At 39.0% G+C, this 207,233-nt stretch overlaps 11 protein-coding genes, 1 long non-coding RNA gene and 1 pseudogene across 17 annotated transcripts in view; 6 read left to right on the forward strand and 7 right to left on the reverse strand.

The window, feature by feature from the left end:
* nlgn2a (neuroligin 2a) overlaps positions 1 to 51,789 on the forward strand; it is a 374,697-nt gene extending 322,908 nt beyond the window's left edge. For both annotated transcript variants that reach the window (XM_030162864.1, XM_030162865.1), the window contains 5 exons: positions 34,563 to 34,748; positions 41,367 to 41,632; positions 42,987 to 43,140; positions 45,623 to 45,989; positions 46,541 to 51,789. In XM_030162864.1, the coding sequence (XP_030018724.1) occupies positions 34,563 to 34,748; positions 41,367 to 41,632; positions 42,987 to 43,140; positions 45,623 to 45,989; positions 46,541 to 47,381 (1,814 nt within the window). In that variant the 3' untranslated portion in view covers positions 47,382 to 51,789. The remainder of the gene's footprint in view (positions 1 to 34,562; positions 34,749 to 41,366; positions 41,633 to 42,986; positions 43,141 to 45,622; positions 45,990 to 46,540) is intronic.
* A 2,083-nt stretch (positions 51,790 to 53,872) lies between these two features.
* LOC115438967 (up-regulator of cell proliferation-like) lies at positions 53,873 to 66,488 on the reverse strand (annotated as a pseudogene).
* Positions 66,489 to 75,358: 8,870 nt separating this feature from the next.
* LOC115438968 (up-regulator of cell proliferation-like) lies at positions 75,359 to 94,511 on the reverse strand. The gene is given in 6 exon segments (XM_030162862.1): positions 75,359 to 77,537; positions 77,539 to 79,806; positions 79,808 to 80,625; positions 93,363 to 93,480; positions 93,590 to 93,652; positions 94,425 to 94,511. Coding segments are annotated over 5 exon segments (4,803 nt in total). The 5' UTR covers positions 93,596 to 93,652; positions 94,425 to 94,511; the 3' UTR covers positions 75,359 to 75,944.
* A 10,726-nt stretch (positions 94,512 to 105,237) lies between these two features.
* Positions 105,238 to 115,588, reverse strand: LOC115438969 (up-regulator of cell proliferation-like). Its single transcript, XM_030162863.1, has 5 exons — positions 115,496 to 115,588; positions 112,563 to 112,625; positions 112,335 to 112,452; positions 108,822 to 110,809; positions 105,238 to 108,754 (listed from the first exon to the last, which is right to left on the reverse strand). Exons 3-5 carry the CDS (start codon positions 112,396 to 112,398, stop codon positions 106,067 to 106,069), a joined length of 4,740 nt encoding a protein of 1,579 aa, XP_030018723.1. The 5' UTR covers positions 112,399 to 112,452; positions 112,563 to 112,625; positions 115,496 to 115,588; the 3' UTR covers positions 105,238 to 106,066.
* Positions 115,589 to 121,449: 5,861 nt separating this feature from the next.
* Positions 121,450 to 124,202, forward strand: pop7 (POP7 homolog, ribonuclease P/MRP subunit). Of its 2 annotated transcripts, none has more exons than XM_030162870.1 (2): positions 121,450 to 121,554; positions 122,278 to 124,202. In XM_030162870.1, the coding sequence occupies exon 2, from the start codon at positions 122,319 to 122,321 to the stop codon at positions 122,763 to 122,765; it is 447 nt and encodes a 148-aa protein (XP_030018730.1). In that variant the 5' UTR covers positions 121,450 to 121,554; positions 122,278 to 122,318; the 3' UTR covers positions 122,766 to 124,202. The 2 variants fall into 2 exon arrangements, with proteins under 2 accessions (XP_030018730.1, XP_030018731.1); XM_030162871.1 differs by having other exon boundaries at positions 121,481 to 121,558.
* On the reverse strand, positions 122,990 to 134,354 carry epoa (erythropoietin a). Of its 2 annotated transcripts, none has more exons than XM_030162866.1 (5): positions 134,276 to 134,354; positions 126,867 to 126,997; positions 126,648 to 126,734; positions 126,340 to 126,504; positions 122,990 to 125,687 (listed from the first exon to the last, which is right to left on the reverse strand). In XM_030162866.1, the coding sequence occupies exons 1-5, from the start codon at positions 134,352 to 134,354 to the stop codon at positions 125,535 to 125,537; spliced, it is 615 nt and encodes a 204-aa protein (XP_030018726.1). In that variant the 3' UTR covers positions 122,990 to 125,534. The 2 variants fall into 2 exon arrangements, with proteins under 2 accessions (XP_030018726.1, XP_030018727.1); XM_030162867.1 differs by lacking the exon at positions 134,276 to 134,354 and adding an exon at positions 133,831 to 134,183.
* Positions 127,516 to 140,849, forward strand: LOC115438974 (uncharacterized). Its single transcript, XR_003938176.1, has 3 exons — positions 127,516 to 127,940; positions 137,374 to 137,629; positions 140,732 to 140,849. It is a non-coding gene; the product is annotated as an uncharacterized LOC115438974 (long non-coding RNA).
* A 5,051-nt stretch (positions 140,850 to 145,900) lies between these two features.
* ufsp1 (UFM1-specific peptidase 1) lies at positions 145,901 to 146,952 on the forward strand. The gene has a single exon (XM_030161627.1). It carries the CDS (start codon positions 146,013 to 146,015, stop codon positions 146,742 to 146,744), a length of 732 nt encoding a protein of 243 aa, XP_030017487.1. The 5' UTR covers positions 145,901 to 146,012; the 3' UTR covers positions 146,745 to 146,952.
* Positions 146,953 to 147,408: 456 nt separating this feature from the next.
* Positions 147,409 to 149,206, reverse strand: LOC115439008 (endonuclease domain-containing 1 protein-like). Its single transcript, XM_030162901.1, has 2 exons — positions 148,834 to 149,206; positions 147,409 to 147,990 (listed from the first exon to the last, which is right to left on the reverse strand). Exons 1-2 carry the CDS (start codon positions 149,161 to 149,163, stop codon positions 147,409 to 147,411), a joined length of 912 nt encoding a protein of 303 aa, XP_030018761.1. The 5' UTR covers positions 149,164 to 149,206.
* A 721-nt stretch (positions 149,207 to 149,927) lies between these two features.
* Positions 149,928 to 150,974, reverse strand: LOC115439009 (endonuclease domain-containing 1 protein-like). The gene is made up of 2 exons (XM_030162902.1): positions 150,633 to 150,974; positions 149,928 to 150,521 (listed from the first exon to the last, which is right to left on the reverse strand). The coding sequence occupies exons 1-2, from the start codon at positions 150,936 to 150,938 to the stop codon at positions 149,928 to 149,930; spliced, it is 900 nt and encodes a 299-aa protein (XP_030018762.1). The 5' UTR covers positions 150,939 to 150,974.
* Positions 150,975 to 151,954: 980 nt separating this feature from the next.
* Positions 151,955 to 154,322, reverse strand: LOC115439010 (endonuclease domain-containing 1 protein-like). Its single transcript, XM_030162903.1, has 2 exons — positions 154,035 to 154,322; positions 151,955 to 152,575 (listed from the first exon to the last, which is right to left on the reverse strand). Exons 1-2 carry the CDS (start codon positions 154,320 to 154,322, stop codon positions 151,955 to 151,957), a joined length of 909 nt encoding a protein of 302 aa, XP_030018763.1.
* A 2,978-nt stretch (positions 154,323 to 157,300) lies between these two features.
* On the forward strand, positions 157,301 to 180,291 carry gigyf1a (GRB10 interacting GYF protein 1a). Of its 3 annotated transcripts, none has more exons than XM_030161762.1 (26): positions 157,301 to 157,547; positions 160,477 to 161,090; positions 161,202 to 161,265; positions 163,975 to 164,104; positions 164,262 to 164,357; positions 164,548 to 164,665; positions 165,310 to 165,418; positions 165,847 to 166,046; positions 167,382 to 167,611; positions 167,744 to 167,864; positions 167,975 to 168,157; positions 168,634 to 168,788; positions 169,248 to 169,416; positions 169,557 to 169,858; positions 170,484 to 170,584; positions 170,719 to 170,819; positions 170,931 to 171,004; positions 171,407 to 171,544; positions 171,719 to 171,931; positions 172,021 to 172,238; positions 172,455 to 172,612; positions 172,786 to 172,949; positions 173,118 to 173,162; positions 173,578 to 173,722; positions 174,567 to 177,809; positions 177,944 to 180,291. In XM_030161762.1, exons 3-25 carry the CDS (start codon positions 161,231 to 161,233, stop codon positions 174,632 to 174,634), a joined length of 3,273 nt encoding a protein of 1,090 aa, XP_030017622.1. In that variant the 5' UTR covers positions 157,301 to 157,547; positions 160,477 to 161,090; positions 161,202 to 161,230; the 3' UTR covers positions 174,635 to 177,809; positions 177,944 to 180,291. The 3 variants fall into 3 exon arrangements, with proteins under 3 accessions (XP_030017622.1, XP_030017623.1, XP_030017624.1); XM_030161763.1 differs by having other exon boundaries at positions 169,557 to 169,780; XM_030161764.1 differs by having other exon boundaries at positions 157,302 to 157,547; positions 169,557 to 169,723.
* Positions 180,292 to 180,413: 122 nt separating this feature from the next.
* On the forward strand, positions 180,414 to 196,786 carry wrap53 (WD repeat containing, antisense to TP53). The gene is made up of 11 exons (XM_030162312.1): positions 180,414 to 180,613; positions 181,051 to 181,501; positions 182,333 to 182,510; positions 183,360 to 183,455; positions 183,880 to 183,988; positions 187,895 to 187,983; positions 191,494 to 191,717; positions 192,786 to 192,997; positions 194,211 to 194,314; positions 194,449 to 194,592; positions 195,296 to 196,786. The coding sequence occupies exons 2-11, from the start codon at positions 181,228 to 181,230 to the stop codon at positions 195,519 to 195,521; spliced, it is 1,656 nt and encodes a 551-aa protein (XP_030018172.1). The 5' UTR covers positions 180,414 to 180,613; positions 181,051 to 181,227; the 3' UTR covers positions 195,522 to 196,786.
* Positions 196,787 to 207,233: the final 10,447 nt, after the last annotated feature.

Genomic DNA, 207,233 nt, shown 5'->3' on the forward strand with positions numbered 1-207,233 from the left:
AAACAGACCCTGTTATATCACATGGTTAGATTCATGGAAAAGCCAACATACTAAAATAAAAACTCAAGCTGAAAAGAATAATGTTGTAGCACATGAAAATAGTAAAGGGGTTTTATATACTGTATATATACAGGGTGTCCCATAAGTCTCCATACATAGGAGACATAATACATTCCATACATATATGGTTCTAACATATATTTCTTTATATTTCTTCTTTATAGTTCTTCAGCAGTGGAGGACACACATTGAAATGTGTTCCCGACAAAATGGCAGTCATATAGAGCATATTATATAAATAAAAATGGTTTATGTCAAGAAACGTTTATTTTTCCTATGTATGGAGACTTATGGGACACCCTGTAGTACCAATATTCCAGACTCTCAACATGGGGAAATTTCATACCAAAACACATAACACACTTAGGTCCAAAACCACCAACAAATCAACCCTATGTATCCACAGACTATATCACACATATACATATACACACATCTGTATTACGATATTGTCAAGTTTTCTTCAAATTAAATCTGTAACAGTAACACTGTTTCTTACAATGTTCACATGCTGCATCAGCTGACAGTTTATATTATAGCTCTGTTATCTTAGCTCTGTTTTTAGACAGAAAACAGCCACAGTTAAAACCACAAATCACCTCTGTTTTCTGTACAGTTTGTGTTGTAAATAGGAATCATCCAAGCAAGGTCAGAACTGTCACCGTTTCGTCTGACCCATGGATCAACAAACAGCAACTTGACAAAAATAATAACATCAAAAAAACAACTTTATACTTCCATAAGCCTCATAATCAAACTCACCCATGTAGAAGAAACGCTGTAATTTCACCGTCCAGCTCCATTCTATTCATTAAGAGCTGTGTTCAATGGTGAAAACAGCAACAGTGCTTCTAGCTTTTATCACTTTGTCACATTCTTTGACTCTAAAAGTTGTTTATTTGCAGTTTTCATCCCATCTGGTTATAGTTTTCCTCAACATTCAAGACCAAACTCTTAGCTGGGAGACTCATTACACCCTCTGGTGGTCGCATAAATCTGCCAATCCATCATTGTAAATAGATTCAGTTCACAATGCATTGGCATAACTTCAAAAACTCTAAATACTCTCATGATAATCCTAGGGTCATTTTTTCACATTTGAAAGCGGAATTACTACATGTAGCTTATCTAAATTCACAGGCTTCACGATTCAATGAAAATGAATCTTTATCAATTATAAATATGGTCTTTGAATGCATCTCAATGTATCGCCCCCTCTTTCTAAGTAACAGCATGTGCCTTTTTTTGTGTTGCTAATTAATAAAAGGTGTTATATTATTGCAAACTCCCTTTTATTTAGAAGATCCACAATAGTCTATAAATATAAACAATGGTGGCAGTATCTGTGTGACACACCTCGGTACATAAATATCACAAAAACACAACACAAATCCCTCTGTGAGTAGAGGTGTGATATATTCACCGGCCACACAATTCCATTTGAGTATGATATCTGCATCACAATGTTTTCCGAACCAAGAAATTTCCACACCTTTCTATTCTGTTTGTAAATCCCTGTTTGCCTGAGCTGCAGAAATCACACATGCATATAAATACATTTGGCGCTACCCAGTGTGTGATCTTACTGTGTATTCTCTGGTGTTCTGCTGCCGTTTTCAATAACAATTAGCAAGTCTAATGGCACATCGACTGCCTTCACCCTCCTTTCGTTAGCTCAGCACACTGTCCCCTTTTTTTTTTAGCATGCTCTGTTCAGCATCACAGGACATCCCTTTTGATAAAATCCATACATTGAGGTCATCACTCTTCACCCCTGTGTCAGGTCACAACACAGGAAGCGTTTCATCCTAAACCTGTTGCGGATTAAGCGCGCTCATCTGGCAGCGAGCGAGATTAACGGGTGTTGTCACAGGCCATCGCCGACAGATGGCTAGGCTATCATTAGCATCTTAATCATTGTGGTTATCTGCCGCTGATAGCCATCGCAGCACAGGCCAATTTCAACAGACTCACACTGAATAGCCTGATTTGATCTTTCTACCGGCTGGGTGACACTGAGCTTAAACGTTCCAGCGTCAGACGCCATTTAAAAATGTATCGCTTATAAGACCCATGAGTATTATTTAAGCACCTTGCTTCTTATTTCTATTTAGAAAATGTGAAACTGCGTATACTTTATTGCAGGGGTGGTTATCTAAATAAGGTTCATGCAAGCAAATGGTGTAATCCTATGAAACATGCCAGTCAAGTCATGTTATCACCAGTGACATACAGTGCCATCCACACAACACCTAATCCCGCTTCCGTGTTAATGGAAATGTTGATGTACACTGTATCTGTGCGTACTCCCAGAAGTAAACAACAGTATTTGAACGGCTTAATACTCTCATCTGTTTCCTCTATTTCGCCTAGTCTATCCTGCATGCCAGGCCCCACACGAACATATATACACAAACACAAACAGACCACCTCCAATTCCGGTCGAAGAGGGGTATTATTTAATGGAATCATGCGTTTTGCTCTTATCGCCCTTTCCACAGACGCCCTGTTTGCCCTGCCAGGAAAATAATGAGAGCACAAAGCCTTTTGTTAGGAGGAGTACCCAGCATTTCCACCTCCACCTCCCCAAAAAAAAAAAAAAAAAAAAAAAAAAAACCCTACACTGTATTTACACCTCCCCAATGTTATCTCAGTGTTGTCTCACTTTCATCGTCCGCCCATGCCTGCCCACCCTGCTTTTGGCTGCAGGGTTTTTTTTTTTCTTGTTTTTCAGCACGGTCAAGATGTGCTCAAGATTTGCTTATCATGAAGTGGGAGGCGGCGGCGGTGGTGGTGGCGGGGGCGATCAAGGCTGTAAAGGAGGGGGTGCAGAGCAGGGGTATGAGGCTGCTGTCTGTCATTATCAGCTGCTGTTAACATGGTGACTTCAGCAAGATGTTGAGATTGTAGATTGTATAGATTGTCTTCAGTGCATTAACTGCAGACCAGCACATCCTGACATCAAGCTCATTTTACACGATTTAAGGTGGAGTGCACCGTTCTAATCCAATACACTCTTTGTCAAATTCAGTGATATTCACCTCACGGTCTGTTAGGTTTGGCTTCTGTGTGTACGTTGCAAAAAAACACCTTTTTTCTTTAAACACATCTTTTGCTCTGTCAGTGGTCCAGACTCAAGATATTTCCAGCCAATCAGCAACAGGGGGTGCTCAGTTTTGATAAAACACTACTCTAAATGATGAAATATTGCCGTAATTATTATAGAATGATAATAATAAACAACCAAAATGGACGTTTTCATTTGTGCATGGCATATTTTTCATGATTTTGAATTAGAATAGTTGACTTTGATCTCTTTATCTGCTTTTATCTCCATAAAAACAACAATAATATCAGGTTTTAATCATGTTTATCTTCCAAATACAACCAAACTCGTCCTGGAAGAACTTATTCATGCTATTATTTCTAGCACAGTGACTGTAATGATGTGACCAAATTTAGCTAGATTTATTACATACTACAGTTTTTAGGCGGCCGTTTATTTCAGATGGGGTTGTTACATTTTGAAGTGCAAATGTTTTACTTTTTATTACAGGGAAAGACAATTGTGATGTGAGGTTGGGGACAGAGCTTCTGAAAAAGCACAATAAGAAGTGATGTGTTTATTTAGCTGTTGAGTTGAGAAATGTGTTACGCCACCTTTAAGGACAGAAATAACGATATATACCTTCATTTAAAAAGGTACCGCGTCAGCCTCTTTTTCATTAAGACCACCTTCGCATCACCTCTAACATGAACACTGTCATTAAACCATGATTAATTTCCTCTAAGTGACTATTACAAACCTTAATCTTCCTTTCTGCACCCTTTTCAGCAACACCCCATGCTAATACCATTCCAGCAACACATAAATGCAGACACACACACATATATAAACCATAAATTATAGAACTCAGAGATAGCATTCTCTCATTACTATATGAGAAATGTAAGCTTTGGTGGGGGTGGGGGGGGTGTATGCATGAGCATGTGGTTGTGGGTGTTAATTCATCTGCTGAAACATTAGCCCGAGACCATCTGATAAAGACAAGTTTGTGTGTTTTTGCGTTTCTTTTGTGAATATGTGTGTATGTGTACATGTAGCAGCCCTCCTCATGAATATGGTAAACGTGTAAGCCCTGCCAATGGCCAGGATAAAGGGGGCCTGTGTGAATAAACTTCCCATAATTACAAGCGGCGATTAAATCACCACGACCAATCTGCTACCATTCAAAACCAAGGCGCACACACACACTCGAACACATATATATACTGTATGTACCCGACGAAACATTTCTACCATATTTGTGTTATTAATTATGGTAAGCGTGATTGACGAGTGTGCATTCTGACCCCTTCCAGTCTCCCCTTCGTTTTGTCGTGGAGCCTCCCCTTATCTTTCCCCCCTTCTTTTCTCTGCCTCTGTTTCCATCTCACTTTATCTCCCCTCCACTTCTCTCGCTCTGTCTCGCCCCCGGTCTCATTGCCAACCAATCAATCCCATATTCTATCTTTAATGCGGTCTATCATAATTTTCTCATTATAATCAGAGAGTGATTGGATTCTGGGGGTAAATGAGGGATTCTGAGAGGTAATTAGCAGAGTAATAACTCCAAGTTCTGACACGCTGAAATAAGAGACGGATGGAGGGACTTTGAATCTCTCATCTGCGTGAGTGAAAGGAAGGAGGAGGTGGAGGAGGAGGAGGAGGGAAATCAGCCTCTTCTAAAAGCTCTCTGCACAGATACATCAGTAGCAAGCCCAATATTATTCTGTGGTAGTGGGCGGATGGGATAAGTGTGTTAACGTTAGTGGGTATTCTTGGAGAACAACGTGCATAGTTTGTAATAATTCTTCCTCAGTAGAAAATATCAGACTTTTCTGTATTTCAAAGTGAGAAAAAAAAGCATATATTGAACTACTGCCTAAGTATAGAACAGTAAATAGATTATACTGTATATGCAGACCCCATAATACAACAACCGAACCAACTGCTCGACCTGGCACAGTGATTACTTACATATTCATCTTATCACAATGATCATCTCCCTGCCTGTATATGAAATCAGCTGAATGAAGAATACAGGACACATTCATTTATTTCTATACTCCACTAATAGGCTTCATATACTTCCACTATTCATGTCAATTATTCTTTGGGCAGTTGTTGTTTACAAAGCCTTAAAAAGCTCCCACACACTTGTTGAACTTTTGTTTCGATTTGTAAAAACCTGGTGAGGGCTGCTAGGGGCGCCGCTACCAATTAATGGTCCCATGAAAGCGTAATTGTTGTGGACCCTACAGAAATTTACATTGATTATCATCTCAATCTGTCGGAGCGGGGGGTGGGGGGTGCACTTCATAAACAACGTCACTTATGATACCGTGAAAACGAAACTTAACATGCATTCACCACGTTCGCCTCCTAACTTCTACACCTCTCTTCTACTGCACAAAATTTTCACAACTTCTCCATCCACTGGGTCCACTCCACTGCTCTTTGCCCCCCCCCCCCCCCCACACACACACACAAACACTGGGCCCCTTGAATTTTTCATGTTTACCCCCCCCCTTATCGGCGCCCCAGAGGGCTGCACACCAAAATGTTATAATAAAATTGCAACAAAGAAGTGAGATGGTGTGCAGATTGTGGGAGCTTTTGTAAACTCTCACCAACACAAGAGTCTTTTAGTTAGGATGAGGAGATTTTGTTAATGTTCACACAGCCTACAAAATAAACAGAAGTGTAGTTCTTAGTCATGTGTGCCAGTGTTTGTGAACTTGTGTGGGTGGCGGTGTAGTGGTTAGCACTGTCGCGGTTCCGGCTTCGATCCCAGTGGTTATCTCCCAGATGTGTACCTTCAGAAGTTGATTGGTCCACTCCTGTTGAAGTGAGAGTCAATGGTTGTTTGTCTTTATGTCGGCCCAGCGATGAACCAACAACCTGACCGCAACCCTCCTGAGAACTGAGCAGATGAGAAAATTAATGAATAAAATATTGTTAGGGTTATACTGTATAGTACTAGTGGTGTTATAAGATAGGATAGGATAAGATAAGATAAGATAAGATAGGACAGGATAAGATGAGATAAGATAAGATAAGATAAGATAAGATAAGATAAGATAAGATAAGATAAGATAAGATAAGATAAGACTTTACTGATCCCACTGTGGGGTGGTAATAGCAACAAAAATACAGAAAATAAAGTGCAGAAAAGACAGGCAAAAACACTGAGGAGTGAAACATGAAATATAAAGAGAAATCTGCTATTTAATCACATAAATGCTTGTTAATCATGATTATTTGCATGACCATAAGTTAACTAAAATGTCATTACCATGAGAACCCTAAACGACTGTTATTAGCACGGAAAAGAAGAAATACACAAACATGGATGAAATGATGGATGGTGATACATGGCTACTTACAGTTGCAGAAAAAACTATTAGACCACCCTTGTTTTCTTCAATTTTGTGGTCATTTTAAACCCTAGTACAAATAAAGGTACATTTGTTTGGACAAGTATAATGATAACAACAAAAATATCTCATAAGAGTTTAATTTCAGAGGCGATATATAGCCGTTTTCCATGTTTTCTGGATAATAACCAAAATCACTTCAGTTCTTCCATCAATAACTATGGCATTGTACTGACAAAAACAGTGCTTTTAGACATTCCATGTTTTCTTTTCTGTCTGTTTCAGTCACATGATACACACAGGAGTTAATACTTGATTGCATAACCATTGTTTTTGATGACTTCTGATGGTCTAATAATTTTTTTCTGCAACTGTATACCCTACAGATGGAGCTGCCAGTGCACGACATAGTTCACGGCAACACAAATGTTGACCAGCATACTTGGATTCATCACTGCCCCAGCACATTAATTCCTATCACATAGTGCATTAATATTATAGGTTGGGTTTAAAAGGCTACAGAATGACCCATGCGCAGCCTCCAGATTTTATGGTACCTGTTACAGTTGCGTGTGTGCGTCTTCGCCTCAAGTGCATGTGTCCCGGCCAGCAGAGCGCGTGATTAGCCAGCCTTGCCGGCCATCCATCTTGGTAGGTGGAGAGGACGGGAGGGGTTAGGTTGACAGCAGACCTAGCTGGCCTGGCCCCCGGGATACAACTATGTCTCCGTACACACAAACACAGCAGCCCGGAGCCTGCAGGTTAATGGCTTTGACTCCTGTCCACTCCATCTCTCTCTATCTCCTGCTCTCTCTCTCTCTCCCTGTCATTTCTTAGTCCGAGTCAAATGTTTGCTCTCTCGGTCTTAATCTCTCTCTGTCTTCTTTGCATCCACTCGCTCTCCCTCTATACCTTTCCCCTCTCTTTCTCCACTCGTTTCCTCCATCAGCTTTCTATCTCATTACCTCACTTCAGTTTTCTTTCTCTCTCTCTCTTTTACCTGGAGAGTGTGTTGCATATGTATGAGAGACGTGACAAACTGCTGCCCTCAGCGCAAACACAGCCAAGCATCCAGAGTGCAAAGTGTGTGTGATGGAAGAGAAAAGGGAAGAAGGAAACGGTATGGAAAGGAAATGAGGAGTGAGGGGTGGGAAAGAAAGAAAGAAACAAGGAAAGAAGGAATTAGGGAATGCATCTACAAAGTCAAAAATCTATTTATCTTTTCTTTATATGTGGGTATAATCATGAAAAACTTCTCAACTGTCTTAGAAATGTTTATTATTGTCTATTTCTTGCACATACAGTGGCTGGTTTTCATAGTTTAAATATTTTCAGTATTCATGTTGTTTCATGGCTTTCACATTGTGATATTTTTTCATAATAAACCCACGTCCTACCTTATTGCTTCAGATTTCTTGCAAAACTGTCACAGATAATAACCAAGCTTCACTTTTTTCTACAAAGCAGACATGTTGTGGAAATATCATGGGTTTTGAGAAAAAACAGGAAAGGAGGGAACAAATTGGATGAATGACAAAAAGATGAGTGGGTGAACAATTCTGAGTGGAAAATATGCAGAAAATATGTCATTTGATCACAGCATTACCACGTCTGGTAAATCCTGTAAACACAACCAACATTCTGAACATGCATTGTACACATCATTGTCCTGAGATTTGTTCAACAGCTGGAATAATATCAGCATAATCCATCCATACATCTATTCACCTAAACAGAACATCTGAACAGAAATATTCCATTTAAACAACACCTGTCAAATTCAGAATAAAACTGGAATATTCTCCTGCAAGTAAACACACTCACTAACAACTCAAAATGCTTTGTAGTCCCTGAGTAACTCTGAGAAACCGATAAGCATTTTTGTTAAACAGAAATATACAAAGAGAGGCCCCAATTAAACACAGGAAGTAACTCAACAATTAGACGCGATGTCAAAGGGAATGAGCAAAATAAAGACAAAACAAGAAGGTGAAAAGAAATGCGGACAGGGCATCATGTCATTCATCATCTCCCGCAATGTGGACAGTTGCCAAGCAACAGTGTACCTGACAACAGCCCGGGGTGAGTTTATATGGGTTTCCTTTGCGGTGAGGCATCGTGGGTAGCCAATGTCAAACAGCCTTCGATATTAGGGCACGGACTGAAAACAAGTCCACCTGTGTGTGTCTCAAATCCATCCTCTCAAGGGCTCCCCCTGGTACACATCTGAATATGACCCAGGATGTAGCCAGGTCAAAGAATGCATGTGATAACAGGGTGTTTGTTGCTTTTTTTTTTCTTCAGATATATGTGTGTATGTGTTTGTATTTCTCCTCAGTAACTCATGCTGTGTCCGTGAATAAGTGAGTGTCTGTGCTTCCCACTGAGTGTGAGCCCTCCTACCTGTGTTTTGCTGCCTTTGTTCCCCTCTCAGTCCCCAAGCAAAGTCCTTGATACAGACCCACCACTGTGTACACCTGTAGCTTATGGTAATGCTACCATTGATACACACACACAGAGAACACCCACAGTGGGAGTGGCGGGAAGAGACCTCCAGTAGCTGCATTTGAGAGGAACATGAGAAGACTTCCAAGTGTTCTAAACTATCCTCAAATACCTTTAAGTCAAATAAAGTTGGTAATAGTTGTTAAGTGCTATTCAATTCAAGACTAAATAATAACATAATACAATAAGATCAGTTATGTTTCAATTTATTTTTCCAATTAATTTCAGTTTCTAATTTAACAAGCACTCCTCTATAACTCAAACTAATCACACAAACAAAAAGAAGCGAGTAGAAAGGAATAAAAAAAAAAAAAAATCACATAATCCACCTTTGTCTTAATGACATACAACACAATTACAGGACTATACAAATGACTATTCCTCTCTTTTTGTTTTCTAACACATATCATTATTTCATAACCAAAGCTCCACAGTGCCATAATTCAGTCAAACATGCTATCTTGTAATATTATCCTAGTAAAGCCTGAACCATTAAATCATTACCAGAAAATTCCAGTTCTTGGAAACTGGAGCCTTTGTTGATCCTTCTGAGCACAAAAAATACCAAAAAAAATGTTTTTCAAATATCAATTTCCATGTATGAGTTTCAGTTTTGTATCATATTTGATACATCAGGTCTAAACGCTCAAATATTATTATTTTTGAACAAACAAAAACATAGTATAACACAAACATGTCTAACAAATTAGTAATTCCTTTTCAAAAGTGGCAAAGTTCTGCCTCCTTCTTCATTAATGACAGTCTTGTAGCATCACTGGAAAGGCCTCTGGTGAATGAATTCCTCCCCGCTGGTGGATTATCCGTGTATTGCATGTATCTAATTGTATATATCAGGTTTTTCAATAAAAAAAAAAAATCACACTTTTCATTAAGAAGGCTTCAAAATTCATGTATCAAATTTGATATGTATGGTGATAAAGGGTTAAAAAATAAAAATAAAAAGCATTGTAATGACCCTTTTTATGGACCTGCCCCAAAACTTAAGTGGTTTATTCTTGGCTTATTCCCCAACCTTTCTCCAAATTTCATGGAAATCAGTGCAGTAGTTTATGTGCTCCTGCTAAAAGACAGACTTTTCCTTATGCAATATTTCAACTCAGTTCCCTAATAAAAAAAAAATACATTGCTCACATTTCCTGTTAGACTACTTAAGTTTCTAATCATTCATCAGATCATCATTATTATTTGGAGAGTTTTGTAAAAAAACAAAAAAAAAAAAAAGTAGAAAAGACTGTGTTTGTTATTATAGCGTGAATGAAGCCCAACAGGAAAACAAATGAGGCAACAGCGAGCTTGTCATTGGCAGAAATAATGCTCTGCTCCCCAGCGCTCGCCTGTCATTTAACAATATGTCAACATTTTCTGAACTGTAATTTTTTAAAAACGCTATGACGCGGCCCTGAAATGCATCATTTCTCGCCCCGAGTTTCATTCATTCGCCGCCGTCCGAGTTATCGCCCGAGACAGATGAATGAATAAAGCGACAGACAAATGAACGGACAAACTGGGATCAACAGTGACAAAAAAAACAAGGAAAACAAACCAAAACTGAACATTCTGAGCAGCTTTACTGTTCGTCTGCTGATATACGCAGCACTCGACATGTTCCTCACCTTTGTCATGTCAGCGGTAACTTATGCAATCAGTCACCCGCAATAACACTGATTTTCGCTGCAATATCTCATTATATTCAATAACGTGCAATATCTGTTTACTGTTTACAGTCTCACATTATTTATTTTCACCTGCTTATCTTCTCATTACAATCGCACTATTTCTCATGTTATTTGCACTATTTAAATTCTATTTTTTACAAATATTCAGATATTTTTATTGCGAAGCCTTATCATAGTACAGATTTGAGATCCCCTGATTGGTACGTTATGCTTTATTTTTGATATCAACATAACAAACACACATTCAGAAATAAAAGAAAGAAAACAGCACTGATGAAGTGAGAAAAGAGGAAAGAAAGAAAAGAAAGAAAAAAAATATGCAATTTTTTACAAATATTCTAATTTACTTAACTCTACTACGCTTTTTTACTGGTATTTGTTGTTTGTCTTTTAATTCTTCGCACTGAACCTGAGAGCTCTGCCTCAATTTCGTTGTACTTGGTACAATAACAATAAAAATATTCTGATTCTGATTATGGCAAAAAAAAAAAAATTCCAGGAGCTACTTTGTTATGCTAGGCTGCCTGCTTCACCAAAGAGAAATAATGCACTCACAATAACGCAGTAATACTGCTGTGACCTCGTTGCTGAGTAAGACGACAGAAAAAAGGCTTGATTGGTGTATACGTGTAAATATTTTGGTGGGTAGGAAGGAACAGTGTGCGTATATGTGTGTTTTTTTGTGTTTATGCTAATTTCCATTTCAGTACGTCTTGTCCTCTTATCAGCAAACCTCTATTGTGCTGCATTAATGTTTGTGCATATGTGAGACGACATGTGCATGTAAGAGAAATAAAAATTTAAAAAAGAGAAAGAGAGAGACTAAGAAAAAGACAAGCAACGTGTATACTTTTGTGAGGATGTTTGCCTGGTATCAATTTAGCAGAGCATTGGAAGCTCCCAGACAGGCCGGTCTGTTAGCGTAGCCGCTCTGTCACTACTTATTAATCAACCCTGGCAGACAGACACTGGTGGCACTGCCCCTCTGCCTGCCAAATAGGGAGCTGGCCCCACTCTGATAACTTTCAACACACTACACCCACTGCTCTGAGGCTGCCAAATTAGGAGCAACTCTGAGTAAGATAAGTCTAATAGTCCCATGCTGTGGGAGGGTGATAGACTGCAGATTGCCTATAAGACTGATGGTTTTGGTTGGAGCTGTTGGGTGCAGGTTAAGAAGGAAAAAGCAGAGAGTGAAGAAGAAAACACCAGGCTTCACAATGCTGCACATACCGTTTAAACCCTTTCATGCATTGTGGTCACTACAGTGGACAGTTATTCTACAGCTGTGCTCTTGTACAGGGTGGGGAAGCAAAATTTACAATATTTTGAGGCAGGGATTGAAAGACAGTGTACGACCAATTAGTTTATTGAAAATCATGAGAATTTATTTGCCACAAGAAAATTGACATAATAGAAAATGTTTTTATTCTATGTGTCCTCCTTCTTTCTAAATAACTGCCTTCACACGCTTCCTGAAACTTGCGCAAGTGTTCCTCAAATACTCGGGTGACAACTTCTCCCATTCTTCTTTAATAGTATCTTTAAGAAAGTCGACATTGCTGTGTGATGTTCTATTGGTAGCATGTTCTAAAACGCCCCAAATAGCAGAATCCAGAGGGTTTAGATCTGGGCTAGAAGGCGGCCATAAACACGATTCCCAAAAATTGCTAAAGTTGGATTTGTTGCTGTTGTCAACAAGTGTTTTGGTGTTCTTGTGTAAGATTTTAACTTCAAATCATATTTTACTGCATTTCTAACGGTCTTGTTGTCTGCCTCAAGTTCAATTGCCATTCTTCTCATGGATTTGGTTGGATCCTTTAGGATTTTGGATTTGAGAGCTTTAATAAAAGCTTTGGTACGTTTTTTGTTGCTTCCTCCACTTCCAGACTTTCTCGTAATAGTTTTGCTCATAGTCATTCTCTTCTTTCCATTATAAACAGTCTTTATGGACACTCCAACTATTTTTCAAATCTCCTTTGGTGTGACGAGTGCATTCAGCAAATCACACACTCTTTGACGTTTGCTTTCCTGATTACTCATCTGGGCAAAAGTTTCTGAAAAGGTATGGATAATAGTGTTAGGTATGATTATGACATCAATATATGTTTGGTTTCAAAACAATTGACGTAGTGCCTGCTGAGAAAAAACAACTAAATGTTCATTGTAAATTTTGCTTCCCCACCCTGTATATTCATGGATTTTGTTGTTTTTGTTCCTTATAAGCCAACATGCATCGTCCCATACACTGCATTTCATACCATTACTGTAACTTTGGTGTTCTTGATAAACCTGATCTGCACTAACATGTTTGAGTGGAAATTAATTGCTTGTTATTGTTATTAGACTGCAATTATTTAAACAAAAGTTGATTTTTTGCATATTATCTCCATGAAGTGAGTAATGACTAGTATGGTATGGTATAGTAGAGTATGTTAAAATGTGAGAAAAGATCAGATTAGCAGCTTTAAAAATGTTTTCATTTCGTAGATTTCACACAGTATTTCAGTAAATACATATTTCTTTGCTTCAAAAATTAAACGCATGGTGTTCAGCTGCAACTCCATGAAAAATAGATTCATTAAAAAAATTTCAGTCGCATTGTTTTTTTTAATGCCTAAAGAGGAATAAAAACACTTGTTTAAGGCTCTCTTAATTGATGCATGAAAGGTTTAAAGGGGTCATATTTTGCTAAACCCACTTTTATTAGTCTTTGGTACATTTATTTGTGTATTTGGGGACTCTAATGTCGCATTTCCTCTACATGGAACTGGCTCAACTCGACTCAACTTGGGTACTAGGTACTATTCCTGGAGAACATTTCCATTACAGGATACTACGGACTTTAGAGTACCTGGACGTCATAGTGATGCAACGTGTTACTTTGCAGAGAGTTGCTGATAAACTCGCTCGTTGCGTGTTGTATCGTTAAACTAATGCTGAATTTTTACGTCTGAATCTCCTGGACCAACAATGGTGTAGTTTTGTGGGTTGTCATCATGTGGATTAACTTACTGCTATATTTACTGTTAACTTCCACATCTGTTTTTTGTAAAATGCTAGGTCACAGAGACAACTCTTTGACCAATCAGTGTTCTGCAGTGTTTACACGTCACGTTTTAGTGTCTGTTCGCCAGTCTTGGAACCTCAGCTGAGGTGATACCAAAAAACTAGTACCAGGCACCAGATTCCAGGTCCTTTTTCATAATGGAAATGCAAGAAGGCCGAGTCGAGCCGAGCCGATACTACAGAGTGGAAACGCAGCATATTAGTTCCAAAAGTTTGAATTTGAACCCTCCAGGTGCTGTAAAGCTATCTTTATATTCATTTTGGCAAAAATCAAGTGGATTTCTACAACCTGTTTTAATTCCTGCTTAATTTGTTTCGTCTATAACTAGTTGCGTCACAACATTTACACATATAAGTTCGAGACTTTTGACGAACATTTCTTAGAGTATGTCATAATTGTTTATCAGCAGCAGCAGTTGTAGTAAAAACTGGAAATATGTCCAGACTTTGAGCTGATTACCTAAAATGTTCAGTTGTCGGTTGTATTAACGAACACATGAAATGGTTGGAAAGAACAGAAGAAAGCAAGGTATGGAGGCACACCTAAAAAGTCTTCAGGGGGATGTGACACCCCAATAGTACAACACTTTGTTGGTCTCCTGTAAAATACACATATATGTCAACATCTGTGTGTTTCATTATCAACATGTGTAAATATGCACTCCAGGAAAATGTGCACAAATGTCAATGAAAATGGTGGATGTAATCGTGTCAGCAGATGTATGTGTATCTGTCAGAATACCATTAAGTAGTTGTCCATGTGCAACAACAGTTTGTACATATGTTTGTATTTGTAGACCCGTGGGTGGATGTATATCCTCAATTACATATAATAGAAACTCATTAATGAATACAAAGTGATGTCACAGAGGAACCATTTCGCACACCTGGACATGATCTGATGCAACATGACAATATATCTGACTGATCTGACATGGACTGAAACAGGACAATACTCAAGCTAACTCAACCCTTTTATCATGATGGTATAATATTGTGACTCGTTGACCCATTTTGTTACCGTTGTACTTTAAGTTTTGATACCGCCATGTCTGTGCTTGTTGACGTCAGTTGCTTCTTATGTCTGTGCATTTTCATTTTATTGTCTTTTTCGATAAAATATGTAAAATCTGTCAAAAAATTTTAAAAAAAAATTTTTTTAAAGTCTTCAAGGGACAGGTGCATAGGAGCTTGAGGTGCAAGTGAAGAAGAAAAAAGCTATCCACTGTCCAATCAACATGCAAAAAACTTTAATATAAGATAACGAAGTGAAACGTTATCTTATATTAAAGTTTTTTGCAAGTTGATTGGACAGTGTGCGGGATATCTTTTTTCTTCTTCACTGGATGGGACAGAAAGCACAGCCAACAACCTAAAGGGGGTGGGGTGTGAAAAGGCTCATTTGGATTTAAAGGGCCAGCACTCAGAACGACCTTTCTGGTGTCGTTACTCAGAAATAGGATTGAAGATGGACCTGTGGAGTTGAATTACTGAAGAATTCAGACCCAAGCAGAGCATTTACAGTTTATGTAGACCACAGAGAAATGTTTTAAAATGCATAATTTCATTTAAAAAAAACCTAAATATCACTCCTTTAAAACAATCCTTACACCAAGGACTTACCCTTGGTTCAGAAATAGGCTAAGCATTAATGCGCGTTCAAAATGAGATGTCGCCCGCAGGAAAGGATGATTATTTACAAACCTCATTTATGTGGTTGTCCAGCAGATTCAATGTCACTGCCGGTCTGTGTTGGCAGAAGTTCTGCTAAGCACCAAAAAGCAAAATGGATCGATGAAACTGTGACTCTGGACGGGTCAGAAGATTTAATCATTCTGCTCCGTACTGAAGTGTAAATAACCGTCACAACCTCCAGTCTACCAGAGTGGAATCTGTTACTGCATTATTGTTAATTTTGTTCTTTTACGGTCGGGTACATTTTAAAGGCTTGATCGCTTGGTTTCTGATGATTTAAAGTCATCCGAATAATGGGCATTTCTGGTGTACGGAACCATAAAATGTGTTGTTGCGACGTTTTCCCCATTGAAGGCTTTCCGGGTTGCGTTTATTTATGTTTGTGTATGAATTATTCATCAAGGTTTTGGACAGCTTTCATATCAGTCTGTCTGTAAATTCATTGCACACACATAAACACTTTGACTTCTCTCTCTGGCTCACTCCATTTCACCTTCACTGTGCACTTAATACCCACTACATTCAGTCTACATCTTATCTCTGACATTTCTTCACTCTGTTAGCTCTCGATATCTCTCCTCATTCCTCTCAACTAGTCTTTAACACACATGTTCGCCTCCTTCACAAGATCAAGATTACATGCCGTAGCGCAATGTTCGCCCCTGCCCTGCACTTTAGTTAATACCCAGTTACTGCGTTAAGAGTTCAAAGGCCAAGTAGGGGGACAAGAATACTCCACGGTGTACTTAGAACACAGCACAGACACATTCAGAAATCCATTTCAGCCGTAAACAGGCACAATTGATTTGATTTAATAACAAAAATATTTATTGACACTAAGAATCTCTACTAAGCACAAGTGACAAGGTTTCGCAGAGTTACAAACAAATCAATTCAGTTTTCAAATTAATCTTTCACAATTCACTCTCAGCTGTGTAGTAATATATTATCGCTGTTGGGCGGAAGTCCATTTTTGGTCTTAAGAAAAATAAGTACGTAGCTATGTTAGAGAAAATGAGCTGTGAAACCTGTTTGTTTTTTGTTTTTTGTTTTTTTTTTTTCTTGATGCACATAGTAGGTGAGGGTTTGATGGGCTTCTTGGTGTTTGTTCCATCATCCCTTTGAACCTCTTACAAACACCAACAGCTCAATTAAGCTAAAGTATAACATGCAACTGTTTAGAGAAGAAGCATACTTCACTTTTTTTTTTTTTTTTTCATCACCATTGACGTCAGCCAACAAACCACAGAATGCAATTATAATTTGGCTGATAAACCCTTTGCAGTGTATGGAAATGATCAGAAGCTATTTTTTTGTCTTCTGTTGGTCAGTCTTCATGTTGGCCTGACCATTTTAGATTTACTTAACCAATGAAAAGTATAGAAAATAGTTTGTGTCTACATCTCTTAACTCCATTCATTTATTTGGAAGATACGTTGTTTTTCCAGTTTCTTAGAAAATACCATAATTTCCGGTCTATAAGCCGCTACTTTTTTCACACGCTGTGAACCCACAGCTCAAACAATGATGTGGCTAATTTATGTTTCACGGGCTAACAATCGATCTGGCTGTCACAGAAGGACATAGAGCTGCTACACGTAAGCTTGGCATCAATGAAGCGATGGTGAGACGTTGGAGACGGCAGCGTGAAGCGTTGGTGCGGCTTATAGTCAGGTGCGACCAATAGTCCAGAAAGTGCGGTAACCATTTTGGACATAAGAGGTTTCCACCTGACAATGACGATATGTAAAAGACATGCAAAATACATGCAAAAGAACAGCGAATTGCGCAAACAGGGAAACAATTAATATGATTAAAATGATAAAATATCAAAGTAATTCAACAAATATTTGTCATCTGTGATTCATCAGTATAAATATAAAGGAGGGTTGGGCAATCTCAAATTTTTACTATGAACTCTTTATTTTTCAGAAGGATCATGCAAATACTGTCATTGAAACAATAAATGATATCTAGTATTAATTTTAAAAAATCACATTCACCAGTGAAAGTACTGTATTTTACAGATACAGATACGTTGCCCTAACCTATGGGTTTGTAGCATTAACTCTTTCAGTGCCATGGGCCGATTAAATCGGCTTTACGAATACAACCTTTAAAGTGCCACGGGCCGATCAGATCAGCTTTGGAGAACACGCCACATTTGTGTACAAACAAACCATCCACCCCCATTTCTTTCTCACATTTCGATGACGTTCTTTCTGTGTCCCCCTTTTGAGACCAATCAGACGGGAATTTGAGGTCACGCGACCGAATAATATTTTTATATCTTTTTAATGTTTCTTATTCTCCAGTGTTTCATCAGAGGGAGCCCTCCATGCCGGGGGGCGGCTGTGGACTCCCTGTGGACTCACTGGGGTCCGCTCCTTTCTGGTGGGTGGGGGTCCCAGTTGGCCCTCTCCCACTAGTTGGGATGCGGGGCTGTGTTGCTGGTGCCTGGTCGCCGGGGTCGGCGGCTGCATCCTGGTGCGGATGGCTCCCTGAGACAGCGCCTCCTAAATTGATGTTTTACTTTTACTTGTACATTTTTGTTCTGGTCTACCCGTGCTCAGTCAGTCTTCTTAAGTATGTGTGAGCTTGTGGGTTTGCATGTATATGTGTGTGTGTGTGTGTGTGTGTGTGTGTGTGTGTGTGTGTGCGCGCGGGTGAGTGGGTGGGTGTGGGTGGGGGGCGGTACTGATTTTTAAACTGATATGTAAAGCACTTTGTGCTACAGTTTTTAATGTATGAAAAGTGCTATATAAATAAAGATTATTATTATCATTATTATTATTATTATTATTATGAATTATGCAAATTACGATCAATAATGAATTGGCTGCGTCCGGTGCGTTTTGAATCTAATTAGCAATCGGTCGGATGTTACCGAGCGGTTTCCTGCAGGATTCTTCAAATATTATAAAAACCACGCGAAATACTGAAAAACGGCCAAAATCTGTGGCACTTCTAAGGCTTATTAGCCCCTTAACTGTCTGGCACCAAAAGAGTTAATGTCACTACTATAGATCAAGATGCTAATTAGTTCATTTAAGTCCATTCATAGCAATACTTAAGCATCTATCTATGCTTCAATGTTCAGTTTCAGTTCATATTAACATGCAGAGGTTGTGTGATGTGTTGTTTTTGCTACTGCTGAAGAATTAATTGCAAAAAAATGACAATAAGTCTATGAGATTCAGGTCCGGTTTGTGTAATCTGGTGTTCAGTGAGTCTGATTTAGACAGTTTTAGGGTTTTGTGAAAACACTTTAGATTCACCATTAAACTCCAATGTGGCAACAGTGGAGGTAACTGACTTTGATGCTGCAGCTGTGTGTACAGGAAAATGTCAGTCATGTTTATTCATACTAGTTATTGTCAGTATTGTAATAAAATCAGTCCAAAATAATGCCAAAATGTAGCGTTTCTTGTCCGATAACAGCAACCAAACACCATCACACATAGTCTAAGCCTTCAGAGGAAACTAGAGGAAACAGGTTATAAAATTGTGATTCAGATTGATTCCCAAGATCCTGATCTTTGGGCTAAATCACCTAATATGAATCAGGCCATGTATCCACAGCCAAGAGGTGTCTGCATAATATTAATGTATCTAATGAGACCGGATCCTTAAGTTTAAGGTCATTTTTAGCATATTCCAAGACAAGTTAGCGGCAAAAGGTTAAATCTTATTCTTTTCCACATTTTAATGGATGTAGATTTCTTGAAAAGATTGAAATATAGTCATGCTCATAACTCTGAATATTCCAGTGTCCACACAGAGCATCTTTGCAAATAAAAGAGCATGTAAATGTTAGTGTGTCTGCAGCGTGTAGGTAGTGTTGTTCACACCAAACACTGCAGACAGTTTATGACATGACGTACTGATGTCAAGCGGACTCTCAGCTCTGAGCCCAGCCAAGCTCCAGCTCACACACTTATCATGTACCGGCAGCCTCAGCGCCGAGTCTGGCTTAGGGATCAGAGACGAACGATGGACAGTGAGATTGAGAAAGAGAAGAGCAGATGAAATGTCGGCCACAAACCTGTTACCAGAGTTCTGCTGTCGGTGGCTCAGGGACAGTATCTAAAAATTCCACCACACTGAACACACCGAGATGCCTTTACTCACACCGAAAGCTGAATGGATTTTCTGTATAAAGACAGATCTAGTGACAGCTCCACAAAAGTGAAGCTAACACATCTGGATCTCCCCCTGGTGGCCTGAGATCACATTATATGGTACATGTCCTCAAGTACACGGTTCCCAAAGGTGGTCTCTGCCTTTTTTGGTAGATTTCAGAAAGCTCGTTTTCTCAGTTCCTCATCTTTCTGATCAGTTTTTAGTTGCTAAATTACTTTTTTTTTTTTTAAAGTGATATTCAGATGGTGGGATACTTTGCAGCTTGCCTTAGCATGTTTTAGTATTCATTTTTATTTTTATTTTGTTTTATGGTTCTTATTCATTTTTTTTATTTGACTTTGTTTTGGCTTTATTTTATTGCATTACTGCTTTTATAATCAATTGCTTGCATTAGTTTTTAGGTCTCTTCCTCCTTTTATTGCTTTTCTTACTGTTTGGTGTTACCACTTTATGATGCAGCGTCATCTCTTTTCTACCTTTTAGCCCATTTTTGTTTTGGGTACTGATCGTACTGAGTTTTTTTGTTTGTTTAACTATTTCAACAACAGTTCTATATTTGCCTGGATTATTTATCCTTTCTGAATTTTTTACTGAAGTTTTGTCTTTGTTTTTGTATTCTCTTTGACCTGTTTCTGTATAATCTGCTGTTTTTAAAAACACTATGAATGAAGAATAGAATAGAATAGAATAGAATAGAATAGAATAGAATAGAATAGAATAGACTTTATTTGCTATTTACACAGAAACATCACAGTATACATTGGAATTCTTGTGCGTTTCCCTGAGTCACGGAATCCAAAGAAAAAAAAAAGACATGAACAAAAACAGAAACAAAACATAAACACAGCTAAAACATAAACACAGCTAAAACAGATAAAAGCAGTTATTGCACAAATACACACTTTTAAAATACAGTACTGTATCAGAAAAAAAAGTACTGGAAGGTAAAAATAATTATTGCACATTTGAATTACACATTTGATTATTGTTATTATTAGTTGTAGTGTTGCTGTATATTACAATGGATAACACATTAGCTTGTCATGCTAACTAAGCAGCATCAGAGTTTTTATTATTTCATGGAACATAATTCATCCTTAGACTGTCTTGTGAAAATATTGCATTATACTAGAGGGGTGTTTTAAGGACTTGATTTTTCTGTGCCAGAAGAAGTTTTCCTGTGGTTTGAAGCAGCAAACATGAGAAATGTCACAGTCTGAGCGTGAGACGTAAGACAAGCGAGTGTTGTGAGTAGATCACACTGTGGAAAGTGTGTGGCCTCACTCTGACTTAAAGCAATTGTATTCAGAGTTTTACCTCCACACATTGAGAACAATAAGGGATATGACAAAGGCACAGGCACAAATCATAAGGTTGACAAACAGCGTTATCTGGCTTTGCACATGGGAGCTCTGTTTTCCATTTGTATGTGATGGCCTGACGAGAGGAAAACATCCCCTCTGACAACAGCTTCCACTTATTTGTTTGTGTCTTATTGCATTCTGAAATAGCGGAGGATAGTCCTGGAGAGTTTGGCTATAGCTCTCTGTATGTCACCTCATCAGTGTAATTCAGTGGTTCCCAACCTTTTTTTGGCCCCATTTTAACATCACAAATTTCTGGCGACCCCAGACATTCAAAACTGAGACACTTTTTTTGGCTAAAATTTATGTGTTTGATCATGTAATAGTTTGCTATACTATGTTACAAATAAAAGTTAATTTTAGCCAACATTTAGGCTATATTATGTATATTATTATGGACGGTGGCAGAAAAGCCAGGTGTAGATTATTGCACAAAGTGAGAATTTTATTTTTCTTGGTCAGAATATGTACAGTCAGTCCAGCTTGTATTTACAAGGCTGACAATTAATACTGAACAAACAATAACTCAAACTATGAATTATGAAAGAACTGCAGCATCTGAAACTGACCACAATGAACATTTGAAAGATAAACAGTACCACAGTGCTTCAGTTTCAGCTTCACAGTTTGTCATGTCTTTTGTTTATTGGGATCGTCTCTCTCAACTCACCATAGATTTCTTAGTAGTAGCTTGCTTATTTATTTAACCCTTTCATGCACGAATTATGAGAACCTTAATCAAGATTTTTTTCCTGAGTGTTTTTATTCCTCTTTAGGTATGAAAAGGAACAATGCATTTGAAAATTTTCTTATGAAAAATAAGTAAATAAACCAAAAATATATAAAATAACAAAAAATAAAGTTAAAAAAAGACATACTACTACTACTACTAATAATAATAAAAATGATCTTATGAACCTATTTTACATGAAGTTGCAAAAATGTCCACTCAGCTGGATACCTTGCATTTAATTTTTGAAATGAAGAAACATGTATTTACAGATAAATTGTGTGAAAACTGGGGGGGGGGGGTTGTAGTTCTGGGGGTGAGAGTATGCTCAGGGGAGATCTACACAATGTTACTAAGTCATGTCAGAAAAGATATGTAGTGTCTTAAAACTTTAATAAAGATATGTGCAAAAACAAACCAACAAACCAAAAAAAAAAACAAATCCATGAATGTATAAGAGAACAGCTGTAGAATAGCTGTCCACTGTAGTGACCAGTATACATGAAAGGGTTAAAAATAATAATAATAATAATAATAATAATAATAATAATAATAATAATAATAATAATAATAATAATAATGGATTGGATTTATATAGCGCCTTTCTAGACACCTAAAGCGCTTTACATTATTGACCCATTATTCATTCACTCTCACATTCACACTCTGGTATTTATTTATTTATTTATTTAATCAATTACTAGAAATTTCAGGTGACCTTACGTGGAGTTCCGACCCCAAGGATGAAAATCACTGCTGTAATGGGACTTTCCACATTCTTTTAGGGAAAGACGTCGCATAAAAAGAGACATACACCTCCACCAGCAACATGAATAAAATGTCTCCTTAATATTACACTTCAATTTAACAGTCAAGGTTTAATTTTCCTCCATTTATATTTTGATATTTTTTCATTTCTAATTCATAAGATGCTTTGTGTCATTATGTGAATACAACCTGGACCACTCCCATTATTTATAGATAAGGTTGACAAGCTTGGAGATTCATAGTTCAAGTAAAATTTTAATAAATGCTCATTCATCATCAATAAGTAATATTCTTTTCGATCAATAATTCAGTTCTGAGTGAGGAACTCTCCTGATTACTGTAACTGAGTGTGAGCACTATGCTAATGTTCAAATGATCACAGCAGGTACATTTCTGATATAAGGGCATTTTGTGTGGTGTGTGATCCCACTTGTGTTTGCGTGTGTGTTTTATTGATCAGCTGTGACTTAGTATGCGTTCAAATCCCATCCTTCAAAAGCACATACACATTTGGTTTGTGTATGTGTAACACCTTCTCTACTGTTATATATCCAAATGTGTCATCCAGTATACATGTGCAGGGTCATGTGTGGAGCGTGAGGGATTGTAATGTTTATGTGTGAAGACAAAATCAGACACATACAAACTGAGTAAGAATGAATGATTTGAGAAGTTGTTGTCGTCTCACATGCGGTGGATTATGATGGTTTTCTTTAAGGATGCAACAATACCGATGCCATATAAAGATCATCATATTATCTTATATATAAGGCTCTATATATAAGGCCCAGACGGAGCAGCAGTACCACCAGGAACCATGGAAGTAGTGGATATTTTCAAAGTGTGAGTTCGTATTTATGACAACTACCCTCATCAGTATCAATATCAACATTAGTATTACCTCCTCTGTTGTCGCCATGTTTGTTATTACTGACTTTCTTCTTCTTCTTCTCAAAAAACTTTCCTCCTCTTCATGGTATTTGGCAAGTATGGTTAATTAAGAGCAGCACCCTCTGGTGGATTGATTGAGAAACGCTCATTCCAACACATTAAATGTCAGTAGCAGCACTTTTTTTACAGTCAGACTAATGACAACGACAATAAAGCACATTTTCAAAAGTAACTAAGAACTGGAATGGCATTATTAAGTACTGGTATCAGTACTCGGTATTGGCAAGTAATCAAATGTAAGTACTTGTACTTGTACTCAGTCTGGAAAAAGTAGTATAGGTGCATCCCTAGTTTTCTTTATGCCCCGGAGACAAATTCCAGAGTTACTCCTGTCTCATACACACTCACATATTATGGAAACTTTTGATTTGATGCAGCCTTATCTGACAATAACCTTCCAATATTCAAAGCATTCGGCACAACTGCCATTGTCGCCACAATGAAGTGGATGTTATCATAACATTTGCATATTTTAATTATACTGCCAGGGAAAGGGAGAACACTAGACATTTCGATGAACGTCTGTTATGTTGTTTTACTTTTGATGGACAGGATTATCATGTAAATAGATGCGTGCACTGTATTGCGTGTGTGTGTTGGAGAATCATGTCAGTATTCGGGTAGTGTTTTGATTTCAATTGGCAGCGAAGAAAGAAGCCAATTCTCTCTCATCGTGAAGTCCAACCTGTGAGTCGTGACAAAAGTTAGCAGCTGGATAATGGATAAAAATAACATCATGTCTTTTTGAATGGTGCAGAGATGGAACAACCTTGACATGTTTTGGTGCGAAATTTGCATTTTAACTCATATTTTGTAAAGTTGCAAAATAAAAATGAAAGGTTTTGAGTGAATGATGACAAATGGTCAGAAACAATAATTCCAAAAATGTATCAACAGTGCCAGCTGAACAAAACCCAAGCTCAGCTAAACTGTACTATGCTGGTTATATTGAGCGCAGTGTGTGGAGGAGTTACAGTATCTAGGCCAGCGCAGCATGGGTTCTGTTTGAAGTATTGCAGCATTTTGCCAGCTCGTAGTGGAATAGCAGAGGCCTACTTTTAGCTCGGAGGTGCACAGACACAACAGCCATTCATCCCAGCAGCAGCCGTGGAAGGCAAAACATGAAGGGAAGATGCATGCATTCACCAACATATGTGCATAGATATACAAACAGAGCACCCGCATGCAGACGAGAACACTCAGAGTCTCTGAGTCACACATAAACCCGCATTCATACATCCCTGCAGACCCACAATGAATGTTTATTTATTTTGCTGTTTGTTTGTTTTGCTCACTAAATCCTAACCACCGCACAGCAGCTGTTGCTGTTGCTGAAGCAAGCATGGACGGCAGTTTGGGGATTCATTAGCACTTACTCTCCTCTCTCTGTTTTTTTTTTCCCGTGCAATCACTTCTTTTCTCCTTCATTACTGTTCAGGATCATTGTATGAACTAGTTATTACAGGTACTGGTTTCTCTATTTTGGCGCAGTCTGATATGTTTTTTTGATGACTTCAGCACATTTACTTAAATAAATGACTCAGCCTGATCTCGTAAAGGGTATTTGGCTCCGAAAAGAGCTCACAGAACATAACCTTAATGATGTCCTATGGGTCAATTCAGTGTTGGCTTTATCATAGTAAACTGTGAACAGAAAACCTATGTTACAGACCCAGTTTGCAAGATGAAACAGCTGGAGAACAGATAAGCCATCAGATTTTTTTAGAGGCGTAATAGCAAATAACTAAAAAAGCACTCGGAGAGCGCAGACCTCCACCAAGACGGATCAAAATTTAATCATTTCCTCCTTGTGCCAGTATCAACATTTCCTGAAAATTCCATCAAAATCCTTCCATAACTTTTTGAGTTATCTTGCTAACAGACAGACAAACAAACCAAAAATCCCCCCGATCACCACCAAAATTTAATCATATGTTCTTTGTGCCAGTATCAACATTTCCTGAAAATTTCATCCAAATCCATCAATAACTTTATGTGTTATCTTGCAAATAGACAAACAAACCCCTAAGAAAACATAACCTCCGCCGTTCCTTGGCAGAGGTAAATATAAAGCCTTCTGTCGCTGTATTTTTCCTGTTTATTTTAGGGAGTATTGTGCCTGTATTTCATAGTTCAAAGTAGAAACAAAACAGGAAAAGCTAAAACAAGGAGACAAACCAAGAACATTGTGGCTCATAATGTGTGCCCTTAACCAGAGGCAGCTTTATACAGGATTTTATTATAACTTACTACCTGATAAAGTTTCACATCTTGGAACAGTATAAAATTACTTTAAGTCCCGTGATAAGATGGGGACATTTAGGGAAGATTCAGTTTGAAAATAGCTTCAGAAAAGTATTTTAGTGCAGAACTGCCACAAAGTATCAGCTGATAGCAGTGTGTAAACTCAGTCAAAGTGTTCCATGGGTCAACAAGTCTCTTTTATAACACAGCGAAGTTCTCAGCTACAGCTATAACGGCTCTATTGTCTCTTAGAAGAAGCACAGGAGGAGTCTTTTCACTTGGTGGCCATGACTGAAAACAATTACTTTAACATTGCACAAATCCCTCCCACACACTCGTACACATTATGCTCATGTCCGCCGTGGCCCATGGCACCCCTATTTCACCCGCCATTACCCTCTGACTGGATAGAAACCCCCGGGGGCGGCGAAACCCAAGGGAGTCAAATGACGGATAAACAGGAGTGGAAAATAGGAAGGAAACCGAGGTGAGATGCGGAGGAGAAAAACGAAGACAGGAAAGTGAAGCCTTTTCAATTCCGCGCACACAAACACATGAAAGGGTCTCGTGATGGGGGCGTGTGATCAGAAGGGGGAGCTATTGTTCCCCCAGGCTGTAAAAGTGTTCACAGGGTATCAAAACCTGATCGATAGACACACAGCGCCACTCTGTAAAGACTCTAGTTAAAGAAGGAGCGTGAAATAGATGCCAGTCCTTCTTATTGTCCCTGCAGACACACACACCTGACAATCTATCATCTCACTTCCTCTCACTGTGTTTGTCCCTTTGTGACTCATTTCATCTCCGTCTGATGCTCTCATCCCCCTCCCGCTCTGTGATCCTCCTTCTGTGTGTAAGTGTGTGTCTGCGTTCCAGTGTGTCCCTCTGACACACTTGGACTGGCCGGTGACAAAAGCAATCACACTCCTCAGTAGTATCCAACACACAAACATGCATGCAAAGGCTCAGAGAAGCACTTGTGTGCACACCGTCAAACTCTGCTGGGAGCTGGCCTGGTTTCTGTTTCACCACACACACACACATTCTCTCCCTGACTCTGTGTTGTTGCACCACACAAGCATATAGTATGATGACACACAGCTTAAGATGCTCATTCTAGCACACACACATACACACACAGACACAATTGGCAGCCAGCTTCATTAAAGGGTCAGTAAGAGAGTGCACTGCACCCACTAACCTCTATCCATCCACCTACACACTCACACAGCCATACACTACTTCAGACATTGCAACCTCAGATGCAGTGTAAAAACCCTGACATTAGGTAGATAAAAGAATGAAGGAAAGAATAGTGAATGAAGGAGAAAAAAACACTGTGAAAAGGAGAGGTAGTGGAAACATACTGATGTACACATACACTGCAAAATAAAAAAAAGGAATTTAAAAGAAGTAAAAACGACCTTGGCAAGTATGTCACAAGAGGAGTGTTTGTATTTTCAGAAAATATATATTACCCTCTTAATTTAGCTACATTTAACAAAGTGGTTTAACCCACGAAGATCCAAACATTCATCACCGAAAAACATCTACTGATCTAAACTGTTTAATACCTGTTGATCCACTAATCCTAGCAATACATGTAAATAATTGGTGTAAAATACAGTTTGTCGTCTTTTCATGGTCATCAGATATGACCCATTTGGACGTTCAGATGCACCGTAGTGAACATGGAAACACCAACATTGATTCATCATTAAACCCATGGAGTTGGATCAATTACAGTGGATGGAAATGCTGGGTTTATGTTCAGTTAATGATAGATTTTACTGAAAAAGTCCCTTTTTCTGCAGTTTTCTGCTTTTTTGGTGTATTAACCTTCAACTTTAATCTGAGCTTTCATGAATATCTTCATGATCAGTGAATTAATTACAGGAAAATACCTGATTTATACTGATAAAATACAAAATACAGAGGATAATATTATAATAAGTGGTGATAAATCACTGACGAAAGGTTAGATATAGAGAAAATTTCATTTGGGAACAGATATGAAAGTAGCACTGGGTCTTTATGGGTTAAAAGTGACATTTATTGCATAACCTCCCTTTATTCTAGGTTGCTTATTAAAAAAAAAAAAAGATTAAAAGAAATCAGTTTTCTTTTGTTTTATTATTAGATTTTACAAGGGCTAGACCAGATCAAATGTATCCCATGAGCTGGATTAGACCCTTTTTTGTGCCAGTTTTGGCCCACAGATGCATGTTTGACACTCCTGGACTAGAGTAATTCTGTTTAAGAAATATAGCCAAACAGAAATGTGCTGTTTTTGGCGTGTATTCGAAGGATTTTCAACAATTAACATTAGAAATCAATGTTATGAGTCACTTCAGTATTATGTGATCTTTATTTAAGCTCAGAGGAGGATGTGTTGCGAGACATCATGTGGGAAGACAGTATCATTACCACACATTTTTATCTGTTAAACACAACATCAAAGGTGGAAGAAACTGATGAAAAAAATATGTGTGATGTGGGGAGAAAAAAAAAAAAAAGCGAAACATATTGATTTAAAAAGCACAAATAGCAGAAGAGAAAGCAGATTAGGAAGAGGTGCTGACTCCGGAGGGCACTAAGCAAGTCATGGGTTTATTCAGCTGATTGTACGTGGCTCAAAATGTCATTTTTTCTTTGCTCAGGAAAGGGTTTACACCTCACACACACACACACACACACACACACACACACACACACACAGTAAAAAGGGTCCTGCCCGCTATGAAGGTATAAAATGTGAATAATTTCACAGATAATTTGGTTGTCACAGCTGGGCAATAGTAATAACAACTTAAGAGAAAGAATGAGCACAAAGACAAAGGGGGAGAGGAGTGGAACGAATCACCCAAGGCCAATTGCTGTGTCTAAGCCAGAGTGGTGTTTGTGAAAAAAAAAGCCTCTTTTTAAGCTGGCTGGAGAAAAAAAAAAGGGGAATGTTTCTCATTTCTCCTTTTGTCCCACTTCCAAATCTTTCGCTTTCCTCCTCGTGACCCTGTGGAAAGTGTTTAGCACGGTGGTGGTGGTATGGCAGCACGGTCGAGTAATCTGGTATTTAGACAGTATTTGGGAACCTGTCTAGCGAGCAGGTGGCTTTCATCACCTTTGAAAGAAGCTGGGACAAGCTTAGGTGTGTGCGTACATGTCGGACACAAAACGCGTGTGTGTCCTATACATAATTCAGATGCTTCAAGCCGCCCACATCTGCTCATTCCTCTGGACGATGCAGACACTCCTCTGAGAGAGACAGTAATTACTATGCCGCTAAGAACACACACGCACACACCTCCAGCACCCGTGTCAACCTATAACAATGATTTCAGATGGGATACACTGTGTTAGAAGCTTCGTTTGTCATCCAGTGGCCACACACAAGTCATAATCACATCATTTATAGCTGCATTCACACTCAAATATGCATAAATCCATCCCACATAAGTAACACTGACAGAACACTGAAACTGCAGAGGTTCTATAAGCATCATGTCCTGGCTCTATGTTGACACATGAAAGGCTTATTGCAGCTTCGTTGTGACAGCGGGGTAAACACGCACGCACATCGAGTGTCGTGTTTGCTTAAAACACGCTGAAAAGAGGGTGTTCGGTGGCTTTGTGTGGGCACTCTTTGAACGCGGATGCATGTGTGCGCTGTTTATTTGCACAGAGAAGGGAGAAGATGACAATGGTGTATATGTTTGTATTAATCCTCTGTCTGTGTGTGCAGCTCATGTGTACATATGTGTTGTATGTGTGTGTGGAAGAGAGAGGGCGATGGCAGAGAAAAGGAGGCAGTCTTCTCTGTAGTGTCAGTCTTTGATCAGTGTCCCTAAATGTGTGTGTGTGTGTGTGTGTGTGTGTAGGTGTGTGTGTGTGTGCGTGTGTGTACGTGTGTGTGTGTGCATGTGTGTACGTGTGTGTGTGTGCGTGTGTGTGCGCGTGTGTGTGTGTGTGTGTGTGTGTGTGTGTGTGTGTGTGTGTGCTCGAGCCAACCCCTGGTGTCTTGGAGGCAGATGAAACACTGTGTCTCTATCCGGGACTCACAGAACACCCACTATCCTCCTCTCCTTTACTCTCCCTCTCTCTCTCTTGCCCTCTCTCTCCACCATCATTCCTTACCACAGCCATTTTAAAGGCTATTCATGCAGGGCCGCGCTTTCATCTTGCATTGCAGCATTTTTAACCAGCTCCTCTTTGTGCATGTGTATGTTGTTTTGTTTTTTTTTTTCTTTTCTTTTTTTTGCCTTTTATCAGATTATAGACGAAGAAGAGGATGGGTGAAGTGGCCTGCTGTTGTATACCGGCTCAGTCAGATGGACGCAGCGTGAAGGCGCAGAAAGACTTTGGCTACAACATAATAACATTAGGATCTCATCTGCTGGTTTTATTTTGACATCCCATATGCAAAGTTAATTTTCAGTGGCTGATGCTTAATAAATTTGCACAATAATAAGGATATTTTCCCCTCTTAAGTTGTGGACTTTGTCTTAACACTGGTCACATATTTTGTGCAGCGTTGACATAGAATTATTTGGTGTGTGTTGCATTAATTAGCTTAATTAATGACCTCATTAGCATAATTAGTTATGTTTCATATATCATGGTGATTACATTTAGGCATTAGGCAGCTTATTTGCCTCTTGTTTGTGTTTGGCCTAATTAATGTGCCCAACATGCAGCTTATTTGTGTGCATTTCTGTTGTCGAAAGCACAGTTCATCATGTGAGAACTGATATGTGCTTTGATCTGGTTCATGGAGACAGTGAACACTGATTGACTGTGGTTGTGTGTTAGGATGAATGAACAAACACAGCAGAGAAAATGTGATGTATTGTCGTTACCTATAGTACACTGATGTCTTGTGAAATGATTGTGGCTCTATGATTTATTCTTGATAGATAAAGTGTAACTGGGACTCAGTATGTAATCATTACACCTGGTCAAAGGGGATTAGTGATATGTATAAAGAGAAAGAATGTTGTTTTTATTTGGTATTTTTATTTCATTGTTTTTAAGTGTACAGCTACTTTTATGTCTCTTTTAATTTATTCTTTTATTTTAGTCTATTATTTTGTGTTGTATTCTTTTGTATGACAGGGTTTTAATTGTACAGCTGTTTTATGTTTTTAATCTATCCTTGTATTTTTCTTTCATTTTTTGGTTTTTCCCCTGTAAGTCGCTTTGGAAAAAAGTGCATAAATGCATAAATGTAAATGTAAGAATGTGTCTGAAAACAGAAGTACTCCAACAGAGCAGATTTAAGCCATTTAATTCAGCACCACTCATGCGTAATGTGTGTTCATAAAAATTATCCAAAGGAAGAATCCTCAAACATACAGCCCGTGGCCCAAAACTGGTCCGCCAAAGGGCCCAATCCGGCCTGTGGGATGAATTTGTGAAAAGCAGAATTTACACTGAAGATATTAACAATCAAGGATGTCAAAGTTATTGTAGATCAGGGGCCCAATGCCATCTCAAGTGGGTCACAGCAGTAAAATATTAGCATAATCAGGGTGAGGGGGGTCAACCACCCCTCTGGTTTTTACATCCCTACTTCTGCTCAATGAATTTCATCTGGGGGGGGGGGGGCATCCAACCAATTGAAATAACAGGCAGGTTGTGTCTGACTTTTCTTACACCTATATCCTACATTACTGGCATTAATGTTCACCTGAACCGAACTGTCGGCAGACTCGGAATTCGCAAACATCTTCATGTACTGGGGCGCCATAAAGGGGGGGTAAATGTGAGAAATTCATGGGGCCCAGCATTTGTGTGTCCAGCGGATGCAGGTTAGAAGTTAGAAGAAGTTAGAAGGTTAGAAGAGGAATAGAACCCACCAGTTGGGCATTCAAAGTATGTAAAGTTTAATTTTTGTTTCACACCAGTGTTAGTTACATTAGTTATGGACTGCACCCCCACGTATATAACTGCTGCCCCCCTGTGTGCTCCGAAAAAGAAAAAAAAAACAAAAACACACACCCTCCTCTGGTTTTTTGACAAATTGCACCCTGATCATAATAACCAAGAAATAATGACGAACCTGAATAACAATGTATAATCTGAAATGTCTAAAGGAAAATAAATGCACTTACCTGTTACTCAGTGTTTTGTGTATTTGTAGATCCACTGGGATCTGTAAGTTGTAATGCACATGTGTAAATGATAAACTGAGGCATAATGCTGTTAAAATTGCGCTTATTTTTCTCTAGAAATGTTGGGTTGTTTATGTTATTCTCATTTTTTTAAAGGATCATTTGTACATAAACATTTTCATAATGTAAGTTTACTTTTTTCCATCTAAAACATAGAGAAAAGTTTGAAGTTGACATTATTTATAGGTTATTATGTTTATTATGTTATTCTACTGGTTCGACCCCCTTCAGATCATATTGAGCTATATGTGGCACCTGAACTAAAATGAGTTAAAAGTTATGTTGGGCAACAAAACTGTCATCATGAATGTAAATATACATATTTGTATATTGTGATAATAGTATTCATCACACTGTTTTATTGCTTTACTTAATTTTAACCAGGCTTTTTTCACTGCTGAACAAACATTTTAGGATTACAGTTGTTTGGAATGGTCCACCCACTCTAGATTTATGAAAGAAGACTTTGAAATCACAAAACTTTGATGTCATTTTGTCTTGTTGAATTAGAAAAGAGGCTGCACTCATTTCTGAAAATCAACAAAATAAGCAAGGTTTAGAGCAGGTGTATGTTTGCGATGTCTCGTCTTGATGCATTTTTTATGAATACTACCGGCTGTCGTGTTTCTTCAACTTTCACTGAGGAACAAAACTCCACCTTTAAATAATTTGACATTTATTGTGGCACTTTTACTATCAAATGACAAACATGTTTCTTGACTACATCGTTTGTTCTTCACTGTGCTGAGAATAATACATTTTTTTGAGGAGGAAAGCTTTGGCTTGAGCTCGAGGTGTTAACACCAATATGGCCAAAAAATTACATATAATTTCAGTCAACTGTTTTTATGAACTCAAGGCAAAATATGATTCAAAAACACTCTGTTTCTATAAAACTGTATATCATATATGACTGGAGAAATACATTCATAATGAGTATGTTACCAGAAGTAAACATGTTTCATTTAGAGCAGGGGTGTCAAACTCATTGTAGTTCAGGGGCCACATTAAGCCAAATTTGATCTGAAGTGGGCCGGACCAGTGAAATAATAACATAATAATATATAAAAAATGTCAATTCCAAACTTTCCTCATGTTTTAGAGCAAAAAAAGGAAAATTAAGCGATGGAAATGTTTACATCTACCTACTATCCTTTAAAACAATGTGAATAACATGAAAAAACGGAAATTTCTTAAGAAAATTAAGTGCAATTTTAACAATGTTATGTCTTAGTTTATCATTTACACGTGTAAATTACAACTTAGAGATCACAGTGGATCTGAAAATACACAAAACATTTAATAACTGGCAGAATATTGGTAAACTTGCACTTCAGACATTTCAAAATGTTCATATTTGTTCAGGTTATTTGTGTTTTTTTGTGCAATGATAGTTTGTTTTAGTGTAAATACAGTAAAATACATGAAAATGTTTACATTTACAAAGACAAAAAATTGGAGTTATGAGTATTTATAGGTTGTTATGATAGTATTTTACTGATACGACCCACTTGAGATTAAATTGGTCTGTATGTGGAACCGGAACTAAAATGATCAATATCTTCAGTGTAATTTTTGCATTTCACAAATTCATCCCAGAGGCCAGACTAGACCCTTTGGCAGGCCAGATTTGGCCCCCAGGCCGCATGTTTGACACCTCTGATTCTGAGCGAAAAAAATCTCTAGAGGAATAATCTCAATTTTGCTATTTAGGCATTTTTCCTGATTTAATGAAAGCAAAACCTTGATAGTGCCCAGCTATACTTAAAACCATAACTACAAATACGGTATACTGAAAACAGGAACATCTGCAGTCTGTTTTTATAATAGTTTAAGGAGTAGAGGGAAGCTTTTTGGACTTAATGTTAAATCTATTTGCAAATAGATGGGATGTTGAAGACACAAATGAGATTCTTTTAGTTGAGAACATACTGTGTTTGTGTGCTTCCTTAATCTAGTATTTAAAGATGTATACAAGTGTTTAACCTACACTGTAGCTTAATAGATGACCTTTCCTGTGTACCTGCCTTTAATAAAGCTCTAATTAGGAGTCCCATTAGGATCTGAGAGGCTGCCAGTTAATAGGCACTTAAATAGAAGAAAAAAAAAAAAAAGATTTAGATCTATGTGAGAACAATCGAAGATGCTCAGGAGTAATCAGGAGAGGCAAATGTCAGCTACCAGCAGACAGGAGCTATTATTACAGTTTCAAGTAGTTGACAAACACCACACATAGTTGATGCTTTTAATTGTTCCTTCCAACCGTCCAAGTTCTTCTCGTGTTTTGACATCACTTGCGAAAGACAAGGTAAAATCCTGAATTCCAGGCACGGTGTTTCATCACTTGTAATCCAGTTATGGGTGTGATTCAGATTAGGGTCACCTATATTTCCAGGAGTGTGGGTGGCTGTACTGTAAGTGGCTTTGTGTCCCTGCTAGACGGCATTAGAAAAAGTAAACGTCATTATAAGAGGAGTTGAAAAAGCAATTTCTTCTCTCACTCCCTTTGCTTTTTCCGTGAGCCATCTGTCACTCGTTCTAGATGAGTGATGGTGTCGCACACATGCAAAATATTCCCACTGAAACACACACACCGCTGCAAAGATGTCCATCGTACAGGTCAAACCAAGCCATGGAGGTGGAACATGCTAAAGCAGATTGATACTAATGTAATCCAATCTCTCCCCTCTTTCTTTCATCCTTTCTTCTTTCTTCTCCTACATCCGTCTTTGCTTCTATCAATGCCCAGGTTTCCTCAGTACTGGTGACCAGTCAGCCAAGGGAAACTATGGCCTGTTGGACCAGATTCAGGCCCTGCGCTGGCTCAATGAGAACATAGGCCACTTCGGCGGAGACCCAGAGAGGATCACCATTTTCGGGTCTGGAGCCGGTGCCTCATGCGTAAACCTCCTCATCCTCTCCCACCACTCAGAAGGTAAACAAAAAGACTGGCATGAATGTTTGTATGTGTTGAGGTTTTTGATTATTTTCTTGATATTTCCTTATTTTCTGCTTCTGTATGATCCATCAGTAGTCGCTTTTCCATTGACCCTCAAATTGCGCAAATGTAACTTGCACATAAAAATTTACCTAATGGAAAAACGTGAATTTCGCCAAAAGTCTCATTTTTCGATTAAAAGTTTTTACACTGGCAAGAGGTGGTTTTTCAGGCGTAGCACAAATGGTATATCACGCAAAACTGCAATGGAAAGACCTTTTTGCGCAACTAGAGTCAGGTGAATTAAAAAACCGGATGTTGACGTACGTTACAACAAGCGAAGAAGAAACATGCTGTGGTATGTGTGGTCACACCCGGAAACTGAATCATTTTTTTAATTTAGTATGAGATAGAAGGGTATTATATAATAATAATGAATATATCTGTAAATCAACACCATATTTACATTGTCGCCATGTTTATGGAATGACTTCTCGTGTCATCTCGTGATAAATAAACAAATCATCACATTTGTGATTTAATGGAAAAACCAACCTTACGCACTTCTGTTTTTTCGACATTTCGTAAATATCGGTAAAGTTTTGTGCAGATGTCCAATGGAAAAGCAACTAATTTGGAATAAATTTTGTCTTTTACCCTCAAAGACCTAAACAGCCACCGTTGACCAACACTATCTACCAATCTAAAATTTTTAATAACTTTCGAACCACTAATCTTATCAATACATTAAAAATAAACTCAGGTAAGATACAGTTTCTCAGCTTTTCAGATTTGACTCATTTGGAAACGCAGAGGCTCCGTAGTGAACACGGAAACAACGACATCTTCTGCAGCACTGTTTCATTTGTAAAACCCATGGAGTTTGTGCTTGTAGATGCATTTTTACATTCAGATGATATATATATTGTTGAGAAAGTAACATTGAATTGAACCTTTGAATTTTTAATTTTTTTAACTCTTTATTTATGAAAGGTTTTTTTACAGATACAAAAACAAAAAGCCAAACAAATAGGTCTTGAGGTCATGGGGTTACAAAGATCGCATTCTTTGGACAAACAACACAATTTTTAACCTTAGTGGTTTACAAGTTTGTCTCACAGGTTATGTAAATGGGCCATTTTTACCAACGTTCTTCACCCAATTCTTTCTGCAGTCGTATTGTGTTGGTCATCTGTTCTGGTAAATGTAGATTTTTTACAATATTGGTAAAGACAGTCATCGCTGGACATTCTCTCTTAAGCCAGTTTTTTGTAATGGTCCTTTTACTTGCTGCCAGAAAGAACCGTTGAATTTATGGGGAGTTTTTATGCACATTTGCATCATCAGTGGATTAAAAATAGAAAAGTTCCTACTTTTCACTGTAAATGCAAAGAATGAAATCACATAGAATATGTTAGATGTAGAGAAAAATTCATTTGGAAGTCAAGTTAAGGGTTAATTTTTCCTATTTTATGATGATCCACATTTTCCAGTGCAAATGCAAGGTCCTGTTTTACCCATGTGGATAGACTGAAAGTCAGCCAGAAGCACTGAGCCATTCATCACCTTCTTTGAAAAGTGCTTGACATCTTTAACCTCGATGGAAAACCCACCTTTGAGCTGAAGAATTTAAGCAGTCATGTGGCTAATGAGCGAAATCAGATTTGATCCAGGTTATGTCATTCATGTCCACAGAGGATAAATGAAATGGTCGCTCCAGCATTACCCTACATTACCTGACTTGTGAGCAGCACTTCCGGCTCTGTTAACGGTCCACCGCTCCTCAGCAGAGATACTTTACCTCTGTCGAAAACCTACACCCATCTGACCTCATGCTCCCCATTACCAACAACACAGCCTGAGGGCTAAGTGTTAACATTGCACCACCAAAAGAAGAGAGGCCTACGGACCAATCGACTTTGATCTGAATTGAGATCAGTGTAGCTGACGACCCGCAGCCAACTGGTCACGCTCTCGTTGGCTTTGATCACGGTGTTCTTGAAGCTGTCCTCCTCCAATCGTAACTTCTCTGTTCTCGACATTGCTTCAGGACTCTCCCTCAATATTTCTCTCCTCTCTTCATTCTGCCTCTCACACACACACACACACACACACAGTCAAACACACCCAAACTGCACAGGACAGAAAAAAGGAAGAAATGGTGTGGAAGAAGAAAGAGAGAGATTAGAGGGAACTCGTTCACACAAGCGCACATCTGTTTCAATCACTGCTGTGTGTGTTCATACATGGTCGTGAAGCATCAAGCAGACGACTGATACATCTCTGATTTTTTTACCCATTCTGTCTGTGTCGATGTGCTCGGAGAATGAATGTGTGGCATCAAAGCTATTTAATGTGCATCTGTGTCCCCCTGTCCTTTTAACACGTCTGTAATTACCACTGATGTCTTTTTAACACTTCATATTAAGTATCTTTCTGTGATTTAAAACCTCTGAAGATCCCAGTATTAAAATATTACAGTTGTCAATTTTTTTTTTTTTTTTTTAGGTCAAAAAAAGATGTTGTCAAAGATTCTTTATTGTGAGAACATGACATGTACTTTCAGTGGAACATTTCCCAAATCTGAAATGGATCAGCAACTGTGCCTATAAACCATACAATGTGCTGACCTTCAAATTCTCGTTCTTCGTCGTCTTCCTCTCTCTGGATCGAGCAGACAAGTCCCTAAATTTGCATATTGCCGCCCTCTACTGGCTCGCAATTCATCCTTCCTGTGTCTATGTGACCAATGAGTTATAACAAACCCTTATATCAGGGCTGTCAAACTCATTTTAGTTCAGGGGCCACATTCAGCTAAATTTGATCTGCAGTGGGCCGGACCAGTAAAATAATAACATAATAATATATAAATAATGTCAACTCCAAACTTTTCTCTATGTTTTAGAGCAAAAAAAAGTAAATTTACATTATGAAAAGGTTTACATCTACAAACTAACTTTTAATAGATGTGAATAATATGAACAAGCTGAAAAAATAAGTGTAATTTTAACAATATTCTGCCTCAGTTTATCATTTACACATGTACAGTATGACTTACAGATCGCTGGATCTACAAACATACAAAACATTTAATAATAAGCAGAATATTGTTAAAATTGTACTTACTTCTCTTAAGACATTTCAGGTTGTTTATATTTGTTCAGGTTATTCACATTTTTTTGCGAAATTATACTTTGTTTTAGTGTAAATACATGAAAATATTTACATTTACAAAGAGAAAAATTTGGAGTTGTCATTATTTATATGTTATTATGATAGTATTTTACTGGTCCTGTCCACTGGAGATTGAATTGGTCTGAATGTGGAACCTGAACTAAAAGGATTGTTAATATCTTTAGTGTAATTTTTGCATTTCACAAATTCATCCCACGGGCCAGACTGGACCCTTTGGCGGGCCTGTTTTGGCCCCCGGGCCGCATGTTTGACATCTGTGCCTTATATTGACACAGATTAAATTGATATTGTGATTATATATGTGTTTAATCATCTGGACATCAATATTTCACTGAAATAACTGTGATCAAAATAGTACAGTCATGCAGGAGATATACAGTATCAAAAAAAGAACCTTTTTGAACACAGGCTCACTAACAGCATCATTAGCCTCCAGCCACCGCCCTTCCATCCCAGAAAAAAATTTGTCATGACAAACCTGTTTATGGAGGATGTGGTGGGTTATATAGCTCTGTAGATAAAGTAAAGCCCCCCTCAACTCATCATTTTCCACCTGCCACCCCCCGAAAACACATTTGCAATGGTGGTGGTGGTGGTGGGGCATTTTGACATGGGGGGAATCTGCTGCATCTCCTTTCTACTAATAGCCAGAGAGTCCATGATTTTTCGACAAAAACGGATGCAGACTAGCTTTATTAAGTAGGTCCTAATAAATACAAGTTTATTATTCCTCATATTTCTTCGGAGGCTGTTGTTTATCCAGAAAAACTTCAGTCCTAAAACGGTAAGTTGGATATATGTATTTTATTTTGGAGAAAGACTAGGCATTTCCTCCGTTTTACACTAAGCTAAGCTAATCATGTCTTGACTCAATGTCCATGCAGACATATGAGATCATCAATCTTTTTTATCTAACTCTGGGAAAAGAGGTGAATAAGCATATTTCCCACAATGGAATAAACTATATGAGCCGGTTTATTCCACTGGTGGCCAGACATTATGTACCATATCTCTGTCTTCTTTCTTTCCAAAAACCACTAATGCTGATTTGTTTATTTCAAAATTGCAACCAAATATGATTACAGTTATTGCAGCGGAATCCATTTGTTTTCTGGGAGCAGAGGAGGGACACTAACCTATGGGAAAGCTTGTATTAACCCCTTGTTTCCTGTTGCTCACAGCCCCATTGTCATGCCTCCACTTTGTCATCACCCCGCCATCATCATCGTCCTCGTCTTCATCAGCATCTAACAGTGTAACATCAACCCTCTAGATGCTGCCTGTCTGTCATGCTCCCCCCTCCTCTCCCCCACCGGGGATGCCAGGTAAGGAGTCTGTCATCCCCATCCCTGAGGGACAGCAATCTTGTCAACAGCACAGCGTCACAAATCAAGCCCGACAGCAGAAATGTAACGGGATGGATGGCAGGATAGATGTGGCAGACCGGATGGATGGAGGGAGGGGTTTGCAAGTGATACTGATATGATGAAGTGCAGAGAGGGGGATGGGTGGGAAGACAGGATCGGTAAGTGTGTGTGTGTGTGTGTGTGGGTGGGGTGGGGGGGGTGGGGGGGTGCTGAGGTATTAAGTTTACTGAAAAAGAGAAAAGGAGTATGCTCTGACATGGCAAATCACAACAGGGAAGTAGCCAAGTAATGGAAGGTGTGGGGAAGATGAGAGAAGATGAGTCGCACTTGGGGAACGACAAAAAAACTGGTTTTGAAGACGAATAAAGTATCACCCACCTCCCACCTCTTTGTGCCTATCTCTCTCAGAGCAGATATCTATGTCTAGTTGTTTCTGAGCTACTTCTTTTTTTTTTATTTTTACTATAATTGATTTCCCAGGGAAAGGGGGCTCTGCAGCTCTGCTTAATAATTAACTGACCAATCTTCAGCCCAGGAGAGGGAAGAGAAGAAAAAAGGAACACCAGAGGAAACGAGTGAGGCTGGCGGCCCCATAACGAGCCACTTGAGTGGTTCAAACAGCAGAGGACAGGCAGAACTAAGGAGACAGAGAGAGAGAGACAAAGAGGAAGAGGGATGGAGAACGTCAGCAAGAGAGAGCCTGAGAGAAAAGGCAGTCAGCACAAAAAAAAGGGAAATGGCTCTTTTGACATCTCAGATGAGCTTATTCCCAGTCCTGCTCCTTTTATATTGAGATATGCCCTGCTATACCAGCATACCATGCTAATCTAAGTTACTTTGTGTCTGTACTTTTCACCCTTTATCTTCTGGGTTTGCTCCAGAGAAAATGGCGGGATGAAAAAAAGAGGTAAATGTTGAAAAAAGGAAAAGTAAGAAATGGAAACTGCTCATTCCATCTAAAAAGGCTATCTCTGCAAAAATGCTGGAAATATTTGTAGGAGCTATTTGTCTATTCAGTTTTTTGTTTAAAGTTAATTTAGTTTTTGTTTACTCATTTAGTATTTTTTGCTAATTGTTCATTTTTTGTTTGTTTAATATTTAGAAGATGTTTTTTGATTTTCATGGTTATCGTTTTCCTTCATTAGTATTTAGCACCTTTTTGTTTTGTGTTTTCACATTGGTTTAGACCAGGGGTGGGCGATCCTGGTCCTCAAGGGCCGGTCTCCTGCATGTTTTAGATGTTTCCCTCTTCCAACACACCTGGTTCACGTGATAAGCCTCTCATCAAGCTCTGCAGAAGCCTGATAATGACCTTCAGGTGGGCTTGAAAAGGGAAACATCTAAAACATGCAGGATACTGGCCCTCGAGGACAGGATTGCCCACCCCTGGTTTAGACTGTGGGCACCTGGGTATAAATAGGCAGCACCAAGTTAGATCAGTATGCACCTGGGTGGGCCTATGGTTTTTTACCAGACAACCGGACAGTCATTCACAGACCGACAGACGATCAGTCAGACAAGAGGAGTAGGAGAGACAGCGCAAAAGGCCTTGGTTGTTGTTGTTTGCCTGCAAGAATCCTTAAAATAAACCACTTGAACTACATCTATGCGATGGAAATTTTGTTTTTGACTGCGTAAACCGCAAACCCATGGTGCATCCAGTGGGTATTTGAGTTATGTTAAAGTCTTAAGTTCAGTCACTTTTAAGTTGATTTAATTTTGATGACAAATACCAAAAAGCAAATAGAATTGTATTTATTTATTTAGTGTTTTTAGTTCACAATAGGAGGGCTAGTGCTATTTGTTGTTAAGTATTTTTTATTGTTGCTATGATTGTTATTGTTATTTGGTTGTTATTTATTTTTCAATATTGGGCGGAGAGAGAGCCAGGGCACACTGTGTTTCATTGCCAAGGTACTTGTACCTGAGCACACATGACAAATAAAACTTGAAACTTGAAATAGCCGCTACAATATCGCAGGACTACAGTACAGGACATTTACTGAGATCACTAACTCTACCTTCATATAAACACTGGAATCTGTCTTTTCAGGTTTGTTCCAAAGGGCCATAGCGCAGAGTGGAACGGCCATCTCTAGCTGGTCCGTCAACTACCAGCCTCTTAAATACACCAAGATCCTGGCCAAAAAGGTGGGCTGCACCTACACCGAAACAGCTGATCTGGTTGACTGCCTAAGGCGCAAAAACTTCAGGGAGCTTGTGGACCAGGATATACAACCAGCCCGCTACCATATTGCTTTTGGCCCTGTGGTGGATGGAGACGTGGTCCCCGACGATCCTGAGATCCTCATGCAGCAGGTAAGGGTCTGCACCAAAAACTGAAGAACTAGCTGCAGAAGGTGATGTTATTCACCAGTGTCTGTTAACACACTAAAACAGGGATGTCAAACTCATTTTGGTTCAGAGGCCATATTTAGCCCAATTTGATCTCAAGTGGCCCAGACCAGTAAAATAATGACTTAATAACCTATAAATAATGACAAATCCAAGTTTTTCTTTTAGTTTTAGAACAAAAAACAACAACAACAAAACAATTAAATTATGAAAATATATACAATTTACAAAAAATATGTGAATAACCTGAAAAAACAGAAATTTCATTTGAAAAATTAGTGCAATTTGAACAATATTATGCCTCAACTTATTATTTATACATGCACATTACACACAATGTTCCATAAACATTTGGTAACAGGTAGAATATTGTTAAAATTTTAGAGCTTGGAACTAAAATTTGAACAATTTCAACAATATTACATCTCTTGTTATTAACACAACTACAGATCACAGTGGATCCATTAATGCACATAACATTTAGTAACAGGCAGAATATTGTTAAAATTGCATATTTCGGGTTGTTCTTCTTTGTTTTTATTTATGTATTTATTTGCATTTTATTGTGAAAGAATAGTTTTGTAAATATAAATATTTTCACAGTGTAATGCTATTTTTTTCACTGAAATTTTTTCTACTTTTGCCACTTTTTTTCCAGTTTTTCACAAAGAAAATTTGTCATCATTATTTCTGGGTTATTGTGTTGTTATTTTTACTGTAGATCACATTGGACTGTATGTGGAACCTGAACCAAAATGATTTGGAAAACTTGGACTGTTCTGGTTCATTTTTGCACTTTCATCCTGTGGGCCGGAATGGAACCTTTGACAGGCCAGATTTGGCTCCCGGACCGCATGTTTGACACCTGTGCACTAAAAGGACAGCTTCAAATCCTTTTTGTTGATGTGTTTTAAAGCTCAGTAGCTCAGAACTAAATCAATATGTACATGCAGAACGTTCATTACAGCGTGAATGTTATAGCGTGAGTTTTTATCTTCCCACTTTCAACTGAATACATTTAGAAGTCTGAAGAGTTACAGTAATAAATCACAAACAATGCTAAAACAGAACAGAAATGACAACCGTAAAAAATAATAACATTGTATAATTTTGTGCAGTTTTAACTATGAGCACATCAGCCATATAATGTTTTATAACGTTCCTTGCTTGGTAATAATATGAGCTTCTGTAATCACACAGTTCTGAGGTCGGCTGTGTTTAAAGAGGTGTTCGATTTTTCACTTGCACAGAGAGTGAAAACCATGACCTTGACTACTGTGTCAGCTCTCAACATGTTTTTCCTTCCCTGCGCCACCAGGGGGAGTTCCTCAACTATGACATCCTAATAGGAGTGAACCAAGGAGAGGGGCTGAAGTTTGTGGATGACAGCGAAGACAACGACGGCATCTCAGCCGCAGCGTTCGACTACACCATCTCTAACTTTGTCGATAACCTGTACGGATACCCTGAGGGTGAGGAAGCAGGTCAACATCAGCGTCTTTAAAGGCTTTGAATCATCTTCATCCCACATACGGCATTCTTACTCCTTATACCTGTCAAATCATGCACACATGTAAGACTTAAAGAAACAAAACAATATACATGGGTATTAAGGTATGGTTTATTGTCAGTGTTCGGCACAATAGGGTGAAAATCACAAAAGATGCTAAGAACAAAAGCAGAGTTTTTATGATTTTATGCTCCTTGCAAAGCATACATCAACAACCTGCATACCCCCGAAGTGCTCGATAGAAACACAACTGTTTAAAACATTATGCAGGCAAAGACAAAATGTGAGCGCATTGAAGTGTATCAACCAAGACAGGCATACTAAGGAGGCTGCCTATCACTGAGATTATCTTTCACCATGGTGGGTCTGTGCTTTGGCCTTTGAGGCACTGTGGGCACTAATGCTGTCTCTCATCAGCCCCCAGGCAGCCAGCTCCCAATCACAGTGCTGTTGTTCCAAACAGATCAGCCTGCAAACCCCTAACAGCGGGCCACAGTCAAAATACAGACACATTTGGATAATGCAGTCACGCTCACTCTCAAGTGCCTGTCAGTCATTCTAGTCTCTGAGAGGCACATTGTCTCTTTTGCCCTTTTTGTCGTTCAGTCTGTCTTTCCGGTTTCGTCTCACAATCTATTTGTCAATCTCATACATACTGGGTGTCCCAAAAAAAATGTGCACACACTTTAAATAATTGTAAAGTAGGCGTTTATTGAAATTCGTTTAATTTTCAAAATGTAATAGAATTTACAAACATCATTTTATTGTTTTGTCACCACCTGTTCTCAAACTCACGTCCATTCTGGTCCAGACACCAAGGTTATAATAGTTTTGGATTTTTCATTATAGTTTAATTTTATTTAGTTTTGCCTTTTTTTCTCTAATTCAGTTAGTTTTAATTAGTTTTTAGAGCAGGTTTGCAAGTTTTTATTGTAATTTTTTTTGGAAATGCTTAGTTTTAGTTTAGTTTTACTTTTTTTTTAATATCTTTTATCTTCTTTGCCGTCGTATTCAAATAAATCCCAGACAGGACTCTGCTGCTTTCTCCCAACTTTAGTCTCTATATTTCCAGGTAGAGTGGGGACCAGAAGACAACTGTAAACCACAGGTGACGAGAAGTGACGAACTGTTAAATATCATATGGGGCCACTAACTAAAATTGCTAGAGTGAAATAAATCGATTTCGTGTCAATCCGTCATTGACAAAGATGAAAACGAAGGGAATTTTATCCATTATTTTTATATGTTTTAGTTAGTTTTGTAAGCACACAATACAGTTTCAGTTAGTTATCATTTTTTTCTTTTACTTATAGTCTTTATTTATTTCAGTTAACAAAAATGTTTTTTCAATTCCGGTTTTCATCATTTCATTAGTTTTCGTTAACGATAATAACCTTGCCAGACACTGCTGACAACGCCAAGCAATGGAATCGCACACACCACAAAACAATTTCCTTGGTATTTGGGTGCATTCGCATTCAATGGCTGCTCTCAATTCAGCGACTGTTGCAGGTCTCATAGTGTAGACTTTGTCTTTTAGATGTCCCCATAAAAAAAGTCTAGTGGTGTGAGGTCTGGTGAACGCGGAAGGTATTCGCGTCGTAACTCGCAGAGGTGGTTCTTTTTGAAACTCCCTCTTAAATTGTCTTTGCACTTCAACTGTGTTTTCATACCTCCAGTAGCATTTTAGAATGAATTTCTTTTCTTCAAAATTTAGTCTAGCTGCCATCATTAATTCCAATGGGTTTAATCTGCAAAGAAAAAACAAACACTTGAGTTATAAGCAGGGCGACACGGTGGTGCAGTGGTTAGCACTCGTGCCTCACAGCAAGAAGGTCCTGGGTTCGATTCCAACACCAGTCGACGGGGGGTGGGACCTTTCTGTGTGGAGTTTGCATGTTCTCCCCGTGTCTGCGTGGGTTCTCTCCGGGTACTCCGGCTTCCTCCCACCATCCAAAGACATGCACTAATAGGTTAATTGGTTAATCTAAATTGCCCATAGGTGTGAATGTGAGAGTGATTGTTTGTCTCTATATGTTCAGCCCTGCGATGAACTGGCGACTTGTCCAGGGTGTACCCCGCCTTCGCTCCTATGTAGCTGGGATAGGCTCCAAGCGACCCCCGTGACCCTAGTGAGGATAAAGTGGGTTCAGAAAATGAATGAATGAATGAATGAGTTATAAGCTGCTAAAGTGTGTATACATTTTTTGGGACACCCTGTATACATCTAAACACAACTACCTCTTTCTTCGTCGTCGTCTGCTCATCATTCTGTCTCATTTAAGTGAGTTGGACTTGTTTTCCACCCTCAGTTTCACATCACTTGGCCACTCGCACTTTCGTATCTTTAAAAATGAACTATCCCTGTCTTTACTTTCCTGCTGACTTGTCAATTTTTCTCCTTCTCTTCCCTTTTCTTATCCTTTCCACATTTTATTCTCCAGGTAAAGACATCCTAAGGGAGACCATTAAGTTCATGTACACAGACTGGGCAGACAGGGACAATGGTGACATGAGGAGGAAAACCCTGTTAGCTCTGTTCACAGATCACCAGTGGGTGGCACCTGCTGTCGCCACTGCCAAACTGCATGCTGAGTTCCAGTCGCCAGTTTACTTTTACACCTTCTATCATCACTGCCAGACTGAGACGCGTCCTGAATGGGCTGATGCTGCCCATGGAGATGAGATACCATATGTGTTTGGTGTGCCCATGATTGGTGCCACAGACTTGTTTCCCTGCAACTTTTCTAAGAACGATGTGATGCTGAGCGCTGTGGTCATGACTTACTGGACCAACTTTGCAAAGACGGGGTAGGTTTTTAAAATATCATTCTAGCGTTATCTATTTTACTTATTATTATTATCATTATATCTTTATTTGGAATGCACATGTAGATAACATCATCATATCAACTTAGTAAAAATAGATACAAATGACCATCCAGTTTTTTTGCTTTGGAGCCAATAAAAGTCCATCAGCAGCTGTCAGGGCATATGAGACTAAGGAGACCATAGTCATGGATCATGGATCAGACTTTGTTCAGCCTTTGTAGTGCTCACTCACCTCTGATAGCTACAATTTTACAGGACTTTTGATATATTAGTATCAGTAGAAACATTTTAGTGTTATTTTTAGTGTTATTTATTTGTTCTGCCTGCGAATAATCAAGTTAATGTGGTACATCTTGAGTAATAGATTGGAAATGAAGGTTTTGCTGTATTTTGAACCTGACAGGTAGTTTATTTAAATAGCAGTTATTTCTTTCTAAATAAAACATGTTTATACATTTTGTCAACTGAAGGAAGAGATCTATGTGGAACCTATTTAACCTAACTATCAAACTGTAATTTCCCTCCACTAGGGACCCTAACCTTCCAGTTCCTCAAGATACCAAGTTCATTCACACCAAGCCCAACCGTTTTGAAGAGGTCATCTGGACAAAGTTTAACTCTAAAGACAAGCAGTATCTCCACATCGGTTTGAAACCTCGTGTTCGAGATAACTACAGGGCCAACAAGGTGGCCTTCTGGCTGGAACTGGTCCCCCACCTCCACAGTCTGCATGAGGAGCTTTTTCCCACCACCACTCGTTCACCTCCAGGTCCTGGTCCTGGTTCCGGCCCCCACAGACCGTGGCCCAGGACGCCAGGTCCACGTACCACTCGTCACCCTTACCCTACCTTCCCATCTGACCCAGAACCTGAGGGATCTGATCGTCCACCCCAGGACCTCTTTCCTGGAGACACCAGGGACTACTCCACAGAGCTTAGTGTGACAGTGGCTGTGGGAGCATCACTCCTCTTCCTCAACATCCTCGCCTTTGCAGCCCTTTACTACAAGCGTGACAAGCGTCACGAAATGCGACGCCACCGGCTGTCTCCTCAGCGGGGTGGTCCTGCCAATGACCTTGCACACAGCCAGGAGGAGGAGATTATGTCTCTGCAGATGAAGCACTCGGAGCATGATGCTCACCATGACATGGAGCCCCTCAGACCCCACGACATTCTGCGGCCTGCCTGTCCACCTGACTACACGCTAGCACTGCGCCGTGCTCCAGACGACGTGCCGTTGATGACACCTAACACCATCACCATGATCCCCAGTACCATCACCAGCATGCAGCCTCTCCATGCCTTCAACACCTTTCCCTCCACTGGCCACAACAACACCCTGCCCCACCCCCACTCCACCACCAGGGTATAGTAGGGACTGGCCCAAATACAGCACCACCTAAGGACCAGGAAACCTGGTTGTACTACAGATCTAGACTGGGAGAGTTCTGGATCCAGGCGTCTGTTCTGTTCTCTTTCCCTCTTGTTTCTCGAAAAACAGTTCACCTCCTTCATAATACGCTGTCAAACTTAACAGCTCCCTCCACTGGTGGCGTGTGGAGAAGCAACTGAACTGTGAGGCAGCAGAAGACCATTTAGGGGGGCGATTTAGATCTTTAAAAGATAATATTTTCAAAGGTCTACAGTTTTCAGACTGAAGCCCTCTGACATCTATTGAAGGGACGAATGCTTTTTGCCCCTCACTGTTTTCCTTTTTTACTTTGATGTCATCTCTTTTCTCTCCTTGGTGTCTTACGTGCATCATCCTCTTTCCTACATCTGTGTCTTATTCTAGCTCTGTTCTTCTCATTCAACATGTGACCCCTTCCCGTTCTCCAGTGCTCCTTTGCTCTAAGGGATTGTCCTGAGTTGATACAGGGGGCATAGAGTACATTCAGTAAGCATATAGCTATGAAAACATGGATATCTGATTCTGTCATTCTACCAGCATTCTTGGTGCCAAGTGTGTACTAATTTGCTTTCTCATCGGGGGAGAAAAAAAACTAAAGAAAATTCTGAATTATTCCTATTATTCCAACTAACAGATGCTGTGTGTTCTCATGACAAAGTGCCAAACTGGGCCTCGATTGTGTTTCTTTCTTTCATCTCCTATTTCTTTATTTTTCAAGCATTTGTTGAACTGTTGTTTTTTGTGGAAAGAATTTTTGCTGAAAATATAGATATAGAGAAATGATATTATATATAGTTATATATAAATGTGTACAAAGAAGAAAGTATATAAATGGGTTTTCTCAGTGGGGATCTATGCATGAATTATTTTTAAAGATGATGCTGGGGGAAAGGACACTGTATCTGTCAATGCACGTTTCCCAAATCTAATCAAATCATAACAGCCCACTTTGCATATTTTTGTCTTCGTTTTACCTCACAGAACCAAAACATCACAGACAATGCCGAAGGAGCCCAACAAATTCTGTTCACCTCCCAAAACCCATTAAAAACATTTCCACCAACTGCAAAAGATTTTATGGTCAAAGCAACAACTGTGAACATAATTCCAGACTCCTACTTTTCTTCATGATAGTATTTAAAAGTTATTACTCCAACCGGGTGACGCAGCACACCCAAAGAGAGCCAATCATCCTAGAAACCGCGACAAAGAAAGGATAATTTTTTTTAGAGTTCCTGAGCTACCAAATTTATCATTGCAGCTTGCCTGCACAGAATTATTTTTGTATTACAGTGAGGCTGAGACACAAAGAAAGATAGGAAGCCTCTGCTCTTTCACACTCACCCTCCTTCTCCTGTCTGCACCCCTGTTTCCTACACATCCATATTCTGTTTGATGTGTGCCTCCAAGAGAAAGACTGTGTGTGTTTGTGTGTGTGTGTCTATGTGATATCAAACCTGCATTTATATGGGCATGGGTTGGCCCTAATTAGACAGCAAAGAGATAGAGAGGCAGATAGGCGGGGTTACCCTCATGGTTAAAACTCTGACTCTGAAATGAGCTGGATCCTGCTGCGTACACAAACACCCACTCTTCATTAACATCGCATACACCCTCCTGTCTCTCTGTTACTACACTTGCTTTGAATTTGAGACTGACGCCCATATTACAATGACCACCCATCACACCCTCCACTGCCACCAAATCACCTGAGTTCACTGTGTCAGCGCCAGTCTACACCATTTCTGACCTCAGTTCAGCTCTGCTATTATCCTCACATTTAAGGGTTAGTTCACTAAGTGGGTGACTTGTTGTGAGCTCATGTAGTTGTAAATGAACCTCTAAGCACACTGAGGGTGACCAGCAGGCCTTTATGGCCATGCTGCACAGAGCTGATAGATGAAAAAAGGGGACTCACATCTCCTAAACAGGGTATTAACACAGCTGACATGAGCTGATTGTTTCTGCTCGTTCTTTTGCGTAAGAGTGTGCAGGCCTACAGCTCAACAACACCCCCCTCTCGCCAATTCTTTGATAAGATCTCAGATGTGGATCCTGGTTAAAGCAGTATGTACTTTTGTGCTGTTTGAACCCACAGGAACACCTGCTCGCCTACATCCAGTACGGAGGAAGTTAGTCACCGGTGCTGTCTTTGCTTGTGCTTTAGCTTTAGCCTGTTAGTTTGTTTTCTTTTTTTTTAATTATTATTATTATTACTTCCTGAAAGGATGGTGGGGAAGGGCTAGAAGGGGGGGGGGATTAACCTGGCTGGAGATTTTGTACTCCCACTGAAAGGGAAATGTGCACAATGTAAAATAAAAATCAGCTGTCATGAGTGTGCCGCAAGTGGATAAATGACCTGGGACAGATGATGGACAGCAGAACACGCTGTGGAATCAGGAAGAGATCGAGCAAAGACTCACAGCCTTAAATGTAGAAATCAGATCAAATGATGTGAAAACTGGTCACTAACAAACAAGGACATTTAAAGGCATGGCCATCTTTCTATCCACAATGTCTGCCAGGAGTATACCTTGCCAATCTGTCCTATGGAAGATCTGATGTTTGATCAGATCCATATGAACCCTTTTGTACTCACACTTGTGGATAAGGAGGCAGTGAGGGGCTACAGCTACAATGACACCACTGGAGGTGAAAACAGCAACAAGGTATTTAGTTTGCTCTGTTCTTTTTCCTTGTCCATTTTATAAGCTAACACTGGAGGGCGCCATTGTGACAGAGTTACTGCAGTGTGCCCACTCTGTGAAATCTGGATGTGTGAAGAAAAATACCAAACTGGGTGGCAGGAAAGAGACAGACACACACCATCTGGAAGAGGACGAAAACTGTACATTTTTAAGTGTAAGAATCAAACAGACAAAATATTTGTAAATATTAAGTTTCTTGTTTGTTTTTGTTTTTTCTTTTTTGAGTGAATGAATGAAATGCTTATTTTGTGACAAAAAAGACAACAGGTGCAGTTTGCAAAAACATGACCTCCAGCTTGATGTTTCAGTTACATTGTTGAGTTCAAAATGTTCATGAAGTTAAGAAATTACTTTTTTCTTTACTTCGATCTGTTCTCACGTTGCCCATTTAAGATGGGCTTACTGTAGCATCACGATTCCTAACCAGGAAACAGTCACTGTAGCAGAATGTGATTGACATCGAAGCTCCCACATGACAAAGGGCACCTGATGCTGTAGTTTGCATTTGGTGCCTTCTAATGGATAGAACATCTACATCCTGAAGAGTAAAAGTGAAGTCAGTGGTTTCATTGCTTTTTATTTTTGAGGATGCATTAAGGAGAATGTGACATTTAGTTTTGTTTTACTTTGTTGCAGCTTTTGGAAACTTACTTTTAGAATATGTCTTGGGATTTCAGTATACTCGATGAATCTTGAAATGCACGATCTGTGTGACTTCAAAGTGTTTCTGGAAACATCAGAGCCTATATGAGCAGCGTAAGATGCTCGCTTTTCATTTCACTAATTAACTAGTGAAGATGATGATGATAAAGTACAGATTAACAGTCAGGAGACACTAAAAGCAAGTGCAGGCAAAGAAATGTTAGCTCACTTCACATGTAGCAGTGTTTACATGTAGCCACTTAGTCATATGTGGGACAGACATGAGGGCTTTTTGATACCATAAGATGCCTCATATCTTTATACAATACTGAGATCACACAGGTGGTCTGACCTTTCCTTCCTCACACTGTGTTGCATTGTACTTATGGAGGTTGTGTTGCCCTTAAAAGTAATGTGATGTAGCAGAGAAGATGCTCAGCTAGAAGATGGGGGAGTTAAGTGCATCTAAAAAGTCAAGTAAGCTTTCAGATTTTAGGCTGGGGATATGATGGAACTAACATAAAATACAACTTTGCCTTGTCTGTTTTAACCCAGTGAAGCCTCGTGGTTCATGAATCTGGGGCTAGATTTTGGATGATCCACATTTCAGTGCATCTGAAAAACAGCCTTTTAAGGAAAACAAGATGACTTTGCTTCATGCACATTTAGAAATGTTCTGTCTGTTTAATGGTGCGTTGAAGCACATAGAAAATGCCCTGCATTGGCAAACATACACTCAGACACCCATTCACATACACACGACAAACTTTAAGCTCGGTGTCGTTGCAAAGTTGCACCTGTTGTCTTGTTTTTACATTCTTTGTTGAATTCAGAAACCCAAGACTTGAGATGAAGAAAAATGTTAAACAAATAAAGTTTTAAAAAAGATGATTATTAAAAAAAAGTCAAGTAAAACTATATAAATAAATGAGGTGATGATATTTCTGTTTACTTTAGAAGTTATTATACACTGTATGCTGTGATTCTGATCTGGGAAACATTAAAGACATTCATAGCCAGTCTACTGTTTGTCCATTTATTGAATCAAAAACATTAGGTCAGTAAGACTTACTGATGCACCAGGTACAAAGTTACTAGATGTGCAGACATACTGAATCCACCCAAATATCTCAATATAAAGGCCACAAAATACCTTAAAACAATCATATTTCTTTTGCATCCACGTTGAAAGGCATAACGATGATACCACTGACAGTATTTTGATAGTTGTTCATATTTTTATTTCTACTGTTGATCGTTATCATACTGATTATTAAACACATTGACTTGCTGAAGATGGATGTACATTACTATACATGGTAAATGTGAAAAAAAGGATTTAAATTTTTTTCTTCCATTTTATTCTCAATTATAAACTTTAAAAGCTTAGCATAATACATTTTAATCAACTACCTTTTACTTTAGGGTCATTCCATGGCAATTCAACCAATGGTCCCCAAATGACCCCCTCAGAAAATTCTGAAAAAATTCATATTTGTTCACCTACCAGATAAACAAACACATCCAAAATTTTAATTTGATATCTGTAATAGTTTAGGAGATACAGCCCTTTGAAAATTAATGTTTTTTTTTTTTTGTTGGTTTGTTTTTTGATTTTGCAAATTTGTTTTTTGGCCAACTTTGAGGAGCTATATCTCCTTAGGTATTCAAGCCACACTGTTGAAACTTACTGTCTGGGGTGAAATTCCCCATAAAAAGACCATATTTTGCATCAGAATAATTGTAGGTGCCTTCATGTTTGGTCCATGAGGCCTTGAAATCAGGCCAAAAGGCTAATTCTTCAAAATGTCCTCTTTCCTCAGGCTTGCGCTGTGCCATAATGGATGAATGTAGAGACCTAATTTTTTTTTGCATGGATTCTTATGGCCAAGATGCAACAATATACTGCAAAAAGACTACATTTCAATGAAAAGTGTTGCTGTGAGGCAATGAATAAAATGGGTCGATTTCAATTTTTCACAAAAATACTCTTTATTTGAGCACCCAAATTACCATGTGGCAAGTTAATGAAAATTTTGAAATTTTTACCATGTTTTCATATATGTTTCAAGATGTTGTGCACAAAATTTTAGCTTTGGGATAGAACTGGATCTATTTTTAATATTTTTTTTTACTGCATGACTATATTTTCTTCAAATTGTATACAAACATAGGTGTAACTGGCATTTTTAACAGTATAATGGCATTGATTATTGCACAAGTTATGATAATACTTGAGATATTTGAACTAGGGTGTGGAACTGCATGATGGTTCAGATAGAATAATTATAGATTTCCCAGAACTGGCTCAGGTTGATGCCTGGAGTAGAGACTTGTTGGAAATTAGATGGAGCTGGTCAGATGACCCAATTGCACCAGGGTCAATGACATAAATGTAGGTAAGATTTCCCAGAATTTTTATGATGCTGGCCAGCCTAATTTTGGGAATTCTATTCATAATCCTGAACAAACTTATTCATCATGGAGGTAAAATGTGTTGTTGGATTGATCTTAAAGGATGAATGTCACAGAAAGACATTATCAAGACAAACAGGCTGTCTGAAAATTGGTGATTCTGGGAAATCTAAAAAACTACTACAGACATGACATAAAAAATTTGGATGCGTTTTGTTTATCTGGTAGGTGAACAAGTATGAATTTTTTCAGAATTTTCGGAGGGAGTCATGCGGGGCACTTACTGAAATCTGGTTGATTTGGGATGGAATGACCCTTTACCTTTTGCCTTAACTTGCAAAATTGTCAAATTTTCTCTTCCTGTGTTAACTAATGTACGACAGGCAACATGGTAAAAATTAAACATTTGTGTATTTGTTAGCTGATTAACCTAGCATTCCCCAAGATAAACACTTCTTCTCTCCATGTCAAAGATTTGTCAGCCTGACTTTGGGCAACTGTCTTTTTTTCTATGCTCAAATGAGATATGATCTTTAAAAAAAGAAACACTGAAAAGCAATATCACTGTAACAGTGGTGTATCTTTTTATTCAAGTTTCTACCAAATGTAGTGCAAATGCTCTATTTTTTGTTGGTCAAATATCTGTCCTGAAGATATCTGTACTGTATCAGACCCAGACACAAATAACAGTGCAAAGCTTCAGTTTTCTTCTTTTATTCTGTTGCTGATGTTTTCTTTTTTTCCATGTTCTCAAACTGAACACACATTAACATAGAAACTCAAGACTTGTGATAGAATTTTAAAGACATTCATAGGCATTTACCTGTAGTCTCTCTTCATTTAATCAAGAAACATGCTTTACATATAATGTTACTTCAAAGGAACAAAAAGTGATGAATTTGCCTTAACGACATGAAATCATAAATTAATCCTCAAACCAAAAGCAGATTACATGTTTGGAACTTGTGATCCCCACATTTACAATTTATAAGTCACTTCATTAACATGAATATGAAGTTAAAGTTAAATATGTATTAACTGTACTAAATATATGCCTGTCATTCTGATGTACCTCTATCTCACAAAGCAGGTTGTGATCAATCACATTACCAAGATATTTGTATGGATCCACTAGTTCGATGTGTCTGACTGTTTATCATACCAGTAGTAGAAGTATTAGCATAGTATGATGTTTCATCTTTCAGGAAATAAAAAAAAAAAAAAAAAAAGCTAAATAAAAATAGCCATGATAATCAGGCAGTGAAATAGCAAAGTGTACCCCTCAAAGCACCAAAATCTCTCACTTGATGCTAAATGACACTTTAAGGCTTTGTTCTGCCTGCTTTTTTGTTATTTTTGTCCACTCTGTCGGGATATCAGCAGGATTTGCATTAAATGCATCAGCAAAGTCATTGTTGAACTTTGCCATGATGTGTTTCCAGTAGTCTGATGCCTGGAGGCTAATATCTGGAACAATCTTCCAGTCAGGGTAAATTTTGGTGTAATTCTTGGAAGGATGCCATTGGCCATTTGTGGCAGCACAACTAAAACGCAAGTCACTGATCACAGTAGATGAGCATATGTTAGTGACAAGTTTTTTTGTGTCATTCCACGTGCAATCACCCAGAGCCTGTGGTCGATGTAGTGATGTCCAGTGTTCAGTGTGAGCGCTTCCCCCTGCCTCACATGGGGCAGCGCAAAATGGACATTGTTTGCCACATCCGATCACTTTAGTGAAAAGCTCATCCTGGGGCTTCACATGAAGACGGTTTAGTTTCATTTGGATAGTTGTTCCTGTAAACTTTTGTCTAAGATCTTCTGCCATTTCTTCCACACATTTTGTGAGCCAGTGAGCGAAGTCTTCCTGGTTAGCATTGTTTAAGATCATGAAAGCACTAAGTGCATCCTGGGAAATTACCAGTTTATTTCCAAGTTCCTTGCAGATATTGTCAACAAATATTTTGAGGGAGCCTTGCTTCCTTGTTTTGGCCTTCTTGACAGCATCATTTATGCTGTTGATACATGACTGTACATGTCGATTCTCAAACTCAAAGATCGAGGTGCAGCTTGAGAAGTGTTCCTCTATTCGGTTCAGTACCCATATGGCCACATAGACTTCATACATGCAGATGTAACTGAAATAGTTTTTAAAGTTACCCTTTGAGAGCAAGTCCAGTAAAACAGAGTACTGGAAAAACATCCTTGTGCTGAACTGCTGGGTTGTCAGCATTTCACCAATGATATCAGGACCCAAGGAGCGGTTGACAAAGTCTTCAACTGCAGGTCTCAAGCATTGGTTTGTGAATTCTTCTGCCTTTTTTTGGCACTGGTCTCGTTCATTGAACACATCTTTGAAATCAGCACAAAACTTGGTCTTGTTTTGACTCAGACATTTGTAAGGATCATTTACATGTAGGAAATCTTCATGCATTTTCTGAAACTGTCTGGCTGCATTTCCACAGATGTGCTGCTTCAGAGAAACTTCAAAGTCTATGTCTGTTATAAGATCCTGATTGATGTGCAGCATATTATCAATCATGTGTAGGATCTCTTGGATGTAAGTATCATGGTAATTGTTTTTTATTTCCATTTTGCCAGTCACCAACTGTTGGCAAGCATCTATGATATCATCAGCCATTTTTTTTACAGCCATTACATGACTTTGGGTGTTGAAAACTCGACTCGTTTTGTGTTTTAATTTCTCAATCCATCCTTCAGCTGTATATTTAAAAGGAACCCATCCACATTCTTCCAACTTTTTTTGACTTAACAACTCACATGCATGACCCTTGTGCTTCAGATTTTCTCTCAGATAGTAAGACACACTGGTGAAGACATTTGAAGGCTTTTGTTCAGAAAAGCCAAGTTCCTTTACTGTTTTATTCCACATTTCGTCAAATTTTTGGTCTAGATCTTGGTCTGTCATCTTAACCTTTTTCTTCCGGCACTCTTCAATCAAGTCACGAACTTTGTTTTCAATTTCTTTGGTATGGTTCTTTTTGATTCTATCAACCTCTTGCATACCTTGTTTAATGTCTGCTGCCGCTGTGAGCTGATTAATGACTGAACTCTCTATTTCTCTCCGGAGGCTTTTTGCACTGTTTGCAAAGTCCTCTTTGTATCCTTCAACCAGATGGACATGACCCTCTTTCTGTTTGAAGTACTTTGTCAGGTTATCAAGAAGGGTTTTCTCCTGTTTAGACAACTCAATGGAAGCCTCAGTTTTCAAATGATTGAGAAGTTCTCCAATGTTTTGGATTTGGACAGCAACTGTGCCAAAATTGGAAATTGTTGTTTCTGCATTTGTAACCCATGCATACATGTCTTTTTTAAAATTCCATTCCCACTCATTAAACTCTGTGCACAGTTTCATGTACGCATCAGCCACCAGGCTGTTTCTGAAGCTGAAGATGAAGTTTTCATGCTTCACTGCATTCCACAGGCTTTCTACCCATTCCTTAAACTCTGAGATATTATTGGCAGATGATTCACATTTTCCCAAAATATGGATTATGTTTTTCTTGAGCTTATATACCTCCTCACTGTACCCAGCACTGACAGGTGCCATTGGTGGGTTTCCATTCCACAGTCCAGGAATGTACCAGTTTCCAGTGTCTGGACAATATTCCATCACATCAGTGAAGCTCTTGTTCTCCTCTTTCCTCTCCATTTTAGCTGCTGCCTGAGTCATCTCGTTTAACTGCTGCAAGAGAAGCATCCTGTCTCGCATGTTCTTCTCACGTGCTGAAACATCTGACACATTCTGGTGAACAAACTGGCATTTAGGCTTTTTGCCTACTTCTTTCATCCTGAGGAAAGCATGCACAACTATTTGTAGGATGTCTTTCATTTCTGTAGAATTCTCCATAGCAATGTTGATGATGGTGATATCACTCAACCCAACAACAAGTGTCGCAAGCTCATTGTCATGCTCATAGCTATCATCCAGTTGTGCAAGCTCTGGAGACTTTAAGCCCTCAGTGTCAATGATCACCAAGAAGTTGCAGTTAAGGATTTTTTTGATATCTTCACTGATTCTGATGAGCAACATAAATGCACCTCTGGTGCATCGACCACTGCTCACAGCAAACTGGACTCCAAACATTGTGTTGAGAAGAGTGGACTTTCCTGTGCCCTGCACTCCCAGAACTGTGACTACTAAGATCTTGTTCTTGGGGTGCACCAGCTGATGGAGCTGAGAGAGAACATCTCTCACCCATCTGAGAGGTATGTTTGAAGAATCTCCATCTACAAGCTCTAAAGGAAACCCATCAAGCAACAATTCTGCACAGAGTTTGGGCAGCTGCTGAAGTTGAATTCGTGATGGGTGTTTTTCTGGAAGAGACACTGAGGCTTCATAGAGCTGACCCATTTCACGGAAGAAATGTTCAGTCCCTAGTGAGCTGCTAGAAAGTTGCCTGTCAATGTCTTTAATCTCCTTTTTGGTCTCAGAATTTTTGCATTTCTCCTTGTACTGTTCCCTTAGGGCAGACAGTTTTTTGCGAGACAGGTTATCCAGGTTTATTTGCAGCCATTTCAGAAAGTAACACCTCTCTTTCTCTTTCTCACTTGATATTGCAGTTATAAAACATAACATAGCATCTGACATGTCATAAGAGATCTGTTTTTCTCTAAGTTGACTCTTCTGTGTTTTAAGACTAGCTTTGTAGTCCTCAATGTTTTCTGACCCAACTTTTCAGAGCCTGTATTCTTCCTTCTCTAAATGTGTCAACTCCTTCCATACTTGACCTTGCAAGGGAAGCTTTTCTTCTTTGTATTTAAGTGTGTCTTCAATTTTTTCAGTGATCACATCTGCAGTTTTTTTGGCAAACTGACACTCTGGACAGTCTTCGTCAACCAATATTCCCAATTCATGTGCAACATCTGCCATCTTCTCAATTGGCATCTTTACACTTGTGTTCTCAATTACATTGTTGACAGTTTCACGCAAATCCTTGACAAATTCTGCATCATTTTTCTGTTTAGTTTTGATGATGATATTTTTTTTTGTTAAGCCCATCTCGGATGCTACCTTTTTTAAAGCATCTAAACTGTACTTGGTTTGATGGTTGCAAACCAAGAAGATCTTTCCACTGTGCTGTGTATGGGTCAGTAGCCTGCAATCTGAATCCAATTTGTCAAAAAACACAAAGACCGCAGCAGATGTCTGACACAGAAAGGAATATTCTGTTTCAAATGAAGCGATGTCCCCACGAAGGTTTGCTACTGCCACTGGCTCATTGAACACATCAATGTTTTTGTTTCCACAAGGAAGGTACCAAGTAATTTCAGCCATTCCATTGGAAATTCTCCTTGAACTGTTTCCACACTCCATTTCACGGTGAACAAATGTGCCATGGTACTGCTGAGAATTGCACAGAACCTTATTTAGCATCTCTGATTTGGACAAGGAGCATTTACCCAATCTCACAAACGATATCATTGGGATTTTAGACAGAACAATTTGTTCTTCAATAAAGCCCATAGATTCAGAAAGTGACTGAGGTCTGTACTTTTTGACAATGTCTCTCATTGCCCAAAGCATGAGTGTGGACTGTTTTGTGTCACAGTTTGGAAGCAGAAGTGGCACAGAAAACTGACACATTGACATTTTGAGTCCCATTTCCTGCTGGACAAAACCATCTGAACACAGAAAGAGAGCAGTGACAATGTCAAGTGGGTTCAGCGTGTCATCAATGGTTAGCCCATCATGAAAATTATCAAGAAAATTTAACCCTGTATCCTTTGATCCAGCATCGCAGTTTGACTCATACTGATGTACGTTTTATATTCCTTGCTGTCACATTAACCATCATCAGTTTCTTCAGAAAATACCAGGCAAGATCTGAGTTACACTTGGGTGGTTCATCGGTGATGGCCTTCTCGTCAATCTGAAGGACTGTGTCGAGGGATAGCTTCTCTTTGTAGTGCTGCTCCAATCCCAGGTCCTTCAAAAGGCTCTCCAGTTCTGCCACTGTGGATATGAAGATTAGATGTTTTAATATTCTAAATCATGGATTCAAGGTTGAGGAGGAGCATAAACTATAAATTAGCAATAACATTAAAAATTTTGCTCAAGTTATGCATTCACACCCAAACCAATGTGCTTTTATAACTCTGTACACTATACTTTGCACACTAACACTTGAAATTGGTTGTCTGTGTTGGAGTCTGCATTGTGCTGGTAACCAGTCTGCTGACAATAGCTAGCTACATGTGAGCTAACAGTAGTTTGTGTTGCACACTGTTGCAGCTGCACAGGAAAAGAAATGGGACACTCAGGAGCACAAGAGTGAACATTGTGATTTTTGCAAAAAAAATCCAACCTGAAGCCTCTACACAAAGATGGCAGCTGTTACGGATGTGGGCAAAGGAGGACCATCAGTTGTATAAAGTTGTGTTAGACAACATTTGGCTAAAAGTGCAAAACAGACATAAACTTCACAGAGCACTCAAACATGCACAATCATTTTAAGTGCACTTTTAAGTAAATTTTTGCAGGAAATATATTAGGGCCTATATACCAAAACCAAACATTAACAGGTGTATACTTGAAAAATTAGATACTTTGGTCTTTAATGTAGCCATATGTCCCCAATCACTAGACCCAGTTAACTCTAGCCCCTTTTAGACAGCACTTCTGTTCCAGGAATATTTCACCTGTATTCCAGAACATCAGTGTAAATAAAATGGTGGGATCATTTGGTCCCACCATTAACACAGCTTTGTAACGCCTCTGGAGGTAACAGAGCTGTGATAAAGGCAGAATCATGATTCCGGAACACTATGTAAAAGGAACACCTCTTATTCCGCAACCAAGGTGGAACATTTTGATGACAGCAACCCCCAGTGCAGGAGCAACAGTGGGCACATATGGAGGCACTGGCATGATTCTGTGGCTACATGCCATTTTCACCCGGGGCATGAGGCCAGCCACACCGGCCACAGAATACATGCCAGTGCCTCCATATGTACCCACTGTCTCTCCGCGCCAGGGGGATTTAAAAATGAGCGCTGTGTCACCACCCCTTTGATTCCGGAACGCAGGCTCCACTGTGTATAAGTCCAGCCTGTCTCACCTCTCTTTGGCTTGGCTGTGGAAATCAGTCAATGCTGGAAAAAGGGGGGATCACCATCTCGCCTTTTTTCCAGGATCTCTGTGTAAAAGTGGCTTATATCTTGTATTGTATCTAACTCAAGACCTAAAAGGGAACTCTATCATCTCAGCTCTCAAATGTACAAAAATATGTCAAGAATTGCCATAGGTGCAGAGGTAGGGGCAGAATCTCTGAATAGTCCCTCGATAATCCAGACAAAGGTAATGTATCATTCACAGTGTAAAATGTGAGACGCCATAGCAATCTATCTTATCATCTGTGTTCGTTAGAGGACGGCAACCAAATATTATTTACTCAGGTGTCTCTTTGAATGCCCAGCATAAAGCTCTCTTAACAAATCTCTTAACAGTCTAAAGTTGGTCGGAGCTACACTGGGAAATAAGAAGTTTTAAAGTAAACCGCTGCAAGAAAATAATAATAATAATGATAACAATGACTGAACTCTTTCACACCTTTGCAATCTGTATAGCTTTCATGAGTAATACTTTAAGGCTCACCTTTCCCATTTTCACCAACCATTTTCATTTCATTGTCCATACTGAGGTCAGACTTTAGGTTTGACGTCATATCCTCTCTTGCTTCATAGTAAAGATCAGTGTCTGAATCGTTCTCGCCGGTGTCCTTGAGGAATGGGAAAAATATGCATAGTAAGCGTCAAAAAGTGGTGATCATATTCGGCGATGTGACAGTATTGTCCTAATATTATTTTTCATGTTCTGTATGTTTCTTACCTCCATTGTAAGTAGACTGTCTGTGATCCGATGATTGGTCCGGGTTATTGAAACAGCTTCATACTTCAAAAGAAAAATAGATAAAGCTTTATCCTCCATGCAGGCTACTGTAAAATTCATGTTAACTAAAAAAAAAAACATGTGTTCTGACTTCATAATGGCCCAAAAGTAAAAAGGAATATATTGAATACAATATCCAGGATACAGGCAGTAAGACAACAACAGCTGTCAGTTTATGGAGTAAGTATGTCTGTCCTGTTGGCCCTGCTTTCTTTTCTTTAAAGTTCAGATTTTCTGAAATTCATATCAAAAGCAGTTTCTCATTGCCATTGGAACAAACAGCTCAGCAACAATCTTTTGGAAATTTATAATTCAAATTTTTTTTTTTACTAAGGGCACAGATTACAGTTACTATACCCATTCTTCTAGACATTTCTTTCCTTTTTTTTTTTTTTTTGCTCTTTGTTTTGTCTCTTTCCTCTTTTTTTATTGACAGTGCCCAAACAAGAAAAAAAAATCCCAACTCAACAAAAATCAAACAGACAAAAGAAACATCCCCCTCCATTATGGAGAGACATTTGTTTCAACATAACACATTGGAGAAGTGGGTTTAACGTTGAAGCTGGAGCCGGCGCTGGAGCCAGGTCAGACCCACCACCCACCAACCCATTTTGATTGATGAATAAAGAAACAAATTTCTCTCCATACTCCATCCCCCTCCCACCCAGCTCTCTCCATCCCAGCATCCTCTAAGCAACCCTCCTCACCTGTTATTGAGACACACCTCAAATGATGTCCAAGTCCTTTCTGACTTATATAATTTAGTCTATCCTTCAAAATAAAGCGAATCCTTTCCAAAAGTAAAATTTCTGACATTTCCTGATTCCACGATTTCAGTGATGGACCCTCTTCATCTTCCTCTACTCCATCCCCATACATGACTATAGTATTCTTCATGTTGCCTAACTGTTAAATACATTAACTAGAAGCACTCGGAGAGCGCAGACCTCCGCCAAGGCTGATCAGTGGCCCCCCCCATGGGCCCCCCCACCCCCGATCACCACCAAAATTTAATCATTTCTTCCTTATCCCATTTCCAACAAACCCGGAAAGTTTCATCCAAATCTGTCCATAACTTTTTGAGTTATGTTGCACACTAACGGACAGACAAACAAACAAACAAACAAACAAACAAACAAACAAACAAACAAACAAACCCTGGCAAAAACATAACCTCCTTGGCGGAGGTAATTACTTTAGTCCTACAGATTAGGTTTTGTTACAGTCAGTGAAAATTACTGATCTAAAAGCTCATGTCAAATCATCACATCACATTACACATTCTGATTCATCTGGAGATTTCATATATTCCAATTTTTATTTAAATTTTTTAAACTATTCAAGCAGGTAAAACTGGCTCCTGTCTGCTAAAGGAATCATCTACAGTTACACAATTTGGCATCGACAACCACCATTCAGACCTACTGACATTAGTCATGTCTGTGTTTCTCCAAATGAGGCTGCACCACATTGAAAAAGTGACTTCAGGAATCACTTTATGGAACAACCTCAATGACGAATTGAAGGCAATTACATCAAATAACATATTTAAAAGGACAATCAAAACCAAAATGTTAAGAAAATATGGTGAAAGTATTAGTTAAAATGTGTTATAGTTTGATCAATTTGATGTATAACACTGTTATGAAATGGACAGAGATTAATTTTGGTTTGAAATTCAGTAATGAAATGGACATAGTTTATTTTTGATATGTATTGCATTTTTGTGTTTTGTGCAGGCTTAGTCAAAATTAATTTTGATATGTATAAGATTAATTAAACATACTTATGGGAGCTGAGTAAAAAGAGAGGGTAAGGGGGTGGGAGTATATAAGTTGAACTTCATCCCGCTCCTTCTGTAATGATTTCTTTTTTATATCGACTTCTCTTGTATTGGTTTTAAATGTTTATATATTTGAAATAAACAATCAATCAAACTTGTGCAAAACAGTTCTCTTTCAGGGATTTTATCTTCCATAGGCCTGATTAATGAAAGGCAGCTCTTGTAAATATTCTTGTAAACTTGTAAATATATTTCTAGGGGGATTTTTTATGTTCTTGTACTTAATGATAATAATAATAATAATAATAATAATAATAATAATAATAATAATAATAATAATAATAATAATAATAATAATAATGGTGATATTAATAATATTGCAGTGATAATAGCAATATTAATACCACTGACTGACAATAATAATAGTCAAACTAGAAGCACTCAGAGAGCGCAGACCTCCGCCAAGGCTGGTCAGTGGCCCCCCCCGTGGGCCCCCCCACCCCCGATCACCACCAAAATTTAATCATTTCTTCCTTATCCCATTTCCAACAAACCCGGAAAATTTCATCCAAATCTGTCCATAACTTTTTGAGTTATGTTGCACACTAACGGACAGACAAACAAACAAACAAACAAACAGACAAACAAACCCTGGCAAAAACATAACCTCCTTGGCGGAGGTAATTATAATAGCAATATTATCTATGATAGTGATAGCATTTTGATGATGATGATAATAATAATAATGAAATATAATTCCCTGAAAGCAGTTCTTTAAAATAAAGACCTGAACACACCTTTTTGCTTTCTGAGTTCCTTTTGTTCTATTTATATCTGCATCTGTCTGTCTATTTATCCTCTATGTCTGACGTTTGTAACCAACAACCCGAATAAATATATGTTGACAACTGAGGGATTTATGATCACTTTAATAGTGCAAACACCTGTTTCCTCTATAGACTTAGGGCCTGATTTACTAAGATCGCAAATGACAGGTGTATATGTGCTTGCTCATGCTAAAAAAAATGTGCATGTTATTGATTTGCGTGTCACGGGTGATCAACTAAGATTGCTTGTGCAAATGACAACAGACGCAAAGTCTTGGAGAGCGCCCTCATTAAAAAAGGAATTTGCGTGCGCTACTGGTTATTGTCATGGAGACAGTGGGGTGTAAAAACTGCTCAGGGATATCCACTCATAAATATCAAGTTGCTCTTTTTCCACACAGAAGAGTGAATAGGTATTTCTCTGTTGTTTATCAGTGGTGAAGTGTGTTATTAGTGAAATAAATACCTTCTCTCTGTATGTTGCTCTGTATGATGAATGAAAACTTTTAAGTCCGTGGGCATCAACCATCTGCATCAATGTTTACATAGCTGGAGCCCAGTCACAACACTGTGGACATCACTGTGTGTGTGTGTGTGTGTGTGTGTGTGTGTGTGTGTGTGTGTGTGTGTGTGTGTGTGTGTGTGTGTGTGTGTGTTGTGCAGCACTAGAACCCGTCCCATTCGGTCTCGATCGAGAGAGAGAGAGAGAGAGAGAGATATGTCTCTCAGGAGTCGGTCCTGGCCTAATGGTGATGTGCTACTGGTGGAACCAGCTATGGCAGGCCCATGAAGTCAGTGTGTGTGTGTGTGTGTGTGTGTGTGGGGGGGGGGGGGCATATGTCTCAAATTGTTGTTATTTTTTTTCTTCCGTCATTCCAAAAATGTTGATGTGATCAGATCAGATTAGTTCTCTGTGTTGCCTTTGGTTGGGCCTATGCCCCGCCGGGCCTATGCCCCGCCTCCTCGCCACAACAACTGCAGCCAGTTTTACAGGTTTGAGAAATCACACGCCCTAAATTAATATTTGCATCTGCTCCTGCCAATAATTTTGTGCGTTCTGGCAGAAACAGCCAATATTGCATTTACATCAAGGCAAACACAAAAAATGGGTGTCCCGAGCTATTTTGCCCATTTGAGAGGCGCAACCCTCAGTGCATCATGTTAGTAGATAAGCTCCAACGTGTTTTTGTGTGCGCAGTCAACTTTGCGCATGTTTTTACACGCGCAAACCTTTAGTAAATGAGGCCCTTAATGTGCAGCAGCAGCGAGAAGCACTGTTCCAAGATGGCCGCCCTGTAGGCACGTCACTCCGATGAGCAGGAGCGGTCGATGCGGTGTCTTCGTATATGTGTCTATGATGGTACGATGTGTTGTGGGGACATTTTTTTCTTACATAAAATATGTGTGTTTTTCCTTCCCCCTTATATCCATGCCCATCACACCTCCTGTACAAATTAACCCAAGCTGAACATGGTAACAGTGGCTCGTCGTCACCCTCTCTCTGTCTCTGTTTCTCTCTCTAAGGCTATTAACAGGGGGTTTTTAGCTTACCAGCTAACAAGCCGTAAGCTATTGTCGTCATGCGGCCTCCGTCGTCGTCGTCATCATCTGTCGTCCATTACAAAAATTTCAATCGTCTTCTTCTCCGAAACTAGAATTCCGATTGACTTCAAACTTGGTATACAGCTTCTTTATGATGATGTCAACAAAAGTTAGTGAAATTATTTGGATCCAGATCTGATTCTGGATTTGGTGCCTCTTTGAAAAATTTCCCCATTATAAGTGATAGGAAGTGGATCGATGCAATAACTCAGTAAATATAAATGATATCCAGTGTAAATTTCTACAGTCCAGCCCTGATGGGGAGATGACCAAAACATAATGTCCACATGCTGATCAGGATCTTCTTCTGGATCTGGGAACTCAAGGAAAATTTAACATGGGCTCTTATGGGGAAAACATTTCGATCGTCTTCTTCTCCCAAACTACAGTTCTGATTGACTTCACACTTGGTATACAGCTTCTGTATGATGATGTCAACACAAGGTATTGAAATTATTTCGATCCGGATCTGAATCTGGATTTGGTACGACTTTGACAAATTTTCCCATCATAACAGATAGGAGGTGGATTGATCCAATAAATCAGTAAGTATCAATGATTTGATTTGAATTTTTTACACATCTGATTAGAATATGACCAAAACATGGGGTATTTCTGTAACATAATAAATACACAGAACTGGGTGATAATAAATGACATATGGATACATTTCCCAAAGCTTTTAATTTGGCCGGTAAGCTACAGGGCCATTGGTCCTATTTTTTTGTTTGTTTTCATGTACAGTAAATACAGTCCACAGACAGTGTAGGACTGAAGACCTCTCTGTCTGTCTGTCTGTCTGTCTGTCTCTAGTATACCACACCCTAAACTGTTACACAAGGCTGTATGCATAGTTTCATCTCTTTATAATGGCTGAGCTGAAAAATAAACCTCACTTAAACCTTAAGCACAATAATAGCAAGATGCATTTGTTAGCTTTTCTGACAAAAAAAGTCACCTATACTAACCTGACCTGTTGGTTTGGCACAGGTATGCTACATATTCATACTACACTTTGATTAAAATAAGATTTGGTGTTCTACCAATACTGCACTTAGATGAGAGGATAAAATAACAGCAGCCTACCTTTGTAGAGAAGGCAAAACTTTAGTGTCTCATCCAAGAGTTTTTAAACAGTGCTGCATTCAAGCACAGGGTTAGTCCGCAGTGTGACACCTCTCTGTAGACTGGAGTCACTCAACAGCCTTTTACAGTGGAGCTATACTTTCAATTTCCATAAATGGCTTGTTTTAAAATTGTGTGGTTTCCCAGAAGACGAAGGTATTGAAAACAAAAACTAACCAAAAAAAAACAAAAAACACTTGGTTCAAAGTCAAAGAGCTGCCACCATCACAGGTTTGGACATGTTGTTTTGTCTTTCACTTTTCAGAGTGAGCTGAGGTGGGTTTGAGAAACTGTTGATCTGAAAATGGCATAATGTTGTTTATGCCACATTTTTCACATTCTGCCATGAAATTACTGGATCAAATTATAAAACTAAACTTCATGGAACCAAGAGTAAAACAGTTAATTTCTTATTTTTTGTGTGGGGGAAAAGGAGATGAACTTAGAGGATAAAAAAGAACAGATTATGCTGTGGAAAATGCAAAGAGAACACATTTTTTGATCAAAGTCTTTTTAAGATTTTGAAAAATATAAATACATTTCCAACACAAACCCCCACCCGGAAACATGAAAAATTTCAGAGGAAAAAAAAAATACAGCCACAAAGTCAGAGAAACATACATACCCTTACACAAATATATATTACATATACACATATACTTGTATGCTACCCTCTAAAAAAATTAATCTCATCCATGTTTATAGTTTCAAAGTGAGCTAAGAAAGGTTGCCAGGCATCAGAGAACTTCTGCACTGACCCTTTAATTGGATAGCAAATTTTTTCCACTTGGACATACAGTGGATATAAAAAGTCTACACACTGTTGTTAAAGGTCTACACATCTTATTCTCTCATCTAAGTGCAGTATTGGTAGAACACCAAATCTTATTTTAATCAAAGTCTAAACACCCTTGTTAAAGGGTGTGAAGACTTTGATTAAAAACTTTGATTAAAATGATTAGACCAAGATAAATAATTTCAAAACTTTTTCTACTATTAATGTAACCTATAACCTCCTCAAATCATTTGAAAAACAAACTGAAATCTGTTAGGGAGGGGAAGTAAAAATAAACAACTGAAATAATGTGGTTGAACAAGTCTGCACCAAACTTCATGGAACCAAGAGTAAAACAGTTAATTTCTTATTTTTTTGTGTGGGGGAAAAGGAGATGAACTTAAAGGATAAAAAAGAACAGACTGTGGCTGTGGAAAATGCAAAGAGAACACATTTTTTGATCAGAGTCTTTTTATTAAGATTTTGAAAAATATAAATACATTTCCAATACAAACCCCCACCCGGAAACATAAAAAATTTCAGAGGAAAAAAAAATACAGCCACAAAGATAGAAAAACATGCATACCCTTACACAAATACATATTACATATACACATATACTTGTAGACTACACTCTACAAATTAATCTCATCCATGTTTATAGTTTCAAAGTGAGCTAAGAAAGGTTGCCAGGCATCAGAGAACTTCTGCACTGACCCTTTAACCGGATAGCAAATCTTTTCCAGTTGGACATACAGTGGATATAAAAAGTCTACACACCGTTGTTAAAGGTCTACACATCTTATTCTCTCATCTAAGTGCAGTATTGGTAGAACACCAAATCTTATTTTAATCAAACTCTACATATGCTTGTTAAAGGGTGTGTAGACTTTGATTAAGACTTTGATTAAAATGATTAGACCAAGATAAATAATTTCAAAACTTTTTCCACTATTAATGTAACCTATAATCTCCTCAAATCATTTGAAAAACAAACTGAAATCTGTTAGGGAGGGGAAGTAAAAATAAACAACTGAAATAATATGGTTGAAAAAGTCTGCACACCCTCTTATAACCGGGGATGTGGCTGTGTTCAGGATTAAGCAATCACATTTAAACTCATGTTATATGGTAGTCAGCACATACCTGTCATCATTTTAAGTGCCTCTGATTAACTATCTGAATGTCTTGGTACTTTTCAGGCTGTGATGTTTATATTTAAGCAGAGTTAATTGAGATTCAAGTGTATATTGTGTTGTAAAATCTGACCATAATGCACACTCTGTGCTATTAACAAAGCAGTCCTGCTGAGCAGGAATATGACATATTCAATCGTTTTCTCGCCCGGGTGGTGCCTCCTTCAGACTCGGGTCCTCTACCAGAGGCCTGGGAGCCTGAGGGTTCTGTGCAAAATCTTAGCTGTTCCCAGGACTGTGCTCTTTTGGACAGAGATCTCTGATGTTGTTCCTGGTATCTGCTGGAGCCATCCTCTCAGCTTGGGGGTCACTGGCCCTAGTGCCCCGATCACTACTGGGACCACTGTTGCCTTCACACCCCACATTTTCTCTATCTCCTCTTTCAGCCCTTGGTATTTCTCGAGCTTCTCGTGTTCTTTCTTTCTGATGTTGCTATCACTTGTGATTGTGGCTGTGGAAAATGTAAAGAGAACACATTTTTTGATCAAGGTCGTTTTATTAAGATTTTGAAAAATATAAATACATTTACATTTACAATACAAACCCCCACCCAAAAACATAAAAAATTTCAGAGGGAAAAAAAAAAAACCTGTACCCAAACACCCCCTCTTCATTAACATCGCTTACACCCTCCTGTCTCTCTGTTACACATGCTTTGAATTTGAGACTGACGCCCATATTACAACGACCACCCATCACACCTTCCACTGCCACCAAATCACCTGAGTTCACTGTGTCTGCACCAGTCTACACCATTTCTGACCTCAGTTCAGCTCTGCTATTATCCTCACATTTAAGGGTCAGTTCACTAAGTGGGTGGGTTGTTGTGAGCTCATGTAGTTGTAAATAAACCTCTAAGCCAGGGATTAAAGTTCTCCGTCACCACGACGGATTTCCGTCAAATGGAAAAATTGAGGGGGGAAAAAAGTCATACTGAAGTAACTTCCCCACGTGTTTTGTGGAGTCCAGTCGGCACCGCGATCCTGTCCTGAATCTGCAGGTGTTTAACACACGCACAGGGGGCTGATAGGTTTAACAGTGATGATAATAAGATGACTTCTTTATTTTTATGTCGGGAGGAGAGATTGATGACTATTTCTCTTTGGAAGGAAACGCTGCTCATTGTGTGCCTCAGAAACAAATGGACAAGTTCATCTTTACCGAAGTTCAGCCTCCAGACTAACTTTAGTTTAGTGCTAACAAGTAGGTTTCATTATGAAAGAACCACAGTGAAAAGGGAAGAAGACAGAACTGATGTACATGTACCTTCATGTTTGGGTTCATAGCTTATCTCCTCTTGCCGGTATATGACTAGTGTGTGTGTGTGTGTGTGTGTGTGTGTGTGTGTGTGTGTGTGTGTGTGTGTGTGCCCTTCCCGTGCGTGCGGCTGTGCGCGCCGCGGCCTTACGCGGTTACGCGGCCGACTGCAGAAGTGCTTTATTTGGACCCGTTTAGCATCTTATTTCTGTCTGTGTGGTACAGTACGAAGATAAAACTGAATGAATGAGTAACACCCTTGGTATCTGCAAAGCCACTGTATTTTAAATACTCTCAGAGAGGATCTGTGACGGAATATAATTTCTGTTTCAGTTGATGTAATTTCTTCCAATCAAAAGAGAACATGATATTGGCGGGGGGGGGGGAAGCAGGTTTGACCACATACAGATTATTTTGGCTAGCATATACGACATCATGGACACGTTTGTAGAGGAAGGTGCTGAAGTGGTAACTATTGAGAGATGCGTGGAAAATAGTGGAAAAGAGATGGAGGTGGGCATGGCTTGATGAGAAGGGAGACGATGGAACTCCAATTAGATCATGGTGCAAAAAAATGAAGCAGCCTGATGCGTGCATGTGCGGAGTTTGCCACAAGAAAATTCTGTATGGTTCCAATGGTAAAAAAAAAAAAAAAAAGTCCTGATCCGCCATCAATCTGAGAAGCTGAAGATTAGTTGGTTAGGGTTACATTTACACAGACATTTTCCCCATAATTCATGAGCTGTTGGAGTTATGTTTTAGGAGTTCCTAAATTGTTAAATAAAAAGTTTTTCATTCATTTTTTTGCAGTAAGGTTTTCTTCTAGTTAATATTTTCACTTGCTTCATAGGTTTTCATACCCTTTCAAATTAACCAGAGAGCACCAAAATTGACCTGAAGCTTCAAAAATTTTCTGGGTGAGGACCCCCAGACCCCCCCACCAATACCACTCATGACATCATTTTTTCTATCCATGTTACTAATCTTCTACACCTGTACACTCTCCCATTCAGTGTGTTTTACAGTATTGCCAAATTTGACTATATAAACTTGTACGCTATAGTAGTATTGTATTGCATCATTTTTAATAGTGGCCAATGATTTTGACCAGAAGAAAATTTTCAGTCAGATGAAAAATTTTTGCTTTAATCCCTGCTCTAAGCACACTGAGGGTGACCAGCAGGCCTTTATGGCCATGCTGCACAGAGCTGATAGATGAAAAAAGGGGACTCACATCTCCTAAACAGGGTATTAACACAGCTGACATGAGCTGATTGTGTTTCTGCTCATTCTTTTGCGTAAGAGTGTGCAGGCCTTACAGCTCAACAACACCCCCCTCTCGCCAATTCTTTGATAAGATCTCAAATGTGGATCCTGGTTAAACCAGTATGTACTTTTGTGCTGTTTGAACCCACAGGAACACCTGCTCGCCTACATCCAGTACGGAGGAAGTTAGTCACCGGTGCTGTCTTTGCTTGTGCTTTAGCTTTAGCCTCAAAGTTTGTTTTTTTGTTTTGTTTTGTTTTTTAATTATTATTATTATTACTTCCTGAAAGGATGGTGGGGAAGGGCTAGAAGGGGTGGGGGGGATTAACCTGGCTGGAGATTTTGTACTCCCACTGAAAGGGAAATGTGCACAATGTAAAATAAAAATCAGCTGTCACGAGTGTGCCGCAAGTGGATAAATGACCTCGGACAGATGATGGACAGCAGAACATGCTGTGGAACCGGAGGAGATCAAGCAAAGGCTCACAGCTTTAAATGAAGAAATCAGATCAAATGATGTGAAAACTGGTCACTAACAAACAAGGACATTTAAAGGCATGGCCATCTTTCTATCCACAATGTCTGCCAGGAGTATACCTTGCCAATCTGTCCTATGGAAGATCTGATGTTTAATCAGATCCATATGAACCCTTTTGTACTCACACTTGTGGATAAGGAGGCAGTGAGGGGCTACAGCTACAATGACACCACTGGAGGTGAAAACAGCAACAAGGTATTTAGTTTGCTCTGTTCTTTTTCCTTGTCCATTTTATAAGCTAACACTGGAGGGCGCCATTGTGACAGAGTTACTGCAGTGTGCCCACTCTGTGAAATCTGGATGTGTGAAGAAAAATACCAAACTGGGTGGCAGGAAAGAGACAGACACACACCATCTGGAAGAGGACGAAAACTGTACATTTTTACGTGTAAGAATCAAACAGACAAAATGTTTGTAAATATTAAGTTTCTTGTTTGTTTTTCTTTTTTGAGTGAATGAATGAAATGCTTATTTTGTGACAAAAAAGACAACAGGTGCAGTTTGCAAAAACATGACCTCCAGCTTGATGTTTCAGTTACATTGTTGAGTTCAAAATGTTCATGAAGTTAGGAAATTACTCTTTTCTTTACTTCGATCTGTTCTCATGTTGCCCATTATGAGATGGGCTTACTGTAGCATCACGATTCCTAACCAGGAAACAGTCACTGTAGCAGAATGTGATTGACATCGAAGCTCCCACATGACAAAGGGCACTTGATGCTGTAGTTTGCATTTGGTGCCTTCTAATGGATAGAACATCTACATCCTGAAGAGTAAAAGTGAAGTCAGTGGTTTCATTGCTTTTTATTTTTGAAGATGCATTAAGGAGAATGTGACGTTTTTGTTTTATTTTGTTGCAGCTTTTGGAAACTTACTTTTAGAATATGTCTTGGGATTTCAGTATACTCGATGAATCTTGAAATGCATGATCTGTGTGACTTCAAAGTGTTTCTGGAAACATCAGAGCCTATATGAGCAGCATAAGATGCTCACTTTTCATTTCACTAATTAACTAGTGAAGATGATGATGATGATAAAGTACAGATTACCAGTCAGGAGACACTAAAAGCAAGTGCAGGCAAAGAAATGTTAGCTCACTTCACATGTAGCAGTGTTTACATGTAGCCACTTAGTCATATGTGGGACAGACATGAGGGCTTTTGATACCATAAGATGCCTCATATCTTTATACAATACTGAGATCACACAGGTGGTCTGACCTTTCCTCCTCACACTGTGTTGCATTGTACTTATGGAGGTTGTGTTGCCCTTAAAAGTAATGTGATGTAGCAGAGAAGATGCTCAGCTAGAAGATGGGGGAGTTAAGTGCATCTGAAAAGTCAAGTAAGCTTTCAGATTTTAGGCTGGGGATATGATGGAACTAACATAAAATACAACTTTGCCTTGTCTGTTTTAACCCAGTGAAGCCTCATGGTTCATGAATCTGGGGGCTAGATTTTGGATGATCCACATTTCAGTGCATCTGAAAAACAGCCTTTTAAGGAAAACAAGATGACTTTGCTTCATGCACATTTAGAAATGTTCCATCTGTTTAATGGTGTGCTGAAGCACATAGAAAATGCCCTGCATCAGCAAACATACACTCACACACCCATTCACATACACACGACATAAACTTTAAGCTCGGTGTTGTTGCAAAGTTGCACCTGTTGTCTTGTTTTTACATTCTTTGTTGAATTCAGAAACCCAAGACTTGAGATGAAGAAAAATGTTGAACAAATAAAGTTTTAAAAAAGATGATTATTAAAAAAAAGTCAAGTAAAACTATATAAATAGATGAGGTGATGATATTTCTGTTTACTTTAGAAGTTATTATACACTGTATGCTGTGATTCTGATCTGGGAAACATTAAAGACATTCATAGCCAGTCTACTGTTTGTCCATTTATTGAGTCAAAAACATTAGGTCAGTAAGACTTTCTAATGCACCAGGTACAAAGTTACTAAATGTGCAGAAATACGGAATCCACCCAAATATCTCAATATAAAGGAAACAAAATACCTTAAAGCAGGGATGTCAAACATGCGGTCCGGGGCCAAATTCGGCCCGCCAAAGGGTCTAATCCGGCCCGTGGGATGAATTTATGAGCTGCAAAAATCACGCTTAAGATATTCACAAAAGTTTTCGTTCCGATTCCACGTACAAATCACTCAAATGTATCACAATAACCTACAAATACTTACAACTTATCTTTGTGAATGTAAACATTTTCATGTAATTTTCCTTTATTTACGCAAAAACAAACTATTGTTTCACAAAAAAATGTAAATATCTTGAACAAATATGAATTCCAAACTTCCACATTTCAACAATAATATAACAGTTACCAAATGTTGTGTAACATTGTGTGTAATGCACATGTACAAGTGATATATACATATAAAAAAAAAAATCCCACTTATTTTTCTTAAGAAATTTCAGTGTTTTGTCTTTTCTTGCTGGTTATCCACATCTTTTTTGGTTGGATAGTTTGTAAATGTAAACATTTTCCTAATTTAATGGGGTGTTTTGCACTAAAACAAAGAGAATAACTTGGAGTTGTCATTATTTATAGGTTATTATGTTATTATTTTAATGGCTTGGCCCACTTGAGATTAAAGTGGGCTAAATGTGGCCCCTGAGAGAAAATGAGTTTGACACTCCTGCCTTAAAGCAATCATATTTCTTTTGCATCCATGTTGAAAGGCACACCGATAATATGACTGACAGAATTTTGATAGTTGTTTGTATTTTTATTTCTATTTTGATCATTATCATACTGATTATGAAACACATTGACTTGCTGAAGATGGATGCACATTACTATACATGGTAAATGTGAAAAAAATGACTGAAAATTTTGTCTTCCATTTTATTCTGTTATGAACTTTAAAAGCTCAGCATAATACATTTTAATCAACTACCTTTTACTTTACCTTGTGCCTCTACTTGTAAAATTAACACATTTTTTCTTCCTGTGTTAACTAATGTATCACATTTCAACATTATGACAGGCAACATGGTAAGAATTATACATGTGTGTATTTGTAGCTGATTAGCCTAGCATTCCCTAAGATAAACACTTCTCTCCATGTCATAGATTTGTCAGCCTGATTTTGGACAACTGATATGATCTTAAAAAAAAAAAAGAAAAAAGAAACACTGAAGAGCAATATCACAGGCCCCTGAAAGAAAATGAGTTTGACACTCCTGCCTTAAAGCAATCATATTTCTTTTGCATCCATGTTGAAAGCCACACCGATAATATCACTGACAGTATTTTGATATTTCTTTGTATTTTTATTTCTACTTTGATCATTATCATACTGATTATGAAACACATTGACTTGCTGAAGATGGATGCACATTACTATACATGGTAAATGTGAAAAAAAATTATTTTAAATTTTGTCTTACATTTTATTCTCAATTATGAACTTTAAAAGCTCAGTGTAACACATTTTAATCAACTACCTTTTACTTTACCTTGTGTCTCTACTTGTAAAATTAACACATTTTTTCTTCCTGTGTTCACTAATGTACCACATTTCAACATTATGACAGGCAACATGGTAAGAATTATACATGTGTGTATTTGTTAGCTGATTAACCTAGCATTCCCTAAGATGAACACTTCTTCTCTCCATGTCATAGATTTGTCAGTCTGACTTTGGGCAACTGTCTTTTTTTCTATGCCCAAATGAGATATGATCTTTAAAAAAAAAAAAAAGAAAGAAAGAAACACTGGAAAGCAATATCACATTAACAGCGTTGTATCTGTTTATTCAAGTTTCTATCTAATGTAGTGCAAATGCTCTTTTTTTTGTTGGCCAAATATCTGTCCTGAAGATATCTGTACTGTATCAGACCCAGACACAAATAACAGTGCAAAGCTTCAGTTCTCTTCTTTTATTCTGTTGCTGATGTTTTCTTTTTTTCCCATGTTCTCAAACTGAACACACATTAACATAGAAACTCCAGACTTGTGATAGAATTTTAAAGACATTCATAGGCATTTACCTGTAGTCTCTCTTCATTTAATCAAGAAACATGCTTTACATATAATGTTACTTCAAAGAAACAAAAAGTGATGAATTTGCTTTAAAGACATGAAATCAGAAATGAATCCTCAAACCAAAAGCAGATAATATGTATGGAACTTGTGATCCTCACATTTACAATTTATAAGTCACTTCCTCAAAATGAATATGAAGTTAACGCTAAATATTCATGAACTGTACTAAATATCTGCTCATCTTTCTGATGTACCTGTATCTCACAAAGCACAGTTTGATATTTGTATGGATCCACTAGTTCCATGTGTCTGACTGTTCATCATACAAGTGAAAGTATTAGCATTGTATGATGCTTCATCTTTTGAGAAAAAGAAAAAAAAAAAACTAAATAAAAATAGCCATGATAATCAGGCAGGGAAATAGCAAAGGAGTGTACCTCTGTAACCTCAAAGCACCAAAATCTCTCACTTGATGCCAAATGACACTTTAAGGCTTTGTTCTGCCTGCTTTTTTGTTATTTTTGTCCACTCTGTCGGGATATCAGCAGGATTTGCATTAAATGCATCAGCAAAGTCATTGTTGAACTTTGCCATGATGTGTTTCCAGTAGTCTGATGCCTGGAGGCTAATATCTGGAGCAATCTTCCAGTCAGGGTAAATTTCGGTGTAACGCTTGAAAGGATGCCTTTGGCCATTTGTGGCAGCACAGCTAAAACGCAAGTCACTGATCACAGCAGATGAGCATATGTTAGTGACAAGTTTTTTTGTGTCATTCCACGTGCAATCACCCAGAGCCTGTGGTCGATGTAGTGATGTCCAGTGTTCAGTGTGAGCGCTTCCCCCTGCCTCACATGGGGCACTGCAAAATGGACATTGTTTGCCACATCCGATCATTTTGGTGAAAAGCTCAAGTTGGGGCGACACATGAAGACGGTTTAGTTTCATTTGGATAGTTGTTCCTGTAAACTTTTGTCTAAGAGCTTCTGCCATTTCTTTCACACATTCCGTGAGCCAGCGAGCAAAGTCTTCCTCATTAGCATTGTTTAGGATCATGAAAGCACTAAGTGCATCCTGGGAAATTGCCAGTTTATTTCCAAGTTCCATGCAGATATTGTCAACAAATATTTTGAGGGAGCCTTGCTTCCTTGTTTTGGCCTTCTTGACAGCATCATTTATGCTGCTGATACATGACTGAATATGTCGATTCTCAAACTCAAAGATCGAGGAGCAGCTTGAGAAGTGTTCCTCTATTCGGTTCAGTACCCACATGGCCACATAAAGTTCATACACGCAGATGTAACTGAAATAGTTTTTAAAGTTACCCTTTGAGAGCAAGTCCAGTAAAACAGAGTACTGGAAAAACATCCTTGAGCTGAACTGCTGGGTTGTCAGCATTTCACTAATGATATCAGGACCCAAGGAGCGGTTGACAAAGTCTTCAACTGCAGGTCTCAAGCATCGGTTTGTGAATTCTTCTGCCTTTTTTTGGCACTGGTCTCGTTCATTGAACACATCTTTGAAATCAGCACAAAACTTGGTCTTGTTTTGACTCAGACATATGTAAGGATCATTTACATGTAGGAAATCTTCATGCATTTTCTGAAACTGTCTGGCTGCTTTTCCACAGATGTGCTGCTTCAGAGAAACTTCAAAGTCTATGTCTGTTATAAGATCCTGATTGTTGTGCAGCCTATTATCAATCGTGTGTAGGATCTCTTGGATGTAAGTATCATGGTAATTGTTTTTTCTTTCCATTTTGCCAGTCACCAACTGTTGGCAAGCAGCTATGATATCATCAGCCATTTTTTGTGCAGCCATTACATGACTTTGGGTGTTGAGAACTTTACTCACATTGTGTTTGAGTTTCTCAATCCATCCTTCACCTGTATATTGAAAAGGAACCTTTCCACATTCTTCCAACTTTTTTTGACTTAACAACTCACATACATGACTGCCCTTGCGCTTCAGATTTTCTCTCAGATAGTGAGACACACTGGTGAAGACGTTTGAAGCTTTTTGTTCAGAAAAGCCAAGTTCCTTTACTGTTTTATTCCACATTTTCGTCAAATTCTCTGTCTAGCTCTTGGTCTGTCATCTTGACCTTTTTCTTCTGGCACTCTTCAATCAACTCACAAACTCTGTTTTCAATTTCTTTGGTATGATTCTTTTTGATTCTATCGAGCTCTTGCATACCTTGTTTAATGTCTGCTGCCGCTGTGAGCTGATTAATGACTGAACTCTCTATTTCTTTCCGGAGGCTTTTTGCACTGTTTGCAAAGACCTCTTTGTATCGTTCAACCAGATGGACATGACCCTCTTTCTGTTTGAAGTACTTTGTCAGGTTATCAAGAAGGGTTTTCTCCTGTTTAGACAACTCAATGGAAGCCTCAGTTTTCAAATGATTGAGAAGTTCTCCAATGTTTTGGATTGGGACAGCAACTGTGCCAAAATTGGAAATTGTTGTTTCTGCATTTGTAACCCATCCATACATGTCTTTTTTAAAATTCCATTCCCACTTAATAAACTCTGTGCACAGTTTCATGTACGCATCAGCCACTAGGCTGTTTCTGAAGCTGAAGATGAAGTTTTCATGCTTCACTGAATTCCACAAGCTTTCTGTCCATTCCTTAAACTCTGAGATATCATTGGCAGAGGATTCACGTTTTCCCAAAATATGAATTATGTTTTTCTTGAGCTTATATACCTCCTCACTGTACCCAGCACTGACAGGTGCCATTGGTGGGTTTCCATTCCACAGTCCAGGAATGTACCAGTTTCCAGTGTCTGGACAATATTCCATCACATCAGTGAAGCTCTTGTTCTCCTCTTTCCTCTCCATTTTAGCTGCTGCCTGAGTCATCTCGTTTAACTGCTGCAAGAGCAGCTTCCGGTCTCGCATGTTTTTCTCATGTGCTGAAACATCTGACACATTCTGGTGAACAAACTGGCATTTAGGCTTTTTGCCTACTTCTTTCATCCTGAGGAAAGCATGCACAACTATTTGTAGGATGTCTTTCATTTCTGTAGAATTCTCCATAGCAATGTTGATGATGGTGATATCACTCAACCCAACAACAAGTGTCGCAAGCTCATTGTCATGCTCATAGCTATCATCCAGTTGTGCAAGCTCTGGAGACTTTAAGCCCTCAGTGTCAATGATCACCAAAAAGTCACAGTTAAGGATTTTTTTGATATCTTCACTGATTCTGATGAGCAACATAAATGCGCCTCTGGTGCATCGACCACTGCTCACAGCAAACTGGACTCCAAACATTGTGTTGAGAAGAGTGGACTTTCCTGTGCTCTGCACTCCCAGAACTGTGACTACTAAGATCTTGTTCTTGGGGTGCACCAGCTGATGGAGCTGAGAGAGAACATCACTCACCCATCTGAGAGGTATGTTTGAAGAATCTCCATCTACAAGCTCTAAAGGAAACCCATCAAGCAACAATTCTGCACAGAGTTTGGGCAGATGCTGTAGTTGAATTCGTGATGGGTGTTTTTCTGGAAGAGACACTGAGGCTTCATAGAGCTGACCCATTTCACGGAAAAAGTGTTCAGTCCCTAGAGAGCTGCTAGAAAGTTGCCTATCGATGTCTTTAATCTCCTTTTTGGTCTCAGAATTTTCACATTTCCTTTTGTACTGTTCCCTTAGGTCAGATAGTTTTTCACGAGACAGGTTATCCAGGTTTATTCGCAGCCATTTCAGGAAATAACGCCTTTCTTTCTCTTTCTCACTTGATATTGCGCTTGCGAAACATGACATAGCGTCTGATATGTCATAAGAGTTCTGTTTTTTTCTGAGTTGTCTCTTCTTTTTTTTAAGACTAGCTTTGTAGTCTTCTAGGTTTTCAGACCCAACTTTTCGAAGCCTGTATTCTTCCTTCTCTAGATGTGTCAACTCCTTCCATATTTGGCCTTGCAGAGGAAGATTTTCTTCTTTGTACTTAAATGTGTCTTGAATTTTTTCAGTGATCGCATCTGCATTTTTTTTAGCAAACTGACACTCTGGACAGTCTTCATCAACCAATATTCCCAATTCATGTGCAACATCTGCCATCTGCTCAACTGGCATCTTTATACTTGTGTTCTCAATTACATTGTTGACAGTTTCACGCAAACCCTTGATAAACTCTGCATCATTTTTCTGTTTAGTTTTGATAATGACATTTTTGTTTGTTAAGCCCATCTTGGTTGCTATCTTTTTTAAAGCATCTAAACTGAAACGCTTGCTTTGATGGTTGCCCACTAAGAAGATCTTTTCACTGTGCTGTGTATTGGTCAGTAGCCTGCAATCTGAATCCAAACTGTCAAAGAACACAAAGACCTGCAGCAGATGTCTGACACAAAAAGGAATATTCGGTTTCTAATGAAGCAATGTCCCCACGAAGGTTTGCTACTGCCACTGGCTCATTGAACACATCAATGTTTTTGTTTCCACAAGGAAGGTACCAAGTAATTTCAGCCATTCCATTGGAAATTCTCCTTGAACTGTCTCCACACTCCATTTCACGGTGAACAAATGTGTCATGGTACTGCTGAGAATTGCTCAGAACCTTGTTTAGCATCTCTGATTTGGACAAGGAGCATTCACCCAATCTCACAAACGATATCATTGGGATTTTAGACAGAACAATTTGTTCTTCAATAAAGCCCATAGATTCAGAAAGTGACTGAGGTCTGTACTTTTTGACAATGTCTCTCATTGCCCAAAGCATGAGTGTGGACTGTTTTGTGTCACAGTTTGGAAGCAGGAGAGGCACAGAAAACTGACACATTGACATTTTGAGTGCCATCTCCTGCTGTACAAAACCATCTGAACACAGAAAGAGAGCAGTGACAATGTCAAGTGGGTTCAGTGTGTCATCAATGGTTAGCCCATCAAGCAAATGATGAAGATTTAACCCTGTATCTTCAGATGTAGCATCACAGTTTAACTCACATACTGACGTACATTTTACATTCCTAGCTGTCACATTAGCCATCATCAGTTTCTTCAGAAAATACCATGCAAGATCCAATTTACACTTGGGTGGTTCATCAGTAATGGCCTTCTCATCAATCTGAAGGACTGTGCTGAGGGATAGCTTCTCTTTGTAGTGCTGCTCCAACCCCAGGTCCCTCAAAAGGCTCTCCAGTTCTGTCACTGTGGATATGAAGATTACATGTTTTAATATTCTAAAACATGGATTCAAGGTAGAGGAGGAGCATAAATTATAAATTAGCAATAACATTAAAAAATTAGCACAAGTTATGCATTCACACCCAAGCCAATGTGCTTTGATAACTCTGTACACTATACTTTGCACACAAACACTTGAAATTGGTTGTCTGTGATGGAGTCTGCATTGTGCTGGTAACCAGTCTGCTGACAATAGCTAGCTGCATGTGAGCTAACAGTAGTTTGTGTTGCACACTGTTGCAGCTGCACAGGAAAAGAAATGGGACATTCAGGAACTCAAGAGTGAACATTATGGTTTTTGCAAAAAATCCAACCTGAAACCTCTACACAGAGATGGCAGCTGTTATGGATGTGGGCAAAGGAGGACCATCAGTAGCATAAAGTTGTGTTAGACAACATTTGGCTAAAAGTGCAAAACAGACATAAACTTCACAAAGCACACAAACATGCACAATCATTTTAAGAGCACTTTTAAGCAAATTTTTGCAGGAAATATATTAGGGCCTGTATACCAAAACCAAACATTAACAGGTGTATACTTGAAAAATTAGATACTTTGGTCTTTAATGTAGCCATATATCCCCAATCATTAAACCCAGTTAACTCTAGCCCTTTTACACAGCACTTCCGTTGCAGAAATATTTCACCTGTATTCCAGGACAACGTCAGTGTAAATAAAATGGTGGGGTCATTTGGTCCCACCTTTATCACGGCTTTGTAACACCTCTGGAGGTAGTAACAGAGCTGTGATAAAGGTGGAATCATGATACTGGAACGCTATGTAAAAGGAACACCACTTGTTCCGCAACCAAGGTGTGATGTTTTGATGACGGTGAACCCCAGCGCAGGAGCGACAGCGGGCACATATGGAGGTGCTGGCATGATTCTGCAGCTGCGTGCTATTTTCACCCGGGGCACGAAGCCAGCTGCACTGGGCATGAGGCCAGCCACACCGGGCCACAGAATCCATACCAGTGCCTTTGTATGTACCCACTGTCTCTCCTGAGCCAGGGGGATTAAAAAATGAGCGCTGTGTCACCACCCCTTTGATTCCAGAATGCAGGCTCCGCTGTGTAAAAGTCCAGCCTGTCTCACCTCTGCTACTCCTTTGGCTTGACTGTGGAAATCAGTCAATGGTGGAAAAAGGTGGGATCACCATCTCCCCTTTTTTCCGGGACCTCTGTGTAAAAGTGGCTTATATCTTGTATTGTATCTAACTCAAGACCTAAAAGGGAAATCTATCATCTCAGCTCTCAAATGTACAAAAATATGTGAAGAATTTATCACACTGGAAGAAGAATCCAAGGCACTCTCTTTCAACATTAAAAGGCCTTTATTATGATGGCATGGTCATATCTAGACCTAAAAAACTTCAACGTGTTTCGGCTTCAGGCCTTCATCAGGAAGTCAAACAGGAGCCTGAAAAACTGTCGGTTCCTATAGTAGGGTCTAACCAATAGGAACCTTCCAGCTGGGCATGAAGGTAAATGCCTGCAGAGGGTGTCCACATGTAAAAGGCCAGCAGATGGTGTTACTGCAGGTCAAATAGAAATATTTACAAGTATACATGAATAAAAAACAGTGCAAAATTTACATATTAAGATGAAACCAGTGTAAAGTCTTTAAAACAAGAAAGAGATAATACATTATAAGAAAACAGAAAAGTCCAACTCTTCATTCAGTCCAGGGGGTACTGTGGCTTGGAGTTTAAAAATCCAGAAAGCTTCCCGTTGGTTTAATGTCTTTTGCCTGTCCCCCTTTCTTAAGGAGGATTGAATATGGTCGATGCCAATAGCTTGTAGTGTAGATGGTTTGCTGTTGTGGAGGTCCAGGTAATGTTTTGCCATTGGGTAGTTTGTGTTTCCAGTTCTTATTGCATATTTGTGTTCTGACAGTCTGTCCTGTAAACGTCTTTTTGTCCGGCCGATGTAGAACACTTTGCAGGTCGGACATTCCAGTCTGTAAATGATGAATGTTGTTTTACAGTTAATAAAATGATTGATTGTGTATTGTTTATGTGATGTAGAGTCCATGAAAGTTTTGGTCTGTATGACATTTGTACAGTGATTGCAGTGGCCGCATTTGTAGCTCACTTTAGGTTTCTGACCCAGTCATGATGGTGGAGTGCTAGGTTGGAGATGGCTGTGGACCATTTTGTCCTACAGTGTAGGACATCTCCTAAAGGTGATGAGTGGAGGCTGTGGAAAAATTCGTCTGAGTTTTTCGATGCTCTGAATGATGTCCCAGTTTTTATTAATTATTCTTTTGACTTGGTCCCCTTCTGTACTATATGTAGTGACAAATACTGTTCTGTTTTGTGTTTGTTTAGGGGGATTCCTATCTAGTAAGGTGTGTCTGTCAAGACGTTTAGCTCTTGTGTAAGCTTCTTGTAATGTGGCATTCTTGTAGCCCCCTGCCTGAAACCGTGCAAACATCTCCCCTGATTTACTCACAAAATCTGCATCTTGGTCGCAGATTCTCCACACCCTCTGAAATTGGCCATAAGGGATGTTTTCTTTAAGCCATTTGGGATGAAAGCTATTAGCATGTAGAACAGTGTTTCTGTCAGTGGGTTTTCTGAAAATGGATGTGTGTAACATCCCTAAATTGTCTTTATAAATAGTGAGGTCCAGAAAGTTAATGCTATTGTGGCAGGAGGATTTGCTCCTCCCTTCCCCCCGTGTGCCAAATCGGCATTGATTGAAGGGAGGCGCTACCTGCTGTGTATATATACGCAGGTGAAACTACTTTCTCTCCTTTCGCTCTTCCTCATCAGCAGCAGCGTTGGCTGTGTGGCGTTTCTTTTTAAAATCCAGTGCAACGCTGGTGGCTGGTCGGCGAGGCTGAAAAGGTAAGCCGCTTTCAATCCACCGTTGGTCGGTTGCGCGAAAGCATTCTAGTACCTCCTCATTTATTATGTTACCATTCGTTGTAGTGCGACTGACTTCCTGAACAGCGTGTGGAAGCGTGTTTCCTTGTTGGCGTCTCATCGGGTGTGTGTATACCGGTAGGTCGCCGTTGTCCGTCTGTCGGAGCAGTTTTGTCCTTGTTGCCTGGCTCCCGGAGCTAATTATGTTCTTGTTTATGCTGCAGTGTGGTGAAGCCGGGTTTAAGAAAAAGAGTTCCACTCTGCACGTAACGTGACTGTGGAGCCAGCGGACATTCCCAGAGTCCACCACCGCCATTTCCTTCACCCTCCGAAGCACTGCTGTTCTGGCTGTTTTGACCGATTTTATGATTTTATTTTAATCCCACATCCGTGGCCCCTGTGCGGAGCGACACGGATGCGCCATCCCCCTCTTCGGTGGTTCCTTTTCATTTGGTTAATTTGTATTCCGTTGTGTTAAGTGTTTGTTTGTTTGTGTTATATTGAATTGGTTTTGTTGAATCTTTTGTTACAATATCTTCATTTGTTTTGTGTTAGTGTATTATTGGGTTGTGTTTTATTATAATTGTATGCATTCCATTTGTGTTTCATTGAATCTTGGTTTATTGAGTTTGTCTATTCTTAGTTTGTTATTGTGCTGTTTAATTTTGTGTATTATAGTCTGATTAATTGTTTTTTTCTTTACTTTAGTTGAGGGGTTGGGGGCAGCACGTGGCCTTTTTTTTAATTGTTCTCTTTTCTTTTGAACAGGTGCCGTGGGCCTAGGGTGGCAGCGTGATCCCTGGTGGTGGAATTTTCTTCACAAAGCTTCCAGTTTTGTTGGTGTGCAGTTCACGGGTGTTGGTTTGTGGTTCCCTTCTTTTATATTTTGTTGGATCCCTGCCATAGTGGTAAGCCCCGGCCCTGTTCACCCGTATGGGCCACGTGCTAGCTTTTTAATTACTTGTTTTTTTAATAGCAGTCTTTTTAATAATAATTCATTCAATAAATTGTTTTAAATCGAAACCGTCTACGCCCCTGTGGTATTGTTGTCAATTCGAACCTGTGAGCCTCCTACTAATTTCCTGGGGTGTAATTCCCCAGGTGGCGTTGTCACCAGACTTCATCCTCCAACTCTCTCTCTTGCCACACTATCTTTACTGTAGTCCAATGACAACTTAATGTTTGGGTTAATGTTATTAAGGAAGCCATGGAAAGCTTTAAGTTCTGCCTCTGACCCTGACCAAAACAAGCATACATCATCAATGTAATGTCCCCACCAGACGATGTGCTTTAAAAAGCTGTTCTTTTCCTGATTAAACACAAAATCTTCCCATTTACCTAGGTAGAGTCCTGCATAAGATGAGGAATTGCAAGCACCCATTGCACATCCTTTTGTCTGTCTGAAAACCTTATCCATAAAAATGAATATATTATTGTTCAAAGTCCATTCTGTAAGAGTTAAAAGAAAATCATTAGGTGGCATTTCAGACTCAGGATGGTTTTTTAGGTTATGTTTAAGTGCTTCTAGCCCTTGTGTATGTTCAATGGTTGTATACAGTGATTCAACATCCAAGGTAGCTAGCAGGGACTCTGTGCCAATATTGTCCAGGTCTTTGATTTTTTTGTTAGAACATCAGTAGTATCTTGAACATAAGCAGGAAGTGAAGGTAAAAACGGTTTGATAAAATAATCAATATATTTAGACGCTGGCTCAGTAAGGCTATCATTGCCTGAAATAACAGGTCTATCTGGGGGATTGGTCATATCATTGTGAATTTTGGGAAGCATGTAAAAGGAGGCCATTCTAAGGTTTTCATTGTAGAGGAATCTCAATTCCGCTTCAGTTATCCAGTCTTTTTCCTTGGCCTGTCTGAGCATTTCTTTAAGTTCATCTTTCAAGGCCTCAGTGGGATTATATGTCAATAATTGATAGAATTCATTGTTATATAATTGTCTTAGGACTTCTTTGACATATACACTGTGACGGCCCCGCACCTTCTGGGCACTAGGGGCACTGTCAGTTTTCTTTTACAGACGGTGATTTCATGATGGGTAACACCTGTGGCAGCCAAGGCCTGCCTATTTAAGCAGCTCGCCCGGGATGATCATTGGCTCTCTGGCTCTCTGGTTCTCGGGCTCTCTGGCTGTCTCTCTGGTTGTCTCACTCTGGTTTGGCCTGGTCTACACGCTCTCGGTCTGCTCCGGTCTGGTCCTGCTCTGCCCTGCTCCTCCTGGCTGGCGTTTCTCGGCATTTTTTGTGTTTTTGTTATTGTTAATTTACTTAATAAATCTTTGTTACTTTTTCACCACCTCCGTCTCCATTCTGGTCACCACCTCAGAGCCGGGTTGTGACAAGTGGGGGCTCGTCCGTTTGGTTTCCTTGATCATGTGACAAGTGGAGGTTGTCCGGTCCTCGGTCCAAGTGACAATCGGAGGTTTGTTTGATTCATTCATTTTTTCATTAGCGGTAGTCTCTGCCGTGTGGGCGGGGCCTACATGATTTTGTGAATGACTGGTTGTAGTAGTGTCCACGTGACGTGGCGGTCGGGTGTGTTTTTTCATTGTGCATGTGTGCGCAATCTGTCTGCTTTTGGAGACTTGAGGTGAGTCTGTTTGTGTGTAGAGAGAGCCGGATGTGTGTTTTGTTAATGTTTAGCTGAGTTTAAACTCTGAGCTCTGTTCATGTCCTTTCACACTGGTGTGTCGCTGCTGTCTGGTCCCTGTAGGCTCAGAGCGTCTTCCCCTTTGGAATTCGCTGGGGGGGCTCTTTCTTAGGTGGTGTTGACCGTGGGTAGAGCAGTTGTCTCGGGAGCACATCCGATGCTTTAGTTGAAGTCGCCGTTTATCCGGTTGCTTCACTATGCATGCGGGATTCAGTGCATAAGTACCCACCACCAGTAGACACCTGAAGACTAGGGAGGAACTTAGAGAAGTTTCTGCTAGGCAGATAGAGGGACTGGCTGCGGTGGCTGTGGGGTGTGTTCTGGCTTTTGGCTCAGGAGTTTCAGGTGAGTTTTAGTGGTTTTTTTCTGATAGGTTGACTTAAAATGGCCTCGGTAGAGGATTTCCTGTCTGCTCCTTCAGAGGAGTGGTTAGACAGCTGTTCCAGAGAGCAACTGGTTAAAGTAGCTGAGCATTTTGATCTAGATGTCGGTGATAAACGGCAGAAAATCGTTATGAGACAGATTATTAAAGGCAATCTGTTAGAGAGCGGGGTTCTCCGGTCTAAGCCTCAGGTTGGCTTGACCGTAGATTCTGGTGCTGCGTCTGTCTCAGATGTAGGAGATGCAGGCTTAACGTTTGAGCAGCGGGAAAGGTTGCTTTTACTGCAGCTAGAGCTTAAACGGCTAGATCTGGATGAACGAAGACTGAGTTTAAGTCAGGGTAGTGGATCCGGTCCTACTCAGTCCTCTGAGGTTCCGCGTTTCGATGTGGTTACCAATTTACGTCTGGTCCCTCAGTTTTGTGAACGGGACCCAGACACATTTTTTTCTTTGTTTGAGCGCGTGGCTGACAGCTGGAACTGGTCTGACGCAGAGCGCACGCTGCTGCTCCAGTGCGTCCTGACAGGGAAGGCGCAGGAAGCGTATTCTGCTCTGAGTCTGGCCGAGAGTAAAGTTTACGGATCTGTCAAAAAGGCTGTGTTAAAAGCGTATGAGCTGGTGCCTGAGGCATACAGTCAGTGTTTCCGCACCTGGCAGAAACACAGTGGGCAGACTCATATGGAGTTTGCTAGAGACTTAATTACACACTTTAATCGGTGGTGTTTGTCATTGGGTGTTGAGTCTTATGAAGCACTGTGTGACTTGATAGTTTTGGAGCAATTCAAAAACACTGTTCCTCCTCACATAGCTGTTCATATTGACAAGCGCAAAGTGAAAACTGTGACCGAAGCGGCTGCGCTCGCGGATGAGTACGTGCTGACGCACAGAGGCCGTCAGTTCAATGGTGGTGTAGACCCTGAGGACAGCAGGTTCCGTTTGTCTGGTAGACAACGGGAGGCTGGGTCTAGGTCCTGGAAGCAGGACGCATCACCACGTTTTCCAACTAACTCTAAGGTTTGTAATTATTGCAGAGGCAGGGGCCATTGGAAAGCAGAATGTCCACGCAGATCTGGTAAAAATGCGCAGGTTAAGCCCGTGGTTCTGGCTGCTCCTGTGACACACTCTGTTTTTGTGGACACCTGTGGGGTCAAAATCAATCCTGTTCAGACTAATTCCTGTGTGCCCTGTAGTGACGTTAAATCTGTGAATGATTGTGGTTTGGCGCAATCTGATTTTTCTGCGTTCATTTCAGATGGTCATGTGTCTTTGGTGGGCGCTGATGTTTCCACTCCAGTGAAAATCCTACGTGACACAGGTGCATTCCATTCTTTTATTCTGGGTTCTGTGTTACCGTTTTCTGACAGCACAGCCACTGGAGATTTCGTTCTGGTCCGAGGAATGGGTTTGACGGTCGTCCCTGCTCCCATTCATAAACTCCATCTTAGTTGTGGGCTGGTGACAGGTGAGGTGGTTATGGGGGTGCGTCCTGCCCTGCCTGTTCCCGGAGTACATGTTATCCTGGGTAATGACCTGGCTGGTAGCAGGGTATGGGTTGATGCTCCGCTTTCCCCGGTTGTGACGTTTTCTCCATCTGTCCCCAAAATGCCTGACCAGTCTGTCCAGGACGAATCTGAGGTGTACCCAGCATGTGTGGTTACCCGCGCTCAGAGTAAAAATCAGTCTGAGGCGGAGCATTGTGAGGATGTCCATGACACATGTACTTTATCTGTGCCTGACTCACTTCTGTCTGTTTCCCTTAGTGAGCTGATCGCAGAACAGCGTGCTGATCCGACTCTCTGTGAGCTTGTGTATAAGGTGCTATCAGCTACTGAAGGTAACAGTGCGGCTCAGTGTTACTTACTGTTGGATGGCCTGTTGGTGCGTAAATGGACGCCTCACTGTGACAGTTTCTTTGGTGAACCGGTGTTTCAAGTTGTTGTTCCCTCAAAATTCAGGGAGGAGGTGCTTAGGACTTCTCATGATCAGTCAGGACATTTAGGGGTTCACAAGACTTATAACTACATTCTTCAGTATTTTTTTTGGCCCCGTATGAAGAAAGATGTCTCAAACTACATCAAATCATGTCACACGTGTCAAATTACAGGTAAACCAAATCAAACCATTAAACCAGCTCCTTTGGCTCCGATTCCAGTTGCGGCTCAACCTTTTGAGCACCTGATTATTGTGTTGGCCCATTACCACGTTCCAAATCAGGTAACTGTTATTTACTCACCGTGATGTGTCAGACAACGAGGTATCCAGCTGCTTATCCGCTTCGCACGATAACTGCGAAGGCTGTGGTTAAAGCCTTAACACAGTTTATTTCAGTGTTTGGAATACCTCAAATAATTCAGAGTGACCAGGGTACAAATTTCTCCTCAAATTTATTTTCACAGGTTCTTAAACAGCTAGGCGTGAAACATAATAATGCTTCTGCATATCATGCACAGAGCCAAGGTGCATTAGAATGATTCCATCAAACCCTTAAATCTCTGTTGCGCAGTTATTGCGTACAGTTGGATCAGGACTGGGATGAGGGGTTGCCGTGGTTATTGTTGGCTGCCAGAGGGGTGGTGCAGGAGAGCACTGGCTTCAGTCCGAATGACCTGGTGTTTGGTCACGCAGTTCGCAGTCCATTGACTCTCCTCCGTGACTCTGTGGTTCCGTCTGAACCTCCTCAGTCTCTCGTTGATTATGTGCAGGGGTTTCGACGTCGTTTAGTTTTGGCTGTGGAGATGGCTAGGGGAAATCTAGCCTGTGCACAAAGTAAAATGAAAAGATTATATGACAGGAAAGCTGAAATTCAGGTATTTTCTCCTGGTGATCAGGTTCTGGCTTTATTACCGCTGGTGAACTCACCGTTCCAGGCAAAATTTCAGGGTCCATTTTCAGTTTTGCAACGGACTTCAGATGTCAATTATTTGCTGTCCACTCCGGGACGTAGGAAGAAAAAACAGTTGTGTCATGTTAACCTGCTGAAGCCGTACCACCCCCGTGAGTTCCAGTCTTTTGAGGGCGGGGGGAGTGCGCAACAGCAGGACGCAACACCTGCGCTTGCTGTTGCTGCCGCTGATGTGTGTTCAGTAAATGCCACACCTGTGGTAGAGAATGATGAAGTTCGTTCACCAGAGGAAAGTATGTTGTGTGGCAGACTGAAAAATTCTGAACCGCGGAATAATAATCTTTCACTGGGTCACCAGGTGAAGGCAATTTCCCACTATCCTGTGCCGACCACCAAAAAGGAACTCATGCGTTTCCTTGGGTTAGTCGGTTATTACCGTTGTTTTTGTAAAAAATTTTCCACCATAGTTGCTCCCTTGACAGACCTGTTAAAGGCGAGGGCAAAATTCGTCAGGTCTAACTCCTGTCAGCAGGCTTTTGACAGCATAAAGACTGTTCTGTGTTCTCCTCCGGTCCTCGCGGCTCCCCGTTTGGATCAGCCCTTTCAGCTGCATGTAGATGCGAGTGACGTCGGAGCAGGTGCTGTGCTGCTTCAGACAGGAAGTGATGGCATTGACCATCCTGTTAGTTTCTTTTCAAAGAAGTTCAATGGGTACCAGATAAATTATTCAGTCATAGAGAAAGAAACTCTGGCTCTGGTGTGGGCTCTCCAGCATTTTGAAGTCTATCTGGACTGTAGTGTCCCACTGATCATTTACATTGATCATAACCCAATCACATTCTTGAACTCTTTGATCTGTCCGAACCGTAGACTGATGCGGTGGTTCCTGTTTTTACAGGCATATAGTTTAGACATTCGCCACATTAAAGGCTCTGAAAATGTTGTGGCAGATGCTCTGTCTCGAGCCTGATTTTTTGATTTCATTCCCCATCTCTCTTAACCCGCTTGCTTCCACCTGTCCCTCTCACTCTTAAAGTGCTTCTCCAGGCGCCGGAGTTGCTGGGTGGCTGGATGAGGATGGTAGGCTGGTACTGGTTTTAAGAGACTTGGGTAAGCATACAAATCAAAATTGTTACTAAGTGAATGTTTTGTTTAACCTGTTTTCTCGCAGTCGGTCCTCTTGGAGAGAGGCCCTTTCTTTTTGGGGGGGGTGTGACGGCCCCGCACCTTCCGGGCACTAGGGGCACTGTCAGTTTTCTTTTACAGACGGTGATTTCATGATGGGTAACACCTGTGGCAGCCAAGGCCTGCTATTTAAGCAGCTCGCCCGGGATGATCATTGGCTCTCTGGCTCTCTGGTTGTCTCTCTGGCTGTCTCTCTGGCTGTCTCTCTGGCTGTCTCTCTGGTCTGGTCTCGGTGCTGCTGGCTGTCTGGTCTGGTCCTGCTCTGCCCTGCTCCTCCTGGCTGGCGTTTCTCAGCATTTTTTGTGTTTTTGTTATTGTTAATTTACTTAATAAATCTTTGTTACTTTTTCACCACCTCCGTCTCCATTCTGGTCACCACCTCAGAGCCGGGTTGTGACAACACTATATTACCAAAAGTATTTGCTCACCTGTCTTGACTCGCATATGAATTTAAGTGCCATCCCATTCCTAGTCTATGGGGTTCAGTATACCGTCGGTCCACCCTTTGCAGCTATAACACCTTCAGCTCTTCTGGGAAGGCTGTCCACAAGGTTTAGGAGTGTGTTCATGGGAATTTTTGACCATTCTTCCAGAAGTGCATCTGTGAGGTCACACACTGATGTTGGACAGAAGGCCTGGCTCTCAGTCTCCGCTCTAATTCATCCCAAAGGTGTTCTGTGGGGTTGAGGTCAGGACTCTGTGCAGGCCAGTCCAGTTCATCCACACCAGACTCTGTCATCTATGTCTTTATGGACCTTGCTTTGTGCACTGGTGCACAGTCATGTTGGAAGAGGAAGGGGCCAGCTCCAAACTGTTCTCACAAAGCTGGGAGCATGGAATGGTCCAAAATGTCTTGGTATGCTGAAGCATTCCCAGTTTCTTTCACTGGAACTAAGGGGCCAAGCCCAGCTCCTGAAAAACAACCCCACACCATAATCCCCCCTCCACCAAACTTTACACTTGGCACAATGTGGTCCAACAAGTATCGTTCTACTGGCAACCACCAAACCCAGACCCGTCCATCAGATTGCCAGATGGAGAAGTGCGATTGCTCACTCCAGAGAATGTGCCTCCACTGCTCTAGAGTCCAGTGGCGGCGTGCTTTACACCACTGCATCCGGCACTTTGCATTGCACTTGGTGATGTATGGCTTGGATGCAGCTGCTCGGCCATGGAAACCCATTCCATGAAGCTCTCTGCGCACTGTTCTGGAGCTAATCTGAAGGCCACATGAAGTTTGGAGGTCTGTAGCCATTGACTCTGCAGAAAGTTGGTGACCTCTTCGCACTATGCACCTCAGCGTCCGCTGACCGCGCTCCGTCAGTTTACGTGGCCTACCACTTCGTGGCTGAGTTGCTGTCGTTCCCAAACGCTTCCACTTTCTTATAATACAGCTGACAGTTGACTGTGGAATATTTAGGAGCCAGGAAATTTCACGACTGGATTTGTTGCACAGGTGGCATCCTATCACAGTTCCACGCTGGAATTCACTGAGCTCCTGAGAGCGACCCATTCTTTCACAAATTTTTGTAAAAGCAGTCTGCATGCCTAGGTGCTTGATTTTATACACCTGTGGCCATGGAAGTGATTGGAACACCTGATTCTGATTATTTGGATGGGTGAGCCAATACTTTTGGCAATATAGTGTAAGTCCCTTCCCCAGACCACGACAGCGCCCCCTTTGTCTGCTTTCTTAATGACTAACTCTTCATCCTTACGTAAGGCTTCTAAAGCGCTCCTCTCTTTATATGAGAGGTTGTGAAGTTTATATGGCTTTTTTTGTTTGAATAAATTCTCAATGTCAAAGTTAACTTTCTTTGCAAACATGTTTAATGTAGCACTTTGAACCAAAGGACAAAAGGTAGATTTTGGTTTAAACTGTGATCTAAGATTGAAAGAGGGTGTCTGACCTGGGTCCGTGTAGTTTGTGGATGCTGTAGGATTAAGCTGGTACCAAGCCTTGAGATGTAGATTCCTGTAGAACCGAAACAAATCAAGTTTTGTGTCAAATTCTTTCGCCGAGTAGGTAGGGGAGAAAGTGAGTCCTTTAGAGAGGACATGGACGCTTTCTTCTGATAGGGTTTTGTTAGATACATTAATTACGGGCCATATCTGGTTCTGCTCCGTGTGTGTCTTGGTTCTTGGTTTCTTTCTCCCCCTTCTTGTCCTCCTCTTCCTCTGCCTCGGCTCGGTCCAAACGGTCCTCTTTTCTCTCTGTTGGAGGTTTCCTGAAGCTCTAAAAAATCCTGTGACGGCAGGGATGTGGTTTGTCTAGTGTTGTTCAATGTGGAGTTGTCCTCTTCCTCGCTGCTTGTAAAGTTGAATGAAACAGTTCTGGGTCTCATTTTTGCTGCAGGGGCTCTGTCTGTATTCTTAGGTGTTTGATTAATCCAATTGTAGTCAAGAATTGCCATAGCTGCAGAGGTAGAGGTAGAATCTCTGAATAGTCCCTCGATAATCCGGACAAGGGAAATGTATCGTTCACAGTGTAAAATGTGAGATGCCATAGCAATTTATCTCATCATCTGTGTTCGTTCCAGGATGGCAACTAAATATTATTTACTCAGGTGTATCTTTGAATGCCCAACATAAAGCTCTCTTAACAGATCTCTTAACAGTCTAAAGTTGGTTGGAGCTACACTGGGAAATAAGAAATTTTAAAATAAACCACTGCAAGAAAATAATGATAATAATGATTAAACTCTTTCACACCTTTGCAGCCTCTATTGCTTTCATGAGTAATACTTTGTTTAAGGCTCACCTTTCCCACTTTTACCAGCCAGTTCATTGTCCATACTGAGGTCAAACTTTCGGTTTGACGTCATCTCCTCTCTTACCGCACGGTAAAGATCAGCAAGTGAATCGTTTTCACTGGTGTTCTTGAGGAATGGGAAAATATGCATAGTAAGCGTCAAAAAGTGGTGATCGTGATAGGCGATGTGACAGTATTGTCCTGATATTATTTTTTATGTTCTGTACGTTTCTTACCTCCATTCTAAGTAGACTGTCTGTGATCCGATGATTGGTCCGGATTATTGAAACAGCTTCATACTTAAAAAGAAAAATAGATAAGGCTTTATCCTCCATGCAGGCTTATGTAAAATTCATGTTAACTAAAAAAAACATGTATTCTGACTTCATTATGGCCCAAAAGTAAAAAGGAATATATTGAATACAATATTTAGGATACAGGCAGAAAGACAACACCAGCTGTCAGTTTATGGAGTAAGTATGTCTGTCCTGTTGGCCCTGCTTTCTTTTCTTTAAAGTTCAGGTTTTCTGAAATCCATATCAAAAGCAGTTTCTCATTGCCATTGGAACAAACAGCTGAGCAACAATCTTTTGGAAATTTATAATTCAAATATTTTTTTTACTAAGAGCACGAATTACATTTACTATACACATTCTTCTAGGCATTTCTTTCCTTTTTTTTTTTTTTTGCTCTTTGTTTTGTCTCTTTCCTCTTTTTTTATTGACAGTGCCCAAACAAGGAAAAAAATCACAAATCAACAAAAATCAAACAGACAAACAAAACATCCCCCTGTCTGTTTGTCTGTCTCCCTAAACTGTTACACAAGGCTGTATGCATAGTTTCATCTCTTTATAATGGCTGAGCTGAAAAATAAACCTCACTTAAACCTTAAGCACAATAATAGCAAGATGCATTTGTTAGTTTTTCTGACAAAAAAAGTCACCTATACTAACCTATACTGTTGGTTTGGCACGGATATGCTACATATTCATACTACACTTTGATTAAAATAAGATTTAGTGTTCTACCAATACTGCACTTAGATGAGAGGATAAAATAACGGCAGCCTACCTTTGTAGAGAAGGCAAAACTTCAGCGTCACATCCAAGAGTTTTTAAACAGTGCAGCATTCAGGCACAGTGTTAGTCCACAGTGTGACCTCTCTGCAGACTAGAGTCACTCAACAGCCTTTTATAGTGGAGCTATACTTTCACTCTCCATAGATGGCTTGTTATAAAATCATGTGGTTTCACAGAAGACGAAGGGATTAAAAACAAAAACAAAAAAAAACATTTGGCTCAAAGTCAAAGAGCTGCCACCATCACAGGTTTGGACGTTGTTGGTTTGTCTTTCACTTTTCAGAGTGGTCTGAGATGGGTTTGAGAAACTGTTGGTCTGAAAATGGCATAATGTTGTTAATGTAACATTTTTCACATTCTGCCATGAAATTACTGGATCGAATTATAAAACTAAACTTCATGGAACCAAGAGTAAAACAGTTAATTTCTTATTTTTTGTGGGGGAAAAAGGAGATGAACTTAGAGGATAAAAAAGAACACATTTTTTGATCAAGGTCTTTTTATTAAGATTTTGAAAAATATAAATACGTTTACAATACAAACCCCCACCCGGAAACATAAAAAATTTCAGACGAAAAAAGAAATACCCGTACCCAGACACCCCCTCTTCATTAGCATCGCATACACCCTCCTGTCTCTCTGTTATTACACATGCTTTGAATTTAAGACTGACACCCATATTACAATGACCACCCATCACACCCTCCATTGCCACCAAATCACCTGAGTTCACTGTGTCAGCGCCAGTCTACACCATTTCTGACCTCAGTTCAGTTCTGCTATTATCCTCACATTTAAGGGTTAGTTCACTAAGTGGGTGACTTTTTGTGAGCTCATGTAGTTGTAAATGAACCTCTAAGCACACTGAGGGTGACCAGCAGGCCTTTATGGCCGTGCTGCACAGAGCTGATAGATGAAAAAAGGGGACTCACATCTCCTAAACAGGGTGTTAACACAGCTGACATGAGCTGATAGTGTTTCTGCTCATTCTTTTGCGTAAGAGTGTGAAGGCCTTACAGCTCAGCAACATCCCCGTCTTGCCAATTCTTTGATAAGATCTCAAATGTGGATCCTGGTGAAAGCAGTATGTACTTTTGTGCTGTTTGAACCCACAGGAACACCTGCTAGCCTACATCCAGTACGGAGGAAGTTAGTCACCGGTGCTGTCTTTGCTTGTGCTTTAGCTTTAGCCTGTTAGTTTGTTTTCTTTTTTTCTTTTTTTTATTATTATTATTATTATTATTATTATTATTATTATTACTTCCTGAAAGGATGGTGGGGAAGGGCTAGAAGGTGGGGAGATTAACCTGGCTGGAGATTTTGTACTCCCACTGAAAGGGAAATGTGCACAATGTAAAATAAAAATCAGCTGTCATGAGTGTGCCGCAAGTGGATAAATGACCTGGGACAGATGATGATGAAATTCTTTGATGATGATGAAATTCTTTATTCAGTCATCACATAATAACCAGTGTCAACAACAGCACTTCAAACATTACAAACATTACCAACAGGTTATGACTGAAAAGGCCCAGGCAGAAGCAAAATGCTTATATTAATGCCTGTCCCACATAACAAATTCAGCTACCCGGCATCCAATATAGGAAAAAGAAAAAAACAATGTATCCAAGCAAACAAATAAGCAAAACATAAAAAGGTGAAAATAAACCAGAGAAATAGAAAACTTAACCACCAAATTAATGGTAATTTAACGTAGACTCAAAAACAAATAATTTACCTATTACTTGTTAGATCTTAACAATTGTATCCTTCAAAAATTGCCTTACGTACCATTTTTTTAAACATCAACAATGGGCTACACATTCTTAAATCCATGCTGGCCTCATTCCATAGTTTAACTCCAACAACAGATATACATCTTCTTTTTGTCTCTTTTTTAGCTTTTTGTACAACAAATTTACAAACATCGTACAAATCATATTTAGACTCATGTGTTGAGAAGACCCTTTGTACACAGACAGGGAGTAACTTTAATTTGGCTTTATACATTATTTGCATTATTTTATAGTCAACCAAATCATTAAGTTTCATAATATGCGATTTCATAAACAATTCATTAGTATGTTCATAGTAACCGGCCTTATTGATAATACGTATTGCTCGTTTTTGTAGGAGGACTAGAGTATTTACAGCTGTTTTATATGTCAAGCCCCACACTCCCACACAATATGACATATAAGAAAGTATAAGTGAACAATAAATTATATGTAGTGCCTTGTGGTTGAGTATATTTCTGGACTTATACAAGATTGCCATTGATTTTGCAATCTTTCCTTTTATATATCTAATATGTGGTTTCCATGTTAATTTGTGATCAATAACAACCCTAAAAATTTTGTATCAAACACTCTTTCAATTTCAGCATGGCATATTTTTAATGTAATATCCCCATCAATTTCTTTTCGATTCTCAAAAACCATAAATTTAGTTTTTTTAATGTTAAGTGACACTCTATTGACATCAAACCAAGTTTTAAGAATTTCTAAATCCCTTTCAACCGTGGACAAAAGTTCCTTTAGATTTTTCCCAGAACGGTACATATTTGTATCATCCGCAAAAATAATAAATTTTAATGATTCAGTGACGTTACAAATATCATTAATATAGAGCAGAAAAAGTTTTGGACCAATCACCAATCCTTGGGGTATGCCACAGGTGACCTTCTTGTATTGTGACATAGTGTTGTTAATTTGAACATATTGCTGTCTATTTTCCAAGTAACTTTTCAGCCAGGAATAAGCCACACCTCTTATCCCATACTTCCCCAGTTTTCTCAATAATATGCTGTGATCTATTGTATCAAATGCCTTCTGTAAATCAACAGATATACCAACTGAATATTCCTCATTTTCATTTGCCTTTGCTATTTCTTCTACCATCTCCATTACTGCATAGTCAGTAGTTCTATTCTCCCTGAAGCCATATTGATGTTCACTCAATATTTTATATTTTTCAGTAAAAAGATCCAGTTGTTTAGCAAATAATTTCTCTAATATTTTTGAGAACTGGGGAAGAAGGGACGCTGGTCTGTAGTTATCAATGCAATGCTTATCTCCATGTTTGAATATTGGTATAACCTTTGCTGTTTTCATGTTATTTGGAAAAACACCTTTTTGGAAGGACAGATTACATATATAGGTCAGAGGGTTTACAATTTGGCCAATGACTTCTTTAACAATTCCCATGTCAGTTGAATGCATATCTGTTGATGGTTTGTTTTTGAATTTTCTTACTATCTCAATTACATCAGTTTCATCAATTCCCTGAAGGAACATAGTATTGCTGTTACTTTTAATGAGATTATCAATTACATTTTGTTTATCCTCAGGCACAGTAATTTTACTGGCCAAATTACAACCAACCCCTACAAAGTAATTGTTGAACTCTTCAGCAATGCTTTTTAAAGTGTCTACTGTATCACCTGAGCCATTTAAGAAATAACTGGGGTATTCTGATTTGTTGTGTGTATTTCGAATGATATGATTAATTACTTTCCAAGTCATTTTAATGTTGTTTTTACTGTCCTCTTGCATTTTGTTGTAATATTCCATCTTCTGATTTCTTATAATGGAAGTCAGTGTATTCTTATACAGCTTATACTTTTTCTCATTTTCACTGATTCTTAGATGTAAAAATTTCTTATATAGAGAGTTTTTCTTTTTACTCGCCTTTTATAGGCTCTTAGTCATCCAAGGTTTTCCTTTGTATTTTCCCTTCACCCAACACTTTCTAATAGGACAATGTTTGTTGTATAACTCTGTAAATATAGACAAAAATGCATCATAGGCCTGAGTAGGATCCTCAACATACACCTCATTCCAGTTGCAGTATGTTAAATCCATCTTTAAAGCCTCAATTCTTTCTCGAGTCCTTATTCTTACCAATTCATAAGTAGACTCACTCACACCAACAGAAGATTTAACCTTTAAACTATGCAGTATAACAAATATGGGAAAATGGTCACTAATATCACTTAAGAATATACCACTTGTTGCTGGGCCATGCACATTAGTGTAAATATTATGAATGAGTGTGGCACTTTCTTTGGTTATCCGAGAAGGTTTGTTAATAAGTGGCCTAGAATCAAAACTAAACATTATATTACAAAAATCATTTGTTGGTGAATGTTCATTCCATTTCAAAAGGGCCGATATTAAAGTCTCCACAAACAAAAAATGATTTTTTATCACAAAATCTTCCAAAGATATCAACTAAAGTATTCATAAACTGATCCATACAAGAACCAGGCATTCTATATATGCAACTCAAGAAAATACTCTTAAATCTGGGAGTCTGTATTTCAATTGTCAAACTTTCCATTACTTCATCAACAATTGCGGTATCAATTACCTTACACTGAAAATCCTTTTGTACAAAAAAAGCAACTCCACCACAGGTTTTATTTATCCGGTTAGCATAGAAAATATCATACCCTTCTAACACAAAATCAGCACCCTTTTCCTTTGTTATCCAAGTCTCACTTATTGCAATTACTTGAAATTTATGTTTAAGGGATTCCAAATACTCTTTAATTTCTTTTTTTTTTTTGTTGTTGTTTTTGTTTTTATTGGACAAGAAACAAGATATCTCTGCATCAACATTCATACATATGATATCCATTAGAGTCCTTTTGTTTTTCTTATTTTATACATTCAACAGTGTCAAAAAAAAAAAAGACAATCACCGTTTTCAATACCTCTGGGTTCTTTAAACATTACACTTTTATGCAAAAGTAAAACATTGGCAAAGAGTAAATACAGGGAGATTGTAAACAAGGAATTCTTAGAGGAGTGATACAAATTCTGGGCGGCTAGAGGATACAAATTTAATCCATTTGTCCCAAATATGGTAAAATTTATCCCTCTGGATTCTGATAGAGAAAGTCAATTTTTCCATTTTGAAAATTTGCAAGACGATCTCGTACCAGTCTTCTAATGTTGGTGGAGTTGGCTTTAGCCACTTTCTTGTAATCAATTTCTGGCTGGCTGCTAAAAGCGCCTGTAATAATTTTGTATCCTCCCACCGTTCCAGTACTGAGACATCACTGAGATATAAATTTACAAAGTTATAAGGAACATGAATCTTGAAGACTGATATTAAAGTCCCATGAATATCCCTCCAATACTTGTGCATCTTGGGGCAGTTCCAGAACACATGATAATGATTGGCCTCTTCTGATCCACATTGTCTCCAACACTCAGAAGTGCCATCTCTGTATTTACCCTGTTGGGGTGTCTTAAAAAATCTAACCACATTTTTCCAACAATGCTCTCTCCATTCTAACAAATTTGTAGAAGACCACTGAAACTGACAGATTTCTTCCCATGTCTCATCTGAAATTCTTAATCCCGCTTCCTTTTCCCATTTATTTTTTATATTGAGAGTATTATCATTTCTTGCCATCATTAGCACATTATATAGCTGAGAGATGGCCCTCTTTAGTGTGGAGCTATGAGCTTGTTTTAAGATTTTATACCAGTTAGACTCAGTTGGTGTTAAGTTTGTGATTTTACATTCTTTATTAAAATAATCACGCTTTTGGAGGAACCTGAAAAAGTCAGTCTGTCCTAACCCAAATTTGGTTTGTAGGACCTGAAAACTTTGTAATGTTTCCTTATGTGTAAAAGATAAGTATGTTGTAAGTCCCTACTTTTCCCCGGAGTGGAATCTTTTATCACTTCTATTAGGTAGGAAATCCATGTCATATGCACACCATCTGAAGGCTTTTAACATGTTATCAATTCCACATATTTTTGTTACTTTTTGCCATATTTTCAGAGTATGTTGTAGCCATGGATTTAGTCCTTTTAGCTGATCTACGAGCCTCAAATACTCTTTAATTTCTAAGAAATTTGCATACAGACTCCTGCTATTAAAATGTATTATTGAAAAACTCTCCAAATTAACATTATCAAAACGAATTCTCTGAGTAATATTCTGAATTTAAGTTATAATCATCATAGAGATTTCCCTCAGGATCCACACAGATGATGGACAGCAGAACACGCTGTGGAACCAGAAGAGATCGAGCAAAGACTCACAGCCTTAAATGAAGAAATCAGATCAAACTAGAAGCACTCGGAGAGCGCAGACCTCCGCCAAGGCTGATCAGTGCCCCCCCCCCCCCCCCCCCCCCCCCCCCCCCGTGGGCCCCCCCACCCCCGATCACCACCAAAATTTAATCATTTCTTCCTTATCCCATTTCCAACAAACCCTGAAAATTTCATCCAAATCTGTCCATAACTTTTTGAGTTATGTTGCACACTAACGGACAGACAAACAAACAAACAAACAAACAAACAAACAAACCCTGGCAAAAACATAACCTCCTTGGCAAAGGTAATGATGTGAAAACTGGTCACAAACAAACAAGGACATTTAAAGGCATGGCCATCTTTCTATCCACAATGTCTGCCAGGAGTATACCTTGCCAATCTGTCCAATGGAAGATCTGATGTTTAATCAGATCCATATGAACCCTTTTGTACTCACACTTGTGGATAAGGAGGCAGTGAGGGGCTACAGCTACAATGACACCACTGGAGGTGAAAACAGCAACAAGGTATTTAGTTTGCTCTGTTCTTTTTCCTTGTCCATTTTATAAGCTAACACTGGAGGGCGCCATTGTGACAGAGTTACTGCAGTGTGCCCACTCTGTGAAATCTGGATGTGTGAAGAAAAATACCAAACTGGGTGGCAGGAAAGAGACAGACACACACCATCTGGAAGAGGACGAAAACTGTACATTTTTAAGTGTAAGAATCAAACAGACAAAATGTTTGTAAATATTAAGTTTCTTGTTTGTTTTTCTTTTTTCTTTTTTGAGTGAATGAATGAAATGCTTATTTTGTGACAAAAAAGACAACAGGTGCAGTTTGCAAAAACATGACCTCCAGCTTGATGTTTCAGTTACATTGTTGAGTTCAAAATGTTCATGAAGTTAAGAAATTACTTTTTTCTTTACTTCGATCTGTTCTCACGTTGCCCATTTAAGATGGGCTTACTGTAGCATCACGATTCCTAACCAGGAAACAGTCACTGTAGCAGAATGTGATTGACATCGAAGCTCCCACATGACAAAGGGCACCTGATGCTGTAGTTTGCATTTGGTGCCTTCTAATGGATAGAACATCTACATCCTGAAGAGTAAAAGTGAAGTCAGTGGTTTCATTGCTTTTTATTTTTGAAGATGCATTAAGGAGAATGTGACATTTTGTTTTATTTTGTTGCAGCTTTTGGAAACTTACTTTTAGAATATGTCTTGGGATTTCACTATACTCGATGAATCCTTAAATGCATGATCTGTGTGACTTCAAAGTGTTTCTGGAAACATCAGAGCCTATATGAGCAGCATAAGATGCTTTCTTTTCATTTCACTAATTAACTAGTGAAGATGATGATGATGATAAAGTACAGATTACCAGTCAGGAGACACTAAAAGCAAGTGCAGGCAAAGAAATGTTAGCTCACTTCACATGTAGCAGTGTTTACATGTAGCCACTTAGTCATATGTGGGACAGACATGAGGGCTTTTTGATACCATAAGATGCCTCATATCTTTATAAAATACTGAGATCACACAGGTGGTCTGACCTTTCCCTCCTCACACTGTGTTGCATTGTACTTATGGAGGTTGTGTTGCCCTTAAAAGTAATGTGATGTAGCAGAGAAGATGCTCAGCTAGAAGATGGGGGAGTTAAGTGCATCTGAAAAGTCAAGTAAGCTTTCAGATTTTAGGCTGGGGATATGATGGAACTAACATAAAATACAACTTTGCCTTGTCTGTTTTAACCCAGTGAAGCCTCGTGGTTCATGAATCTGGGGCTAGATTTTGGATGATCCACATTTCAGTGCATCTGAAAAACAGCCTTTTAAGGAAAACAAGATGACTTTGCTTCATGCACATTTAGAAATGTTCTGTCTGTTTAATGGTGCGTTGAAGCACATAGAAAATGCCCTGCATTGGCAAACATACACTCAGACACCCATTCACATACACACGACATAAACTTTAAGCTCGGTGTTGTTGCAAAGTTGCACCTGTTGTCTTGTTTTTACATTCTTTGTTGAATTCAGAAACCCAAGACTTGAGATGAAGAAAAATGTTAAACAAATAAAGTTTTAAAAAAGATGATTATTAAAAAAAAAAAAAAAAGCCAAGTAAAACTAGATAAATAAATGAGGTGATGATATTTCTGTTTACTTTAGAAGTTATTATACACTGTATGCTGTGATTCTGATCTGGGAAACATTAAAGACATTCATAGCCAGTCTACTGTTTGTCCATTTATTGAATCAAAAACATTAGGTCAGTAAGACTATCTGATGCACCAGGTACAAAGTTACTAATAGTGCAGAAATACTGAATCCACCCAAATATCTCAATATAAAGGAAACAAAATATTTTAAAGCAGGAGTGTCAAACATGCGGCCCAGTGGCCAAATTCAGCCCGCCAAAGGGTCTAATCCGGCCCGTGGGATGAATTTATGAACTGCAAAAATCACACTTAAGATATTCACAAAACTTGTAGTTCTGATTCCACGTACAAATCAGTCAAATGTATCATAATAACCTACAAATACTTACAACTTATCTTTGTGAATGTAAACATTTTCATGTAATTTTCCTTTATTTACACAAAAACAAACTATCATTTCACAAAAAAATGTAAATATCTTGTAACAAATACGAATTCCAAACTTCCACATTTCAACAATAATATAACAGTTACCAAATGTTGTGTAACATTGTGTGTAATGCATATATATATATATATATATATATATATATATATATATATATATACACACACATACATATACATATATATGTATATATATATATATATATATATACATATATATATATATGTATGTGTGTGTGTGTGTGTGTGTGTGTGTATATATATATATATATATATATATATATACACACACACACACACATACATATACATATATATACATATATATGTATATATATATATATATATATATACATATATATATATGTATGTGTGTGTGTGTGTGTATATATATATATATATATATATATATATATATATATATATATATATATATATATATATATATATATATATACAGTACAGGCCAAAAGTTTGGACACACCTTCTCATTCTTTGCATTTTCTTTATTTTCATGACTATTTACATTGTAGATTCTCACTGAAGGCATCAAAACTATGAATGAACACATGTGGAATTATGTAATTAACAAAAAAGTGTGAAATAACTGAAAACATATCTTATATTCTAGTTTCTTCAAAGTAGCCACCCTTAGCTCTGATGACTGCTTTGCACACTCTTGGCATTCTCTTGATGAGCTTCCAGAGGTAGTCACCTGAAATGGTTTCCTAACAGTCTTGAAGAAGTTCCCAGAGATGCTTAGCACTTGTTGGCCCTTTTGCCTTCACTCTGCGGTCCAGCTCACCCCAAACCATCTCGATTGGGTTCAGGTCCGGTGACTGTGGAGACCAGGTCATCTGGCGCAGCACTCCATCACTCTCCTTCTTGGTCAAATATCCCTCACACAGCCTGGAGGTGTGTTTTGGGTCATTGTCCTGTTGAAACATAAATGATGGTCCAACTAAACGCAAACCGGATGGAATGGCATGTCACTTCAGGATGCTGTGGTAGCCATGCTGATTCAGGTTGCCTTCAATCTTGAATAAATCCCCAACAGCGTCACCAGCAAAGCACCCCCACACCATCACACCTCCCCCTCCATGCTTCACGGTGGGAACCAGGCATGTAGCATCCATCCGTTCACCTTTTCTGCGTCGCACAAAGACACAGCGGTTGGATCCAAAGATCTCAAATTTGGACTCATCAGACCAAAGCACAGATTTCCACTGGTCTAATGTCCATTCCTTGGGTTTTCTTGGCCCAAATAAATCTCTTCTGTTTGTTGCCTCTCCTGAGCAGTGGTTTCCTAGCAGCTATTTGACCATGAAGGCCTGATTCACGCAGTCTCCTCCTAACAGTTGTTGTAGAGATGTGTCTGCTGCTAGAGCTCTGTGTGGTATTCATCTGGTCTCTAATCTGAGCTGCTGTTAATTTGCGATTTCTGAGGCTGGTGACTCAGATGAACTTATCTTCAGCATCAGAGGTGACTCTTGGTCTTCCTTTCCTGGGGCGGTCCTCATGTGAGCCAGTTTCGTTGGAGCGCTTGATGGTTTTTGCGACTGCACTTGGGGACACATTCAAAGTTTTTGAAATTTTCTAGACTGACTGACCTTCATTTCTTAAAGTAATGATGGCCACTCGTTTGTCTTTACTTAGCTGATTGGTTCTCGCCATAATATGCATTCTAACAGTTGTCCAATAGGGCTGTCAGCTGTGCATCAACCTGACTTCTGCACAACACAACTGATGGTCCCAACCCCATCAATAAGGCAAGAAATTCCACTAAGTAACCCTGACAAGGCACAGCTATGAAGTGGAAACCATTTCAGGTGACTACCTCTTGATGCTCATCAAGAGAATGCCAAGGGTGTGCAAGGCAGTCATCAGAGCTAAGGGTGGCTACTTTGAAGAAACTAGAATATAAGAGATGTTTTCAGTTATTTCACACTTTTTTGTTAAGTACATAATTCCACATGTGTTCATTCATAGTTTTGATGCCTTCAGTGAGAATCTACAATGTAAATAGTCATGAAAATAAAGAAAATGCGAAGAATGAGAAGGTGTGTGTATTTGTTCACTGATTAGCCTAGCATTCCCTAAGATAAACACTTCTTCTCTCCATCTCATAGATTTGTCAGCCTGATTTTGGACAACTGTCTTTTTTTCTATGCCCAAATGAGATATGATCTTAAAAAAAAAAAAAAAGAAAAAAACACTGAAAAGCAATATCACAGTAACAGCGTTGTATCTGTTTATTCAAGTTTCTACCAAATGTAGTGCAAATGCTCTATTTTTTGTTGGTCAAATATCTGTCCTGAAGATATCTGTACTGTATCAGACCCAGACACAAATAACAGTACAAAGCTTCAGTTCTCTTCTTTTATTCTGTTGCTGATGTTTTCTTTTTTTCCATGTTCTCAAAAAGAACACACATTAACATAGAAACTCAAGACTTGTGATAGAATTTTACAGACATTCATAGGCATTTACCTGTAGTCTCTCATCATTTAATCAAGAAACATGCTTTACATATAATGTTACTTCAAAGAAACAAAAAGTGATGAATTTGCTTTAAAGACATGAAATAAATGAATCCTCAAACCAAAAGCAGATTACATGTTTGGAACTTGTGATCCTCACATTTACAATTTATAAATCACTTCCTCAACATGAATATGAAGTTAAAGCTCAATATTCATGAACTGTCCTAAATATCTGCTCGTCTTTCTGATGTACCTCTATCTGACATAGCAGTTTGCAGTCGATCACATTAGCAAGATATTTGTAAGGATCGACTAGTTCGATGTGTCTGACTGTTTATCATACCAGTAGTAGAAGTATTAGCATAATATGATTCTTCATCTTTCGAAAAAAAAAAAAAAAAAAAACTAAATAAAAATAGCCATGACAATCAGGCAGTGAAATAGCAAAGGAGTGTACCTCTGTGACCTCAAAGCACCAAAATCTCTCACTTGATGCTAAATGACACTTTAAGGCTTTGTTCTGCCTGCTTTTGGGTTATTTTTGTCCACTCTCTGGGGATATCAGCAGGATTTGCATTAAATGCATCAGCAAAGTTATTGTTGAACTTTGCCATGATGTGTTTCCAGTAGTCTGATGCCTGGAGGCTAATATCTGGAGCAATCTTCCAGTCAGGGTAAATTTCGGTGTAACGCTTGTGAGGATGCCATTTGCCATTTGTGGCAACACAAAAAAAAGATGAGTTACTGATCACAAGAGATGAGCATATGTTAGTGACAAGTTTTTTTGTGTCATACCACCTGTAAGCACCCAGAGCCTCTGGTCGATGTAGTGATGTCCAGTGTTCAGTGTGATGGCTTCCCCCTGCCTCACATGGGGCACTGCAAAATGGACATTGTTTGCCACATCCAATCACTTTGGTGAAAAGCTCATTCTGGGGCTTCACATGAAGACGGTTTAGTTTCATTTGGATCGTTGTTCTTGTAAACTTTTGTCTAAGATCTTCTGCCATTTCTTTCACACATTCCGAGAGCCGGTGAGCGAAGTCTTCCTGGTTAGCATTGTTTAAGATCATGAAAGCACTAAGTGCATCCTGGGAAATTGCTAGTTTATTTCCAAGTTCCTTGCAGATATTGTCAACAAATATTTTGAGGATGCATCCCTTCCTTGTTTTGGCCTTCTTGACAGCATCATTTATGCTGTTGATACATGACTGAACATGTCGATTCTCAAACTCAAAGGTTGAGGAGTAGCTTGAGAAGTGTTCCTCTATTCGGTCCAGAATCCATGTCTTCACATAGGCTTCATATTTGCAGATGTATCTCAAATAACTTTCAAAGTTACCCTTTGAGAGCAAGTCCAGTAAAATGGAGTACTGGAAAAACATCCTTGTGCTGAACTGCTGGGTTGTCAGCATTTCACCAATGATATCAGGACCCAAGGAGCGGTTGACAAAGTCTTCAACTGCAGGTCTCAAGCATTGGTTTGTGAATTCTTCTGCCTTTTTTTGGCACTGGTCTCGTTCATTGAACACATCTTTGAAATCAGCACAAAACTTGGTCTTGTTTTGACTCAGACATTTGTAAGGATCATTTACACGTAGGAAATCTTCATGCATTTTCTGAAACTGTCTGGCTGCTTTTCCACAGATGTGCTGCTTCAGAGAAACTTCAAAGTCTATGTCTGTTTTAAGATCCTGATTGATGCGCAGCATATTATCAATCGTGTGTAGGATCTCTTGGATGTAAGTATCATGGTAATTGTTTTTTCTTTCCATTTTGCCAGTCACCAACTGTTGGCAAGCAGCTATGATATCATCAGCCATTTTCTGTACAGCCTTTTCATGACTTTGGGTGTTGAGAACTTTACTCACATTGTGTTTGAGTTTCTCAATCCATCCTTCAGCTGTATATTTAAAAGGAACCTTTCCACATTCTTCCAACTGTTTTTGACTTAACTCACGTGCATGACCTCCCTTGTGCTTCAGATTTTCTCTCAGATGGTAAGATACACTGGTGAAGATATTTGAAAGCTTTTGTTCAGAAAAGCGCAGTTCCTTCACTGTTTTATTCCACATTTCTTCAAATTCTCTGTCTAGCTCTTGGTCTGTCATTGTGACCTTTTTCTTCCGGCACTCTTCAATCAACTCACAAACTCTGTTTTCAATTTCTTTGGTATGCTTCTTTTTGATTCTATCAACCTCTTGCATACCTTGTTTAATGTCTGCTGCCGCTGTGAGCTGATTAGTGACTGAACTCTCTATTTCTCTCCGGAGGCTTTTTGCACTGTTTGCAAAGTCCTCTTTGTATCCTTCAACCAGATAGACATGACCCTCTTTCTGTTTGAAGTACTTTGTCAGGTTATCAAGAAGGGTTTTCTCCCATTTAGACAACTCAATGGAAGCCTCAGTTTTCAAATGATTGAGAAGTTCTCCAATGTTTTGGATTGGGACAGCAACTGTGCCAAAATTGGAAATTGTTGTCTCTGCATTTGTAACCCATGCATACATGTCTTTTTTAAAATTCCATTCCCACTTATTAAACTCTGTGCACAGTTTCATGTACGCATCAGCCACCAGGCTGTTTCTGAAGCTGAAGATGAAGTTTTCATGCTTCACTGCATTCCACAAGCTTTCTGTCCATTCCTTAAACTCTGAGATATCATTGGCAGAGGATTCACATTTTCCCAAAATATGAATTATTTTTTTCTTGAGCTTATATACCTCCTCACTGTACCCAGCATTGACAGGTGCCATTGGTGGGTTTCCATTCCACAGTCCAGGAATGTACCAGTTTCCAGTGTTTGGACAATATTCCATCACATCAGTGAAGCCCTTGTTCTCCTCTTTCCTCTCCATTTTAGCTGCTGCCTGAGTCATCTCGTTTAACTGCTGCAAGAGCAGCTTCCGGTCTCGCATGTTCTTCTCATGTGCTGAAACATCTGACACATTCTGGTGAACAAACTGGCATTTAGGCTTTTTGCCTACTTCTTTCATCCTGAGGAAAGCATGCACAACTATTTGTAGGATGTCTTTCATTTCTGTAGAATTCTCCATAGCAATGTTGATGATGGTGATATCACTCAATCCAACAACAAGTGTCGCAAGCTCATTGTCATGCTCATAGCTATCATCCAGTTGTGCAAGCTCTGGAGACTTTAAGCCCTCAGTGTCAATGTTATGTTCTGACGACTCCCGGTGTCCTTTGTAAATATGTTTCACCCTTCGGGTTGTAACAGTCAATGATCACCAAAAAGTCGCAGTTAAGGATTTTTTTGACATCTTCACTGATTCTGATGAGCAACATAAATGCACCTCTGGTGCATCGACCACTGCTCACAGCAAACTGGACTCCAAACATTGTGTTGAGAAGAGTGGACTTTCCTGTGCTCTGCACTCCCAGAACTGTGACTACTAAGATCTTGTTCTTGGGGTGCACCAGCTGATGGAGCTGAGAGAGAACATCACTCACCCATCTGAGAGGTATGTTTGAAGAATCTCCATCTACAAGCTCTAAAGGAAACCCATCAAGCAACAATTCTGCACAGAGTTTGGGCAGTTGCTGTAGTTGAATTTGTGATGGGTGTTTTTCTGGAAGAGACACTGAAGCTTCATAGAGCTGACCCATTTCACGGAAAAAGTGTTCAGTCCCTAGAGAGCTGCTAGAAAGTTGCCTATCGATGTCTTTAATCTCCTTTTTGGTCTCAGAATTTTCACATTTCTTTTTGTACTGTTCCCTTAGGTCAGATAGTTTTTCACGAGACAGGTTATCCAGGTTTATTCGCAGCCATTTCAGGAAATAACGCCTCTCTTTCTCTTTCTCACTTGATATTGCGCTTACGAAACATGACATAGCATCTGATATGTCATAAGAGTTCTGTTTTTTTCTGAGTTGTCTCTTCTTTTTTTTAAGACTAGCTTTGTAGTCTTCTAGGTTTTCAGACCCAACTTCTCGAAGCCTGTATTCTTCCTTCTCTAGATGTGTCAACTCCTTCCATATTTGGCCTTGCAGAGGAAGCTTTTCTTCTTTGTACTTAAATGTGTCTTGAATTTTTTCAGTGATCGCATCTGCATTTTTTTTGCCCAACTGACACTCTGGACAGTCTTCATCAACCAATATTCCCAATTCATGTGCCACATCGGCCGTCTGCTCAATTGCCATCTTTACACTTGTGTTCTCAATTACATTGTTGACAGTTTCACGCAAGCCCTTGATAAACTCTGCATCATTTTTCTGTTTAGTTTTGATAATGACATTTTTGTTTGTTAAGCCCATCTTGGTTGCTATCTTTTTTAAAGCATCTAAACTGAAGTCCTTGCTTTGATGGCTGCCCACTAAGAAGATCTTTTCACTGTGCTGTGTATTGGTCAGTAGCCTGCAATCCAAATCCAAATTGTCAAAGAAGACGAAGACCGCAGCAGATGTCTGACACAAAAAGGAATATTCTGTTTCAAATGAAACAATGTCCCCACGAAGGTTTGCTACTGCCACTGGCTCATTGAACACATCAATGTTTTTGTTTCCACAAGGAAGGTACCAAGTAATTTCAGCCATTCCATTGGAAATTCTCCTTGAACTGTCTCCACACTCCATTTCACGGTGAACAAATGTGTCATGGTACTGCTGAGAATTGCTCAGAACCTTATTTAGCATCTCTGATTTGGACAAGGAGCATTCACCCAATCTCACAAACGATATCATTGGGATTTTAGACAGAACAATTTGTTCTTCAATAAAGCCCTTAGATTCAGAAAGTGACTGAGGTCTGTACTTTTTGACAATGTCTCTCATTGCCCAAAGCATGAGTGTGGACTGTTTTGTGTCACAGTTTGGAAGCAGAAGAGGCACAGAAAACTGACACATTGACATTTTGAGTGCCATTTCCTGCTGTACAAAACCATCTGAACACAGAAAGAGAGCAGTGACAATGTCAAGTGGGTTCAGTGTGTCATCAATGGTTAGCCCATCAAGCAAATGATCAAGATTTAACCCTATATCCTCTGATGCAGCATCACAGTTTGAGTCACCTACTGATGTACATTTTACATTCCTAGCTGTCACATTAACCATCATCAGTTTCTTCAGAAAATACCAGGCAAGATCTGATTTACACTTGGGTGGTTCATCAGTGATGGCCTTCTCGTCAATCTGAAGGACTTTGCTGAGGGATAGCTTCTCTTTGTAGTGCTGCTCCAAACCCAGGTCCCTCAAAAGGCTCTCCAGTTTTGCCACTGTGGATATAAAGATTACATGTTTTAATATTCTAAAACATGGATTCAAGGTTGAGGAGGAGCATAAATTATAAATGAGCAATAACATTAAAAAATTTGCACAACCTATGCATCCACACCCAAACCAATGTGCTTTGATAACTCTGTACACTATACTTTGCACACTAACACTTGAAATTTGTTGTCAGTGTTGGAGTCTGCATTGTGCTGGTAACCAGCCTGCTGACAATCGCTAGCTGCATGTGACCTAACAGTAGCTAGTGTTGCACACTGTTGCAGCTGCACAGGAAAAGCAGTGGGGCACTCAGGAACTCAACAGTGAAAATTATGATTTATGCAGAAAATCCAACCTGAAGCCTCTACACAGAGATGGCAGCTGTTATGGATGTGGGCAAAGGAGGACCATCAGTAGCATAAAGTTGTGTTAGACAACATTTGGCTCAAAATGCAAAGCCAACAAACTTCACAAAGCACACAAGCATGCACAATCATCCTAAGTGCACCTTTAAAGCAGCATATGACTATTACTAATTTTTCTTCAAATTTGTAAAACCTGACTTATAGCTTCCTTATCACTAATCCATAAATTTTTCCATGCTGACGCACTTGAATCACTTCCTTCACGGTGAATAACTTTAAAGTGTACTCCATCACAAGCCGTCTGTTTACATACCAAACCGAAACCAAACAGTCACTCAGGCCTTTTGAGAATTCAACACAACCACAGCAGCAAAAAGCAATGAAGCCGCTTCCATGTTTGTTGCTGCTGCAGCCATACTGCGGCTGCATAGAATTCCGAAAAGGCCCGAGTGACTGTTTGGTTTCGGTTTGGTATGTAAACAAACAGACGGCTTGTGATGGAGTACACTTCAAAGTTGTTCACCATGAAGGAAGTGATTCAGGTGCATTAGCAAGAAAAGACTTATGGATTAGTGATAGGGAGGCTATAACTTGGGTTTCACTAATTTGAAGAAAAATTTGTGATTTAAGTCAAATGCTGCTTTAAGTAAATTTTGGCAGGAAATATATTAGGGCCTGTATTCCAAAACAGAATATTAACAGGTGTATACTTGAAAAATTAGATACTTTGGTCTTTAATGTAGCCATATGTCCCCAATAACTAAATCCAGTTAACTATATCTTGTATTGTATCAAACTCATGACCTAAAAGGGAAATCTATAATCTCAGGGTTCAAATGTACAGAATATGTCAAGAATTGCTATAGCTACAGAGGTAGAGGTAGTATCTCTGAATAGTCCCACTAGAATCCAGACAAAGGCAATGTCTCGTTCACAGTGTAAAATGTCAGATGCCATAGCAATCTGTCTCATTACCTTTGTACATTAGAGAATGTCAACCAAACAGATCTCTTAACAGTCAAAAGATGGTTGGAGCTGGACTGAGAAATAGGAAATTTTAAAGTAAACCACTGCAAGAAAATAATAATACTAATGACAACAATGATTGAACTCTTCACACATTTGCAGCCTGTATTGTTTTCATGAGTAATACTTTAAGTCTCACCTTTCCCACTTTCACCAGCCGGTTTATTGTCCATACTGAAGTCAGACTTTAGGTTTGACGTCATCTCCTCTCTTACCGCATGGTGAAGATCAGCAAGTGAATCGTTTTCACCGGTGTCCTTGAGGAATGGGAAAAATATGCATAGTAAGTGTCATAAAGTGGTGATCACGTTAGGCGATGTGACAGTATTGTCCTAATGTTATTTTTTATGTTCTGTATGTTTCTTACCTCCACTGTAAGTAGACTATCTGTTATCGGATGATTGGTCCAGATTATTGAAACAGCTTCATACTTAAAAAGAAAAATAGATAAGGCTTTATCCTCCATGTAGGCTATTGTAAAATTCATGTTAACTAAAAAAAAAACAAAACATGTATTCTGACTTCATTATGGCTCAAAAGGAAAAAGGAATATAATTTATACAATATTCAGGACACAGGGAGTAAGAAAACAACAGCTGTCAGTTTATGGAGTAAGTATGTCTGTGCTGCCGGCCCTAGGTTTTGGGTTTTTTTTTCTCTCTAAATTTTAGATTTTCTGAAATTCATTATAAAAAAAAAAAAAATTCCTCATTACCATGGGAAAAGACAGCTGAACAACAATCTTTTGGAAATTTATTTGGCATACAGAATATGTATGTCATCAGCATGTAGCCTTCTTTACTCACTACATTTTACTGATGTTGCAAAAGTTGTGTAATATTACTATGTAGAATCAAATACATTCATTATCATGGTATCATGCAATGTCACAACACCTGTCTCTCTCATTTTTTGGGATACATAACATTGTTGAAATTAGACCTGACCAACTGAAGCAAGCCCCTGAGTCTTAGAGTAACATAGTTCCTACCTGCTATTGTTTGTGGTGGGTCAGATATGAGTGCAGCAATATTTGAGCAATACACAGGCTATGGTACTAGCCTATGTGTTGCTGGGACCAGTTGTACAATACTGTTTTTACTATCCACAACCCTAGGAAACTTAATAACCTTATAACTTCAGCCAAGAAATCAGGGTTATATTAAATACACATTCATATTTAATGTATGTGTATTTGTACTTGTACTCATTTGACCCATGTGTATCCAACCAAAATTACAATGTAAGTGCTTGTATGATAGACACTAATCCTGAAATCATGTTTATTCTCTTTTTCTTGCTAAAACCCAGACACCCAAACAATAAGAATAATCCTAAACATTCAGCCATTGAAAGCAATAAATGATGGAAGTAGAAATGGTACAACTGTATGCCCATCTGTCTGAACTAGGACTGCAACTAACGAAAAGTTTAATAACCGAATAATCTGTAGGTTATTTTAATAACTAGTCAATTCATTGGACAAACACAAAAGACTCTATTCTCAAATATCTGTATGTGGCCCAAAGCAATATAGGCTGAAGACAAGTCACTAATGATTACATCCCCGCAATGGATTTGGATATAGTTAGCAAGCACTAGCCCGCTACCTACACTTGTTATGGTTAGACACTAGCAAGCTATAGTTGTCAAAAGGGATCGACCGATTATCTGCGCCGATATTTGGCATTTTGACACACATCTGCATTTTTTTTATTTTGGCTCTGATGCACCTGTGCCTCTCTCAGTCTGAGGAAGTGAAACTTAACACTCATTTACCTTTTCCCTTCTTCCTCAATCTTTGCAAACATACTGATGCAGGACAAGTTTAGATGAGTGATTTGAATCAAATGCGAAGGTGTGTGTGTGTGTGTGTGTGGGGGGGCGCAGTTCAGCAGGAGCAAGGGGGAGTTTGTCGGCCCTGAAAAAAACATATTGGTTGATCTCTAGTCTTCAACCAGCTCTGATGCGATTGCAGCACTAGTCTGAACTAATAATTTCCTCATCAGAATAGCCAGATATCTTTTTTGGTCTTTCCTCAAACATTTATATCAAATGATATTTTTAATTTGCCAAGTAAATTTAAGAATGACCACACGAAGGGTAGTAAATGAATGAATCACTTTATGCTTATCTTGCACAGGTTTAATATTTTATTACGCTCATATTGATTTAGGATTTATATTGACAACTAGGAAACAACAGAAAAAGTCTATCTCTCTCTTTCTCTCTGTCTGTCTGGCTGAGCAGTAAAGGCATCAAAGGTAGTATAAAACTGAACTCCGTCAGAGGCAATTCAAGGTTTTTACCTTTCTGGTTAATTTCAATTCATCTTCAGCAAACTCTTGCCCAAACTCCATCCATCCTTACCCAACCAACAACACCACCAAAGGCCACTGTGAGGTATTTATACCAATGCTCCCACAAGTAGCGGGAGATGTACCAACTGGAACAGGGGGGGCAATTTAAACACACAGGCCATAAAACTGTGGAAATACCAGATCAAAACCCCATATTTATCCTATACATAACTTTACACACACACATATATATATATATATATATATATATATATATATATATATATGTGTATATATATATATGTGTGTATATATATATATATATATATATATATATATATATATATATATATATATATATATATATATATATATATATATATACACACACACAATATCACTACACAACAATAAAATCCCATACCCTAATGCATACATGTATGTATAATGTATATAAACCAACACCCAACACCCCCGCTGAAACTCAGTTGTGTACGCACCACGGCTGGACAGGAATCCCCCATCATCATCATACCGACCCACAAGTTTATACTTTTTTAAATGACTTGATTTTTTTTTTTTTTTCTTTTCCTTAACTAAAATGTGTGTGTGTTTTCCTTCCCTCTTATGTCCACATCGGTCACACCCGCTGTCTCCTGACCCCATTGTCTCAAAAACAAACTGCAATAATTAACCCGAGCAGGACATGGTAATGGCGGCTCTTCGTTGCCCTCTCTGTCTCCCTGTTTCTCTAATATTAACTCTGTCTCTCTCTCTCTCTCTCTCTCTCTCTCTGATAAAGTTTGTAAACCACACCCTGATCCATTACACAATTGAAAAATAAACCTCACTTAAACCTTAAGCAGCAATAGCGAGATGCATTTCTTAGTTTTTCTGACAAAAAAAATGACCATAGGCTGATCATTAAAATTCACCTATATTGGTGTATTGTTCTGCCAATACTGCACACAGATGAGAGGATGAAATAACAGCAGCCTACCTTTGTAAAGAAGGCACAACTTCAGTCTTACATTCAAGACTTTTTAAACAGTGCAGCAGTCAGGAGCAGGGTTAGTCCCCTCTGTGTACTACTCCCTCTCGTTTTATAGTGGGGCTATACTTTCACTTTCATCTTTCATAAAACCATGTGGTTTCCCAAAAGATGTTGCTCAAAGTAGTGATGGGACTTTTGGCTCTTTGAAGGGAGCCGTTCAATCAGGAGCCGTTCACTGAAAAGAGCCGTTCAAAAGACTGGCTCTTTTATGTTTTTTGCATTATTTTGAAACTAAGCTACATGTGATGATTGACATTACATTTAAAAGGTGTTTAATTGGCGCGGTAGTAAATATTATCTTCCCATAAAAAAGAATAGTTTGTTAAAACGTGTGGGCTAAATACATGACATGAGAGGTGACATTAGGAAAATGCTGGAATTTGACAAAAAAAACATCACGATACATTATGTGGACTGGTCCGTATAGCCTAAAAATGAAGAAGAAAATAAAACATTTTCTTATGAAATAACATTTTATTCTCATCAAAACAAGAACAATAAATGTGTGTAAACATACGGAAAAAATTGCACAAAACACAACAGTGATTAATCACTGCAATTACAGTACTTAAATACCTAAAAAACTGTAGTGCAAGTAAAATACTTCAAGTAACATTGCAAAATACCTGATATCTCTAATGTAAATATCAAAATGATACCACATCAGGAGTTCTCTCATTTCTACACTGTATATAAAGATAAGGGATTGTAGAAAAATAAATAATATAAATAATCTTTTACATCTTTTGAACATTATAAAAAGCTGTATGTATGACATACATACCGGTTTCGACCAGTATTCCAGCTCCGCCTCCTCAAGTACGCTCACCTCACGCTTCAAACTTGTTTTTTGCTAACTTCTTGCCACGAGACATGCACAGTGCAGGAGCACTCTTTTTTTTCTGCTCGAACATTCTCCTTCTGCCCAATGCCTCCCCAGTGACGCTAAAATTGACAGGCAATCGGACACTCCCTCCATAAAAAAATAAAAATGAACGGCTCTTTACAAAGACTCGGTTCCCATTGTTCATTTCAAAGAGCCGTTCAAAAGATTCGATTCGCTCGTGAACGTCACATCACTAGCTCAAAGTCAAAGAGCTGCCACCATCACAGGTTTGGACATTGTTGCTTTGTCTTTCATTTTTCAGAGTGGGTTGATGTGGGTTTGAGAAACTGTTGATTTGAAAATGCCATAATGTTGTTTATGCCACATTTTTCACATTCTGCCATGAAATTACTGGATCAAATTATAAAACTAAACTTCATGGAACCAAGAATAAAACAGTTAATTTCTTATTTTTTGTGGGGGAAAAGGAGATGAACTTAGAGGTTAAAAAAAAAGAACACATTATGGCTGTGGAAAATGCAAAGAGAACACATTTGGTTTTTTTTTTATCAAGGTCTTTTTATTAAGATTTTGAAAAATATAAATACATTTACATTTACAATACAAACTCCCATCCCGAAACATTAAAAATTCCGGAGGAAAAACAAAAAAAAAGATACATCCACAAAGTTAGAGAGAAACATACAAACACTTACACAAACACATATTACATATTGTGACGGCCCCTGCTTAGGTGGCTGAGTCTGGGTATGTGCTTGGCTGGGACGTCATTCTGTGTTGTCTTCCGAGGTGATCAGCTGATGCATCACAGTGATTGAGAGCACCTGGGCCCGGTGTTCCTGATGACCATAAAGTGCCAGATCCGGCATGGCGTGTGCTGCTCTCCCTTTCTCTCTCTCCCCTCTACCGGCACCTTTTGTTTGCTTTACCTTTTGTTTCCTTCAGCCACACACCCATACACTTATACAATCCACACATCCACATGCACGCTACTGATATTACTGACTTACACACCTCATATTTATTTGTATATTTTGATTATCTTGCTTTATACTTTAATAAATATTTTGGATTACTTTAGCACTGTGTATTTCTCCCATCTTTTTGTCATGGCCTAGAGCTGGGTTATGACAATATACACACTTGTGTACTACACTCTACAAATTAATCTCATCCATGTTTATAGTTTCAAAGCGAGCTAAGAAAGGTTGCCAGGCATCAGAGAACTTCAGCACTGACCCTTTAACCGTATAGCAAATCTTTTCCAGTTGGACATACAGTGGATATAAAAAGTCTACACACTCTTGTTAAAATGCCATGTTTTTGTGATTAAAAAGATTAGACCAAGATAAATAATTTCAAAACTTTTTCCACTATTAATGTAACCTATAACCTCCTCAAATCAATTGAAAAACAAATTGAAATCTTTTAGGGAGGGGAAGTAAAAATAAACAACAGAGATAACGTGGTTGCACAAATGTGCACACCCTCTTATAACTGGGCATGTGGCTGTGTTCAGAATTAAGCAATCACATTTAAACTCATGTTAAATGGTAGTCAGTACACACCTGCCATCATTTTAAGTGCCTCTGATTAACTATCTGAATGTACTTTTCAGGCTGTGATGTTTATATTTAAGCTTCAGGGTTAATTGAGATTAAAGTGTAAAATGCTATTTTAATTTCAAATAATTTTAATTTCAATTTATTGCTCCTGTACAAAGGTAAATAAGTTTTCATCTTTATTATATTTTTAATCTTACAAAATCTTTATCTGATTTAAATTTGAACTAAACATATTGTTAAAGTGAAGTGTTTTCTTTTAACTTACCAACCTATTCCTGAACTTATACCCAATAAAAAGGCATTGTAAGTGCTAGCTGCTGTTTAATTTGTTCAAATTCCTCCTCCATAGAAAAAGTGGGCTGAATTGGGTATGAAACTCCCGGGCTGAAAAAGGGGCCCACCCTGCCCCTGCCTCTTTCACCCAGAGACCATACACAGGTGGCTTTTGTTACTTCCATTTTAGCAATATCATCCTTCTAGCTATGAAAGTACAGAAAGCTATCATGATGGCTTGTGGTGTAGTCAGGCTGATGTCTCTTGGGGTCACTCTAAATAGGACCATAAAGGGACATGGCTTATAAGAAGTGTTACAGGATGTAGTCAAATTATCAAAAAATAGCTTCCCAAAACCTGTTCAGTTTTGGACATGTCCAGAACATATGCACCAGGGTAGCACGTCCTTGTCGACATCTGTCACATGTTGGGTCAAAGTCCATCTTAACTTTACACGTTCTTATTTTCGTCAAATGAAGACAATGTACAATTTTGAATTGAGTTACAACATGTCTAAGAGATATAAAAGACAAATATATTCTGTTGATTATTTTTGACCAAACACATTTAACATTTTCTGTTCTCAATTTCATTTAATTTCTAAATACACAATCAATCAGTCAATCAATCAATCACTACACCAACTCCTGATATTCAAGAGTTGAACTAGAATTACAACTAGTATTAGAACCAAAGCTATAATTAGAATTAGTCTTGGACTTAGAACTAGATCTAAAACTAGACCTAGAACTGGTCACACTAAGAACATCATCCTGGTGCCCAGTAGTTTACATTTATAAAGGGCTATTATGTAAAAATGTAAATAATCAATCAATTTAATCCATGATATTTTATTAACCAATAACATTTTAATATTGATAATAACACAGACAAATGAATAATATATGACTTATCATTCATCTTTTATATAATATGCTTTGTAATGTGCTTCTATCTTCAATGGAAACTAAGACCTTTCCAGCATATAACTCTATCCCATGACATATCATTAGAAGCCCAGGATGTCCTATTTACAATACAGCAGGAAATGCCAGAGTCGCTCCATACAAACAAAATTTCCACTACAGAGGACAGAAATCCATGGGCTTGGTTTACTGTGGTGTACTTTATTAATAGTGGCCTTTTATTCACACAAACACATTTATTAAAATCACATAATCATACTATGTGCTTGATAAAGTACAGCTACTCATTTTGAACAGGTCAAAGTGATAAATCTCTTTTATTAAACATATAAGTCTATTGTAGCTGTATTACACATTTATTTTAGTTATGGATGTCTGATTGGTTTTCTACCAGCATGTTTCTGCCCATCTTCGAAAACACAGAGATGAAGTGAGACACATGCATGCTTTCTGTTTCCTGTGGCAGGAAACAGGAAAAGACCAGACTGTTTGCTTGTGACTTTCACAACCAGACAGTGAGCTTACTTAAGTCTACTTATCAAATATGTTTAGGAGGCATTAGATTTATTAACCCACTATATTTTTCATCATTAAAAGTCATTTTTATGTGTTGAAGGGAGATTCCACTTTACTGTGGTAGTTATATTAATACAGTTGCATTGTTTGGCCAGGAGAGAGTGTTGTAGGTAGAACCTATAACCTGCATATCATACCATCATCTTATGGTTTCACTCATCACATGCAAGATTTAATATTTTGATCTGCAAATGTCAAAACTGTACCAGTAATTTAAAGTGGATTAAATGGAACTTCACTGTAATAATGCTTTTGAGTTTAGGGAATAAAGAGCTGGGATTATCACTGAAATCCCCTAAATACATTAAGTTTTCAAAGGTTTAAAATTAATAGTGGAATGATACATAACATGTTCACTAAGGTTAATCTTTGTTGGTTTTAAATCTTACGGATGTTCTACAATCCAGAGAAAAGCCCTGAAAACCTGGTGCTTTCCTCATTCTCAAGGTAAAATCTAAGGCAGTGGTTCCCAACCTTTTTTGGTCTGTGACCCCATTATAACATCACAAATTTCTGGTGACCCCAGACATTCAAAACTGGGAAATTTGTTTGCTAAAATTAATTTGTTTTTGATCATGTAATAGTTTGCTGTACTATGTTGCAAATAAACATTAATTTTAGACTACATTTAGTCTGTATAACATATATTATTATGGATGGAGGCAGAAAAGCCAGGTGTAGATTACTGCACAAAGTGAGAATTTGATTTTCCTTGGTCAGGATATGTACAGTCAGTCCAGCTTGGATTTACAAGGCTGACAATTAATACTGAACAAACAAGAACTCAAACTATGAATTATGAAAGAACTGCAGCACAATGAACATTTGAAAGATAAATAGTACCACAGTGCTTCAGTTTCAGCTTCACAGTTTGACATTTATATATTGTGATTGTCTCTCTGAACTCACCATATATATATATATATATATATATATATATATATATATATATATATATATATATATATATATATATATATATATATATATATATATGTATATATATATATATATATATAATTAGTAATTTTATTAGTTTATTTATTTTTTTCAATCACTAGAAATTTCAGGCGACCCCATTTGAATTCCAGGTGATCCTACATGGGGTCCCGACCCCAAGGTTGAAAAACACTGACGTAAGGGAACGCAACAGCAGTAGATGGCGCCAAAGACATGGTGGCTGAATAACATTAGATATTTTCTGTCTGAAAGACCTCTTTATTTTTTTTTATATAAACCAGCACTGGATGCAACAAGAATATTCTTGTCATTCTCTAGTTTTGGAAAATCCTTTAATTAGTGATCATTGCATAGTATAAACCCCCAAAAGTGTATTGAAAATTTTTTATGAGATGATGAAACAGAAGTGGTGTATGAAATTAGACACTGTAACTTCGTCTTTTCTCTTTTTATTGATTATACCAGTTTTATATCATGTGAAACACCTTAAGTAGTCTGTACACTTTATGAAATAGGTACCAGCAGTTGACTAACAAATCACAAAAATCACAAATATCCGTAAACTTGATCCCGATTTGACACAAATATCTTCAAAATGTGCCTTTTCATCCAAATAATTGCTGAAAGGATTTATTTTATTTTATTTTATTTTATTTTATTTTATTTTATTTTATTTTATTTTATTTTATTTTGTTTTGTTTTGTTTTGTTTTGTATGTGTATGTGCATGTATTTATTGTACGTTACAACTTCCGGGTCGTGGCACATACATTTCCGGTGCAAATCGAGTACGGCAGTAGGATGAAGAATGAAACCAACACGTTAAAATAGATACAATTTTACTTTTATCCCTTTGAAGGTAAGTGTTCCCCTTCTATTGATGGACTACCCAGAGTATTAATAATTGCTATAAATTAATTGGTCAACATGCTAACTGACTGATGCTTATGCTGCTGTAGCTAATGTTAGACTGTTGGCTCCAGTCAGCATGTTACAGTCGAGCATTTAGCTAAATGTCTATATTATTATTATTATTATGTCTATATATATATATATATGTTGTTTCTTTGTAATGAAAAATGTTTTGCATTTATTTTATCACGTGTAACTGTAAATTGCGTGCCATTTAACAGTACTTTTAAATGTTATTCGAGCAAACGGAAGGCTATGAAATGAACGCTGTGGACTGTATGTGTAGAAGAGCTGAACATGTCTTGCATTGAAATTTGGTCCTACTACAGTAAGAGAGGCATAGCTGGAAATAATGATAGTAACATTAATTTGTTGTCCTGCTTTTACGCATGCTGCCTCACTGACACTGAACAAACTGTAACTGTAGATATTTTACCCATTATCATATCTGCATTTTATCTAGGTGTATCAGGTCCAGGTTCACACTTTGTACAAATTCAATGGAACTGAACCAGTATTTTGGTAGTTTGGATGTACTGTTATTTGGAGTGGCTGGTTTGATTAGCCAAAATGTTGTAGAAGCAACATTAATAATGTCATTACCTACACCTGTAATTCCTCCGTCATTACTGTAAAATCTGAACTCCTGTCTGTTAACTTATGTCTCCAGCCTCATCATCTGACCCCAGCTTCTTCCTAACAGACGCTGACATGACAGAGCCACGCAACCCAGGGGTGTCCTCCATGTCCCAGACACCGTCAGATGTCACTCCCCCAGCTGTAGAGATGGATCCTGTGGAGTACACCCTGAGGAAGAGGCTTCCCCGTAAACTGCCAAAAAGACGTAATGATGTCTACGTCAACATGAAAACTGATTTCCGTGCTCAGCTGGCCCGCTGTCAGAAGCTGCTGGAAGGTGGGGGACACAGGGAAATCTGTGTCCACGGGTTGGGCCTGGCCATCAATAGGGCTATTAACATTGCCCTGCAGTTACAGGCCAGTAGCCAGGGAGCACTGCAGCTGGCAGCTAACACCTCCACAGTCGAGCTTGTGGATGACCTGGAGCCTGAGGATCCCGATGAGGCTGGGGAGCCCATGACACGTACTCGTAACAACTCTGCGATTCATATAAAAGTTTTCTACCCGGACCCTCAGTGACCCTATCAGAGGTCTGCTCAGTTTGGGCTACACACTCTCCACCCATCCTTAAATCCATAATTTTTCATTCCCTTCCAAACAGATGACTTTTCTTGAGGGGCTGTGTTTGTGCAGACCTGACTTTCTGAGGACTACAGTGTGGACCAGACTGTTGTGTTGATTGATGTCTATGGGTGCGTTCCCATCCAAATGTATGCAAGTTTTAGCAGAAGTTTAAAAAAAAAAAAAACCTGAATAGTTAAAGGCTAATTTACGCACTTTTCCATACACTCTTATCAGGCGAATATTTACAGTTGGTTAATTATCCTCATTGTCATCTTCATGATTTAATGCAGTGCCAGTAAAGTGTAGTATTTCATATACTACACTTTGATAATAACATACTGCCTTAGCTGTTTTTTGAGGAGCTCTTACTACGAGATATTTGAAATTCTTAAGTTGGCTGACTGCTTCAGACCCCCAAACCACCTGTTTGGATCAAATAGCATTTGTCAGAGCCTTTGTTTACTACTTCTTTCCCCAGCTTTACAGTCCTTATGTGACTCCTGCAATCTCCTTATTAGTCTATACATGCAGACACAATATTATACATAGTTTCTATAGCTCTGATTTGCCTCTATTGCAACAATGTTTCCACCTTTCCCATCAATGAAAACTTTTTTTTTTTGTATTCCTTTTCATGTTCAAATTTTTTGACATTTTCACTTTTTCATGCACCAATTGAAAATGCAAACAGCTAGATGGAAACGCACTATGTCAGTGTTGAAATATTCAGATTTTCACTGCCTTACATCATGTGTTAGTGAAATTGTTGTTCTCCCAGGCTGTGTTTTTCTGTTTTAGTTTGCATGTCAATAAGCATCAGTGTTGTTTGCCTTTTTGTCAAAGTTAATACTAGATAGACAAGGCTGTGCCAAATATGTGTCTTTAATTTTTAGACTAAAGAGCTTGTGAAAGTATTTACAGTTGCATGTCCATATGTTTTTGAAGATACAAATAACTATAAATTTATAATTGAAGCATGTTTGTTACTGTAATTGTCCACTAGATGTCAGTAGTTAGACATACATAGACATGTCAGGATGGCGCCGCTCCTTAACCTGTCTTTCACTGAACCATGTGACAACAATATATTCTCCAATATTGTTAGGGGAATTGGTTCAGCTTAAGGTCAGACAGAATCTAGTTTACAAAGATTGAGGCATTTGCGTGTATAAGTTATGTTTAATTTGTATTTAATGAAGGAAAGCATTCTGTAGGACGTTCTGTTTGATTTGTTAAAAACAAGCTTGTTGGAGTGTATAGAGCCTGATGAGGATGTGACTTCTAAATGGAACTCAGGCTGTTAGAGTTTGCAGTAGCAGCTTGTATTCAGCTTGCCTGATAACTCCATTGACCTGAATAAGACAAAAATAACAAATGAAACAGACAAACTTCCTCTTGTTGTGTTTCAGTCTATCCTTATTTTTTTATCCAAGAATAATATGTTGTTTTTAAATAGAAATTCTACAGTGGACAAAACATCATGATGCAAAAAACAGGAAAAAAAACATGTACAAACATCCTTAAAAACACTTGCATGAGATATAAAAAAAAAAAATACGGAAAAAAACAAGGAAGACCAGTTAACTAGTTATAATGCAAATAACTGAGCTTTTTCTTGAACGCATCAAGTTCCCAGGACTGACTGATTGCCTTCTGGCGGTGTCACGATGAACAATAGAGGGAGGGGGGAGACGGCGTTAACGTCAGATGCTGGAAAACTATTTGCAAATATGGCCTCACAGGATATTCACTGTAAAGGCCATCAGCATTTTTCCAGTCAGTCTGATTATCAGTCTGGTTGAGTGTTAGTTTGGCGGTGACATGACAAAACAACTTCACATTTCCCATGTAACCCTCCATTACCCTCCTCACTCATACCCCTTCGTAAACTGAAACTGAACCACTGCATCAACTTCATAGTCATACGTACATTCAATCTTTTTTAAAAGGAAAACAGCAGCATGCCATTACAAATGATGACAATAAATAACAGCTCTTTGTTGCCTTGTTCTCGTGTATGTCACATGAGAGGAAGGCAAGGATAATCCTAAAGATACAAGACTATAAAAAAATACCAGACTGGAGCTAGAAATTTGTATAAATATTAATTAACATTTTTAAAAATATATTCACACATTCAGTAAGAAAAACTAAGAGTAATGTGTCTAAGAGGCATGGCTGAAACACTAAAGGCACATTGAGAAAGGCCTTATTTTTTGAGTATGACAAAAGGATGCCCTGTTGCAACCACACAGTCCTCTAGTTTCCAGGTGCAATCAGTATTTTCTGGGTGTTTCACTCTACAATTTATTCTAGAAAGGTGAGTGTAGGGGTCAAATTCCCTGGAAACAGTCGCATGAACACACCACACACACAGTCACAACTGAAATCATAGCTCACAGTCACAAAGTACATCCACAAAAGTGCAAGAGAGTGCCAGTAGAACAGCTTTTGGAGCAGTGTTTCCCAAAGGCTTTGTTTTGGTCCGTGTGTCCTTCATCGTATTCATATTTGCATTCAAAGGTGCAAACGTCTCCTGTCCGTTCAAAGCCCACATGGGACCGTACTCTTGTCTCAGCTTCCTCTATATATGCGGTGATGGCTGCATTTTCCTCACTTTACACACCGCTTTTACCAGCCAACAAGCAGGTAGACGGTGTTAAGTCCCCCCTCTTGCCACAGGAAACACAGATCAGCTTCGCCTGGAGAAGGGAGATGAGCTGATCAGCTGACATCTTGCTGACAAGCCTGTGCATCCATAAGAAGGAGGCGCACTTTGCCCCTCAGGAAGTTGACATGGACTTGAAGCAGTTCTGTTGCAGTGGACACCCTCCATGTTCCTTCAACATCCGCAGCACTAGCTGGAGGGGTATATTCCTGAAAAAGAAAAGAAACAACATATTCATATCTTAAAGAAGAATCCATCTTATTAGCTATGTCTGAAGAAGTAAGTTATCTGCAGAAATCTGTTTGACCTCAGTCTGTTTTTCTTAATCTGATCTGAGAAATTAATAGTAGTATTTGGATCCTGTCTCCGTATTATTTCGGATGAACTTGATTTCCAATAACTAATCAAGACTGAGTACACATGTTTACAATTTATTAATAAAAACTCAGAACACAAGCTGCTCATTAAGCAATTTTCTTTCCTTTAAGTCTCTTGTTAGACCTGAATCAAAGCGACATGGTAACTTAGCCTTAGACAGAGCGCTAAAATGCCCACAGACTGGTTACAGAAAGGCTTATTTTGTACCTCCAAAGAGTGTCCCATGACATCCCAGTTAGAGAAAGCACTGTTGAATTCCAAGAACCTTTCTCATGTCCGATAAATAAGTTCAAACTCATATCTGACAGATGGCCTGAATCTTACTAGTTGTGACTGTAAGTAATATATACAATAATCGGACAATCCCATGAACATTTTTGATTGATAATTGCATAAAATAGCCAAACATTGTACGTGAATCTCCCAGTATATCCCTGCATACAGACCTGTGTTTTCAATGTCCATCATTCTGCTGAAACTCACCTGGATGTTGAGGCTGCGCAGCACACCACTGATGCTGAGCAGGTTTCTGATGGAGGTGTCTATGTGACTATGCAGTGCTGTGTTGGTAACTGAGGTTCGTAGCAGATTCAAGGCCTGTTGTAAAAGCCATAAACCAGACTGCACCTCGTCAGCTTGCTGTGATGACTTGCAAAAAATGAAGAAAGCAAAAATATGAGCCACATCATAGAATCATGTAAAATGATACAAATTCTAAGTTTGTATTTGTGATTAAAATGTTTCACAAGATGCTAGCACATACATTGTATACATAATCTGCAACTACTTACATTTTGCTTTTCCCACACATCAAAGTCGACTCTGGTTTGGGGAACAGTGGCAGACTCTGAAAGACTACATCCTTCTCTACATGCTTTCTAAAGGATTTGAGAGATTCATATCAGTATATTTAAGATATTTTTGTATAGGTTCACAAATGTTATGCACAACTCTAGCACAAATCCTTCTTTCATACCGACATGCAGTGAATCACAGACTATGCCTCTCACCATAGCGACTTCTGCGTCTCGTGCCTCCTTAATGAAATGGTCCAGGACCCTCAGGTCACAGATAGGCCTCAGTGGGGACGGTAGGACTGGCAGGGTCCACTCCAACACTATCAGCAGCAGGGCAAGCAGTCCTGCCATCACAGATAGAAATAAAAAACTCAAGTCTCCTGCCAACATCAAAACAGGATGAAAACAAGTTGAGTAATGTACTAACAACTCGGCCTTATGTTTTGTCTCCCTTTTCCTGGGAATGTTTTGTCTATGAAACGAAAGTTTGCACCAGTATTAAATGTTTTTTTGTTGTTGTTGTTTTTTTTTTTTTTGGGGGGGGGGGGGGGGGTTGGTATGCATATTATTGTTGCATGTGTAAGAGACCCCTAAAGAGTGGCAGTTAAGAGTAAAACTGAGTCTTTGTCTTTTTATCATATGAATAAAGAATAATGTCTTTTTTTTCTAAGTGTTTGTTTTATCCTCTTCAATTGAATAATACATGTAATTTTTAGTCATGTACATTACTTTATATTTACAAATGATCTAACATTACAGTTGGGATTCCACAGTAGAGGATATGTTTTGAAATGAACTCAGTTTCCCAGGATCCTTCACACTCATGTGTAACACCTGGCCCACAAATCAAACCCCACCTATGATTGGTCACCATGTGGTCTAGGACCAGAGTTAATCAGGTCATATAAAAATCCACTACAGGGGACCATTCTTTCTCTGTTGGACATCTCTCTTTACATTTTTCTACCATCTGCAGAAGAAACACCTTGAGGCTTCCCATTGTTGCAGCCGAGCCTGACAGCATATGCCCTTGTGACCCTTCCGAGGCCCCCACTTTTGTCGTTGGCAGTGACATGAGTGCCTGCCTGAGACTAACCAACAGCAAAGTTTCCTAAATCTCGTGCCAGTGGCTACAACACAGAGTTTACCATCTGAACCTACAAGCAACAGGAGCCACAGAATGGGATTAACATCAACCAGCTAACTTTACAAAGAGGACAAAGACCAGCCACGGACCTCAGCAGCACAAATGACATTGAAACCCTCCAGCTCACTGGACTCAAAGCAGTAAGCCACAAACTGCAACTCTTTATCCATACACCTGTTTTTGTTAACTGGTGTAGATAGCATAGCACGGCTAAGAACAAACTCTGTTAGAAGTTACCAATGTTTTTGTGTTGACCTGATTTGTTTGGTTTAAGTTAGTGTTGGCACCTTCACCACACAAACTGGCCTTCAACCTAAACACAGACAAAGGAAATTCAAAGTTCATCTTTTGTAGTTTTCAAAGTACAACTGGGCTTGGATTTTGAATTGGACTGATTTTGTCCAGTTCTTAAAAACCAGTCCCCTTGAACTTTGAAAACTACTAAGGATGAACAATGACTTGGACAAATGAAAACTTACTCAGAAACTCGGAGAGAAACTCATTCTGATTCTCCATTCTTTCCACCTCATCACCACCTGCTTTGTTCTTTTTACATTATTTGGTGTAGTTTCAGATGAAATATTCTTTAAAATACATCCAATGGTCTGTTTTTGTTGTACAAAAGTAAATATTGCCAGCGTCTATGCTGCAGAACTCTGAATCCTTCAACAGTTATTAACTATTGATAGAGACTTTGGTTGTGATTATTAAATTATTATTACATTTAAATTAAATAAAGTTAAATTTATTGTTATTAAATTATTATTCACTTTATTGTTAGCATGCATTTGAAGGTTCATCCCCTCGCTTCCATTGAAAGTGCTCAGGGACCAACTTCAGATATCCATCAGCACAATGGTCAAGGGCACTGATAAAATGAATTAACCTAAAAGGAATTACCTATATGTACCAGGAAAACCATCAAAAGAAGAAAACAGCCTCTGAGAAAGGCTCTAGTGTGAATGAGAATCTAACCCTGAACTGTGGGGCAGAAGTGCTAATACTTTCTATACCTAATGAGACTGAATCAGTGAATTGTCTCTCTTTCAAGGTGGATTTAATGTAAATTAAATCCTATTATTTAATATAATTATCAACTATTTCTGATTGCCAAATATTGATGAATATAGCACTTACATCCAAACCGTTATCTAATGCAGCAGACTGCTCAGTAGGGAAATATGGAAGCAAATGCAGAGGAGAGGAAATATTTTACGATGCATTTTCCACTTCATCAGAATTACACAGTCAAAATTGTTCAGAGATGATCCACAATAGATCGGAACCATGATCTGATCCAACCTTTATGAAGGCCATCTCCAGCAGTCTAATCTGTTACAGGTGATGAGGGAATGACTCCTACATTTCTCAAATGGAGACAAAGGATTCATGAGTATATACTTTGACACATGGCAGACATGCCCTAACTGTGCAAATCCACACCATTATCACTCTATAATTGCAATCCTCTGAAATAAAGATTGCTGTTATAAAAATTTGATTCAATCAAACATCCATGTATCTATTAAAATGGGAAAAGCTTGTCTTACAAACAACGAAAAGAACATATTAGTTTTATGATAAATTAGTGGCCTGTTTTTATTCATTCATTCATGTCAGAACCTCACAACCATGGCAGAAACTATGTTTTTGGCGTCTCAATTCCAGAAACACTGGGATGCTGAGTAAGATGTAAATAAAAACCAAATGCAAAGAGTTACAGATAAACCCATATTTTATCCACAATAGAATAGAGAAAATATATGAAATGTTTAAACAAGGAAAATGCATCATTTTAAGAAAAAAATAAGCAATATAGGATCCATGTCTGTAACACTTCTCCAATAAGCTGGGATAAGAGTAAAACAAGTCCAGAGAGATAAGTGGTGCTAAAAAGAATCAGCTGTAAGAACATTTTTTTAAAGGTAAAATAATGAAGATCTTGAATGCCTTACAATATACAGCATATGATATAGTCAAGATTCTGAGAATCTGGAGCAATCTATGTGCGAGGGATAAGGTGGAAAATCAATACTGGATGTCTGTGGTCTTTGTGCCCCCAGGCATTAAAACCAGGCATAATTCTCTAATGGATATCACTGCATGGACTGGAATACTTCCAGAAATCATTATCTGTAAATACAGTTTGCTGTGCACAACTGTATGTTTAAGCTCTATCCTGCATAAAAGAAACCAAATGTAAAATTGATTCAGAAACAATGCCATCTTCTCTTGGCCACAGCTTATTTAACACAGACTGAGGTGAAGTGGAAACTGAAATTTGAAATTCCTTTAGGAGAACACAGATGCCATGTCCTCCAAACCAAAGAGGAGAGGGAACGTCCAACATGTTATGAGCACCCAGGTCCAAAGCCTGCATGTCTGATGGTATGGGGCTGCATTGGTGTCTATGGAATGGGAAAGTTTCACATCTGAAAAAGCACCATTAGTGCTGAATCGTGATAGAGGTGCATATATTATGCTCCCATCCCAAAAACATTTTTTCCAGGGAAAACCTTGCACTTTTCATCAAGACAATCCTAAACTGACAAAGAACTCCCAAGACTGTTGAGCAGCTAGATACCTGTATCAGACAAGAATGGGACAACATTCCTCTCCCAAAAGTCCAGCAACCGGTCTCCTCAGTTCCAGACATTTGCAGACTGTTGTTAAAAGAAGACTGGATGGTACACATACTATATAAACATGGCCTGACCCAACTATTTGGAGACAAGTATTGTATTTTCAGAGATTAAATATTTGATATGTTTTCTTGGTCTATTGTGAATCAAATATGAGAATTGCAAATCTCCTCTTGGAAATTTTAAACAATGTCCCAACTTTTTTGAAAATGGACTTGTACATATACTGTCTTTCCAGTACCATCTTCTCGTGCTGATTGTAAAACTCGATTTTTTTTTTCAAGTAACTGACATTCCTACAGATATATAGTTCCCTCTCTTTTTGTCCTATGACCTACTCTAACCCACATTTAAACAGCATTTTAAGAGTTAATTATCTTTTAATGAAGATTTCTGATCCTCTAATATTAATATTCTATTCAATTTCAGAACCATCCATTGCACATCTCTATAAAGTCTATCTGTTCATTGGTCGGTCTCTATGACAGTTAACAGTATATAAAGAGTGGTTTGACAAACAAGCTTAATATTCGACACAAATATCAGGCTCTAAAACCTCAGTCTGGTTTAAATCTAAGGAATGCCCTTTCCCAGTATGTCTTCAGAGAATTTCTGCAAATTTGAAATAAACTCTTGGACTCAAGAACGTACTGTGACTCTGACAGTGCATGTAGGTTCCTGGTAATAGAGAAGAGGACAGATTATAAGATAAGGACAATAGCCATGTTTAATTAGAAATTAAGGTTACTGTTAAGTTCATAGAAGATCATTTAAGTGACAAAACACGACTAGTGAATAAAATAAAAAGTTTAGTTGCTAAATCCTGCTGGAGATATGTTTTACATATCACTCTGTGTATGATCAGTCTGTCATGAATATTACAGTAAGTAGAAATGTCTCTTTCAGGTTTCTATGACTCAGCATGACAATGTGAATCAGGGTGATTTAGCAAAATCACATAATTTTTGTTTCATTCCTGCACTGACGCACAAGAAAATCATGTGATATCCTGGACTATCAAGAGAGATTTAAAAATAGAAACTTTAAAAACAGATATGAGAGTACAAAATTAACTGTATGCTCATTCAGCATTCAACAGTGAACATGATTCAGAAATCTATTCTTAAGTATGGTATTAATTCTAACCACTTCTCAGTGATCATGACAGTAGTCCTCTAACTTCGATTGAAAGAACAGCACACTCTGAACTCTAAGGATAGACTTGGCAGAGAGACTGTTTCTAGTGTTGTGGGTCATGTGGGCATCAAGCCTCATTCTTCTGTGCCAAATGCTGAATACACTCTTTCACAGCAGCCTGTATGTATGACGCAGAAGGATCACAGAAAATACAGACGATCTTTCGAGATGCACAGGTCAGGTACAGGCTAGATTAAGTTCACAGACTTGAGGAAAATTGTCATAAATTGCGTTGAACTAGAAATGTTGAACGAACACTGCATTTTGCTAACAAGGAAGGATAAGAAATCACGTCAAGAATTATTAGTAGTCCTGTGGGCGTTCACCCCAATAATCAGCTTAAACTCCATGCCCCCTTTCCACTGTGCAAGCGTCCGGAAGGAGACAGTCAATGACAAGTATGATAGGTCGGTGTCTATAATGACCTCAGATTTGTCACAGGCTACAGGCACCCTGTGTACATAATGTGAATCATGCACTGTGTACATACATACTCGTTCCCACAAACATTCAATATGACCTCTGCACGTGTATTTATTTTACACTTTACTGGCTGACTGAAAAGAATTCCTCATGCTATGATGTGCATAGAGTATCTGCACCCATGGCAGGAAATAAATCCCCCCGTTAGACATTTTAGACAGAGTACAAATCTTCTTACACTGGGCCTGTTTTCATCTTGTAAGCTGCTAAGTGGTTGCTCCCCTTTTGTCCACCTCAAATTTTCATCTGTATGATCTTTTCCAGATCTCCTGTGATGCAACACTGGAGGGCCTTCTACCTACAAATTATTAGAGTAGGAACTGTTACCATCAACCCAGTGGCCCATTTTTCATATGATCTGGCGTTAGTCATTTTCAAAATGCGGTCACCTTGTGAATTAAGTGTGTGTGACTCAGCTTGAGGATTACTGCTGACCTTTTAACCTCTGCCATTGCCTACGTGAGAATGCATCAATTTAAACTGTGTTTACACACATACACACACTGTCACAGTGGCGGAATTTGCAGTCTAGGACTGTGGCCAAGTAAAAGTTAAGAGGTCTGTCTGCCAACATCAGCTGCTAAAACCTTGCAACTATTTTAAACTGGAAGCTGTAGTTGACAAGTGGCACTGATTTGGATGATGGCAAACTTCCGACCAGGTATGTGACAGATGCTCAACAAACATGGCCGGATGCTCACATGAGAGAATACTTGCAGATCTATTTTAATCAACTTATGACAAAGAGGAGTAAAGAAAAACTGAGCGATTAACTTACTACACCATGTGGTGTTAATACTGAAATACACAGGGTCAAGGAAAAGGTATGCTCCAGGGATAGAAGAGGAGCTTTTGAATACTTTCTGACCTTTTCTCTATTTCAATATCTACTCCATGACAAAGAGCAGAGGTGTAAATGTCTAGCTATCGGATGACACAGGTGTGACATAACTTCCTGCTCGACTTCACTGGAATCTCTTATAGCTATTCACTTAGGATAACCCCTTGCTCTTTTCTGCTGACATAAGAATGTGACGACCGTGCCAAAAACTGCAGATTCAGCTTTCACACAGAGTGGCCTTCAATTTACAGTCTGCTGTGTCATGCTGAAAAAGCATGACTAAAGACATATTTCCCTAAGACAGAAACTGTCTGACACCTGCAATAAATTTATATTATCTGTAGATTCTCTTTGATCATTTTATAATAATAAAAACAAACACAAATATAGGAGAAGTGGAGATGCATCACACATGTCTTTTAGCAGTTGAACAGTGTCTAACAGTGTGCCTAATGTTGTTAGGTTTATTTAGTGCACTGATTCACAATATTATTCTTGGAAGTGGGATTACACAACATGCTTCCATGAACTGTAATGATTAAATTCAATCACCTCTTATGCAGGTAAGGGACTCAAAACCATGTTTGTTATTTATTTGGCACAATTGAAAGAAGTGCAGTACCTAGTAAAGAAACCGGTATAACCATACCTGTATCGGAACCATAGAAATTCCTTGAATGATATTACTGTTGGCAATAACTTACAAAGATGCATGCCTGTTAGTGAACAGCTGCAAGATGCATCCATAGATGGACGAGGTCACTGTTCAAACAGTTCATCAACTTGTAGGACTGATGCTGTACATGTAATGCGCATTTGGTAACGATATAAAATGTTACAACTGAGAAATATTACAAGCGCTCTTACCTCTACTGGTTTTCTGCAACATTCGCAAATAGGTGCCGCCTCTTTTAAAAACATTGTGGGAAAAAAAACGAGTATAAGCTTCACGGATCGAGTTAAAGGGGCCAATCAAATCCAACAAGTTCAGCGTATAGCCGCTGCTCCCAGCGCTTGTCCGACCAGATTGCAAATCCGCTTCAAAAAGATCTGTGCCTTTGGCGGGAGCCGTCGCCTATCAGAGTTTGCATCACTGCTGTGCTTTGACAAAAAAAACCTTGAATTTACCTCCCTTGGGGATATGGCGATAACGTGATAGCCCGCACGGACGAGGACGCGCCTTTTACGCACCACAGTGAGCCATTAAACATCAACCCATGCATGCAGCTCCCCTTTGCGTAAAGCATGAAAATAGACTATCTACTAAAGGCAGAGTACAGAGAAAAATCATGAAGGCATGTGCGTAACTCACTGGGAAACTCCATGGCGGTATCCACAAAGCCCCTCACAGAGTCCACGCCGTTTGGCACATAGGTCCGTCTATTGCCCATTAATTGGAAACGAAGCTCTTTTGTGGATCTCCTGCACTTATCCGGTAGGTGTTTCTAAAAACTGATCCTGTTTGATTTTTTATTGATGACTTTGAAAATAAAGTTGCATTGTTTCTATGATGACAATCATAGAAGTACCTCCTCCCTTAAGGCAAAAATGTTTTCTTTCATTGTTATCCAAATAATAGGCTATCCCTGTTTATAAAACATTTGGACTAAAAAGTAAATAATGTCTCAAAAAGGTCAGACTGAGACGTCCCATCCATTGTTTTGAGTGGCTTTCATAAACCTTCATTAGCCTCTAACAGTATACTCCTGGAAAAAACTTGGCGGATTCGCAATATTAATATAAAACTTCACATGATTTTTAGAAGCTAAGGCTGTGAACAGACACCTGCCACTGTGAAGCAGTCAGTGAACATTAGGTTTAATGATGTGACAGACGAGTCAAAGCTTCCAAACTGATACATGTGTCTATATATATATATATATATATATATATATATATATATATATATATATATATATATGAATGTTTTTATCCGTAAATCTTGCTTTAATTAGTCACAGTGTCTGTGCACATCACTAGGTTTAACTCATTAGTTGCAGTCTTGTGCGCATCCTAAGATGTCACCTTGCCGGTCCAGTCGGTAGGCAATAGTTTTAAATGATATGCAGCAGAACACGCAACTAACACATTTAAACACCTTCTTCCACCGTTTCCGTAGTGACACATCCTCTGTTTACAACCTGTAATCAGCAAAAACTTCCTCGAGTATGTCGTGGACCACATATTAATGCGTGTGAAGGTCCTGGACACAGTGATTTCAGAGCAAGATAGATGACTATGCAGTAACTGCATTTGGGAATTAAATAAAAGCACAAAGTAGACAAATGAAGAGATAAAGAAGAAAAAAACTGAAATGTCCGACAGATGCAAGTAGATTGATTGATTGATTGATTGATTGATTGATTGATAAATAATAAATAAATAAATGGGATATCTTTTAGAATCAGACAGTTGTTGTGGGCCCAAGAGCCACTATACATTTCAGCCTTTTTTCAGTACATGTAAAGATGAATATGCTTCAGTAGCACTTGCTGGTCACTCTTTTGATGTATTTTTCTGTATTATACTGTATGAGAAATTGCAGTACAATACAAAGAAGATAACAGAGCAAGATGCAAACATAGATAAAAACTAATGATGACGATGATGATGCTGATATCTACAGTAAAGGAGGGCCTCTGGTAACCAGGGCACACCTGTCCAGAATATGGGGTGACAAAAATTTAAAAGAAAAAAAAAAGGGCCCAAAACAAAACACTAATGCTGTATCACGAATGCATTAAGATGTTCAGAACACACTGCGCTCTGAATGTACAAACCTATGGTAGTGATGGTGATATGACTCAATATTAAGTGTTTAATCAGGATTATACAACACCCTTCAAAGAAATGGGCCTGCACCTTATACCCAAAAATGTAAAATTTGAATTTAATCAGATATTATCAAAATCAAAGACACTTTAAAAATAAAATGGAAAATAATTCAGATACTGCAAATCCATGCTTATTTTTTGTGAAAACCTGCATTCAATGAACAAGAAATCTCAATGAACAAGAAATCTTGATGAACTTTACATGATAAAAACTGCATTGGGTCCAAACCCAGGTATCTGGAGTATGAATGACTTGTCTATGTCATTATCAAAACACAATGCCAAAGATGGAGTTGTGTTGCCATGGTAGCTTTGTTAAAATAGTACCCTCTTGATATATAATTAAACATGTGGGACGAGAAAAACATAGAAGTTATTGTGACATTTCTCACTCAACCACCAATATTGTACCTTTTGGAGCTGATGGATGTGTTTAGATGTTATTAGTATGTGCTCTGACAAAATCTAAACATTCATCAGGGAAAAGTCATCACTTCAGTGCTGCACTTGTTAAAAGATTACGTCTTTTATTCTCTCAAAGGCCTGTTTATGCCTGGTGTCCTCACCCCAACCCCTGGCAGCCCTGCGGAGCCAGAGTTACTGCAATACATTGAAATTTCCTGGAAGTCCCCTCTGTGTCACAGAAGAGGTTACAGGAGACTTTTCCAACTGACAGGAAGTGAAACTATGTTTGCATATGCATTATCAGGAGTCCACATGCAATGTCAAGTGACACACATAGCTTTACAAATACTTGGAAATGCTGATAAAAGTTACTGAGCTACATGACCACTTGCCTGTTATTTCACTGGCCTATGTTAAAGTACACATAGAGTCCAGTGTGCATATATGATATATAGAGTATGATACCAATCCAAGGTTCCGTTCCCTTTAAAAATTATTCAAAAACAAATCAAATGTGACATCCAAATGGAAATTTTTGCTCTTTTTTAAATGGTATACAAAATAAATGTTGATACATGTTTTGATATGTCTGAATATTTTGAGTGCTTTACATTTTGTAATGACAAATGAGAGTGATTCACTTGGCTGCCTTTTGAATACATCATTAAAGTATCTATAGACTGTCTGATGTGCGCAAAAATACTTTATAGTTACCGAACAATGTTGACAGTGTTTGCTCAAAGGGCTGTTTACTTACGTCTGAGCCAACATGAGAGAGAGAGGAGAAGGAGACAAGGTACGTGCTGCAAGCCATGCTTCATGACAAGGCCAGGGGATTGAGGTGGGGGGTGAGGGATGTGTGCAGAGTGCGGGGGCAGGGGAGTCCAGTCACACTGACTCCTAGGTTGGAATGGAACAGAGTTATTGAATTCAAGATGATTTAAAAGAGGAAGGGTGATGCAGAGTTGGGGATGAACCTGAATGGGCTTTCCCTCTACCTCACCTCACCTCCACTCCCCTGAGTAAATAAACAAAAACAGTCAAGCCTCAGGCAAACAACTTACAAGTGTAAAGCTCCATCATACTATATATAGTGAAAGTGCACAGCTGTTAAAATGAAGTATGTGTTTGTTTGTGTGTGTCTGTGTGTGTGTTTTGCTTTCTCATTCAGGTTTTGGGCTCGCAGCCAGCTAGGTCTACTCCTCTGGCGCGACACAAGACAGGAAGCTGACATAAAAGAATAGGGGGACCGACAGTAAGGGATGCAGGAGCCAAGGCAGGAGCCACTAGCAAGTTCGGAAGTTATTGTCTCAGCTTTCAGGCATCCACAGTGACAAGAACCATATCACTCTCTTGAACTTTGTGTGATCCGTAGGTGATGACCATAAGCATGAAAAGCATACCAGGACAGGAATTTGGCCGATGAGGTAAGTAAGACAGTACATTTTGTAGTTGTACTCAAGGCAGCAGGTGTAACTGTGAACACCTCATGGACCTCAATGTCCCTGGCTGTCAACAGATTCAAACTCTTTTATCCGTAATGACTAATTACTCTGTTAGGACAAGAAAAATCTGCTTTGGCATATTGGTTTAAACAGTTCATGCTAAATGGAGCCCAGGTGGCTCACCTGGCAGAACATGTCCAATAAATATCAATCAGCCATAACATTATGACCACTGAACAACAAAATGGCATTAGTTTGGATTATCTCATTATAATGGGATGTGTCAGTGGGTTGGATATATTAAACAGCAAGTGAATATATAGACCTAGAAGTTGATGCGTTAGAGACAGAAACTGGGCAAGAGAAGGGATCTGAACAAGTACGACAAGGGAGATATAGCATCTCCAGATCTTCTTGTTCATTCCCAGTGTCAAGCAGTTAATACCTATCTAAAGAACAACCGGACCTCAACCAGTTGAGCATCTATGGGAGTAGAACATTATTACCACCTGTTAATATTGTGTAGTTCCTCTTTTTCCACAAAACCAGCTCTGACCTGAGGCCTAGACTCCACCACACCTCTGAAGGTGTACTGTAGTATCTGGACCAAGATGTTAACAGCAGATCCCTGAAGTCCTGGAGGTAGAAGTGGACCTCCATGGATGAGATTTATTTGTCCAACACCTTCCACAGATCCCCAGTGGTCCTGAGATTGGGATATCCTTCCTTAATCCATTTTTGGTTGGTACTAACCACTGCAGACCAGGAACACCCAACAAGACCTGCAGTTGTGGAGGTGCTTTGACCCAGTCATCACCGTTCCAATATGGACCTGGTCAAAGTCACTCAGTTCATTACATTGCTGACTGTGCTTCCAACACATGAGCTTCGAGGACTAAATGTTCTCTTGCTGCCCAATATAAATAACCCAGTGAAAGGTTCCATTGTAATGAAATAATCAGTATTATTACCACTTTTCCTGTCAGTGGTCAGAATGTTAGGGCTGACTGGTGTAGACCAGGGGTCACCAAATCAGGCCCTCAAGAGCTACTATCCTGCATGTTTTAGATGTTTCCCTCTTCCAGCACACCTGACGGTCATTATCAGATTTCTGCAGAGCTTGATGATAGGCCTATCATTTGAACCACCTGTGGCAAGGGCAAGGCAGATTTATTTGTATAGCACAATTCATACACAGGGCAATTCACAGTGCTTTACAAAAATGGAAAAGCGACAGGTTAAAAACACACAATTACAATTAAAACATGATCAATAAAACATAAATAATAATCAATTAAAACAAAGTAAAAGAGAAGAGTGCAGATAGAACCCTTTCAGTTGTTCTATGCACATTTGAACTGAGCTGTTTTCAGCCTGAACTTAAACATTGTCACAGTAGAGGTCTGTCTCACGTCATCAGGAAGACTGTTCCACAGTATTAGCTGCATAGAACTGAAACACAGCTTCACCCTGTTTAGTCCTGACTCTGGGTACCAGCAAAAGACCAGTCCCTGAGGTTCTCAGGGTCTGAGATGGTTCATATGGGACCAACATGTCACAGATGTACTTTGGTGCTAGACCATGGAGAGACTTATAAAGGAGCAGAGCTGTTTTAAAGTCTATTCTCTGAGCGACAGGAAGCCAGTGCAGAGATCTGAGCACAGGACTGTGTGTTGGAAGAGGGATACTTCTAAAACATGTAGGATAGTAGCTCTCAAGGACCAGGGTTGGTGACCCCTGGTGTAGACCAAGGTCTTATGGCAGGGGTGTCGAAATCAGATATTTCCCTCTCCCAGCACACCTGGAAGCCATTTCATCATTATCAGGCTTCTGCAGAGCATGATGATGAGCTGATCATTAATTAAACCAGGTGGGAAATATCTAAAACATGCAGGATAGCGGCCCTTGAGGACCAGATTTCGACACCCCTGCCTTATGGGCTTTCGGCACAGCCCCACTACTTCCTGAACTTAAAGCAGCTCCTTTATTTCCTGTCTTTTATTATTGGACACACTGATTAATCCAGGTGTACCTACTACTTCTTGTTGTGACGACTGTTGTCAGACACACCGGGATTCATCAGTGTGTCCAATAATAAAAGACAGGAAATAAAGGAGCTGCTTTAAGTTCAGGAAGTAGTAGGGCTGTGCATAAAGCCCATTGTAGTATTTTTGCTGTCTGTCAGCATTCAACTTTCTGTCTCTCACTATTTACTCTATTACATAAAGGGAAAAATAAACCTTAACAAAAGAAGCCTTCACAGACATACTATCTAACCTTCTACCACCATCAACCATATTCACATCCTTTATTGTTTTTCCATTACTTTTTCTATTCTAAGAACAAAATATCATGTCCATGTTCTTAGCATCTTGTTTCTTTTGACTGGTATTATTCTTGTCAAACTGTTTTTTCTTTTTTTTTCTTTTTTCTGGCCCATTGCCTGAGCTTCACACCTTCTGTCATCGAGTCTCTCAATGACACATTATTACATTATTATATTAGTCATTAAACCACTTCACACTTCACACTTCTCCCTCCTCTTTTGGCCATCCTCTCTTGTACTTTGACTCTCCTACTCTGGCTGTAAGCCCTGTACCGCTAAAGGCTGCACGTTCTACAAACCAATTCAAACCTTTCACCTCCATTTCTCATCTATTGTGTTGAAATTAAAGCATATAGAGAGCAACTTTCCTTTTGCACGGTTAGTATTACACATTCACTGTATGTTTGACAATGTAACACTTGGCATTATAGGTTTGAGAGTGGAACAAGTCTCGAAAAAAATGAAATGATCTGATTAGTGCATGTAAGTACTTGAAGTTTATAACCCATAAGCACAGTTGAAAACACTAGAAAGCTGTTACTTGTCACTTGTTAGATTTTGATGAAACCCATTTGTTAATTAAGAGAAATGACAGGAATACAACAACCTCACATACTTTTAATGTTATTACTCAATATACATTTCATAGAATTGGAATTTTGGTCTCGACATTTGATTATATATATTGTGATTTTATTTAACCAGTTACTACCTGTTATATTGCCCTCTTTCCATATGTTTTTTTGATGTCTGAATAGGGTTACAGTATCAGTCCCAGGACATGAAGAGCTAATAAATTCCAGCAGACTGTGGTGGCAGAACAGGGACACTGTGGACTAATAATGCAACACCTGCAACTGGCCAATCCAAACCAGCCACTGAGGTGAGTGACCCCAGTTAAAGTTAGTAGAAGCCAGCATGCATAGAACATCATCTTATGGGTCATGATAATGCCAGTGCTTACTGCAGTGGTTCCCAACCTTTTCACTCATGACCCCATTTTAACATCACAAATTTCTGGCAACCCCAGACTTTCAAAACTGAGACTTTTTTTTTTTTTTTGCTAAAATTAATTTGTTTTTGATCATGTAATAGTTTGCTATACTATGTTGCAAATAAACATTAATTTTAGATGACATTTAGTCAGTATAATGTATATTATTGTGGACGTAGGCAGAAAAGCCAGGTGTAGATTACTGCACAAAGTGAGAATTTGATTTTCCTTGGTCAGGATAAATACAGTCAGTCCAGGTTGTATTTACAAGGCTGACAATTAATACTGAACAAACAATAACTCAAACTATGGATTATGAAAGAGCTGCAGCATCTGAAACCGGCTACAATGAACATTTGAAAGATAAACAGTACCACAGTGCTTCAGTTTCAGCTTCACAGTTTGTCATGCCTTTTATGTATTGGGATTGTCTCTGTCAACTCACCATATATTTTTTATTAGTAAGTTTTTTTTTTGTTTTTATCAATTACTAGAAATTTCAGGCGACCCCATTTGAATTCCAGGTGACCCCATGTGGGGTCCCGACCTCAAGGTTGAAAAACACTGGCTTACTGTATCAGTCAGTATATCTAAGCTCTAATTCAACACATAACTGATTCTAAGGGGACTAGAGCACGACAAAGGACTAATTTAAGACACAGATGGCAAAAAGAAATCTATACAAAAGGCCTAAAATAAATATTCCTGTTCCCTGATACATGTACAGATAAAAGTCTAAGGTTATTAACACAGGAGCTGCAAAGTTCCACAATGTCTCATTAAAATCAGTGCTGTATTCTTTGCATGGTCCTGTAGACAGACAGACACAGTAGGATAAACAAACTTAACTGATCGCATAATCTACTGGCAGAAGTAATAAGTAGTGTGCATTTGTACCAGCAATTTCCAGTCATAAATTGCACAGGGAAATTGCACTGCCTTATCCATTGTATAGATATGTAAGGAAAAAAAGTTAGTGAAAATGTGTAAGAGTGAATTCTTAACTGTAACATGGCAAAAATGTGAAACAAAATGATTAAACCCACAAATCCTAACAGGACAGAGGGCTCTCTAGTTTATCAGATTTTGCCTCCACTCAAAACAAACCCAGTTCTACAGGGTAAAAAAAATGTCAGTATGTTATCATAAACGTGGATCACGATGTATTGTACCCCTGATGCCATACAGTTAAGGACCAATGACTCTTGGACGTTTCCCATTTGGCCTTTCATGTTTCCTCTCACGAGACCAAATGAGACAGGAGACAGGAGACGTAAAGCACATACAGTGCATAGCTGCATATCTGTCCCATTCTTACACCAATTGCCTGTTTATTCTAGTGTGGTTGTGGCCTCAGAGATATTTTCGGCTCTATTGTAGGTCTCTTAACTCTTTGTGGAAATTTCCCTCATGCGTTTGTTGAAAACACTGAAAACTAACCATTCTTCAGTCTTGATAATCCACCTGATTGAAAAGTGTTCTGTTTGGAGAAATCATGTTCCAAGAAACACAAGCAGTTTAAGGCAACTAAGATTTAGTCTAAAACATTTAAATATATGATAATCAATGTATTCTTCGAAAGTAAAAAGTAAGAAATGAACCCAAAGCTGAAACGACTTCCGCAAAGCTCATGGATGACTGATTTGTTTTAGTTTAGAAATATCTTTAGTCTAAACAGGAACATCAGTGTTTACTGCATGCAGCATAGAGACACTGTACTACAGAGACCCTGGAAGTAAAGATGGTTTGCAGCACAATATGTAGGTTGAATCTGCTAAAGTTTAAACAAACAAACATGACGGTATCATTTAACTAACACACTGTTTAAAATGCTAAAAAGCTACTTTTGCCAGATAAAAATCTGCCCCCTACTCACATGTTTATTCAAGCCCATATCTTCGTTTACATTATGGTAATAATTTTCTTCTGCCAACATTTTCTCTCTGTAGTTGGCAGGGGGTTATGTGGGAGCATTAGCATACAGTAAAATATTGTCTCTAAGGGTCTCCAAAGTATAAATTAACCAGATATAAATCCCACATGAGATTTGAGATTTTTTTTTTTTTTTTAAGTTCACTCAAATGTAAATATTTGGAGTCACATGCCTCTCTACATACATTACTTATCTTGACTGATATGTTGAAGTCTGACAAAATAACATTTATATTTTTAGGTGTTTAGTCTCGAGAGCCCCTGTACCCACCTATGATAAAGCTGCTCTGTGGTAACTGACTGACTGATAAAATGCTTAAATAATGTGAGCGTTACAAGGTGTAAAGTGGCCCAGCTGTTGTGTCTCCATCATAGGTCCTTTCTGTCAAAAATACATATACATCTGGTTTAGCCATCATATAAGTGCTGAGCTTAGGTATGTATTAAAACTATACAAGTAATTTCCAAAATGTGAGCAATATCTTTTTGTCTGAGTCATTTGCAATTTCTGTTGCTGCCGTCTTGGCCAGGACAAATCTTTTTTCCTGGTTAATAATGATAATAATGAATAATAATTTGTCCATTGATATCTCCCAGAGCCATATCATTCACACTGAGCATAGTCTTCCTGTGGGAAACGCCTGTAATGTCACCTGCAACAACATAAGACATACACTATAACCTGGAATCCAATGGCAAGACCAAGTTATAAAGTAGGGTAAACTTACAACGCTAAGGCTACCTTAGCTGAAAATGAAATTATTGAGTGACTTTTGTTTCAGAGTGGCAACTTATGATCATGTGGGAGATGAAAATATCACTGTATATTTAATCTACAGCTCATTATAACAACCCTTCCCATTCGTTATTGGTATATTTTCAAGTGTTACACATAGCAATGGTACAAATATCAGTGTATTCAGTCAGTAAATTTACTTTAATTTTGTAATTCAAATGCTTGGTTGAAGTCTCTAAGTTGACGCTGAGGGCCTGAGACTAAGTTTGTTATCTTGCTTCCTAGTTGGGAATAATGATGATGGCTCTGCAGAAGATCAATACATACATATAGGCCTACTAGTCCCAAAAGAAGTGTATAATGATATAAGACGTGACTTCATTAATAAATATAATTTTGAAAAATAGATACAATTATGATTGTACTAAAAACATGTAACACCCAGGAAATGTGTGTATATACACAGTGAGATGAGTGTGCTGCATGGCCTCTACACTGGCCTCCAGAAGCACTGCTTCCCTCTGCTGGTACACTTGAGTATTACATGTTGATATATCTGCAAGTTGGAAAAAAGACATGCTTTCCATTTTTTCACTTGTGCATCCACTACACACTCTAGGCATGCATTACTTTGGTTTCAATCACACTGCCAGCCTTAAAACTCAAATATGATTTACTGGTCAGACTTGATGTATTTGTTTTGTTTTGTGTTGTACCCAGTAACTGGAACCAGTGTGAAGTGGTCACGGTCCTGAACTGAGATACATGGACAATACGTGGTGGCTGCATCATTCCTTCATGAAAAGATATGTTGCACAGTGTGAAAATACTCAACTGCAAATAAAAGTTGTATTTTTAAGCTAAAGTACACCAATATTTTCTATGTGCATTGTGAAGGAGAAAGATATTCACATTTCTAAACATATTTCAAGTATGGTAAACCATTGCTGCTGTAATAATAGATTTGAAATACTATAACATGTTTATTTTATGCATCAGTATTGAAGGCTGACTTTGTTTAAGAATTTTTGGTAAAGAAATGGCCACATCTATCTGTCCTGCAGTGACAAATACAGTACATCATTTTAATCCACTCATATTACCCAGATTTTATATTCACCAAGGAAATTACTAAAAGGATTGCCAATTTCTTAAAAAAAATAAAATACAAATAGATATACAGATTTATACTGTTCTCTCAACACACTGCCACATTTAAACAAATTTCCACTGACCAAAGCTGATATACACATTATTAACTCTTTTCTCTTTTTCCTCTCTTCCATTTTTGCTCTCTCTCTCATGAGAACTAGACTTGGTGTTGCTTTGTGACTTAATATTTGTTTAAATGTATATCTTTGTCATCATTTAATAAAGAAACAATTCCACCTACCTGATACTTTGAAAATGTGTGTGTGAGAGAGAGAGAGAGAGAGAGAGAGAGAGAGAGAGAGAGAGAGAGAGAGAAACATAAAATCAAAATATGTATAATAAAAACCTGATACTTTGAATATGTAATAGACAGATAGAGAGAGAGAGAGAGAGAGAGAGAGATATTGAAACATAAAATCAAAATATGTATAATAAAAACCTGATATTTTGAAAATGTAATAGATAGATAGAGAGAGAGAGATATTGAAACATAAAATCAAAATATGTATAATAAAAACCTGATACTTTGAAAATGTGATAGATAGATAGATAGATAGATAGATAGATAGATAGATAGATAGATAGATAGATAGATAGATAGATAGATAGATAGATAGATAGATAGATAGATAGATAAACATAAAATCAAAATATGTACAATAAAAACCTGATACTTTGAAAATTAGACAGACGGACAGACAGACATTGAAACATAAAATCAAAATATATATAATAAAAAAAAAGTTGGTACATTTTCTGCTGGTTTGGTACTAAATACAAACACAATTACTACATTAGAAATAGACTATTAATAATGTTTGTTGTTGTTGTTTTTTGGTTTTTTTTAAATAGAAAAGGGATACATTTATTTATTTATTCCTTCTCCATTTTATATTAGATATAATTTCGCCTATTTATATAGCATCTCATGTAAGCTATACAATTATCGATAATTTTTTAGAATTATTTGTTTCATATTTGAAATTAATCTAATTTAATCTGCTGCTAAAATTCGGTAGTTAATCGGTTAACTTGTTAGTTGGAACGATGCTAAAGGCGGAACTATAATTTGTAGCTAGTGTATGGGGGGACAGTTATTGTCGGTGCACAGTGCAATCTCGTCTAGTGATTCACGTTATAAACAACTAGCTGCTAGTGTAATTCTGAGCTCTATGGCAGTGCTTATTCGGTGAAACGGTATCACACCATAATATACGTTGTCAAAATGGACAAAAAGGACTTGATTGACTGGGGAGGAAATGCAGCTGAAGAGGGGAATCGTGTGAGAAAAGCCGGAAACTTATCTAAAAATGTCCACACTGGTCTTCCTTCGCCACTTGCAGATCACGCGAGATGTTCTCTAATTAAAGGCGACTTCATCTACTTCCATTATGGCTGTGATGGACAAGATGACAGAGGCTGGGGATGTGGATACCGCACCATCCAGACCATGGCTTCCTGGCTTTTACTGAACTTTTCTCCACCCAAGGGCCAACACACACCTCCACCGAGCCTCCCAGAAATACAACATGCTCTGGTCACTATGGGGGACAAGCCAGGTTCATTTTCAGGATCTAGGGAGTGGATAGGAACATTTGAGGCCTCACTGGTCCTTGACTACTTCTATGATGTGCCCTGTAAGGTGGTCCATGTCAGAGGAGGAGGGTCAGAGCTGGAGCAGGTTGCAGTTGCAGAGCTCCATCAGCACTTTGAGAAGCATGGATCTCCAGTCATGATGGGAGGAGACAGGGACAACTCCTCCAAGGGGATTGTAGGGGTGTGCACTGGGGAGAAGGGGAGCTACCTGCTGATTGTTGACCCTCACTACTGTGGACGTCAGCTGGAGAAAGCAGAGTTGCAAAGCCGTGGGTGGGTGGCGTGGAAAAGAGTTTCATCCCTTGATCAGTCATCGTTTTATAATCTGTGTTTGCCTCAAACTCAAAAAATATCTAATTAAGTGACCTCAAAGCTCATATTTGTGGATGAATATGAGAATGTGGGATTTCCTTTTCCATTGATTCTACATGTAGAGCTCAGTAGAGTCTTGGTGAATTCTGAATCTCTCTGCTTTCTTTGACAAAATGTTGTGCTTTGCATTCATTTATTTAAACCAGTTCCTTATCCCAATATGAAAAATTTAAATAAAGCTCTATGACAACAACATTTACTTCTACTACTTAGCTACTTCAATTGAACAACATGATAAAATGAAGGTTAAATAAAATAAATGGTAAAAACTGATCAGTTCAGGTGTTTGGAGATCCATAAATATTGTATATTAGGGATTAAGCACTGGAGGAAAGTAGCAGTGAGTCTTCAAACTGTGTTCAAACTGTTTTTGTTTTTTGTTTTGTTTTTTGCAATAATACTCTGAAATACTTCTTATATGATTTACTATTAAAGTGACTAAAAGGTTTATTAGGAAAAACACAATAACACATTCAAGCCCCGTTGGACTTAGTGAGATAGTGCCATTAATTCATCATTTTATTGCTTGTAGTACATGATTATTTTGTCGTACATGATTATTTTGACACATTTACTTTCATGTATTTGAGTTACAGGAACGTCAAAGCTTTCTCTGTAACTTCAATTATAACAGATTTCAATCAAACTTCCTCTCAGTTATCTGGCACACAGTCATTGTAAAAAATCTGGAAGTTTTTATCCACATCCATTCTGCTTTTGAGGAATTTCTCCAGGTTTTTGAGAGGAACTTCTACCATCTGGTTGCTGACACGATCGTTCATCCCATAAGCTCCAAACACAGGGAACTTGTAGCGCACAAAGTACGGTGCATTTTGGTCGAAGTCAGTGCAGCAGTAGGCTGACCACATGTACTCAGGAACAGCCACCCTGTCAAGATTGTTGCGGCGGATTGTGTGTCCAGAAGTGGTGACTCCAGTGACCACAAAAGCTTTGCCACGGCAGTAGTTGTTGAGCCGTTTACGGATGAGGTACTGGTGTTCTGTCCAAGGTCCCATATTAAACTCCCTGATCTGAGGAACCACATTAGTCAGAGTGTAGGTGGATGCTTTGTCCAGAGGGTCAGCCTGGTGCTCATCAGGATTGAGTTGGCCTCGTTCATACTGAACCACATCGGCGTAGTCCTCCAGGACGGCCTGGGTGTCCTCAAAGTTCATATGCATGTTTGATGACTGGGGGAAGGGCTCCATGTTACTGCTACCTTTTTCTGAGGCCAACTGTCAAAAGAACAGAAGATTCAGGAAATACACTAAACTATATTTGCAAGTGATATTTTGCATAATTACATACTAGACCCCAAGAACATTTTTTAGCCAGGAGAACAAAATGATGTTTCACATAAATAAATTCCAACTCCCTCTCAATGAACACTTTAATACAAGGATGTTGCAAAATCCCTGTATTTTAGCTGTGGTTTGGTAAGAAAAATAATAGAAGTGGTTGTCTTAATAATTTCTTACAGTTCCACATAAACCAAACCACATTAGAAAGCTTTAGTCCCTGACAAAGATCTAGTGACTGCTATTGAGTATTTATTTATTTAGAACATGCAAAGAAACAAAATAAAACCAAAAAAAAAAAAAAAAACATTTAAATGAACAGAATCTATCTTCAAGTACGAGCAAGTCTGAATTTGCAAGGTCAAAAAGGAGTCAGAAGAAGTATAAACTTATTTAATCCTACCCCTCAAGTACTTATACATCTTTATCAATAGCTTAATTCATGAATCAAACAATACATTTTTTGTAATTTAGAATTCAACCCACAACTAATACATAATACAGTAACTGAATTTAGTTAATGATGATAAGCATATTTTTTTAGTACACTGAAACCTTGTTACTGTGAATGTTCATGGAAAACAATTTCATTTTCACAAAAAGAAGAAAAACTTCATGATATAATTAAATTATATCTCTCAAACATCTTACTATTAATTAAAAAGGTCAAAGGTAACATTTTTCAAAACATTTTATTATTGGAATATAATTTCAATGCTTATAAAGTTCCTAAATTAAAACAGTGAAATAGCCTCAGCTTTAGCTTTTAAAGAAACTTACCTGAGGTTCAAACATCCACGGAAAATCCACCTTCTTGTCCCCATCTGACTTCTTGAATATGTAAGCAGAATAGATGGGGATATGTCTCTGCGGGTCGTATAGGGTGACAAAGCGGGGTTTATCCTCATACCTCTGACAGATCTTCTTAAACGAGTTACTGAGGTAGCCTCGAGGTGGAGTCCCCATGTACAGAGAGTCCTTGCAGCGTTCCACATGGTTAAAGTCTCCCACCACACCTGCCCAGGTCTCCTGAGGCAACATGTTCCAGATCAGGACCATCATGACAGCAGTCAGTGACATTGCACAGTTTCTGGATCTGGGAATCATCATAAATGCTCTGGTTTTTTTCTCTGTACCTGTAGATCTGTCTATACTCCTGCTCTTATGTCTCGTTTTCACCTTTCAACTACAGCCACAGTCCCAGCTCTATCAGACTCAGCATTATTTCCATTTTTACTCATTTGTAATTCAGGCAAACTGGTGTCCCATTGTCAAGTCTTTTCCATATATTCAAAGTGTCTGAAGTGGTGTAGCAGTAATTCAGACGCAGTGAATCTTATCTTATGTTATGGATATTTTATAGCCAGGAGAACAAAATGAAGCTGGCTCACATTTATCCTTTCATTTAAGGCATTGTGGGCTTCTCGATTAACGTCAACTTTTTTCTTCTAGAGGAATGCAAAACAACCCTCTGTTTCAGTCAGAATAATAGACACTACTGTTAATCCATCTGCAGTATAATGACAGTAATGATTATCTATTAACCAGAATCAGCCTTTAAAGACCAAATCTTGTAATAATATTATGAAATGAGAAACATTTGGGAGGACATTTTTATGAAAAAAAAAGTTTTATGGAATAGGTTCAAATAATGTGTCGCTGTGGTAAAAACATGAAGAAACTAAAAGAAAAAATGAATGAAAAACATGAAAGAGCTGTCAGATACAATGGATCTTTATTGATGACAAGGGTACAATTGTTAAAGCATTACAGTAACACATTCTGTCTTTCATATCACAACTAATAGTGCGATCTATTCAAAAGAAATAATGAAAAGACAATTTAATGGTTGTTTATTTTAGTTATATATTCAGCTATTCATGTTTACTGGATGCTGGTGGAATGCAGTCATCCACAAAGATCTGGAAGTTCTTTTTTACAAAAGTGGTTTTCTTAAGAAACTCCTTCAGCGTCTGGACAGGGATTTCCACCACCTCATTATTTTGCTCCTCGTTGAGGACATAGTGAGCAAAAGATGGGAACCTGAAGCGTTCATTAAAAGGTGCGTTGTGGTCATAGTCAACGCAGCAATAAGCTGACCACAAGTAGGTGGGCACTGCAACCCGGTTGATGTTATGCTGGCGGATCATCTTTCCTGAAGTGGTGATACCAGTGACTATGTAAGCAGTTCCTCTGCAGTAGTTGTTCAGCCGTTTGCGGATCATGTGCTCCTGTTTGTTCCAGACTCTGTTGTTAACGTCGGGCACCATAGGAACAACATTTGTTAGGGTGTAGGTGGAGGCTTTGTCATCAGGTTCATCCTGATGCTCATCAGGGTTGAGGGTGCCACGCTCATATAGGATAGCATTTGTGTAATCATCCAGAACTGCTTGTGTGTCCTCAAAATTCATGTGCATGTAGCCATGTGGGAAAGGCTGCATTTCATCTGTGTCAGAAGACAAGGACAGCTGTGTAGACAGAGAGGCAAACAAAAGAGACAGTGAGAGCTCACATGTGGATGAGTATTTACAGAACACTTTTCAACACTGAAAAACATCTAACATTGCACTTTTTTTTACCTGGGGTTCATACATCCATGGTACATCCACGCATTTCTCACCCTCTGAGCGTTTGAAGGTGTACGCCGAGTAGACAGGTATGTGGTCCACGGTGTTGTAAAGTGTCACGTAGCGTGGCTTCTTATTGTAACGCTGACAAATGAACCGGAGAGACTGATGATCCAGCCCTGTCGGCGGCACTCCCAGGTATAAGAAGTCCCTGCACTCCACAGACAGCTCTTTTTCCACTTTCCCTCTAACTGCTGATGCTATTACACTGACAAGTACAAAAGTCACTGTGTTTGCCCAAAGTGCCATGGTAGGCATGGCTTTGATCACACCAAGGTTGAATCCTTGTGTATGCCAGAGGATTACCTCTCAAACTTTTTTAAGGTGCTACAAATAATTGAATGTGCCTGAACCTGCACATGTAGCTCCAACAGCTCTATTCTGTAATCAGGACTCAGTATGCAAAGCAACATCTCACCAGATCCAGCTACAGCCAGAGGAGCTACAACTAAAAAAAAAAAAAAAAAAAGTCCAATACTATAACTCCAAAAGCAAAGACTTGAATATCACATCTTTTCTTTTAAATTTCATCAATTCTTTGTCAGTCGTAGCAAAGTTTCACTATACAAATGTGCAAACAAGTAGGTCTGTTACCCAAAAACACCTGACTACATACGACAGTTACATAATTCATGTTAACATGTTTTATGTCTATATAATGTAGCATGAATTAAAATGCTTGAACACTAATATAGAATACTATTTTTATGTGTGATCAATGATCAGTGTTGAAGTATATCAAACTGAAGGGAATTCAAAAGACAACACACAAATACTCACAAGGTTTGTCGTAAAAATTAACCTGCTGCTCATTCCCAAGTCAGAAAAAAAGTAGCTCACACATGACTCCATTGCAAGCTGGAGGAAACAAAAAAAAAACCCATCCTAAATTGTGTGATATAATTATATGGTGATGTGGAGAAATCAATACAAAAGTTGATTATGATTAACTCAGAGCAGAAAAGAGTGCACTCAGATCTACATACATGTATGTGTTGTTTATTTATTCATTCATATACAACATTAGCAAACATAAATGCAACCACTTATCTCAAATTATCATTATCAAATGACATTAAATAAGATTAACAATCACATGATCTATGGAAGCAAAGTTGTTAACATGTTTTTATCACTGCGTTTGTTCAGCTTTGTACCATATATACAGCTAGATTATTAAAACTATAAACTGTACAGGGCGCAAACGGTAACACTGTATTAACCCTATGTGGTTTCAACATACACTTCAGCACAATTCCCCTTTAAAATGTTCCTCATATTGAAACACTGGTCAGTTCTCTCCTCTTCTTCAAGTTAGACTCTGACACACAGCCCTTGTAGAAAATGGTCAGGTCATTGTCTGTGTCTGTCTGACTCTTTAGGAAAGTCTCAAGTGTCTTCAGTGGGACTTCGACAACACTGTGGCCTGTCTTTTCATTCAGTGCATAGCCACCGTATGTGGGGAACATGAACCTCACCTCATACGGGGAGTTATGATCAAACCGAGGGCAGCAGTATGCCAGCCATAAGTGTTTTGGGATTGCCAGGCGGTCCTTGTTACCTCGCCTGATGGTGACCCTTGAAACAGTTACCCCTGTCACCATAAAAGCTTTCCCATGGCAGAAGTTGTTGAGGCGACGGCGAATAATGTCCAGATATGGTTTCCAGGAAGTATCCATGAGGTCTGTGATCACTGGGACCACGTTGGTTAAGGTATAGGTGGAGGATTTGTCATCTGGCTCAGCTTGGTGCAGGTCTGGATTGAGTGGGCAGCGTCTGTATTCTATAGCATCTGTGTAGTCCTCCAGCACTGCCTGGCTGTCTTCAATGAGAGGGGGAGTGTCTTCAGTAAGAGGAAGCGCTCTCATGTTACCACTTTCATCATCTGAAACCAACTGGAGGGGGAAAAGTGTAAGGTTGGTATTGTCTGTTTTATCTGTGATTGCTTGAGTTTTGTTTTTGTTTCTTTTTTTTTTTTTTAATATCAAAAAAAAAAAAAAAAAAACAAGAAAAAAAAAACCTTCAAAAAGGACTGGATGAAGTACAACTTACATATTCCCGCCCCCTTACCCCATCTTTTTCTACTGATCACAAAGTCCCATGTCAGTTCCTCAAAGTAACTTAACAAATATTACATGTCAAAATAAATTCTAAACAATCCTGCACAAAACGCAAAAAACATTATATATATCAAAAATAAACTCAGTCCATTTCATAGTCGTATTACGCATATAGATAGACTTTACTCCAAACATAAGTAGGCAAAAGAAATCTTAAGAAAGAAATCTCCAATATATGGAAATAAATCAACCAAAAAAGAATACAAATATCACACAAATGTACAGCATTTTCACTGTGACTCTTCAACAACACTCAATGTTCAAAAAGGAATAGGATACTTTTGATTGCAACTGTCTCTTAAGCCTGCCATGCACTAGCATTATAATAGTGGTGCATTTGGAAACGCATTTTCAAATATATTTAGGCTCATATTTGCTTTGAGGACTAGGGATTACCACTTTACTACTAGGTAATATCTCCAACTGCAATATAGTTCTGTGCATAGAAACTAAAGGCAAACTTAACCTATAAAGACCCAAACATCCACTGGTGACCAAAACCATCTACTGATCTCAACTGTTTAATACCTGTTGATCCACTAATCTTACCAATCCATGTAAATTATTGTTGTAAAATACAGTTTGTCATCTTTTCATGGTCATCAGATATGACCCATTTGGATGTTTAGAGGCTCTGTAGTGAACGTGGAAACACCGTCATCTTCTGCAACAATGATTCACCAGTAAAACCCATGGAGTTGGATCACTGAAAGTGGATGGAAATGCTTGGTTTATGTTAAGTTAATGATATATTTGACTGAAAAAGTCACTTTTTCTTGAGTTTTCTCTGTTGTGATATAATAACTTTTGAATTAACTCTGAGTTTTCATGAACCTCTAAATTGAGTATAGGAAATTAAATATCGGAAAATATATGATTTACAGTGAAAAATGCTAAATATAGAGAATAATATCATGATAATTGGTGATAAATCACTTAAGAAAGGTTAAATAGAGAGAGAATTTCATATGGGAACTGCCACAAACATTGCACTGGGTCTTTATGGGTTAAAAATGTCCATAATAAACCTATGAGTTAGATTCTGGTTTTACTTTTCAAAACAAGCAGACAAGACAGATAATCTACTTTTTATCTTATCTTTATTCAACTGAAAAAACTGATGTGTTACAACTCAGAAGGCAGCTTTAATGGTATATCTCACATGAAAATGACTGATAAGGCCTCTTAGCCTTATCAGCAATAAACAACTGGCATGGCAGCACTGCCTTTCTACCTGAGGCTCATACATCCAGGGTGTGTCCATCCTTCTCGTCCCATCAGATTTCTTAAAGATGTAGGCTGAGTAGAGGGGGAGGCGGCAGCTGCTGTCATACAATGTGGTGTAGCGCAGTTTGTCTGCATACCTCTGGCAGATCCTCCTCAGGCTGGCTCCTCTGATCCCTACAGGCGGCGTCTGCATATAGAAAAAGTGGCTGCAATCTCTAAAGCTGTTTGACACACTGGCACTCACCAGGCGGGATGCCAACAGCAGGGAGAAGGGAAGGAGGCAAGGTCCAAACATTTTTCATCATCAGAGGATGTTTAATAGGTCCTGTCACATTATGGACAATTTCCATGTGGTAATTAGGGATTTTCTATTTCATATGTCTTTCTTTAATGGTGTCGCCTTCATAATAAAGTCTAATGACTGTTGGACTGAGGCTCAGCATGCAAACTAACACTGGCTCAGACTGAATCCATTGGCTGGAGTGCCACTTATCTGCTCTGGCACTGTCTGTGCAGCCATGTAGTTTCTTTCAGGCATTGTTAATGCTGTCTAGTACCTCAAACCTACAGTAAAACAGCTGCAATGTTGAGTTTTGCAGATTAATTAGTAATTTATGCAAACTCACAGGACCAGAAATGTTATTAGTAATGAAGACTGTTTAACTGTAATTATCTGCATTACAGATATTACTGTAAATCTTGCAGACAAAATGTGATACGTAATATATTTTGACCTATAATGTGTGTGTCTGCATGTCTTCTATCTCAGTTACAGCCTGAAGAAAAATCACCCCTTCATCCAATTTTTGTTCAGTGTATTGTGAAGTTACAACGAAGTCAAGCCTTGATCACATGAAGTACCTGGGCACCCTCAGTACACTTTACACTCTCAAAGTTCAACTGGGCATCAGGGTGAAGAGCACCACTTCTCTATGGATGGCTACACTAAGATGGAGGTGAGAGACCACCTCAGTGCTGTAGCAGCTGCAGGAATACAGGTCAAGAGTGCTGAAGTCAATACAAAGAATGCCCTAGAAAGACATGAAAACATGAGTAGTTATTTGTCCAAAGTTCAAGCAGAAGTTTGCCCAAGTGCTTAGGTCAAACTGTCTATTTTCTGCATCTCGAAGAAAAGCAGACTCAGATAAGCAGCTATAGCCTGCTCCCTCTCTAAGATATCAGCAAGAAAATGGAATGAGGACGGTCATTGAAGACTGATTTTACAACACAGTCAGATTTAACCCTGCTCTAACATGTGCTTTCAGGGTTCTACTCCCAGCTCCCTGTCTTGCCTTCCTGCTGATGGATCAAAGGACCCTCTAGTCCAATGTCATATACTACAATAACCCTGTGCCTTTCACTTTAGAAAGTCCCATAAATCCCAGCAAAATGTTTTTTTCTCCTGCAAGGCAGATATTGTCCTGTCTGAAAGGTGATACTCGTCCAAAATATCACTCATTTGTGGAAAAAAAAAAAAAAAAAAAAAAAGAAAAAAGCTCATCTCCTTGGCCTTTATTTCTCTTGCAACAGTCTAAATGTCAACCAGTTTACCTGAGGTGGGGCCACGCTGTAGATGACCCCTTTTCCAAAAAAGGAAGACAGTTAAATGGAGAGAACACAATGTTCAAGATCATCTGTGATTTTTCAGTGTCAGGGAAGTAAAACTGACCAGCAGAGTGATTTTATTAACAATGTAGGTAGAATACAAATGTGAAAAACTGAAAAATGCATTCAAATCATTGAACCATTAAAAAGGTCAATAGGATGACTCAGTGTTCATCCAAATGGCCATCATGAGTTGCAAAATTTGATGGGAAGTAACCGTAGCAAAAAATGAGAACAAATGCCTTGTTGACCTTTTGAACTTTTTATAGCAAAGTGATTTTAATAAAAATGTCACAACCTTGAGCATCTGCAGTAATCAAATTCTCATCAATTGAGCAATATTATCTTTCACACTCCCTTAAAACAGTGCACTTTGATTGCTTAAACGTAAGTAGTAGCAGAGTAGTAGATAGTTTTCATTCACTGATCTGAGATCTGAGAATGTGACAAATTAAAAGTAAGAAGAGTCAGAAGAATTTCAGAAGTTTCGAAATGTGGGAGTCATAAAACACAGAACACAGTGTGTTGTTTTTGTTCTCTTTTGTATACACTCCCTGTGTTCCCCATACTGTTCCTTCTATTTCACAATTAGCTATTGCATGAGAGATAAATAAAAAATGTGGTTGAATTTACACTAATATTATATTATAGGATTAGAGATGATGATTATTTTAAAATGTATCATCAACTGTTTGATTTGTTCGTCATCCTCATCTTTATCCCTTTTATCTTCTTTATGTCTTGGTTTGTAAAACAGGGATGCTATTATTTAATGAGACATTTATCTGAAATTTCATGATTCTTCATATACTGTATGAGTCTAGTTAATTTTATTGATGCTTTACAGCAACACATGAAGCATAAATGTATTCTCTGTAGTTATTCTCTGTAGTTATTTGCATCAGCAAATAACCCAATAATATTCATTGCAAACACTGACCACAGTAAGTGATTGCCACTCCATACTCTTATCAGCGAGAATACTAAGTGTTGATTTATTAGTGACGTTAAACCATTTAATTCAATATGATTAGAATGTAGTCTTGTTGTCTTATGTCACATTTAATTCATGGGCCCTTTAAGCTTTTCATTAGTTCCAATTTATTTCTCCTCTTTTTATGAGCATTGGCCATAAATGACATTTTTCCCCAATACAAATGTTAGTACATTGCATGTTAAGAGAATATAGATAGGCCTACTCCTACTGCGTCCATGTTGAACAGCACCCTCTGCTGTCTAAACAGTAGTACTGCTGCCCTCGACAAAAGCATTGCACATGCTCAGTTTAAATTCTATGCCCTCAACATGCTCTGGTAGTCCTTAAGATCACTTCAAGGATACTGTTTTAAAATCTGTTAAAATCTAAACATCGCCAGACAACTTTGATTTTAAGTTATTTGTTGTTCTCTGATCACATGTTGCGACCACACGAGTTTGTAGTGTGCTGGCTCCTGTCGACATGCACGTTTAATACAACCTTAATGTTAAAAGTGACCTCAGCCTTTGTGCTGTTTGATTATAACAACCCCGCTTAACCACTCGCTATGTAAAATATGGTGTAAAGTGCGGTACACAGTAGTGTCCAGGCTGGTAAATAGGGGTGTGTTTGCCCTGCTACAACATTGGTTAGCCGCTTGTCAATGTCCAGTCACGTGGTGTCACACGGACGGCCATGTTTCCGAAACACAAACAACAAGAAGAGCAGCGACTAGGAGCCAGCAGACACATACTGATACGCAGCAGCGACCGTTGGTGGAGAGGGAAAATTAATAAATAAAATACAGAGCACGACTTTCTGAAAGTACGATTCTGTCGAATGAGTACGTTTACAGTGTTTAAAGAGACCAATGCATGCGATATATTGGCTGTAGACACACCGTGCAGACAACCAGTCTTGTAGCTATAAACAGTGAAGGTAAGCCATGGTTCCTCTTTGCAGCTTGTCTTTTAGCTAATAAGCTAACATGCTAGCCGCGGATCCTGCAGCTCTAATGGCTTGGATTCTGCCGCTCTTGGAAACATTTTCGTCAAACTGTAATCACAATTTGTTGCCTACCGCTGCTGTTTTAATATTTTTGTTCATGTTTATGTCGCATTAGACCTAGTTTACTACCGACAGCGTAGTGGAGGTGATCGTCCGCACATTGGCGGAGCAGGCCGGGGTGTCCGATCCCAATTTCTCCGCCCCCTCCGCCATCATATCTGGTGTCATTTGAACCTACAAGCCAAGGCCTTTACGATCAACGTATACCTTGTGCTAGGTTAGGAGGAGTGCTAGCTAAGTCATCCCTGTTATGCAACAGAAATACGATATTGTAGGGCAAATGTTCTAACGATCGTTTTAGCTGTAACTCTTTTGTATTTTCCTCTTAGCCAGTTTGATGTAATTTGCTTGAAAACCAGTGTGGATGCTATGCTAAAGAGGCTGGCCCATTAACGGCAGCTAAAGTCAACAATTAGTGCCTACACGTAAACCATCATTTCGACTAGACAACGTAAAATACTTTATTGAGATGTTTATTAACGTGCTTTAATGGTAGCTTTAGCGTAGCTTTACAATGAGTTCTTCACAGCTTGTGAACGGCATCCCGCCACGTTTTGAAATATACTCATAACATTTGCAGATATTCCAAATGTAATTTTCTGCCTACAACGCAATTCCTCTATGGACTTAACTGAGTTAATTAGTTGTTACTATGCATTAAAGATGTTTTTTGTTTTAACATTTTGTGCCTGAAGTGGAATAATGTTTAAACGGAGTCACTCAAATACGTCAAGGGTTAACTTATTTTTCTTGGGAAAATTATTACTATAATAAGATTATTTCTCTTTAATTACTTCATTTAGTAGCAGTTTAATCTTAAGTGTATTTTCTACAGAGTTTCTCCGTTGTGACTTTAAAAGATGAGGTGTTGCAGTCATTGAATTATAAATTAATTTTAGGTGATATTCACATTGAAATGATAATTCGTATATGTGTAATTTGAGTGGCTAGCATTGTCCATCCACAATATCCTTATTTTTCCAAAATTAGAAAAAGTGTTTGTCTTCTGAGTTACTATGGAGTTTCACCCTCCCTCAGCACTGACTTGTACATACACAAACACACACAGCCTCAGTCATTTCCAGCAGATGAACCCAAAGCAAAAATGGAGCATACTATTTAAAAAAAACAAAAAAACAGTTTTTCAGTTTCAGCTCTCTTAAACGTAGCATTTCAGTAATGTAATATCCTTTGAGGCAGTCGGGGGGCTGTGTGTTGCATTGTGAAACTGCAGAACAGCCATTTTACAATTTTATTCTAAATCTGTGATCAGTGAGATGTAAGAAATCAGAGATGTCTCTTAACACAGAATACATAATTAGAGCTTCAGACAGGGATAAAAGCTTCAAAGAACAGATAAAGGCCTGACTACTGACTAAATACAGGTAGGAAAGGTCTCGTTCAGCCTTGTCTCTTCTTTACATCAGACTCTGCAAAGCAAAACCACATTATAACTAGAAATTTTAAGTGAAACATAAAAGCACACCATAGTAGGAAATTATTTTCTTTATTATCATTTTGTCTAGAAAAGGTATAAACATGGTAAAGAAGACTTGTAAGTAACGTCTTCAGAAAGTTTTTTTCACCAAGGTTATATTGTAGTAATTGTGGACTTGTTTATTCTAGAAATATTTGGGAATTGGGATTGCGTACTGAACGCCAACATAAGTCTTAATTTTAAATGGGGTATATATTTAGGTAAATATATCACTCCCATTGTTATCCTTAGCACTCAATTGAGATTTGTTGCTCAAAATCTGTTTTATATTTTCTACAGCTGTATATTTTGGCTCTTAACATTACTGTTAACAATATCCAATTCCAGTATGAACTTAGTAACATGCACAAAAGCAGAGGGGGTTAGAAATAATGTGAACATTTCCTTCAGTAAATACTCAAGGAATAGCACACTGTTAAAACTACTCCACCATAAGTAAAAGTACTAATACACACTTCACACTTAAATTACTCCACAATGCATAAGAGTACTAATAAATGCTGTGAAAACACTACACTACAAGTTGAAGTAATAATGCACACTTGCTAGAGAAGAAGGTGAAGTGTTTAGAAAATGACCTGGGAAAACTTGATTGATTATCAAAGTAGTTGGTTTAATAAGTTATTGCAGCTACACAACATAACAGACACTTACTCTTACAAATGTCAGCAAAACAGCTCCAGTTGTCCTTCTAAGCTGTTTGGATAACTTGAATAATGTTCATGTGTCATGGTGATAACACAAAAGAAGTTGCCTTGAATGTTCAAATGTGAAAGTCAGCATTTATTTTTATATCATAGAGGTTCTAGTTTAATGTGTGAACAATAACTGGTGAAATTGAGTTGCTTGGATATTTATTTAGTTGCCATGACATTTGCTGGGAACATCACCAACCAGCTGCATGCTTTGAGAAGGATCACTGAAATAGACTCTCTAGATCTCTGGATGGAAAATCTCCTGTGAGCAACAGAAACATTCGGCCACGATTGAGTGCTGAGACTGGAAATAGTTTGGGTTTCATTTGTGTAGTGAAGAAATACCACAGGGTTTTCTCTCAGCGCTCTGTGATAAAACCAATGGATCAAAATTAGCCAGTACCTTTCAGTTGTTTCATAAATAGTACATTGAGCTTAAATAGTGAAAAAACAAGTTGCTTTCTTCTTTTTGCCAAGATGTAATAATGCTTCTTTCCAACAGTGATTGAAATGTGTGTGTGCGCACCCCCACCATTTGCCATTTCCATCTTTCATTTAATTGTTCAGGTTCTCTGATGCCATCTCTCGCTCTGTTCTTTTTCCCCAGTGGCGCAAAGGGAGGAGGACAGGAAATAAAGGAGTTACCTAGAGGGGTCTCCGTCAATCCACATTTCAGTTGGAGCGAGAGGAAAAGGCACGGAGGGATAGAGAGTGAAAGGAGAAGAGGAGTGCTAGTCGCGTCTGCTCTTGGCAGCTGTTCCAGCAGCCGGTTTCATTGTTTTGGCTGTTATTTCGTTCCTGCGTTACCTTTTTGACGAATCAGTTCGTATTTTTAACTTTAATGTGAGATATAACTGCTGTACAAAAAAAGAAAACATTATTACTAGTAAGAGTGTTTTATTTTGTTCCGTTGTTGATTTCCAAGGTTCTTTTTGTTTCTTTTTTTTTTATGTTTAACAACCTTTTTCGGCTGTGAGTAGCAGGAGCTTCCATTCTCCAACCTAGTCAAACCCCCTTTCCTTACGTAGTTAGAAGATAGATAACCTGGTATTCCTCAAACACCTGAAACTGGCAGCTATTCTCTTTAAATCTGTGTGTTTGGGGAGCTCTGTGACCACAGCTTAAGCACCACTCAGCCTTCTAGTCACCCAAGCCTAACTAAAGCCAGCCAGCTCAAGCCTGGTCCAGCCCAGTCCAGCCTGCTCCGATCATCTGGACAGGGTAAGAGCGTTTTAGAATCACATCTTTTTGTCTCATCTGGATATCATATATTCCTCTACATATTGATTAAGATTAAAATGATCAAATAATTTCAGTACCTTTTCTTTTCAGATACTCAGTTCTGTGTGGACGTGAGGAATATGACTGCTGAGACTCTTAACTTCGGCCCAGAATGGTATTTTACCTATTTTTTTTTTTACAGTTTAGTTAAGTGGCAAGGTACTAGTAAACAAAATGTGTGTAATAAAAGTGATCATATTTGACTATTTCAAGGTGACAAGTTTGTTGATCTGTAGCTCTTAAGAATAATGCTTTCTGGTGTTTGTGCCTTTTTGCAGTTTTGTGGTACATGTCTATGTTAAGTGTGTTTAGGAATCTCAAGTGATCATATGATAAAAGGCAAAGGGCAAAATCTGCCTTTTCTGCTTCACTGCAAAAATCTAAATCTTACCAAGTGTATTTTTCTCATTTCTAGTCAAAATATCACATCACATTTAAAATAAGACATAATCACCTAAAGCGTAGCTAACTTTTCAGTGAGATATAAGAACTCATTTTTAGACAATAGATCTGGAAAATCTTATTTCAAGAAAACTTATCAAGATAATTTTCATTTGTTTCATTGGTGGATTACTTTAAATTCAAAATTTTTTTGTTTCAGTCAAACCAAAAAATCTGCAAATGGAACAAGTGAAAATTATCTTGATAAGTTTTCTTGAAATAAGATTTTCAAGATCTGTTGTCCAAAATAAGTTCTTATATCTCACTGAAAAGATACTCTTTAGGTGATTATGTCTTATTTTAAGTGTGATGAGATATTTTGACCAGAAATGAGAGAAATACATTTGGCAAGATTTAGATTTTTGCAGTGTTCAGTCCGAAGCCAAAATTGGCTTGTTACAGATGTCCGTAAACAGACATTTATAAACAGCCATTCATTCCAACTGTAGTACCCAAGGATGATGGATAAGGTTATTTTAGTGCATTTCACCTACATAAACCTTTTTAAAAACAACAGTTTATGGTTAAATGACCAAATATATTACACAGTAAGAAGGTAAAGAATGAAAGGTTTACCTAAGAGAGACACCAGTGATAATCTTTTGTGTGTGTTGACTGCAACTGAATTTCATATCCCAACTGAAACATGAACACATGTTTTGTAAGATTTCTGTTCCAAACAAAGGGTGAAAAAGAAGTACGATTCTTCTATTAGTGTTTACGGAGCTTCTGGATGCGATACATGAACGTGTCGGTGTTAACCACATGCACACAGGGACTATGCGCTGGGCCTTGGCAGGCTTCCCGAAAGCTGGCCTGCCAGAACGGAGTGGGGCTTTTGGGGGGGCTGAAGCTAAGGCCAAACTGAGGGGCTGCCTAAGAGATGTTTTAAAACAGAGTTTCTGAACTGTAAATTATACAAAGCAATCATAGTAGAGCTTCATGGAAACGTGCAGAATAGTTTTCCAGTATAGTATTGTTACAGTGGTTTCCTGCCCATCTCTTGTGCCGCTGTTCTCCTCCATCTCAGTGGATGTTTGTGTAGCGATTAATGGGAGGCGTAGTCTCTCGTTTTGGTAGCACTCCATCTCTAACGGGCTGTGACTGCTGTGTGCATTCTTGGTGTAGTGCCAGGGTCGCAGAATATTTCTCTCTTTACACATCTGCAGCTGCTTCTCTCGGAGCAGCCCTTCAAGCCCACTTTTATGCCTTTACCCTTTTTAATATAACTTGAAAGCATCCAGTTCCTCTGCTCCTCACACACAGCGGTCTGGCCAGCATATTGACAAGTATTTTAATACCTGTTATTTTACAGAATTGTTTAAGATATTTGAGGTTTTGTTTGTCATTAAGATGCAAGTATATTAGTCATCATGGTAGAGTTCATTGTGAAAACAGTCTGCTAGATTTGTTACTTTCAACAACCTTTGCTCAATAAGGTTCTTGTAAAAGGATCATAAATACAGATAGGAGTGTGGACATATCTGACATGGATAAGAAGTGCACTTCATACATGCTGTTTTTTTGGCCCTAAATCAAAATTTTGGTTTTGGTAAATATGAGTGAACTGTATTTTAGCATGCAAAACTATTTCCTAGTGCCCCGTCCATTAATATGTTTTAACCCTGGCTTTTATTAAGCCTATTAGTCGCTCTACTCTACTTATGCTAGCTCTACTTATTTTTACCCTCTTTGCAACGCCACATGCTACCTACTGGTCTTTCATGATGTTTTGTCTCGCTGCTCAGCATTACTTCTACCTCTCACACCCCACACCCACCTACACATCTCTTGGATTTCCATATGGTTTTGATGTGGGGCTGTGAGTCAGTGACACAGTTTGTAGAGGCATGTGAATGGAGCTATTGTTAAACAGCAGGCCTTGGAAGCTGGCCTGCTAGTAATAGCTTTTTAAAATGAAATCTTGAGATTGGAAAGCTAATACATCATCTGCGTTGAGCCAAGTGCATTCAAGGGGACCTGCGTAGGAGGATGGTTGATTTGTTACAGAACATTTACTAAATTCTTTTTTCCCTGGTGTATGATGGATGCTATTAGAATATTTTGCTGTCCTGCTGAAATTAAAGGAACTCCCTCACGGTTACACAATAGCCCTCATTTTGTAATTTGGTCTGAGCAAGGAATTTATACCAAGCTATTTATATTTTTTCTGCATTGCATATCAGTTCAAGTGAGTAAACGGGAAGAGTTACTGCAGGTATACGGCTTTAAAAGACTCTGTTGGTATTTTTAGAATACTGCCTTCTTGTTGCACGACTGTCACTGAAAGTTGATCATACCTGTCTGAGATTCATGCAAGAAATATTCTTCTCAAAAATGCACTTTACTAATGTCAGCCATACCTGTACATTTCTTCACTCAGGCTCCGTGCACTGTCCAGTGGGGGGAGTGTGACGTCCCCCCCTCCTTCCCCCGCCATGCCAAAGTACAAGCTGGCCGAGTACCGCTACGGCCGAGAGGAGATGTTAGCACTTTATATCAAAGACAACAAAGTTAGTGAACACAAATGATATCCTAATTATTACAATTACAGAATTTCACCAACAGCGTTCATATCTGTTGGATTTTTACAGTGTTGACATGTGTCTTTGTATAAAAATACTTCACTTAAGCAGCCTTGTTTGTCCCACATTTAATTGTTGTTTTTAGGTCCCAGAGGACATGCAGGATAAGGAGTTTGCTGCTATTCTGCAAGATGAGCCCATGCAGCCACTGGCACTGGTGCCGCTCACTGAGGAGGAGCAGGTCAGCTGGAAATGGACTCTAAAACACCCCCCGCCCCTGCAAATGTTGAACTATTTGAGCTCATTATGTTATATCACACCATGAAATAGCCTTCTTTCAAACGTGAGCTGTCCTGTTGGTTAACAAATGTTGCTGTGAGCTTACATTCCTCACATTCCTTCCTTTTTCTCTTTCCATTTTCTCTCTGCAGAGGAACTTCTCCATGTCTGTGAACAGTGTAGCGGTGCTGAGGCTCATGGGAAAAGGGGTGGGTGGGGCTGCCCCGGCTGGAGTGGTCCGAGGACGAGGGGCCACGCGAGGCAGTCGAGGTGAATTTTTAAAAAAAATGAAAAACAAGTTTTCTTCAGGCTAAGTGCACTCATGATAAATCCACAAACATTTGCTCTAAAACTAACTTGAGTCCAAAAGAAACAGACATGCTGCCCAAAGCCCTTGGCTAAAACTACAATGGATGCTGTCCAGGGAAAGTAAAACAGTTTATTCAAGCCAACCACTCAAGTGTTTATTTCCCCTTTTTCTTCTACCATCTTGATGCAGCACACTTCCTCTTGGCCTGTCTAAATAGTGTTCCTTTTGTCCAGCTACACCTGTCGAAAAACCACTGTGCTTATGAACTCACCTTGTGCAGACACAACTCTCTGCACATATGAATAGCCAATGTAAACACTAAACACCCCGTTCAGGAAATCCAAGGAAACAACTGAAGGGAATGATGCCGTGTGGGTTTCTCAATTTGTGTGTGTGTTGTGAGTTGTGTATGGAAGAGAATTGAGTCCAATTGTACAATAGTAGCTGTTTTCTTTGTCAATAAGAATGTGGGACAAAAGTTTTAAAAGACATATTGAACTGAAAAGAGGATATCTGACTGTAGAGACTTAATATGTGTACTTATGGTCTTCCCAAATAGTTTTTTTCAGTCAGATGAATATCGTATGTGTCTATGTACCCTCAGGTCGTGGCCGTGGAGAAGGTGGATTCTACCAAAGAAGTATTGAAGATGCAGAGGTGGGTTTTGGCCGCAGCGTTCGAGAGATACACCGCAGCCAGAGCTGGGATGACCGGTAAGAAACCCAGCAACATTTTCTAACTCCAGTAAGACACATGCTAAATGATGGTACTTGATTAACTGTGTACTTACATATATATCTGTGTCATTGTTTATATTCTGCTGTGAAGAGTTCTTGTTCTCTATAATAAAGTAAATGTTTCATAGGCTTAGTTTTTGTTGTGACTATTGGGACTTTATCTCACTTACGGAGCTATCACCTTTAATCAGTTAGGACCAAACTGCTCCAACTTTATGTTAGAACAGATATGCTTCTTAGGGCTGATGTACTTAATGTTATGCCTTAAAAGGTATCAGTATAAAAAAATGCTGCCTTTTGCCTGAGATTTTTCTAGTATAAGAACTTAGTCATGGTTGGGAATAGTTTTCTCTGTTTATCAGTTTAATGATAAAATTTCCTTCCCATTTCCCTCCTTTCCTCAGGGGAGAGCGTCGATTTGAGAAGCCGCTGCGGCGTGAGGTGGGGCGTCCTGGCTTTGAGGAGCCTGGAGCTCCCGGGGGTCCAGGGAGGAAGGAGTACACAAGGGCTGACAGTGATAACTGGCGCACCCTCCGGGAGGAGCAGGAGGAGGATGAGGGGGAGCCGGGCAGTAACTGGAGGCTTGCTGGACCCCGCAGGGATGGTATGAGAAAATACATATTTATAGTAGTGCTGCCTCAAACCCAATTGGGTCTGAAAATTAAACCTATACAGATGTCCTCATGGTTTATTTTTATTGTAAAACATACTTTGATAAGAGGTCCGAAAGAAGACCTAGCTTCAGTAGATCATTAGACACCCCCCCCCCCCAAGAGCCTAGGGGTATATAGATATACAAGGAAATCTATCTAAGATTTTTGTCCATCCCATTTCTCTGCCACTATTCACCCAAATCTTTTCAAATTTCACATACATGTTGTTTACATGAGCCTTTCTCCCCTTTTTTTTGCCTTTGTTACAAATTTTTCAAAAGATTGATAATTAAGACTTAAAATTGATCCTGTGCAGCAGAGTATCTGTGAGCAGGGGGGCAGAGAGTTATGTGACCAGGCGGGGGTATTGGTAAGCTCCGCTTACTCTTTCATTTGTTGAATAATACATTTTGTTTTCTTAGTGTATTTATAGTTAAAATAAATGATGAATGCACATACAACAACAGTGTAACATTGAAAATAGAGACTGCAACATGTCCTTTTTACTTTAGGTTATCTGCTGTCAGTTATTTACTTTGATTGTAAAACCAAATAAGACTTGATAACGTAAAAGAAAACTGGTATCATTTTGGGTTTTTTTAGGTAATTTCAGATGGTCTATGGTAAATACACTAAGGATTTCAATATATTCAGTATTGTATTTGGTTTACTCTTGAAATATATTAAATAACCCTACATGGAAAGAAATAACAATAGTTTCAAAGATCAAAATGGCCTTGATGGTGATCTGTACTAATGTTTATTCTCTTGTTCATGCTCTGTGCTCTTAAACCTCAGTAAAACATTGTGCATACCAGCTCTAACTTAGTTGTAGTGACATCTAGTGGCACTAAGACATAGCACTGGGTTTTAGACTTAAACAGAGCTGCACTTAAAAAGATCACACATATTTATGAGAAAGTACATAACCTTTTTCGCCCATCTTCTCAACTCATTTTTTAAGCTCTAAACTAGTAATTACACTGTAATAGCCCCAGGGTGTACGATGGAGCCGGTCCTAAGACTGGACCACATGACTGTCTGGGTAACTGCAGTTACTGTGATACGAACAAAACCCTTTCAACAAATGATGTTATGGTTGCCTGGATCTCTGCCCAATACTCCAACCCGGTTTGTGTTACATCTTTCTGTAAGCATTGTCTTTCTCGTAAAAAACCTCATTGTCTTTTGATTAAAGCACTTTATAGTGAAGTAATAGGTTTCATTTAAATGTTTGTAACTCCTGTGGTTATTGCTACTGACAGTGTCCATTTGTCTTTTGTCAGATGGTGGTCCTCGCTCAGCAGGCTGGCGGGATCACAGTGGCCCTGGTGAAAGCCGCCGAAGGAAGTTTGACTTTGACTTCCGGGATTCTGAAGGTCATGGGGGTGGTCGTCGGCGTGCAGGCAGTGAGGGACTAGAAGATGACAGGGATGGGCTGCCTGAGTGGTGTACAGATGAGGAGGATGGGGAGATGGGCACTTTCGACTCCTCTGGAGCTTTCATGCCTATGAAGGTGTGTATTGACTTTTAATTTGTTAGTACTAACTGAAAAACACAGTCAGGCTTTTATCATCTGCCTCTTTACATGTTCAGTAGCATGTATCACACTTGTTCATCTTCTGCTTCTGTTTTTTTTTGCTTACAGAAGGGTGGCAAGGAGACAATCCTGGAGGAGGAGCTGGAATTTAAGGGGATAGAGGAAGAGGAAGAGGAGGAAAGCTTTGCTGATGCAGAGAGGAACAGTGCAGAAGGAGACAAAGATCAGGGTGAGTATCCAAAGCAAATCTGATTTTAAGTTATTTTAAGATGTTTGTTGCAGATTTAGGAGTGTCGGCATTGCTGATTTTTATCTACCTATTTACTGCTCGCCTCACAGAGAGTAAAGAAGCTGGTTCTGTGGTGATAGATGGTGAAGCAAAGCCAGCATCACCCTCCTCCACTCCTCCAGCTTGTCCCCCTCCATCTTTAGAACCTCAGCCCAACAACTCGGGCCCTGTGGTGGAAAACTCTCAGCTGAGCCATAGCCACGTTGTAAGGGCCAGCAACACACCCAATGAAGGTACAGCCACATCAACAAGTGTCACTGATAATGTTTGTGTTGTTCATGACACACATTCTCATAGTTACTTATAAAGTAAGTGCATAACAAAATGTATCTTTAAGCAGTACAGTATTGAGCTGAAAGTGCTGTTTGACATTTTCCCTGAACCTACTGTTTGTGAATACAGATTTCCAAACATTTGTGTACACAATCTGTATTCTTAAATTACAAATTCTGATTTAAAGCTGGATCTGGCAGCTACTTTAGGTCTTGTGACCTTTTACATTCAGCCACATAGATATTTTAGTTTGATATACAATATGTTTCACCCCCAGTCATTTAATATCTTGTTTACTGAGCCTGCTCTTCTTGCTGTGTCAGATAAAGACTCAGTAGGGCGCTCTGTCCCTCACACCCAACATCACTAACTCTATTAATAAAAGTGCTAAAAATAGGGCCCATTGTTTTACTAATGTTTGTTGTTGTGGTGTCAGATGTGGCTCCAGTAGCGGGCTCCAAGACCCAGCTAAGCCCCAACGCCACCGCCTCCTCCAGTCTGCCTCCCCCACCTCCTTCCTCTGCTGCTCCTCTTGTCCCTCCTTCTGGTGGAGACGCCGAGGACGATGAGGGCATGAAGCACCTACAGCAGGTAAGAACATCAGGAGGCCCATTTCACCTCTAAATCTTTGAAGTAGTTTATTGTAAAGTCAACCAAAACTATTGGTGTAAACTTTTTTTTAAATACCTTTAGTGTTCTGGACTATATTTGGAACTGCATTCACTTTCCAGTGTTTGTGAGATTTTTTCTGGCCATTATGTTATAATCGTTATGTTACAGAAGTGCCTCTAGCACCACCAACTGGCCAACAAAACCTTGGTATTGCTCTCTAAATGAATTAATCTGACATTGTGTTCACTACAATTTGATCCATTCAAGACGATAAGCTTTAATGAGTTTCTCCTGACTACAGGCAAGACTCTAAATGTATAATTTGAATTTAAAGAGGTTTTGTGACTTGTTTTTAATATGTAGAATTCATCTGTTGTTATTGGGCTCAGTGTTGCTGTGGACTTTCCATATAAACTGATGTAATATGTGTTTCTGCAGGAGGCTGAGAAGATGGTGGCATCGCTGCAGGACACCTCTTTGGAGGAGGAGTGTTTCACCCAGGCTCTGCAACAGCATCAGGAGAGCAGGAACACAGCGGCTGCTCTGCCGCTGTCACATGAGGCCGCTATGAAGTGGTTCTACAAGGACCCACAGGGAGAGATCCAGGGTACATTCTACACACAACATATTGATCTCATTATTTTAAATTCTCTAGTTTTAGAATTTGGGTAATATAATTTTTCAGGATCAGTAGGGGTTTTTTTTAATGTGTTAGCTCATGTATCATCCTTTTCCACCCACAACCAGGTCCCTTCACCACTTTGGAGATGTGCGAGTGGTTCCAGGCTGGCTACTTCACCATGACCCTGCTGGTGAAGCGGGGCTGTGACGAGGGCTTCCAACCCCTGGGGGACGTTATCAAGATGTGGGGCCGCGTGCCCTTCGCCCCTGGGCCCTCTCCGCCGCCCCTGCTGGTGAGACAGCCACCACCACCGCAGCGCCCGCAGCCCAACCGGGGGCCCGCCGGGACTGTGAGTGAGAGCTCAGCCAATGCAGATGATGGGGAGGGGAGGATGCAAAGGAGAAAGATTGTTGATAGACACATCAGGGTAATAGAACAGTGATCATGATTAAGATTAATTAAAGTGTTTCCTACATAAAGGATCTTAAATGTCTGTGTTGAATAGTATTGCTTGCAAGTTTAATTACCCCCTGTAAAATTAGTTAAATGAAATAATGTGTACACCTACTCTAGTGGGTGCTGTTTGATGCTATGACAAAAAAAAGCTGCTGTAGTTTTGACTGTATTCCACTATAATCTGTTTGAGAGAAAGTGGGCTAGAGCTATAAACCACAGTCATAAAAAGCCCATTATGCAGTGGCCTCCTGTAAAAGTAATGGTAAATAAGCTTCAAATGGAGCAGAGAAGGGAAGGTTAATCTGGGCCAGTGCAATTTGATTAGATATTTATGTGTGTAATAGCCCTGTGGTTTTGATATCTTATCAAGGTCAGATGGATTCCTGTTTTCACAGGTCACAGGAACAGTTTGTAGAATAGTTTGAAAATGATAGAAATAGACTGCATCAATTTGTGTTACATTGTGATGTGAAAATTTCATGGAAAAAAACAAGTCTAGATAGTTTTGCTTTAGACTCAAGTCACTGTATATGCATTTTGATGTTTCTGGTTTATGATGTTAACACTAGTTTTTATCTCTTTCCCTTCCTATTCAGGGAAACCTGGACCAGGAGCGCCTGAAAAAACAACAGGAGCTGGCAGCAGCAGCTCTTTATCAGCAGCTCCAACAGCAGCAGCTATTCCAGCTCATTAACAGGTGGGTCTGTGAGAAGATGTGGGGTTTCAGTCACCTTACCTGTCAAAACAAGTGTAGAAACTTGACTGTTTTAAAGTTTGTCATTTACATTATGGACAATTTTTGACATTTACTTTAAAATCTTTGTCATGCAGGTGCAGTGAGCAGGGTATGATGCCTTCGATGAACAGGTCGATGTCAGTGCCAGATACAGGGTCCATGTGGGACATGCATACCTCAGCTTCACAGCCATCAGGTACTGTCTATCATGACACTGGATGTACATGTGAAGACACATGCGGTGAAGAGGCATAAGCTGATTGGACTTAGTGAGACCAAACTAACCCTGTTTAATCTCTCTCTGTAGGCGGTGAAGCCAGTCTTTGGGACATAACAATGAATCCTTCTACTCAGGGTCCAACTCTTGAACAGCTTCAAAAGGTGAATTGATTGATAACTGTTGAGTGTCTCCATTCTCCTGATTTACTGTGCACTGTACATCTGTGCACCCCATGTAAATGTGCAGTTTGTACTGGTGATGTGATACTGTTAGCTGAACACTTGACTAAAATGAATTCAATAGGGTTCCCACAGGATCTTAAAAAGTCTTAAGTCTTGACTTTATAGGTTATAAGTCATCTTAAAAAGGTCTTAAATTTAACTTGTAGAAACCTGTCAGAACCCTGATTAAAGTGCTTCCATTTGCCTTGAAGTACCAATAACTAGTAACCAATAACACAATAACTATCCATTTACATCAGTTGTCAGAAATGTGGAAGCAAAGTTTTCAAGTATTATTTTAAGCCTTTTTATTCCATCTAAATCTGGATGTTTCTCTTACAGCTCCAGCAGGAGAGACGAGACGCTGAACTCAGGGCGAAGCGTGAGGAGGAAGAGCAGCGTAAGCGAAGAGAGGAGAAGAGAAGACAACAGGAGGAGCAGAAGAGGAGGGAGGAGGAAGAGCTCTTCAGACGCAAGCAGGTAAAGTGGGGGAAGTTTTTTTTTTTTTTTTTCTGTTTAGCTATCCTGTCTTTTTCCATAGGTTAAATATTAAAGCTTTTTTCCAATACGGTATCTATGTTAGGTGATGATGTAGTCACCCAGCAATAAATGATGATATTACTCTGGTTTAATTTCTGTCTTGTCCTTTTGTAGTGTCGTCAGCAACAGGAACTGATCATGAAGTTGCTGCAGCAGGCTCCCCAGCAACAGGGGCCTGGAGCTGGTGGCTCAGGCTGGAGTGGGGCTCCCTCCTCAGGCCTCGCCAAGTCAGGAAAATCCCCGGCTCTGGCTCTACTGGAAATGCAACAGGAAGCAGAAAGGCTTCTGAAGCAGCAGCAACAGAGAGCTCAGCAGCAGAGAGACCGCGTGAGTTCAAACAACAAAAAATATGTCCACCAGCAAATGAAAAATTTAATATTTGTTATAATTAGTCCAATTTCTCTCCCTGATTTCAGCATACTGGTATGTCCATGGGGAGCTCCTCCATGGGAAGCCAGTGGGAGAGTGTTGGCATGTGGGGCGGGGCCGGGGGTATGGAGGGTAAGGCTGGCAGTGGAGGCTCTGCGGGCAGCATGGGCATGTGGGACGAGGCTGTGAAGAACCAGTCCAGCCTGCGTGGTAACAGCAACAATAACATGGGCCTGAAGAACAGCCGCAGCAGCCCCTCTCTCAGGTACACACAAGCAGAATCCATGTAGTAGAATGCATTTATTGGCTGTATATCCATTTTTAGTGCTGTGGTATCACTCATGGAGGCAATGTAAAGTTGGCAGATGTTGGTGTTGTTGATACTTTACACATGTCCAAACAAACAGCAGTGTTATGTTGATTGATTGTGTGTATGTCTCAGTTGCTTACCATACGGAATGCATCTTACTTGCTGTTGCAGCGATCAGTACATGATGCGTCGGAAGCGGACAGAGGAAGAGGAGAAGCTGCTGAAGCTGCTGCAGGGTATGAAGCCTCAGGACGGCTTCACCACCTGGTGTGAACAGATGCTGCATGCTCTCAACACCTCTGCCAACAACTCCTCCTCCTCTCTGGATGGTAGGCTGCTCAGTCTTTATGTATTTAGCAATGTCAAGGGTGGACTGAATTCACCCTTAGTGTATGCAGATGAGTACTGTATATTTACTGCAGCTTGTTTTTAGTATTTACTTGTATATATTGAAGTAAGCAGTCAGTTTTACTAATTATTTTACCCGCATGTCTTCATTAAGTTGCCACAATTGTGGCGTACCTGAAGGAGGTGGAGTCACCCTATGCAGTGCTGGACTTCATCCGGTCCTACCTAGGGGACACAGTGGAAGCCAAAGAGTTTGCCAAACAGTTCCTGGAGCGTCGTGCCAAACAGAAAGCCAACCAACAGAGACAGCAGCAGCAGGTAGGTGAAGAATCACTTTAATTATTAAAACATGAACTAATGGATTTAAACAAATGATGAAACTACAGAGCATAATTCTTTTTGTTATATGTACATATCATTAATGTGTTTCATTTGTCTCTGAGCTAAAAGGTGTAAGTTTCCTTGTCTCTTCTCTGTGTTTCCCAGTTATCAAAGGAAGTGGCTGGATTAAACATGAACTTCCCTCTGCAGGTAAATCTAAATATGCCAGTTTGTTATATAATCAGACACCAATGAGGTTAAAGTCTGTGATGGGAATTGGGACTTGTTTTAGCTAAAAATCAAAGGAATGTAGTCCTTTATGAGGCTGCTCCTCCCTTAGTAATTAAACCATGTTTTCACAAAAACCACCGTTGGATTGCACTGTTTAACAACTCTGTTCTCCAAGTCACTTCTAACAGTGGAGGAGTGTATTTTTAAGTACTGTTTCTTTTAAACGGAAGCAAGAACCCTGAGCTAGTTAACAGCGTTTGCAGTCTGTCAACACCACTTATGTTTATCAGCCTTGTGGTTAATTTGTATTTAAAACATTTGTCAGATAGTTATTCACCTCTGTGTTTCCACTCTGCGTCATCCTCATCACCTTTTCTCCTTTTTCTTTCTTCAGGACTCAATGCGAGGTATGAACCCAAGCACCCTGCAGTCCATGTTTCAAGCCAACCACATGGGCAAGGCTGGTCTCTATGACAACCAGGGGGGAAAGATGAAGAAGAAACAGCCCATGATGCTGCACTCTGACCCCAGCATCTTAGGTACATGACTTCACCGGAATTTAATAATGCTTCTTTTTGATTTCATGCATCTTGTAATGGTCAGAATCTATAAACAAAGATTGTAATGGGACTACAGTTAGTCATTATCATGAAACAACTACACACTCGTTCAGCAGTCTGACATCTGAGGTATAGCCACACATTTCCTCATTAAAGTTACATTGCATACACAAGAAAGCCCAGTGGAAAATGCAGTTGACTGGAATCAAATAAAGATATAAAAAGGGTGAAGTTAATGTTCAGATTTGTGAGGAAAGCACAGAAAATCTTATATCCACTATCATAGGTGGAGAGTAGGCTGGTTCGTATCTGAGGTTTATTTGTGTGTACACATGGGTTGTTAAGGAATAGGATTTGGCTCACACCAGAATAAAATGTAAAAAGGCGAACATGTAATTGGATGTCAGTTTGGCTTTTGTAATCTATTATGTAAATGAAACTGCATTCTAGTATTGTAGATATACAACACTCTCCGAGTATTAAAACTGATAAATAAAATCAGCCTCAACCTGATAAGCTTTTTTTAAACAAAGAAATTGATTTTAAAGGGATTGATGGAACCGATCTATGAGATTGTTCATGCCTCCTTTGTTGTTATTGTTTCGCAAAGATTGGCATTGCATTACAAACACTGAAAAATTTGCAGAACAGAAAAACTCTTGCCAAACTGAGAGGATTGAATCATTTCTGGATTGCATCTTTATTCCTGACCTACACCATCTAAGCCAGCTCTGTCAGCTCCCCTGTGCGCCTTCCTCCTCTGATCTGACTCTGCTCTCCATCTCCTCTCTCTGCCCACCTTCCCCTCCCCTCCTCCCTGCAGGGTACTCATTCCACAACACAGGCGAGTGTATGAGCCTGAATGAGATGGAGATGGTGGAGGATTACTGATGTGACGCAGCGCAGCAGCAATAGCTACCTGAGGCCTTCTGTCTTTTAATCAGACAAACCTGATGACGAATGTGCACTGCTGGGGGAACCAGGGGTGGGGGGTAGTGGAAAAGGGAGCGAGACAGAGGGGAGGTGCAGGGTGGAGGCGCCTGGATCTGTGCCTCCTACCCTTTCCTTCCCTCTAATAGAAAAAGGGCTCCCTGCTGCACCAGTTGATCACTTGAGCAGGGGAGAGGGAGTGAGAAAGGGTGAGGTTAAAAGGAAGATGGGTATCCTCTGGCACTCAAAAGATTAAGCACCTTATACTGAACTAATGCACTTTATTGAGATGGGATTTGAATTTTTTTTTTCACGTGTGTATGTGTGTGTGTTTGGGAATTAGTGCGCATATGGTATGTGTACATACACAATATCAGTGTGCATTGGAACTGGAAGGGGGTGGAGACACAGTGGGGTGAATGGTCGGGATGTTAGGTTTTCAAAGTCAGGGGGACCTTTAGTTGAAACCTTATCAGAGAGCAAATCCTTTTCTCAAAAGACAAACACTGTTGATATTTCTCTTGTTTAGCATTTTTTTTACGTTTATATAAAAAGTAAAGCTATTGAAAAATGGATTATAAAAAAACTTGAAGATTTGCACTTGCCTAAAAAAGAAATGACAAAAACAACAAAAAAAATCAAACAAATGGGGTTAGTTAGAGAAGTAAATATTTTTGTGAATGTGTATGAATGACTGTGAGAGTGACTGAGTGTGATGATTGGTTTGTGTCGTAATATACCAGTCTGCACAATATTTTTTTTCTTTTCTTTTTTTGCTTACCAAGATGTATGAAACTTAAGAGGCCATTTTTGTCTTTTTTGTTCAAATGGTAATTTTGTATTCTCATGAGTAGTGTATGTGTGTGTGTCCCCTTATCCAAATGGGGACTGTTTGTGTGTTTTGAAAGTGGCAGAGTAAATGAGAGAGAGAGAGGGCAATTGCACAACACATCCTTTCTCTCACCAGCTCTTCATCCCCTCATAGACTACATAGAAATGCATACATTTGTAAATGTTAGCTTTGCTCATCACAAGACCACCACTAGGTTATTTTCCCTTAGCTTCTCCCTTAGGGGAGCTGTCTGTAGACCTGTAAGGTTTAACAGATGGGGTGAATCATGAGGGATATTACTGTGTGTGCATTGAATGAGACTGTGTATGTATGTGTGTATGCGTGTGTTTTCAGTGTGCATGTACATTTACTGTTCATAGAAATGAGTTAAGACTACAGGTACTCATTTTGTATACATGTGCTTTTTTTGTATGTGTATGAATGCACATTTGTGCCTAAGACCTTGGATAGGGTGCGTGGCCATTGAGACATTAACTCTTTTTTGAGAGCAAGTGTGACGTGTGTCAGTGCTCAGCACAGTGTATGTCAAGTATGTAAGTTTATATCGTAAATATTTCTAGTTGAGTCTTGGGGTGATCCATCAGAAGGTTAGTCCAGTCGGTTTTCCTGGGGTGTGATCACATTGCCTTTTGTCAGCTCTCGAACTTGTGAATGAAAGGTGTCGAGTTTCTGACTTTGAAAAAAAAAAAAAACAGCATCTTAATGTGCAAGTGCACAGAATGGTGCATGAAATGTTAGCATATTGTGTTACTTATTCGTTGTTGCAATTTGATAATGACGAGTTTTCTTTTTTAATGAAAAATATATATGAATATATACATTATATACAAAGTTTAAAAGTATTTGGACTAAGATAATGAGCACTTGGGGCTGCTATTTTTGTTGTGTGTTTTAAATTTTTTTTTCCTTAATTTTTCATTTTTGTTTCATTATCGCCATGTGAAGTGTGTATTATTTCTTAAGAAAATATTGAATGTATTCCAAAAAAATAACAAGAAACCCGTGCTGATACAGACTTTTTTTTTTCCTCAGAAGATTTCAAAAATGGAAACAAAACACAAAAAAACTTCAAAGATGTTAGCAAGGTCTTTTTTTTTTGGTTTTTGTTTCTCTCTCTTTTTTTTGTTTTGTTTTTCTTTTTTTAATTTACACAGTGGAGAAGAAAAAAAACTCGGGATGGATACAGTTGAACACACTGCCTCTACAATCCTGGTCGTACAAATAGTGACTTAACAGAAAAGACTCTTTCTATTCCATACTGGAGCTTTGGTTGTTTACAAACCACATGGATATCTGTGGGTGCAGTTTTTTTCCTCGTTATTTTTGTTTTTTGTTCCCACATTAGATGGGTGGGGTTTGCAAGTGCGCTTCTGCCATATGGTCATTTAGTGGTGTTTTTTTATTTTTTATTTTTCCTCCTCTCCTTTTGAGGAAGAGTGGCAGGCATCACAACAACATGGACAAGATCTGGACCTTTTTCTGTGGTCATGGATCCTGAGACTTGATCAACCATTGAGCAGAAGCATGGAGAAAATCAAGGCTTGGCTCTGTTATGTGGAGAACAGAGTGCAGGGCTACATAACCCTAGAGGGAACTCCGAGGGCGGTATGAGTACACCTGCTTTGTGCACTTGTCTTCACCTCATCCCTCATAAGCACTCACACCCTGCCCTCACCAACTCACCTATGCACTTTTGTTCATTCAAGCTGTGAGGTACCATTTTGGGGATGGGAGCACAATTACAACAGGAGGATTGCTACGACTTTGACAAAGTCACTGAAAAGATATTCCCAAACTGAAATAAGAGACTCGAGAAGCCCGCCTTCTCCCACCTCCTGTATATAACCATATTTTTGTATTACCTTTCAGAGTAGAAAAAAAATTTGCAAATCGATGAAGGAAAATTCATGAGACATTGAACATATGGAGTGAATGTTCTTCAAGAAAAAACAATCTTTTTTAATATAGCTTGAGATAGACTCGGGGTGAGTTTCCCTCAGTTTGCCAGTAACCCTGAAATACATGGGAATGGAAGGGAAAACCACATGGACTATGGTGTTGGACATGCTACAGTGGCTCCAGGACTGACTGATAGTTACTTATCAAAAATGGATGTTGCAGTGGCTACGAAGAACCTCGCCAAGAGTGTCTGATCAACATGCACCGAAAAAAAGATAGACAAGGGTTTAAAGAGCCATTGGAATGGTTCGTCCGCTTCGTTTCCCAACCTGCTGCCTGTCTTGAGAGCTGTAGAGTGACTGCATGAGGAAATCGTTGGCATTGGTAAGAGACGCATACTTGTGTTCCAATTTGAGTGTCCCCAGTGCTTGTGAATAACTGCTTTTTACTTGTTTTCTCTGAAGTTTCTGTGTGCTGATGATGGTCTTGTTTGTGCTTTCTGTATTCTGTTTCTACAGGAGTCCGGCTGTGCTTTATTTGCTGCCCTCTGCAAGGAGGATCTAATCTTCAGCCAGCCCATGACCCAATTAACCCTAATGCCTGTCCTTTGAACTTAAACCCTAGGAAACTTTTCTGTCTTGACCTGGGACTGGGCAAGCAATGGCATTATCAGTTGGACACTTAACAGATGAAGTTACAGGTTTATCGACCGTGGATCCCATCTATGTTGGAAGTGTTTGGGATTTGATTCGATGCTCTCCAGTGAGGATGAGGATGAGGTAGAGGAGAAACTCCTCTGCAATTATAGAGGCACGATCTGCTCAGAGCTCATCATCCACGTCGGCCCGAAACTCTTTCCGAGATCTTCTAACCAGCGGGACAGAAGACGTGCCCTCCTGCCCAGATGTCAAGAGAGACAGAGCTGGGTTGTGTTTTGTTGGACGTGGCTTGAATACATCTAAGCCACCATTAACCCCTGTAGCTGCAGAACTGGATAAACTGAAAGAATTGTACAAAAAAGTAAACAAAGACTTTAAAACATGACAAAACACATACACGTAGCAACATGTCACATAGAGTCCAAAGGAGTGTAGACACTACATTCACACCTACAGCAATGTACACTCGATTACACTGGCTCTCCTCTGGAACCATGTCTGCACACATAACAGGGCTACATCAATCAAATCACACATTATAAACACAAAGGCATCAGTGCTCATTAGTATAAATGCTGAGCAGTCTGCTTTGTAAATATTGTAAAAGTTTGTTCTGATTTTTTTTTTTTTTTTCCTCATAGTGGTTTTTGCTTTATTTCTCTGTTCAACATGCCTTAAATTGTATAGTTCAGTCCTGGATGGCTAACTGAAAATGTTCTTTAAACAGTAATGAATTTAAGTTGGAAATCACCTTGTTAACTACTAAAGCTAAAGAAAGGAGCCTTCGATAAGACTGTTTTCTGTCAGCTAACAGAACTGTCTTGTTCTCTATTATCCTGATAAATGTACAACTGATCACCATGAAAGTTACTCATTAGCTACAGAATAGAGACGCAAGCTATCCTTGATTCATATGCTTTTGCTGGTGGTTTACTTATTTGCCCTTTTGGTTTCCATAAAATGAAGAGTGAATTCGTTCAGATTTCCTGTTTAGATTATTGCTGAGGGTGCAGGCTGAATAAAGGGCTGAAGTCTGTACAGTTGAGAGCTGAGTTGACCAGGTACAATGCACAGAATTGGGTTAAATCACACATCAGTTGCTGTGTGATTTGAAAAAAAAAAAAAAAAAGTTGAATGTGGTTAGGTTAAACTACAATGACAGGACATGAAAATAAGACGCATATTGCAGCTTTTGTTATTTCTTTTCAATCCTGGGTGAGTGTTCTACAAACTACTAGGTACTTTTACATTTTTGAGGACTTGGGCTTATATTAAGAAATATGACTGAATGATTTGAAATATGTATAGGGTTTTACTTTTGACACTAAACCATGGGGTGAGTTACAGCTTTACCTGGATGGCCTTTCCTTTGTGCTGCTTATCAGCCTGATGGCACTGAATAGAAAAGGAATAGATTGAATCTGAAATTATCATCTGAAATTCCAACTCACAGATTTGCATTCGTGTTTCATGTATATTTCAGTGGATTTGGGAAGTTCGTGCTTTTAGTTAACCGGTAATAATTGAATTGTATACGGATTTTAATCTAAATGACAACTGATAAGGAAGATGTAAGCTCAAACTTGTTATACAGTCTGTTATACAGCTGAGGTTGTGATGAATAGTATCCTCCCAGATTTGACTGTAAACTGAAAATGCCACTGGAAATATTTCATAATTGTTTAAATGATACTGGAGTAACAATAAATGGTTACTAAGTTTATTGTTATCAGCTGCAAGAACAGAAATTGACTTTAACATAATGAAAATGTTATCAAATCTCCTATTTGTGGATGGCTTTGATAATCTAGCATATGTTAGACATTTTTAAAGGCTGATGTGCGGTATTAGTTGTGTAATGTCTCTTAATGTGCAGTTTACTGCACTCAAAATGCTTTTAAGGTAAGTTAAACTGCAATATTGTGTTGTCAAAAGCCCTGGATGGTTAGTTGCTGCCTTTGACAACCTCCCATAGCAGTCTGTCCTGTCATTTCGTAGTTCTAACAAAGGTGACCTAAAAGATGGTATGGAAATCATACCCCTGGTCAGCTCAGCTCTTTCACTCATTAAGTCTTTGAATGTTGTTAATAAAACAGCATACATGTAATGAAAACTGTTTTGGAAAAGAACTGAAATATGTGTAAATAGTTTGGCTTTTGTTTGTTTGAAGAACAAATAAATACTAAATAAATAGCATTTAGCAACGACTGACTGTATTTCTTATTGACTTTCTTTATCTCTTCAGTGTTTGTGCAAAAGTCAGATATGATATGAACACAAGTAACAGGGGGAAGGGTGTCACAGGATTTCCACGGCAGTTCTCGCGATAGTTGGAAGACACATGGCCGCGCACGGTGTTTACAACTTCTCGTAATGAACAAGTGAATAGATTTGAAAGTCACGAAGTGGGAAAATATCAAAAGTCTTCGTGCTCGCTGGTGTTAGGTGAAGGTTTTACGCTTCCGGGCAGAAATTGTGTTTATTGCAGAGTTGTGAGTAGACCCAAAGGCTAGCCAAGCCTTAACACAGGTAGGTAGTATCGGAGTGCTAGCATAGCTAATGCTAATACGAGCTAACGTCAGGGAGCTGCTGTTTGTTGTGGATGTCTAGTTGACAGAAATGTAAGCATTTTGTCATCGTTGCATACATTTTCAAGCTCTATTATGGCACAGTGGCTGACAAGGAATACATTAAGTAAGGCATTTTAAGGTTACGTGTGTCTTTTAAGCTTTAACTTGGCGGAATTAATATAAATGTGTGAAGTGAGCACCCTGTAGCTACAGGTGTCTGTGCTGTTTGGGCATTCAATCTCTCGCCTTTTTTTCTTTTAAGAAGTACCCTTACTTCCTATTCAGCTATAAATGACGACTATATGCATTTATGTAAAGCTTTCTTTTATTGTTTGAGTGTTTTGGTAAGTATGTTATGTTGTTAATCTGTTCCTTTGATTTGCTGACTGCTCTCAGGCTAGTGGGTGCTGTGATGTCCTCGTCTCCCAGCAGACTCAAACACCCAAACTGCAGGAAGAAGCACTATCCTAGTAGCACTTACCTCACTCACGTTTGACAGCCAACCATCGGACACGAAGCACTTGGACACCAGGTAGAGGACTTCAGAGGAGGCAGTGAGATAAACCAAGAGAGATGACTGACTCAGGTGGAGGAGATGAAAGCGGAGGTGTGGCTGGGACAGGACAGGATGCTGAAGCTGATAATGAGCCCCCTCACCAGGCACCATCCTCACCGGAAGGCGACGGCTTAGAAATCCCTTTAGAGGAAGAGCCTCCGTCTGCCAAGAGGCCCAGACTGAGTGATGCAAATCAGGGGCTAGAACAGGTTACTGAGCCCTTACAGATGCAAGGGGAAGCACCAGCACTGACTGGAGGTCTACAGGAGAACCCAGACTCACCAAAGCAAAGTAGTGTACCAGTCTTCATGATGCTCCACACAATTATCTGTTTGAGCTTAAAGGTTCACTGCATCAGATTTAGGAAGAACTAAGTGCAGAAATTGAATGTAATATCCTTGGGATGCACAGACATATCAGGCATTTCATCAGCTATTGACAAATGAAATCATTCCGTCATCATGGCAATGGCTGATGTTGATCTGTTATAATCCATAAATTTTCTTTACTGAATTTTGCTAATTTTAAGATGTGACAACGGACCCAAAGACTCTAAAATAATTCAGATATTCTCTTACAATGAGAATTTCTCTATTATTTAGTGCAAAGAGAGCAATAAATAAAATAAAACAAAATAACAGTCATCAGCCAAATGTTGTTTTAAACATTATCAGCCCTGAATTACACAATTTTCTGACATTTTTCATAGTGTATAAGCTCTGATCACTATGTTTTCATTACCTAGAATGAGCTGTCTATATTTATAGTGTGAGCAGGGTGCTGTTGTGTAGTCATTCTTAATAGACTTCTTCTTTTTCATAGCGTGTTGAATCAAGATTGAAGGTGCTTTATTATCACTTGCTATACCTGAGATAGGCAGAGAGCTATTTTCTCTAAAAATTAACCAAAAAACACTGTCTTTAAAGAGAGACTTTTGTATTTTTTGTGGCATCTGTAGCTCAAGAGGAAGTGAGCATTCAGTTTGTATAAACCAACAACTTCACTAGTGTATGTCACAAAATGTTTCCCACTGAAACTTTTAAAAAAACTATAGATTTTTTTTAAAGAATGAACACTTGCATTGTCCACTTTTGTAAAGCTTGACTCTGTTGCTGAGAACAGGAGCACTGCTACAATGTGAAGAAGGAGGTCAAGGTGCAGAGGAGGTAATTTTGAGTAGGGGATGTGAGAAAGAATGCCACCAAAATGGAGATGGGGTGCATGATGAAGAAGGAGAGACAAAACCAGAGGAAGATCATAACAGCAATGGATCTGCTGACAGCCCTAGTGAAGGACAGCGGTGAGTGGAGGAAGGACTCAGGTTTATTTTTAACCTCTGTCCACATAAGGAGGTGCACAGATACAGAGCACAGGCCATTAACTAGAGTGTGAAGATTTTGTCCTAGTGTAAAGGTGTTTTACACTAACAGCCAAGGCCTGCGAAGAAGTATTTGCTTGAAATATTTATTTATTTATTTGGCTGTGCAATTATTCTGGAAATTGTTAGTAAGGACTGAAATACATTATTACTAGTGTTACTATTAATGTGTTCTTCAGCTAGAAGCTTCTGTATGTTTGGGAGAAAAAATCATACAAGGCCAGAGTGAAACCTGGTGCTAATCCCAGTGTTGCTTAAAAAAAAAAAAAAAGTTTATTTGAAAAGTTATGCATTCACAGCTTTTTCACTGTCTTATGAGTGTTGTTTGGCGTTAATTGTTAGATATTGTTCTGCTTTCCTCTGGGCAGTTTTTAATAGCATTTTTCGAAAAGCACCACAGCATTAACTGATGAAGTATTTAATGCTATTAATCACTGTGATGGGAAAAAAACTAGGATAAAAAATAATGAATTGGAGCAGTCAATTTTATTTGTGTGGCCCCAAAACAGATCTGCCTATGAGTGCCTATCAATCCTTTTAGCAAAGGACACCAACTGCAAAAACACTGGTTTCAAGGTGTAAATGGAAGACGTGTAAGTGATGGTTCAAACAAACATTATCTTTTTGTTAGTGTAGCATTGTAGTAATCAGATTTATATTCTCATTAAGATGGAATTCTTTTTGTGAAATGGATGAGTTCCTTGTGTTTTTGGTTGTTCCCACTCTTAAAATCTCTAACCAACGACACGTGTCTTTCTCTTTCTCCTCCAGCCTTGGGTTAGATTTTACCCAGAACCCGCAGATGCTGACTGGTTCCTGGGCTGAGTACTCGAGCCTCCCTGAGAATTACCTAAAAGGATGCAAATGGTATTTATCTTTTGAACAAGATTTGGAAGATGCTATGGTTGAGGAATGGGCGTCATTGGCACATTTTTTTGGGAGTCCTTTGATTTTCTTTCAGACTGAATGAAGCTAAAAGACCTCGCCTTAGCCACATTTGTCTTCTGCAGTCAGAGAGAAGATTGCAAAAAGACACACATACAGTGGCTATAAAAGGGACTTCATTTACCTAAACTTGTGTTAAAGATAAATCAGTAACCCCTGCAGTTGGTATTAATTTTTCAGAATGATATAAATAGCTCTCTTTGTCTAAGCTGCTTAACAAGAAACTATACATCACAGCCCCAGAGGTGTCATTCTTCAATTTAGTCAGTTGAGTACATATTGTTTTCAGGTGATGAGTGTTAATATTTCATTATCTTTTTTCCATTCCCTCCCTTTCTTAACCTAGGGCCCCTGATGGTTCGTGTATCCTGACCAACAGTGCAGACAATGTCCTCCGTGTGTACAACCTTCCACCAGAGGTTTACAGCTACAACTGGGACTTGCTACCTGAGATGGTGAGTAAGAGTAGGTTTTATCATGAGGGCGTATCAGCAGTTTGAGTTGAGGATGATGTGGAAGTTTGGCTGCGTTCTGTCTTTTATCAACCTGAGATATTATAAAGCAAGAAAGTGGAAAACTTTTGATCAGGCCTAAGTCATGTAGAACTTGTTCCTTGGGAAGGGAAACCATTTGATTCAAAGATTCAAGATTCAAAACTTTTATTTGCCATTTGTGCATATGTAACACATAGGAACTTTTGTGCAGTCATTTAGGGAGTCTGATAAAAGATATTAGAAAAAACACATTATTAGGAGCAATAAAACATAAGTCTGCAAAAAAGAAACAGATAAAAGTTATTATACAATATAGTAAGCAGTGATGTCCCGATCTGGATTTTTTTTTGCCTCCAATCCGAGTTTTTTTTTTTTTAGGATTAGTTTTGCCAATACCGATGCAATACTGATCAGATACCAAGTTTTTACAATGAAATTTTGATTTAAATTTGGAGTCATTATTTATAGGTTATTATACTATTATTTTACTTCACATCACTTTTGGGCCAAATGTGGAACCTGAACTAAAACAAGTATGACACCTTTGACTCTCAATAACTTTAGTATAATTTTTGCACTTTCCAAATTCATACTGTGGGCCAAATTAGAACCTTTGGCAGGCTGGTTTTGGCCCATGGGCCGTATATTTACCACTGCTGTAGTGCATCTAAACAGGTCCGTCCAGATATTATATGGAGGTGCATTCTGCGTCATACGTTATGTGATGCACACATCAGCGGGTTACTCGCAGGTTGGGTTGGGGCAGATTAAAAGAATATCAGTTTATTTGCAGGGTGGTTTGGGTCGGGTCAAATAATTCCACAAAAGCCCTGCTGGTTGGAAAAAAAAAAAAAACCTGACTCGTGCATCACTACTGGATGTAGACCTACCTCAGAATGAGTATGCGCAGAGTGAAAATGAAACTTTATAGATGCTTTACTAACTACTCTAAGCCTCCCGCTGATATGCAACTCATTTTCCTTTTCCCTACCTTTGGAAACTTTAATTTGAGGGGGCGGGACTTTTGTTTACCCTCACCACCCCAGAACCGGGCCCGGATTGGACCAATCCCGTGACTAAATCCGATCCAGTCTTCTAAAAAATGCCAGATCAGCAGCTGATACCGATCTTTAGATCAGATCGGGACATCTCTAATAATAAGCCATGTTGATCATTCAAGAGATTGTATCATCAAGTCCTTTCAGCTCGACTCATAAATGTAATATAGAGAAATGTTAAAACTTGAACTAAAGTGCTCAATATTTAAGATGGAACTGTTGAAAATGAACCAAAATAAAGATATTGAAGTGGTAAAGTTGAAAAAGCCTTTCTCTAATTGGACTTAAGGATTGTAATGGATATGAATGTATGAAGGGCAGTTTGTATCTGTTGACTTTGACTCATGGATATTCATAGCAGGAACCCAAAGGGAAGGTCCACCAGAATAAGTAGCCTATTAAAAATATACACTCAAAATGCAGTCATCAGGGATTAATCAACCTTAGCTGTCTTAGTAAGACAAAAGGGCACTGCTGGTTCAGTGCTTAATTATAGTGTCCAGATGATTATACCACTCAACAATTTAAATGTCCTGAAAATGAAGTTAGTTTTCACAGGGATGGAGTCATGACACCTAAAATCAATACACATGTCCTTGGTCTTTGTCACATTTAATACCATATACCATCATGGAAAATAATCCGTGACAGGACCATGGGACGTTCCTCAACCCGCAGCAGGATCACTCTAACCATGTCATTTTCAGACTTCACAGTGGGATGGTTTTCAGTCAGACTGCAACAGGACATCGGACACAGCCCTGCAAAATGTTTTTGTCAGAGGCTGCAGTACTGTCCTCAACATATCAATTTAAAGGAGTGATATTTTTCTTTTTTAAATGGAATTAAGCATTTTAAAACATTTCCCTGTAGTCTACATCAACTGTAAATGCTATGCTTGGGTCTGAATTCTTCATTAATTCAACTCCTCAGGTCCATCTTCAACCCTATTTCTGAGTAATGACACCAAAAAGGTTGTTTTGAGCACTGGCCCTTTAAATGTAAATGAGCCACTTCACACTTGTGCTATGACTGTGCTGCTCTGTCCTGTTCAACCAACAACTGAACATTTTACATAATTGGCTCGAAGTTTGGACATATTTTCAGTTTTTACTACAACTGCTACTGCTGACAATTATGTAGTACTCTGAGAAATGTTCGTTGGAAGTCTTGACCTTATATGTGCAAATGTTGTGATGTAACTAGTTATAGACATAACAAATTAAGAAGGAATTAAAATGGGTTGTAGAAATTCACTCAGTTTTTGTCAAAATGAATATAAAGATAGCTTTGCAGCACCTGGAGGGTTCAAATTCAAACTTTTTGAATTATTAAGGTCCAAATACAAAAATAAATGAACCAAAGACTAATAAAAGTGAGTTTAGCAAAATATGACCCCTTTAATAGTTTATTCTGAAATAACTGTGTGCACTGTTTTCTCAACACAGCAAACGGTCCTGTTTGGCTTTATCTTGCGTTATTGAGTGGCTCTATTATAACAAACGGCCATGTAAATATTGACTATTACCAAATGTAAGAATAAAGTATGATTGTCCTTTACAATGGGTTTCCCTTTCAGTTGTGGTAAAAAAGCAAAGATTGCTCAAGGTAGTCTTTTGAAAGTCTATTTCAGTATTTAACAAACAGACCTAAATATTCAACCCTTTGACATAGTTTCTATGAAATGCAGTCCTTAAACACAAAACGCATGTTCCTCTGCAGAAAGAAAGTCATTCCAAACAAAAATGTTATCCAGCTATCTTTGTTAGAGTCATAATCATCGAAAGAGCTAAATCTGTTCCACATCTTCCAGGAACAATCTGTCTCAAATGGAAAATAGCCCAGCAACAAGAAAAATCTCAGTGGTAGGCAGACTGCTCATCAGATGAAGTCATCTGTGCATAGTCCTCTATCTCCAGGGATTCTGGCTTTCAGCTATTTCCATAAATAATGGGAAATAATTCACTTTTCACCTAGCCGTCCAAGATGTCCTGCAGACTCCCTAAGCTTGTTCCATACAAGTGTCCACTCGAGGTTTCATGCCTTTTTCACATTTAGTATGTCAGCTGTTTTCTCAGCCAATCAATAAATTGCAGCCTATGCAGCAGTGATGCACTATGCTATGGAGATTTTGTGTTAAGTGCCTGTAGATTACATTTTTAAATTATTTGTGACAATATTTCTATTTTCCATTATGAATGAATTATCAAGTTGAATTTTTTTGCCTAAATACCAAGTTGGGTGAAGCCATTTGATATGGAAAAGATATTTTCACTCCCAAAACTCCCTTTCAATGAGCATCATTTCTGCATTCATTATTCTTTCATAATCAGCTAAACCAAGAAAAGTAAACACCTGAAGCCTTCAATCAATCAATCAATCAGTCAGTCAATCAAATTTTATTTATATAGCGCCAAATCATAACAAGTTATCTCATGACACTTTACATGTAGAGCTGCTCGAAACCAGACTCTCAAGCCAATTTACAGAACCCAACAGAATCTTTCAGGAGCAAACACTTGGTGACAGTGGTGAGGAAAAACTTCCTTTTAACAGGCATACCCCAACTCCTGGAGGATGGTCGTATGCCTTGACCAGACCAGCCTTACTGAGTAAATATGTAACTTGGAATTTTGCTGATTCAATAAGATAGGCTCACTGTCTTATATTTTTGGGAACTGTCAAGTGGTGAATCAGTTCTTTAATTGTGTTACCAGCTGTTAGGTTAGGATCACTGAATAATAATAATTGAAATGTATGTAATAATCTGCTGAGATCCAAACATGCTAATGGTTTGCTTTTATTTCAGAGTCCAGTGTTGAGGATGGCGGAGGGCGACACCATCTATGACTACTGCTGGTATCCTAAGATGAACTCTCTGGATCCGGACACATGCTTGTGAGTTACCCAGACTTTCATGTCTCATGTTAGTCAGGTTGTATAAAAAAATATCAAAGAAAATACAAATTAAAGTAAGTTATCATTGATTAGCATTATGTGGTTCTTAAGATTTAGCTCAGATCAGCTGAATGTGTTTATTTATACTGGATATGTAATTCAACTGTTCATTTGAGTCAAAAACCCTGGGCTAAGAATGAAACAACAGCTAACAGTTAGCAGGCTCTTATGATTTGATGTGTGAATCATCAGTATATTATGGGATAATAAACACTTGGGGGCACAATATGAGTTTAAAATGGATTTTTAAACCTCACCAGCTAGATGTCATATTTCATAGTAAGTTGAGATGTTGATTGAAGACCTGATAGATGTAACCAGAGAAGATTGATCCATACTTTAATCCATTTTTGTTTATTTAAAAAAAGATCTCAAGAATCTGACAGCCTCATTTGCATTTGTTTTACACATGCAGACAGTTACATAACTTAATTATACTTAGTTGTTGTTTATCTGCTTTGTCCATCGCACTTATTCATTTTTAAGTTTTTCACCTCTCAAAAGAATAAAAGAAATTGTGATATTTCAAACATTATTTGTATTTTTTCCATTTTCACTCAAGTATTTTCATGCCTAAATTCAAAGTCTGCATAAAAAACAGCTGAACAGAAAACACACCTGCTGTCTGTACCATAGTTCCTCATTACTCAGTAGAGCCTGACTAAGCCACCAACAAAAACAAGCAACCACACAGTGAAGGATGTGTACATTGAAGAGGTACATTTGTGGCTGTTGTCTTTAACTTTGGATGAGTTGGACACTGTTTTTGTTAGTGAAATAGTCTGTGCTTGAGCTTGTCTAATAGACTTTCCGTATATAGAAGGCATTGTATGTTTCTGACTCATTCTTTGATCCCTGTGGTATTTGCGCTCGTTGTGGGAGCTTTCTGCCAGCAAGGAGAGAAACTGTAAGAGTTTTCTGATGTGTCTCATTATGAGTGAAGAGTTGGCCTTCGTCTCGTCTGCCTCTGTCTCCGTCGCAATCCGTTCGGCTGTTTGAGGCCCACAGTGCTTTTCAGCATTTTTCAGCCCACTAACTGCACTCCTGAGCCGAGACAACACCTTAAGGGCCTGACTTAGGGCTTTTCTTTTCATGTTCTTTTTTTTTTTTTTCCACTTTTTTGCCATGTGTGCAGGCGTGCGTTTTGCAGGCTTTTAAAATGTGGTAATTATGACATCACTGGGCACTTGTGTGCTCTCTCTGAAGCAGAGCCAGCATCAGTAACACTCAGCCATCACCGTGGAGAATGCCTATCGTCCATCGCAAGAGAGGTAGGTCAGTGCTAACGAGATGAGGTCAAGTTGCCAACAGAGTGTGCTCTGTAAACCCCCCCTTCCCCAGCTCCCATCATCCTCCAGTTATTGCCTCCACCCCCAGACGGTTCCCTCTGATCAAGGCCCAGCATTGGCACTGCTCCACCCCGACACTAGACAGCCTTTTGAGTGAGAAGCGTTTGGGTGGGGGTCAGGAGCTTGTGGTCCATAGATGAGAGATGTGTAGTCGTATAAACAAGACAACCATCAACAAACAACTCGTGGACAATGAACCACTTGAGAGGCTTATGTGTATCTGCCAAAGCAGTGCAAAGACTTGTCTGTCATGAAGAGGAGGATGCCGGTGGGAGCTGACAGTAGATACTTTTCATCTTCCTCAGATTGCTGCCACATATCAGAGACAGGGCTCCCGCAGGGCATGGCCAGATGATGGGACAGGCTCTGAGCTGTTGGGTCTGAGGCAGACAGATAAAAGTCTGTGCTTAGTTATTATTACGCATCTAAAGTGAACCTGTATTTCTAGCATGTTTTTTCTGGCTCCATCCTCCCTCTCCTTTCACATTCCCCATTTTACTTCTCACTCCTCCCCCTCTGCTTCTTGAACCCTACACCGTGTGTTGCTGATGCCCCTCCCGTAGAGAGGGAATAAGGGCCCCTGTTATGGCTCGGTTAAGTTGTGCTGAGTTCTAGGCATGGCTCCAAGCTAGCAGCAGTCTAGCATTATAATTGGGCATTTCCCTGCTCTGGAATAAAGCTGCAGCTCAGAGGGGCCATAACAGAACACGGCAGCAGCGGTAGGGGCTAATTTCCTTTGTCTAATTGAGCCGCAGTGATGTTTCGGCATTTGTTCAGCGCCCAATAATTAGAGTTTAAAAGGCATGGCTCAGTCTTTGGCCCTGATTTGAATCAATAAGAATGTGCTGTGGTCTCGTCTCCATAATGAGAAATAGCACATGCTGTGTAATTGTTTGGATGAAGGGATACATTCAGGTGGATATGGTGCAGCCCCTTTCATTTTAATCTGTTTGAGACATAGTGTCAAGGAGTGACTATTTATGTATAATGGTGTTATGTAATTAAATTACACAATAAATATAATTCTATTCAATTACAGTGGCGACTCAGGATGTTGAGTAGTGTAGTGGGGTGTTTTTGTTAAAAACATTATAGAATATAACATTTAATCTGTTGAATTGTATCTTCTCATCATGCAGGAATGCCAGATTTCCAGACAACTTGGGTCACTGCTTTTAAGACAAATTTGAATGTAACATCATCAAGGGGAGGATGGCTCACAAAGAGCCTAGACAGGCTCCAGTTATCTGGCAGTATGAGCTAAAATTTTTAGGACAGTTGGCTGCGACCAGCCAACCATGCTAGGTCAAGCAGTTATGTCACTAGATGAGAACAGCTTTTAGTGCTGGAATTCATCAGTATTTTCCTTCTGAAATTTGAAAAAAGCTCCAATATAACTTTACAGTGTAGATTGTTTACCTGGTGGGAATATTACATCAACATCAGACACATTCAAGTACTTTTCATAAAAGTTTGATAGTAACTTACAATAGTTTGTTTTGGGGATTTTTCGGTCATTCTTGCCCAGTGTCAGATCTTTGATTTTCTAAAAAACCAAAACTAAATAAATGAAATTGATGCGTTGCTTGTTACATTTACATTGTTACATTTTTAACAGGTTTAGTAATATGTAACTGACAGTAACTTTTATCATGCTGTTGGGGGTGCTGATACTACTACATTTTATGCATCTCTATGCAATAATTTGACAGGCAGTTTATGCACTGGTCTGTTCCCATTAGGTTTAATGCAATTTGAGTCATTTCAAGTCAAACTGATGTGAAACTTGGTGGATGGGTTGTTATGACTGAGAGACTGTTAACGTAAAGACAGCGGATGCCTTGTTTAATTCATGATGTTTATTAAATAGAGCTGGTCAGCAGCCCACTGCTGACATTTACTGCATCGTCTGTGTTCTAACTTTCTCTTTCAGAAATGATTTACTGTAATTACATAAGTGGTGTCATTCACTTTCTACTCTACTGTTTGAGTCACTTTTTTCTCATTTTGAAGACCTCACACTCTTTCACTTCATTTGTTTTCTGTAGTGTTAAACCTCTGCGTTAAACCTCTGGACATAATTTCTGCCCTTCTTCCCCAGTCTGGCCAGCAGTAGCCGTGACAACCCCGTCCATGTGTGGGATGCATTCTACGGGGAAGTACGCGCTAGTTTCCGACCCTACAATCACCTGGATGAGCTCACTGCTGCCCACTCCCTCTGCTTCTCCCCTGATGGCACACAGCTCTACTGTGGCTTCGACAAAATTGTCAGAGTTTTCTACACTGAGCGACCTGGAAGAGACTGTGAGGAGCGGCCCACCGTAGGTTAGCTCTCAACAACACTCACATGGTTAAGTTATTTACATATAATATTACTTCGATTTGAATATTACAATTGTAAACTCCTCAGCCCGGCTTGATTATTCATCAAGTCGTTGTTTTAATTGCTGTGAAATGGATGTAGAGTGAGTTTAATGAAGCTAAAAATTCACATTTGCTTTTTTTAAGTTTATCTTCAAGCATTATTTATGATTAAAAATATATTCTTATTAGCCAGGGGTTGTTTTAAAAAATCATTTTAGTTTAGTGATTCACCATACTCCCTGAGAAAGCAGTAGTTCACAGAAATAACATTACCTTCACAAGTTCTGTTCTTGGAAAATCAAATCCAAGCGACAACACAATAACAGTAGGTAAACAGAGATGTTGCAGAAAGGATAATGTGGAGTTGGTTGCTTTTATTCAGAAAGTTGCTGTTTGACAAATATCCTTCACACTTCAAAGGTTGAAGTCTCCTTGAGCAAACCAACAAGGAGGGTTTTCATTAACTGCTTTCTGTCAGAAAATAAAAGCAGCTAAATATTTACTGTGACAAATCCCCAATCTGAGTGACAGTGACACATCTCAAGAAACTTCAAGCCATCTGGTGGCAGATTTTTCCAAAGCAAAGAAAGTGTTTAAACCATTTATTGTTGTATTAAAATACAGAGTTTTGGTTTAAAATAATTGGCACTGGTACACACAAGTGAAATGTGCTGCTTAAGTAGATCATTAAAGTGTCCGATATAAATGATGACTAATGGCTGTGTAATTTATTCAGAAATGTATGGAGAATTTCAAAAGCAGGTTTCGCTGTACATATGACTGTTCCAAACCCATATTTAAAGTGTTTTTCGATCCACGAGAGAGAGAATGATTGGGGGTCGTGAGGAGTAGTAAGCACTAAAAAGAAACAGATCCTCCAAATGTGAGTTTATGTGTGCTTTGTTGAAAAATATGTTCCTCCTAGAGATGTAATCAGATGTGCAGAAGCTGCCAAAAAAATCATCTTTAAGTAGGAGTGAATGGGAGTTGTTTTGTGAGCCAAATGCCACTCTCTTGTCTTCACTGCAGTGAAGAAACAGGGCCAAAGTGGCATCATCTCCTGCTTTGGCTTCAGCCCCTGCCAGTCTGTTTACGCCTGTGGCTCTTACTCCCGCTGTGCTGGCCTCTACTCCTGCCAAGATGGCACCCTGCTGGCCCTGCTGCCGACCCGTCACCACGGCGGCCTCACCCATCTGCTCTTCTCCCCTGACGGCAACTACCTGTACACTGGAGGGCGCAAGGTGAACACGTGAACAGAGACACACAGAGTTGCCAAACAGCAGCTTATAGAGTGGAGTCCTGAGGGGAATAGGGCTGCTTCATTTGACTGCACACATACACACACACTTAGATACACAATGTCAAGCCTTTTTTTAAGCGCACAGAAAATGACTGCCCTAATACTTTTGGTTTAATGGTTTACAGAAGCCTCATCAGACCTTTGGATAAGCTTAATGTGCTACGTTCCTGTCTCGATGGCATGAGTCAGCATTTAATGAATGTGATTACTCCCCAACAGGGATAGCTGGGAGATACAGTTTATCACATCACAGCACTGCAGATGTTTGCTGTTGCAGGAGCGTGAACCTGGGTTATTATCAGTTCAGCCGTACTTATCACTTATAATGATGTTTGGAAAATTATTTGCAAATGTGTTAAAATACAGTTCAGTATAAGTGAAAGAGGCACTGAGTCAGTGAGTGTTTAATTTGCTAAATTGTTCACAATGTTCAAATGGTAAATTGTGGAGAGGTCAAAAACCTTCAGTGTCTGTCTTATTCAATGCCTTGTATTCATGATGATTACCTTATGTGTGACCTTTTCAAATTAAATACACACCAGTTAAGCAAATTACTGTGCAGCATTCAGGTCACAATTAAGCAGGAACAGGGTCAAGACTATAGATGAAGTACACTCAACTTATCCTTGAGAAGATAAAATATTTTTAGCATTTGCAATGTACATTCTAGGAATGAATTTAAATGTAATGTAAAAGGTTATTTATTATATTATTTTATTTCAATTTGAAGTGTGTTTTTAAAGTACTGCATTTATAGCAGGTTTTCCTTGGAAGTATGGAAAATGTCTTGACTGTTCAAATTATGTTACGTTAATAACCATGTTGCCTTAGAATCAGAAAAAAAACATGATTCAAACTTTTTGTAAAATTGTTCATCTCCGACTTGTGGAAGGTGGTCAGTGTAATCTATATTACAGGGGCAAAAGCAGTCTCATCACAGCATTCTCTGCTCTCTGTCTGGACAGTTTTGGAACAAAAACAATAAAAACCACTTCATTTGCACATAATAAACCTCTGGCTACTGGCACTAGGATGTCAAATATGGTCTGAAATCTAAAGAGAAGTCTCAAAACAACATTAATTCATGTTTCCTGCTGCATATACACATTTCAATTCATATCCTTCCATTTGTGGGTTTGTTAACTTGTGTATAGGATCCAGAGATTTTGTGCTGGGACCTAAGGGAGCCAGGTAAAGTAGTGTTTTCACTGAAGAGGAACGTGGCCACCAACCAGCGGATCTACTTTGACTTAGACGTGTAAGTTGACCACAAGGACAAAGCCACATGTGAACATTAAATTCTTTTTGTACATCTAATTACTTTGGTTAAATTGGTTATTGTACTTTCACATTAGTTTGGATCATCAGTAATATAGGTGTTTACTGTTGCAGGTCAGGCAGGTACCTGCTGAGTGGGGACACTGAGGGGGTGGTGTCAGTATGGGACACCCAGACAGCCCCTTCTGGTGGGAATGAGGAGCTACTACAACCCCAGCTCAGGTTCCAGGCCCACTGGGACTGCACCAACGGCATCAGGTAGTATGAAGACAGACCCTATTTGGTTTCAGTAAACGCACATATAGCAAAGCAGCAACTGTGTATTAGTGACAAGCGAGTGCTCATCAAATTCACTTACTTTGGTTTGGCTTTGTTTTCCCCTTCTGATAATCCTGCTGTGATGTGCTGTTGGTGTCCTCCAAATGTTCACACAAAACACCGGAAATACAAACAAATAATCACGATACATTTTCTAGATAAAAGAAGAAATGGCTTCCAATTTCAGAGCTGTAATACTGCACAACATATTACAGCTTTGTGAGGATAGAAAACAATAACTAAACACTCAGCGTGCGTTTATGAAAAATTCAGTGAATGGCTCTTTTATAGAAATTCATATCTAATGTTTGTTCTCAAAAGAAGTGATGTGTGTGGCTGATGAGATGAAAATGTTACATGTTTATTCTTTAGATGTACTCACACATCCAATCAGTTATTTTGTGGAGTCTCAAGAATATGAAATAAATCTGATTCCTCATAGTGTTTGTGATGAAATATTTTGTATAGTACAAAGGGAAAAAATTGGCACAACGTAAACAGTAGCTTCCTTAATGTAGTTGTCATGTGGAGCTGGACTAAAATAGTGGAAATTTCCATCTATTTAGGAATTCACGATGAACTCTTGCTCTTTTCACATCGATGATTTATCTTTTCCTTTGTCTTTCTATGCTTCTCTCCTCAGCATTCATCCATTCATGCCTCTGTTGGCAACATCCAGCGGCCAGCGTCAGTTCCCATGGCCCAGTGACAGCGGGGACGACTCTGCCTCTGACGGCGAGGGAGCTGAAGCTGTGATACCGCCACAAGAGACCCGACAAGACAACGCCCTCAGTCTGTGGTGGGCAGGACTGCTCAGCCCTGCAGCGGAGGAGGGTCCAGAGCAGAAAACAGAGGGGGTGGAGGCCTGAACCCTGGGTAATCCCATCAGCTGACACTCCCTCCTCTGACTGGGGTCAAATCAAGTTACATCCAACATGTGATATTTATTTTGGGAAGGATTTGTGTGGATAAAGCTAATGATGGATGAACTCGATTCTTTGTGCTATCAGCAACATGAAGTCCCAGAATATTGTTTTAAAGGGTGTAGTAATACTCGCATAATTAGATTCAGAGGAAAAGTCTGATAATTAAGAAACATTTTGAGCAATTAGTTTTAAGACTTCATTGTTGAAGATTCCCACCTTAACAAGAGACAAAAGAAGGACATATTTTAATTTTTGTTTATTAATTAGCGAAAACACAGACCCAGTCAAGTGAAATATAATGAATCTGTGAAGTTTAAAGTTAATTTGTTTGGCCTTTTAAATTAAGTGGTGAATCAACCTCCTGTATGAGGTGAATTTGGTTGAATTAAAAGCCTGGGCTGATAGTGAAACAGGCGAGTGTCTGTGCTGAGTGCACCACCAGTGTAATTTGTATTTGTTGGAGTGTTTGTTTACGTGTGTGTGGCTATAATGCTGCCCAGGAGATTCTTTACTGCTATAGTTAAAGTGCCATTTGTTCCTAAGCTTTGCTTTTGTAAACTGACAGGATCTCCTGTTTTTAGCTTGTTTTTTAATCTATTGGATGCACCAAGTTGTTGTGTCACCCTGTGCATGTCCACAAAATGTATATTTTTGTAAAACCATGATGATCATTCTGATTTTTGAATGTATACTCTGTAAGCAGCGAGCTTGTGAAAGTACGCTCATAACCTGTGAATTTCTTCAATTACTGGGTGCAGCTGGGTTACAATTGATGTATTTTTTCTACAGATAGTGCTCAGATTACATTTGTACTTACATGAGTGGTGATGTTGCAGTAAACCACATAATATTTGTATAATTGCTTTGATAACGTACTGCAGTGATTTGCTCATTGTTGCCAACTGTTGGGTGTGCTTTGCTGTAAGGTTTCTGTGCAGGTTGAGGAGCTCAGCATGCTCCAGCCAACGGTTAGTATCGTCAGACATAGAGTAGTCTATTGATTAAAGAAGCCTCTCTGGATCCAGGTTTCCCTTTTTGGAACTCAAATTTATTGCCAACTAATTTATCATAAATGCTCTCTTGCAGCATATTAGGAGCCATGCAGGCCTTGATGAATTCATCCAAGTCTCTAGATATGTCTCCAACAGGTGGCTTTTCTGGTGATTATATTCAGTCTGGGGTGAATTAAAAGCATATCTCTTCCCATACTTGTCGCCTTATTCATTTGTGTCCGTTCTGTTTGAATCACTTCAGAATTGGATGCCCTGTAACAAATCCTCGATGAATCCAAGATGTTACTCTCCAGTCAAGAGGCAGCTCTTCAAAGCTAAGGGGACTACTGGCATTCACTTATGAGATGGGAACTGTTCACCTTTACCACACACATTCTGTATGAATGCACACACACTCATGTATTTGATTGTCTGAAACCACAGGGGCACACAGAGCACAGAGCCAAGTAGGAGAGCTGCGCTGTTGTGTTGTTTGGGTTGCCTAGGAACCGCTTCCGTCTTGGGAGAGGAAAGTAGGTAGAAACACAACAAGAAGGAAAATTGGGGGCAGCGAGAGAAATAATGTCAAACAACTGTAATAAATAATCCAGTGGTGTAGTGATTGCTACTTGTTTTCACGATGATGTGGACTTAATCTGAGCTCGACCAGGAAATTGTGTGTGTGGGGAGAAGAGTGATGTATACAGCAGGTCCACATCGTTACTTGGGTGTCTTGTTGGCCATTGTGGACAAAAACACAATTGTATTAATAATGAATGAAATGCCTGTCTGTTAGCAGTATTTGACAGGAGTTTCACACACACAGAAGCACCGATTCAAATGATATCACTTGACTGTGCAGCTGCTTCTGTATCTGTCGTGTCACCATAATTCTTTGGTTCACTAAGTTACAGAAAGCAAAAATTAGCTAAAGGCTAGTAAGAAAAGAAGTAACAAAAAATGAATGAACACATGAGTAGTTTGCATAAATGGTCACATTAATGTGAGGAGGTGGTGGTAAAAATGTTTAGACAACTGCTGTCATTGTCTCTAGTATCTTCCCAAGCCTCTATCTTTAAAACAACATTCATGTATCCATTTAAGCCTAAAACAAAGATTGAAAAGGTGAATCTGAACACCATTTAATTTAAGTCTTCTTCGCTGATATTCTCCTCTGTAGTTGCTATGTGATAGACCCATTTTGATGATTAGTGTCTGTGCATCTCCACTGCAGACTGACACTTTCTTATGAGCTGTTGTTCATATTTATATTTGATGGTTGGAATGGTGCAAATGTTCATTTACAACCATTCAGACTTCTAGAGGTGTTGTCTACCCATACAGGGAAAGTGGTAGCTGTGCTGCCTTTTGAAAGCCATGGTGGTCAAACCTCAGTGCTGTCACACAGATGACAGTGAAGCCATTATCTTCATCCCAAGGTGGCTGCAGTGTAGTCTCTCTACTTGTGCAGTTAATGAGCCAATCCACATCAAGTGTTCTGTGTTCTGCGCCTCCATTTACATCGCATCCTCACTGAGTCTCCGTGGCCTTGCATAAGTGCCTTCCATTAGACAAGTGTGCACACACAAACTATGACAGTCCCAGTGCTCCTTACCAGCGAGTGTGCAGAATAGTAAGTAATGGGATCTTGATATTAAGAAAGACATTTGAAAACAGTTATTCAAATGGCTGTCTGCCTGTTGAATCTCCTAATCCCACAGTGAAGCACTCAAGCAAACACTGTGGTGTGACCCCGGGTGTATTAGCATTGAGGAAAAGAAGAGCGCACAGCTCTGAAGCTGGAGATGCTAAAATGTCTAGGCTGCTCTCTGGTTTGTCACTCTCTTGCTGCTTTTGAAAGGAAAGGGCTTTTTAGAACATGGAGCAGAGGGAACAGATTTCCTGTAGCTTTTAGAGGTTGTCATACATGGCATTTCTCAAAATGTCAAAGGGATGGGTCCTTTATCTCGGGGAGACTTTGAATGTGTTTGGCAGGCACTTAGCACAGGGCTTCGCTGTGACCCCGCTCTGACACACCAGTTTAGTGCAGCTTTTACATCCTGTGTTCTGCACTGTTAATAGATTATGCACTGCATATGCTGCATATACAGCTGCCAGCTATTTTTCTACATGTCTACTTTACAAAGCAGAAGGTTGGGAGAAACCTATCAAAAAAGTTGAGAAGAGGAACTTCAAATTAATAATCTTAACACCTTGTTCAGCACCGGGCCCTAATATGACATTAGCAGTGGAAGACACGTTCAGATCTTTTACTGAAGTACAAGCTGTAAAAGCACACTGTGAAAATACTCCACTTGAAGCAAATGTTCTGTATTCGAAGCCTCTGTACTAGCAGTATTATCAGAATGTACTTAAAAGATGAGAAGTTCATGTAGTTTAATTGTTAAGTTTATTTAACAGAAACATTATACAAAAAGAAACATTAATTTCAGAAAGACATGTTGCACTAGATTTATCTACAAGCTCTTTTCCATCTGCAGGTTAGGACAAATATAAACTATAAACATACCCAAAAAAGCTCAAATATAGGCATACCCCCCAGTCTCTACCCCACACCCTCCATATGCAATCATAAAACACATAGAGTTTAAACATCTTCTGAAACACTTCCCAGACTATCCCATAACTTAAGTTGCAGGGTGACAGGGATATTGTGCAGAAAAATGATACCTGTCAGTGTTTTACTCTTATATATGTGCATTAATGTGAACTGTCATGCACATGTAAAGAAGATATATTATACCTTGGCCAGTATGTTAATATGTCTCACATGCTTCCAAAATGTCTCAACATATAATATCTCATTTATTGTTCTTTGTACTGCCCGGAGTCATACTCATAAAAATTCCCAAAGAATTGCTGCTAGTGAAGAAATGCTAAGAAAATTCTTAGAATTTCAGATGTGGTCTCTGAATTTCTCCTCAAAGATTAGAATTGATCCTAGTAAAGAACTACAATTGTTATTCACAAAGCATTTTCACCTTAAAGAGCTCCTAAGGTGAGAAACTGTTAAGAATAGAGAGGAGGACTTTTAATTGGTTTAAGGAGAAAATGCAGAAAAGACAAAGAGGGTGAGTTATTAGAGTTAAAGACAACTTGAACTAAATCTAGCAATGAATAGATAATTTTGGTAACAAATAGAAGATAAAGAGTTTTCAAAAACATGAACAATGCAACACAAGCTAGAACAACATAGATTTAAAAGAAAATCAGCTTGTTTTTTCCCCCAGTGTTAATGATTCATAGTGCACAACAAAATAGCTTTGCAGTGATATAGAAAACAATGGCTTTATGAATCATTAATCTCACATATTCTGCCTGTTTCAGTGTCTTTAAGTTGTTCCGAGTAATACCTGGAAAAACTCAACTCTAAAGCAAATAAGAATTGATTTAAACGTGTCAGTTCATCAAATTAAAATAAAACTACCTTCACATTTATAAAACAAAAATCAAGAACAGCTTGTGTCAGGCCCAGTAATCTGAAAAAAAGCTGTATATTTTTCCATCGGGGGATTGTTTTGATAGTGGAACATTATTTTTAAATTCCCCACACGTTTTAGAATGGAAAAGGTATTTTTCACAAAGTATCCCATTTAAGGTTGAACTCATTTTAATTTTATGATATACTTTCTAGAATGTAGAAGTACTTTGTAGAAGACCTCAAGGCAACTTTTCATGAGCTCAGAAAAACAGGCCTGTTTTCATCTTTGTGACAATTCATTTTCCCACTAATCCATAAGGATTTTTAAAAGATTACTTAGCTTAAAACTGAGAATTTTCTAAACACACAAAGGAACAGTTAATACTTTGGTTTATCATAAACATTCAAAATCAGCACATTTATGAATGTGGTTTTTAACTGGACAGTAAAATGGAACAAGTATCATCTGAAGAGTCATAAAACTTGTGGTGGAGTAAGAAACACACAATATTTGCCGAGGAGATGTAGTGCAGAATTAGTATAAATGAGCATAAACTGGAAATACTTTAGATTCAGTGCTCTACTTGATTAATAGTTATAATCAAGCTCTAAAAACATAAAAATGTTTGCATGTTTCAACCTGATAACATGTTTTTGGACACTCCCTAAATCAATGTTTTTCAACCTTGGGGCCGGGACCCTACGTGGGGTCGCCTGGAATTCAAATGGGGTCATCTGAAATTTCTAGTAATAAAAATAAAAAAAGAAACTTACTAATAAACTAGAAAAGCACTCGGAGAGCACAGACCTCCGCCAAGGCAGATCAGTGACCCCCCCCATCACCATCAAAATTTAATCATTTGTTCCTTGTGCCAGTATCAACATGTCCTGAAATTTTCATCCAAATCCGTCCATAACTTTTTGAGTTATCTTGCACACAGACAAACAAACCAACGCCGGCAAAAACATAACCTCCTTGGCGGAGGGAAAAATCTATGGTGAATTGAGAGAGACAATCACAATACATAAAAGAAATGACAAACTCTGAAGCTGAAACTGAAGCCCTGTGGTACTGTTTATCTTTCAAATGTTCATTGTGGTCGGTTTCAGATGCTGCAGCTCTTTCATAATTCATAGTTTGAGTTATTGTTTGTTCAGTGTTAATTGTCAGCCTTGTAAAACCAAGCTGGACTGACTGTACATATAAAATAAAATTCTCACTTTGTGCAGTAATCTCCACCTGGCTTTTCTGCCTCCGTCCATAATAATATACATTATATAGACTAAATGTCATCTAAAATTAACATTTATTTGCAACATAGTATAGCAAACTATTACATGATCAAAAACAAATTAATTTTAGAAAAAAAATTCCTCCGTTGTGAATGTCTGGGGTCGCCAGAAATTTGTGATGTTAAAATGGGGTCACGAGTCAAAAAAGGTTGGGAACCACAGCCCTAAATGATAAATCTGACATCTTTTAAAGGAGTCATATTTTGCTAAACCCACTTTTATTAGTCTTTGGTTCATTTATTTGTGTATTTGGACCCTAATAGCTCAAAAAGTTAGAATTTGAACCCTCCAGGTGCTGCAAAGCTATCTTTATATTCATTTTGGCAAAAATCGAGTGGATTTCTATAACCCGTTTTAATTTCTGCTTAATTTGTTACGTCTAAAACTAGTTTATTCACAACATTTGCACATATAAGGTCAAGACTTCCAACTAACATTTCTTCGAGTACGACATAATTGTTCGTCAGCAGCAGCATTTGTAGTCCATACTGAAAATACAGTCGCGGAAAAATTTATTAGACCATCAAAAGTCATCAAAAACAATGGTTATGCAATCAAGTACTAACTCCTGTGTGTATCATGTGGCTGAAACAGACAGAAAATTAAACATGGAATGCCTAAATGCACTGTTTTTGGCAGTACAATGTCATAGATATTGATGGAAGAACTGAAGTGATTTTGGTTATTATCAAAAAAAAACATGGAAAATGGCTAGATATCAGCTCTTAAATTAAACTCTTATGAGCTAGTTTTGTTGTTACTTTTATATTTGTCCAAACAATGTACGTTTAGTTATACCAGGCATTAGAATGAATAAGAAATTGAAGAAAACAAGGAGTAGTTTAATAATATTTTCCGCGACTGTATGTCCAAACTTAGAGCAAATTGCCTAAAATTTTCAGTTGTTGGTCATATTAACGAACACAAGTGGCTGAATGGGACAGAGCAGCACAGCCAACAACCTGGGGGGGGTTGGCATGAAGTGGCTCATTTGCATTTAAAGGGCGAGCGCTCAAAACAACCTTTCTGGCATCATTACTCAGAAATAGGTTTGAAGATGGACCTGTGGAGTTGAATTAATGAAGAATTCAGACCCAAGCATAGCATTTACAGTTTATGTAGACCACAGGGAAATGTTTTAAAATGCATAATTCCATTTTAAAAAAAAAAAAAAAGCAAAATATCACTCCTTTAAAGTTTGTTCCAACAGTTTGTAGCCAAGATGACTCAAGTATCATTAAAGCAACAGCAAAGGCAGAATTTTTTTTTTTTTTGTTTTCAGTACTTTGTATTGTCTGTTGCATCTCTGTGTCATCATACTACATGCATTATTTTCTAGTTTCAGATGACGAATGCCTTCACACTAGTTAGGAGCCACATTCCAAAGTAGTATTATTAACTGAATGTGCACAAATCAAAAATGAATCTGCTTATTGTTCGTCGTCAATAGAATGTAACTTACACTCCACCACGTTTTCTGCTCATTAGACACAGACCAGACTGACTACACTCAGATGACTTGAAGTTTTCCCCACAAAGCCTGAATCTGGAGGGATATTTTTATAAGTCCCAACCATCCCATTTCATCCGGCGCCAAAATAGCCGCATTCCCGTGAATACATCCCATTTCCATTCCAAAAGGCTGCAGCTGTGATTGACACGTCCTTGTTCTCTGGTTTACATTAGATGTGAAAATAATTGGCACCTGTATTCCTCCACATGCTCTGAAGCCAGGGAAAAGCACAGCACGAGGGGTTTCATTTCGTTCTGGAGTTTGATATCCTTCTATTCACTCCAGATGTGGATTACGGAGCCATGCACGCACACACAGCACGGATATCTATCTAAAATAGCTGAGGAGATTAATACGGGGTAAAGATGTGTCATATCATCATATTCCACACGTTCAATTGCCGACACATGGAGATGGGAAGCTCTCCATTGATATTTTTCTCACGGATAGCCTTTATACATATAGAATATCAATTTGAGATATGTTCTCACATGTGTGCTTCTGCTGTCTCTTTACTCCTTCACCTCATCCTCTTCTCATCATCTCATCCTCTCATCCTGTCCCAATCTCCTCTTCCTGTTTCCCACATCCCCTCTGGCGCTCTTCGTAGCTAGTTATCATGAAGGTGAGCCTATTGAAGTACATTAAACATCCAGTATCCCAGCCAGACCTGACAGATTGGATGTGATCTTGGCGGTTTAGCTGGGTGTGCGATGCCCAAGGAGAGTAATTGCTTGCGTAATTGCACTCTGGGGAAAGGTAGAGCAGCAGGGCCTAAATTCATCCTTCTACCTACCCTCAGGCTGCATGGACAACTCTTATCCCAGACAGACCAACTTCTGTCTATTCTTTACACCCTCCCATAATTACCCTCTCTCCCCTCTCCCCACAGTGGCTGGAGGGGAGGTTTACCGAGGAGTCAGCAGTTGAGAGGTTGGAGGCAGAGTGCTGGAGCAGGTGGAGAGGGGTCAGAAAAGATCTACGCAGTGCTGAGAGGACAGATGGAGAAAGGGATTAGGAGCAGCGTGGAGGCGCCCTTTTGATGAAATAAAAGAAAGACCGGGGAAAGGCAATGAAGGCACGCTGAGGATATGAAAGCCACAGTCCCAGGGCGGCGAAAATATGCCGTCGTATGGGCTGTCATACAAAATAGCCTCGATTCTCTAAGTGGAGACAGCGTGGATGGCCTGCACCTCACATGGGACTACTTTAAGGGTAGTTCTAATGATCAAAGTTAGTGTTAGGTTTGGGGAAAGCCTGTGATTTTACTCCTGCTTCTACTTGGATGCAAAGGGAATATAGTATTCTGCAGACAGGAAATTACAGATTTGATCTGTAGGCTTCCAACTAACACTTTGATTAAACGGGTCACCGGTTGAAACCATTTAGAACAGCTTTTCGATACATTTTCTCAATTTTACATGCTTTTATTTAGCATCATATATTATTGGTTTGGCATCAACGGGACTGGAGGCTAAAGAGTCAAAGTGATTGAAATGATCACTTAGGGAATGCTATTGAAGTGCAAATATAGGCTTCACAGGTTAAAAAAACAAAATCATTTGTTTGAACATGTTATCTGAAATGCTCTTCCATCTACATTTGTTTATTTTTTGCAAGCTATGAACACTTTTACAGTTGAAGTACACTGTATTGTGTATCTGTATTAGTATATATTGGTATATGGTATATATATTTATATGCTTGAGCGTCTGGTCCCAACTGGCTCTATATGTAAAATGTCATGAGATAACGTTTGTTATGATTTGGCCCTATATAAAAAATTTGATTGGTTGATTGATTGATATATTTATATGAAATTTGGCAGATTAGTAACAGATGCTGATAAGGTTCATAAAGTTGAATATTATTGTACTATGGAGTTGAGTCACATGTTTGTAGGACCGGTGACTCATGGACTAAAGGACTATTATACTAATATAATTGTTTTATTACATTTTTCTAACCTCAAATTACTAAATCCAATAACAATCATAATAATCATAAATATTACCTGTGATTAAAATCTCAGAAATGTATCTGCACTGAGAGGGGAATAGTTGTTGGATTTTGTGTTTTCATGGGAAGAATAACGGTAGAATTGTCCTTTAATTGTGAAATTTTCCATATCTTGAAGCAGCTGTTGTTCTTAAAAGCCATTGCAACTTAGAGGTAATGTGATTCTGCCTATGTGAAGAATATATATATATATATACGTGCAGTGACCGTACAAACACCATTAGTGCAATGATGCAGGATGTTTGTAGTGGTCCATAGAACAGCTAATGCTTTTTGGAATTCGATGTAAAAAGCTTAAAAGGGGTTTGTCGGTGGTTGATCCTCATAAGTATATCTAAATGAGGTCACACACAAACACTCGAGTTGCAAATTTATGCAAATGTAAAAAGGTGTGTGAGAAGATCAACTGGCAGGTACAAACTGTTTACTGATACACAATCAGCCAGTCGATGTGTACAGCGTGTCATCTCCACATCACATGTTGCACTACCCTTCATCTCAACTCATTTAATCCTTCTACCCCCTATCTATCTCTAATGTGTATACTGCCAGCAGAGGTACGTGTGTGTGTGTGTGTTTATGAGAAGAGGAAGAAGCTCAGGGACAGACAGATGCTGAAGGATAAAGACATGCAGCTGGGATCTATCAACTGCAAGGCGGGTGAGGATGCCATGTTTGACACCAACTCACATCTGTATGTGCACACACAAACACACACATCTCTGTACCACCCTCGGCGTGAATTTCATTCCCATCAGGGTGCATGTTTTCCCGTCTCAGGTCTTTGTATTCCTGCCACCGTGGGAGTCGGTGTTAGTGTGTTTGAGTTTGTGTATGTGCACACCTGTCTATCCTTAGTTTTACCTCTTACATTTCATGCATAATGCTATTATGCCTTAGCCTAATTGTTAGCTGTATGCACATTTGCAGGTGTACATGCAGTGCAAAAGTGATGCTCATGCCTGTCCGTATACATATATATATATATATATATATATATATATATATATATATATATATATATATATATATATATATATATATATATATATATATACATATATGTGTGTGTGTGTATGTATATGTAGTTTGTTATGTGTGTAGGGTGTGTGTGGTGAGTCCTGGCAGCTGAAGCAGAGTGCAAACAGAGTCACCAGGGAGAGGATGCAGTTATGAAGGCAAGTTGAAGGTCGGTGCACTAAATGAGGTCAGCATGAATAAATGAACACTAATAAACACCAGCATATCCGCCATGAGTGTATAATCAACAGAAAATACATCGTCTGTCCATACTGCTCACACAAACTCCCTCCTGCTCACTGTGCATAATCATCAGGCCAGAAAGTACACTGAGTATGGTAGTGCCAATGTAGGTGGTAGCTTATATTTCTGCATTTTCAGAAACTGAGTCATCTTTGATACAGCACACACACAAACAGAGTGAAAGCCACAATCTCGCCAGTTTTCCCACACAGATAGATTCCCAGACAGAGCAGAAGGTTTGTTTTTCATGCCAGCTCCACCTCTGAACTGCTGTTGTCTTTAAACCAGTCTGTCTTCCTCCACTACATTTAGCTCTGTCATCTGCACTGCCAAGGTTTCCAAGGGTCAGAGCAACAGAACCGGCTCCATCTTTGCCACTTATTTTTTTTCTCTCTTCTTCTCTCTGACCGGCTCTATAAAATTTCCCCACAGTAGGTTTTTTTTTTTTTTTTCTTGTTTGGATCTCATAACGTGCAATTACAATTCTTGTCGAGAGCATACTGTAATTTAGCTTTGGAGAGGAAATGTCTGCACGTTTGTCTTAGTCTGTCTAATCATCCGTCAGCCAGAACCTGGTTTAACCCTCTGTTAGATCACTCGGCTGCTCTGCTGAAGTGCCCTTAAGCAAGACACTGAATCACTGACTGCTTCAGGTCTGCTGCTCATGTAGACCCGACACTCCTGTAATTTTGGGTGAACCCTCCTTATGCTATCTCTGGCTCACTTTCATTTCCTCTCTCTCCCTGGCTGTGTGGGAACAGTAGGAGGTGTTCACGGTGCATTGACTATTTCTGTTTCTGATGTTTTAAAGTGAAAATGTTTCCTATAACAAATCTAAAAGCCCCCTTTTTTCTTGATGTTTCACTCTTTGTGTGAACAAAGCGTTTCAGCGCTGCTGGCAGTTTGGGGAACTGATAGTTTCTTTCAGTGAAGCAAAGTGTAATAAAAGCCTTGGCACAGAATGATTTCTGGAACTGAAATGATCACATGAGCATATATTCAACATTTGGAAAGTAAAATCACAGAGATGGGAGGAAATGTTCCTTTGCAAGAATAATATATTGTATTTGTTCATATTTGTGAAAACTCATCATGGATTGGATAAAGGAGCACACAAATACACTTTTACCTTA

The sequence above is a fragment of the Sphaeramia orbicularis genome, chromosome 18, assembly GCF_902148855.1.
Source record: "Sphaeramia orbicularis chromosome 18, fSphaOr1.1, whole genome shotgun sequence".
NCBI classification, from domain to species: domain Eukaryota; kingdom Metazoa; phylum Chordata; class Actinopteri; order Kurtiformes; family Apogonidae; genus Sphaeramia; species Sphaeramia orbicularis.

Excerpts from the sequence above, each read along its gene's own strand:
- LOC115438969 (XM_030162863.1), bottom strand. The coding sequence starts at position 112,398 with ATGACGTCAAACCTAAAGTCTGACTTCAGTATGGACAATAAACCGGCT. Across the intron at positions 110,810-112,334 it reads GGCTGGTGAAAGTGGGAAAG|TGGCAAAACTGGAGAGCCTT; the intron begins GTGAGACTTAAA and ends TTATATCCACAG. Across the intron at positions 108,755-108,821 it reads ACTGCGACTTTTTGGTGATC|ATTGACACTGAGGGCTTAAA; the intron begins ATTGACTGTTAC and ends TCAGAACATAAC.
- pop7 (XM_030162870.1), top strand. The coding sequence starts at position 122,319 with ATGACAGAGCCACGCAACCCAGGGGTGTCCTCCATGTCCCAGACACCG.
- epoa (XM_030162866.1), bottom strand. The coding sequence starts at position 134,354 with ATGGGCAATAGACGGACCTATGTGCCAAACGGCGTGGACTCTGTGAGG. Across the intron at positions 126,998-134,275 it reads TACCGCCATGGAGTTTCCCA|GACTGCTTGCCCTGCTGCTG; the intron begins GTGAGTTACGCA and ends CTGTGATGGCAG. Across the intron at positions 125,688-126,339 it reads TGCGCAGCCTCAACATCCAG|GAATATACCCCTCCAGCTAG; the intron begins GTGAGTTTCAGC and ends TTTCTTTTTCAG.
- ufsp1 (XM_030161627.1), top strand. The coding sequence starts at position 146,013 with ATGGACAAAAAGGACTTGATTGACTGGGGAGGAAATGCAGCTGAAGAG.
- LOC115439008 (XM_030162901.1), bottom strand. The coding sequence starts at position 149,163 with ATGATGATTCCCAGATCCAGAAACTGTGCAATGTCACTGACTGCTGTC. Across the intron at positions 147,991-148,833 it reads CGTGGATGTTTGAACCTCAG|TTGGCCTCAGAAAAAGGTAG; the intron begins GTAAGTTTCTTT and ends TTCTTTTGACAG.
- LOC115439009 (XM_030162902.1), bottom strand. The coding sequence starts at position 150,938 with ATGCCTACCATGGCACTTTGGGCAAACACAGTGACTTTTGTACTTGTC. Across the intron at positions 150,522-150,632 it reads CATGGATGTATGAACCCCAG|CTGTCCTTGTCTTCTGACAC; the intron begins GTAAAAAAAAGT and ends CTGTCTACACAG.
- LOC115439010 (XM_030162903.1), bottom strand. The coding sequence starts at position 154,322 with ATGTTTGGACCTTGCCTCCTTCCCTTCTCCCTGCTGTTGGCATCCCGC. Across the intron at positions 152,576-154,034 it reads CCTGGATGTATGAGCCTCAG|TTGGTTTCAGATGATGAAAG; the intron begins GTAGAAAGGCAG and ends TTCCCCCTCCAG.
- gigyf1a (XM_030161762.1), top strand. The coding sequence starts at position 161,231 with ATGACTGCTGAGACTCTTAACTTCGGCCCAGAATG. Across the intron at positions 164,666-165,309 it reads GGCCACGCGAGGCAGTCGAG|GTCGTGGCCGTGGAGAAGGT; the intron begins GTGAATTTTTAA and ends ATGTACCCTCAG. Across the intron at positions 171,005-171,406 it reads CTCTTGAACAGCTTCAAAAG|CTCCAGCAGGAGAGACGAGA; the intron begins GTGAATTGATTG and ends TTTCTCTTACAG.
- wrap53 (XM_030162312.1), top strand. The coding sequence starts at position 181,228 with ATGACTGACTCAGGTGGAGGAGATGAAAGCGGAGGTGTGGCTGGGACA. Across the intron at positions 182,511-183,359 it reads AGCCCTAGTGAAGGACAGCG|CCTTGGGTTAGATTTTACCC; the intron begins GTGAGTGGAGGA and ends TTTCTCCTCCAG. Across the intron at positions 194,315-194,448 it reads ATCTACTTTGACTTAGACGT|GTCAGGCAGGTACCTGCTGA; the intron begins GTAAGTTGACCA and ends TTACTGTTGCAG.